The 288,358-nt window shown below is 39.7% G+C and overlaps 1 protein-coding gene across 2 annotated transcripts; it reads left to right on the top strand.

Moving 5' to 3' along the window:
• The first annotated feature begins 82,055 nt into the window (after window positions 1-82,055).
• Window positions 82,056-237,414, top strand: STAC (SH3 and cysteine rich domain). Of its 2 annotated transcripts, XM_004614581.2 has the most exons (11): window positions 82,056-82,369; window positions 136,859-137,132; window positions 183,403-183,503; window positions 184,972-185,053; window positions 186,183-186,298; window positions 193,834-193,909; window positions 204,907-204,971; window positions 206,598-206,686; window positions 224,342-224,393; window positions 224,837-224,974; window positions 235,466-237,414. In XM_004614581.2, the coding sequence occupies exons 1-11, from the start codon at window positions 82,259-82,261 to the stop codon at window positions 235,562-235,564; spliced, it is 1,203 nt and encodes a 400-aa protein (XP_004614638.2). In that variant the 5' UTR covers window positions 82,056-82,258; the 3' UTR covers window positions 235,565-237,414. The 2 variants fall into 2 exon arrangements, with proteins under 2 accessions (XP_004614638.2, XP_054991855.1); XM_055135880.1 differs by lacking the exon at window positions 224,837-224,974.
• The last annotated feature ends 50,944 nt before the right edge of the window (window positions 237,415-288,358 follow it).

Consider the following 288,358-nt stretch of genomic DNA (forward strand, 5'->3'; position numbering starts at 1 on the left):
CTCTACAGTTAGAGGAAACCCTTTCAAGTTATGAGTGAACCAAAAAGTGTGCCATCTACTAAAGAACCTAGTAGCACAGACTACAGTGGCTGGGTTTTGATTTAAATTTCTTAGGAAGGTTGGGAGTGGAGAGAGTACAGCAGATAGGGCACTTGCCTTGCATGAGGCTGACCCAGTTTGTTTCCCAATACCCTCTGAGGTCCCTAAGCATTCCCAGGAGTGATTGCTAAGTGCAGAGAAATCCATGAGCATCACCGAATGTGGCCCAAAAGTCAAAATAAAATTTTTTAAATTAATTTTCTTAGAAAGGCAACGGGGATGGGTTAGCCAAAGCCCTACCTCCCTGGAGATCCCTGAATGAATATGTTAGAAACTAGATTTCCTGGACATCTGAGAGATAGAGTTTAGAAGCAGAAGGCAGAAGAGAAAAGAGCAGAGTATTTAAAAAAAAATGTTATTATAATACTCTACTCTTTGGGGATGCCTCTGACACGGTCACTTGCAGATGGCTAGCAACCATAGCAGCTGTAAGCTTGGAGCTCAAAATAGAAGTCTGTACTAGAAATAAGGTGTGCAGATTAGATTTATCCCTCAAGCATATGGGGTCATACAGTCAGACTATAAAGAACAGAGAAAGAAATAAAGTCTGGAGAAAAACCTAACATCTAAGGGGCAGAAAGGGAAAATAGTAGCAAAGAGAAAAAGCAGCAGAGGAAGACAGAAAATTCAAAATATGCAGTTTCATAAAGCAAAGAGCTCATTTTGAAGAAAGAAGTGGCAGAAGATATTACTTCAAAGGCATTGCCTTCATCACTGTCACTGTCACTGTTGTCCCATTGTTCATTGATTTGCTCGAGCGGGCACCAGTAACGTCTTCATTGTGTGACTTGTTGTTACTGTTTTTGGCATATCAAATATGCCATGGGTAGCCTGCCAGGCTCTGCCATGCGGGCAGGATACTCTTAGTAGCTGTCCGGGCTCTCCGAGACGGATGAAGGAATTGAACCCGATTGTGTAAGGGTTGGCTGTGCACAAGGCAATTACCTACAAATATTCAGTTATTGTGCTGCACACCTGAAACTATATTTATGTGTTCATAATTCTCAATTTTAGAAAAAGACTATTTTTAAAGAAAATTAAGCACTACCCTAAAGATTAAGGCACAAATATGCATTTAAGGTCCAGTGAGTAATTTATAGAACCAGAATCTTCATACTTAGTATCATTTATTTTAATTATTCTATTTTAAATAACGTAATAAGCTAAATTACAGCATCAGAGTACAATTTTTAATTATGAAAGAATATATGTAGGAATTTTTGCAAAAACAAAACAGAATCAGTGAGGAAAAGAGGGACCTTGTTGCTGCAATTATATGACTGAGTGCATTTTAAAATGTACCCTTGAATAAGAGATTTTCAAAGTTTACAAAAGTCATTCAAATATATATGTATTGCCTAAAGCAAAATGACCTTAATGGGAGAGTAAGGTAAGGGCTACAGAAATAGTACAGGGATTAAGGTGATTGCTATGCAAGTGTTAGGCCTGGGTTAATCCCCAGCACCACATCTGAAACCCCAAGCCCCACCAGAAGTAATCCCTGAACACAGGAATAAACTCTGACCCTAGAACAAAATCTAAAACAAAAACAAAATGACATGATAAGGAAGAGAAATATTATGGATAGAAATAAATTGTATCTCTTGCTTTTCACATATCTGCATGTGTGTGTATTTAATTTAGTTAATCTTGAAGTTGTGATGGAGACTGTTTGTTGTTAGTTGCGGTAGCCACACTTGGTGGTGCTTGGAGATCAGCACGGTACCCCGGACTGTCCTCGGGGGTCCATGCTGCATCAGGGACTGAACCATGTGCCTCACATATGCAAGGCATGTGCTCTACTGCTTCAGCTACACCTTGGCACCAGTTCGAAGAGTCTCAGCAGAATTTCAGATACAAAGCAGAGGACTGAAATACTGGAAAAAGGAAAGATCTGGTCATGTTTTTATATACCTCTTCATCAGAATCCAAGATTTTATTGTGAAAATCAGTTGGTCAAAGCCCCACATCTCACACTGCTGCCTTTTTTAAGGGAGATTCTGCTACATACTAAATTCAAGAAAGGAACTTCCCAGAACACCAGACCCAAAGCAATAATCTTCAATGAGCTTCTAGGAGAGGTGTGAGCTAGCTGATTCTTTTGTTTCAGACCCTGCAGAAGCCTTGCCTCATTAAACCCTACAATAAGGCTCTGCTGACTGCAGTTCCCCTAGGAAGCTCTCCCTTGGGTTTCTGATCTATTCTTCCACCTCTCTATACATTCAGTTCCCTTTGGTCCTAGCCTCAGCATGCCCTATATTTCCCTTTCCTCTTCACTCATGAATTTTTTCTAGAGCTTCGTGACCCAAGCACCAGAATGGGGGTACCTAAATGAAGGAAGAATAGTCCAAGAAGGTTATGGCAGCCAGACATGGGGATAAGCAAAGGGACAGAAGAACCTGGGAGGCTAGTTTATGCTCGCTCATCTTCTCAAAACTAATCTCGAATATAGCACCTGACTGGTTTTAATATATATATATATATATATATATATATATATGTATATGAACTACATACATAGGAATGCAGAAGTTCAACTTGCAATCAAGTTGGGAAAAAAAAGGTACATTGTGAGTACACGGTTGTGTGCAAAAGGTAATGTACCCACAGAAGTGGCTATTTCCATGGAGGCGAACCTCTACAATCACCTCCAGAAGCCTGTGACTCCTAAAACTTTCTATCTAACTCTGGTCCATGTACATTATTGCTTTAGGCTGACATGGCACCTACCTCATTTTATCAATTCCTACTTTTAGACTATCCTCTTGCCCAGCCAGATGCAGATTCCTAGATGTTAGAATTCCTCTGCGGAGAGCCTTCTTCCTGTGATATATATAGGGACTTCTTTTCCAGACCAAATCCTAAGGAACACATTGAATCCAGCTAGCTCCTCTTCAGTTTTCTCAAAATGGAGAAACCCAGCAGTTCCATCAAACATCATTCACCCCCTTTACTTTCTCTGTCACACATCTCTGTCTGATCTCTTAGGTTTGTTCCTTACTCCTACTCTGAACTTTCTCCTCCATAGTAACTCTCGCCATCTCTTCTCTTTCCTGACATCCTTATCAGCTTAGTCTTCTCATGTGGACTTTGCTATTCTATATCCCTCTTACCTTAAAGACAGGAATAGTGTGATTACTCTCCAGTGCCATTTTAGGTAAAATAGCTGTTATTCCTGATTTTAGGTATTCTGACAGTTTAACACTGACCTGTTCATTTTAACAAACTTTGAGTCATCCTTTGGTGATCTCTTCATCCTTTGAAGAGTCTGTCTTATAAAACCTGTTTCATAGCACCTGCTTTTCTTGTATGTTCTGGCAGGACCTGAGTGAATTCAGTGTGCTTGGAGACACATGTGAGAATCAGATATCTGAATAACTTTTCCCTGAAATTCCTCTCCAGCTAACATACTTCAGATCTTTTTAACTCTATCTCAAAATCCTGAATGATGATATCCCAGGCTTTCAGACCTATTACAGTTCTTAAGTCATCAGGGATTCCTTAAACTCATCCCACCATTTACTTTTAGAACTCTTAACCTTCTTCTTCCCCCTTCAACCTTTTATGCTTCACTTAACTCTCTCAAGACTAGACCTTAGGTGTCACCATATCAATTGTCATCTTACATGTTTCATTGATTCCTTCATTGCCTGCCTTTTGCCCTTACCAATCAACACAGTCCTGGAAGCTACCTCAGTTCCTACTCATGATTTGTGGAGTCCTGCAAATGATTGAAGACTACTGGATATCTGAATTCAAAAAATCTAGAATACCAGCTCCTCTTTCTGCAATGGCCTACTTAACTCCATTTTCCTTCCTCCCTGACAGTTCTACCTTTTTCAGTCTCAAATCTCCTACTTCAACACCTACAGTCTCAGTGTCCAGCTACTTCTCACAGACATTAAGATACAAAGCACCCTAACTCCTTATTGAATCCTAATAACCTAGTAATCAACAAGCTATTTACTGAGAGTAAATTTAAAATAGGTCCTTGAGTATTGGGGAAGACATGAGGTCCAGTCATAGAATTACACATTCAACCTTTATTTTGCTTTTAATTTGCCCAAATTCCCTGATAACTTTGTAGTCAAAATTTGTAACAGATAAAGCTTTTTATTGTACTTGAACAGGTTAAATTAGATGACACCACTGCCAATCACCACAGGTATCCACAGTTCAGTATTAAAGTATTTCACCATATTCTTTCTCTGTAGGAAGACTCAGGCTAATGTGGGAGATAGAACTAAACAAGCAGTCACCTACAATGTGAAAAGGACACTTTTTTTTTAATGTAGGAGCACTGCATCGAATAAGCTGATTGAATTGGACATGAACTCCACATTACTTTTTTATAAATTTTTTAATTTTCTAAGCTAGTTCACAATGTTTGATTACCTTCAATAATCAAACACCGAGCTGGAGCGATAGCACAGTGGGTAGGGTGTTTGCCTTGCACGTGGCCAACCCAAGTTCAAATCCCATGGTCCCCTGAGCACCGCCAGGAGTAATTCCTGAGTGCAGAGCCAGGAGTGACCCCTGTGCATAGCCGGGTGTGACCCAAAAAGCAAAAAAAAAAAAAATTCAAACACCAATCCCACCACCATTACACCTTCCCACCACCAAATTCAGGATGTTTCCATCCCAAGCCCCAATCCCTGTCCCAAAACACAACCGAAATAGTATATTTCATATTGTCTGTTATGAAGAACTGCTGTACATTCTTACAAAAAAGTGTTCATGTAGGAAACAGTGTGAAGATTGTTCTATTTCGGCAGGACCCATTAAGACATCCTATAGGACATCACTAACATGTTGTTAAAGTTTGGGTGATGTGACCTTTGGTATGCATATCTGAAAATATGTATATATGCATATATATACATATATATATATATTTTCCTCTATGATTTGTTGCCTACCATCTGAACCCCATCAAATGTGGTGTGGTAATTATGGAGAGTGGGTAGGGAATATTTTATGATGTGTCGTGTGGCTGCAAAAGCAGCCGTGTGGTCCAGGAAAATGTTTACTCATATGTGAGGCTCAGCCCGAACACATGGAGAGCAGCCTTGAACATGGCGGCGGTTGGGTTGTGGGGGCTGTCGGGACTGGGTCCCTTGGAGCAGAGTGGGCTCTCACCCGCCTCCACTCTGGGGTGCCCCATGTGAAACAGCCTGTTGTAGAGTCTAGTGGCATGATTATGGGGGCCTCATGTTATGCTCCCTTTCAGAAGCAGCAGCCATGTGATCTGGACAGTGACCAATGATGAGATTACCTAGCTCCAGCAGGAGGTGGCCTATGGGTGTGACCCTTGGGTCACCAGAGACTGGCAGAAGATCCTCGCTCCTGGTCCCATTGAGCCCAGAGGAAAAGGACATCTTAGAGGTAGGATGTTGGCTGTGGGAACTCACTCTGCCCAGGTCAGTTACCTGAGTGTTTCCCAGTGGTGCTCTGTCACATGTTTTTAGATCCCTAAACTTTCACACAAATAATCGATGTGTCTGACTTTGGGGGAGAAGTGGAGGAAAGAGTGCAATTCTAAGATTTGTTCACAGATTTCAGAGTGAGTCTCAGCATATTTCTTTGAACATAATGTGATTAAAGTAGCTTATTATGAGACGAAGAGCTTTCCTGACACAACTGTTAGTCTGTCTCAGTTCCTGAGAGCTGCCCTGCAGGAAGTCCATCTCAGCTGTTAATTCATGAGGAAGGAGTGCATTTTTAAGTGGGAGACTTGTTTATCAAGAGTTCTCTTCAGCTCACTGGGGACAGAACTGCTCCACTTGATTAAATATTCTGAAAAAGAGGGCCAATATTTTTTTGACTTTTCTTTTTAAAGGATTAATGCAAATCATATGTTTCTATTCATCATATTTCTATGGCTTTCAACATGCCCAGACCTGACTAAGTTGCTCTCACTTGTTGGATAGTCCCTTCGGATAGTCCCTCTCGGCAAGCTCTGAACTGCACACACAGGGTGACCAGAGCTATTTCTGTCTTCAAAGATTATACACTCTTCATGCAGTGTGCTAGACTTTATTTTTAGTTAATTTCAAATATCTTAGCTTGTGCTCATTTTGGCAATCTATATACAAATATTTTACCTGAGATCTCCGTAAAAGAAATTTAAAGTGGCAAATCAGCCAATAGCACTGGTTCTGATTAAAGGTTGGGACTTAAAGCTGGACTCATCTACTTTTGAGCAATATCTGAAGGTCTGTGAGTAAGAAAAAAGGAGTCGTCTGAAATTTAAAACAAAATTTGAAGAGCAACTTCAACATGGTGGTCCAAATTATGCTGTTAGAAGAAAATAATGGTCTCAGTCCTAGCCCTTTTTCTGACCCTTTGTGCAGATGGTGTCTCTTCTGTCCAACCATAAATCCAGAGAAGGAGATTGTCACACCCCCTGAAAGATACCCATTCCATTTACTTTAACTTCTAAAGTTTGAAAGTTTTCTCCATTTACAGGTGATTTTGCCATAGTAGAGTTGTTTTGTTTTGTTTTGTTTTTCTTTTTGGGTCACATCTGGCAATGCACAGGGGTTACCTCCTGGCTTTGCACTCAGGAATTACTCCTGATGGTGCTCAGGGGGCCATATGGGATGCTGAGAATCAAACCCGGGTCGGCCGCGTGCAAGGCAAATGCCCTACCCGCCGTACTATCACTCCAGCCCCAAACCATGGTTGAGTTTTATGCCTCACTTTTCTGATGTCCTTGATTAGATCCTTATCACAGCAAAATGTGTGTGTGGGATTGTGTATGTGTCTGTGTGTGTATGCATAAACTGCAAAGGGTATGCAAAGAATTCTTTCAAATTTTTCTTTATTTTCCCTTACTTTTAGAGCCACATATATCAGTGCTAGACCCACATTTTCCCACTATAAAGGCACATTCATTTCACTTTATTCTGATGGCTCTTTTTAGGACCCTGGATAATTTACATTCTTTTCTTGATATATCAATTTACACTTCATCTGTGAGATTGGACTTGTATTTGTATGTGTAGTATAAACCTCATACATTAGAAGCTACCCAAGAAAATCTTGAGTCTACCATTTCTTCCTTTATTCCTTCACACATACTCTCACAAAGGTATTCACTGTCATCTGCCAAATGGCACCTCAGATGGTTCTTTCTTTTAGGCATTTCTTTCTGTTGTTGCAGGTTTTGCCACAGTATAAAGAAAACTACATTTTGTCATTCTCAGTCTTCAAAGGCAGTATCTCATATTTGTCTCTGTTTTGTCACTTTATCGCACAGCATAGGTGTTCAATAAATATTTATTTACACCAAAATGTAACAGACATTTCTAATTTTTTTCACTGTTTTCCTCCTAAGATTCCCATTATGACAGAATCAATGAAATTTTCAGGTCCAATGTCTCTGCTCTTTTCTAAGTTTAATATGAAGCAAGAAAATATTTGGGAAATTTAAGAGCACCTATGCCTGCTTTAATCTCCTCCCTCCAGGTGAATATCACCGATTCTTCTGGTAAAAACCTTACATTTTCAGAGGGCAATGTCACCCCATGTAGGGTGACCAACCATTCAAATATGCAAAAACTTTTCTTGTTTTAAAACTAAGTATTTAAAATTCCAAGAACTCAGCCCTCTAAGTTATTGTCACAGTTACAGTAATGGGAGGCAAGGTATAATTCTCTCTTTTTCTGTCATAACTATTCCTCTCTCTAATTTCACCATTGAGGAAAAGTTCTCCAGGCATCAACATTGGGAAGAACTCATAAAATATATAACATCTACTTTCTACCCTGCAAAGACCCATTGGCAGAGAAATACAAAAGTTTGCTGTCTATTGACAACCAACAAACGAGGAAAACTAAAATCAGAATAGTATTCTAATTAACCTGTCACACATGCAGAAAAATACTCAATACACAGTAAATTATCACTGTCATCCATTGCTCATCGATTTGTTCAGCAGGCACCAGTAACGTCTCTCATTGAGAGACTTATTGTTACTGTTTTTGGCATATCCAATATGCACGGGTAGCTTGCCAGGTTCTACTGTGCGGGCAAGATATTCTTGGTAGCTTGCCGGGCTTTCCAAGAGGGGCGGACAAATGGAAACCTTTCAGCCACGTGAAAGGTGAATGCCTAACTGCTGTGCTATCGCTCCAGCCCACAGTAAATTGTAACAAGTATCATTATTATCCATGTATATCATATGTAATGAAAGCCAGCTAACACAGATCTTGCCTTACATAGACTCAGCATGTGTACTTCCAGTTTTTCTGACAGAAGCCATAAGTAACTACCCTTCTCTGTGTGACTTCCACATTTTATTTGGGCAACAATTTTTTGAAGCCAAAAAAAAATTAACCATGGAAGATAGGATACAGAAGGGATACTTGCAATGATAAGAGCAAATGTGTTCCTAAGTCTATACTTGTTCCAATCTAAGGGCTTCTCCACGGGACTAGGTTCAGTTCACATCATTTCTGATAGACCTGTAAATCTCCTCTTGTGTCTGACATGAAATTTTGCTGCCTCTCTGGAAGTGAAACAAAATTTGTCTTTTTTTTCTCCAGATTTTTGTTTATAATTTCATTTATAATCTCCATGTGAATTTTAGAGACTTAGACTCCACATTATCTATTGCTAATGGTAAAAAGGAATTCAAAGTGTTTTTTTAATAATCTTACACTTTTCTAATTGGGTCAATAAACAAATATACTAAAAAAATGCTATCTTTGGAAGCTTCTGCTGTGAATCTAAAGATTGCCTGGAGAACCTCACTTTAATTCACTTTAATTAGATTCAGTGGGTGTCTAGACATGTTCATTGTGTGTAGAATTTTTCAGTCCCACTTGGAATGAATTTATGAAACTATGGCTAACACATGACTTCAAAATAAAGCATATTAAGATATAGATTTTTTAAATCATTTCAATAATGTGCTTACTAAATCTCTGCTTGGTGATCTGCATTGGAAAGACTTATTTCCCAAGTGTAGGGAATTCACTACTATTTATCAAAAAATTATTCATTAGAGTAAAACTTGGACATAAACCAGATATGGAATCACAGACTACAATGTAACCATTCAATATACTGTCTCATACACATACTGACATGAATAAATCAGTGGTCAGGCAGCCCATATATTAGAACCCTATATCTGAATATATAGAATAGTTAACTGTTAACATTTTATCAAAAAATATGGGAATGTGATTTTTCCATACCTGAATAATCTATTTTCTGAACACTGGTGAATTACTGGTATATGAGTAACTAACATAATTAAACTCAGTAGAATGATATAAATTTGGAGAAAGAATATCTTTTCTGTTGTTGTAGAGAATTGTACCAACTCTAATTCCTGGTGAAAATGAATCAGCCCAGCAGGAGATATTGCAATTAGAGTACATCAGAGATGATGGAAACCTGGATACCAAGCCTCAGAAGCCAGACATCTTGTTCTAACTCTACTGCTTGTTAGTGCAATAACCAAGTTTTCTGATTCATGTCTGAGTAACCTTCACTTGCTTCATAGTCTAAATGAGAACTACTCACATAAGTCCAGGGACTTCCTGTCTCACATACAGCTACACTTTGAAGATCTCAGAATACTTTGGAAATGCAATTGCTACTTACAAATAGAAAGGTTAACATTTTGGGTCAACACACATGTTTGGTCAGATCACATGTCTGTGACAGGGATGGGATGTCTGGGACAACTAAATCCTCCTCTAGAGATTCATCCTCCAGCAGGACAATCCAGTCTTGTTCCTTGGTTCCAAGCAGTGAATGGAAACCTTTAGAAGATTAGGCGTGGAGCTAGTACATTGCCCTTTTCATCCCACTGTTAGACAAAGAAAATCACACAGTCAAGATTCAAGGGACAAGGAAAGAGATTCTGCTTTCTTGAAGGAAGGAATCACAAGCATTAGTGACCTATTAGTAACCATCAATTATATTTATACAAAATATTTTATACAATATATTTTATCCTGGTTCTACCAGAAACAAGTTCATATGACTTATTCTACAAGACATCCATAGACTAAAACTGAGACTGGATATGAAATTATGTCAATTAAGTGGCTTATAATAATTGAATGCCAGGCCTGGGATTTGGAGTTGGACAGAACAAAGGTTGTTCAGTATGGTTTTAACCACTTATTTCAAATAGAAGCTGTTGTTATTCCGATTCATAAGCCGAATATATCAAAGTGCCTTCTGTTAAACTTTCATATCTGGATTATCTTGCTATGGTATACAGTCACTTTTCCTTTTTAGATCACCTATCCTAAATTTAGGCTATCTGAAAGTAACCCAACTTTCAGATTACTGAAAGTAAGTAATCTGTTCATCACTAAATATCCTGACATTCAAACACTATCAAGGACAATGCAATGTTTTAATGCACAATGCTATGCATTAAAACAGTTATAATGATATTTATAACTATCCGGTTTATTTGGTTTTTCACTTTAAGGGTGCTGTTCAACACTTTTTAAAATAATGTATTTAACTTATGAAAATAATTTAAAAGGTTTACTTCATTTTTGCATCATGAAATAATTTAAGTATCATGGAATTATTTCTTCCTTAAAAATATATATCAGGCCCAGAGATGAACCGGGAGCCGCGCCATGAGAAGCAAACCCTCCGCGCCTATTGACTGTGATCCTGAGGTCTCCTAACCCATTTTGGCACCAGAGCGGATTCTTGCAGCCATCCATTTTGACTGTGAACTGAGCTAAAATATTAGAAACCCAAAACCGCGCGGCCGTAATAGCGGCCGTGCAGACTCAAAGTCTTCACTCTTAGCAATGAAGAGAAATTATTAGATGATGCCTATTCAGCAGGCCTGATTGTTGGGGAAAATTTTCAATCAATAATAGTGAGTTCTGTATGGAAATATGGAATGTACTCAATATATATAGAGAATAATGGGAATATCATTAGCTACTTAAATGGGGGATGGGGTGGGAGGGGGGTGTATTGGGGTTCTTGGTGGTGGAACGGGTGCACTGGTGAAGGGATGGTGGTTTAATCAGTATTTGACTGTGACTTTAACCTGAAAGCTTTGTATTTTTTTTTCTTGTTTTCATGGTGGTTCAATAAAATATTTCTTTAAAGAAAAAAAATATATATATATCAATTCTCAGGGCTGGAGCGATAGCACAGCAGGTAGGGCACTTGCCTTGCATGCAGCCAACCTGGGTTAGATTCTCAGCTTCCCATATGGTCCCCTGAGCACCATCAGGAGTAATTCCTGAGTGCAGAGACAGGAGTAACCCCTGAGCTTTGACGTGTGTGACCCAAAAAAGCAAAATAATAAATCAATTCTCCTCTGAAACTATCTTTCACTTTTTAGTAGTCTAACATTCAATGTTAGACTACTAAATTTTTTAATTTACAATTTAAAAAATGTGAATTTTTCTATAAAATTACATTTTTCAAATGTTCTGACTCTAATGAGGTTACTTTAAATAATTGATAGCTTCCTTTATAATCATATTCTTTCAGGATCTCAAATTGTTCTATCAATTTGTGTATAATAGTAATCAATGAGTTATGACTTATTTCTCCCATATCTATGTTGGATTATTACTAATTTGGGTATTTATATATTTTCTCTCATCCTTTATTTTAAATTTAATTGAATAATAGTTCTCAATTATTTTCGAGGAAGAATCAAATCTTTCTTTTATTGATCATATTTGCCACATTTGTTTTTGTTTAATGTATTTAATAATATGTAACAGAGAAAAGTAAAATGCAAATATAACTTCATGACTTATTATACAGATAAAACTTATGTAACCATAACTCAAGTCAAGAAATCAGACATTGCCAGAAACCCACAGCTCCCAGACACGACCCTTCCAATTTTAACATGATATCTTCTTCTTGGATCTAATCTAAATGCAATGATTTTTGTGGTAATCAATTCTGGCTTTTCTTTATAATTCTAGCACTGATACTGCAGCTTAGCACTTTAATTTAGCTTTGACTATTTTGGAATTTTAAAGATACAAGATCACATGTTGCATATTCTTGGATTGTTTTGCATAGCACTGTATGACTAAAGACTATCAATTTGTTGCTAAACTCAACAAAATTTCATTGAATGAGTGTAGAATTATTTATTTTATTTTTAAAATAAAAATTTCTTAAGATTTAAATTAGCTACAATTGCTTCACATTATAAACATGTTTGAAGCAGTCTTTTAATTATAGTATATGGCACATGTCTTCACAGAGATCCTCAAGCCTTTAGTATATACTTAAGATTACACTAATTGGGGAAAACATATTTGTTTTTACTGACTTTAACCTAAAACACAGCGTTTTCCTCCACTATTACTATAATTTTATTACAGAAAGTATTTCACTACTAAAACTAACATGTTTTATGTTATTCATAAAATTATAATTATATACATTTAAAAATATTATTTGCACTCATCAATATTTTGGTATTGTTGAAGAGATTAACCAACCACTAGTTGTTGCCAAATAATATGTTAATAAGCCATTTTAACTGTAACACAAATTAGCAATTCTAAAATCTGATAGTAATATTCCAATAAAATTGTTTTATTTTCTATTATTTCATGAATTATAAATAATATTAAAATTAAAATATAAACTATGAGAAATATTCCCTGGGTTCCACCATATATGGCATCAAAAGTTGTTTTCATCAGAGCATATAAATAAGTGGAGAACAATGGACTTGATGTAGTATTTAGTAATCAAACAGACTAAGGTCTTACATAACCCCCAAATATTTGTGGTTTCACTAGAAGAAGCTTATTTCTCATTCCATATGTCCTCTGAGGGGCCATTAAAGGAGCTAGGGAGTTCACAAAGTCTGACACTGGAATTTTCATCAACGGAGACTGACCAGTGGTTTTCAACCCCTTATTCCTACGGACTGGTACCAGTCTGGTACTCCAGACTCTATGCTCCATCAGCTCTAGGAAACACATCATTACAATAAGACAGTAAAGGATTACAAGGCTGTTAAGTGAGAAAACTATGTCCAAGCACAAAGCTGAAGAGTATTTGTAGAAAAAGAAAATTTCCAACAAAGTAAAATTCAAAATGACCAGCAGCTATTCTAAGATTATCAGGCATAAATATAGAGAAAAATATGGCTCATCATGCAGAGAATAATCAACAAATCATAACTGACCCATCACTCATAAAGATACCGTAACTATCAGATGTTTAAGTCATTTTCTTACGCAAATAAAAAGGGGGTTAGGTTAGAATTTGTTTTTAGGTTTGGGGCTACTCTCAGCTATGCTCAGGGGTTATTCTTGGCTTTGTGCTCAGGAGTTGCTCCCGGTGGGGCTTACGGGACCAACAGTTTGAGGGATGGAATCCAGGTAGGCCAAATGCAAGCTAAGTGCCTTACAAGCTGCACTGTCTCTTCAGCCCTGAAATTCACCATTTAAAAATAATGCACTGATATATACTACAACATGATGAACTTTGACAGAATTATGCTAAGTAAGAAAAGCTAATTATAAAGGACTGCAGAGGGGTTGGAGCGATAACCTTGCATGCGACCAACCCGGGTTCGATTCCCAGCAACCCATATGGACCCTGAGCACCAGCAGGAGTAATTCCTGAGTGCAAAGCCAGGAGTAACCCCTGAGTATAGCCAGGTGTGACCCAAAAACAAAATAAATAAATAAATAAATAAATAAATAAATAAAGGACTGCAGAAATGAAAGACATAAGAGCAATGGGCAAATAATTACATAATTATCTATTAGAAAAGAACAGTGGATGTTTTAATTTGTTAAAGGTATAATCTATACTAAAATTAATAAAAATGTAATAAAGTGCCTCATAAAGCTTTAAAAAACTATAAAATAGTATGGCAAAATATTAAAGATGTGATTTTTTATCATCTGTACACTGAAAAAATGAAGAAAATTAAAAGAAACCTAAATCAATGAAGAGTATCTTGTTCATAAATTTGAATAATCAATACTGTTAATATTTCTATTTTTTTCCAATCTTTGAAAAATTCTGATAATACAATTTCTAAATAAACTGCTAAGTTGACTTTAAAGTAGAAATGCACAGAACCTAGAATACCCACATATTTGGGGGAAGGGGGTGAACATGAGCAAAATTGGAAAATAACACTGTTGATTTCAAGAATAATGACCAAGTAACCATAGTAAAAACAATGTGGAATAAGCACAAATAAAATTAAACTATTCATACACTAGAACAGAAAGCACAAACAAGGGATGTAGCAACTCCCTGAAAAAAATCCATAAATATTCATACATACATAGGCCACTAATTTTTCACAAAGTTGCTATAATAATTAAGTGGAGAAGAAAAAAAATACATCAACACACATTGATGGAACAATTAAATATCTACTTTAAAAAATAAAGAGATGGACATAGTCAAAAAGTCCTAACATTTAAAGGCTACATGTGTAAACTTCTAGAAGAAATGATTGGGCAAAGTCTTTATGACCTTAACTCTGGCAAATATTTCCCAGATATATATAATAACAACAATTCATCAAAGATAAATACTGACTGAATGAATTTCATCCAAGCAGAAAATATTTTGCTTCCTAAAATTCAGTTAAGAAAGAGGATGAAAAAAAAATTGGTTGAGAATATTTTCAAAATATATGTATAATTTTTTAAAATCCAGAATTTATAAACTCCTCTACCACGAATCATGAATCACAAAATCCCGTTGATCGTTGAATTTCTAGAGTGGTCTCAGTATATTCTCCATTTGTCCTATCCCTAAGATTTTAGAAGCCTCTCTCTACTCGGCCTTCCCAACGATGCCACATTGGAGGCTCTTTCAGAGTAGGGGAATGAGACCCAGCTTGTTACTACTGGCTTTGGCATATGAATACACCATGGGGAGCTTGCGAGACTCTCCCATGTGGGCAGGAAATTCTCAGTAGCTTCTCTCAGGAAACTCCTCTATAGCACAATAATAAGAAAGCAAACCAGTCAAGGAAGAATTAAGAAAATATCAGACATCTCATCCAAGAACACATACTGCTAGCCAGTACTCAGGGTCCTAGATTGTGCCTTTCATGACAGTGGGACTCACCTAACTCTTTCCCCAGTAAGAAAATTCTTCTCCAGTTCTCATTCAGATTTGGTCATTTGCCATCATCTGTTAGGTCCTAAAGTGTGCCCATAACCCTTCTTACCACCGCTTTTAACCAAATTGTCTGGCCATGTAAGTGGGGGCATGACACCTCTCTTCTTCACACCTATGGTGCACACTTACACATACTGCCAGGAACCCACAGACATGAGTACAACCCTGTTTCCTGGAAACACCACCTAGGTCTATCCAGTTATCCTGAGCTCCAAACAGTTGTCCCAGGTCTCCAAGAACCACCATATGTGACCTTGTATTTTTAAGACATTTTAAAGTGTCAATTTTACTACACATACCTATCAAATATAAACTTTGATGCCATTTAAAACAGTTCCCAAAATGTCAAAGTTATTCTGTTAAAAACAAACAAAAAGATCCGTGTGTCAAAATAAAAAACTTACTGAAATAATTTAAAGACATCATAGAGTGATATGCTGTAATTACGGATGGAGAGGCTCAATATTACAAAGATTTTAAATGTCCCTGGTCTGAAAATTCAATATAACTTCAATCAAATTCTAATATGTGTTTTGGACTAATTTATAGCTTTTCAAATTTATATATATGGAAAACATCAAGTATTATCCAAAGATATGATATATCATGAGCCTTCATTAACACAACATAAAAACAAACACTTTCAGAAGCTAAACCAAAATCAGAGTCCAAATAGACCCAAATATATAAACAACTGATTTGTATTAGAAATGACAGGAGTAAAATCGGATTTTTTAATAGATTGGTGCTGGATCACTTGAAGACGAACATGAAACAAAGAATACAATTCGGAAATATTTTACGGCGTAGTCTCTCTCCCTTCCTCTCCCACTGCTCCTCTCCACACACATACAGATTTAACCACAGATCTAAAAGTGATAGGCCACCTTAAAAAGTTTTCAGAAACTTTTCAAAAAACATTGAAGGACAACTTCCTGACCTTGAGACTCAATTTCTTAAGAACACAAAAACAATAACCATAGCGGCATCACAAGTCTAAGAAAGGGGATGGGATGGGGATGGCAGGAGGTCTTGAGCACTGGGTGGTAGGAAGGGTGCAGTAACTTGATACATTAGAACCCTAAATCTTAACACTACTATAATCAGGTTATCTAAACTAGAATTTTAAAAGAAACTTGTAAAAAAGAAAAAGAAGGAAAAAGAAACATGTTACCATTAACTGTATCACTGTCATCCCCTTGCTTGATTTCTCAAGCGGGCACCAGCAACGTCTCCATTGTGAGACTTGTTCTTACTGTTTTGGGCATATCAAATATGCCATGCGGAGCTTGCCAGGCTCTGCCATGTGGGCGAGATACTCTCCGCAGCTTGCTGGGCTCTCCGAGAGGGGAGGAGGAATTGAACCCGGGTCGGCCGAGTGCAAGGCAAACGCCCTACCACTGTGCTATCGCTCCAGCCCATGTAAACATTAAGAACATATATTATTTAAATACTTTATCTAAAATAACAAAAAGTTAAACTTTTATTTGTTAAAATGTTACATTTGAAATATGTAAAACGAAAGTCATAATTGGAAAGGAAAAAGGGAGAACTTATCATATATAGTCATAAACAACTCCAAATATCCAAAATAAAGTGTATAAGGCAAATTTTAAGGTTGAAGAAATACTAGAGGGTAGGACACTTGCCTTACATACAACCAACCCCAATTTTATCCCTAGCAATGTGTATGGTCCCCCAAGTACCACAGGGATTCATCCCTGAGTGCAGAGCCAAGTGTAAGCCCCTAGCATTACCAAGAGAATAGGGGAAAAAGGAGAACAGGAAAAAAAGTTTCAAAATGAAATGGATAAAATTTTAAACAAATAATTTTCAAAAGAAAATATGAAAATGACCCAAGAAATATATGAAAAGCTACTGACTTAATTATAAAGGAAATACAGAAAAAATATAAATAGCATATCAATACATATGCTCACATATTAGAAAGGCTAAAAGTATTGAAATTGGCAAATATTTACAGTGATGTCTGTAATATGGAATTATCATACACTGGTAGGATAATAGTGTCTGAAAAATTCTATCACAGATAGTAAAATTGATTAAGTACCTAACTAGAAACTCCAATTTTACTCCTCAATTTCTCCCTAACAAAAAAATGCTCACTATATTAGAAGATATATAAGACTATTCATAAAATCTCTGCTCTTAATAACTCCAAAATAGCAATTCCTATATGCCAGTCAACTGTTAACAATTATGATATATTTACATAATGGAAACTATGCAGATATGAAATGGGGTAGCTATGCCATAGCAACAATATTAATAACTTACTAACAAAATTTTGTACAAGAAATAGAGATAAAAATATGTGTGGCAAGTTTTACTATCGAGGAAGTGCTACGACAGTCAATACTAACCTATGGTTTATGAAATCAGAAAAGTGTTATACTAAGTGAACACAGAGTATTGTGTGGAAGAAAACACAACACAAGATGCACCCCTGGGCCAGGAGAATATTCTGTGACTTAATCTGGGTGCAACTTCGTAAGTGCGTTCATTCTGAGAACTTTCAATGAGTTCTACACTTAGAAAATACATATACATTAATAAAAAGTTTTTAAATGCTAAGGTTGCAAATGATTTTTAAATGCTAAGATTGCAAATCTTCGCTTTCAGATTTTTTTCTATCAATTGTGACTATATTTATATTTTTCTACATATAAGACAGGGCTGAAGCAATAGCACAGAGGGTAGGGCATTTGCCTTGCACGCAGCCGACCTGGGTTCGATTCCTCTGCCCCTCTTGGAGAGCTCAGCAAGCTACCAAGAGTATCCCGACTGCACAGCAGAGCCTGGCAAACTACCCGTGGTGTATTCAATATTCCAAAAACAGTAGCAACAAGTCTCACAATGGAGATGTTACTGGTGCTCGCTCGAGCAAATCAATGAACAATGGGAAGACAGACAGTGACAGTGACATATAAGACAACAGATTTTACATGCTTTGTGTGAAAGATAAGTAGAACTTTCTGGGAATAAAAAGCAATATTTTCCCCAAAATAGTCTCAGTAACTAAATGGTCTCTCACTATACAGGCAGCCCTCCTATAACTTCAATGTACATTTTTTTTTCTTCTGGGGGGCTTTATGGAGAGCTTATTTTCTTGCTCTGGCCCTGCAAGAACTTGCTGACACACAGCTGTGCTAAATCAAAGGGAACGTGCCTTATCTGCTCTGTAAACACAGACAAAGCCAACAAAGCTGATGTCCAAGTGTCACAGTATGGTGAGCGAGAAATTTGAATCTAAAAATATGAAATAATAAAATGGCACACATACATGAAATTCTCTCCGTGACTGGTTGAGGACAAAAAAGGACATGATTTTGTTTCTGAATAAATAAAGGAAATACTTATTTCAGCTAACTTATTTTGGATTCAAGCTGGGGTTTTGACAAAGAGGTATTCTGGTCCTTTGATGATTCTGCGTTGCCCAGAGGTCTTTCCCCAGGGGAACTGGTGCACTCAAATCCACTTGGCTGCCTCCATAGTCCCAAGTCACATTTACCTTCTTATTAAACACAGAGCAGACTGAAAGATGATAAAGCTCAGTGTATTATGATAAGGCTAAATGATTAAAAATGATAATGGAAAAGAACCATGATTTGCATTTGAACACTAAGGGCTACACCTGAACAGGAAGAATCATGGAAATACAGGAACAACATTCAAAGTTTTGAAGCAAAGTTTAAATGTAACATCCTATTGCACATACGAGAGATGTGTATCTGTCTCTCTTCTGACTGACTTCATTCAGATGATCATGACCAGTATTACAAATCTTGATGACTCAATAAAATTGGGGGGGAAAGGGCTAGAGAGATCATATGAAGGATAAGATAGTTGCCTTGCATGTTGCTGACCCAGGTTTGACCCCAATACTCAATATGATCACCTGAGTCCTGCCAGGAGTGATCTCTGAGTGCAGAGCTAAGAGTAAGCCCTAAGGTATGCTTGGTCTGGTTCAAAAACAAGTAAACAAACAATAAAATATGATATGGAGAAAATACTGACAAATATTCGCTAATTGACATGACAATTATTCACTTAATAGTATGAAATTGAGATCTTAATGACATAATGAAGAAAACGTTCTTCATTAGTGGATTTCTTATGCCCTGAGTATTTAGTCCCTTTATAATAATTCATAGAAAATATAGGTTAATCTTATGATTTCCCTACATTGTGATATACTTTGCACAAGGTGGTAAAGTTTACCACTTTGTTCCACTTTATAATTAGTTGGAATTTTATTCTTCAAATCATAATGCATTTTTATGGATGTGCTGTGAAATCGGGAAAAATAGATGTTGGTGAAATCTGCATGAAGGTATTTCCCATTTCACAATTGACTAGAGTTTTGTTCTTCAGTTTGTAATGCATTTTTATAGATGTCCTTTGAAACTGGAAAAACAATTTTCAGTGAATATATGCTGTTATTTTGTGTGCATTACCTCTTTAAAAATTATGTAAACTTTACTACCTTCTTTTGCATCTTTAATATTAAAGACAGATTTGTGCTAAGGTCCATAATTGCAATGGTGATTATGCTAATTTGTCATTTTAGCACCAATGACTTATTCATTTCATGGATATGAAATCCAATTACTCATGGATAATATTAATAACAACATAAAAAGGTTTAATCCTATTTTCATATTACTATAAAGTTGAATATTTTAACAATATGTGCAAACAAAGTTTTGAAGCATAAAGGTAAACTTTACTTGATGTGATGACACAGGTACGAAACATATAAAGTAAAAATTAACAGCTTCACCAGAGAGATTATCAAATTCACTATCATACTGGGAGATGTCAACACAAATTCCTCAATAAATAATAGATTATTAAAACCTAAACTTTTTGAAACTTCAAATAAGTAGACAATTTGCACAGGATGTTGACAAGTTTGATCAAATAGACACATCTAAAAAGCAAGATACTGAACACTGTTCATTTGCACACAAATCATTTATAATAAGTATGCTTTATACCACAAGATAAATCTCAGTGAAAATGAATGTTTTCTATGTATGATCTTGTACTAAGTTAAAAAAAATTTTAAAGGAAGTTAATACATAGTATATATATGTGTGTGTGTATATACATGTGTATGTGTATATATATAAAGAAATGACTTTTTTAATTCTTTTTTCAATTTTTATATATTTTATTCTCATAAATTAGTTCACAATAGTTCATTGCAGATAGTATTCAAACACCAATTCCATCATCGAGCACCTTCTCACCACAATAAGAGGGAAGTGTGTGAAGGTTGTTGTACTTCATTCTGGAGCCATATAAACCTGTACATAAGAGAATACAAGTATATTAAAACCAAGCAAATGTACACTACTTTTGGTACATAAGTGGACTAGACTATAAGAGGTTGTGCAGCTGCGAAAACAACTTTTTTTTAATGACTAAAAGAAATCACTGAAGGTAATTGTAGAAATCAGCTATTGACCTCACCAAGCTATGGAATCCACCTATGGATACTCCCACATAACCTTAAAACACAGGAGTGGCCTAACCCAATCAGAGAATCTAATATCTAACCCTGCCTGCTCATGGACATTGCAAACTGACCCCACCCATTATTACAGACTGGTAAAAGACTGTCCCTGAAAAAAATTAAGGACAATATCTGAAAGAAAAAATACAAGGTGTGAACATTTTCTGCAAAGCACAGAAACTATAATTCAGAGTAGGTCTTAAAAGTTCTCATCACAAAAAATAAAAAGAAAATTCTGACAACTGTAAACACAATCATCTCAAGCGGTTATCATTTCATGACATATACTAAGTACTGTAGCACTGTTGTCCCATTGTTCATCAATTTGCTCTAGCAGGCACCAGTAATGCCTCCATTGTGTGACTTGTTGTTACTGTTTTTGGCATATCCAATACGCCATGCGTAGCTTGCCAGGCTCTGCTGTGCAGGTGGGATACTTTCGGTAGCTTGCTGGGCTCTCTGAGAGGGACAGAGGAATTGAACTCGGGTTGGCTACGTGCAAGGTAATACCCGCTGTGCTATCGCTCCAGCCCAACATATACATATATCAAATCATCACATCGTACACCTAATACTAACAAAGCCAAATGCTAATTATATCTCAGAATTAAACTAAAAAAATCAAATTCAATGTTGTTAAGGTAATAAAGTTTTCAATGTAATCGATAAGCATGTGTTTCATTAATAAAAGGAATAAATAAAATTACAAACATAATGCTCAAAAATACTTGTATTCTACAAAGGAACGTGACTAGTTTGCCCACCCCATAATATTTCTCTGATATCATACTAAACCAATGTTTCACAACAATTTTTTTATTATTAAAGCCCTTAACACAAAAGGAAACATAAGTTTTCTCTAAAAATCTTCTTCAATTTTCTTTAAGTTTCTTTAGAATCATTTTCATTTATTTATTTATTTATTTAATTGAATCACCATGTAGAAAGTTACAAAGCTTTCAGGCTTAAGTCTCAGTTATACAATGCTCGAACACACATCCCTTCACCAATGCACATATTCCACCACCAAGAACCACAGTAAACCTCCCCCCAGCCCCCCACCCCACCTGTGTAGCTGATAAATTTCACTTTACTTTCTCTTTACTTTGATTACATTCCATTTTTCAACAAAAAACTCACTATTATTGTTTGGATTTTCCCCCACAAGTCAGACCTGCTGGAAAAGAAGCATTTGATAATTTGTTTTCCATTGCTGAGAATGAAGAGATATGAGATCCTGTGGCATAATAGCGGCTGTGAGATTTTGGATTTCTGTGTTTTAGTATTTTAGTAATGAATTCCAGAGAAATTTCTGCCAGAAGTTGCATCATTGCAAGCTCGTACCTCTCTGCTACTTTATATTCCACATATGAGTGCAATCTTTCTGTGATTTACGTAAATTTTAAAGACAGTACCAATTTCCCCTATTTGCACACCATTTTCTTATATAATTAATATCTCACATTAGTGTGGATACATTTGCCATAGATAATTAAACAATATTAAAACACTGTTATTGGACTGGAGAGATAGTACAGGGGTTAAGACACTTGTCTGGCAGGCAGCAAACCTTACTCCAATCCGCAGCATCACATGGTCACCCAAACCCCACCAGGAATGATCCCTTAGTACAGTAGGGCTAACACACAAAAAAATAAAGAACAAAACCAAAACATTATTATTAACTAAAATTTCTGTTTTATAAAGATTCCTTTACCCCTAATTAGTGTTTCTTATTCATTCAAGAATCCCATCCTGCACACCTAACCATGTTACATTAGGCTTTCATCTATCACATTTGGCTATGACAGTCTCTGGCTTTCCTTGTTCTGACAGTGTTGATGAGTATTGGTCAAGAAGATTATAAAATGCCTGTCTCTTGGAGTTTATTGATGCTTTTTTCTCATAGCTGTGTTGAGTTGATGTTATGAGTTTGGAAAACGAACAGGTAAAATGTCATTCTCATCCTGTCATATTAAGTATGTATAGTGTCAACTTGACTTAACTTTTGAAGTTGACCTCAATTACCTGGCAGAAGCAATGATTGTAGGATTTCTCTAATGTCAAGTTTCTTCTTGTCCTTCTTGTCTATATTGTGGTTTTTGTGGGAAAGTCACTCTACAGTTCACACTTAAGAGTAGCAAGTTGTTGCTGAGGGAAGGGACACAGCTCAGTGATCAAGGTGTATGTTTTGCATGAATTTGGGCCTGAGTTAAAATTCTAGCACCACATGACCACCAATAATCTCCAGGTGTAGCTCAGAAGGCACCAAGCATTGCTAGGGAGGCCCTCCTGGACCCTGGCATCACAGGTCCAAAAGCTCCACATTCTTAATATCAAGCCTTGCACCATCTAATTTATTGGGCTGAGTATCATCAGGAATGACCTCTGGGATCCCTGAGAACTGTTTTGAAACAATCCTCAAAGAAACAGTAACAAATTATGTATTTCTTTAATGATGGTTATCATACATAGGAGGGAAAAGGATGAATGAAAAAAATAGAAGGGACCTATTTTTTGTTTATTTGTTTTGACATCATACTTAACTGTGCTCAGGGCCAGTTCCTTGTTCTGTGTTCAAAGATTACACCTTATGGTATTTGTGGGGCCACACATTGTGCCAGGGATCAAAACAGGATCAGCTGCAAGGCAAGTATTTTTTTCTTTTAATTTTATTGAATCACTGTGTTATAGTTACAAGCTTTCATGTTTTGGTTACAATCACACAATGATCAAACACCCATCCCTCCAGCAGTGCACATTCCCCACCACCAATATCCCCGGTATAACTCCCCTTTCCCACCTTACCCCGCCTCCATGACAGACAATATTCTCCATACTCTCTCTCTACTTTGGGGCATTTATGGCTTGCAACACAGACACTGAGAGGTCATCATGTTTGGTCCATTATCTACTTTCGGCACACATCTCCCATCCCAACTGGTTCCTCCAGCCATCATTTTCTTAGTGATCCCTTCTTTATTCCATCTGTCTTCTCCCCTCCACTGATGAAGCAGTCTTCCAGTTGTGGGCCAATCCCCCTGGCCCTTGTATCTACTCCTTGGGTGTCAGCCTCGTGTGATGTTATTCTATACGCCACAAAGGAGTGCAGTCCTTCTATGTCTGTCCCTCTCTTTCTGACTCATTTCACTCAGCATGATACTCTCCATGTCTATCCATTCATAAGCAAAATTCAAGACTTCATCTCTCCTAACAGCTGCATAGTATTCCATTGTGTAGATGCACCAAAGTATCTTTAACCAGTCATGTGTTCTAGGGCACTTGGGTTGTTTTCAGATTTTGACTATTGTGACAGTACTGCAATGAACATATAGGTACTGATGTCATTTCTACTGTGCTTTTTTGCATCCTCGGGATATATTCCCAAAAGTGGTATTGTGGGGTCATATGGAAGCTCAATTTCTAGTTTTTGAATAACTGCCCATATTGTTTTCCAGAAAGGCTGGACCAGTCGGCATTCCCACAACAGATAAAGAGCGTCCCTTTTTTCCCACATCCAAGATAAGTATCTTAAGCCCTGTTAGTATCTCTCTAGCCCCGAGAGTATCACCCTAATAAGGGAACGGTACCTGAATACTGATAGTGGGTGTAATGAGGCTTACACATATATAGAAGCACAAAACTGTACTCCTAAAAATTTATGTAGTGTGGTAAACCAATTCAACTTAAATTAAGAAATAATGAAGTATGAAATAAAAATAAGAACTGGGAGTTTTTCTTAAATATAACAAAAGTGAGAGTGAGGAAGATAGCTCATGGGTAGGGGTACTGTCTTGCATGCTCAAAGACAAAGTTTTATTCCAAAGTATTCTGTGATACACATTGCCAACATCGCAGCTATATTTCTGGAGACTTGGGTCTCTTTAAATGACCCTGGTGATCCTCAGCCCCAATAAGCCATGTCACTGGGCCCTTGCTTTGAACTATCTAATCTGGTTGGTAAAGTGTCACCAGAAGCAGCCCTCAGGCCCCTGAGTACAGCTTAAGAGATCCAAAACACTATCACAAAAGTTGTCAATAAATTAAGTCAATACCCAAAAATGGCAATAAGAGAAACCATTTTGATCTAAGTGACCAAATATAAAACTTTAACACAAGCAGGTGGCTATAGAACTTGTTTTTCTTTTTCATCCTGGGATAATGACTGTCAGCACTTTCACAGATAATCTAGTGGCAAACCAGACTCATCCCTCCGAACACTACCCTTCACCCGTGCCTGCCCCCCCATACACACACAAGGAATAGGGTGTTATATCCTTAAGGACAGAATTATCTATCTATAGTAATTTCTTGGAATTATTCTTTTATTACATATTCATCTGTACAGACTCACAGATACTTATTTTATATTTTGTTTATAATTCAATAGGTTTTTATTTGATTGCTTAAATTTTTCCAATTGTGGTCATTGGGAGACTTTTTGTTTATTTTTAAATAAAAATTTTATTTTATAAAATCACCATGTGGAAGATTACAATGCTTTCAGGCTTAGGTCTCAGTTATACAATGCTGAAACAACCAACCCTTAACCAACACCCATATACCACCACCAAAAAAAAAAAAAAAAACCACAGTACACCTCCCATCCCGCCCCCCCAGCCCCCAGCCTTGTAACAGATAAGTTTCATTTTACTTTCTGTTTACTTTAGTTAAATTCAATATTTCAACAAAAATCTCACTATTGTTGTTAGGAGTACCCCACTAGATTTAGACCTACTGTGAAGACAAATGAGGTCACGCGGCCACACTAACGGCCGCGCGGTTTTGAATTTCCATACTTTAACAACTAAGTCCAGGGAGATTTCTTCCAGATATTGGATCATTGCAGGCTTGAAAATCCAATCTGTGGTCGTCATAATATGGTGGACACCGCGCCCTTCATCCCCGGAGAGAAAGAGGCGCGCGAGAGAAATACCTTTCCCCTCCTGGGCGGGCACGGGGCCGAGGCTTAGTTTTCAGGCTGGAGACATTCTGCGAGGAGTTGCCCATGCCGAAAGAGGTTTTGCTGGGTCTGGATTCATGCTCGTGCAGCTGCGAAGAGGCCGCACATGCGTGCGGCCCCCGGGATCACATCTCGGCAGAGAGACAATTTTTTATTTGTGTGTTCTTGAACATAACTTCATCACTGTGGATTTCTTTCATTTAAGGGGTACTTTATAGCCAGATATTGTACATGTGAGCTCTATATATAGCCACGTGTTATACATTTAAAGTGTAATGTTTTTTCCTTGCCTGTGAATTCATTTTTATCCCTCAAGTTTACCCCTACTGAGCATACAAGACCTAAGTACCTGAGTCAAACAAATTCAATATTAATTAAGCCATAAATGTTAGGGAGAAAAAATAAAAATAGTTTCTTGATAAATACATTCTATTCATAGAAAACGACAAAGAGAATAAAATTAAAAGGGCGTGTGTGTCTGTTTATGTATGCAGAATTGATCTCAGCAACTCAGTTGAGCACTAAAATCTCAGACATTTGCCACAAATCACATCCCTTAGCCAAAGAGATACAGGAACACCCTTACCTAGCAGAATATCCCAAAGGCTCAGCCCTCACTGTCCCAGAAGAAAGTCAAGGTAAAGGACAAAAATCAGGCCTTTTTAGGGCCAGATGATAATACAGCATTAGGTCTATGTCCAATCCAAGTTCAAATTCCTAAAAAACATGATTCTCTGAGCATTACAGGCTGTTCTCTTCGGGGTCCCCAGAACTGCTGGTGCAGAGCAGGTAAGCCCCAATCAGACAGGACCAGGACCCAAACAACACAACATCCTCAAGAACTTGCACTAAATCCTCAGCCTGGTTGTCTGAGCATTAACAATGGCACCCCTCTCCTACACACAAACACACACAAAAAAAAAACAGAGAGAAAGAGAGAGAAAGAGAGAGAAGACTGTCCTGCATGTCCTGGTAGAAGAAATAAATAGAAATGATAAAAATACAAATATTAGAAGAATTAGTTGCAAATAAATGTAAACACAGCAATAAATATCATAGTAACTAAATCTATTAAATCATTGCTAAAATTCTGAATTGAAATAATAACACAGAAATAAATAGAGAACAGGAATAAAATCAGTTGCAAGGAAGCAAAGAGAAAACTTTAGCTGAGAGGCTGATATTAAAGAAGCAAGACTCGGGACACTTGTCTCTCCCTCTCTTCCAATACTACACGCAAGCAGAGTCATTCTAGTGAGGTATCGAGGCAGCATAGAAAATTGCTAAATGATAATTTGTTTTCCATTGCTGAGAATGAAGAGATATGAGGTCGAGTGACCGCACTAGTAAACTCACAGTTTGGGGTTTCTGTATTTTAGTATTTTAGTAACTAAGTTCAGAGAAATATCTGCCAGAAATTGCATCACTGCAAACTTGTACTTCTCAGTTATATTATATTCCACATATGAGTGCAATCTTTCTATGTCTGTCTCTTTCTTTCTGACTCATTTCACTCAACATGATACTTTCCATGTTGATCCATTTAAATGCGAATTTCATGACTTCATGTTTTCTGACAGCTACATAGTATTCCATTGTGTTTATGTACCAGAGTTTCTTTAACCAGTCATCTGTTTTGGGGCACTCTGTTTTTTTCCAAATTCTGGTTATTATAAACAGTGCTGCAATGAACATAGAAATGCAGATGTCATCTCTACTATACCTTTTTGCCTCTCCGGGATTTATTCCCAGGAGTGGTATTGCTGGGTCAAATGGAAGCTCAATTTCTAATTTTTTGAGAATCATCCATATTATTTTCCAAAAGGGCTGAACCAGTCGGCATTCCCACCAGCAGTGAAGAAGAGTCCCTTTCTCCCCACATCCACACCAACACCAGTTGTTTTTGTTTTTTGGGATGTGGGCCAGTCTCTGTGGTGTGAGATGATATCTCATTGTTGTTTTGGTCTGCATCTCCCTGATGATTAGTGATGTTGAACATTTTCTCATGTGCCTCTGAGCCATTCGGATTTCTTCTTTGGGAAAGTTTCTGTTCATTTCATCACCCCATTTTTTGATCGGGTTGGCAGTTTTCTTCTTGTGGAGTTCAACTGGTGCATTGTATATCCTTGTTATCAACCCTTTATCGGATGGGTACTGCATAAATATCCTTTCCCATTCTGTAGATTGTCTTTGTATTTTGGTCACTGTTTCTCACAAATTATCAAATGCTTCCTTTTCAGCAGGTCCGACTTTAGGGGGTAGAAACTCCAAACAATAATAGTGAGTTTTGTTGAAATACTGAATGTAATCAAAATAAAGTGAAAGGAAAATGCCGCCAAACCCCACACCAGGCTGTTTCATTCAGAGCACCCTGGAGGGGGCCAGGTGAGATCCCTTTCCACCCCAGCAGCTGAAAACCTCCAGAACCACTGCCATGCTCACGGCTGCTCTACACACTCTAGGACAAGCCTCATCCACAAGTGAACCTATTCCTGGACCACACTACTGTGACATTTTGTACAACACACCACTCATACTCCAAGAGTACCACACCACATTTGATGGGGAGGACAGAACCAATCTCAGAGGGAAATATATATATGTATATGTATATATTCATATAATATATATTATATGCATATATAATATATAAATATATATTTGTGTAGAAGGTCACTTGAAGAACTCCACTTTGGGACACATAGCCTAGAATGGAACGATCAGGGTGAGAGACTGTCTGAATTCATCATGTCGACCAAGACCATCCATGGGAATTCACAGTTCCAGAAGGCCGAATCTAAATGCTGGACATGGGAGTCTCCTGGTGGACAGTTCCAAATTGAAATTGACCACATCATATTCAATCGAAGGTTTTGCCTGACCGATGTTGCTGTTGTCCCAAAATTCCAAACGGGATCAGACCACCATCTCCTTCGTGCAAAATTCTACTTCACAGAGCAGGGAGAAAAGTCTGCAAAATTTAAGTCTAAGAAGGCAACTCCCAGAATAACCACCAACTGGGAGCTCTTTGGCACTATTGCAGCAACATGGGAAGATGCCGTCCTTGACAACATCGACAAGGAATACGATCAACTGGTTCAGCACCTCCATGTCTGTGCAAAGAATGCCAAGAGTGAAAAAGCCACAAACAGATGCCTGTCTTCGGAAACTCTTGAGCTCATTCCTCAACGTGGTTTGGCACGAGCCTCAGGCAACCACAAGCTAACATTCAAGCTTACAAAGCTGTGCAGAGATGCAATAAAGGAAGACCTCAAAGAGAGAAGAGAAGCAGTGTTGGCCAGTGCAGCAGAAGCCGGGAAAAGTATTCACAACTCTCGCCTGTCCTTCGCTAACTACAAGACCAAGATGGCTGCCCTCCGATGGATCTATCACATCTTCCAGAAAGGCAATGGAGAAAATTATTCATGACTTCTACTAGGATCTCTTTGACAGCCATGTCCACCTGCCCACATACCAAATTCCAAACGATGGATATGTCATTCCCAACATTCTCCCTTCTGAAATTCGACACACCATTTCGCTAGTAAAGACATGTACAGCACCTGGCCCGGACAAGGTCAGACCCGAACACCTGAAGAATCTGCCGCCAGTACTCATCATACACTGGCCCAAATCTTCACACGCTACCTGTCTGAATGCAAGGTTCTGTCCCAGTGGAAAACCGTTCTGTTGTACAAGAAGGGAGACATCCACAACATCTGCAACTATCGCCCAATCTGCCTGCTGTCTGTCGTCTACAAGTTGTTCACTCGTCTCATCCTGAATAGAATAGGCAGAACACTAGATGAAGGACAACCATGTGAGCAAGCTGGGTTCTGAAGGGCATTCAGCACAATAGACCATATCCACACAGTGACCAAACTCATTGAAGTTTCGCGAGAGTTCAAGATGACGCTCTGTCTAACGTTCATCAACTTAAAGAAGGCCTTCGATTCTGTTGAGACTGAGGCAATCATCGAAGCCCTGGCCAAACAGGGTATTCAAACTCAGTATATCAAAATCCTCCTCGACCTGTATTGTGGATTCACCACCAGGATCTCATCATTCTACAAGGAAGTGATCATTGATATAAAGAGAGGGGTGTGGCAGGGTGATACCATTTCACTGAAACTCTTCAGTGCCACCCTCGAGAACATCATGCGATGACTGGAATGGGAAGGAATGGGAGTGAAGATAGACGGTCGGCAATTACACCACCTCCGCTTTTTTGATGACATCGTTCTCATAACGCCAAACATTAGCGAAGCGGCACAAATGCTGGCCGACTTCGACCACGAGTGTGGAAAGGTCGGATTGCAGCTGAATCTCAACAAGACAATGTTCATGAAAAACGAACTGGTCTCTGAAGCTCCATTTGCTCTCAATGGAATGAACATCTCCGAATGCAGCAGCTATGTGTACCTGGGTCGAGAAATCAACATGAGGAATGACTTGGTGCCAGAACTGTGCAGGAGGAAGAGAGCAGTATGGAATGCATTCAAGAGCGCTGAAGAGGTGGTTAAGAGAACGAAGAACCTCCGACTCCGGGCACATCTTTTCAATTCCACCGTTCTTCCTGCACTAACATATGCCTCAGAGACCTGGGCCCTACGCAAGCAGGATGAGAATGATATAAGGGTATCCCAAAGAGAAATCGAAAGAGCTATGCTGGGACAATCATGTCTCACTCCAATGAGAGAAGGAATCCAGAGTTCTGACCTCCGTCGACAGTCAAAAATTAGGGATGCTGTCTCGTTTGCCAAGGCATCAAAAATCAGATGGGCCGGTCATGTAATGCGATTCAGAGTTGACTGCTGGACTAGAGCTGTTACCGACTGGATTCCACAAGATGTCAGAAGACCTCATGGCCACCCACTAACTAGATAGTCAGATTTCTTTGTCAAATCCCTGAATCTGACAAAGGAAGAGATATGAATCTCTTCCTGTTCCTGGAGCAAGCAGATATCATTGGGCTGCACTAGCACGTGACAGGGACAAATGGAGACGTTACTGGCACCCACTTGAGCAAACCAAAGACCAACAGGACTACAAATGATACAAGTGATTTATATAGAAATATTATATATATTACATATGTAGATATATGCACTGTCACTGTCATCCCATTGTTTATCGATTTGCTCAAGCAGACACTGTGTGGGTGGAATACTCTCAGTACCTTGCCGGGCTCTCCGAGAGGGATGGAGGAATTGAAACCAGGTCAGTCTTTTGCAAGGCAAATGCCCTACCCACTGTGCTATCACTCCAGTCTATGCCTCTGCCATATGTGTGTGTGTGTGTATATATATGTGTGTGTGTATATATATGTATATATATGTATATATATATGTATGTATCACTGTATCTCTATCAGTGTCATCCCGTTGCTCGTTGCTCATCGATTTGCTCAAGCGGGCACCAGTAACGTCTCCACTGTGAGACTGGATGTTACTGTTTCTGGTATACTGAATGCGCCATGGGTAGCTTGCCAGGCCTGCAGGCGGGATACTCTCAGTAGCTTGCCGGGCTCCCTAAGAGGGACAGAGGAATAGAATCTGGGTCGGCTGCATGCAAGGCAAATGACTTACTTGCTGTTCTATGGCTCCAGCACACCCCACACACATATATAGGTATATATGCACACAAGGCACAACCTCTATCAACTTTTTCATGATCTCTTATAGAAGGGCTTAATGGTTCCTGAGTGAATTACAGCAATCTTCACACTTTTTCCTCTAAGCATACTTTTTTGTAGCATTTTCAGCAGTTTTTCATAAAGAACGATATGAAATATATTATTTTGGTTCTTCTTTGGGGCAGAGGTTGAGGTTCAGGATGGGAACATCAGAAATATGGTGGTGGGAAGGTGTAATGGTGATGGGATTGGCGCTTGAATATTAAATGTAATCAACTATTGTGAACTGTAGCACTGTAGCACTGTCGTCCCATTGTTCATCGATTTGCTCAAGCGGGCACCAGTAAGGACTCCATTGTGAGACTTGTTGTTACTGTTTTTGGCATACCGAATACACCACGGGTACCTTGCCAGGCTCTGCCGTGAGGGCGGGATACTCTCGGTAGCTTGCCGGCCTCTCCAAGAGGGACAGAGGAATTGAACCCGGGTCGGCAGTGTGCAAGTCAAGCGCCCTACCCTCTATGCTATCACTCCAGTCCGTTGTGAACTAATTTATAAAATTTTTTTAAATTTTTAAATATTACCTACTTTCTGATAAAAGAATTTTGGAAAACCAGTTCTAGTCAGTTATTGGAGAATTTACAAACAATAGGATACATAAGCACACTCCCCCTAGCTGCATATTGAAATGCTAATGATACATGAGACATATAAGCAAGCATATTGGCATACACAACTTTAGCACCATCTAAAATACTCCCCCTTAAGCATATGCCTCCTCCAAAATTAGCTCATCCTGTGGAAACCTGTGTCCTAATATGCATTGGGCAAGACTTTCCTTTGGGAGCACCCACATTCATGTCTCAGATGCATACTCTTGCTTTAACAAATGTTTCTGCTTCTATCTACACTCTGTCTTGTCCTTGAAATTATTTTTTCAGAATGAAGACAAGAACATGGACTCTAGATGAGGTCAAACAACCTTCTGTTCTCTCCTACCCTTGCAAAAAGAAAGAATTCACCTTGTACTGAGATTATATATGGTTCCCTGAACATCAGATGAAAAGGACATGTTCCCAAGCCATGTAGATCAAGTAAAACACAGGTGCAGTCAGGCAATTGACCCAGCTAAACCGGCTTTGAACCATCTTTAATAAAAAATAAAAATAAAGGACAAAATGAAGGACAAAATGAAAATAAGAACTGTGAGGGGAGGGGAGGTCGCTCATCTCAACTCCAAGAAGATGTAGAGTTTTCACTCCAAAAGACCCATGCACCTGAGGTTTTCAGCTAATTAGGTTCTCAGTGGCATACATTCCTGAGGCAATGCCAGCAAGATGCATGGCAGAGGCCTTGGGGTGTGGGAGGGGCTACAAAGGGCTTTTCTAGGGTGGGAACTGGTCCATCCCCTCCAAGAACATTATGGAAAACCCAGCAGCCACATATAAGTCCCCCACTCTACCATGTCAGCTCATCATTGATCTTGTTCCAGAGACTCATAAATAAATCTCAATAAAGATCAACTCCCAGCAAAAATTTCTCCGATACCATTCTTGATCTCAGAGCAGGGCAAGCCAGATGTCACCCTACCAAAGCCCCAGCAACCGCTCCCACACCCCAAAACCACCACTATGCCTCTGGCCTGACTGCACAGTTAAATATTCTGGATTTTCTGGAACAACATCTCCAAATTTTACAACACTGACACCCCAATAGTAGCACACCAGATTGGTTAGGATATAACAGAGAAGGAAACCAATCCCAACTAAGTAAAGTATTAACGCAGAAGGCTTCATTTACAACAACAGCTTAGTAAATCCTCAGGCAAGGATTTGATGTTCCTATGATAAGATGCAATTTTCACAAATTTTCTTCTATGGAAATATCTTTTGATCATCCCATTAGTCTCCCTCTGAGAGAACCTGGCAAGCTACTGAGAGTTTCCTGGCCACATGGGAGAGCCTCACAAACTCCCTATGGTGTATTCATATGCCAAAACCAATAACAATGATGGGTCTCATTCCCCTGACTCTGAAAGAGCCTCCAATGCAGCACCATTGGAAAGGACGAGGAAAGAGAGGCTTCTAAAATCTCAGGGCTAAGATGAATGGGGACGTTACTGAAACTGCTTAAGAAATTTGATGATCAATGGGATGATTATGGTTATGATTAGTCATTTAGTGGTAACAGACAATGTAAAATAAATTACTGTGGGCCTTCTATGGGGACAGGCTAGAGGTGTGGTTAGGAAAATAGAAACAATGGCAGAGGGAAGATGACAGTGGTGGTAGGACTGGGGTTGTAACATTGAATGCCTGTAACAAGTCATCAGGAAAAACTTTATAAACCACTGTGTTTAAAGTGGGAAGAAAAAAATAAGAACTGGGGGTTTTCTCATCCAACCCCATCAAAAAATGGGGCGAAGAAATGAACAGAAACTTTACCAAGGAAGAGATACGAATGGCCAAAAGACACATGAAAAAGTGCTCTACATCACTAATCATCAGAGAGATGCAGATCAAAACAACCTTGAGATACCACCTCACACCACAGAGGCTAGCACACATCCAAAAGAACAAAAGCAACCGCTGTTGGAGAGGATGTGGGGAGAAAGGGACCCTTCTACACTGCTGGTGGGAATGCCGGCTAGTTCAGCCCTTTTGGAAAACAGTATGGACGATTCTCAAAAAACTAGAGGTTGAGCTCCCATTTGACCCAGCAATACCACTGCTGGGAATATATCCCAGAAAAGCCAAAAAGTATAGTCGAAGTGACATATGCACTTATATGTTCACCGCAGCACTGTTTACAATAGGCAGAATCTGGAAAAAACCCGAGTGCCCTAGAACAGATGACTAGTTGAAGAAACTCTGGTACATCTATACAATGGAATACTATGCAGCTGTTAGAAAAAATGAGGTCATGACGTTTGCATATAAGTGGATCAACATGGAAAGTATCATGCTAAGTGAAATGAGTCAGAAAGAGAGACAGACATAGAAAGATTGCACTCATCTGTGGAATACAGAATAATAGACTATAAGACGAACACCCAAGAATAGTAGAAATAAGTACCAGGAGGTTGTCTCCATGGCTTGGAGGCTGTTCTCTCATTCTGGGCAACTCAGAGAAGGGAACAGCAAGTAAAATGTGGTTGTTGGTCATGTGGGGGAAAGATGATGCGGGCCCAATATAGACTAGAGTCTGAACACAATGGCCACTCAACACCTTTATTGCAAACCACAACACCTAATCAGAGAGAGAGAACAAAAGGGAATACCCTGCCATAGTGGCAGTGTGGGGTGGGGGGAGACGGGACTGGGGAGGGGGGGAGGGATGTTGGGTTTACTGGTGGTGGAGAATGGGCACTGGTGAAGGGATGGGTTATCAAACTTTGTAAGGGAGAAACATGAGCACAAAAATGTATAAATCTGTAACTGTACCCTCACGTTGACTCACTAATTAAAAATAAACTATTAATTAAAAAAAAAAGAACTGGGGGTTTTCTTAAAAATCACAAAAGTGGGGTGAGGGAGATAACTCATGGGTAGGGTATACATCCCAGGTCAAGAGGGCACTCATAGTCTAGCCATGTATGCACATGGTTAGTAACACACTATTGTGACATGGTTGTAAAACATTGTTGTAACTAAAACTACACTAAATTTAAAAAATCAAGATGATCTCTTAAAAAAAAGGCACTCATAGTATGTCCCTACATCTTCTCTCCACTGTTCTGACGTCTGCAGGAATTATAACATCAGCTTCGATTCAGATCAAGACCACTCTCATGTCACCTTCTGAACCTGAAAGAGTTAATTCTCATCCAGCCTAAGTATCCAGGCTTCCCTGAGACTCAGTGCAGCATCAGGTAAGTCCTACATTGATGAAGATAAAGTAGATCTAGATGTCGTCTGATGGTCACTTCATGAGACTGGCAGAGAAATTGCTAACAGGAATTCTCCCAGGTCCCCCCTTATCTCTGTGACCTCTTCAAATCTAATCTCCGGCAACTCTATTACCTGTCACGAAGGCTTCCACCTGGTCAGAGAAGCTTCCTGCTCCCAAAGCTTCAGCCAGACATGAGCAACCCAGGTCCTGAAGTGCTTTCAGTAGACTCAAATGACCACATCCTACCTGGAAGTTTGGGCTTCTAGCACACTTGTAAATTATGTAGCACATTCATGTACCCATCTTGGATGGAACAAGTACGGCTTGCTGCTTCATTAATAACCTTTGCTACATCTCAGCCATTTTCTTCGTTTACCCCTGTCCAACCTCTCTCTAGCCCCACTGATCTAGGCATTATAGGAAGTGAGATATGTCCACTGAGGGCAACAAAAAACAGGATGAACATCATGCCACGGTGAATAGCCAAGATCTAAAAGCTTCCACATTAACCTTCAAGAATTGGGACAAACTTCAAGAAAAACTGCCACAGGCTTTTGAAAGCATGTGATACTCCGCTGCAAAATGAAAAATGCATTTGCTGAAAGCAAACTGCCACCACTTATGAAAAGCTATCAAGGCTACAAGTCCAATTAGAAGTGGAGGGGGGAGGGGGAATCAGTGGTGATTCACATCCTTGTTAGAGGAATTGATTTTCCTGATAAAGTTCACAATATTCTTAGAGTTTGTCTTAATCATTTTCTGGCAAAATGGTATACAGTTTTAGCTCTTCCAAATTGTATAGTTAAATTGAGATCAGTAGTTTGGCAATGCAGAGTTTTGAAGCAATGGCATCAGAGAAGATCGCCCATCTGTCAGAAAGGTAAGCAAAAATATCCATCATTCCGCTCTTGCCAAATATTCAAATATTTATCTTATCTCTTTTATAAAATCTAGATTAGAGCCATGATCTTCCCATTTTCATTCAGACCTTAATACCAAAGTATATATCAGGTTCCATTTTTCTTTTCCTGATAAGTAAAATTGTTCCCTTGCGTTTAAAAGGACTTAAGTCAGCATCCCAGCTCTCCCTGCCCCCCCCCACCACACACACACACACACACACACACACACACACACACACACACACACACACACCCAGTGTACATGACCTTGAGAAAACCATTTCACTTCCCTGAACTCTTTTTTGTCCTTGAGGTAACTGAATTTGCCAGCAAGTTTGTTTGATTTATATCTGGCTATAAGATAATTATGTAAAATTCAGCCATTACATACAATTAAGCAACTAAATGTTAAAGTGTTTTAGTTACTTGACCCAACCTTATTTCTTATTCAGGGCTACATAAATAGAAACTCTGGGCTACTAGGTTCCTAGAAGGAATTTTAGAAATATCCAATTAAACATGGAAAATAAATATTCTATCCTATATTGTTTTGGCAATTTATAGAAACTTCTCCGTTTTTGTGTAGTCCTGAGGCAAACACCAGTTTTTCTTAATATTTCTCAAAAAAAAGTTATAGAACTTTGCAACATCTCGAAGTACCCAGAAACAAATATTAGACTAAGAATAAGAAATATTTGAGTGCCATTGTAAATAATAGCTCTAAATGTTTATAAATCACTTAAACTTTTGTAAACCTGAATTTCCACTATATTACTAAAGCATCTAACTTAACAAAATGGTATATAAATTAAGTAATTTCAATATGAAGAATATTTTGCAAATAATAAATGATTACAACTGCTAGTTTTATTGCAAATTCAGTTCTTCGAAAATGAAACATGAGAAATTATTTCTATAGGCAATAGGCAATTTGTCACTCATTGATAAAAATATTTTATAGGATGAAATCCACTCCTTCATCTTTCTAATTTTTTTATACTCTCTAGTCCACACCAAAAATGAACAAAATATATGAATCTCATTAGAAGTATTTTTATTTGACACAAGTCTCTGTTCAGTCTTGATATTTTAAATAATTGCCTTAAAATTAATTTGCTAACACACACAAATGTTGCTGGAGATTAAGTTTTAAATTAAACCCAGACACAAACCTATGATTGTTCCAACAAATTTTTATACACATGTATCTGTGAGATAAATTGTTTTCTAAAAGTACAGCCCATCTCATTTTTTATTCTTGTCACTTATTACTATGTTTTTCCTGTGGTCGCTACCATGTTTTATAGCTCCCATGCATAATTTAAAGTGGTATTATTTCACTGTGTGGTGCTTTAGGTCTGAAAATTCAGCATGAGTAAAATCTCTCTTTAAATTCACGTTTAATGTTCAAAGTACCACTGAGTAATCTCACGGGGATGGGTAAGCATGCATGGCAACTATAGCCCTAACCAACTAAATCCTGCCCTCATGCTTTTATAGAGCATTAGAAGTGAGGTGTGGGTTGGTTTGTTTGTTTACAACTTTTAAGGGTCTGGAGGGTAAACAAAAGAAATATGTTTTAACAAGAAGAAATCATACATGATTCAAAGGCCAACCTTCTTAGGATGCCTCAGTATACACTGCACATTCCTGCTCACATCTTGCCTGCAACGTGGCTGCATTCACATAAAAGAACTGAGTAGCTGGGACAGAGATTTTAAGGCTCACAAACCTAAAATATTTACAACTTGGTCATATAAAAAAATTGCCAACCTCTGCCTTATTCTCATGTTTTGAGAATAGAGTGTTTCGACTGAGAAGATAGAGCTACTTCACAAAAAGGCAAACACCTGGGAATAGAATTCAGGGAATGGCTTTATCAGCTCTTTAACTTTCCTTACGGAAATCTCAGGACTTTGGGCCTAGGTATAAACCTTGACTCTATATGTTTTTAACTGTCCTTAGATAAGCCTTTTTAATATTCTCCCTCTCGGTTTCATTACCTATAAAAGCAGACTCAGGAAAATTGAGCCCAGTACTTACCACAAAGGCCAGTTAGGATAAATGCCCATTTCCTCGCTCAGTATCCCAGCAAAGGCAAGGAGAATTCCACCAGGAATAGATTCCAGTAATTCCTTTTGCTCTATACCACAAAACAATGGAAAAGTTTATGCAGACCAGTCTTCACACTGCTTCCTGTTGTTATTCCATAACACTTCCCAGGTCAGGATGACTGATGAAGGTTGCTTTTCAGAGGGATCCATCTAGCCTTCCCTCCCTGTAAACAGATACCTAGCAATATGTGTCTCTCCAGTCCTGCTATCACTCCAGTCTGGTACACACAGTGGGGAGGGCATTTGCCTTGCACACGGCCGACCAGGTTGGATTCCTCCGTCTTTCTCGGAGAGCCCGGCAAGCTACCGAGAGTATCCTGCCCTCACAGCAGAGCCTGGCAAACTACCCGTGGCGTATTCAATGAACAACGAGATGACAGCGCTACCGTGCTACATGTGCCTTTCACTAGAAATGTGCTTAAATGCGCCCCAGCTGCACACTCCAGCAACCTGGCCCAGGAGAAACCCTGGAGAAGACTGGGAAGACAGAAAGGTGCGGGAAGAGGGGAGGGATGTAGCACAATGGGAGAGCTAACCCTCAAAAAAAAAAAAAAGAAATAGTCAGATGAGGGGTTGAAAGGCCTTTTTCTACCCCAACCTGCTCAAGTTCTGAAAATGCCCACAAACAAGCAGGTGGGCTTCAGTCTGAGCCTTGAGACTTATCCAGTGGGATTAGCTAATGATACGCACTAGCGGAGTGCAAATGGTAAGGGATAGACTTTGTGTTGCTCTCCCATATGCTCTGCATCGCCCTAACTTCCCCTCCCCACCCCCCACTCCCACCCATCCTACTTGAGTGCTTCTAAGAGACAGAGATGTTCAGGCTCAGAAGGGCCCTTGACCACATCCTTATGGTTCTGTTTTCTTTTGTCCACCTTCAGGAGTACCCCAGAGACAGCGAATAACACGTGTAAGGGTACCAAAGGCTTCACCTTGGCCTCAAGATAGCACACCTTGGGCTGTGCTCTGCATTCCAGAACCCTTCCATTGCCCAGTCTCAGGCCAAGACTGGATTCTTCCTCACCCAAGCTCCTGAAAAGCAGCTCCGAACTGAATTCTAAATCTCAGTCTCATTGGGGGTGCCTCCTTCCTCAAAGAAGCTTAACTGGAAAAGAGGCTGAGTCACCCACTCAGCCCAAAATAGCCTTCTAATAGCCTTCTGACTGCTCCCGAGTAAACACTTTACCCTCCTGGAAGGACAGTCCCACCAACCAACCCTACCTGAGCAGAAGCCGAGGCGGAGAACCCACAGCTCATTCAGAACTGCAGGAAGTTCAGAAGAGTCCAAGTTGGAGCTCTGAGATTTCACTTGACCCGTGATTAACCCCAGATGTGACCTGAAGGATCTAGCGCAACTCTGATTAGGAGAGAGCTGTGCCAAGTCCGGAGGAACTTTGAGGACACCGACTAAATATGATTCCTCCCCTCTTCCTTCACCAAGCCAAGGACTGGGAACAGCGTGAAAACCGGGAAGAGTATGAAGACGTCTGTGATGACTGAGTGGTGGATGTCTGCTCCCTAGTGATATCCAGAAAGGCAAAGGTCATCCCAGCCCGGTATGCAAAGGTAATTTACAAGCCTAAAGGGCAAAGGAGATCTTCAATCCTGTTTTGTTTTGCTTTGCTTTGTTATTAGGACCACACCTGGCCACTCTCAGGGTTTACTCCTGACTCTCTGCTCAGGGATCACTCAAGCTGCTCTGATTGAAACCTGGGCGGAAGCCTTACCCATGGCACTCTCTCTTTAGGCCCTGAAGGTCAGACTCTTGACCTGGTTACTGAGTCTCATATCCAGAGCTCTAAGCTGCTCAAGCAGTCAGGGAATCCAGGGAGTTTAAAGAGGAAGCTAAGGAGATCATCTGTCACCGCAAAAGGAGTTATGCCTGCAAATGCAAGTGGGAGATATTTCTCTGAAATATGCAAGGATTATGCAGCATTGGAAACTGAACCAGAGACACAGGATTTTTATGGGAAATGTGTGACTTTAAAAATACAAGTAGAAAAATTGGGAGGCCCAACTTAACAGAAAATAAGGGAACTCAATGTAGGTTGTGAATTATGTTGATTATTGATTAAATTTCTTAAGTAACATTATGTAAAAAGTAATTCCACGTAACAAGTTAATATAGTGAGCTACAGAAGGACATGAACTTTCTGGAAATGTGAAAATACTATTTTAATTTCAGTGCTGATAATAAAAGGTTAATAATTATTAAAATTCATCAACCAATGAAATTGAAATGTATTATTTCATATGCTATAGTTTCATAAAGTTTATATGTTAGGTTTAACATATATGAATTATGTAATTCATATAAAAGCTTATTTTACCTAAAACTTCAATTAGCTAGCTCCTTACAGTATAAGCTAAATCTTGCCTTGAGACTATAAAATTGTATGACTTACACTAGTTAGCTTAGTTCTAAAAAATAATTTTCAAAGATTTCAAAGTTTATTTGAGTAAAAACGTACTCTCTTTTTTAGTCATAAATTATTTTCTGAAACTTATGGAACAAGTGTGGCATATGTGACCTAGCTAGGTAAATAGTTTATAATATTTGGACTAGTTATATACTAATTTTGAAAATAAGGGTTTTTTTAATTTCCAGAATGGTTGACAGTCCTCAGGTATAAGGAATCACAATGTAACTAAATAGAATGTCATTATTATTCTCATTGAAGTTGTTTAAACTATGAGTTCTGTATATTTTGAATAATTATTTCTTCTGTTTGAGGGAGGCATAAATTTGTTTGGAAAGAGAAGACTTCTTGGACCAAAACTGAAAGAGATGAAAGGAGGACATATATCAAGTATTAATAAAAGTCATTATGTTTAGAACAATGGTTGTCAACACCATTTTCCTCCAGCTAAACTGTTAAAAGAATTTTTTTCTATCTTTTGGCGTGCTTTGGAACCTCATACTGAGGTCAAAGATTCTGCTGCTTTTCTAATAAACAGTCATTTTCAAAATCAAAAGTTGTATTAATATAAATTGGAAGTATACGTGTTTTCTACTTGGAAACTTAATATTAAAATATTTTTATGGTCAACAAAAAAGGTGTTGGAGAAAATGGGCATTGTAAAGCTTGGAGAGATAATATTTTAAAATTCTTTAGCATATGCTTCAAATTTTAACCAAAACATATCTTTTGGCAAGTCAATTTTTCAAAGTCAATATATTCTCAGTTAGTTGCTGAGAATGTAAAATTAGTGTGCTCTAAAATTGGTTTAAATTTTTTATTGCAGTTTAGGTAACATGGTTACAATAGTATTAATTTTCATGGTTTGATGTACAAAGTTACTGCATTTTTCTCACCAAAAAAATGTCCATCTGCCACTGTCTTTATGTTATTTCTAATCTGCCTCTTTTTTCCTCTCCTCCTCTTCCCCCACTGCTTGGTTAATCAAAGTTTTGTGGTCAAAGAGTAAGGATTTGTCATCATTCAGTACTGTCTATTCCTTTGTTTCAATTCTCTATATAGCACATCACTATATGGTCACTATTTACATACATCTCTAAATCTGCACATACACACACACACACACACACACACACACACACATCACTACATAGGTAAGTAAGCTCATCTAATATTTGTCCTTTTCTCCCTGACTTGGTTCGCTTCAGTAATGCCCGCTGAAGATTGTTTAATTTTTAATTTTAAATTATTTTGTTCTTAGGTAGTATATTTCTACAGAAAAATAGAACCAACGACATGTATAAATATATACAAAGATTTATTTTAAGTAATTGGATCACAAGATCATAGAAACTTGGCAAGTCCAATACTCAGAGTAGTCCAGCAGTCTGAAAACCCAGGGAAAAGTTGCCATTGAAAGCCAAAGATGATCCAATAGCATTACATTCTTTCTTACTCACAGGAGTCAATTGTTTTTCTATGGAGGTCTATCAAATTTCTGTGATATTTGAAACTGTTTGGATAAAGCTCACACAAATAAAGGAGAGTTATCTGCTTTACTCAAAGTCGACTGATTTAAATGTTAATCTAATATATACAATTATATTTTCAAAATCTTAATAATATTTGACCAAATAATTTAGTAGCATGACCCAGTCAAGACACATAAAATGATACATAATTATACAGGTTGGAAACAAAAGCTTCTGAAATGTATAGAAATGACTGGGAATCACCGATAATAGGAAAATATTTTAATATTAGGCAAATATAAAAATAGAACTGAAACTTTTAGTTTAGACATGTTTTCATGGACACAGCAATCATAATGTCAAGGTCACAGAGAGATGTAAACTGTATTACAAAGACTAGAGTGACTGTTACAAATATTAAGGCCTTGCATGTGGCCAAATCTAGTTTGATACATGGTACTACCATGCAATCCCAAGAGTGATCCCTGAGAACACAGTCAAAAATAGTCCCTGAGTACCATTTGTTGTGGCCCTTGATTGTACATTACAAACCATCCCCCAAACCTCCTAATTTTTATATAGGATATATTTCTCCCATAGTGATTATTAAAATAACCCAACCTATTATATCAGCCAGAGCATACTAATACAACTAATCAATGTAGCAGTTGGTAATTGGAGGTGGAAGCATGTGGTTTAATTAGCTCAACCTTGGGGGATATCTCAGGGAAAGTTTGGAATAGATTTTCTGACAAATAATGAGGCTTTGGAAAGAATACTTTAAGGAATATAAAGAATAAATCAGTGTAGACGAAATTTACGTTTGAGTTTATAGTTTAGAATTTCTTAACCTTTGCACTACTGGTAATTTGACTGGGTAATTCTCTTACCTTATGCATTTGCACAATATCTAACAGCATTCTTGTCATCTATCCATTAGATGCCAATAGAACTATGTCTTACTACCTCATTTAGCCACTGTTTCTGCAACAGTTGGCTATGGGTTTATTACAAAGCCTCTGACTTATCTGTTCCTTCTTCTAGAAATATTTCTTTCAAGATCCTACCATGCTTATTTCTTTATCTTTAGCTCAAGGTCTTCCTTTGCCCTACAACAGCAAATCTTCTCCCCTAACCTCTTTTCCATTCCACCAGTTTTGATATAAGAACTATGTTGAGCCATTGCTAATTTTTTTTCCTTTAGGAGAATACCACCTCTGGTTAAGAATCATTGTATGGATGATGGGAAATTAAACTTTTGGTGATGACCATGATGTAACATCTACATATATCAAGCTGTAATGCTATACAAAAAAAACTTATTTAATGTTACAAATTGATGTAACTTCAATAAAAGGTTATAAAGAAAGAAATCATTGCCATAATTGTACCACCAGCTTGTGTAATTCTATGAAGGTAATGTAGTTTCATGTCCACATTGTTCTTTCTGTAATGCTATCAGTATTGCTGACAGGGAAGAATTGTTGGAAAAGAAACAAATTATAATGCCACTGATGACAGGTTAAAGTGGGATTAGAATAAAATAGTATAGACAGGTTAAAGTGGGATTAGAATAGAATAGTAATAGCATCTGATACTGAATTGTTTGGTCTCTCCTCCCATTATTACAATATGAGTTGATCCCACAAAGTTTTTCTAGAAGATTATAACAAAAAGTCAAGTGAGGGTAAATTTATGTAACCTAACCTTGGCTCGCCATTTTTTGTTTGAGGTAAGTTACAGAAATATAAACAATGGAACAAAAATAGATAAAAAAAAATCAGGGCAAAGGAAAAAATACTAGAAAATAAAACATAATCATCCAAAGTCTGTGTTCAAGTAAATTCTATAGGACCTCTGCTTCTATAGAAGTAGATGGAATGTAAATTTTATATGAAATATCTAGTGCTGAAGAAAATAATGATCAATTGTAAAATACAGAGTGTTGTTTAAATCTAACTAAAAGAAAAGTACTGAAAAGAAGATGTCATTGGAAACTAAATTATCTCTTCCATAATTCTCAAAACAGAAACATGGCATAGTATATTAGAAGATTTCTGACTTTTTTTCTTGAAAACCCTTTTTATCAAGAAATTTTTACATGACCTAAAGTATATAAAATAAGCATATAAATCAGCCATTTACTGAAAATGGATCACAAATTCATTTTTTAAAAAATTTACAACCCCCTCATTTAGTTACATGGCCCTATATGGAAACATGTCACAGTTTAAGAAGCAAGTATATATTAAACTTAGACACTTCTCCACAGAAATCTTTTATTTTCCTAAATCTGTAATAGTCATAATTTTGATGTTTACATAAAATTATATGCAATTAATACAGTGCAAAATAGTGCAGAGCTCATGATTAAATCCAACAACTCTTGAGTTAAAGATATACTTAATACTAATTCCCTGTATTTCCATTTCATCAGTTATCTTTTTGTAGTCCTCAGAAAATCCTGTGAGCATTGCATAACAATTTATAGGAAATAAAACAAAGACTTAAAGACTTTGGGTAACTTGCCTAAGACCACAAATCTGAGATCTAAAAGAAATAAAATTGATCTAAAGAATTTTGGATCCATGTTTATTGTTTTGCCCTTTTTATTATCTTTCCTCTTTATATATTTTACATACAAAAGATAAGGCTTCAGACACACTAGAATAAAATTTTCAGTGGTTGAAACAAGAGCAAATTTATTCAATCAGAGCATTAGTCTCGGGGAGCTAGCCCTGGTATAGTAAGAACATGGGTGTATAATATCCTGAGACATTTATACTTATATATCTTTGTCCCATCATTCAGTGTCAACGTTATCCCCAAACTGGGAACTGCAAAAAATGACGGAACTAGTTCCAAGCATCAAGTTTAAATGTGGCAACCCCCATTCTGTGAAAGAGACCATTTCTTCTTTTTCTAACCAACTTCACAGATAAATAATTTACATAGTTTATTGATCTTCTGATGTTATATTTCTAAATGAAGTAGACTATTGAAATTTTTATTATTTGCTGTACTTCCTATTTTTATTCATTTTTGTCCATTTTAGATTTATGCATTTTGATAGTCTTTATTTATAAGTATACATAGTTAGATAATTATATATAATTGCATATAGTTATTACATATTCCTGTTAGGTTGATGTACTATTCTAAAATGTTCATCTTTACTTCAGTGATTTTTCGTCTTAAAATTGTTGCATTTTGTATTAATTTACTCACTCTGGCTTTCTTACAATTAATGCTGATAGTGTTCTATCATTTTCTTTTTACTCTCAATTGAGTTGGATATTTTCATCTAAAGTGTATATTCAATAGATCTTATAGAGATGAATTTTGGTGTTTTATTTAATTTGACAATTTTGTGTCTTTTTATTGCGTTGTTTAATCTGTTCTCATCTCATGTTATTATTAATATAATTAGATTTAGGACTCCTATTTAACTTTTAATTTTCTATGTGTCTTTTCTAATCTTTCTTCAACATTTATTGCTCTCTTTTTCAGTAAGTATGTAATTTCTTTTTATTTGTAGCCTTTTAATTTATTTAATGAATTTTAGCTATTTTTGAGCTTTTTAAAATTTTTTTTGTGGTTGCTCTATGGCGTACTTTCTAAAACTTGACTTAAGAAAATCAGCTTCAAATTTATATGAGTTCCAGTTAGATAGCACTGTAGCACTGTCTTCCTGTTGTTCATCGATTTGCCCAGACGGGTGCCAGTAACGTCTCCATCATGACACTTATTGCTACTGTTTTTAGCATATCGAATGCGCCAAAGAAACATAATTCCCATGAAGCTGTATTTGCTTTTCCCCTTTTGTGGTTTCACATGTATATATAACATATACATGTATATCTGTAAATATCAACTCAACAAACATCGCTATAATTGTTATTTTATAATATGACAAAGATACTAAAGAAGAGAAAGTATTCATAACTTTTGTCATATTAATATTCTTATTTGTCTTTTCTGATTCCCTTTGTTCCTGTAGATTTTTTCTTTTTAAAGCGGGGTTAGCTCCCACCTCAGTGATCCTTAGTCAGGAACTCTAGGGCAGGACAATTGTCAGTTTAACAACCCATTAGACTGATTCGGTATTTTGTTGTTGCTTTTGTTTTTGTGCCACACGCAGCAGTGCTCAGGGGCTACACTTAGTCCAGTGCTCAGGAATCATTTCCAGTGATGCTCAAGCAACCAAGTACTGCTAAAGAGGAAACCCAGGTGTCTCCCATTCAGAGCATGTACTCAATCCTTTTGGGCCATCTCCCTGGCCCATGTTCCTGTATATTTGACTTTACTGTCAGGAGTCATTACGTTAGCTCTATGTCAATGTAGGGTCATGCTTATCTTTGGGGGACCCTGGGAGATGGAGTCAAGCTAGAAGAAGAGAATTTAGGTTTTGACCAAAAAGTAAGAAATTCTGCCACAAGTCTCCCTTCTCCCCCTCCTTCATACATTTCTATATCACATGGCATTTCCTAGAAAAACAAAGGAGCAACCGAATAGTAAATGGTTTTATAGGCAGTGAAAGCATTTAAGTGGGGGAAAGATTCCCACCAATGTGGACTGAAGAACACTTTCGCCGTGGGAGGAACGGGTCTGCTTTTATGTCCAACGGAGATAGCGTGCCACCACAGCTTATTCATTCTCTAGTAGCTTTTCAGAAAAGTCCTATCATTTCACGAGGACAACAGTGAGCATATGTAATTGAGGACACACAATGAGAATATAACACATGTACAAAGAGTATCAGAGAAATGTCATCAGGGAGTATGGGTTTGGGGGTAAGAACGATGTTAGAGTTTGAGAAGGATCCCATTGTGCAGTACTGGCCAGTACTGATCAGCCTTATGTCCTTATCTGAGCACAAATACTCCTAAAGTCTCACCTGGGCCCAATTTCAGGATTTCAGGAGGACAGTGACATGAAATAATTTTATTTAGAGAAATAATTGGGGGGCTGGGGGGCAAAAAGGGGGTCGAGCAAAGAGTGGGGAGAGATACAAGGGCTTCTCCAGTCATGAGTACATATCAAAGGTTGAGATATGGGTCACCCAAAATGGAAAATAGGCCATTAAAAGTTATACATCTCAGGCTGAGATGCAGGATAATGCACTCCCTAGTGTTAGCAAAGTTGTTTTTCTAGTAGGGATTTTCCCAAGTGAACTCTGCCTGGAGCTTCTCTGTAGGTTTCTAGAGCATTGTCATTAAGAAGGGACTCTTGATGTCCTTTTCATATTCTTATTATGACCTTTTAGTTTCTCTTGAAGTTTCTTTTCCTCTGGATAGTCCCTCAGTTTGAGCATCAGCATCCATCTGGATAATGCCTCAATTTCTCCATCTCCATAGACTTCAGGGTTTGAGTCTCAAAGGGGTGCTGACCTCATACCTCTGGCCTACTTCAGGGCCAGATTACTAGGTTTGTTTTTGACTAAAGGAACATCTCATTGCTAGGGAGACTGCCCCAACCTTGCCTGTGTTCCTGCATCAGTCAACATATAATAGAGCCTCAGTGAACATTATATTAAATTATGTGTAATTGCTGATATGTTTGCATAGAACTCTAGTGTCAAAACTTGCAAAAAAGCACATCTAAGTCATAGCTTTAATGAAGTTTTTTTTTTTTTTTTTTAGCAGAGTATCTATCAGGGGTTAGTGGGAAACTTTAAAGAACTCAGTTTTCAAACTTCTTTCCCCCTGTCCTAACTCTTCTTAGATAATTTAATTCCTTGTGTGGGAAAGAGTTCTAGAAAAGAGAGTTTTATAGACTCACTGCAAGATCGCCTGTGGAAATTTGGGGAATTTGGAGTGCTCACACACAATGACTTAGAAGAAAGTGTGGTCATGCATGTTAATAAATGGCAGAACTCTGGTTCTATCCCAATTAAGCAAACATTTGTTCAGCATCGACTATATGCCAGGCTCTCGTGCAGAAGCCAAGCACACGATGATGATTGCTCCCATTATGATTGCAAGCTTATAGACTTGCAATGGCCTCACAGCCCGTTTGTTTTGGAAATACCCCTTTGGCGGTTTTCAGCAAACATCAGGACAAAAGAAAAAAGAAAGCCATCTGGGAATTGATGTCCATAGTCCAGGCAAGCAATGGTGTCTTATATCCTTTCCTAGGTCTTTTTTTAGTTCTGTTTGTACTTTTAGGGGGCAGGGGGCAAAAGGAAAGGTGGGGATGGAAAGGATGAAGGACCTGGAGAAGCACCGCTACTCAGAGAGGAAAGAAAGCATCTGCCACCTCCTGTTGAGGAAAGCAGCTCGGGCAGAAACGGGTGGGTCCATACAACAAAGACTGGCACTTCAGCTAAGAAAGTCACCACTTCTTTACAATCCCTTGAAACTGGGTCCTCAGAGAAAGAAATATCAGGGTCATGAGCATGTCAGAGACTGAAGCTGTACAGCCTTTTCCTGGCATCTTTAATTCCTAGCTTCCACCCTAATCCCTAAGCCTGTGGCCCAGGAGGAATGGGAAGGGAAGCCCACTCCAGCATGCATGCATTCCATCATTCTCAAGCAGGAGCAGTCTTTTTGCTGGGCCTTCGTTGCTCTCAAGCTCTAAGCTAAAAATAAACTTTCCAAAGAAAGCTCCCTTTAGGTGGTCTTACCAAGGCAATTTACATTATCACCTCCTGGCTTGAAGACTAATTTGGAATGCTTCTGCATTTGATGTGCTCCATTTTTTTTTTTCCAGAGGATGGCTGCTTGCTGCTTTTTCGAAACAAACCACAGTGATCTTAAATCTTGAGGGAAGAATTGGGGCAGGAGATGGAGGTTGGGCTAACCTAGCTTGGTGCCATGCAAACTTCAATCTGAGTTTCTTCTATTGCCTATCAACTCTTTTTGCCTCTCCCTCCTTTTCCTCCTTCGGTAAGGTTCAAAAGTATGTGTCGACATAATTTTATCCCTATATGTTTTCTAACAGACCTAAAAAGTTTATGAAGTCACAGTTTCTTTGCACGTATGTGGGATGGCAAGTTGACTAGATTTTTTTTTGCACGTGTCACTGACAAAGTATAAAGAGTACTCACCCTTTTGACTCAGTTCTGAAATATTGAGTAGCATGTAATATTTAGCAGTTTCAGAATCTAAGCCTGCAACCTTGGTTTAAGGCTGCCTACAAAGTTGGAAGACTGGCCACCAAACGTGCAAAGTCCTTAAGTCCCACTCACAAACAGTTACATTGTCAGAGTTGATCCTGGGCAAGTATCCTCATCAACGACATGATCAACTGGTGGATCCAACTTGTGTTATTAAAGGTATGTGTAAAATCTGACACATTATAAAAGACCTTTCAAAGACACTACTGCTATTTAGCTAATTTGACAACTTCATGGCATTTGAATTCTAAGTGATGAGAAAATGAAAAATCAGTAGTTAATTGACTTGTCTGAGTTCAAACTTGTCCAAATTTCAAGCATCAGAGGACAGGAAATAAAAGTGATAATCATTTGAGTGACACTCAACATCTATTTGGTAATAGACCTTCTCATCCAGAAATAAGACACTTCTCATCATGTATCAAAATCTCAAGTTTTGTAGTTCATTTCCTGGCTCATTAGTAACAGATGAAGCACCTAATATGCGTGTCAAGCACAGTGTAGTTTTGCTTCTCATTGTTTTGTTTTATTACATTTACCATTGAAGTCTGTCTAATGGTATAATATACTACTTACTTTTTTACAAACTATTTTTGGAACTGGGATACAGTTCAAGTGGTAAGCACATGCTCACATACCTCTCATGTGTGAGACCAGGGACTTGATCCCCCCACCTCAGATGGCCCCTTCAGTACCAAAGGTATGATGCTAAGCCCCAGGACCCTAAGAGTAGCAACTAAAATAAGTATCTGCTGTGCTATCTTGCCAAAAGAGAAGTAAATAAATAAGAAAAACAAAAATACTCTTATTGTGTGAGTGGTCTGGATTTTTTTTCTTTGCATTTGTTCTTTTTTTTATTGCAGAGGAAGGAAAGTTATTCTCATTTCTATTTTTAATTTTCTCACCAGCTTAATTTTCTAACAAATTCTAATAGAATTTCAGTTAGCACACTGTGGCTTTCAGATAGTAAACTATGCTGGTTGCAAAGTCCAGATACTATTTATTTTTAAACATTCCCGTATTTCTCCCTCTTACACCCTCATTTCCCTATCCTCAGTACTTCTTTTAGGTGAACTCTTATATACTGCTAGAAAGAAAACACTCTTGCTAACCCAAGAGTTGTAGCAATTGAAGTTCAAAGAAAAGTTTTTAAATTTCATCTCAGTGGCTCTCAAGGGAAGAAAGGAGGCATATAACTTGTCAGAGCAGACTTCAAACAATAAGTATGCAGGGTAAGGTCTCCCTGGAAGATCTGGAAGCAATAGGCTATTCTAGGCAAGGATTTTGATGGCAGCAGGTGTTGCTAGCTGATGCTGATGCTCCCTTGCAACCAGAGCAAATCCATCCCTATGCCAGCAAACTCCAGGGACAAACATCTTCTGGCTTGCATATCTTTTGGCAAAAGGTCAGAGCTCTTACTGAGCTCCACAACACTCTGCCCCTAAGTATCACATTAATTGATTTACCTCATGTGTTTCTTGAGCTTGTTCCACAGATCCAAGATGGCTTTCTATCTTCCTATAGGTAAAGATAGGACAGTGGCACAGATGGGAAGGCAAGTGAGCTCTGGAACTATTCTGTGACTTACCTTGATTGCTATACACTTACCATTTTCTTACTGTTGTACCCTGGGAAAATTACCTTTCTGTGCTTGTTTTAGCCATAAAAGAGTGTGATGGTTGTACCCTCCTCAAAGGGCTTTAGGGAACACATTAGGATAAATTAGCAAATATATGTATAGTGCTGAGAACAATGCCTTGAACTGCACATGCTTAATAAATCTTTGCTAGTAACCTGTCAAGTGAGTCTCATTAGAATTAGTCATCCTCTCTTGAGGGTGAGACTTTCAGAAACATGCTTCAGTTTCCCATTAAGCCTTCTGAGTCTTGATTCCCTCACCTAAGGAATTTTTTGGTTTTTAACAAAGCCTTTCTCAGCGAATGGTTAGAATTCCTTTAGAAAATGTATATAAAACAGATGAAATGAGGATGAACTACGATGGATTCTGTTTCGTTTAAAGTCTTTACTAGATCAGAAGTTCTGGGTATGGAGACTAGCTCTTAAGACTCAAATACCCAAAGAGAAAACAGGATATTGAACTAGGTATGAAAGTATTAGATTAAATTTCATTAAGTTTTTACTCCTTGAGAGGTTTTTCGCTTTTTTTAAAAAATATATTTTAAAGTAATTGCTCTTGTAAAGCTCTTTCATAGCATACTTTAAGAAGAGTTTATTTACAAAGATGATTTATTTACAAAGTTACAGTATGACTTAAGGACATCACAAGAAATAGCAAGGTAACCCAGGACTCGTAACATCAGTAGAGTTGCCTTCATCCTCTACGACTGGATCAATAAGAAAATCTGGCACCAGGAGCCTAATGAAAGAGGATCCTCTAGAAATAGTTTCCTTAGGAGTTGTAGTGAGCTTCAGGGAAGAAATAAAGCCAGTGCAAGCTAAAAAGAAGATAGGGACATAAATATATTGACTTTCCTCTCCTGTCACCATCCTATCTTCTACTGGAACTTCCCAGTTGTGGAACTTAGTCAAAAACTAGATGGGATAAAAGTAGAATCGCAAAATTTAACAAACTAAAAATAAATCACATAGATAAATTTCAATGGTAGAAAACCAATTAAGGGACTGAGGCAATAGCTCAAAGGCAGGAGTGTGGTACGCATGGCTTGCCTGTGTGAGACCCCGGGTGCAACGTCTCTACTGGGTGGCTCCTCCATCACTGCAGCACCTCATTGTCAGACCCTAGCACTGCCGACCAGAGCACCGAATCATCAAGTCTGCACAGATGAGCCGAGAAGCCCCACAAGTAGTCTCTGAGCACCTTGAACACTGTTTGAGAGGCTCAGAATTAAAGAATAGATAAATAAAATTTTAGGATAAATGTCTCCCAAATATTTTATAAGATATATTTAACCTAAGATTTTATTTACTTTGTTGCTGATATTCAAATTTTTAATTCTGCACTCTGTATGTTATTTGGCTATTTTAAATGGGAGATCATTCATTGAGGACACAGATAGAGGTCAGCTTCCCTGAGCAGAGAATTGAATGGAAAGTAAAGGAGAGGGATAGAAAAATAGATATGGACAATGGAAAATAGTATTGAAATTATGCCCATGAGAATTCATTATTAATTGTACTGTAAGCCAAAAAAATAAAATAGATTTGGAGACATAAGTGAAAGAGAGTGTATGACACATCCATTAACTGACATCTTTTACTTAATGCATCTAATATTTTCTGTTGTTCAGAAACTCCAGCTTAGAGAATATATAAAGCCATAGGAATTGTCATTTTATCATTGGATGATATCAGTTAACTCATAACATTCTTATACCAGTTTCCAGATTGCGATATATAACCTTCTGTAGTTAAACATTATCAGTTCATTGTACTTTTTTTTCAGTCTGTGATATTTTGTTAGAGCACTCCCTGATAACTAAGACATAGCATTTTTCTTCTCTATTAATTTGTCTGAGAACACTCCCCATAGCTGTGAGTTGAAGATAATAATATTATTTTGAGTTGGATCATTCGTATATGTGTATTTGATATTAATACTTTATATTTACATTCAAGGAGGAAAGGAAGGAGGAAGGAAGGAAGGAAGGAAGGAAGGAAGGAAGGAAGGAAGGAAGGAAGGAAGGAAGGAAGGAAGGAAGGAAGGAAGGAAGGAAGGAAGGAAGGAAGGAAGGACCTAAATAAATAACCAAGAAAATAAAACATGACCAGTTAGTTAAGCAAGTAGTGGTTTTTTGTATGCTAGTTAGTATTAGAAAACTAAATTGTACTTTTATAGCAATTCTGAGAACTGTTTTAACTTACTTAATCTCAATTGTCCAGTTCAGAATAGAATTTATTATACCTGGATTGCAGAATTTGGTATGAACTTACAAAGAACATATAAAAACTAACACATATTTGAAACATTAAGCAGTTGCTTACTAGAAATATTGGTAGAGTTCTTACCTGATTTTGCCTATCTAAAAAGACTTACAGAAGTCATTTTAATATAGTATGCATTATTGCTATAAAATAATTGTTCCACTTATAATTTTTCAACTTAGCTAAAAATAGTTATAAATTTAATAGGATAGTCCCTGTTCATATTATGGTTCCTGAAAACTTAAAAAAAAATTGTCTCCTAAGAACCACAAATTAAGAATTAAATGCATTTTTGGGTTGTTTTAGAAGTTATATCTACTTTTGTGTTTGTTTTGTTTTTGTGACAGTGCCCAGGGCTTACTTCTGGCTCTGTGCTCATGGATCAATCCTTCTCGTATTCAGAGACCATATGGGGATTGAACCCGGGTTGACTGTGTGCAAGGCAAGAGCCCTGCCAGTTCTACTATTCCTCCAGTCCCTCTATTTTTCAAATTTATACTATTTTTACATATATTCTTCTAGGTATTTCACAGGATTTCTGAAACTGAGGAAAGCATTTAGTTTCTCTTAGAAACAAAGAGAGATTGTAAAGGCTAGAACAGATTTGGGTCATGATACATACTCAAGTGCATTATTTTTATCAATTAAGATTTTCTTCTTATAAACTTCCAAGATTACTGTGTTAAATAAAATGCACACATCAAATTTCAAGGAAAATGTCAACATTGGAAACTACAAAACTTATTGTAGCTGAACTTTAAACTTTGTGTTGTATTTGAAACTTTAAAATTCAGATGATTAAAATACTGTTTAGAGTATAACACAAAGTTTAAAAATACACACCAAAAGAGGTCTTATCACATGGATAGCAGTCAGGAAAATTCTACCTATTTGTATGATAAATACTGAACAGGAACATAGAAACAATAGAATAATTGAATTAGCATTTGGCTGTAGAAATATGTATTTTTTAAAATTCTATATATTTTAATTTCTTCAGAATATTGTAATTAAAAATAGTAATTGAAGAATTTTAAAGATATTACTAATTGAGAAAATTAAACTCTATTGAGATTTATTTGCAAATATTTCATGCATGAATAAAGAACCTATATTCTTCATAAGCTAACATGATTAGGAGGAAGGCCTAGAAAGACAGGGCTCACCACAGCAATCGGTATGATGAAAGGAACCAAAAGGCCATGGAGATTTCCTGGAGCCTCCAGAAGCATGGAAGGTAGGAAAATGAAAGCAAAACCACGCTTCTACAGTAGCCTCAGGTCCCTCAGCTGCTATTTATGATGGTGCCACTAAGTTCCTAGGAAAGAAGAACTGGCCTTCAAGAATCAGTATTTCATCTGAGAAATGGAAAAGTCCCTTCCAAAAGTGCAGACAAAGAGTATGGGGAATAGCTCAAAGTCCTGAGTGCCTCCTTTGTTGACAGAAACCCATATTTTGTTCCCCCAGCACTGCATGGACAGCCAAGCACACCTGAGTATAGCCTTAGTGGCCTACAGTACCTCTGAGTCTGACAACCCATTGCAGGGCTGGGCACTGAACAGTCTACCCACACAGCAAGTCTGAGTATATTTGCCCCTTCCACTACTGAGGCGTCTCCCCCCTCCAAATTTAAATTTAAACTGAATCATATTAAACCAAGAAAATAAAATCATCCCCCCTCTCCAAATTGCAGCAGTATCTCTCTGAGCTATACCCCTTCCTGCCCTAAATATCTAATTTTCCTCTACTTTCTTAAAATTTGTTTCTGACATTATAAGGGATATCTAAAATTAAAAAATTCCATGCTCTTCTGAAATTGTGCCAGCTCGAGCAAATCGATGAGCAACGGGATGACAGTGACAGTGAAATAGTAAAATGGTTATCATGGATTTTCTCAAAGGATTTGAGGGTCTTGAAATAAAGGTGATAGCAGGAAGTATTGTGAACTATGCAGTGACTTTTCAGTTGTAAAACTGAACCAAATGGTTCCCATTAAATTATTTTAAGTTTAATCAACAGATCTTTTTGAGCACAAACTCTACAGCAGAGATCGATAGTACCAAGTATGTTTGTTAGGACTGTAGATGACAATTAAGACCTAACCCCGGTCTATTCAGAGAGTGAACTCTATATTGTGGTATATGCTTCATTAAAATGTGGGAAATGCTCTAATCCAATAATTTTCAATCTTCTTTCCACTGTCTAACCACTGGTTCATGGACCTGCAGTTTCAATAGATAAGAAGTTTTCAAGTCTGTTGCCCTGGTACCAGTGAACAGACCAATTGCTCAAAATCAGGGATTCTGATCAGAACAGGAGTAAACCCTGAGTACAGTCAGTTGTGGGCCCAAAATCAAACCAAACAAAAAGATGTTTTCAGTCTCCTCCAGAAAGTGGATGGTATCCTTAAAAGGTAAATGGATCCTTCATTGAGGGTTATAGGACAAAAATTAGGGACTCTGCTTTTGGAACCAAAGTTCAAAGTCTGGTTCTGTCCCTTCCTGCTGTGGTTCTGTCCCTTCCTGGCTGTGCATAACAAAAAGCAGCCCAAATCCTCCACTCCACTTTCTAATGTGACTTTCAGTTTCTCAAATCAAGAGGGATAGTTCTATTGTTTTACCCTTTGCTAATGGGACACAATTGAAAATACACATGAATATTCCCCTTTTTTAAAATTCGGATGGGGAGCACAGCACTGCAGCTGACTGTGCTCAGGGGTTAACTCCTAACTCTGTGCTCAGGAAGGACTCCTGGCAGTGCTCAGAGTACCAGATGCAGTGCTGGGGAATCAATCTATCTGGCTACATACAAGGCAAGTTCTTTTACTTCCTGTACTATACCCAGTCCAAACACACCTTTCAAAATGTCGTAGATTTATTTTTTAAAAATTATTTATTTAGGGGCTGGAGTGATAGCATAGCGGGTGGGGTGTTTGCCTTGCACACGGCCTACCCGGGTTCAAATCCCAGCATCCCATATGGTCCCCTGAGCACCGCCAGGAGTAATTCCTGAGTGCAGAGCCAGGAGTAACCCCTGTGCATCGCCAGGTGTGACCCAAAAACAAACAAAAAAATATTTATTTAAACAAATTAATATGGCAGTGCCATTGGGAATACAGGATGTTAAGGCATGCTGGTTCACCCCCCAGACTGCATATGGTACTCTGAGCACTATGGTACTATGAGTCCCCGAGAATCACTAGGAGGCTCTGAGTACACATCTGCATACAGAGACAGAAGTAAGTCCTGGGTGCCACTGGGTATGCCCCACCCAATTAATAAAAATAAAAGATTTAATGTCCCATTTTCAAAGCCTTCTTGACAGAGGTTTATGTCCTCGGTGAGCAAACCCTGAAGAAAACCTTCATAATCTATATCAGCCAGAACAAAGGGAGAATGTTGCAGTTGTATTTTACTATAAATAGCATGAGACACAAAGAAGTTACTGGCATTTCATAACTTATACAAATGGTTTTGAAATATCCTCCTTCTTGTGAGGCTGACGGCTCACAATTGATGATAACCGGTCAGGGTCTAACTCCATCATCTAGTGAAATCTAGCAGGACCCAGTGAAATCACAGGGAGGTTTGTCCAAGCAGCAAACCTTGAAACAAAGCCCAGGTCCTTGGGAGCCTGGAGAAGTGTAGCCGGGAGGCTGGCCCCTCTCCTGGATTTGACTGATTTGAAATCATTGGACCCACTGAGGAATGTTCATGCTAATGGCCTTACTTGACATAGTTAGGAATAATCAACAATATCCCCGACCTCCAAAAAGGCCTTACCTCGGTTTTGCCTTAGAATAAAAAAATACACAGCCTCACCTAAATGAGAGAACTGATCCACACAATTGATGGTGGGGGGGAGGGAAATGGGATACAGGGTGACATGGGAAGGAGGGGGTCTTGGTGGTGTCCTTGGGAGACAGAGGTGAGTACATTGGTGATACAGCCATTTTTTAAAAATGTTTATGTTTTACAACGTCATGATTTACAAAGTAATTCATAGTTGAGTTTTCGGCACAGTATGTTCCACCACCAGTGTCAACTTCCTTCCACCAGGGTCCCTAGGGTCCATCCCACCCCTCCTAACCCCAGCATAAATACCTTCTTGACAGGCACATTTTTCAGTTCGGCTGCTGTGGTTTGGATCTTTGGTGTTCAGTATTATTGACTCTGTGGTTTGGAGATACAGCCCTACGCTCCTCTACACTACTTCCTTTGTGGTTCCTGTGGAAGCTTGATAAGCATTTGATCTTGGGAAATTGCCTTCTCTTTGGGTTCTTGGAACACTAAGACCACCAGATGCATTGCCAGATATAACCTATTGGAGAGGACAATACTGTGAGACATGGCAGGTGGCCTTTCAAAGGTGAGCCAAAAATGACTCTCAGTAGAACTGCCCAGATCAGTCCACCTCAACCGCTTACCCACAGACTTCTGAATGAAAGCAAAACCTGCTGTTCTACGCGATAACTTTGGAAATGATTTATTATAGAATAAAAGCTCATCAGTACCCGCTGTGACTCTGAGTAATTTACGTCAACCATTTAAATTTGGAAATCATAATAGTAATTAATAGGCTCTTAGGTTGCTGAAAGTATTAAATAAAATAACAGACAAAAAGTTCTATTATGCCTAGCACTGTATAAAGTGTCTAGTGACTAAAAGAAAGATTAGATGCTATATTCAGATTTTAATGTTTTCAGTGGCCAGGAGTGACCCAATGGGATGCCTCATTTGCTAAGTACTCAAGGCATTAACCCCGTGGGCAAGTTTAAAAGTAAACAATGGTTATTTTTTGTTGTTGTTGTTGTCTAATTGTTGTTATTGTTTGTATGGTTTTTCACTTTGGTTTCAATTTATTTGCATACATATCTTGATGGATTTTGAGATGCAGTTTTATGAAGGACTAGGTTTTAGTGGGGTTTCCCCTAAATTCAAGTTTCTTTTCTTTTTCTGGATGTTTTATTTTAGGTCCACACCTCGTGTTGCTGGGCTTACTCCTGGTTCTGTGCTCTGGAATCACTCCTGGTGAAGTTTTGGAATGTAATTGGTGTCTGGGCTTGAACCCCAGCTGGCCATCTGCAAGGTAAGTGCATTACCCACTGTATTATCTCTGGCTACCCTTTTTAATTTTTTTTAACCATTGCCTCTGAACAGAAAATTTTGAGCCACTAAATTTTCTGTTTTCTGACATCTGTGGTACTTAACATCTTCCTGATTCATCTCCTATGAGGGTAGGATGAGGAAAATAATATCTAACTGCATCTCAGGAAGGATATGTGGGTTTGCTGATGGACCCCTGAAAAAAATGAAGTGATAAGTGGTTCAATTCTTTCCACTTCTGTCTCTTAGACATCAAAACTAATAGAATTAATTTTATAAAAAATAAAACTCTGTACGAATGAACACAGGAACAGTGCCTTCTTTTTCACTTGATTTGAACACCATGGTTTCCAAGGCTATTTATCATGATTTGTATCAGGCATTCACTATTGCAGTGCCAACCTCACCACCACTGTCATCTTCCCTCCACCATTGTCTCCATTTTCCCAATCACCCTCAAGCCTACCTCATTAGCAGGTCCGCAATAATTTATTTTATGTTGCTTGTAACCATTAAACAGTTAATGGAATGATCTTTTAAAAAAATACTTAATTAAAACAAAATTTGTGAAAATTGTTGTATCTCACCATAGAAATATTAAGTCCTTGTCTGAGACTTTACTAAGCTTTTGTTGCTAACTACACCTTCTGTGTTAAAGTTTTTGTTAGTCAAGCTTACTTGGCTTCTATGTTATACTCCCTTTCAACCTGGTGAGCTGTTAGTATGGTAGAGTTTGGAGATGTCACACGACCGGGAATATGGTCGCACACTCCAGAAAATCCAGAATATTTAGCTGGAAAGTGAGCTTACATGGCAGTGGCAGTAGGACACAGATGTGGCTGACAGGGCTTCTGGAAGTATGGGGAGGTGCCGGGAAGCCTCCCATCCTCATTCCAAGAAGGTCTGAAGTTTTCAGCCAAAAACAATTGGTGTACCTAGAATTTTCAGCAGGTTGGCATCTCAGTGGAGCTCAGTTGTAAGACAGTGGAATCTGGCCAAAGGCATGGCAGCAGCTGTTGAGGTGTGACTGCAGTTACCAAGGCTTTGAATGGGATGGAACTTGGCTTGCCCCGCTCCTAAGATCGCCCTGGATGAACAATATCTTTTAAATAAAGTGGACTTAATTATTTTGAAAGTAACTTGTAGTAATAATCTAACAACTTTGAGTGTTTATACTGCCAGTGGAGTCAGAAATTTATGCAAATTTAAAATGGCTGCAATTACTGTATAATATTTACATATAGACATTTTTTGTTTTTAAATTAGTTTTGTTCTAATCTCACAAGTGCCTTTGAATTGGGTTGCTTTCAGTGCTCCCCTCAGTTTTAATTACTTGAAATATAAAACATTGACGGTACCATGCTTATACTTTACAATAGAAATAGCAAAAGAATCTCCAGAAATACATTAGCAAATAACTATTTCCTGGTAGGTAATGACATTATTATATTTTTAGTCTGAGTTCCCTCTGAACACAAAGCATGAATTTTTGTCAGAACATAGATAAAGGACTGAAAAATACAAACACAATTTAATTTTTTAGACACAAAAATAAAAGGAGTCTTATTTATAGTCATAATATCATTTCTTCCAATTAGTTTGGACTAATTTATAATTCAGGCCCTGATTGTATGTGTCTATAAATTAAAGATTTGCTTCTAAACCCATCTGAAGTTTTCACTTAAATTTTGAATCCTATCAGTCTACTTAATTTGGACATGATGTGACATTCATGAGCGTAACCATCTAAGCAGAATGCCTTCCTTTACTTAATAGCTCTGGGTTCTTTAGATAAACTCTTTAGACAAACTGTGTCACCTCAGAGTCACAGGGTCCTCATCTAGCAGTTTAAAGTACTTACCTTGTAGGCAGTAAATTCAATTTATGGTGCCCCAATCACAGCAGAAGTGATCATAAGTATAAAGCCAGGAGTAGTCTTTGGAAGCATAGTTAGTATGGCTCTACCCTGACTCCCTGTCTCCCCAAAAAGACCACTAGCTGTCAAATATGTGTACTATCTCTCAAATATAAGTGAGATAATGCATACAAAAGTACCTAAAACAATTACCAGCACAGAATTGGCACTTAGGACATGATTTTTTGCTGGACTTTGGCTGAGTGTGCGCCATTTAACCAAAATGGTTCATACCATGGTTCTGGGATCGACCACAATAGCCGATATAATGGGGCCTTATCTGAGAGAGGCTAGCTCATGTCAGGTGGTCTCACACCAAACACTATTATGTTATACTAGACACTATCTAGAACTCTGAGATGTGGAATTGGGGGAAAGTCACAGGAAGAAAGGAAGAGATGAAGAGCAGCCTATGTTTGATTACAATTGTCAGGGGCATGTAATTTCTCCAAGAGTCTAAACACATGCAAAGTACGATATGTAAGCTTCTATCCACATAGGTCAATATTTATAACTGGTTTCTACAAATGAGTCAACCCACAACTGATTATCATTGGAAATGGAGTAAATGTGGTAAGCATGGAACCTTGAAACTATGGAAATTAGAGTGTGAAGATACCTAGTGGATGTGTCAAATTCTGCTGGTTTTCTAGACATAGAACCCTGGTGCTACTTACTTTGCAGAATCTGTCATGCACAATCTGTCAATCTCACACCATATAAACAAGTGAATGCCCTCCTTGTCTATATTCCTACAAGGCTATGAGCTCTTTGAGAACAGTCATAATGTCTGTGTCGATTAGCCTCTATCTACCCACTAAATTCTACTACAGTATATAATTAACAGTGAATGTTTTTTTTCAGTATTTGCTGTTTTGTGAGATGATGAATGATAGTGAAAAATATAAATTAACAAATGAATATTTTATGATAAGTGATAAAATGATGCCAGGTATAATGTGCCATAAGAAAGCAAATTGGATGAGGCTAAGAGGTGTGATTTGAACTGCATCTTGATATCTAACTGGAGCTCAAAGTAATGGAAAGGAAAATCAAGGCCTTTAAGGGATGAGATCTTTATGTGCAAAGGGAATGCTGAGTAAAACTAATTCGAAAATATGCACTGACTAAGACGCTCATAAAATAATAGGATTTATAAAGTAAGAGTCTTGGGGCCAGATCTGTGTTCTAAAACAAAATTTCTGCTAGCTTTGTAGAGGAACTGATATTCTAGAAGAGGGCAATTAAGGGAATTTGCCATAGACTAGAAAAGACAAAAAGAAAACCTGAGGCAGTGGAAATGAAAAGAATTCCTAGAGAATCATCATTGTATATTGATTTGTCTTCAAGTCTACTGATTTGTTTGATAGCTCAAATCTACTGTTGAAGTCCTCTAGTTAATTTTTTATTTTGGTTATTGATATTTTTTATTCCAAAATTTACATTTGATTCTTTTCAAAACTTCCTATTTATTAACATTTTCTATTTGGTTAGACATCATTGTCACATCTTTTAATTATTGAAAACTGATATCTTTAGTGCTCTGGATACATTTATACTAACTGCTTTAAAATCTGACTCCTATGTCCTTTGTTATATATTCAGCAGTATGGATTATTTTGTTCATTTGCTTGTATTTTGTTCATTTGCTTCTTAAATGCCTGGAATTACAAAATGCTCGAGGGTCATCTTTTATATTTCCTGCCCCAATCCTAGAATTAGCTCCTACTCAAAGAAACAATGAATCCCTTTTAATGAGAACCGTATTAGGAAGAAAGATCTGGTACCTGCACAGCGAGTGCATCAGCAGACTGATGGTGCCTTCAGACTACCTGATACCACAAAATTGCCGCTGTGCCTTTGGCCGAACCCCAACAACTTGGGGCCAAGTTTAACAAGAAATTAAACAGCAAAAAGTTAGGTGTATGGGAGTTACACCCACAAACCACCTCTGGCTCAGCTATGCAAATTCATTTATTGACCTAATTTCAGAGACCTATAAATCTTGAAAGAGATCAAAAGCTGCAGTTAGGGCTGGTGGTGCACTTCAAGCAAGCGGGCACACCCTGCAGGGTATATGCCAATAGTTCATTTTTCTGGAAAAGATGAAAACAAGGGCCATGATCCAGAGCACACAAAAGAATTTCTGAACCACAGGTATAATGCCACCAACAGGCCAATCTGTACCTGCGAGGAAAGTGCTTCAGCAGCCTGATTATGCCTTCAGGCTTCCTGACACCCTGAAATTGCCGCTGTGCCTTTAGCCAGACCCCAACAACTTGAGACCAAGTTTACCAAGAAATTAAATGGCCCAAAGTTATGTATGTGGGAGCCATGCCCACAAACAACCTCCGGCTCAGCTATACAAGCTCATTTGTTGGCCTTATCTCAGAGACCCATAGATAAATCTCAAAAGAGACCAAAAACCACAGTTAATCTTGGACCTGCATATGGCTGAACAGACTGGGGTAAGTTAGAGGAAAGCAGATTGTCTTGTGCTTGCCCGAGCAGAGCCACCAGTAGCCACTTGCTTCCACAATCCAAAATCACCACCTGACTCCACTGTCTCAGGATGGACCTCACCAAGATATAATCTGCTGAAAATTCGGGTATGCGGGTTTATGGAGTTGGGGTGGGCTATTCCTTCCCAATACACATGGAAGCACTGGAAATCAGCCACACAAACCAACTCCAGTGCCACCCTGTAAACTCTAATACTGGCCTGGCTTCAGAGAGCCATAAAAAATCTTGAAAGAGATCAAAAGCCAGAGACACAGCCGCAAGTCCCGGAAGACACCACAGAACCAGAGATCTCTCTTGGCCCCATATTGAGCCAATTTCACTGGGGCATCCCAGATGGAGCAGGTGCAGTCTCCCCGCCTACTGCAGATGTAATCCCACTGACCAAGAGCTTCCACAAGCAAGGCTCAGGTATTTGGGTTCCAGGATTAAATCTCCATGGTGCATAGTGGTAGAGATGCCGGCCTGTCCCTCCCTGGCTCCCTGCCAGCTCGTCGGCCTGGCTGTCACCCCCACATGTGCCTCCAGGCGCCATCTTAGTGCACCAACAGCTCTGATCCAGAGACGCCCACTTGATTCTCAAAATGGATTAGTGTCCTACATAAATGTCTCTGGAACTCAACCATTTACAATCTAGGATTCCAGAAGTGTGCGTCTGTGGCACCCAAGATATTCAAAATGAGCAACGGACAATAAATTGTCTAGCATCTGCCCCTGGCAGGCAAGCTTGAATGGTGGTGGGAAAATATAATTCCCAAAAGTAGAGAGAAAGTACTGGGGAAATAGCCTGCCATGGAGGTAGGGTGAGGACTTGAAATGAGGAAGGTGGATATACTAGGGACACTGGTGGTGGAAAGTGTGCACTGGAGGAGGGGTGGGTGTTTGATCACGGTATGGCTGAATCTCAATCATGAAAGCTTTGCAACTATCTCATGGTGATTCTAAAAAAAAAAAGTCATGTGTAGTTTATGCCCAATTCAATCAGTTTAATCAATGGCTGAATAAATAGCAGTACTCCTACATTAAAAAAAAAAATCTCTGAACCGAGCAGCTCACTGCAGAGATTCCTCCAGACTTTAAGTCAGGCCAACTTCAGCAGGCTGCTCAGACAGGGGTAGGCATTATCCCTCCATCTGCCACCTAAAAACCCTGGTGGCCGCCAACTTCCAGAATCCAATGAGAAGTGCAGGTATGTGGGTTCAGTGACGGCAAACTCCAGGGCTCAAGGGATAAGGGATGGTTTAGTCCTCCTCATCACCCCCGCCTTCCCCATGCTACTTAAGCTCCTTAACAGCCATGAATCAGAGACACGAAAAAGACTCTCTGAACTGACCAGCTAGCTTCAGAGATTTCTACAGACTCTAATTATCTAAAATTTTAGAATTCTAGGAGCACATGATCACTCTCACAGCCACATGACATCTTATGCTATTCATAACGAGCAGTACAAAACAGAGCAAGGGGGAGATTGTCTGCTATAGAGGCAGGGGGAGGGGTGGGATGAGGGGGATACTGGGGACCTTGGTGGTGGAAGATATGCACTGGTGGAGGATTGAGTGATTGATCATTGTATGACTGAAACTCAAAGAGAAAAGCTTTGTAACTGTATCTCACAGTGATTTAAAAATAATAATAATAATAATAATAATAAATTTTTAATTAAAAAAAGAAAAAAGATCTGGGCACTTGATCTATTTCTGGAATGTGTTTTCTTATTGATATTCTCAAATGACCTCAAAAATATTTTTTTGCATATCACCCATTCATATATACATCATTCTACAAGGAAGTATCTGTATCTATATTAAGTTAAATGACGTAAATTCTTTAAATTTAATTTGTTGCCATTGGATATGTTCCTCCCTACCTCCACTGTAAATGCCTCATCAACAATGAGAAACCTGCCTCACCATAATGCTATCATCTACTATCCACTTCGGTAATTTGTAATTTATGCATACTCCCAATACTCATACATCTATTACTTTGAGAATTGTGTGTCACTCCTTTTCTGAAAAATAACTTAATCAACTAGGATACACGGACTACACATAACTCCTTTTGCCATTTGTCTCATAGACCCCACTAGTTTCCCATTACTCTACATAAGTATGTTTGTCTTCCACACCTTCAGTGAAGTTCTCCATAAATTGTAAAGCAATTAGATAATCTCCCCACGGTCTACATTTTTTTCCCTGAGGACTTCAGAATCCTAACTAATTGCTTAATTGTGAATACATTGCATTTTACTCTGTGTTGTAAAGAAAGTTCAGTGGGCTTTGACTAATGTGTGATCTCATGTTTCTATTTTATGGAATAGCAAATATACATTTAAAATTCCCTATTTCAGAAGCCAGAAAGTTCATGCAGCAGATTAGCTGTTTGCCTTGCATGCAGCCGATCTGATGTGATCCCAGCACCACTTTTGGCTTCGCGAGTCCATCAGGAGTGATACCTGGGTGCAGTTAGGAGTAAGCTTTGAGCACTGTCGAATATGGCCCAAAAACAAAAAAAGAAAAGAAAAATAGAACAAAAGAAGTTTCATCCATTCATTTTTTCCCCTACTTCCACCCCAATACCATGGTAACTACAGATCTTCTCACTCTAGTCTGTGTTTTTGTGTTTTTCAGAATGACATATCTTTATCACTGGAGTTTTATACTATTACCCGATTTAGAACGTCTTCAATTACTGAACAATCAACATCTCAGGTCCCTCCATGTCCTTTAATAGCTTATTTATTTTTGTCCATAAATAATATTCTTAGGGAAGCAGTCATCACATGATCTGCCATCTTTGTGGTTGTCCCATACTATTCTGATTCTACAACATTCCCCGACATGATAGTTGGGTGCTGAGCTTGACCTCAGATTATTATATATTAAGAGAAAACTTTGTCCTGTTCCAGTTGCATTCCCTGAACCTTCTTGCTGGCACATCCCATGGCATTGAGTCCCACCAGGATATCTGATCACCATAGGAAACAAATGGGGTCTTGACTTTGAGCATAAAATAAAGTTCATAATTCCACATTAATGATCAGATTTTCTGATCATTCAAATATGATCAGAAAATACTCAGGAATTCCTGAGTCTAATTCCTAAGGTAACTTTGTCTTTTCCATTGGTTTTTTTCCCCCTTAACTTGTTGTAAGACTCTGTTGATATTGTTATTTTGTTGTTGAAAGCTAACATAATGGTCTTACTCAGAACTCAGGTAAATAGGCCTGTAGTGAGGCATTTATATTAATCTGACCAAGGGTTGAATAGTATTTAATATTTGCTATAAGCTGTGTCAGAATCTTCAAGTACTTCAGGTGTCTTCATTTAAACATTCCTTAAACAGAATTTAAACCTTGCAACTATTTCAGCTGTAATCCACTCTGGTTGTACTGGATGGAGCCGGAGTGTGGTGGTTGGGTATTGGTGGAGGAGAGGTGTTCAGTGATTAGATCTCAGTTTTTTAGCAGGCTTATGTCCCTGGGTTGTGAATTCCCAAGTATTTTTCCCTATTAGGTGAGACATTATTAGAGGAGTCTAGAGTTACTTCCTTACCTTTATCTTCTGTTGAGATGTTTTGTTTTTTGTTTTGGGGTCACACTTGGCAATGCTCAGGGTTACTCCTGGCTTTGCACTCAGGAATCACTCCTGGCGGTCCTCAGGGGACATACAGGATATACCAGAAACTAACCAGGGTCTGCCACATGCAAGGGAGGCCCCCTGCCTACTTTACTATGGCTCCAGCCCCCCCCTGACCAGAGGTAAATTTCTGGAAAGGTCTTTTCCTCGGAGCATTTGGCTTTGTCATGGAGATAGCTCCCGGCAAGTGACAAAATGGTTATTTTTCTTCACTTAGCCCAAAACAGAGGGATCCCCCCCCCCCCGCCCATGACCTTCACTGTGAAAATCTCGTGAAGTTCCTAAAACTAAAGTCTTTGAAAGTGCAGGATGCTTCCCAAGACAGGGTCCCAGGTGTTTCCTACTCTCAGACTAATCTAACCTTATCCTGAAGCAATTGATGAAAATTCATTTTCTGTCGCTGTTTCTGCCACTCTATGTTTTCAGGAGCTTAGGCTCTAAATAAACTGGTTTTATCTGTCTCTATATTCACCTGCTTCTCCAGATTTTAGGTGAGCAGTTTACCCTGTGACCTCAATTTCCAAGTAAATCTAAGAAAAAAAGTTGATTTTTCTTCAGTTTCTCCCATATTATTTTCTTGAAATATGAATAGAAGTTATGAGTTTCTGAATCTTTACATGGTGAAGCTGAGTCCAGGGGATATTTGATTTTACCTTTCTCATTAAGCTTATTTTCTATTTTTCAGTAGCAGGACACATTATTATATGTGTAATCATATAGAGAATATAAAGGAAAATCAATAATCTTTCTCTTACCCTTCCCCACTCCTTTCTTTATGTAGAAGAACTATAATTTCCACGTGATTACTTCTGAGAAACGACATTGTTGGCACAGCTGAATTATTCATTTTAGTATCTGTTGTATGATTAAATCTTCCAAAAGAATAGGAAAATTAGCACTTGAGTGTGAATCTCCTCATATAATCCCCTTTTATGAAGTAAGTATTATTGTTGTTGCTGCTGTTGTTATTCAACGGAGATAGAATTTCTATGGGTAAAAAAATTAACACCTTATTTATTTTTATTTTTATTTTAGTAACCACACTGAACATATTTTCAGTATTTTATTAATACACAATATTTTAAGCTTTTTTATATTCTGAGTTAATTTATTATTATTCATACTTCACTCACTTTCTGGTCTTTACTATTTGGATTCACTCACTTTCTGGTCCTTACTATTTGGATTTTACATTTTCTGTAGCTTCATAATATACTATAAGAAATTATACAGATTCTGTGTGCTTTCTTACAAAGGTGATATTTTGCAGAACTATAGTGTAAAATAATAATCAGAATTATAGAATTGTTATAATCAAGACATAGGACATTTCTATCAGCACCAGAGTCCCTCATGTTACCTAATTATAGCAAAATTCTTTTTTCTCCTACCCCACCCCTTCCTTAACTCTGCTAACCCCTAACCAGGTCACCATGTTATAATTTCAAGAGTGTTATATAAGTAAATCCTTACAATATATGTTCTTAAGAGGTTGACTTCTTTTTCACTGAGAAAAATCATCAATACTTTATTCCTTTTGCTTAAAATATCATTCCAGGCTATGGACATATCAGTTTACCTATGCATTCAGCTCTTGAAAGACATCTATATTGTTCTAGTCTGGGGCTATTACAAATAAGGTTGCTTATTAGCATTGCATAAACTTTTTGAGAATATACATCTTTATTTCTCTGGAATAAATGTTCCAACAAGCAACTATCAGTTTGTATTATAGTGACAAATTTACCTTTTAAAGTAAGTTTATTTTCCAAATGTAGATAATGATGTTGAATAAATTTTTATGTGCTTATATGCTATATAATGTTGATGTATATAAATAAAATAGATGGCAAATAGGATATGTTTCAATACAATATCACTGTCACTGTCATCCCGTTGCTCATTGATTTGTTTAAACGGGCACCAGTAACGTCTCTCATTTTGAGACTTATTGTTACTGTTTTTAGCATATCCAATATGCCATGGGTACCTTGCCAGGCTCTGTCATGCAGGCTCGATACTCTCGGTAGCTTGCCGGCCTCTCCGAGAGGGGTGAAGGATTCGAACACGGGTCAGCCTCCTGAAAGGCGAACGCCCTGCAGCAATAAATAATACTGATAAATTCCATATATGTATTTATTTGAAAATGATACTTCTGTCATTTGCTCAACTTATAATTGAACTGTTTTCTTTTTCGTGTTGATTTTTAGACTATATTGAGAAGATTTGTATATTTTAAGTAGTCAGTTATCAGATTGTGATTTGTAAATATTTTCTTTTTGATTTATATTTTTATTCTCTTAACAAACTTCATTTTGATAGAGTCAAATTTAAAATTTCTTCTTTTCTGGATCATGTTTTGCTGTCCGTGATTTTTATAATATCATTTTGGTTTTTTGTGTGTGTATCTATCTGTGGAGCAATTTACTATTTGCTAAATATTATGTATGAATGACTTACATAGTCCACCAGCATAGTCATTTATTGGTGAAATATAAAAAACATGCTTTCCTTTAAATTCCTTTATCCTCATCCATTCATAATTTACTTGTCTTAAATATTTTCTCTCTATGCATTTGGAACAATATCACACATGTCGTAATGCGGTGGGTAATTTTCTGTTGAAACCTGGGCATTTTTGTGTTATGAAGACTCTTTCACTAAGCCTTGTCTTCCAGCTGTCTTTCTTGGGCCCTCTTCTTACAGAGCTAAGTCAAGGGCAGCACTTTGTTATCACTAAGTGGAAACTCTGAGTACTGTACTACTAAGTGGGAGTGGAATTTTCACTCTCCTATTACACACACACACACACACACACACACACACACACACACACACACACACACACCATTCTCTGACATTACAAAAGAAACTCATTACCGTCTGAGGACAAGGTTATAGCTCCCTCCAGTGATTTTTGACATTCCAATAGAAATGCTGGGGCACTTTATTCTACTGGGAAAAAAAGTGGCAATCTAGGTTTCCCCTTAGTCCATGCTGGTATGGGGGCAGAGGCCAATAATCTCCATTTTCTTGTACTTTTTGGTTGCAGTCATGCTCATTGTCTAGAAGTCTTATGTTTTGCTGAGCTGACCTTCTCTTGGCCCATGTTTTCTTGACTGGGGAAAGTAGCTTTCTGTTGGCGTTTCTCTCTCTCTCTTTCTCTCTCTCTCTCTCTCTCTCTCTCTCTGTTGTGTGTGTGTGTGTGTGTGTGTGTGTGTGTGTGTGTGTGTTCCCTAGGCCTCCCTAGTTGTAAGGTGACTGGGCTGCCGCTCTGGTATACGTGGGGCAGAACAGAAAATGAAAGCCCAAGGCAGTCTGCCTTCTTCCACCTCTCCAAGTGTTCTCTTGTTAGTTTACACCTAATGAAGTTTTTAGTTGTCCTTAACTGGAGAACTAGAGCATAGTGTGTCTCCTTCATCTTCCCACCACTGGAAATTCACTCACTCTTATTTTGGTTGCTTATATGCAACTTGGACTGGAGCGATAGCACAGCCGTAGGGCATTTGCCTTGCACATGGCCAACACAGGCTTGATTCCTCCGTCCTTCTTGGAGAGTCCAGCAAGCTACCGAGAGAGTATCCTGCCCGCATGGCAGAGCCTGGCAAGCTACCCGTGGCATATCCGATATGCTATAACCAGTAACAAGTCTCGCAATGGTGCCGGCTCAAGTAAATCGATGAACGGGACAACAGTGACAGTGATATGCAACTTACCAAATGTAAGTCTTACAAATTATGTAGTTTATTGAGTATCACTACCAAAGGTGAGGCCAAGGAACTCTCTAGACCCCTAGCAAGTCATGGTGCTTCTTTTAGTCATAAATTCTCCTTCTTCCCCAATAATAATCATAGTCTTTGGATTTTATATCAATTATACAATGTATCACGTACATTATGTCTCACCTCATTTCCCCTATGATTATGGCATTCGAATGTCCTTTATATATATAACAAGATGTTCAACTTCATTAGTCATCAAAGAAATTCAAAGAAAGCCATAGTGATAAAATTAAAAGTAATGATAGTATCAGGGTTGGAATAAACAACTGGAACCCTTATTTCATTGGTTTATTTGATCCAACACTCATGTATAAGAATGTTCAAGCATTTTTATTCATAATAAGCAAAACCTGAAAATATTTTAAAAGCTCACCAATAAATATAACAGATTAAATCAGAGCCTGAGAGGGGCCGGAGCGATAGCACAGCGGGTAGGGTGTTTGCCTTGCACGTGGCCGACCTGGGTTCAATCCCCTGCATCCCATATGGTCCCCCAAGCACCACCAGGAGTAATTCCTGAGTGCAAAGCCAGGAATAACCCCTGAGCATCGCTGGGTGTGACCCAAAAAAGCAAAAATAAATAAATAAATAAATCGGAGCCTGAGAGATGACAGCAGGTAGGGCACTCACCTTTTATGCAACCAACTTGGGTTCAGTCCCCTCTGGTCCCCTAAGCACTACCAGGAATAATTCCTGATGCAGAAATAGCAGTAACCCCAGAGTATTGCCAAGTATGGCCCAAAAACAACAACCAAAAAATTTTTTAAAAGATTAAATATATTATCATAGTTTCACACACTTAAATTCTATGTCACAATAAAAAGTAATATGATCAACAACAAAGGTCTTTATTGATATTTTTTAAAGAATCTTTGGGGGGAGTGGTGTCACAACTGGCGGTGCTCAGGGCTTACTTACTCCTGGCTATGTTCTCAGGGATCACTCCTGGCAGGGCTCAGGTTAACATATGAGGTGTCAGGAAATTAACATAGGTCAGCCATGTGCAAGGTAAGCATTCTACCCACTGTACTATCTCTCCAGCCCCTATTCACTGATTTTAATTGATCATTGCATATTTTAATTTTAATCTAGTTTTAAATATCAAAGTGATTCCTGAAATGAGAGAGAATAATATCCTATTGAGCAAATATGTTTTATGCAATTAAAAAAACTGACTCCAAATTATCTCCACATTTTTTCAAATATGTACACATGTCTAAGATGCATATTTTTAAATATTATAGTGTGTATCTTAAAGGAAAGAAATTTAAGAGGTACAAATAGCACTGCTGAGGGGCTATTTCTGGTTCTGTGTTCAAGAGTGACTCCTGGTAGTAATCAAGGGATCAGATGCAGAGTCAGAGACCAAATCAGGGCTAGCTAGCCTCATGCAAGGCAAACATCTATAGCCCTCTAGCAACCCGGAGTAATCAATTTGCTGGAGCGGGCACCAGTAATGTCTCCATTGTGAGATTTGTTGTTACTGTTTTTGGCATATCGAATACATCATGGGGAGCTTACCAGACTCTGCTGTGCAGGTGGGATACTCTTGGTAGCTTGCCGGGCTTTGAGAGGGACATAGGAATCAAACCTGGGTCAGCCACCTGCAAGGCCCTACCTGCTGTGCTATCGCTCCAGCCAAGGCAAATGTAGAAGGGAATTTTGAGTGAGAATTGGATTATGTGTGAGAAAATTAATACAACAAATTTAAATGAGAAAGGATCTCCCCAAAGATGAATGATGACTATTCTGTGTTCCTTTACTACCTTCAAAACAATATAAATAAACATTCATCAGAACATGCCACTAGAAAATATAAACAGAGGTAATGTAAATCTAAAGATGCCAAGAATGACCTTCTTCTCCTTCTGGAAAACTGCTATTTATTCTCCCACTCTTTCCTCTGGGAAATCTTTCCTTAGCCCTGCGGCAGAATTATACCTATACTTCCCTGACTTCTTGACCCTTTCTTCATAGTCATGGTCATTATTTGTCCCTAATTTTGCCCTTCTCATTAAGCTGAATTTTCCTTTGAGTCAGGGAATATGCTCCTTTTTATCTCAAGAACTAATAAAGTTCCTGGTACATAACAGTCACAGCAACTGTTAATAAACAGAGAATAGAACCAGGACTTCATTCATATACACACCATGACAATTGTTTTTAATGTTGTAGACTATCTTAACAGAAGTCTAACACCTTGTCTATCTGACCACAAAAGAGGCAGAAGCAACAAGATATGGAGATTATGCTGGATGAGGAGTGAGAAAAAAATCAATGGCAAAATAGGACAGATTTTATTTTAAATCTTGGCAATCATCTCATTTTCTCCAAATCTCTCTAACTACATTCTAAAAAACTCAGTAACTCCTTACAATACAAAGTTTCTAGCCAGGGTGGGTTTCCTTTAAATATGACCATTTGCTTGGCAGTCTATAACATTTTGGCAGCTTGCATTTCTGGATGGAAACAAAAGTTAAAATGCAGTCAACAATAAAATCTAAAGGTCTGTTACTCAAGGGTACTGCCCCCACTGTACTCTGCATTGGCTAAATCATCATTATTGATGGAAAGAATTAAATTTTCTGGTTCTCTGGCCAACTCTGTAAGAATAAGGCAAGATGAAACACAGGTATGTTTCTTAAGTCCAGGCTTTCATGGTAAGTTTACCTCTTCTATAGAGGGAAGAAAGTGGCATTTAAGGCTTAAGGCCTGAGTCATCTTTTCCAGGGTAATTGTCAAGTACCTGATATATGGCTCCTGGCTGCCAAGGAAATTATTGGAGGTGCAGTAGAGGGTTACAAAAGACAGAAAGACAAGGCAGTAATATAACCCCTCCCTGGAAAACATTGTAAAGGAAAAATTTGAAATTCATTTGCCACCAGCGTGACTCTACAACCTTTTAAAATACATTTGAAAATATATGCAAAGAGTTACAGATAAAGGGCGGGAACTATTATTCATTTTTTGCTGCAGTTCCATTTCTTTGTTTTGAAAGTTAGCCCTAGAGCTCACTTCTTAAAATGTCATTTAAGATACACAATGACTAATGAGCAAAATTGAATATTCATAATTCTTTAGAGGTTGTAAATGTGGAAGTTACGCGTTTGTTTGGATTTCAGGATTCCAAATAAAGAATGAGTTTCTGTGCTGAAGAAAAGAGTTGAAGATTCTCTGTGTCTCCCAGAAGTCAGAATTCTGACCTGTCTTTATAACGAGACTCATTTATCCTTACAGTTATCTTTTTTTCTAAGTTTTTATTTTATTGAATCACCATGAAAAAAATACAAAGCTTCCAGGTTTAAGTCTCAGTTATAGAATGATTAAATCCCTACCCCTTCACCAGTGCACATGTTCCAGCACCAAGAACCCAAATATACCCCCCTCCCACCCAGCCCCCACCTAAGTAGCTAATGATCTTCACTTTATTCTCTCTATACTTTGAATACATTCAGTATTTCAATAGAGACCTCACTATTATTGTTTGGAATTTTCCCCCAACAATCAGACCTGCTGAAAAGGCATCATTTAAATAATTTCTTTTCATTGCTGAGAATGAAGACTCTGTGAGCTCTATGAGGTTTTGGATTTCTGATATTTTAGCTCAGTTCACAGTCTAGATGCATTTCTGTAAGAAGCCACTCTGGGTGCCAAAATGGGTTAGAAGACCTCTCAGATCATAGATAGTCTTTAGGAGCAGAGAGTTCGTTTTGTACGAGGCTGCTCCAGATTTTATCTGGGCAGAGGGCGTGCCGGTAACGCCCCCCCTCTCGTGATTGCCTACGGAGCCATGTCACTGCAAACTCATACCTCTGGGTTGGGAGTCTTAGGAGGTAGCTCTCGCCACGTGGATGTTGCCACCCCTTACAGTTATCTTCATGCTTTTTCCCTCTCCTCTCTTACAAACCAGTACTGGTCTTTCCTGGCCGATTGAAATCCAACTTTCCCTATGGGCCAGATGTCAAATTACTTAAAACTATCATCTAAAATATTTTGCAAGTCCAAGTTTTCCCTTTTATTGCATATTCTCTAAGTGATCAGTAAATATTTCTCACAAACAACAGTATGATCTTCAAAGAATCAGATCCCAACTTCTCAAGACAAGAACACACCCATGTTTGATTTGATACTGTGCATTCTGATGGGAATCCTTGCAGAAAAAAGTCTTTCAACTTCCACTGTAGCCCCCCTACCCCAATATCCTTTCCACTTGGTGGGCCTCATATTTTTTCTCCCCGCACATGTTCTCAAATTACGTCTCAAATTGTTTTATGTAGCAATGAGAGCACAGTTTTGCTGTTTGCTTCAGACTGTGAGGAGCTTGAGGTTTAGAGTCTGTAGATGTGGGCTGAATCCCTCCTTTGCACTTTCATATCCTATTGGGGTAAATTATGAAGTCACTCAGAAACTCCAATGAGTTCATCGACAAAATGGGGTTAATAGTACTTGCTTTGTCAGGTTAATGTTTAGGAATAAAAGGGATAAAGGAGTTTTAAATTGCTCTCAAACAGTTCATGGCAAAAATCATTAATGATCCCTCATAAATAAATGATGGTGCATCTACACAGTATAAAACACGCTCATTATAAAAGGATAATGTGTACTTATATTTAAATAAACAGAATTTATGTTATATTATTGAAGAGAAGGCCTCAAAAATACTGAACATCCCAAGGTCATATTTATGTAGCACTGTAGCACTGTTGTCCCGTTATATATCAATTTGCTGGAGCAAGCGCCAGTAACGTCTCCATTGCAAGACTTTTGTTGTTACTGTTTTTGGCATATCAAATACGCCACAGGTAACTTGCCAGGCTCTGCCGTGTGGGCAGGATACTCTTGGTAGCTTGCAGGGCTCTCTGAGAGGCTGGAGGAATCAAACCCGGGTCAGCTGCATGCAAGGCAAATGCCCTACACACTGTGCTATCATTCCATGTATAAACATGAAAACAAAATTAAAAGATACCCATATATACATGTTTTTTTCACAATGAGGCTTCCAAAATGCTAATAACTATTAAATATGGATGGTAGGATTTGCAAAGATTTTTATTTAATATTTTAATATAACTTTAACAATGCTTGCATTATTTTAGAAGAACATTCAGAAATATATACACAAGATCATAATAAATTCAGAAACTTCTAAAATAAATTTGTACAATAAGTAGTTCTGTCACATATTCCCAAATTGAAATACACAGTAACAGTGGCTACTGGGAATAGTGAGTAAACAGACACTGGTTCGTTGTTCTGCCTATTCACTGACCTGCACATGTTCTCAACCTATGTGAGTTTCATGTGAAGTTATTAGTTTCCCATCAAAAAGTAACAAAATCTAAATAAACTATATATATTTGCCACTTCTAAGCTCTCCAGATATAAATTCTTAACCCCTTTTTATAAATTTTTAAGAAAGCTACTTCTTACATTGCATATGAATATCAAATAACTCAATATACTAATGTTATCTCAATTCAAAAGGAAACTCCCAAAAAAGGAAATCACAGCCCAAACTAGATGCATTTTACCAAAATCATGTGGCTAATGACAATGATGGCAAACCTATTTCGACCAGATATTTAATCTCCTTCTCATTGTTTTTCCCTACACCCAGCAATGCTCAAGGGTTACTCCTGGTTCTGCACTCAGGAATCACTCCTGGTGGGGCTTGGGGACCATATAGGATGGTGGGGATCAAACCCCAATTAACCACATGCAAAGCCAAGCACCCTGCCTGCTGTACTATCCTCTGGCCTCTCCATCTTATTTTTTTCTGTGGGAAGAAACTGGTTTATGTTTATTTAGGGTTTGTTTCTGCTGCTGTTGTTTAGGAGCCACACCCATGGTGCTCAGGAGGTACTCCTGGCTTTGCTTAGAAATCACACCTGGCAGTGCCAGGGATCAAACTGGAGATAGCTGCCTGCAAGGCAAGTGCTTTACCCTTCTGTTTGCTTTGGGTTTTATTTGTTGTTTGGGTTTTGACTCACACACTGAGATGCTGAAGGTTTACCTGGCTCTATCCTTGTGAGATATATATATATATGTGTGTATATATATATACATGTGTGTGCATGTGTGTATGAATATATATGTATATATATGCATGTATGTATGTGTGTGTATATATATATGTATATATATATATAGCCCGGCAAGCTACCGAGAGTATCCCGCCCACACAGAAGAGGAGCTTGGCAAGCTCCCTGTGGCGTATTCGATTTGCCAAATATAGTAACAAATAACAGGTGTCATTCCCCTGACTCTGAAAAGAACCTCCAATCATTGGGAAAAACGAGTAAGGAGAGGCTGCTAAAATCTCAAGGTTGGGACAAATGGAGACATTACTGGCACCCACTCAAGTAAATTGATGATCAACGGGATGACAGTGATACAGTGATTTAATCTCCTAACTTTTATAAAAACTCTATGAAGTAGGGATCACCTGATTTTAGTCACGTCAAGGAAACCGGCTAAAAGATTAAATCAATTGTCTAAGATCAAATTTCTTTCTAGTGAAATAGCTGGATCTTTTGGAATTAGGTTCATGATCTTTTGCTGAAATGGATAAAAAGATCCCTGTTCTCTTCAGTCTCACAGAAGTTATAGAGAAAAGAAGTAGATCTCAACAGGAAAGTAGTTTGATTAGATAGGAACCCTGCTGCCAATTTTTGTTGGTTTTTGTTTAGAGCACACCAAGCCGTGCTCAGGGATCACTCTTGGTGTTTCCTAGAGGAATATATATGGTGCCAGGGTTGGAACCAACCAACGTCTACTGCAAGCAAGGCAGCATCCTTACACCTGTGCTCTTACTCTGGCCCCTACTGCCCATTTCTAGGACTATCCTGTCATTGCGATACAGCCTAACAGGGTTCCTCAGATTTGATCTACCATCACTGTAGCTATTACTAACTGGCATTTAGGGAAAAAGTTAAAGATGCTTAAGCTGGATCCCACTCACTTCGACAATACTAATCTCCAAATTAAATTATTAGCTTGATTCTAAGGAGACAAGAAACCAATCACAAGATGCTATAATGAGGACTACAGTGTGGTCTTTACAATTGATTATAATACAGCATGATATTGATCTAAGTTGTACAGACTTTGGGCAAAGCATTCCGTGTCTTTGAAACTTGAAGACAGGTCCACTAGGCGAGGTAGCCAGAGCATGATAAGTGATGCTGGATTTCCCAATGCTCCTTGTCAGGGACTGGTCCCCTCCTGACTACTTTCTCTTGGATTCTTGGCTGTATCCTTCAAAAGCAGAACTAGCCATCGTTTTTCTTTTAAAATAAAACAATGGATGGTTAACTCTCCATCCCTTTATTAACTCCTTCCCTATATTCTTTCAATTAATCTGACTTTTTCCTTTTAAGGGTGCTGTCTCTTTACCAGATCTGTGCTCTGAAATTGTCTAGGGGATCAACAGTGTAGAGTGACCAAAACATAGCCCAGAAAGAGTATATATCTGAATTCAAGTCCTTGTTCACACACTCCTGTGCAACCTAGAATATTTCCTTGGTCTTGCTAATGTTTTACATAATAACAAATTCAGTAAAATAACAAATGGAAAAATGTATAAAACTTGGAAACTTAACACATGTTAGCTATTTTAGTCACTAATCTAATTCTCACACCTTTGTTTTTCTCATTGTCCATGATGTTCTTAATACATTGGGCTTTGGGAAAGATCCTTTTATTAATACCTTTTCACCTATAAATTGATCACATCTCCATCCATTTGGACTTACTGAATAGCTTCCCTGTTCCCTTTCCTCGATGTTCTTAATTTTATCCTCCATAAGTGTGGCTGCTTTACTTGAAGTAGTCTTGATAATATCTTTTTACCAATTGTCTTTAAGAAGCCAAAGTTCATAGCATGAAAATCATAGTCTCTTCATCCAAACTTGGAGCAGGGACATGAGAGGAAGTTTGAAGCATTACATGTTCTTCTGCTCATTAGCGTTACTGAAAAATGTGGTTGTATATGATTAAGAGGAGCACTTGTACTCTTGACAGATTATGAATACGTAAATAAAGCAGAAGCTGGAGTTTGCAGATCAACTTTGTGTGGACACGGTTCTGCACACTCCACGCTTCTGCAGGCTTGATATTTAAACAGCAACCAGAGTGCAAAGGACCATGACGAAAATCTACAAAAATCACAGTGTCCTGTTATGGACTGGATAATTATTTGCAAAAATGAGTTCTTTTGTCAACCATACTTTAAATGTCCCTATAGCTTCTAATGCAGAACCTTAAATCTTCTGTGGAGTCTCATCCCAATCTAACTGGGAGTCCAGAGGGTCTATTTCATATGGGACCATGAAAAAAGTACACCTCTGCTCAGGGAAGTCAGGATTTTATTGGGTATCCTCTAGGATTGACTTTGCTGGTGTTCATAATCACTGACCTCCAGTATATGGAGAAAAGCTGTCTTTTCTATCGTTCTCTCTCTGGGCATCACTATCAATAAATCAATGTCCCCTCAGTTCCAAATCAGGGTTAGCTTTCATGATGGTCGGGGAGGACTTTCACCACTTCAGATCTTAGAATATGGTATGATCATCTAAATTCCATCTAAATCTAAATCATCTAAATCTAAATCCCAAAGCAACAAAGCCCACGATTTCCAATCTCAAGGCATCCTACACAAATCTAGTACCATTCAATCCCACCAGCATCTTTTCCCCAAAGATGAAGGACCACTTTGTGCATCTCCACTCCTGTTCTCAGATGAGGGATGAACCTAGTTTCCTTTTGGCAGATTCCTTGCTCCCATATAAATGGATGAACCCACAATCAACAGCCATGGCTTTTACTTTAATATCCTCTGGTAAGCCAATAAAGATAAAGTCCTTAGTATCCAGGCTGGAGAGATACTACAGAGGGTAGAGTACTTGCCTTGCATAGGGCTGACCCTGGTTGGATCCACAGCATCCCTTATAATTCCCCCAAGCTTCACCAGCAGTAATTCCTGAGCACAGAGTCAGAAATAAGCTCTGAGAACTGCTGTTTATGATCCCAAACCAAAACAAAATCAAAATTCTTAGCATCGAGGAACTTGTTTGATTCTAATTCCCACTGTTTTCAGAGAGCATTCAGGGTCTTTCTCCACTCACTCGGTGTGTGTGTGTGTGTGTTGTGTGTGTGTGAGAAAGAGAGAGAGAGAGAGAGAGAGAGAGAGAGAGAGAGAAGGGAGTGCACAATGAAGTAACCAAGACTAAACAGTTCCCCTCTATTTGAATTTTTTAAGATCGGGGGTATCAAGAGCAAGGTGCCTTCATCCTCTTGTTAACCAACATTGTGCCGGAGGCTGAGAAATCAAGATGGACTTGACATAGTGCCTATCCTGGTAGAATTCAGAGCCTAGTCGAAAATTATACAACGTCATCACAGTTACTTAGGAAAGAATGTCATGAGAACATTCTTTCATGACATTGGTCTCAGAATCTGAATCAGACTAAAAATAGCAATGAGGGAAATTTTGAGGAGTTTTCAAGATAAAGATATGTTTGGAAAAAAAAAAGAGAAAAAAATCTACCTAGGTCATATAAATGAATGAGATCAGCCTCCAAGCTTTCTCAGGTGTGGCCCTGTGGTCTCTGGTACTGCCACGCCTGGGAATTGCAGGCAGAGCCCTGAACCATCAAGTCCACACAGCCAAGCCCAGTGTTGCTGAAAGTGAGCCCCAGTTTCCCTGAGCACTGCTTGGGAGCTCTCTAACCAAAATGAGAAAGCATAGAATACAAATAGATTTATGTGAAAGAAACACATGCCCGAGGTCTTGGCTTGTTTTGGAAAGTATAGGAAACCCCACAGGTTTCTAGTGAAAGTAACTACTATTTACCTGGCCAAAGATTTCTGTGACTAGAGCAGCATGGGTTAAGGAAGATGTACTAACTTCTTGAAATGCACTATCCCCCCTCACCCCCCAGAGGACAACATTGAAACATGTTCTTGGGTAATGACTTTCATAGTCACTCTTCAATTCTTAAAAATATATAAATGGGAGATAGCTCAAGTGGGAGCACTTAGGTGTAGCATGTGTAAGGCCCCAAGTTTGACCCCCAGCACCACATGGCCTCTAATACAAACACCAATTAGTGTAGCATCAGTGGCCTTTGAGCATCTGTGTACAGCACATGACTTGGAGCAGTCCCCCAAATTAGAATTACCTGTCAGCCCAGAAGGTTTGACTTGAGGGAGAGTTCTACTTCTTCAGAAAATTTTTACCTGACTCCAAAGGCCTTGAGTTTCTATGCACTTACAAAGAGTCCTGCATATTTCCTTATAACAGAGTATGCAAAGTGTGTATGTGTATGTTTGTCTCTCTCATCAGGCACTAAATTGCAGAACAGACTTAATCTATGTTTTCTCTCTGCTGTATCATTAGTGTCTAGCACAATATCTGGTGCAGAATAGATGCTGGATAAACATTACTGCTGAGTCTGTCACTGTGTGTTCTGATTGTTACTGTGGTGACTCTGTGGAATAGAAGTCGGTCTCTATTGAAGAGTCAGGAATTATCTTTTAATCAAGAAAAGAATGGCCATTTGGATTATGACCTGGTAATGACCAGGCCATCTGGACTGGTCAAATGAGAGGCAAAGGGTCACAGGGCATTTAGAGTCAAAGACCTAGAAAGAAGCTGGCACGAGGGACAGAAGCTTTCAAGTGAGTCCAGAGAAGAAAAGAGTAATAGGTTCTTCCTCAAGGGCTGCAGCTAGAGCAAACCTGCAAGATCAGATACATACTTCTCAGGGTTGGATACAAAATGAAAAAGTATCCCTTTTTGTAAAGCACCCCATAAACCAGACAGATTGCACAGCTATGAAACTGGCCTTGCAAACATTTATAGTTAATCAAGACCATCTGAACACAAGATAACAACTTCCTGTTAGAAACCTAAGGGGGAGGTTTTGCACTCATAACCAAAAAGAAGGGGAGCAGAGTTTCATAGCCAGATGCGCTTCCTTTCTCTGGACACTGAGATTGCACCTGGGAAAATACTGAATGCTCCAGCCATAGGGAACCCATTGGGTTTCTGGGCTTCTCCCTGTCTTTCCAAATGACCCAATAAAGTAGACTGGGTTTTCCCTCAGTGAATAACCCTGGATGTTTTTTTTGCTCTGCTTCCAACACCTCCAAGCTCTGAAGATTTGGTCCATGTGTAGCTCCAGTCTCCAAACCATGGATTCTGAAGCCCTACTGTATTCCAGTGCAAGGTTGGAATTGTTTGCGTAAGATTTATTGTAAATCGTTTCTTACTTGTGATAATGCATATCCCTGTCTCTCTAAAAACTTCAGTTTTCACATTTCTAAAATGGGCATTGATAGGACCCAACTCAGCGTCAGTGTGGTAGCAATGAGCTTGAAATAAGGTTTTTAAATTTTAAGTTTTAGGGGCTTGCTTAACATATAAATGCCCCCAAATTAATAGATGTACACACACACACACACACACACACACACACACACACACACACACACACACACAGAGCCTTCTGTTTCCACTTTAGTCTGAAGGAGGAAAGCTGCTGCCCTCAGGCCAAGCACCCTGGGTTGGTCCCCTCTTTCCTTATTCAGGTAGATAACTTAGAGGGGCTGTTCTTTGGAGGATGTGGGGGGGTCCCCTCTTTCCTTAACCAGATAGGTAACTTAGCTAAGTCACCTTCTCCGTCCGAGTGGTCGTTCTTTGGAGGGCGTGGGGAGGAGGTCATTGCGGGGAGGAGGGTCCCTCTGGGCTGACTCCCGCCTGGGCTCCCCACCGTGTGAGTGTCCACTGGCTTCGGCCCGCCCGGTGGCGACGCGCTCCGGGGCTGGGTCCCCGCCTGCCCTCGCCGCCCGCCGCGCAGCCCCGCCCCGGGGCCGCCTCCAGCCTCCGGGTTCCCGGCAAGCCGAGCCCGAGCCCACTCGGCCGCCCGCTGCCGGGGGCAGTCACGACCGAGGCGGGGCGCGCTCTCCCCCGGGAGGTGGGCGGGGCGGAGGCCGGAGCCGCGGCGGCGGCGACCATGGGCATCCCCGGTGGCCGGAGCTGAGCGCGAGCAGCGCGGTTCCTGCCGGGGCGCAACACCGTTCCCGCCCGCCACGATGATCCCACCCGGCGGCGCCCGCGAGGACGGCGGGGACGGGCTGCCCGGGGAAGCGGCGAGCGCCGAGCTGCCCCCGTCGCCCGCGTCGAGCGGCAGCCAGGAATCCAAGGTACCCCGCGCCGTGGTGGCCCGGAGCTGGGGGCGGGGTGGGGGGGTCCCCTCCGATCCCTCCACCTTTGTTCCCCGCCCCGACCCGGCGCTGGGACGGTCGACTGCGCCGAGCCGGGCCGAGTCGGACCCGGGCGCGTGGGCTGGCACCTCCCTGGGGGACGGGCAAGTCGGGCCGGGATGCTGGGACTCCGTGGACCCAGCCCCTCTCGGGTCCGCGGCAGCCCCGACCCTCGGCTGGGCATCTCTCTCCCTGCGAGCACACGCGATGCTCACGCACTCACGCGGGGGCTTCCAGCTCGCTGTCCTGAGGAGGGCAGGAGGCCGAGGGGGTAACTGGGCTTTGAACCTGCATGTGCCCGACGCGCGCGTGCAGGTAGGAGGAGGCATCGGAAGGCTGGGAGACTGCCGAGAGAGGTTCTTCCCGGAGAAAGCCGAGCGTTTGAGCGCCAGTACAAGGTGGTCTGTACCCCTCAAGGGGTTGCAGGGACCCTGGGGACTGAGCGGGGCCCGCCCCTAACTTCTTAGAGACGGGCTCCTGGCAGAAAACTGAGCAAGTGGCAAAGAGGGAAATAAGCGCTGCGTCCGCCGCAAAGTTGGTGTTCTCGGGAACTTAATGCTCGAAGAACTTGCACTTGCTTTTGTGAGAGCTCCTTGAACAGACGCTAAACCCAGGCGGCCAACAGCCCCCCTGTCACTGTTTAGACGTCCTCTGAAGCTCTCCTGGGGGCCAGGCACATGTTTGGAAATCCTGGAATAGGATCAAGTGAAATGCCGCTGCTAGCAGGAAAGGTGCCAAATGGCATCGTAGCCCTGAGTGGAAATCGTAAGATGGAGTTTGGAGTTTGGAGTTGTATGAATTCTTTCTTCCTTAGCTTTTATCTTTTCATTCATTCTTTCTTTTCTTCCTTTATATTTTTCTTTTCATCCATTCTTCCTTTTTCTTTCTTTTTTCTCTTCCTCCTCCTCCTCTTCCTCCTTCTTCTTCCTTTCTTCTTCCTCCTCCTCCACCTCCTCCTCTTCTCCTCCACTTCCTCCTCCTTCTTTACTTTCTTTTCTTTTTTTTTGAGCACAGGGCTTTCCTGGTCCTTTATGCAAATCTTTTGGGGAGCGCACACACACACACACACACACACACACACACACACACACACACACACACACCACCACCACCACCACCACCACCACCACCACCACCACCATCACCACCACCACCACACCTTTGGAATATCGGCATCCTATGCAAGGGATAAAGAGGAGGGAGGATGCCAGTGTAGAAAACATGTCAGATGGTAAAGAAAATCCTGGTCCCTGGCCTCCTTCAGACACATCCCAGGATGCCATTGATAAGCCATTAGGCTCAAAATCTTCAGTGAAATGATGGGCAGATAAAATGATGTTGAGCCATTCTCTGAGCTTGGAAGTGAGCAATCAAAAATAAAGAAACGTGTAGCACTGTCCTCCCGTTGTTCAACGATTTGCTCGAATGGGCACCAGTAACATATCCATTGTGAGACTTGTTGTTACTGTTTTTGGCATATCAAATACACCATGGGGAACTTGTCAGACTCTGCTGTGCAGGCAGGATACTCTCGGTAGCTTGCCAGGCTCTCTGAGAGGGATGGAGGAATCAAACCCAGGTCAGCCGCATGCAAGGCAAACGTCCTGCTCGCTGTGCTTTCGCTCCAGTCCAAAGAAACGTGTAGTTTAAAAATAATTTTAATTGGTTCCTGACATATGTCTGATCCTTTCCCAGAAAGGTGATAACATTCATTTGGAAATAGGGTCCCAAACATCCACCTTCCCAGTTGTTGTGAGTGACTTGGGCTCATGCTGGTTCTGTGGAACTCAGACTCCATCACTTTTCCTTCCTGAGACGAGATCCTTCTCGCCAAGAATGATCCCCGCTCCAAAGGCAGCTCACCAACTACACATAAGTACCACCTTCTCTTGAAACACACATTTCTGATGGCTTATTGCTGTCCCTCATTAACCATCAGTCCCTTAAGTGCTATGGGGTGATGCTCACTTTAGAGCTGATCTCGGGCACTGTAAATGAATGCAGCTAAACTCGAGTGAAACTGGTATTAAACTCTGGCAGTTCGACCTGTGCCTCTATGGAAGGTGTGTTCCAGAAGGAAGTTAGTAGTTGGGCACGAGTGTTAGGGTATGAACAAACCAAATGGATTCTCTATTTATGGATCATCTAATGTCGACTCTTTGATAGTGAAAAAACTTCATATGTGACAATTACCCAGCAATTTATCTCATTCATTAAGGTGTCTGATTTGTACAATCCGTTTTTCCTCAAACTATGATGGAGGTGTGTTTAAGCATTTCTAAATTTACTGTTGTGGTTTAGGTGTTCCTGATCAGTGAAAATGGGCTGTAGGAGGAACCATGAACCCTAAGAGGTTAAATGTGAACTAGTGTGCCTGAATGTGACTTTTTTTTTATTTTTTGATGACAGCATTTGTGATATTCTCAAAGGGACCCATATCCCCAAAGGGCAGAGTCACTGGTGTGGAAGAATGTACGGTAAGGAAGGTGCATGGTGTGAAACTGGGACAATGGAAGACTCTAGCCTACACCAGGAACACCACCATTCAGAATTCCTGGGCATCTACAAAGATAGTAAACTCTGGAGAAAGTACTGGGGAAAATATGTATATATTAGTTATCATTCCACTTATTCTGATGCAGTGGTTTGTCAAAATACTAAGTGGGACAAAAATGACCCAGGTACCTTTGGACATTAAACTTCCCCAATAAAGACTTCTTAAATTACTTTATGTATTTCTTTTTAAAAATTGCTTTTAAGACTGAGTTAATAGTATAGATGGTAAGGCACTTGCTTTGCACACAGCCAACCACGGTTCGATCCCCCTCACCCTGTATGATTCCCTGAGTCCCACCCGGAGTAAGTGTTCCCTGAGTGAAGAGACAAGAGTAGACCCTGAGCACCACTGGATGTGCTCCCCTCGTCTCACAAAAACAAAAACAAAACAAAACAAAAACCTTTACCTTTAATGTAATACTGCATAAATTGGAAAAATCCAGATGAAAAATTAGGAAAGAAAAGAATACCACCCATTGGTCACAGTCCAGAAGCAGTTACTGATAGCTTTTTGATCTAGATCTTTTGTCTTTTCAGTTATCTTACTATTTCATAATTAAAATAATAATAATTGAAAGCAGTGAACATCTACTGAGTGCTTGCTATAAAACAGGTACAGTCTCATCTCCCCTATAGAGGAGATTGCACTACTTCCATATTAAGAATAGGGAAGTGAACGCTCAGAAAGGGTGACTTAGCCACAAACACAGTTGAGAGATACTCTGCAACATAGCTCTCAAGAGCAAACTTTCTGTAACTGTGTCTCATATGTGCCTGCCATTGTTCATCCTTATTTCATTTTGCATTCTAAACAAGTATTTTACATGCCATCAAATGTCATTGACAATTGTATTTTGATCTTCTCATCTTCAGAAATCTTTGAAGATAAATTATCATGTGAAATAATTATTTGTTTGGTTTCACTTCTCTTTTTCCCAAAGGTTTTCTCATGGAAATAATAAAATGGAATTTCTAAGAAGTGTCTGCAGAAAGGGATCACAATAAACCCTCCAGAGGATTTATTAGAAGGATGTTGATTATTCAATAGTCTGAGCATATCAAATGTTTCTAGAAGTTTATTTTCTTTGCAGTCCTTTGGAATGCTAAATCAGAGAATATGAGAATTGGAAACATCAGAAATAATTTGGACTTTGTGTTCATTTTTTTAATTACTGATAACTAATAGTGTAACCAAACTTTGTTTTAGAAAATTTCACATATACAAAAGTAGGGAGGACAGTATAAAATCATATTCTTAAATTTTTTGATTCAGCAATTAACAATTTATAGACAGTCTTGTTTTATCTATTATACCTACTTTGGCTTCCACTCTTTCCCACACACTTCAAGCAAATCATAGACATCAAATCATTTCACCCCAAAATATTTCAGGTTTTAGCACAGCGGGTAGAGAGTATTCGATATGACAAAAACAGTAACAACAAGTCTCAAATGGAGACATTACTGGTGCCCGCTCAAGCAAATCGATGAACAAACGGGACGACAGTGCTACTACTACTACTACTATCTCTAAAAGATCAGGGTGTTTATCTCTAAAAGATAATGACTATCATCCCACTATCATATATTCCAAATGTTTTAAATAAAAAATCAGTTATTTTTTGGAGGTCTATGTGTGATCTTTGAAAGTTGCATAAACAACCAGAAGCAGCATTCACAATTCTGCGTGGATGTGCTATTGTGTCTTGTATGAAATGTTCACCTTTCTTGTTTTCTCTTGAGGAAATTGAGGCTGAAAAAAACGGTGTGACTTGCCTAAGATCACACAGAGAATTACTGGCAATACCCCTAAGCATCCTTGTCTTGGACCCCAGAACGATTTCCTTAGAGGCAATTCCCGTAAACACAGTGGTAATGTACTTTATGTGGTTTTCTTATTCATAAAATTAGTTGACTTGAAAGAGTTTGAAAGCCACTGATGAGCCTCAATCCTCTATCTTTCCACTAACTATTCCAGAAAGACCACGATCTAATTTATTTTCCAAATGTTTGACAGAGGCCATTGTGTACAACGGAAAAATGTCATATTTCAGCATCCCTTATTTCAGTGACTATCTTTTCTCTTACTGACTTATGACAACATAGAAATCTTACTAAGGTCTAAGATGAAGGTTTGGTTTGGTTACCATTTACTATCACTTACTGTGACCTGAGGCCACATTTTGGTGATGTGGAGGAATTTTAAGTTTTGAGTTCAGATTTAAAGCAAAGCCTTTGTCTCGTCAATTACCACCTCTGAGATTATGGGAAAGCTGCTAACTTTGTGCCTCAGCTCTCTCGTATCTGGAATGAGGGCGTTTATACACAATTGACATGGTTGGATTTTGTTTGTTTGTTTGTTTGTTTTGATACGACTGTAAAGATGTAAGACACAATACATTGTGTTTGTGAGCTTAAGAAATTGTGATCTAGAGAGACTGTTCTAAGGGCTGAGCACTTATAAGCAAGAACCTCATGATCCTCCCCAAACACCACCAAGAAAGGTGATCCCCCAGCACCGAGCTGGAAGGAGACCTGGAGCACCATTAAGTGTGACCCCCAAAGCCCCTTCTCCCTCCCCCCCCCCAAAAAAAGCCTCATTTTCTTTTTCTTCCTGCTTTAAATGGGGTAATGTCTGGTCACTAAATCCCTAATTTCACCATTGGAATAATTGAAATAATAAAAATTGACATTACAGTAGTATAACTTCAGTTTTCCTTCCTTTGAATTTTTTGTTATACTATTAACTGCAGGGAAATTTCACTAGACCTACTTGCTTCCCTAGAAAATAAGTCATAGACTCAACAGTGTGCACCTGACTTTTTAAAGCTCTCTGAGATACCCCAAGCTCCAGTGGCATGATGGGCCAAGGTGCCCCTCATTTCTGGATGGTTGTTTCTGAAGTGAATAGATCTAAAGGAGAAGCAATCTCTAACCACAGAAACATGTTCCTGCCTTTCGGGAAAAGGTGTCTTGTGTCCATCAATCAGAAACTATTTATCGAGTGCCTTCTTTGTGCCTGGTCAATACATATTCACTTAGGAAGCTATTATTGATGAGCACGATAGCTCCTTCTCAGGGGAAAAGACAAATTATCTGTGGGGAGTCTAGACCATAGGCTAAAGTAAATTTGAAATCTCTGAATGAGGGTCCCAGGCATCATTAAGTTTTTGAAAGCATCCTTGGTGGTTTCATTGTACAGCCAAGTTTGAAAAAAAAAAAAAACGCTGATCTTAGACCATAAGGATCTTAGAAAGTCAAAAAAAGATATGTTCTCTCTTTTCTCATCAAAGTACATGAAGGAATAATTTCGGTTGATTCTCTTTCCTGCTTCATTTCCCGTTTACACTCGAATCCAAAGAAATGGCTCTGACTAAGGTGACCTGCTGTTGTCCTCGACGTTGCCAAAGAATCTCAGATGCAGCTGCATGTGTCTCTGTCTAGTTATTTTTCTCACGGTTATGAAAATAGTAAGTACTTAATGTAGAAAACTGTAAAGCAGAAAAATAGAAAGAAAAAAATATTCACTTACCACATAAGGAGTGGCAAGAGTTGTTAAAATTTTGCTCTACTTTTATGTTTGTTTTTTAACATACACATACATTTGAAAGAAAATCAAAGAAGTTGTAAGCATAAATGTACATAATACTTATTTTATCTTATTTAACCACTCAATGTGTATCTCATAAGTCACTTCTGATTGCATATTTGTTTATTCTCAGCTTTGATGTATTGAAAATACAATATATATCTATATAGAAAATAATTATCCACATATGCTTCTGATTAATTTCATGAGAAGTAAAGGTCTTTTATTATCTTTCAGATAATAAGTTTCAGAGAGTCCAGAAAGTTATTATTATAGTTTAATCTTAGTACACTTTTGATTGACATATGATATATACTCAGAGTGTACATAGGGTAGATTAGATTTTCACAGTTTTTCAAAAGTTGATTTCTTGGGGCTGGAGTGATAGCACAGCAGGTAGGATGTTTGCCTTGCACGTGACGAACCCGGGTTCGATTCCCAGCATCCCATATGGTTCCCTGAGCACCGCCAGGGGTAATTTCTGAATGCAGAGCCAGGAGTGACCCCTGTACGTCATCAGATGTGACCCCCCCAAAAAATAAAAAAATCCAAAGTTGATTTCTTAATCTATGTGTAATGACCCCATGATGCAAGAAATAAAATGGAACTAACATGCTAAGATCTCTCTCAAACCCTCTCTGCTGCTAGGCTTTCAAAGGTAAGTAAGATCTTATCATCTAGTGGTGTAAGTTCTTTCACTTACTTTTTGAATAGAGGGCACTCTCTTGACATGCTCTGCCCATTTGTGTAGATCTTAGTGTTTGGTGCTTTCAGAATGCTAAGATATGGTGCGATATGGTGCTCAGGAATCCATACTGTGGCAAGCCTTGCATATTTTAGGAACATGCTGTGCCACTTGAGCTTTTCTTGCAACCCAATTTCACTTGCTTTTGTCCTTTACATAATTGGACACTCTTCTTTTACGCCTAAATTCTTTCACTCAGCATTTTTGTGCTATAGGAAGCATGTAGGAATATTTTCCTTTTTATTGCTGAATAGCATGCTACTGTTTGAATAGACCATAATTTCACTCTATTGGTGGTGACACTGAGATCATTTCTTGTTTGGGACTTCTTTAAGCAGCACTACTATGAGCATTCTTTCATATGTTCTTTGTGGCATATGTAAAGTACTTCTGTTTATTTTGTTTTGTTTTGTTGGCCACACCCAGCTGTGCCCAGGACTTACTCCAGACTGTGCACAGGATCTCTTCTGATGGATCTCAGGGACCATATGGAGTTCCAGGGATTGAACCAGGGTCAACCTAGTAAACACCCTACCTACAGTACTATTGTCTGTTGCTATATATATATATATATATATATATATATATATGTGTGTGTGTGTGTGTGTGTGTGTATACATATATATATATATATCACTGTATGACTGTCATCCCATTGCTCATCAATTTGCTTGAGCGGGCACCAGTAATATCTCCATTGTGAGATTTGTTGTTACTGTTTTTTGCATATCGAATACGCCACGGCTAGTTTGCCAGGCTCTGCCATGCAGGCGAGATACTCTCAGTAGCTTGCCAGGCTCTCCGAGAGGGATAGAGGAATGTGCCTTGCCAGCCACATGCAAGGCAAATGCCTTCCCGCTGTGCTATTGCTCCAGTCCACAAGCACCATATATATGTATATAAATGTATATATGAGCACCATTACTGGGTTAGAAAACATTCACATTGTTAGCTTTCCAAAGTAGCTTTAACAATTCAAACACCCATTAGCAGTGTATAAGAGTTCAGTCTTCAGGCCAGAGCAATAGTAGGGGGGTAAGACACTTGCCTTACATGTAGCCAACCCAGTTCCATTCCTGGAACTGCATATGGTCCCTAAGCTCTGCCAGAAGTCATCTCTAAGCACAGAGCCAGGAGTAGCCTCTAAGCTCTGAGGTGTGCTTCAACCCCATCTTCAAAAATCAAGGATTCCATCTACTTCTCATCCTAGAAACATTTGATATTTTAAGTCTTTCTCCTCTTAGCCTTTCACCCAGGTGGTTTGTAGAACTGCACTGTGACTTCTATATTTCTTCAAGTGGAAAATGATTTTAGCAATTTTTTTATGCTTAGTCACTTGAATATCCTATTTATAAAGTCATCTTTTAAGTCTTTGATCTATTTTTGCATTGAATATTTGTTTTTACTTACAGAAATTATTTGTATATATTGGATACAAGTGGTTTGAGAGACAAGTACATTGCAAATATCTTCTAGTCAGTGACATACCTTTTCTTAGCATAAATTCTAAATTTTCTGTAGTCAATTTGTTATTTTTATTCTTTATGGATATTATTATTTTTGTGTTCTACTATGAAGTCTGCTCTAAAGACTTGGCATTCTTTTCCCATATTCATTATCATCATCATCCCATTGATCATCGAATTTCTCGAGCAGTCTCAGTAACCTCTCCATTCATCCTATCCCTGAGATTTATTTTAGAAGCCTCTCTCTACTCAGCCTTCCCAATGATGCCGCATTGGAGGCTCTTTCAGGGTCAGGGGAATGAGACCCAGCTTGTTACTGGTTTTGGCATATGAATACACCATGGGAAGCTTGCAAGGCTCTCCTATGTGGGCAGGAAACTCTCAGTAGCTTGCCAGTTTCTCCCAGAGGGAGAAGTAGGTTCTAAGATATATCTCGGCCTCGATGCAGCCACGTACTTCTGGGAGCTTGCTTTTAAGTCTTTGGATGCTGGCCATTGATGGGACCACACACACCTGGGATCCTCTCCAGTACCTTCATGCATGAGGCTTGTCCAAACGTGTGGAGAGGGGCCCCAAGCATGGCTGTGGCTAGGTTCTGGAGGTCTTTAGCCACCCGGAGCTGTGCTCAGGTGGGGAGGGAAGCTGGAGCCCATCCCCTCCGAGGGGCCTTGGGAAGAGAGCTAGGCGCACGGGCAAGAGACTCTGTTTTCCATATTATTTTCTAGAAATATTATATTATCTTTCACATATAAGTCTGTTATCCATTTGGAATTAATTTGGTAGTATGGTGTGAGGTAGGATCAAGATTTGCTGTAACATTCCATTGACACCTTTGCCATAAACTGGGTGGCTGTAATTCCAGTTTATGGAGGTTTCTATTTCACTCCATGGGTCTATACCTCCCTTCTTGTGCCAATAAAAAGGTCTTTATATTTGGCACAGTAAGCCTTCCAGTTTTGTTCTTTTTCAAAAGCGCTTTGACTGGTTTTAACATCTTCATATGCATTTAAATTTAGCTAATCAATTTGCACAAAAGCAACAGCTAGGATTTTGATTGGGATGACATTAAATCCATAAATCCATTTGGAGAGATGGACATGTTTATGCTATTAGGTTGATCAATAATTTATCCTGCTCCAGACTATTTGCTCTTTCCTTGTCCCCTAGGACATCATTAACTGAGAACTAAATTTCATGTTACTTCAGTTTGGCAGTTCCCAGACCAAATCATGTTTATATGTATTTGAGCCCAAATCTGTGTGAAACCATAAATATGATTATTAATTCCAGGGAATTACTTATTTTTCCATCTTATGTCTATATCAAGAATACTTTGAGGTGGGGTGAGGGGTAGAGTGGGATACACTTAGTGATGCTCAGGACTTACTCTTATCAGGGCTCTGGGACTATGTGCCAAGATAAATCCAGGTTCGCCACATGCAAAGCAAGTGTCTTAATTCCTGTACCATCTCTCAAACATATTTACACTAAAATTATCACCAACCTGAGTTGGTGAGAATATTTTCCTTGTTCATTCTTTATATTTCAGATCCTCAGATTATGTAGACAACAAAATACAATTTCCCTTTTTCTGTTTTAATTTGTGATATTCTTCAAGATCTATCCACATTGTGGTACATGCTAAAAATCTCTCTTCCCACTCTCTGTCTCTCTTTCTCTGTCTCTCTCTCTCTGTGCCTCTCTCTGTGTGCCTCTCTCTCTCTTCTTTTATTAGTTACAAATATTCTAAAAGGTTTTTTACAGGGACCAGGGACAAAGAAATATATATATATATATATATATATACATATATAGCACTGTCGCACTGTCATCCCGTTGTTCATCGATTTGCTCGAGTGGGCACCAGTAACATCTCCATTGTGAGACTTGTTACTGTTTTGGGCATATCAAATACACCACGGGTTGGTTGCCAGGCTCTGCCATGCAGGCAGGATACTCTCAGTAGCTTGTCAGGCTTTCCAAGAGGGATGGAGGAATTGAACCCAGATTGGCTACGTGCAAGGCAAATGCCCTACCCGCTGTGCTATCACTCCAGTCCATATATACATATATATTAAGTATATGTTTTCATCTCATACTTGTACTGAGTGCTGTGCTTCACAATATCCTTAATGATAGTATCATGCACACATCATTCCAACAGCACACCTACCACAGTGCACCTGCTTTCCTCTCCCAGTGTTCCAAAGGATTCGCCCCATTCCCTTCCACCCCATAAACTGAGTTCTGTGGGCCAACTTTCCAGTTCGATTGCTTTTGGCCATTTTGTTGCTCTCTTACTGTATATATTTACATCCCACTCGTGGAAGAGATCATTCTATATCTGTATATTTCCTTTTTACTGACTTTAATCAGCATGATACCTTCTAGTTTTATCTATGCAATGGCAAGTTACATAACTTCATCTTTTTATACAGCTGCTTTATATATACACAAGTTTGATTATATACCACAGATTCTTGATCCATCCATCTGGGGTTAAATATTTTGTTTGTTTTCATAGCTTGACCATTATACTAAGCACTACAATGAACATAGGTATGTGTATATATTGTTTCAAATTATTGTTTTTGTGTTTTGAGGGTAGATACCAAGAAGTAGTATGCCTGGTTATATGGGCGTTCGATTCTTACTTTTGCAGGAAATCTTCATATTGCATTCTATGAAAGTTGAATCATATTTTAAAGAAATAAACTTCACCTTTCTCACCACATCCCTGCCAATACTGGTTATTTCCAGGCATTTTGCTATATGCTGTATGTATGAGATGACATCTGGTTGTGTTGCTTTGATTGCATTTCTTTAGTAGTGATGCTGAGTGCTTTTTTCAGATGCTTATGAGCAGATATGTCTTCTTTGGGGAAGTGTCTGTTCATTTCCTCTTCCCATTTAGATTTTGTGTTGTTGAGCTTTGTGAGTCTCTTATAGCTCTAAAAAATTAGCCTTTTATCTAATGTATTGTGTGCCAATATCTTCACCCCTCCAATAGGGTGTCTTTCCATTTTAGCTTGAGTTTCTTTTGCCATGTAAAACTTTTCTTTGTCCCTGTGGTGAGCTCACTGAAGATAACCCTTCATTGCATTTCCAGGAGAGTCCTGCCTATGTCTTCTTCAGTATATTTTATGGGAGAATCCCCTTTGGATTTTCCTTTATCTCTTTCCCTTTTCTTTTCTTTCTTTCTTTATTCTTTTTCTGATGTTTGGACCCAATGCTCAGCGCCTACCTCTGGCCCTGCACTCAGGGATCACTGCTGTTGGGGCTCCAGGCAACCACTCGGGGTGCCGAGCATAAACTTGGATTGGCCACATGCAAGGCTATCTGTTGTATTATCTCTGCAGTTCTGAGAATATCCTTTTAAAAGGTCAAATAATCTATTACATCACTGTCACTGTTACTGTCATCCCGTTGCTCATCAATTTGCTCGAGCGGGCACCAATAACGTCTCTCATTGAGAGACTTATTGTTACTGTTTTTGGCATATCCTATATGTACGGGTAGCTTGCCAGGCTCTGCCGCTCGGGCTTGATACTCTGGATAGTTTGCCGGGCTCTCCGAGAGGGGTGGAGGAATCGAGCTCGGGTCGGCCGCATGAAAGGCGAACGCCCAACCGCTGTGCTATCGCTCCAGCCCATATGTAAATATATATCAAATTTCATTTGTTCATTCATCTATTGATGGACTCTTGGAATGTTGAAATGTTCCCACCATTTGACTCATGATGAACAACGGGATGACAGTGATACAGTGATACAGTGAAATAACATGCTGTTTGTGTGTACAAATATCTATTCAGGTCCCTGTTTTCACTATTTCACTGTATGTAAGAAGTGAACTTGGTATATTATATGCCAATTCTTTTTTTAAAGTATTTTTAGGGACATCAACTGTTTTCCACAGTGACTATGCCATTTTAGACTTAGATATCGATTTCCACCAGGAATATCCTTGCAAACACGCTTCCTTTTCTTTTCTTTTTTCTATTTTCCTTATGGGGTCTGAAGTGGTATTCTATTATGAGTTTGATTTGCATTTCCTTAATGATTATTGGTGTTAAGTATCATGTAATATTCTTATTAGCTATATGGTTGTCTTCTTTGGAGAAATGCTCAAAGTACTGATGAATTTTTAATTAGGTTGTTTGATTTTTTGTTCGTATAATCAAGTTATACTATTGTAGGTTTTTTAATCAGCAGGTTTGAAAGATAAATGTGTATTGTGCTTACTTATTTTAACTATTTATTCTCTGCAGTGTTAATTTTATATTTTGTTATTTTTCTGCATTATCTGTTCATGCCTTTGTCCATTTTAATAGAATGTTAATTCCCTATTTTTAATTTTTTTCATAAAATATTAAATTCATGAAATATGATCTCTCAGATCGAAAATCCTTTTTATTTAATTTATATTTATTTTGTTATGTGTCTCAAAGGTTTTGCTTCTTTGTTCCATTTATATTTAAAAAAGTCTTCCTTCTCCTGGGGATTACATAGATATTAACTTACCTGTCTAGATCCTCAATATATGTTTATCTATATGTTTATCTGATATTTATTGCTTTAATTCATCTGGAATTTATGTTTATACATAAAATAGAAGATATTTCAATTTTTTCCATATTGTTAATGTATATTTATAATGCCATTAGTTGAAAATTTTATTTTTTCCACTTCTTTCAAATGTTACAATTATTGTACAATAAATAATATAGTACTATCAAGGCTCTCTTTTAGTCACCTATTAATATCTAATCATTTATTTTAGTATTATATTTATTAATATTCTGTTTTAGTTATTGTAGCTTTATAATAAAATTAATATTAAATAAATAGCATATCTAATAGAAGCTTTAAGTACACTCATTTTTTTAATTCAAATTATAAAAATATTTTGGGTGGAAGTGAGGTAGAACAAAAGATGTGGCCAACCCCTGTTTTATCCCCAGCACTTCATATGAACAGCCAAACACCTCCAAGTCTGATCCATAAGCACAAAGCCATGAGCATTGCTGATAGTGACTCTCCCTACCAAGTTTTTTGTTAAGTAATTATATTTTTGAAAAAATTTGAAACTTTCAAAATCATTTTAGTGAAATATTTGCAAATAACCGGGTAACTTATATCGAAACATTGTGTTTGTGTGGTGTGTGTGTGTATAGATAGCTATATAGCTATTTTTATTGAAGATATCTTTATTAGGGGCTGGAGTGATAGCACAGCGGGTAGGGCGTTTGCCTTGCACGCGGCCGACCCGGGTTCGAATCCCAGCATCCCATATGGTCCCCTGAGCACCGCCAGGGGTGATTCCTGAGTGCATGAGACAGGAGTGACCCCTGTGCATCGCTGGGTGTGACCCAAAAAGCAAAAAAAAAAAAAAAAAAAAAAAAAGATATCTTTATTAAAGATCTTTTTTAAAGTTATCTTCATCTTTATTGAAGCATAGTTTATGCCATTCATAAATGTTTGGGAATATTTTAGATACAAATTTTCCCAATTCTCTGTTCTTTCCTGTATGCTTTAGGCGTCAGGTCATTTTTAGGAACTATCTCTTGTGCTTTCATTTGCAGGGTGTGGGGTTTCCAAGCAGTGGTCAGGAGACCCAGGTCAGCTGTGGTGCTGTTCAGGCTCTGCAGCGCCAGGGATTTCCCAGGCCAACCTGGCATTGCAGGGGAGTGCAGCTCCTCATGCGCATTTAATGATTTTGGGGGGAACGATGTGGTGTCGAAGACTGAGCCTGGATCAGCTGCATGCAAGGCAAACACCTCTTCTATCTCTCCCATTCCTCTTTTTATATTATCTAATTGGACATAGCTGGCATATAGGAAATTTGATTTTAATTGTGCAATCCAAGAACTTTTGGAATTGCATGTCTTATTCATTGATCAAGAAACTGTTGCTTACTGGTTCTAAACACAGAGTCTGGAGCCAGACACAGCTGTGTTCAAATCCCACTGTGCCACTTTAGAATGCCCCATAGCAATTTTCCCTGTCTGGCTTCACTTTCCTAAGCTTCATATTATTTTCCAAAGTTAGCATAATAATGCTCTTTTGTAGCAATGTTGTTAGGGTTAAATTAATTAGTATATATTAAGTCATTAATACATGCCTGGCAAATAGTAAGTAAATGTTAGCAATTATCATTAGATTTTTTTACTATCTACTACAATAATGCTTCTCTATAGTTGTCTTTTGGGGAGAGTGAAGAGTAATAAAAATAGGGACAGATGCTTACTGTACTAGAATCCCTTTATACGGTAAATATCAAAGAGGTTTTGGGGTTAGTTCCTGATTTACTTTGATTGTCATCAATCAAGTAGATCATGATATTGTACAATCTAGAGATATGAAGTGCCCCCAGCGTCTTATAATCCTGAAAATCACAGCAAATATACATTCAGTCCTAAGAATGTTATGGCAGTACATTGCAAATTTAATTTCAAGAAAACTCCATTTTCAACTAAGTCATTTCTTAAGATTTGCTTCTACACAAATTCTAAACTTTCTACTCATACTCCCAATTAAATCAAGGTAGTATTACTTGTATTAAAGATGTATTAAGTTCTGAGTTTACTTAGAATTTTCATCATAATGAATGCGAAATTATCAAGTTAATAATTGAGGTTATTTTCTTTGTTTGTTGTCCTTTGGCCTCTTCATGTGATGGCTTTATTAATATGTAGCCTAATATTGAGCTAATATTCTTGTTAAAGGTCTTACTTGGACAGGGGAACTTTTTCTTAATAATATAGTGTATTTTGATTGCTAATACTTTATTACTTTTACATCTATATCTTTAAGAGAGATTGTTCTATAAATGTCTTTTGTTGTCCTTGGTGAGATTTTCTTTTTGAAACTTAGGCAAGTTTCAAGAAGAATTGACTTGGGAAGATGTCTATGGTTCACCAACAGGTGAATTCAAAGTAAGATGATCAAGCAAAAAAAATATTTATATGTATACATATATATACATATATGATTGCTATAACCTGGAAAAACGGTGTCCAAACCCCAGAGGATGCATTACGTATCTGAAAATAAAGCATGTTCCCATTCCCAATGGCCTCATCACTGAAGTGTCAGTTAGATATTTTCTTCATGTATGGATTCAGCTGTGATCATAGCAGGATGGTCAGAGGTCAGACCTAAGAGAAAGAATAGAGAAGAGGGATCCAGAATTCCCGCCGGGCTCCCAGGAATATGACTATATGACTGCTCCACTGTTCTCCAAAAAAGATCAGTCCTCCTACACGGAAGTGCTTTGCATTTAGGCTTCCGTACACGTAGGCCATCTCCACCAAATTTAAAACCCAGGTAAGGGTCAAAGAGAAAAACACTGAAATGAAATAATTTATTCTAGCCAGAGAGTCTTTCTGGTATTGATTGTGTAAAACACAAAAAAGAAAAAGGGAGGGAACCACGCGGGGCACCACACCCTGGGCACAGGGCCCAGGGCAGCAGCACTGTCTCTCCCGACGACCGCGTTCGGTAGTCTCCAGCTGCTTTCCCCACCCCGGGGAGGTTGATGGCGATGATGAGGCAGGCGAAGGAAGGAACGAAGCCAAGCTGGTTGGTCTCAATTGCAGTTTATTCCAATCTCCTCTCTCTACACTCCAGTCTCTCTCTCTGCTTCTTCCCCTGAACCCCGACATACTGCCACCTTAAATCCCCTCACATCAGGGGCCAAGGGCTTACACATAGCTGTGGTTACAATCATTAGGGGGTAAAGTTCTATCCCCTAGGGGATGCTTCCACTAGGACAGAATCTCTTTCAGCAGGACACCTGCCCAAGAGCAGAATCTCATGGGTGTGTTTCTCCTCTCCTTGTCCAACTAACATATAAGTATTCATATTATTAATCATTTTGTATGGACATAGCCAGAGATGCATTAAACTTATAGAATTGCTCTCCTGGGGTCATCTCGATCTCAGACAACAGTGCTCAGGCCAGATTAGTTTTTCCTATCCCTAGCAGGGTCCTAGTCTCGTCGTTGCTTTTGGATCATGACATGACATGTCCATGACCAAGCTCTTAACATATAGTTAAGCATTAGGCACTTTGGCCAGGCCCATCTCGATGCCAGGGTAGCACATAACTCACCGCTTGCCCTGGGTCTGTCCCGTCCCTCGTCGGGACCCTGCTTTGGGGGGTGCTAGGAAGTAAGGGCAACTGAGGCTTAAGTCAAGAAAGCAGATGCCTGGGAGTGAATAATATTTGAAGCCAATTAAGTCCCATGTTACCAAAGCATAATAACAATTGTCTTTCTTTGTCCATACAAAATGGATATTGCTTTAAAGTAAACTATTCAAAAGACACAAGGAGAGGAGAAAAGGCAATATTAACTTACAGTACAAGTTCACTGTCCTAGCAAGGTCTGACCTTACAAATTAACAGAATCTGATTAGGGGAAGAGCTGAATGACTAGTTGGGGAAGGGAGCATAGAAGTGATTACGGATAAACAAGGAATGGGAGTGACTCGGGAAGCACCTTGATGGGCGTGACTGATATACCTAAGCTCCTAGAGGCAAGGGGAACAGGACATACCAATGTAGTCTAGAATAGTTTAGAGATTATTACCAGATAAAGCTAAAGTCTTTATAGCAAGGGAGAAAGGACAAACCAAAGTCAAGCCTAAAATATTTAGAGCTATATTCCAACAATTATATTATTATAAATAATAATAATTAACTCCATAAAAACAAAAAATGTCTATAATAATAGTTTTGGTAGAAATTTGTTTCCTTATTACCCAATTAATCTTATTCTGCAAGTGCAATGAAAGAGTTTAATGAGCTTAGAGAGAGCTTCAGATTGATATTTAACTATATTGTTTAAGAAATATTGAATCAAAGTTTTATGTAGTGAAGTATATATGAATTAAATATATATGTATACATTCATATGAATATATAAAAAGTTATTATAAATTATAACTCTGTTCATTGACATTTCCCTACTGAGTTTTATTAAAAATTTGAGACAAAATTCTATATAAAAATAGCAAAGATTATCTAGTTTAAGTATAGTGATTTTTTAAAATTTGATTTATGAATTTTTAAAATAAGGATAATTTTCTGGTATCACATTACTTGTTCTATCCAAAGTTTTTTTTACTGCCTTTGTTTCCAAAAACATGATTTTATTGAAGTTTTAGGGGAAAGTGAATTCTTTCCACCTCAAAGAAATATGGGGAGACCTTCAGACAAGAATGATCAAAAAAGGTGAAATACTACTCCCTGATAGCAAAAAATGTGACTTTTTTTTGTGTTCTAAGAATTTTTCTGGTGAGAACTTTGTTTGCAAATCTTTCTATAATCTGGTTCACAAGGAAAAATATACTGCATAGAATTTTGTCTGCAGAACAGAATTGCAAATGTGTTGTAAATTTTAAGACATTTATAGTATATTGGTTTTTGTAATTGCCTCTTCCAAATTACACAAGATATGGTAATATGTGGTTTAACACATTTAAACAGCAGTTATTGAACATCTCTGTGCTGAATTTTTTTTTACGTTGATGGCTCCATACTGTTGTGTTCTCCCAATTCTTGAAGGTTTTTTTGTTTGTTTGTTTGTTTGTTTGGTCTTTGTTCTTTCATTTTTAGAAGAATGAAAGTTTAATATACCAAAGACATAAGTTCCTGAGTTTGATTCTACCACTTTTCTGAGTCCACCCACAATACCATCCTCTCCAGGCCTCTTTGAGGTTTTCTATTTGAAGAACTTGTTTCTTCTCTTCTAATTTACTTTTGGAAAATAAATCGAACTAGTTGAACTGTCATGTTCCTTCAAACAAAATAGACAACTGAATTTAATTGACTACAGAAAAGAAAAGAAATGATTTTTTTTTTTTTTGCTTTTTTGGTCACACCCAGCTATGCTCAGGGGTTACTCCTGGCTTTGCACTCAGGAATTACTCCTGGCGGTGCTTGGGGGACCATATGGGATGCCGGGGATCGAACCCGGGTCGGCCGCATGCAAGGCAAACGCCCTACCCGCTGTGCTATGGCTCCGGCCCCAGAAATGATTTTTTTTTAAATGTTTGCTCTTGTTATTGTTACTAGATTTTTTTTTTTCACTGATTGGTCTTCTAGTTCATTTGAAATTTTATTTCCTGGTTCTTGGGTGTGTTTTCTTTGTCAGTTGTTGAGCTTCTGATAGTTTTGATATTTCTTAAGATTTATTTATAAGGCAAATTGATTAAGCTGAAGCTGCTTGTATGCCTTTTTTCTGCTGGGTGTTCAGCTTTGTTGATCAGATTGCAGGGTGATCATCCTTAATGGACTTGACCTTCCAATTAACTTTTGAAAAAATACTCTTTTTAGGAGTTGATGAGGGGGCCAGGCTGGAGCGATAGCATAGCGGTAGGGCGTTTGCCTTGCATGCAGCCGGACCCGGGTTCAATTTCTCCATCCCTCTCGGAAAGCCCAGCAAGCTACCAAGAGTATCTTGCCCACATGGCAGAGCTTGGCAAGCTACCCATGGCGTATTTGATATGCCAAAAACAGTAACAACAAATCTCACAATGGAGACGTTACTGGTGCCCGCTTGAGCAAATCGATGAGCAATGGGATGACAGTGACAGTGACAGTGATGTGGGGCCACCCCCAGCCATGCTCAGGTGCAACCCATGATTCTTGGCTCAAGCGTGACTCCTGGAAGTGTGCTCTGGGGAACCATATGTGGTGCTGGGGATTAGAACCAGGGAAGGCTGCATTGCATAGCAAGCACCTTACTTCATTTTTTAAAATTTGTTTTATTGTAGTCAGGGGATCCTATGTGGTACCAGGGCACAGTCTGGGTCCAGCATCCTAGGGTACGAGTCTCCTGCCCATGCTGGGGGACGGAGGCCCATTTTTCACGTGCCTGAGGCTCAAAAGCATTTGGTGGAGCGTTTTGATTGTCACGTGGTTTAACACATTCAGTGGATTTGGGGGTCTGGGGAGGTGCAGAGCTTTTAGAGAACGCAGAGTGGAGTTGGGGGATGCATCAGGGTGGGTTTATTCCTCCTGCCTCTGCACTCAGGCATCACTCCTTGCAGTGCTCAGGAACCTTTTTGGGATGCCGAAAATGAAAACTGAGTCAGATGCTTGCAAGACAACACCTCATCCACTTTACTATATCTCCAGTGCCTTTGTACTGGAAATTTTGAATTTATTATTCATCTTAAAGCCTAGTTCTCCCTCTCGGAGAACCTGGCAAACTTCTGAGAGCTTCCTGCCCACACGGGACAGCCTGGCAAGCTCCCCATGGCTTATTTATATGCCAAATACAGTAACAATGATGGGTCTCATTCTCCTGACCGTGAAAGAGTCTCCAATTCGGCACCTTTGGGAAGGACAAGTAAAGAGAGGCTGTTAAAAATCTCATGGCTAGGACCAATGGAGATGTTACTGGGCCTGCTCGAGCAAATCGACGATCAATGGGATGATAGTGATAGTGATAGAATGTAGGGGTACTGCTATTTGTTCAGCCATTAATTAAGCTGATTGAATTGAGCATGAACTCCACATTACTTTTTTTTTAATGTATCACCGTGAGATACAGTTACAAAGCTTTTGTTTTTGAGATTCAGCCATACAATGATGGAACACCCATCCCTCCACCAGTGCACATTTTCCACCACCCACTTCCTAGTCCTCATCCTGCCTCTGTGGCAGCCAATTTCCCCAATACCCTTTCTCTAATTTTGTGCATTATGTTTTGCTTGAAATTTCCCACCACCATTCAAGCCTACCTGCCAGGGGCAGATGCTAGATAATTTATTTTCCATTGCTCATTTTGAATATCATGAGATCTCGCATGGCCACGATTGTAAATGTAAATTTATAGATTGTAAGTGGCTGGGTTCCAGAGACATCTCTGTATGGCACTAATCCATTTTGGGATTCAATTGGGAGTCTCTGGGCCACAGCTGTTGGTGTGCTAACCTGGCACCCAAAGACAAATCGTGGGCATGACAGCCAGTCTACTGGGTGGGCAGGCAGAGACCCGGGGAGGGGCAGCCTGGGTCCTCTGCTGCCGTGTGGCTTGGAGATTCAGTCCTGGAACCCGAATACCTGGGCCTTGCTTGTGGAAGCTCTTGGTCACTGGGATTCCATCCGGATTATCAGGGAGACTGCACCTTACTTCTTGTACTTTTCCTTTACCCCCCCCATCGAACCCCCCCCCCACATACACACTCCACTTTCTTCAATATAAATTTTCATCATTGTCAAGTTCTAAAGAGAAAATATTCTGTTTTTTTTTCTAACCACTATATATTGAACTTTATCTTTTCTACTGAGCTCTATAGCCTCTAAGCTAAAATGATGAAAATAAATTTTCCATGAATAAATTGCATGAGGGGGAAAGAAGCAAAAGGGAAAAAAAATCCAGCATAGAAAATTAAAACATGCAATTTATGGTTCTTCCCATGAGCACAAGAGAGAACACAACGTAAAATCAGAAGCCTTCATGTTAGATCACAGTGGTCTTTTTTCCAGAAGGAATAATTTCAGGCTGGTTGTGATAACTCAAGTGCTCTAAAACTGCATGGATTTTATACACTTGTCTGAGAAAGCACTATACATTTTTTCATATATGATCTGTTTGTTCTCATTTAAACTTAGAGTTATTCTGACTAAGTTTCTTTCATAAACTGACTGTATGATGACTTTTGTAGATAAAAGACTACTTTTAGAAATCCTTCAAAAATTCATAATTGGATTGAAGGTGGGATATTTGAACTTTTATCAGGACCTGAAAGTAATATGCTAAGGTGTCCATTCAGCTTCATGGCAGGACCCCTCTGGGTTGGTAGAGTGTCACCTTTAAGTTTGTCTACAGCCTGCTTGGACAGGTGCACAGGAGCGGAATCTAGTGACAGGAGCCCATGCACCTGGTTCCCTGGCTCTGGATAGCAGACACGAGATGGATGGAGGCCATGAAGAGAGTAACAGTTTTAATCTCATTCCATATGGTCACACTAAAATGATACCTGATGATTTATGAGTTTTGTAATGAGGAAGGAAGGAAAAGAGGAAGGAGAAAGGGATGGAGGAAGAGAGGGAAGGAAGAAGGGATGAAGGATAAAAGGAAGAGAGAGAAGGGGAAAAATGAGGAATAAATAAAGAAAATAAACCCATCAAACTCCTCAGATCTTATAGGATTGACTTTGAAGAAGACAACTTTTAACAGGTTGTAGCTGTAACTGCAGAAGATTCTGAATTGATATCTTTTAATATTCCCTTATCCTTAATTTTTAATCTCTAGCAGAAGCTCCTGAGAACCTGAGATTTAGAATCCTGGAATGTATTGTGTTACTAGAGGAATGGAAGTAGGATAGGACCAGGGAAAATGGGCTGGAAATATCAGGCTTCAGGTGATGTCTGGGTTTTACCCACAGCTTGACCCTAGAGGAGAAGCTGCCTATGGGATGGGCAATGTGGAAGAGTCTGGTTTCCTTTGTGTTGGTCAGTCTTTGACCTACAGATGGGAGGAGCAGAATTTCACTGTCTCCCAGGCCGAATATCTCAAGTCCCTGAAAAAAGAACTTCTGCACCTGGGCAGGTAGGGGCTGACTGAAAAGGCCCCAGGAGAGAGGAAGGGGTAGAGTGGCTACATAACCCACCACCACACTCTTTTCTGTACTCAGCTAATTTGGCCGCAGCAGTTCTTTCCTAGTTCATGAACTGTGGTTAGAAATTTTGCTAAGAATCTCAAAAAGGTTGAATAGACTCCAAAAGAAAAAGAGTTAAATAGACTTCTAGTGAAAGCATGGAGGAGCTGTTGGCTATTGGAAATGGCACCTTAACCCAACACACCACTGTGTCTTAGACTAGAACTATGAACTGGGGACTTAATTGGGGGGTGCAGTGGTACCCCCCAAAGATAATTCAAGATTCTCAGAAAGAATTTAGAGAAATTGATTCACATACATTCACTGTTTTTTTTAGGCAAGTTCTCCCAATTGACTTTGAAGTCATTTGATAAACTAAAGCCCAGATTGCAGTCAGACAGGATGGTGCTCCCAGGAAACATGGGCACATTCAAGCTCAAATGCTTTGGGAAATACTGGTGCAAAGTGGAAGGGTCTGGTTTTCTTTGTATAGGTCAGCCTTTGACCTGGAGGTGGGAGGGACAGAATTGTAAGGAAGTAAAGTAGTAGAGATGACCCTTACAGAGTTGCCATGTTCCAAATTCAGCACGAAGCAGTTGATTTTCATTGTGTCTTCTGCAGAGTAGGTGTTCTCCCAATTTGACAAATGAACACTTAATAATGTCAAAGTCAGGTCATCTCATTCCAGAATCAAGGCTATAATGTTCCTGGTTCAGATTGATGATATAGATCTATAAATAAATACTTAGTAATAGGTGCCCAGCTACTGTCAAATGATCATTTGTCCATATGTTATATGGTTAACTATTTGAGAGTGCCAGGGATCATTTTTAATCTTATGCATAGAAAAAAAAGTAAGGACAGAATATTAGAGAATATCAGTCTTCAGCTCTATGGCCAAGGAAGCTGGTGCCCAGAGAAAAAGAGTTTTTCTAGTTACAGAATAAGTTCTATAACACTGAGCCATAGAACAGGCCTTTCAGGCATTTGAATTGAGATGGGAATCCTTGGATGACGACTACAAAAACTCATCATACGGTCTAGTGCAATTCTGAATGTGTATCAGAAGAACCACAGAGCCAGATTACTAGATCCTAACTCCCTGAGTTTCTGATCTAGTAAGCCCAGATGAGACCTGAGATTTGTAGTTCTACCAAGGTTCAGCCAACATTAACAATCTTGGTACCAAGACCAGACTGAGAACACCCATGTTTGTGGTTCCTCGCGACTTCTTGGATTGCTGCGGCTGTAGTTACTTGCAGATGTTCCCTTAACTCAAGGTGGTCTGTGCGTGCATGATGACTCTGGCACAGCCTGTCACCCCACAGATAACCTGAATGAAATCTGCCTGTGAGAAGGGAAACTCCAACATCCTTCTCCAACCCACATGCCCTGCTTCCTTCCCCAGTTGTGAATTTGAATCAAGAAGGAACTTGTTCAAACCCTTAAACTTTTCTGTTCCCATAGAAATAACTAGGAAGCAGAGCCTCTAGGAAAAGTTTCTTTACCTTCATTTTGTAGCTCTTTTGCCTTGTGAAAACCTATCTCTGTCCCTCCTGGAAATGAGAGAATATTCGACCAACTGAAAGAGACAAGCGAAACTTCCCAGGAATGCATTTCCTTGGCAAGAATCTCGCACTGAAGAACCGACTCTAGACTGTGCATAGCCTGAGCCTGCCTTTTCCTGCGTATTACTTGAGGTTTTCTTATGCTCTACATAAATAAATAGAGTTCGTTTCTCTAAAAGTCACTGAGTCAGTAAGTCATACCATTTCAAAGTGACTGTATGGCCCGGTGTAGAAAAGAGTAAGTGTGTCAATGTGGAGTTATGTTTAGAACTGCGTGCAGGGGTCCTAAGAGAACAGCTGCTGCTTTGGGAACCTGACAGGAAGGAGGCTGGCAAGTGTCACTGTGCATGGGGTCTGTAGCTGCTGCCTCGGGTCACCGAGGCCCTGCTGGCACCTGGAACTGCTTCTTCTCACCTACTGATGTCTAATTCAACATAAGAAGAGATGCTCCATGTTGAAGCATCGAAGATTTCATGACAGCCAGAACAAAACATTCAGTGAAATGTGTTGCCCTTCTGAGCACCGGGCCCTGTGCATGACACACAAGTGGCAGTAAATCTTGTGCCCATGAAGCCAACAGGCTCAATAGCACAGCACCCGCCACACAGTGGGGTGGAACAGAAAAAGGACAGATCGGGGGTGGCCCTTCTCAAAAGCCTGCTGCACAAGATGCAGTTTCTTTTTCAGATTTCACTCACCACAAGAACTTATGGCTTCCTGGATATTCCGAAGGGGGCATAGTTGAAAAATCATGTAAGTGGGGGACCAAATCACAAGACTACGGGTCCATGTGGGAGGGAACAAAGTCAAAAGGAAGGTTGAGAAGTACTGGTTCATTGATGCACAAGAGTTAAATACCTAAGATGTGTTCTTAGACACAAAGACATCATCACACTTCTAAATAAAGACCCCAGACATTTCTAATGTCAAACAGTCAGAAGTGTTTATTCATTCATTAATTTTCCAACCTGCTTATTCCATTAAAGGGTCATAGGTGGCTAGGAACTTTGTATGAAAAGAAACTATTTCTTTTTTTTTTAAAGGGCAATCAATACATAGGCTTGTCTTTTTGGAAAAATAAGATTTTCAAAACAAAAAAATCAATACAAAGCCTGAAAAATAGAATGCACAGATCTGAAGACTGAGACAGTAGGACAGAAGATAAAATAAGTCAGTTTCCCTAGAAAGAGAACAAAGGAAAGGCAATTTGTTAAAGTCTGTAGATATTAAAAGTAGAAACCAGTCTTTTCCTTTAGGAAAGAATAACTAAAATAAAAGTAGTTAAAAATTTAAAGAAAAAAGCAAAATAACATTAAGGGGAAAAAACTAAAATGTGAAGAAGAAAATTAAAATTAAGTATAATGAAATTGTACTTATATGTTTAAACTAATTACCAAGCAATATCAGTGAAACAGAAGTGTTAAATAGTAAAAGTAAAGCAACTAATGATATAAATAGGAGAAATAAAATGGGAATAACTGTATAGACACAATTAGCAGAATCCTAATGACATTCTGCAAGACTGAAGAAATATACCTTGTATACTTTGTCCAGAAATTTGAAAAACAGATATTCTCATAAGAATTAGGAATTATCATATTGAGAGGGAAACATTCAGGGTACATAGTTTCAAATTCTGGAGCAAAGGATATTCAATCTGGTATCCAATATTAAGTTGTCAAGATAACTCTGAAAAAGAGTCAACTTTCAACCAAAGTGCAGAGATACAAAGAAAGTCCTGAATAAATCATTCTTGAAGCCATAAGCATACATAAAATTAATGTCTTATGTTCAAGAAGAATGAATCCCTAAAAAATTCAAGGGTGTGACAGAAAACACTTGGAATGTGTGAGATCTACTCCAATGGGTACAGTAAATTGTTATGGCTCTCCTGATATTGCAGCATCTTTGCAAGTCCTGCTTATCAAAGAGATCCCCTCAAAACGAAGGTATTTTACCTTGTTGAAGAGTATCCACCTAAGTACTACAGCAACTGTACCACATAACAGTAGTTTATGAGGGGCTGGAGCGATAGCACAGCGGGTAGGGCGTTTGCCTTGCACGCGGCCGACCCGGGTTCGATTCCCAGCATCCCATATGGTCCCCTGAGCACCACCAGGGAGTGATTCCTGAGTGCAGAGCCAGGAGTAACACCTGTGCACCGCCAGGTGTGACCCAAAAAGAAAAAAAAATGGTTTATGAGAGTCCCCATAAGGCAAAGAATGAAACTGTTACCAGTTATTTTTATTAGTTATACATCTACATTTCTCAATATAAGTAAAATAAAGATACATATGGATTACTTAAATTTTTTTACAGGACCATATATTGCTTGCATAGATTATGAAACAGGAAAGGATAGACAGTGGATTTTGGTTTGGTTTGGTTTGGTTTGGTTTGTTGTTTGTTTTTTTAGTTTGGGGACCACATCTGGTGATGCTAGGCCTGCTCCCAGTAAGTTGCTTAGAGGTTGCTCCTGGCCAAACCTGAAGGACCATACGGTATTTGGCAGTGCATGAGATTGCATCCAAGGCTCCAGCGTACAAAGCCATAATACAGCCCTTTGAGCCATTATCCACACCCAAGTCTGACACTTTTTTAAGGGTTTTGTGGACCTGATGCCAGAAATGAGCTCAGATTAGTCCTTCCCTTTCTTATATGTCTAACCCCAACAAACTTTTTCCTCCCTCTTAAATCTCTAAGCCCCATGCATTTTACTGTGAAGTAAAAGTAAAGCCACAAACAACAAGTAACCAACTCTGTCTGATCAAGGTCCCACTGGGATCTTGCTACACTTCATCCTAAGTCATAGACCTTCCCCCAGGGTCATCCTTTTTTAAAATGTAGAAAAACTATTTACCAATCCCCGCTTTATGATCTTATATGTTATTCTAAAACAGGTGCATAAAAAATGGACTTTTAGATGAATGACAATGAATTCATGCTTGAAAGGATGAACTTGCCTTTGGTTTTAGGATCTTCCATACTATAGCTGTGATCTTAGGTTAACTTCCCTAATTCCTAATCAGTAGAATCAAATTTTTATTCCTTCATATGTGGATTTTAGTGAACATTAAATTAACATACACTACTTGGTTAATTCTATGGGGTCATTTAAATAGGATCTATTTACAGTTAGTCTATTTGCAGTTGGTCTATTTACAGTTATATGACTTTTTAACAGTGTAAATCGTTGGACTCTTACTTTCTATTTGAATAGACTAGATATTATTGTGCTTGTTTTATATGTGAAAAGCAAAAACAAAACCTTATCATCTGCCAGAAATGCAAGGTCTTTCCTGCTGCATAAATGTAACAGACAGTAATGATGGTTCTCAGAGGTGTCATGCTTTATGTATCTGGCCGAGATTCTAATTAATTGGAACAAACCAGATCTCAACAATGAAAAGCACTGTAACTTAGGGGTGACAACTAATATGTCATAGCTATTTAGATTTCCATTTCATTAGCAGGTACAGCCATGCAGCAGGAAGGCCCCAGGAGGCCATCTCCATGACAGGCCATCCAGAGCAGACAATCCCTGTACCATGTTTGATGGGACTTTTACTCCTTTCTAGCAGCAATTCTGTTAATGCTGTTATATGTGGGTGAGCTACTCTGGATTGCCAGAGTCCAATGGCTTAGCGTAGAGACTAAGCTTGTTTCTCACTCATCCAGTAGTCTAAAATGGAATATTAGTTTCTATTTCTGCATAACAAAATATTCAAATGTAGCAGTTGGTATCTGTTATCTCACCATTTCTATGTCTCATGGATCTAGGCACAGGCGGTGGACTTCTTTTCTTAGTCTATTGCTAGAAATGAACTGAGGTGCTAACCAGAGCCTCAGTTCTGAGACTTGGATCCCTCTTCAAATCTCTCTGATTGCTGGAAAAGCTCAATTCCTTACAGCTAAGGACTCCATTTTCTTGGTAGCTGCAGGCCAGAAGAAACTCTAAGTAGCTTAAGGCTATTTTAGGGCCATCTTCAAGGACAAAAGGACCATTTATTCCAGTAAGCCATTCTTACATACTGTGACCTATCCCATCCTAGTCACAGGGCCTACCCAAACTTGAAGAGTGAGGATTGTGTACTCTTGCTCCCCTAGGTCCCTGTCTTCTTCCACTTCCTTCCACCAAGGCCTTCCCTTCCCCTTTCTCCTTCTCCTGCCACTAGTCCAGATATTCTGCACCAGGAGTCTCTGTATCTTTAGGAGAGTGGTTTTAACCTTTTAGACTGGCAAATGTGAAAATGGGAAAAATATTTTGCAGACTACTAAGACCGAAATAAAAAATCATTCTTGGGGCCAGAGATGCAGCTCAAGGGGCCGAGTGTGTGCTTTGCATGCAGCAGGTCTGGGTTTAGTTCCCAGCACTCCATGTTCCCCAGAGTATCAGCAGGAGAAACCTCAAACATAGAGCCAGGAGGAGTCCCAAGAACTGCTCAATGACCTGAAAAAACAATAAATAATGTTTCTTACAAAAGAACATCTATAGAGTAATATTTATGCTAGTACCACCATGTGATGCAGAAGAGCTATATGTCAATATTACCTTTTTTTGGACTAACAGAAAATTTCTATGAATGTATACTGGACTACAGACTGGGTCTGTGCTGGGCATATAGTTAGAGGTAGAGTATTTACTTTACATGTGGTCTACTCTGGTTCTATCTCTGGCACTGGCAGGAGTGACCACTGAGTACTACCAGTTATGGGCCCCAAAGCCCTTCCCCCACCACAAAAAATAAACCATTGATTTAGGAGATCCTCTTTTTTTTTTTTTTTTGGCTTTTTGAATCATACCCAGCAATGCTCAGGGGTTACTCCTGGCTCTGCACTCAGGAATTACTCCTGGCGGTATGTAGGGGACCATATGGGATGCTGGGAATCGAACCCAGGTTGGCCACATGCAAGGCAAACACCCTACCCACTGTACTAATCACTCCAGCCCCTAGGAGATCCTCTTGATGCTTATAACCTAGTTTATTTGCTACTTCTAATAAAATGCTAATTTTCTTTGATATCCATCTCCTCTGTATCATTAGGTTCTTCAGAAAACCTTGTTCTAAGCCCATTTATTAGAGAGAAAAAGCTTAATTGGTCTAAGCTCCTTATGGTGGTTTCATTCTCCTCTTCGGTGATTGGTTTAGGAAGGACATGGTGCACGTTTCTGGCAGTGTGGGAAGGAATGTGTGATGATGAGCTTCCAGAGTGTATTTCCAAACTGATATATAAGGAAGACTGTGCCATTTATTACTGGACATTTGCAAATAGGCTGTACTTTTTTTTCACACAAGGGAACCTAACTTTAAGACTGAATAAGGAAAGCAAAGCAAAATGGTGGCAAGAGCCTGAATGGCATTTTACTAAGGCATTCTACCACTGAGTTAGCTTTCCTTAGTGTCTTCTGACCTGTGACCTCTGGTTATATGAAACAATAATTTTATTGTTCAAGCCAGGTTGCATTTGGGCTTACTGATACTTGCAATTGTAGGCACCTAAGTGATTATGAGTGTATATGTACATCTTAAATTGTGGCACTAATGCCAGAATATGGTGAATCAGTACAAAATACTGTGGTCCCCTTACTTTACATGCTACTGTTGGGAGTAGTGATTATAATAATGATAATGAAAGAAATAATGATCTTGAAAACAAGAGCAGAAAGAAACATAGAGAGGAACTATATCTAGGCAATGATGTCAAAGTCAACAGCACAAGATTTGCAAAATGTATTGCCTGTGATTTTAGCGAATAACACCTAGAGGAATATAATACACATTCAACATACTCCTTCATTCTTTCAAATGTGTAAATCCTAGTTTGAAAATCTAGAGTAAAGTGTGCCAAAACAGATTTTAGAATGCTATTAATAATTTGGTGCTAAGATTTGGATAGACGCTTATTTCCCACCTAGATTGGTGGGGGAGGGTGATCCCAATCAGAATTGAATTGGTTTAGCACTGTATAGCACTGTTTTCCCATTGTTCATCAATTTGCTTGAGCAGGCACCAGTAGTGTCTCCATTGTGAGACTTGTTGTTACTGTTTTTGGCATATCAAATATGCCACGGGTAGCTTGCCAGGGGCTGGATCGACAGTACAGCGGTAGGGTGTTCACCTTTCACTCGGCTGACCCGTGTTCGATTCCCCCGCCCCTCTAGGAGAGCCCGGCAAGCTACCGAGAGTATCCAGCCCGCACAGCAAGCTACCCGTGGTGTATTTGATATGCCAAAAACAGTAACAATAAGTCTCACAATGAGAGACGTTACTGGTGCTCGCTTAAACAAATCGATGAGCAACGGGATGACAGTGACAGTGACAGCTTGCCAGGCTCTGCCGTGCGAGCGGGATACTCTAGGTAGCTTGCCAGACTCTCCAAGATGGACATAGGAATCGAACCTGGGTCGGCTGCGTGCAAGGCAAACGCCCTACCCACTTTGTTATCGCTCCAGTCCGAGTTGGCTTATACATATTAATTTAATAAGGAAGTAAATAGGGTTCATTCTCAGGCTTCATTAGTATTGGGCCAATATTTATTATTCCAAATATAAAGTGCATTCTTAAGAGTTGTGTTTGATTGGTTTTGCTTTTGTTTTTCATAAACACCCATCCCATTGGAATAGATGATGTGGAGTGAGTGGTCAATGATCCAGAAAGCCAAGTGAACTCATAAGGAATCACGTCCATCAAAAGTTTATTTGGCTCATGGTGCTAAGGGCACTATAATTCATCTGCTTCTATGCAGTGACTGATTTGAATGGTATCTTGAATCCACTCGATCCATTCATGCAGCTGGAGAAAGAAATAGAGAAAGCAAGTCATGTATTAAATTATCAAGGTAAAACACTCCCGGTAAATAGCTCCATGAAGCCTAACAGAATGAACATTCAACTGGCAGAATATGGAGAAATCTGTCAGGCTAACATTTATATTTTATATAAATCCAATAAACATATGAGGTGAAACTAGGGCATTTTGCAAAATTTGAAAGGAGATTTGTTCATTTTCACGCAGTCACATTGCTTGGGACAGATTAGCAGCAAGTCCCTTAAAAGAATAGAATCTTTCTTTTCTTTTTGAGGTGTATGGAAATAAGAATTGAAGCTAAAGATCATCTGGGGTGGTCTATTTTTAGAGAAAGTAATTTGCTGAGGCTATTTGTCATTCATTCAGAAGGACAGCCAGCCGCGAGCCATGGCAGACAACTGTAGTAACAGTCAGCTCTTGGGGGGAAAAAAGAAAGTAATCTTTCTATTCTTGAAAAACATTGAAAAAGAATGTTATCAAGTCAAAGGCAGACAAGACAGACAGCAAGGAATGAGAAAATGTAAGGCATTTTCTCTATGTATGTGAGCACGAACTATAGAGGCAGATTGGTTATTGTGTGGGTGTATTGGTGCCTGGCCCTTGAAGATGTGTCTTGTGAACTATGTATAGCTATATTGCATACTTCTAAGTAATAATGGCTAATATATTTTTGACTTGATAAAATGTCTCAAACCATGTGATAAGAGCTTGATGGGTATTATTTCTTGGAATTATCTCAATAGTCTATTTTCTTCCATTCGTGGAAGCTTAATGTAGCTATTAGGAATCAAACCCAAGTTTCAGACCCAGGCAGCTTGACCCATGTGGATTAATCAGCTCCTCTGTGTTGTCACGAATCACTTTATAAGGCTGCATGATGACCTTATCTATATATGAGTTTGTGTATTATTTGTTTTAGAGAAAGTCTTTAGAGGCCACTGGTCTATTATCTATATTAAAATAGAATTTGAACCAGGGTAGCTCAGCCTGAGCTCGTCCAACACTCCCATTTTGGAAACAAAGCCGCACATTCAGCAGTAAGCCGAGATTGAAAAGCTAAATCCTCAGGGTGTTTATTTGTAGTTCCTGATTGAATGCTCTTTAAACATATCTCACAATCTGTAGAGTTTACTCTGGTGCCTTGGCATCTTACGGTTCATAAATACAGTTTGGCCTCATGTTTGGTACTATAAACTGAAGAGATCTGAACTCTTTTATATCAAATCTTCATATGATATTAAGTAATGAACTCACTCTTAAAGCCAGCTGACATTGTAACCCACTTTTCTTTCCCTCACCATTCTGTCATGATTCTCATGTTACCCATCATTTAAAAAAAAAAAAAAATGACTACTTCTCACATCTCTAATGACCCTGGCAGGAGGCAGAAAAGCTTTGCAGTCATCTTTGGCTACTCCTCTTTCCTCACACATATTTCACATCTAACCCACTAAAATTCCTGGAAACTCTACTTAAAAATAGACCCTGGAGCTGCAGAGATGAGATAGTATAGGGCGTGGGACACTTGCTCTATAAAGCGCCTGTGGTGAATCCCTGGCACTGCATATGGTCCCCTGAGCACACCACCAGGGGTCACTCCTGAGCACAGAGCCTGGAATAACCCCCACTGCCACCCCCAACCATCATCACTGAGTGTGACCCAGCTATTTTTATCATTTCTGCTATCATAACCCTGACTGAAGCCAGCATGTGTCTGTAGAAACATGGTCCCATTCTCTACAGGTAAACCAGTGCAGCCATTTCTTAACAGATGATGACTTTCCATCACACTGAGAATAGATCGCAAATCCTTACAAAGGTCTCCCAGATCTTATTAAAATCACATTCAATTCTTATAGTAGTTTTGAGTGAAAAACTTACTAGAGGCTAGAAAGATAGCACAGGGATTAAGGTGTTTCAGCAGGCCCACATTGGCCACTGACACTGTCTCTGGCCTGCTCCCATGCACCTATTCTCCGTGGTACCAGGCATCCAAAGATGCCATGATACTACCCCAACTCTAACTTGTCCTAAGTTGGCATTGCTTCCTAAAATTCTCTGCATAGAGAAAAATGCAGGGACAAAGTTTCTTCAAACCATAGAAGATTAAAGGGCACAATAAAAGCATTTCTCTACTTATTATAGTGCTTTACCATCTTCTAAATTTAAGCTTTTTTCCCCTAATACCCTGACAGGATTTCCAAAGACCTACTAGTTTCTCTGTTTCCCTATGAGTGAAATATATGTCATATCCAAGAATTGATTAATCTATTATCATGGTCCACCATTAATCTTAGTTTGGTAAGAAATAGTATACTTAACATGCACACACTCACACTCATAGGTAAAATTTTCACTGCTTCTGCTAATTTTTATGGTCATTTACAATTCAGTGTGAATAATAGTATTTGTTTCTAGAACAAACCTTATTTGATCATGGAATATAATTATTTTAATATATAGATTTTATTCAAGTGCCTAGTATTATATTTAGATTTTCGCTCTCTGTAGTAAGAAATAAAATTGGTTTGTTGAATGTAGATATTTGTAGTTTGTTGTGCCGTCACTTCATTCAATTCTAGCAATGCTGTTTATTGTAAATTGGGGGGGGGGAGAAAAAAGTCGTGCACTTATATCTTTGTGTTGAAATATCTTTTATAACATAATATTTATACATTCCTTTACATTGAAGAAATGGGATAGTTTTCTTATAAAACATTGGGGTCCTGTGAACATATAAGTGCAGATGTCATTTAGACTATACTTTTTTGCTTCTCCAGGATATATTCCCAGCAGTAGTGTTGCTGGGTCAAATGGGAGCTCAATTTCTAATTTTTTGAGAAGTGTCCACATTGTTTTCCAAAAGGGCTGAACTAGTCGGCATTCCCACCAGCAGTGTAGAAGGGTCCCTTTCTCCCCACATCCATGCCAACACCAGTTGCTTTTGTTCTTTTGGATGTGTGCCAGTCTCTGTGGTGTGAGATGGTATCTCATAGTGGTTTTGATCTGCATCTCCCTGATGATCAGTGATGAAGAGCATTTTTTCATGTGTCTTTTGGCCATTTGTATTTCTTCCTTGAGAAAGTTTCTGTTCATTTCTTCACCCCATTTTCTGATTGGGTTGGATGTTTTCTTCTTATAGAGTTCAACCAATGCCTTATATACCCTTGATATCAGCCCCTTATTGGATGGGTATTGAGTGAATATCCTTTCCCATTCTGTATATTGTATTCTGGTCACTGTATCTTTTGCAGTGCAGAAGTTTCTTAGTTTAATATAGTCCCATTTGTTTATCCCTGTTTCCACTTGGTTGATCAGTTGCATGTCATCTTTGAAGATACCTTTAGCTTCAATATTGTGGAGGGTTTTGTCGACTTTGTCTTCAATGTACCTTATGGATTGTGGTCTGATGTTGAGGTTTTTAATCCATTTTGATCTGACTTTTGTGCATGGTGTTAGGTCGAGGTCTAAGCCCAATGAAGAAGATGGACACTCAATACCCCTACTGCAAACCACAACACCCAAAAGGAGAGAGGGATTAAAAGGGAATACTCTGCCACAGAGGTGGGGTGGACTAGCAGGGGATGGGATTGGGGGGTGGGAGGGATACTGGGACCATCAGGGGTGGAGAATGGACATTGGTGGAGGGATGAGTTCTCGAGCATTGTATGACCGAAACACAAGCACGAAAACATATAAATCTGTAACTGTACCCTCACAGTGATTCACTAATTAAAAGAAAAAGAAGCTTATTATAACAAAAAACTTTGAAAACAATTTTTTAAATGTTTATTTCAGATGTAAGAAATGGTTGATTTTTTTCTTTGTGATTATTACCTCAGTAAACTTGACTAAAATATTTATGTATACTCACACACAAAAATGTGCATATAGCTGGTATTCTAGTAATCAGTTCATAAATTCTGCTGCAAAATTTTGCTAAAATATATGTTAATTAACTGAGATTTGTGGGGGTAAAAAAGCCACTGGGGTCCGTCCAGCAACTTTTTTTTTTGCAGAAAATTATTTAGAAATATTTTCCTAAACTTGTAGTCGAGGGTAGCACTTATTCTGGCATTTCTAAATGAATCATAGTAATTTGTATTTGCTAAGAAAATTATCTTTTGAGGCAACCAGTTTCAGGGGGAAATATTTTTATACAGATATAGATATAAGGACACAAGGCTCAACCTTTAACAACATGTTACTAATCTTTTATACAAGGGCTTAACAGCTCCTGGATGAAATACAACAATCTTCACACACTTTCCTCTAAGGAAGTTTTTTTGGATCATTTTTGGCGGACTATTCATAATAAGCAATAGAAAATAAATTATATTGATTCTGCTTTGAGAGAAGGGTTTGGGGTACGGGATGGAAACATCTGAAATATGATGGTGGGAAGGTGTAATGATGGTAGGACTGTTGTTTGAATATTAAATGTAATCAAATATTGTGAACATTTTAAAAATAAAATTTTTTAAAAAGAAAGTTTTGTTTTGAATCAAACTTTGAACATACGAACAAAGGGCCTAAAATCACTTGTGTTTGTGACTACCCATTCTCATTCTGATTTTGTTTTGTTTTGTTTTTTTCTTTTTGGGTCACACCCGGTGATGCACATGGCTCTGCACTCAAGAATTACCCCTGGTGTTGCTCAGGGGACCATCTGGGATGCTGGGAAGCAAACCCGGGTCAGCCTCGTGCAAGGCAAACGCCCTACCCGTTATGCTATTGCTCCACCCCCCATTCTCATTCTGAATTTTGTATATGTAGTGCAGGTATTTTCTTTTTCCAGTAATTAAAAATAAGTAATTTTTTTTAATTAAATATTCTTTTAATGAACCAGTTCTTGAATTTATTTAGTTTGACCATTTTTTAACTTCTGCTGTACTCCAATTATTTTTAAAAATAATTTCTTAAGTTACATTCTTGATTCACTTATTTTCATTCTTTTCATTTTAACAATGGAACCTTTAAGGGTTTGAAATCACTCTTGATTATATTTCTTAAAAATTTATATTTTTTTTCTTCATTATTCTCTAAGTATTCTAAAGCAGAATACTGAATGTAAGTGTACCTGCAAGACAAGGGGGGGGGGCGGTAGTGGCATGTAAGGTGCAGGTAGGGGGTTGTGTAATTCCAATTGGTTGTTTTTATGTTGGTGTTTACCTTTTGGCTATTAAAGTCTTGTTCTGTAGCTCTCTGCTCATGTGTCCTGTCTAGTCATTTATTTTGAGGATGCCATGGAGGATTCATTGGTGATTGCACATAAGATCATTTTGGGCAGTTATTTCTGGGTCCCCTTGAAAAGGAAATGTATTTACTGACATGCAAAGAACTTAATACCCTTGAGCAAATCAACATTATAAATTCAGCTGTTCATGTTCTTCATATTTTCTTTTACAATAGATTGAAAGAAATCAGTAAAAACGTTTGATTACTGATTCATTTCTATTTTATTTTACAGCTTGGAGTTTTATCTATTCTAGAGCTGTATTGTTATCTGGTGCATAACAGCTCACAGCTGTTTAAACTTCATTGTGGATTACATTATCCACCACTGACTAACTTCCCCTTTCATCCTGCTAATTTTTTTTTTAACAAGTTCCTTTCTGTGTAATGTTAATATGACAAAGCCCTCTTCTTTGGTAACATTTGCTAGTTTCTTGGTTTAACTCTCTTATCTAACCTATAGGAGTTGTTCTGATATTAATGGAGTTCTTCTAAACAATATTTTGAATTCATCTAGTGATGAGCACTACCCATTAACATGTATCAGCATTTATTTCATTTTTTACAACTGTCACTTAACTTTGTTTATGAACGCTTTCATCCTACTTGCTCCATTTTCTAATTCTGTTGTGTGTGTATCTGGCACTGGGTCCTCATATGTCCATGTAAGAGCTCTTCCACTGAGCTTACCTGGAGTCTTTTCTCTCTGTCTTTTAAAAAAAACTTGTTATGTTACCCTTATTTGTAATTAATTGAATTGCAATTTTTTATTAACCTTATTTCTAATTAATTGACTATGAGAGATATCATTCTGTGATAGTCTCTCTCCCTCTAACTTTACTCAGCATGATACACTCTAGGTCCCTCCTCAAAGCAGCATTATTTTTATTTAGTCACTGTGAAATTGCAAAGTTATTCATTGTTGAGTTTCAGGCATACAGTGTTTCAACACCAATCCCTTCATCAATGTCCACTTCCCTCCACCAATGCCCCCATTTGCTTCTCACCCTGCTTTTACGAGAGGCACTGTTTTTATTAGTACATTTTTTGCAACACTGTGGCTGACAGAGTTTCAATGTTGTGTCTCCATGTCCTACCACCGAACCAAAGGCCATATTTCTGGGTATTCGTTATTTCTCCATTATGTCCCTTTATGTCCCACATATGAGAGATATCATTCTGCAATGGTCTCTCTTCCTCTGACTAACCACTCAGCATGATACTCTCCAGGTCCCTCACCATAGCAGCAAATTTCATGACTTTATCTTTTCTTATGAATATTCTTCATGGCGTATTCACATCCCAAATACAGTAAAAGATATATACATACCTCTCGGAGAGCCCGACAAGCTACTGAGTGTATCCCACCCGTATGGCAGAGCCTGGCAAGCTACCCATGGCATATTTTATATGCTAAAAACAGTAACAACAAGTCTCACAATGGGGACATTACTGGTGCCCGCTCGAGCAAATCGATGAACTACAGGAAGACAGTGCTACAGTGCTACAGTAGTATTCCACTGTGTATATGTACCATATATATTTTTAATTCAGTAATCTATTCTTGACACTTAGATTGTTCCCAGATTTGGACTTCTATGGATAGTGCTGAAAGGAATATATGAGTGCAAATGTCTTTTTTTCCCATTGTGTTTTGGGACCCTTGGGTATATTCCCAAAAGTGGAGTTGCTGGCTCAAATGGAAGCTCAATTCCTAGAATTTTTAGGAATATCCATATTGGGTTTTTTTTTTCTGCAGAAAGGCTGGAGCAGTCAGCATTCCCACTAACAGCGGATGAGAGTACCTTTCTCACCACATCCATGCCAGTACAACTGGTTGTTCTTGTTCTTTTTTGATGGAACAGTGTTTGTGGAATAAGATGCTATCTCATTATTGTTTTGATTTGCATTTTTCTGATGAATAGTGATGCAAGGAGTTTTTCATGTGCCTTTTGGCCATTTATATTTCTTCTTTGAAGAACTTTTTGTTCATCTCTTCTCCCCATATTTTATGGGGTTGAATTTTTTTTCTTGTAAAGTTCTACCAGTGCCTTATATGTCTTTGATATGAACCCCTTGTCAGATGAGTGTTTTGGTTGTCTTTGTATCCTGGTCATTGTTTCCTTTGAGATACAGAAGCTTCTTAATTAAATATAGTTCCATTTGTTTATCTTTATTTCCACTTGCTTGGGAAACACTTTGAAAGTGTTTCATTTTGAAGAAAGCTTTAGCTTCAATGTCATATGGAATTTTGTCTATATTTTCCACTATAAATATCACTGTTTGCTACTGTGATATACTTGTAATTATTAATATTTAAAATGAAATAGCACATCTTTCTTCTGTCACAGTTGAAATTAGTATAGTAGGGATTACTTGAGAAGGTGGATTGGAGAATTAAAAACACTGATACCCAGGGGTGAGGATGCCCAGTGGTTGAGCACCTTCATATGTGAGGAGACCTTGAGTTTGGTCCCCAGCACCATTTAAAAAGAGCTGATGCAAAGCTCTTCAAGTGTATAAGGACACTTAATGACTCAAATTTAGCCATAACAATAAAGTAGAATGATATGACACTAACACCTAAGGACAGTAGAGATAAGGGCCAGGATGTTCACACCATAATTTGTAAGTCGGGATCACCCAGCATGGGAGATGTGTGCTGAAAGTAAACAAGGTCTAAACACGATGACCTCTTAGCATCTGCATTGCAAATCACAATGCCCAAAACTAAAGAGATAGTAAGAAAGATTGTATCTGCCACAGAGGCAGGGAGTTGAGTGGGGAGGGGTGGCGGGTGGAACACTGGGAACAATGGTGGTGGAAAATGTGCACTGGTGGAGGGATGAGTGCTCAAGCATAGTGTGACTAAAACACAATAATGCAAGTTTGTAATTGTATCTCACGGTGATTCAATAAAACTTCTTTAAAAAAATAAATAAAGGCATTAAAGGAAAAAATTAAGCGTAACAATATCATTGTATTGTTATACTTTATTTATTTATACTTTTATTTTTATACATAATACATTTTAATTTTATACACTATACATATATACTTACATTATATTTCTCCATATAAAGTGAGAAAATTAAATAAAACCCCATTTCCTAGTCTCTCTTCCCCAACACACTACCCCACCCCCCACACCCAACCTCTGCTTTGTGTTTTGTTACTACAAGTCACGGTATTTTTATTACTGTTAAAACACTTGTAAATTATGTGCCATCTTTTTTCATTAAGTATTTATAGCAGGTGAGTTCTCTTTGTGAAGTGTGTTTATACCAGTCATTTTAACTTAACCATGTTTAAATTACTTCAAGCACATATCCTGTTACACCTCGTGTTTTTCATATTTTCCAATGCTTTTGTTTTCTCTCTCATGAATGGTAATTTGTCTGGGTTAAGAATCTTTGGATCATAACTTTGCCTTCCATTGTTTCATGCTGTAAGAAAGAAAATTGCAGCTAAGCCTTTTCTCTTGGATGGCCTGCCGTCCTGTCTTGTTTGCTTGGCCATCCTTTGCTTTCAACACTTAAGCTTTCTGACAGCATACTTGTAACATTCTGACAGTAAGAAATGTCTCCTTTCACTAGGTTGGCTTGGCACATAGTGGTCCCCTCATTCACCGATACATGTTCTTTTCCTCATTTAGCCCCAGAAATCTCTCTTATCTTTAATGCTCTAGTTCCTTGGATGTGTTACGGAGCCTATTATTTCTTCATATCTTCTGTAATGATTTTCTACTTCTCGTACCTTCAAATTTCATGGTAGTTATTTACACGTAGTCCCAAATGACCCAGTTGACTTTCTACAAAGCTAGTCCTCTTTATTTTTGTCTTTACTATTCTTTTAACTTTTGCTATGGCAATAGAAGTTACGATCATTTTTTTCCTTAACTCTTTCAGATATGACCTAAGTTGATCATCTCAATTTTTTACCTAATTTTGCAGGTTATGTTTCCTTAAATTTATTCATAGCACAACATAAAACATTTATGAAATGTACTTTTTATTGTGATAGTATGCCTTTTCTCTCTCCTTCCTTCCTTCCTCCTTCCTTTCAACCTTCCTTCCTTCTACCTTCACTCCTTCCTTCCTTCCACACCCAGGAGATGCTATTCCTGACTCTGTGCTCAGGAGTAACCAATCCCTGATGGTGCTGGGGGAGGGGTATATATGGTAGCAGTGATTTGAACCTGTGTGGAATGGATGCAAGACAAGCACATTCATCCCTGGACTATCTCTTCAGACAGAGTGTGAAATTTCATAATTATGTTCTCCTTTAAGACTAAGTATTACTATTTTTACTGGACTTATGTTTCAGAAGTTTCACAGGCATATATTTTGGATTTGTGTTTTATGTCCTTTTATTTGAAATGCAGAGTTTTTTCAGAATCTGAAATTTGTTCTTACCTGTAGTGAGAAAAGTCATCTTTGACTACTTTAATATTCATGTGGCTTATGTTAGGAGTCAAGTGCATGTCCTTTGTCTGTTATTAGTTGAGTGGTACAACCATCTTGGGTATTCAACAGAACAAGCAAACAGTAAGTCGTTAGTTGGCCATTATCAGATCTTTGATAAATTTGACTCTATAACAATTTGAAATTCATAGGGCCCAGGGGTGTGGCTCAAGTAGACAATGAACTTGCAATTTGTGAGCCCTGTCTTCAGTGCTCACCGCTACACCCATCCTCCTTAGTACTTACTACTCATAGTGACCCTGGTAGCTCCAAAATATCATCAAGAATGACTTTTATACCTCTTTTCTAATCTCAGTGTATCACTATCATCCTGTTGCTCATCAATTTTCTCAAGTGGGCACCAGTAATCTACTGCAAACATAGCACTATAGCACTGTAACACTATCCTCCCATTGTTCATCGATTTGCTCAATTGGGCACCAGTAACATCTCCATTGTGAGACTTGTTGTTACTATTTTTGGCATATTGAATACACCATGGGCAGCTTGCCAGGTTCTGCCGTGTGGGCAGGATACTCTCGGTAGCTTTCCGGGCTCTCCGAGAGGGATGGAGGAATCAAACCCAGGTCAGCTGAGTGCAAGGCAAACGCCCAACCGCTGTGCTACCGCTCCAGTCCACCTGCTGCAAACATATAGTGTGTTTTTAAGGGGACTGGCAGGATACTAGAGAGGGTACAGGGATTTCTTTGCACGTGGGCAACCTGGGTTTGATTCTCTTTCTTCCCATATGGTCCTTGGCTTTCATCAGGAATGATTCCTGAAGACAGAAAAATAAACATTATTTGACACACAATTGACAAGGTCATTATTATAAATCCTTTTTTTGGGGGGAGGGGGAGTCATACCCGGCGATGCTCAGGGGTTACTCCTGGCTCTGCACTCAGGAAACACTCCTGGCGGTGCTGGGGGACCATATGGGATGCTGGGAATTGAACCCGGGTTGGCCGCGTGCAAGGCAAACACCCTACCCGCTGTGCTATCGCTCCAGCCCCAGATTATTATAAATCCTTTACCTGAGCTCTAAGTAGTACAGCAGCAGCAAACGTTGTATCTTAATACCAATAAAAAAGGTTAGACTCCACTAGAAAAAACTGACTAAATTTTGATCAGTTGGTTTCTGCTTATATAATAATCACATAAATTGGATTATAAAATAATTGTCTCAATAATTAAAAATTATTTTTTCATTCACATGCCATTTCACCTATGAAATTAGAAAATATTTTTTAAATTAATTATAGTAAGTAATGCTGTATATGGAGCATGGGACTATTTAAAAAGACATATTTTCTCAAAGTAAATCCACTTCTGGCTCTTAATTCTTAGTCTGAGAAGACACACACACACACATACACACACACATGTGCACACACAGATATATACACTAATGTTCATTCCAGTATTTTCTGTAATAGAAAACATACTAATCAGAGTGAAGAGAATGAAGATATGCTGCTGTAACAAAGAAATGCAACAAATAGTAGTCAAAAAACATTAGCTGGAAGGGTGCACGGAAGGAAGAATGGGTTTTTTGGAAAAGGGAGGTGGGTACACTGCTGATGGGTGTAGTGTTGGAATTATGTACGCGTGAAACCATTATAAGTATTATTGTAAACAAAAACTAAAAATAAAGCTTTTTAAATAAAAATTATTTGTGTGTAAAAAATAAAAATCTACACTTTTTACTTTTCTCCTACATAGGTTTCAAGGTAAAGTTTTCAGGTTAGCAGGGAAGCTTGTTCCTCATAGTTATTCAATGATTATTTCCTTCCAAGATATGGCTCTGCCATCCCCTAGAGCTCAGTCATAATCTCCATGGTGGAAGCAGGATCAACACCACATCCATATTGCATCTCGTGTAAAAGCAGAGAGAGGCTTTAGCAAGCATGCAGTGCCATACTGCTGCATTTCAGAAGTGATACATATCATTTCATTATATTCCATTAGCAAGCTTGTGGCCCCATTTCTTTCTTTATCTGCCAAAAGAGCTCTGGGGAAATGTCATCTAAATGCTTACCTTGGAGAAAATGAAAATGGATTCTGGTGAAGAACTAGAGATCCCTGTATCAAGAAAATACTAGAAGCCACCAAATGTTCATTAAAAGATAAACTATCTAGTACCTGCCTTATATAGAATGCAGGTCTATAATTAAAGAGTGAATTAAATCTTTCATTCCATTAGACATGTAGTAAAAGAAAAATCCTAACACATATTGTGAAACATAAAGACAATATGCAGAAAAACATGCATAATATATTCACAGTTGCATCTTTAACAAGAGGCTATATTGTACTCTTATGGACAGGTGTATGCACAGAACATTTCTGGAAGGAGACAGTGATAACTTAGTCTGTTAATGATTGCTTTGTCTGGAGTGAAATTGGGGGTCTAATGTGAGAATAACTTAATTTTTAGTAAGTGCCATATGTAAATGTGATGTTTTATCATTTGTATATATCATTATTAGTAGTAGTACATAAAATGTATTAATATGATGAATATTATGGAGCTATCCTTGAATCTTCAAATCACAGAAGTGTTTGAGAACAAAAACTCCTCTTCTCCTGCAGAGTAGTCAATAAATATTTGTTGAATTAAAGAAATCCTTCCAAACTTTTAATTTAAAAATGTGTTGCTAAATGACTCATTTTAAAAAAAAAAAAAGCTTTAAGTAACTTCTTAAGTTTTTCTCAGTTACTCTCTCTTGATCTTTGTGTTTTATCCCCCAAAAAATCAGGTCCCCTTCTCGCTTCTATTACTGTAAAAAAACAGTTTTAGTGTTTTGTCATGCATATATGAACCAGGAAACAATAAAAAATTGTAATGACCGAAAGAATACATTAGTATAAACTTATGCTTTTTAATGTTATGTCAAGGTTTTTGTCAATATAGATATGTGTATATGGGTATATGAGAGTTTATTAATTGTTTGCTGGTTCTGTCTACTGAACTTAAAGTCCATGACATCTCAGTAACAATAAAAAACACAAGTACCAGAACTCTGTGTATAAGTACCATTCCCCAAACTAATTTAGGCTTCTGAGAGAAATTACTGGTAGCTAGATAGGAAGAAGAATAAAACAGAGGCAATCTTAGAGTTCTAGGAGGTAAGGAAGTTCTCAAAAATAATTGGAGCAAGTCAAAACCAAAAACAGAAGGAAGTAAAAAGATGTCAACCTGAAAGATGCTCCTAAAGATCAAACCAGTATAATTTGGGCACCAAATAATGTTAGTAATAGTAAATTGTAGTGCTTAGAATGCAGAAAGTATCCATCAGTCTCTAGTAATGGAAATGAATAATCGAGTAAATAAATGAAGAAAAATTCTAATAATTAATAAGTATGGATGGATTAGTGGAAATACAATTTTACCATTAGGCAAACACTAGGTAGTGATTTTTGCAGGCAGGGATTATCAATAGATATCAAAATTAGAAGTCAAATGGACAATGGAAAATGGAATATTTGCATAGTTTCAAAGTACTTCCTCTATGTAAAACTCATTCAGTAGAAAGGGAAAGATAATAACTTTATAGCAGAGCAACAGGGCAAATAGAAACGCCCTTACCAAAGTTAATAGCACTAGTAATGAGACATTGATATCAGTTATATCCAAATCTTACGTAGTTGGAAGAGTGCAGGTTTTTTCTACTCTTTTTTTTAAAAAAATTTTATTAGTGAATCACCGTGAGGTACAGTTACAGACTTATGAACTTTCGTGTTTGCATTTAAGTCATACAGTGATCATTTACCTATCCCTCCACCAGTGCCCATTCCCCTCCACCAATGTTCCCAGTATCCCTCCCACCACCACCACCCCATCCTCCACCACCCCACCCTGCCTCTGCAGCAGGGCATTCCCTTTTGTTCTCTCTCCTTTTGGGTGTTGTAGTTTGCAATAGAGGTATTGAATGGTCATCGTGTTCAGTTTATAGTCTACTTTCGGCACGCAGCTTTCAATCTAAACGGGTCCTCCTAACATCCTCTACTTGGTGTTCCCTTCTCTATCTCAGCTGCCTTTTCCCACCAGCATGTGAGGTCAGTTTCCAAGCTGTGGGGCAGACCTCCTGGTCCTTATCTCTACTACTCTTCGGTGTTAGTCTCCCACTCTGTTACTTTATATTCCACAGATGAATGCTATCTTTCTATGTCTGTCTCTCTCTTTCTGACTCATTTCACTTAACATGATATTTTCCATGTTGATCCACTGATATGTTTTTTCTATTCTTACCAGAAATATGTAGCCTTAATTTAATAATGAGATAACAGCAGAAAAATCCAAATTGATGAGCATTTACTGAATAATGCTTAGCAGTCCTCACAAGGGTAAGAAATAGAGCTGGAGAGAGAGAAAGAAAGGCTGGGAATATAATTTACATTTCAGAAAGCCCCATTTCAATCCCTAAAATTGTTTGTTTCGCTGAGTGACTCTTGAGCTGAGAGGCCTAGCCCCTGAGCATCATCAAGTCTGACCTATTTGAAAGGATCAGGATTATGAAAAGTAAAGAAGCATCAAGGATCTACCTGATACACATTGAAAAAACTAAAGAAAAATAACTAACTGAAATATGGAATCTAGGATTAAATGCTGGGCTAAAGAGAGAGAGAAAAAGCAGCTTTGCGAATCACCTGACAACATTCTAATATGGTGCAAAAAATAGATAATAGTTTTATTCAGCGTTAATTCAACTTCCTAGTTGCAATCAATATACCATGGTAATATAAGATGTTAACATTAGGGGAAACTGGATGAAAATTTTGACTTTCTCTTTCTTCTTTCTGAAAAACTGAAGTTATTTTAAAACAAAAATATATAGAAAAGAAATAGGCCAAGTAATTTATCATAGCGTTGTGCTTCCATAGATGAGAAACCTTTGAGCCCTTCTACATCTAACAGCTAATGTTTAAAATCACTAGTCTTTTCCTCATTTGTTGTAATCCACTTTGGTTTTATTTTTCCTTAATTATCAGGAAGAAGCAGAGGCTTTGCTGTCCATTTGGCAAAGGAAACTGGCCTTATCTTATCTTTAGCTAGACAGATTGTTAAAACAAGGGAAGCACCACATTGAAGCTCTCAGTGGAGTTGTGATTCTAGTTGCTGCTCTGATTCTCCTAGCTGCCTGCAAAGCTGCTACTTAATGGAAACCCATTTACTAGTTGCCTGTAAATCTACCATACCACTCTAGAGGTGCTCTGCAGTGGCCTGAGAATGAAAAGTTAATACACAATGTATGAAATACAGAAGGGCTTCATTCTAAAAATGAACTTAATTCATGAGCCACTATTTTCAAGACCTAAGAATTTCTTGGGTTACTACAATACAGAACAGTAGAACCATGCTATGGGTAAGGTCCCCGGATGTGGTTGAGAATACTGGATTCCAATTCTGATTGTTCCATGAAAAAAAATATATATATATATATGGAAATCAGTTTTACAGAGAGTTGGAGAGAGAAGAGTGGTTCTAGCACTGGGTCTCCTGATCAGAGACTCTCTCTCACACAGGGCCATAGTGCTGAGGATGGCACTCTGCAATAGTCCATATAGTCTAGTACAATACAGATGCTGGCTCCTCAAGAACGTCTTCATTCTCCCCAAGAGAGTAGCCTCTTGAACAAAGCATGAGTGAGCAGTGTAGACACTCCTGAAGATTTGGAGAAGAAAGAGATCTACCATGCACACTACACTTAGTACTGTTCCCCTGCCTCCTACCACATCTCTGTTGGTCTCATTTATGCCCTTTCCTGCACAGCTTTCTCCTAGCAGCCCACTCTGTGTATATATGGGCGCAAAATTTTTATCTGTGTTTATCTCCTAATCCATAAAATAGAAATAGTATCTCTCCCAGGGGGATAGGTGGGATGAGAATGTATGTAAAACCCGTGGGATGGAGTCTGCTTTATAATAATAAATCAGTGATTATTTGCAAGCATGAAGATATGCCAGGAACTGCGCTACATCTTGCAAGTAGCCTCCTGGAGAGAGTGGGAACCCAAAATAATAACACATCATCATGTTCTCCCTGAGGTCACACAGGAGAGAAAATCTAGACTCATTTGCAGGGAAGATCATGCAGTAGGCCAGAGTTGGGAGATGGGGTGGGGTTGAAGCACTTGCAGAGAATAAATCTTGCTGACAAAACAGTCACGGAGACTCTGAAATTTAAATGTTTCTCTTAAAATTTCTGCACATCTAGCAGAAAAGAGAGGGACTTATAAATGATTCTGGGTAGGTGGGTGATCCCCATCTATCAGGAAGGGTCTTAAATGCCACTGTAAATTCAACCCTGATATAACCTAGAGCGGTAGAGGGCCATCGAGTTAAGCAAGCACCTGAGTTGTGTATCTTAAAGTTGACTCATCCTTCAAGATTTTAAAGAACGTCTTTGACTGTTTCCCCATTGATAGCTCCCTTTTCTGACATATTAGAGTAGGCAGCAATCAAAACACTCTACTTATCACTTGATAATATAAATATAGGGTCTTGTGGCATCCTCAGAGTTTTAAGCACTTCTACTTGTCTCCAGAATTAGCTCTTAGACCTCCTATAATAGACTGTTCAAAGTCTTTGGTATTCCCTCACTGTGCTGAATCGTTCAAAGCTAAAAAGGAACTTTGCAGTCTCTGAGCTCATCCTTACAGTTTACTAGCAGGGCCCAAGCCAAAGAGCTGAGGGACCTTCTGAGGCCACACAGCTCCTGTGACAGAGCATGCAGCAGATCACTCAGTTAACTGTTACTTTACCAACATGTTAGAAATAGGACTTTGCAGCTGTTTGTGGCAGAGCCAGATAGACAGAAGAATGTTTCTTTGAAGTTTCCAAGGGCACTATAGTCAATCCGGTTCTGAAATTTATTGTTTCTTTTTTTTTTTTTTTTTTTTTTTTTTTGCTTTTTGGATTACACTTGGCAATGCACAGGGGTTACTCCTGGCTCATGTAATCAGGAATTACTCCTGGCGGTGCTCAGGGTGACCATATGGGATGCTGGGAATTGAACCCAGATCGGCCATGTGCAAGGCAAACACCCTACCTGCTGTGCTATTGCTCCAGCCCCTGGAATTTATTGTTTTTTGTCTCAAAAGTAATCAGATTGTGGATGGGTAAAACATGGGGCGGGGAAAGGGAGGGGTGGAAAAAGTTCATCATCTTCTTTGGTATTTCTTCTTAAAACCTCCCAATTTACACTTTGCCTCTAAAGCCTTGAGGAATATATGAAGAATGAGTGTGGGAGGACCTCTGACAAACCACAGAGTCAGCCAAGCTCAGAATAGCTGAAGTGGGTCTGCACAAATGATGGAGTGTAAAGGGAACAAGTTAGGTTTCAGAGGCAGTGCACAGCTGATGAGCAGCGTAGTCCCGGATTCTTTGATGTCATCTGTTGGTTTAATAATATCTTTTCTGCAAGAAAAAAGGAAAACACAGAGTGCTTCAGGGGAAGACATATCGCTCTTTTAGAGAAGTTAGCAGGTAAAGAGAAGAACAAATATCCATCTTAAAATCAAAGCTGTAAGCCATATATGAACATACGAAATGAAGCCTTGCTTGATTTTTTTGGTTTGTTTTTTGTTTGTTTTGTTTTGGGTTTTTTATTTTGATCATACCCAGCAGTGCTTATGAGTTAACCCTGGTTCTCCACTCAGAAATCACTCCTGGCAGATTCGGGGACCATATGGGGATGCTGGGGATCTAACACAGGTCAGCCACATACAAGGCAAGCAAGTGACCTTGTCCAAGGCAATGTACTATCACTCTGAGGCCAAGTATGGGGCACTTGCTTGTTAATGACCACATTTCTATCAAAACTCAACACCAGTGTTTTCCTGGGTGTTTGTAAATAGAGAAGGAAATGTTCATAGGAGAGACTGTTGGGTTCACTGTGTCAGGCAGGACACTGAGCTACACTGTGGCAGTGCCTCCTGATTTGTGTCCGTGAGGGCAGCACCATCCTTTCTAACACAGTGTGGACTTTAAGTCTCCATCTAGCACATGTTGGTTAATTAACTTTATGTGTCACTGCAGAACAGACTGGAAAATCAATACACAAGCCTCTCCAGTCACCTTCAGGCTGTAATTTTCTAATGTTCGATTGCCCTAATGATGCCAGTTTCTGCATTCTCCAATTAATTGCTGTAGAAATGTTGCTCAAACATGGTGACCACATGTATTATTACTAAAATTCCAGCTGGCACCTAAAAGATAAAGCACACTGATTAGAGGAATTTTGCTAAGAGGAGGTAAGGGTGGGAAACCCCTTACAAATCTGTCTGGGTAAAGGAGCTTTGGAATTAAAGACTCTATGTGGGTCTTTTATTCTACAGTTCACTGTCCAATTAACTTTGGGTTCCAGTAAGTTCACTTGTAACATCAAGTCATAACCTGAAATCAGCCTCTCTACTGACCTCCCACCCTTCACTGTCCAGTCCTTCTCCAACTCGCTGAATGTACCTATTCTGGGGCTCTCTGTTCCAACTTTCAACATCTCCTCCCTCCACCTGCCCTGAGGCCCACTCAGAAGATAGGTTTTATGTCTAGAATACAGAAGCAATCGAAAGAGATACTTCATGTCACCTAGTCTGCATCTCTCTTATTATGGATAAACTATCTTGTTCTAATCTAAAGTCACCCCCTGCAATGCACTGGATCTCTCCTCCTATCACTCGAAGACCTCTCTCTGGAACAGCAAATCAAAAACAGATGAAATAAGGCCAGAAAAAAACAGTATGTTCACCTTTCATCCCACCCACCAGGTTAGGTCCTTTGTACTGCAGTATGGTCCCCTGACTACTTCCAGGGCTCACCCCTGAGCACAAAGCCACCCAGAGTCCCTGAATACCTCCAGATGTGAACCAAAAGCAAAAAGGAAAATGAAAGGAAAGTCAAAATAATCTCCCAGATTAAAAGAGAAGAAGGCAGAACAAAAATCTCCTTGATGTTAAACCCCCTCCAGCTACTTCTTTTCCTCAGTACCCTCTCCACTAGGCACGTTCACCCTCCTTCTACTCACTTCATCTCCAGACATTCTTGCCTGGATTCTATTCATGTTGGCTTGGTTTCACCCACACGTATTCACTGATCTCCTCCTACTGCTATCCCCATCCGCAACAAATACTGACTTGCTAAATAAATGGCCAACCACTAAGCTTCACTTTGCTTAACGGACACCCTTTATCTGTTGTTATTGGTTAGTCCTTCGACCTTGGGACATTTACTATCCTTACTTCAAAAATGGGACTGGAGTGATAGTACAGCGGGTAGGGTGTTTGCCTTGCTCGCGGCCAACCCAGGTTCGATTCCTCTGTCCCTCTCAGAGAGCCCGACAAGCTACCGAGAGTATTCGGCCCACGCAGCAGAGCCTGGCAAGCTACCCGTGGCATATTTGATATGCCAAAAACAGTAACAGCAAGTCTCACAATGGAGACATTACTGGGAGCCCACTCAAGCAAATCGATGAACAACGGGATGACAGTGCTACAATGCTACTTCAAAAACGAGCTCCCTGGGTCATCTCTTTCCTCACCAGCCTCTTTTTAGATTTCTCTACTTGTCCTTCCTAAGCTTCTTGACCTCTAAGTAGCAGAGTGCTCCTGAGACCCATCCTCGGATCACTTCCCCGCAGTGTCTGCACTTACATCCTATGTAGTGATCTCATCTAGTCTCACGGCTTTAAATACCATCTATGTGCTTATGACTCCCAAGTGTATTATTCCAGCTTGGACCTCTCCCCCTGAATCCCAGAACTGCATCTCCCACTGCCTACTTGGCAGCTGTACTTGAATTCCAAATAAGCTTTTCAAACTTGACTTATCCACAACTGAATTCTCAGTCCCTACCGCACACACCCACTTGCTTCTTCCCTGTGGTCTTCCTTCCCACAAATTGCCCCATCTATTAATCCAATTCCTCAAACTTAAAATTTGTAGTAGCTCAACAAATTTTTATTAAATAGATTATTGGAGGAGACTTTTGAAAGGAGGAGGTCGTTGAACCTCACCTGGCAGTGCTCCTGGGTTACTCCCAGCTCTATGCTTGGGCATCATTTCTGAAAGTCCTCAACAAAGAACTGTGCTATCAGGGACAGAACTAAGGTTGGCTGCATGAGAGGCAAATATGGCTCCTGTATAATCTCTCTGGTCCCTTGAATGAATCATTGAATGAATGAATGATCTCTTACTCATCAGGTTAGTAGGATGATTATGTGGAGTCTATAGAATGTTTTCTGGCACATATTAAAGTACTGAAGAATATCTGTTAGTTCTATAACTGTTGTTATAAATAAAGGGAGCTGGGCTGTAGCAGTGGTACATAGAAGCCAATCATTCTGTGACATCTGCTCTTATCAGAGTTTTCTCCATTTCTGCCCTTCAGATGTTTCCATTTGGTCTCTGCTCTTTTAGTGGTGATTGGAGAAAACATATTTCTCTGAAATCATTGTAAAGATGGTTTCACTTGTAAGTGTTTCTTTAAGATATCCACTTAAATAAGAAATGGCATATTGACTTCCAAAGCAAATTCTCTAGCTCTTGAGTTCGGCAGCCCTGGAAAGTCTGACACAATTTTCAGTCCGTTCCCACAGAGCAAAGAGAATGCTGTGGTTTCTTGGTATCATTCTAAACTTCCGGGGAACACAGAACATTGCAGATCATGGAAGAATCTAAAAGGAGGAATAAATCACATGAGCACAGGCAGGAACCAGAGTGGTTATATGTAGGCCTCACCCCACACCATCGCAGTCCTGGGAGCAGAACACTACATAAGACAATCTGGTATGCCCCCTGGATAAACATACGTGTTCCTTTATTACTTTTAAGATTTTGAAACATATAAGATAAAGGAAATTCTCAAAACAGCAGAAGGAGCGTGGGAGTTGATGGAAGGCAGATTTCATTTTGGATTCCGGTATAGATGCACCTAAGCTGTATGACCTTGAGTAAGGTGCTTAACCTCCACTATCCAGGGGTGAAATAACATTGTCTTCAGATGAAAAATGAATCAGCCAATGGGACACTTAGCCCGCCTCTGGATCCAGTTCCCTGCTCCTTATTCTGCACCATCACCCTCCTCTCATCTGTACCAAGGGGAAGTTTCGGCTTTCCCCTATGTTATCCTCTGTGACCATCACAGCTATGCCCTGATACAATTAGGGAGGTATCATCCTTCTATTTTTGAGCCAGAAGTAGTCCATTTCTGATACCATCTGAACTCCATGGGATTAAGATAGAAAATGGCTGTTTTTCTGTGCAATGATACATGCTTTGATAAAGCCCTCCCCCCCTACCCATGACACAACCTTAGAAGAGTCATATTTTCTGAATACTTCACTTTATTGCACTCTATCTAAAGTAAAATCTAGTCCTGCCTCCTATTTAAGTCCTTCTTCCTCTGGCCTCAGTTCAGTTTATAGAGCTAAAAGGACTGAAAAGGGAAAAGGCCTGTTCTCTCCTTGGCTGCTTTCATGTTACCCTCTCTGGGTGACTCAGTCTTTGGTGAGTCATTAGATCCTAAAAGCGATCCCTCTCACTCAGCTTCACCAAAGAAGAGGGGTCCACTTCAAAGAGCTGCTGTGCTCCCACGGACTAATGACCCAGTCAGCCGTCAGCCGTGTCAGGTTATGATATAAGAACAACTCCAGAAGAACTCGGGACACCTCCCTCCACTCCTTCCACCTTCAGCTTCTCAGCTCCAGCTTCTCAGCTGAGTGTGGGCTGTAGGACAGATGATAGGTACAAGAGTCTTTGGTTGACTCTGAGTTTTCGATGCAGGCCATTGCTTCCCTTTCTACTGCTGCTGCCCATTCTGACATCACTGGACCTTCTCTTGAAGGCCCTCGCATGAGCTTCCTTCTGTATAACTCAGTGACTTGGGAAGCTGGCTTCACATGGCCAGAGGCAACTTGTAATTAGTAAAGAAGTATATAGTACCACATGCCAGGAAGGTGGGATGGGAAGCATGGCATTGGTCTACAGAGATGCCTAATTTATTTTTTGAATAAATTTATTTCTTTCAAAAAATTCATTTTGAGTCAAAGCTGGCAGTGCTCAGGGTTTACTCTTGGCTCTGTGCTCAGGAATAACCCCTTGTGGGACTCAGGGAACCATATGTGGTCTCAGATCAAATTAGTATTTGCTACATGCAAAGAAAACACCTTACCTGACCTGCTGTACTATCTCTTTTATTCCAGAAAACCAACTTAATGCAGTCTCTATATTTAATGAGTTAACAGTTCGAGCATGGCTCAAGTGGACATTTCTCACCTAGATTCTTAAGCCCATGCAGGGAACCAGGGTTCTTCTGCTTCCAGGAGTTCAGAAAGTAACAGGGAATGAGCAAATCACCCTTCTGCCTCTATTGGGCTTGCTTACATGGCAGCTCAGTGGATCCCTTTCTAAGAGGGAAGGCAGAAGCATGCAAGGGACAGATTGCGAGCAGTTGAAGTGAGTGCTGGTGACTGACTTCAAGTTGCTTCTGGACTCTTTGACTGATCAGTTCCCTGTTGATGATGGGGGAGCTGCAAAGTCACTGTGCAAAGGTGTCTGGGGGAAGATATAGGGACTTCAATGACGACTGCAGTTTGCTGGTCTTTTGTGAGAGAAGTTCTGCGACGGATGAGGTAAGATTAGGCGGGATCAGATCAAAATAATTCACGTGGCCTATAGAGGTTTCCCCCCACCCCGTCTTTCCCTTCCCCTATTGTTGCTACAGCCGGATGACCAGGTAGGGAATGGAGTCGTGCATTTTAGTTGTGGATGGGTAGTCTTGTCTCCACACTGGGCATCTCACACTGGTTGTTCTGGAAAACCACAAGAGCAATGGCACAGGAGTCACACTGGCTATCTGGGCTGATTGCCGGGGATCAAGCTTGTGTCTTCATGCCTGCAGAGCAGGCACTCTGTCACAGGGCTGCATCCCAGGTTCCCTGTAGGAATGTTTGGCCACGCCTGATAAAGTCCTTTATTAGCTCCTTTTTTTGCTGCAGCTTTGGGTCATTATAGGCAACAGGCAGAGTCCCTGTATATATCTAATTACAAAATGAAACTAACTAAAAGGTAAAATGGTCTGTTTCAGGTCCCACAGTTACTAAGTGGGTCATTTCTTTTATCTGAGCAGAAGGAAAACCACGCCTGAAGGATTGGGGACAGGGAAAAAAAGCATAATAATTAAGAAAGAATGCTAAAAGGCCACTGTAGCTGAGATGGACAGAGCGAAGTGGACTCTAGTGCCCGCTATCACTGGCATCCAGAGTCTGCCCCAGAATCCATGGCAAGGAGCCTTCCTTTAATTCTAAAAAAACAAAGTAGACTTCTTAAGGGTTTTAAATGATATTGAATGCTCACATCTGTGTTTCCAAAAGATACCTCTAACTCTGCTGTGAATACTGGATTATAAATGCAGGATTGGACTCAACCCAGACCTTTTGGGAAGTTATGTTTGTCCCAAACCTATCTGAGTGCTTCTTCACAAATCCCACAAACAGAGGAACAATGTTCCAGTGCGCCGTGGCCAAATATGAGTGGGAAGGAAGTCCAAAGGAGAATTCCACACTGCTAAGTCCTTGCACACAGGACACTGATGTGTGTTTCGGACCAAGTCCACCAAAGAGTTTCTGTCTGCCCTGTGGCTAGTGTAGTCAGACTGATTCTATGTTAGATGGAGCCTCTTGCTTGGCCGAGTTTAGAGACTAGTGACAAGTGAGCAAACAGAAGTTCTCCAGAGTTTCCTGCATTACAGACCCCATGGGGGTGGAGGGAGTGGAATCCTGTAGCAGGTGTCGGTGATGCTCATCTAAGTAGCCTAGAGACCACTCCCAGGGCTATCGCAGCCCTAGGAGTCTATGCCAGGGAGCCAGGATTCTCCAGGCCCACCCCAGCACTGCTCAAAGGTCTCCAGGTCCAAACTGGGCTGCACTCAGGCGGGGGGGGGGGTGGGGGGAGGCATGCATTTCTGAGGAAGGAACCAGCAAAAACATTTGCTTCTGACCCCTGTGCTAGCTCCCTGGTTCTAGGCCCCATTTTTGAACTCAGGAATTGGGACACATATCGCTTCCAGTGGTGCAAATTCAGAAGGCAAATGGCAGTGAAATTCCATCTCGTGGGACTTTATGACAGCGCATTGGTAAGATTTCAAGGAGACAGGGAGGAACAGCAGGCACAGAAACAAAGTCGGAAGCAGACCGCTTTCTATAGCCTGCTGTGCGGGGTGCGCAGGGACCACTGACATCACCTCACCCACACGGGATCAGAGATGAGCCTTCTTGGGGGCTGAGGATGTCTGTGGGGGCTGCGGTGCTCTGGCACAGACCTCACCCCCACAGCCTGAGTGCATGTGTGCGATCCAGTAAGAGAATGTTCTGTCATTGCATTGCAGCTCCAGAAACTAAAACGATCACTTTCTTTCAAGACCAAGAGTTTACGGAGCAAAAGTGCTGACAACTTCTTCCAGCGAACCCACAGCGACGCGAAGCTCCAAGGAGACATGCTGGCTGAGGACAGCCCCAGCTCCAGCCCACATCCAATGCCTGGGAGCCTGACATCCACCCCCACCCGGGCTGGTCTGCACCCCGGCGACAAGGCCCATGCCTTTCAGGAGCACATCTTCAAGAAGCCCACTTTCTGTGACGTCTGCAACCACATGATCGTGGGTAAGGTCTTGCCCTGATCCTGTCTCCAGACTCCTGAGTTAAGCTATGAGAGGGGTGGAACTTAGTTTACATTCCCATTATCCCCGTGCATAAGCTTGAGCGACACACATGAGCATGGAGGAGGATTGCAAGGAGCGTTTGGTGGGGGGGGGGGGGGGGAAGAGAGAGAGAGAGAGACAGAGAGACAGAGAGAGAGAGAGAGACAGAGAGAGAGAGAGAGACAGAGGAGAGAGAGATTATTGAATGTTGTTGAATTGTTGAATATTTTGGGGGAAGGAGATAACATCTGGGCATAGGAGAGAGTTTTGAGTGTGATTAAGTTGACAGAGCCCTTGACCAGACCCAGGAAATTGCAAAGCCCCTCACCTTTATCTGGCCCTGAGCATGGAGATCTGAATCTTTGTAACCCTTAATCATATCATTACCTGAACAGGTGGCAGAGACTTGGTCAAAGCAGCTCTGTTCAGTCAAGGGCACTTAACATATATGTTCTCTGTGGGAGGCTGACATGCCACGTGGCATGGGTGGGCACTACATACTTCAGTTCTATGTGGATCCGAGTGATTCCTAAGAGTGCATGGGCGGGGATCTACCCAGGGTGGTCTGGGAAACAAGTCTGCCTCTTGGTGAGTTGTGGATGAACAAGCTGAGCCACATGTGTGGAAGGGATGATTTGGGTGCTGTGGGGGAGGTATTCTACCAGGCAGGCACGGAGAGGTGATTCAGCCTCTGGAGCTGAAAAGGCCTTGCTCCTGGCACTTCGGAGAATTGGTGGCAGCCTAAATGGCCTGGGATGACTGAGTACTGGACCCTGACAAGCCAACTGGCCCATTCTATAACACTGCTGGCAGGCACATGAAGGCCACTTGAAGCCACTGTGCAGAGATTTACGCTTGGTTATCTCCCATATTAGAAATCCAGGGATTCAACAAATGGCAATCCAAAGAGAATTTTGAATGGGAGTCAAGGTGAATAAGAATCAGATTATTTCAGGAACAGCATAGTATCTTGATAAATGGACAATGCAGGCACCACACATCACAAGAAGCTGGAAGACAGGCTCACGTTTGCTTGCGGGTGGGGAAGAAAGGAAGTGACTCCTGCTAGAAGTAAGGGCAGAAGATTGCACTCAGTAGAGGAAAATGAAACTAAGAATTGAAAAACATAGGGTGAGACCAACTACAAACTGTCTCTCTGAGACAATCAAATTCCTGTGGTGCCTGGGGAAACAGATATGACAGAGACGTTCCGCACCCTTGTGCTAGGCTTCCTCTATGCTTTTTGCTCACAGCCTGGACACCCCAACATTGGCCTCAGCAATTAATTCTTGATGGAAGAATCATTTGAAGCTCAAGAGCCTCAGTTTCCCTAAGTGAAAACCAGGAACCAAGGTTCTTAATGCAGAGAGAATGCATTCCTTCATCTCATCTTCCTGCTCCTCTTCCTGACCATGCCTTCCCAGCTCTCCTGCTGTCCCTTCAGGGCCAGTTTCCTGTAATACGACATCACTCCCGAGTGGGACAGTTGTTTTCAGTCAGAGATGCTAAAAGCAAAGCCCAAGACAAGGAGTGCAGTATCCAGAATTTATGGAAGGCCTACTAGCAGGAGAAGGGAGAGGAAGGGGAGCAGGACTGGGCAGAGAAGGAGCTGACTGGGAAGGGCTCTCTGCTGGAGTCTCAAACCAGCTCACTCCTAAAGGGAGAATAAATTTCACTTGGCAGTGCTACCTTCAGGCCAGGGTAGGACCCTTATGTATCTTGGTTTTAGTGGGCTTCCCTCCTGTTCCCAAATTCCATATTTTTTCATACTTTATAAGCATGAAGGCACAGGTTCTGCCAAAGGCAATGTTCTAGAAAAAGAAGTAGTTCTGAGTCATTAGCACAAATGCCTCCAATATATTAGTGGCCTGTTGCTACTGACACAAAGGACCACCAGCTGAGGGGCTTCAAACAGCACAAACTAACTACTTTATTGTTCTGAAGGTCAGGAAGTACATCTGGGTTTCACCGGGCTAAAATTAGGATGTCAGCAGAGCTGCAATATACTTGCTGGAGGACCAGATGGGGAGAATCCATTGACTCTCCTATTCCAGATTCTCAAGGCTGCCCACTTCTTGACTTGTGGTTCCTTTTCATAGCCAAGGGTCAAGGCTTTCTTGACCTTGGATGGTAAAGCCTTTCTCACTGGTCTGTGTCTTTGGTCCTAACACTCCCTCTTCCATAAATAGCATTATTATTACATTTGACCCACCTGGATAAATCAATTACTCTCCCACCTCAAGATTCCATGATTAGCAACCTTACTTCTATTTTTCAGTCTTAAATTTTCTTTTCCATGTAATGTCACATACCTACCAATTCTGGGGATTGGCATGTGGACATCCAGTAAAGAGTATAGGGGCAGGGAAAAAAAATGTATATGGGCAGGATGTCAAGTGTGTCCACTCTAACAACAATAGAAAATCTCAGTTGAAAATCCTAACTGCCCTCTGATTCCTTTCCATCCTAGCTTATATGCCAGTGATGTAGTGATTGTGTTTCAATTTAGGACTTTGTAATATCACACAACCACAAGAGGTCATTTTTGCTGGAAATGGGCATCTTTAGCTTTGGTGCTTAAAGTGGGGTGAACACTGATCCACATTTGCTACTGGCCATTTCCGTGGTATAGTTAACCTTCCCAGATAAATTAAGATGAAAGAGTGAATAGAGTAGAAGACCATAAATGTGGAATCACATGGCCTGGATTTGAGACCCCAGTAGAAAATTCTCTGTATCTCTGTCCTTATTTCACATGGTGATTGATAACACCAGCCTCAGGGTTTTGTAGGGTGAATGATATGGCAAAGGTGAAGAACATGGCGTCCTGGTAGCTTACTTTAGAGAAAGTCAAGTTAACACTATTATCATTCACATTAGAGGAAAAATGATTGTAATTTTCAGAAAAAGAGACACTTGGAGGATAAACCAAATTAGCTTAATAGAAAAATAATAATTACAGGAGTAATCATTATCATTGAAAACATAATGTTCACTAACAAGAAGTAATCAGATCCTTATCTATTCAGCAATGCTTTACATACAGCTTAAGGATTGACTTTAATTCTGCATTTTATGTTCAATGAGGGACATGAACCAGAAAGTGGATGTGAAAAAGAGGAGATGAGAATGGTGAATGGTGTGTCAAAATAAAATTGTGGGTAAACTCTGGGAGTTAGGTGTGGGAAAAAACTAATGATTTGCATTTGTGTTTAAATACCTTGTTCAGAGAATGGGAAGTTTTATTCTATGTGCTTTGACATTAAAGGATATAATTAAAAGAAATAATATGGCAATAATTTAATCCATGTAACTGATTCACTTGACCTGCAAAGGAATTGGTTGCCTTGAGAAGCAAGTAGTTCAAATTCTATCAATAAGAAGTTATCTATTAAGGTCTTTCCATTCAATTTACCATAAAATCCAAAGTTTGTTGTCATTGAACTTGAGCAGGGTTTTCAGTAATCCAGAAAGCTGGGGTTCCTTTGCTCTTGCCCAAACCAAGTTAAGGATGGACATTCAAAATGGTAAGGGATCCAGAAAGACTCATGGGATTAAGGAACCTTCTTTACATGCATCAACCCTAGTTCTATCCCAAGCATCCCTGGCTGTAGCCCTTGAGGTCCCAAGCTCTGGCTATGGTGGCCCAGGTAATTCCAAGCACCACAGGACCAGGGTAGCAGCACATTCCCAGGTTTTCTTATTGAACTGCCATTTGATTGGTCAGGACAGTCCCTGGGCCTCCTGAATACTACTTAGTACTTTTTCCACCTCCAAAATGGGGAGTAACATCATCCCCTGTTGCATTTTCAGGAAACCATTATCGCTTCATATTCTCACTTACCACCTGTTTTTATTCACATTCTTCCTTTAGACAGACCATATTTTATAACAGTATTTGGGTCAATCCAAGAGTTTATTACTAGTGTTATATGTGTATAAGCTTATAATTATTGTCACTGTATCACTGTCATCCTATTGCTCATCGATTTGCTCGAGCAGGCACCAGTGGCATCTCCATTTTGAGACTTTTTTGTTACTGTTTTTGGCATATCGAGTACACCACGGGTAGCTTGCCAGGCTCTGCTGTGCGGGCAAGAAGCTCTCGGTAGCTTTCCAGGCTCTCCAAGAGGGGCGGAGTAATCGAACCCGGGTCGGCCACATATAAGGCAAACGCCCTACCACTGTGCTATTGCTCCAGCTAATAATAATAATAATAATAATAATAATAATAATAAAATGTATATTATACTCAGTTAATACACATAAGTAACTACTCTGAAACTCTATACAAAAGAACTGTTTTCTACATTCAGGAAACATTGGATCAACTGAATTTGGCTATTCAATCCTTGGCTCAATTATTATATATTCTCTCTTGCTTTTCTCCTTTCTTTGGAAACCTCACCATGTCATGCTCTTCCCATGGTAAAGTCAAGTAGAAGCTTAGAAAAATCCCTCCAGTCTTGGCTTGGAGGTGGCACAATCTCATTTCCACTTACATCACATCAGCTGAAGTACATTGTGTGTCCAAACGATCAAAGACTGCAGTTCACTCTAGCAGGGACTACAAAGTCAGATGGCAAAATACACAAATCCAAAGAGGCATGAAAAAGGGCCAGTAAGCCAATCAGCCATGGTGCCTTGGACTGAAAGCCTGCTGGGGAAGGAGGTCCATCATGCTCCAGGATACTTAGACATTTGTCCTTCCATTTAATTGTGGTGTCTGCCTAAGCAGCTTTAAATTTGATGCGTCACTTTCAATTTCCACCAAATTTCTACCAGACCTTTTCAAGGCAGTGCTATTCATAACCCTTAAATAGGTGATGATGAGTCTCCATTTTTAAGCTCTTTGTGATAAGTGTGGAAAGACAGCCGGAACATGTGTTTTTAAACTGAAGAACTGAAATGTATTCACCTTTGAGGAATGTCGCAATTATTATCCTAAAGACAATTCTATAGATGCCTCAAGAACAGTGACAATTTTCTAAGACTCTTTTGAAAATCGCCAAATAGCATGTCCTGTGCTAAGGAGAATTACACTATATTTTTTCTTTTGATGAATTAAATTTATATTATGACTTCCTTTTTATTCTAAAAATATCAACAAAGCCTGCTATTCTTTTCAAAGATAAAAACAAAGTAAACCAAACAATAGGTGTATTCTAGGAAAGAAAGGCTATTAGAGTGATGATGTGCAGGAAAGGAAGAGGAACAGGTCAGGAGGAAGGAGAGGAGAGAAAGAGAAGTGAGGTGAAGAAAAAACTGATAACTTCTGAAACAATGAATCAAGTTTATAGTTTAAAATTATCTGTAGGTACATTATATACTCTACTGTATTATTAAGGTCAGGTGAGATGGCAAGATGGGGAACCTCAGGCTTGATACCTGGCACCACATGACCCTTTTGGGAACTTTGGGTAGCCCTGGTGGGTCACCATCACTGCCAGGCCTCAGCACCCCAAGGCCAAGAGATGTTGTGTGGGACCCAGGTTTTCACCACTGGGGAGGAATCCCCAAATATATGTGTTTATGTGTTTCAGGTATGCACCATAAAAAGTCAGTGTGCTTATATACTACATTAAGTTCACCACAAAAGTTCAATTCTATTCTTCATTGCTACCATTTTATCCAATTTTCTGCTTTTTTTCAAGTCTAATTTGGTTTCATAATCTATAAGTTTACTACTTATTTGTTTACTTTCTTTCTATGCTATATATATGTAATATCATAGTATTTGTCTTTCTCCATTTGACTTATTTCAGTATGAATCATTTCCTCTAGGTCTACCTATGTTGTTTCAAGTGGCAGTATTTTATTTTTAAGGATAATTTGTTGGGTATTTATATTGTATCTTCTTTATCAAACCACCTATTAATGGGTATTGATGCCATTTCCTGCTCTTGGTTATTGTAAATAGTGCTTACAATGAATGTGTGAATTCAGATTTCTCCTTGAATTGGTACTTTTATATTTTTAAGGCAAATACCCATAAGTGGGATAAGTGGATCACACGGAACTCCTATTTTTTTAATTTTTCATATTAAGGCATTGTTAGTTACAAAGTTGTTCATAATATAGTTTCAGAAATACAGTGTTCTAACACCAATGCCACCAGCAAGTGTGAACATATTTTGAATTACCTACATGCTCTTTTCATAATAGATAAGCCAAATTACATTCCCATCAACAAGGTCAAAGGTTTCCTGCACAGAGCTTTAAAGTTTGTGATAATAGAACCCAGTTTCTCTTTCTTTCCTTGATCTAAACCTCCTGTCTCCATATATTTTGCCTGCAAATTTATTTCCTTCAAACCACGGGTCATTTTATATTTCAAATTCTAGGAAAAGATCACCTACTATTATCCCCTTCAGAAAATTATTAAAGCAGTTTCCCTTTTCCTTTTGACTGAGAACCAAATGTAGTGTAATGATAGCCAAGAAAAATAAAACATCATGTGTATCCTTTCTAGTTCATGAATGTTTGCTTAAAAATAAAAAGGAATCCGGCATCCTCATTATCTACAATTTCCAAGTAGGAAGGGACACAGAGTTGGATTTATAAAGACTCTCATTGGTGGTCCACTGGCTGCCTGGAAGCTAGAAAGCCTGCACATTTTCCATCGTGAATAGCTATTTAAAGCAGACTAGGACCCCAGACTCATTCTCTGATCATTTCCTTGGCTTTTTCTAAAATACATTCCTTTTAGCCAGTCCCTTGTCCTTAAGACAGGATATCTAAAACACCTGAAACACCTTTTTTTAATTCTAGTAACCTGGGAACCAGGCACCCTGTGGAGTATTCATTGTTAATCAAATCTGCTCCTGAGTGCCCTTTATGTTTACTTCCTTAGTTTATCTCTTTCCATAAAAGTTGGTTACAGGGGCTGGAGCAACAGCACAGCAGGTAGGGTGTTTGCCTTGCACGGGGCTAACCTGGGTTCGATTCCCAGCATACCATATGTTCCCCCAGCATCACCAGGAGTAATTCCTGAGTTTATGAGCCAGGAATAACCCCTATACATTGCTGGGTGTGACCCAAAAAGAAAAAAAAAAGTAGGTAACATAGGCAAGTCTCACAGGATGAGTCCAAACGTTTAGGGTGATAATTAGAAAAGTAGGCAGTGAAATGTGCCCCAAAGTTGAATGCCCCAGGCCTTGAGTCAACAGAACTTAAGACCAGTCTTCAGTGAGGAGAATTCTGGATTGCCTCTTGTGCTTAGTTAGATAAATAAACCACCTCTGCCAAGCAGATGCAGTCAGGCTTTAGCAATAGGAGCAGGACATGGGGCCTCACCTTTATCTTGTGTCACCTAAATGTACTCTACCTGTGACACATTTATTTAGGTTGAATTGTCTACAATAATTCATCTTAGGAGACCAGTGAATTTACTTGTGTCAATGTGCATCTCACTGAAATTCCAAAAACTTGAACAAGTCAATGTGTACTACTAACATTTCTAACCCAAAGTGTAGGTGTCCTCTTTCAAGAAAGGAAGCTTTCCTCAGGGACTCCATTTTTCTGTTTATTGCCAGATATCTTTATTTTCAGGACTATGGAGGCCTCTTAAATGACATGGCCTACTAAATCAGCTCATATTTGCTAAACAGATGTTAAGTGAAACAGTTGGATTTTGCATCCAAAAAATGACAATTTTTATTGTAGATCCCCTGAACAGAGAATCATTCACCTTAATAACTGTCCCAATATCATCCTCTGGGGAGATAATAATGGCTTTGCTTTAGATAAGAGTTTTTAAAACAGAATCTGAGATACAAGTTCTTGTGAAAGTGTTTTATGATGGGAAATACCCTCGAGAGAAGAATCAAAGATGAGGGCAAAGAGACACAGGTGGTCTCAATTAGTCACTTCAGACTAATCCCACAGAAACTAAACAGATTAAAATTATTCAGCATCTTTACCTTGAGACAGAGGGACAGTCTTTGTAGACTCTGTCATTCAGTCATTGGAAATTACTGCCCCAAACAGACATTTGGGCTAGCCAGGCACGGAATATCCCATTTGGAAGAGAACAATTCTGTGGTAAAAGGGCCACCTATGAGCCATTAATAGCCAACACCCACAACAGCAGTACAAAGACTGCAATCTGGACACAGCATAGACTGTATCACTAACCAGAAACATGTTTTTGTCTTCCAAGATGCAATGTGCAAGTATCCTCTGTGCTAAAGTTAAAATGTAAATAGCATTAGTGTACCTATAACATTGCTTTGACATTTAAATGAATCATATGGCATGAGGAAATCTTACATTAAGAAAATCCAAGACCTTTATACTCTGCCCTTATTTGGCCATTAGTTTGATTGTTTCCTGACCTATTCTGATCTCATCCCCTTGTACAAAAAAGTCATTAATCATTAATTAAATCTCAACTGGGAAAAATACATTTGCACACCTACGCACAGATAACAGTAGGAAGACAAAGCACTGTTCACTCACCAATGAAGTTGTCTTATGGTGGGAAAGGTCAAACAGAAATAAAAGGTTAATCTGAAAAAAACAAATGTCGAATCTGTGTATTCTCATAATGAAATCGACATTCTAATTACCATCAATCATTTAATTGAATAATATTATAAATATCATATAACTTATAAATAAGAAAAGACAGAGGTCAAGGAAATTAGTGCAGAGGTTAGAGACAGATACTAAGTAAATAATGGACTTCAGTTCCTAGTACCTCATGGCCCTGAGCATCACCCAGTGTAGACCTGTAGACCCACTAAGTGTCATTAAGTGACCTTCATGGTCCCTGGCACTGCAGGGCCAAGTAGTACCACATTTTCAGATCATCATATTGAACTATCCAAAGTTATGCCTCACATTGAACTACCTATGAAATGTTGATTGGCCAAGGATCTCTGGGAATGGCCCTTTAGCCTCCTGAGAACTGCCTCAAGGCCCTTTCTTTTAAGAAAGAAAAAACAAATAAATACTCCTTAGAATTTTTTTATTAAGTTGCAAATAGATACTCTCCACTAGGCCTTGGTATATGAGCATCTTTAAATACAGTACTCTGTCAGTATTGTTGAACTCTCCTGTCTATCACTTAACTCCTTTCCCCTGAAGGACAAAAATGCAATGCAATTTTCAACACATCAGAGATCCTCTCTGTACACTTTGTTCATCCATTCCCCTCTTGAGAGAATCATGTTGATTTGAAGCACGGAATTTTAAATGCAAGTAGAATTGGAGCAGATCAGGGTAGAGAGATGGTATCCCTATCAGATGAGTAAGGTTTACAGAGGGTGAAATAACTGAAGAATTCTCTTCTGGATGAGGGCCCCAAGTGCATAATGATAGATAACTCAGTGAGCAGAATTGAAGGCATAAAAGAAAATGGCTTCTAAAAGTAATCCAGAAGTAGGATACATAGATCTGATGAAAGAGAATTTTCCCAAGTGAAATAAAGAATTGTTGTAACATGTTTTCCGTTTGATATTTAGAGCACATATAATTGAGTCACCATGAATTACAAAGTTATAAAGTTATTCATGACAACTTACATACGATGTTCCAACACCAGTCTCTTCACCAGTGTCCACTTCCTTTCACCAATGTCCTGTTACTCTCTCTCCCCCTAGCCAGCCTCTATGGTAGCCACTTTATACCTCCTTTCAGCACTCCATTCTCCTTCAGAGTAACCACTTCCCTCCACCAATGTCATATTGTACCCTTAGTTGATCTCCCACTGCCCCAAACTTCCTATTGGAAACGTTCTCATGCTCTTTGTTTCTGTTGCATTTGGACATTTGTTATTTCCCTACTGTGTTTCTTTATACCCCTCATCAGTGAGAGATCATTCTGTGTCTGTTCCCCTCCCTCTGAATAACTTCACTCAACTGATACTTTCCAGATCCATTATGCAGAAGCAAATTGTATGATTTCATCTTTTCCTATGGCCAAATTGTATTCTGTTGTTTCTTTATCCAGTCCTTTGTTCTTGGAAAGAGGTAGTTTCCAGATTTTGACTATGGTGAATAGTGCTATAATGAACAAAGGAGTTTAGGTGTCTTTTCTGCACTGTGTTTTGGGCCATTGGGGGTATATTCCAAGGATTAGAATAGCTGGGTCATACGGAAGCTTAATTCCTAGGATTTTTAAATTTTTTATCATTTTAATTATCATTTTGGCATAATCACGTGTGTTATATACGCTTAAATGTTGCAGCACTGTTATAGCACTGTCGTCCCATTTGTCAGAGATTTGCTCAAGTAGGCACCAGTAATGTCTCCATTGTGAGACTTGTTGTTACTGTTTTTGGCATATCAAATGTGCTACGGGTAGCTTGTCAGGCTCTGCTGTGCAGGCGGGATACTCTCGGTAGCTTGCCGGGCTCTCTGAGAGAGACAGAGGAATCGAACCTGGGTTGGCCACGTGCAAGGCAAATGCCCTATCCACTGTGCTATGGCTCTAGCCCAAAAAGTACGCTTAAATGTACTATAACATATATTGAAGTGACTTAGCTCTTTCATAATTCTTTCATTTGAGGAAACGATTTTTTAATTGAATCACCATGAGATACAAAGTTACAAAGTTGTTTGTGATTGAGTTCCAGTTATACAATACTCCAATACCCTTTCCTTTACCAGTGTACATTTCACACCACCGGTGTCACGAGTTTCCCTCCCACCACCATCACCCCCAGCCTGCCTCTGTGGTCGGCATTTTTCTTCTTTCTCTCTTCTCTATCTCTCTCTCTTTCTCTCTCTCTCTTTCTCTCTCTCTCACTCTCTTTCCTTTTGGCATTGTGGTTTGCAAAATGAGTAAAGAGGTTATCATGTTCATCCCTTTACCTTTATTGAGCACTCAGTTCTTATGCCAGGCATAAAATACAACTTAAAATGGACTAAAATATCAGACATGAATGCATAAAGTACATATATAGAGGAAAACATAGGCAGAACCCTCCATGACATTGAAGCTAAAGGCAACTTCAAAAATGAAACACCACTAATTATGCAAGTGGAAGCAAAGATAAACAAATGGGACTACATTAAACTGAGAAGTTTCTGCACCTCAAAAGAAACAGTGACCGAGACACAAAAACAGTCCACAGAATGGGAAAAATTATTTTCCCAATCAACATCTGATACGGGGTTAATATTAAGGTTATATAAGGCACTGGTAGAACTTTACAATAAAAAAAACCCAACCCCATCTAAAATATAGAGAAGAAACAAACAGAAACTTCCTTAAAGAAGAAATACAAATGGCCAAAAGGCACATGAAAAAAATGCTCTATATTGCTAATTATCAGGGAGATGCAAATCAAAGCAACAACAAGATATCATGCCATGTCACAGAGACTGACACGCATCAAAAAGAACAAGAGTAATTAGGGCTGGCACAAATTCAAGAAGAAAGGGCCTCATCCATTGCTGATGGAAATGCTGATTGTCCAGCCCTTTTGGAAAACAGTATGGGCATTCCTCAAAAACAAAAAACAAACAAACAAATAAACAAAAAAACTAGAAGGGCAGAGTATTAGTACAGTGTGTAGGGCATTTACCTTCAACTCAGCTGACCTGGGTTTGATCCCTGGCATCCCCTATGTTCCCCCAAGCAATACCAGGAGTGATTCTTGAATACAGAGCCAGGAGCAACCCCTGAACATCACTTGATGTGCTCCCCCCCCCAAAAAAAAAAAACGCTAGAAATTGAGCTTTCTTTCATACAACCTGCTAATACCACTTCTGGAAATATCTTCTAAGAGCCCAAAAATACACTGCAGAAAAGCCATCTGCACTTATATATTCACTGAAGTGCTATTTACAATAGCCAGAATCTGGAAACAACCCAAGTGCTCGAGAACAGACGACTGGATAAAGAAAAACTATGGTTCATCTACACAATGAAATACTATACAGTCACCAGAAAAAATGAAACCATGAAATTCGCTTATAAATGGATGGACATGGAGAGTATCATGCTGAATGAAATGAGTCAGAGGGTAAGGGACAGACATAGAATGATTGAACTCATTTGTGGGATATCAATAAGAGGCATAGCATGAGACTTATGCCCAAAGATAGTAGAAACAAGAGCCAGGAGAACTGGCCCATGGTTGGAGGCTTGCTACAAGTGGTGGAAGGGGAAGGGTAGCTAAGATAGAGACATTTACTGTAACAGTGATAGCTGGAAACTATCACGATGATCAATTTCTAGTTTCTTGAGAAATGTCCCTGTTATTTTCCAGAAAGTTTGGACCCATTGAAACTCTCCCTAGCAGTCAAGGAGGGTTCCTTTTTTCCTCCATCCATGCAAATACTAGTTTCTATTGTGCTTTTTGATGTGTGCCAGTCTCTCTGATGTGAGGTGATATCTCATCATTGTTTTGATTAGCATTTTCCTGAGATTAGTGATGGAGAGCATTTTTTATATTTGTATCTTAAAATCCTACCATACATCATGAAAACAATCAGGTATTATCAATGGAAAACAGGAACCCTGGTGCAAAGAGGTTTTAAAAATAAGGACTTCCTCCTCCTATCTGCTTACTTCTTTATTTCACTTAACTGCTATTGGACACTCTGGCTTGTATCTCCTTGATGTATACTATTCTGAGAGCCTTGCAGTTGATGGCAAAGGCAAATTCATTAAGGAGTTATCAAAACTTAGTTCCAGTACAGCATTCCAGGAGAACATTGGAACTGTACCTTTCAGCTAAAGAGATGAGAAAAACTTTTAAGCAATTATCTTACACTTGCTTCCTGAAATTTTATGCCTGCTGCCAAGTGCTATGTATTTTAAGAAATCGCTAGTTGGATATTACTTAAATGAAAAAAGTAAACACATGCAATTATTGAAGTGAAATTGATGTTAATGAATCCAAGGAAAAGGGAATTTTACAAAAGAGAAAAACGCCCATCAGTAAAAAACATCCATCTGGTATTGTGTGCTTCGGCATCATATGGGATCTTCATGTCCTCTCTTTAATGTTATGTGTAAAACATCCTTGATCTATTGCCAAAAGGAAGGCAGGACAAGAGCTAGGAGACCAAACTGTATATTTCTTGCAGGTCTCTCTCTCTCTCTCTCTCTCTCTCTCTCTCTCTCTCTCTCTCTCTCTCTCTCTCTCTCTCTCTCACACACACACACACACACACACACACACACACATACACACACACACACACACACACACACACACACACATGCATACACACACACAGAGTTCCTTAATACTGCTTCCTGAGCTCTGTTTCACTGTCCTAGCATTTAGCATATTTTTTTGGCATAGAACACTCCTGGTACGTAGTATTTTCAAACCAGCAGAGGAGAGGCTGCCTTTAAATATAAACAACAAAAGTAAATCTGAATTAAAAACAAAATAGAAGGAAAAAAGTACGGAAGAATCCCCACTCTTGGAAGTCACTGCCATCTGTGTTAGTCCCAGTTCCACCAAAAAGATATGACACAGACGTCTTATCCCCTCATTTTTTTCTATTTGCTTTTGTGTTGATGTATATCAATGTAAAGTTAGTTCTCAGACTCACAACAGGGATCTCTTCATTGTGAATTATATCCATGACCAAATAAAATTATATCCTGTCCTATTTATAAAATAGGGATATATTTTATAATGAACCATATGATTTCCAGCTTAATTTTTTAATATTTCACTGATGTGCTTTACTTATTTTTAAATTTAAACTTTCCTTGTGATGGTATCAAAATGCTTTATTGGAACATGAGTAAAATTGGGTCTCAGATTAGGTTTTTGAGAGTACAACCTGACTTTTCATCTTTAAGAAAAAATATTTTATGGGTTTGCATTTATGTTTTTCATGAAATACTTGGCTTGCGAGATTTCACTCCCAGAAGTACTTGGCCTGATAGAATAAGTCTATTGATTGGTACCAGGGATTGAACTCACGGCCTCATGTATACAGGCAATTGCTCTCTAACTTGAGTAATCTCCCCAACCCCTTCTTTTTCCTTTATTATTTATGTTATCCTTTTCCCCATATGATTTCTGTTTCCTGTTTTCTTCAACTTTCTTGTTTTTTGTTTGTGTGTGTGTGTGTGTGAGTGTGTGTGTGTGTGTGTGTATGTTTTCCATGTTACTATGTACGGTTCAGGTGATATTTCCTTTTAAACCTTCATGTTTTGAAAGATATATATATGCATACATATATTAATGACATCTGAGGTTTTCCAAAAATATTTTATTCTATAATTTTCTGTTTATTAGAAACAAAAAAATAGTTTCTTGATTCTTCTTTTATCCCAGATAGTCTCACCAAACTTTTAATCCCAATTCCCATCCTGCCAGCACTATCTTCACTTTTATTTTTGAAAATTAATTATGACAGTCTTGTCAGCCCAGGCTTATTATTTCACTGTTTTTCAATTCACACTACTCATGAGAATAAATTTTAAGATATTCATGCATTTTGTAAATATGATGTAAAAATCTATTTAGCTAGTTTTCATTTCAACTGATTTCAGTATTTATCCCAGTTCTATTATTGCATATCTTTGCCATTCTTATGCTCTCATTGTTTATGATGTTTCTCAGCTATTAAATGCATATTTTCAGTAGCATTTTTCAAAAAGACAATGTGAGTACTGAAGGAAGATCCACTTGTTTGGTTACTGTCTTTCAAGGGCAGAGAGATAGTACAGTGGTTAGGGAAATGTATACCTGAAAATCAGTGGAGAACTTTCCTTGCATGTAGACAGCCCAGATTTGATCCCTAGCACCCCATATTGTCCTCCAAGTTCACCAGGTGTGATCTTTGAGCACAGAGCCAGGAGAAAGCCCTGAGCACAGTCAGGGGTGACCCCCAAATCAAAAAAAAAGAAACGATGTCTTTTGATGGGAGCAGATTGGTGAGAAGAGTCCTACTTGAAGCAGTACTTTGCAGGTTCTTGCAGGTTCTCCTCTATGTCCTTTGTCTCTCTCCTGTAACTATGACTGCCCACTCTGTTCTCACTCAAGAACTTTGGTACATCTACACAATGGAATACTATGCAGCTGTCAGAAAACATGAAGTCATAAAATTTGCATATAAGTGGATCAACATGGAAAGTATCATGCTGAGTGAAATGAGTCAGAAAGAAAGAGACAGACATTGAAAGATTGCACTCATATGTGGAATATAAAATAGCTGAGAGGTACAAGCTTGCAATGATGCAATTTCTGGCAGATATTTCTCTGGACTTAGTTACTAAAATACTAAAATACAGAAATTCAAAACCGTGCAGCCACTAGTGTGGCCACTCAACCTCATATCTCTTCATTCTCAGCAATGGAAAACAAATTATCAAATTCTTCCTTTTCAGCAGGTCCCACTTTAGGGGGGAGAAACTCCAAACAATAATAGTGAGTTTTTTGTTGAAATATTGAATGTTATCAAAGTAAAGTGAAAGTAAAGTGAAATTTATCAGTTACACAGGCGGGGTGGGGGGCTGGGGAGGTGGGGGGTGGGGGGAGATATACTGTGATTCTTGGTGGTGGAATATGTGCACTGGTGAAGGGATGGGTGTTCGAGCATTGTATAACTGAGACTTAAACCTGAAAGCTTTGTAACTTTCCACATGGTGATTCAATAAGAAAATAAATTTTAAAAATCATAGGATTATATCAAAAGATGAAAAAAAAGAAATCAGCACCATCTCCTTTTGTATTAGTCCTTGAAATCTAAAGAAGTGGGGGCTACTGTTTAGTGATAGTAATTAAATCATCTCGAGAGTCACTTCATTCCTTCTAAAAAGAATTTCTACTATGAAATTTTATTTTGGGTTTTTTGAGTATTTTTTAACATCTTATTTATTTATTTATGTGTTTTGCTTTTTGGGTCACACCCAGCAATGTCCAGGGGTTGCTCCTGGCTCTGTACTCAGGAATTACTCCTGGCAGTGGTTGGGGGACCTTGTGGTGCTGCGAATTGAACATAGACCTTCCGCATGAAAAGCATGTGCTCCTGTCCTCTCAACCATCTTTTTGCTCCCATTCTCCAGGGGTTTTTTTATTTGTTTTTTGACTCCCTTATCAAAATTACTAGTTCTCTTGTATTTTATAATCATCCAGAGACAGATGTTACCTATAGTTGTGTATTAAACAAATATATTTATTTTACTAAAATATAATTTTAGGGCAGTGCTAGAAGAAGTAAAGAAGATCAGGTATTTAATACAGTCACATAGATTGGAGAAATGGCAAATGTGACAGCATAAACTCCAGACAGGTGAGACTGTACCTCCTGTTCACTATTGTATCCTTCGTACTAAGTCCACACATCCTATAATGACCATTTAACATGAATTGGTTAAATGAGTGCTTAAACATTAATAAATATCACTGTAATTGGATTCATGCATGTGTCTACCACACACAAAATAAAATATTTATAATTCGAGTAGAAGTTCAAGGTAATCTCAGTAACCATTTATTAATCAAATATTGAGTACCCAGCACAGTGTCTCCGGTCCTGAGCTGCTACCTGGAGACACAGAGTCTAACGTCTCTATAAATTGAAATGATAAGACTAAGGAAGCAACAAATGAAAAGGAAAGAGAAGTTGTCTAGAAAGAGGAATATGTGTGAGAGATCTCCTGCCACATTTATCTAGAAACTTATTGGGTCTTTCATCATGACAAATTCTGTGTTGTTACAAGCTGAACTTGATGAGTTTTATAATAGCTTCCCTGGTCTTCCAAGACCACTCCATCTTCTACCTTCATTCATATGATCACAATGGAATGTTCTAAAGCAAATCACTCATGGAATGATAGCTGAATAGTGTTGAAACCAGTTAGGGAAAGTCAAGGAACTAAATTAACTGCTATAATTTTGTTATTCTCCCTGGCTTTTTTGTTCTAATTTCATTTTTTATTGATTTTAATGTAGACAAAAGCCACAACTTCTGATATAATTCTAGGGTTAAAATTGATTATATTTTTTAAAAGCTCCAATATTAAAATTGATAAGTATAAAAATCAATTTTTCTATAAAAATTGTTATCTTTCATCAAGGGGTTGTTTAGTCCTTGTCTAAGAATTTACTAAGCTGATTGTTGCTAACATAAAAATACACTAAACTCAACAAACAGAAAGAATAGCCTTTCTTCTGTGCTATTATTTTTGTTTGTTGAGTTTAGTGTATTTTTATGTTACTTTCCCATCTAATTTGGGAAATTAATTCCATCTACTGGAATTTCAATATTGAAGAATTAGGAGGTGTCACAGTTGAACAGTCCAGAGACTTCAAGATCTATCTACCTATGCTAATGAATTGATGTGGCAGTGACCATGGAAGGTGGGTGTGACTGCCAGAACTTCTGGAAGTACAGAGGGGTTGAGAGAGCTGCCAACACCCACTCCAAGTAGACCCCAGATTTCTCAGCCTGGGCACCTGGGTGACTTAAATTATTCACAGTTTGATACCTCTACAGAGAATATAAGTGACGATGTGGAGCAGAACCATTAGCATGGCTGCAGTGGTGGCATGTGGGATTGACTGCTGTGGACTGGGTGGGGCAGATACTCAGTAAGAGCATCTCAAAGTTCTCAGCCATGGGGACCTGTATGTCCATGAATTTTAGCTGCTTGACTTCCATCTCCTCAGTGATTTAGTCATGAATTGGTAGAACAGGGCAAGTGAGTGATTCAACATGGTGGTGGCTGGGGGTGGGGGGTGGAATCTCCCTGGCGTTTTAAAATAAAAATGTCTACCTATGTTCCTAAATCATTTTTAATGCACACATATGTTGGTATAGGAAGACAAGGACAGTTCCTCCCCTTTACATCATCTTGTGACTATGAAAAATAAGGAAGCAACTAAGTGGTGAAGAGAAATGCTTTATATGCATGCTGTTCTCCAGAAAATTAAAATTTTCCAAGTTGCCACTGTGATTCTCTTAACCACATATGAGAAAACAAAATGCAGGACTTCCTTCCTGTCAACTGTTTGACAGTTATTGATCGAAATCTTCAATGGTCAAAGGAGGGGTTGAGGGAGGCATCTTGAAGGAATGGAAAAAGAGAATTAGCCAAAGGAAGGAAACTGTTCTTAAATTATAGAGCATGATGTTTGTGAGGTCCTTGGTTGTTTCTTAAATGACAGCATAGACATAATTTTTCCAAAAATAATGTTTTTTTTGCCCCACAGAAGAGGCTTGCATTTTAGGAGTCTTTGAGCTCCTACATTCGCAGAAAGAAATAGCAATAAATAGGCGAGCTTTTGCACTGAATAAATGAAAGACCAGGGAGAGAAGACAAGACAGCCTGATAATTTAAATAGCATTTTGTTAAGTTTTATTTATTCTTCATAGTAAGTCACCAATTAGCACCAATTAGATGCTAGTTAAAAATATTATAGCAAATATATTCTGAATATATACATGTTTTCCATGTTCTGGAGTGAGTCTCCATTTTCCATGTTCTTGAGTGCTCCATCTGTTTTTCTCCTCATCCTCCCCAGGAAGAAATGTCTTAAGTGGCCATGGTAGAAAAAAGAATGGGGAATTATTCAAGATGAAATTTAAGTAGACTCAAAGTAATCACTGTTTGTGAATCCCAGATACACATCAAGTGCTTTCTAAACCTGTAGCCACAGACCTTGCATCTGACTGGTGATCATTCTTTTCTGTGTGTGATTCAGACCATGCCCTAGCAGTCCAATATCGAGACAGCCTGGAGCCATAGCTAGTACCATTGGAGGCTAGGGATCTCTAGGGATAGGCCACCTCTACTCATAAACAATGGGAGATGAGACCTGATTGGAAATGTGTATCCTACATTTCCATTCAGCTGCTGTCACAAGGAATGTTCCACTGACCTACTTTAGAATGGTCCTTTTGGTTGTGCAGTCACAGTGCATGTAATATCATAAAATGACAGAACTGGGCCAGTAGTAAAAACTAGAACAGTCCTTTGTGGGTCTGAGGCTTGGACCATCTGGCAGGTACTTTGTGTATGTGTGTGTGTGTGTGTATCTATTGGTGATATCTATACATTGTGAATCAGCTTTAGGATAAAGAAAGGGGACACAAAAGGAAAAATATATTAACAAATGCTATTAAAACATTTTCTTTGTAGCTTATCAAATACTGTGGTTGCTGAACCAGAAAAAGAAATCAGATAATTCTATCACCTGATAAGCATAGAAAGAAAATCCACAAGCCAGGACCTACACTGCACTCCCTATCCCAGCATCTTCACAGCACATAGGCACTCAGGAACACACTTATATGTGTACATGTATGCACACCACATATGTGCACATACACACACACACACACACTCATCTCCAGTGAAATGTTTCCAATGACATAGAATGTTTAAAGAAGTCATAACCACATCAGCCTGGATTTGATCCCTTGCAATATATAATCCAAAGACCATTTTTACCTTGTTGGTAGAATCATTAGTAAAATTGTAGAACGGTGATAAACTATCTGGACTATTTAGCCCAGAAAGACTCTATCACTTTGCCTCATACCAGCCTGATGTTCCTGTTTTATAAAGGAGATTTCAGAGAACGTTTTATGAGCAGTGTTTTCTCATTTAAAGTCAGAAATGAAAAAAACTTGTCTGACATATTTCCTATGAAGATTAAATGAGACAGTACCCAAAACAGTAGTGCTCAGTGGGAATCATTTTCCAGGTTCTTTACTTCTCCCCTATTTTCCTGTCCTGGACAGCTACAACTCTCCTGGGATCTAAACTCTCATTTCAGCCTGCCAGGACCTCACTGCACAGATGCCTTGTAAATGGCCAAAAGGTTTACATATGCACACAGAGGAACAAAGCATCTCCTTTCACATTAAAATCTGCCAGTTGTCTGATGTCCTCTCTCCTGCTTGGGCAGATGGCACCTGCATACTTGTAGCTACTTGGCCATAGTCATGACGTCACCTGACTCTTATCCCAAAAATCCTATTCCTGAGCAACCTATCCAGTAAACTTCTGAGATTTCTTTGTGTTCAGACACCTCCTTCCATCTTGCTGCCCCTGTCCATATAGGCTCAGCACAGCTTACATGAGCTGTTTCCAAACCTTCTTGAAGTATGTTCTTTATTTCCATCTGTCTTCTCATCCACTTTACATATTACTGCCAGCCCTCTGAAAGCAAACTGACAAAGAATTTACTGCTCTCCTTAGGAATGTTTACACTAACTCATTGCCTGGAGAATGATCAAGCTCCCTGGCTTGACTTGCTTATTCTCAAAACTACAGTGCATAACAAAGGTGAAGATGGGACTTTTCCGTAAGTCCCATTAGATTTATGGAAAAATAAAAATGAACCTTTACTCAGTGCCATGAAAATTATCAGCTATAGCACTATCAGATCTAAATAAGTGGAGCTCTTCAAATGGTTTTAAAATATAGACCTCGAAGAGAAGCAGGGATAGAGCTAGAATGGTGCTTGAGGGGGTCAGGTGCGGAGTACTGCATTCAGTGTTCATTTAATTAGTCATCTGATTTACCTCCCACCAATCCCAATAAAGAAAAAGAGTACCGATTGATTGGAATTGACTGGCACCTAAATAAAGTGATACACAGGAATATAATATTTGGACTAAAGCCCACAAGAGCCCCTTTTATTAAGAACCTATCTTTGATAGTATTCATAAATCAAATTCCTAGGGACATTAGGAGTGGAGGGAAGAGGTTCAATACAGACTGGTCAATTCATTCTTTGGAGACCCAAGGGTAAGTACAAATTCTCCAGCCTTAAGCTAGAATCATTTTCGAAGAAATAAAATGGGACAGGGAAAACTGCAGTCCTCACCGAAGAGGACAGGGCAGAATAACAGATTATTAAACACAGGTCAGAGGTGTCAAGTGCAGATATTTCCCAGATGGTCATGAGAAGATGATCATTCAAAACTGTGTCTGCTCTGAACACTTCAAACTGAAGACACAACTAACAGAGGGAAAACTTGTTGACCTTGGTAGTACCATGCGAACTGATGACCCAGAGGGCAAAGGCTGTGGACTCCAAACACAGGGCTCTGTGCCAGCCCGACTCAATGTCTATTTTTAAAGCCAGCACAAGTAGGGTGGGGGAAGTAGGAAGAGTTTTTCCACTAGTAGTCAGGAACCGAAATAGGAAAGATCAACAGAGGCATTTATAAACAATGAATGCCATTAATTTTTTTAAGCTAAGAAGGGGTTGGAAAAGATGTAATGTAGCAACGGGAGGGGATATAGATAGGGAAAGCTGATCCAGGGATTTCACATCTTTACCTGGGTCTTTTTTGCTTGGTGGCATTTCACGTCACTGATATTGCTATTCTACTGAATTTCCCAGAAGATTTGGAAGCCATCTTCTTAAGTTGAATTTAGGATAGGAGAGAGATGGGATAAATTATTTTTAACAAGGCTAGAGTTCAACTGTGATGGAAAATATGTTCCCTTTTTGTCCACTGTTAACAATTTTCTATGGAGTATTATCTAAAGTTTGGGGGCAGTTTAAACTCCATTGCTCTAAGTCCAGAGTTTAAACTCTTTGTAGCATGCCACACTATGAAAACAAAAAAGACCTAGAACCACTTTGGAGATTGTGAACAAAAGTGGGTTAAGCTGTTTCTACTGAACTTCCCAGCAAAGTGTAAGGGAGACCATTAGAGCAAGAGACCGAACATGAACATTATTATACCAACTCTGCCCTGAAGGAACAGAGTGATGTCTGTCAGATCACTTTGCTTCTTCTCAGCAAGTGACTCAGAGTTGCATGAAAGACATGGGGTATTTGGGAAAGAGATAAAGAAGTACAGATTTTGTAGGGAAAAAAAGGTATTTTAAATTGTATTAGATCAGGAACTAGAGCAATAGCACAGCAGGTAGGGCGTTTGCCTTGCATATGGCCAACCCGGGTTCTATTTCCAGCATCCCATATGGTCCCCCAAGCACCACCAGGAGTAATTCCTGTGCATCACTGGGTGTGAGCCAAAAAGCAATAAATAAATAAATAAATAAATAAAATTATATTAATTGCATTAGATTCTAAATTTGTATCTTATAGATATTCATCTCTATCTTTCCATAAGTACTTTATAATTTGGGTGCTCTGATAGATAATTGGGGGTATTGTACAAATGTCTGCACCAAGATATATGAAAAGTGTCAGGGAAACCCAAGTGAGGGGACAGCATCTCTCCTGAGGTTAATGAAAGTTCTATGTAGAATGTGACATCTGAAGAAAGCATTGAAGAACCCATCAATTGGATTATTCCCTGACAATATAATTACAGTTCTTAGAAGCACATTCTTTTTTTTAGAGGGAAATATCTTTTTTTTTATTTATTCTTTTATTAAATCACCATGTGGAAAGTTACAAAGCTTTCAGGTTTAAGTCTCAGTTATACAATGCTTGAACACCCATCCCTTCACCAGTGCACATATTCCACCACCAAGAATCACAGTATACCTCCCCCCCACCTCCCCAGCCCCCCACCCCTCCTGTGTAACTGGTAAATTTCACTTTACTTTCACTTTACTTTGATTACATTCAATATTTCAACAAAACACTCCTATAATTGTTTGAAGTTTCTCCCCCCTAAAGTCGGCCTGCTAAAAAGGAAGCATTTGATAATTTGTTTTCCATTGCTGAGAATGAAGAGATATGAGGTCGAGTGGCCACACTAGTGGCCGCATGGTTTTGGATTTCTGTATTTTAGTATTTTAGTAACTAAGTCCAGAGAAATATCTGCCAGAAATTGCATCATTGTAAGCTTGTACCTCTCAGCTACTTTATATTCCACATATGAGTGCAATCTTTCTATGTCTGTCTCTTTCTTTCTGACTCATTTCACTCAGCATGATACTTTCCATGTTGATCCACTTATATGCAAATTTCATGACTTCATGTTTTCTGACAGCTACATAGTATTCCATTGTGTAGATATAACAGAGTTTCTTTAACCAGTCATCTGTTTTGGGGCACTCTGTTTTTTTCCATATTGTGGCTATTGTAAACAGTGCTGCAATGAACATAGAAATGCAGATGTCATCTCTACTATACCTTTTTGCCTCTCCGGGATATATTCCCAGGAGTGGTATTGATGGGTCAAATGGAAGCTCAATTTCTAACTTTTTGAGAATCATCCATATTGTTTTCCAAAATGGCTGAACCAGTCGGCATTCCCACCAGCAGTGAAGGAGAGTTCCTTTCTCCCCACATCCACACCAACACCGGTTGCTTTTGTTTTTTGGGATGTGGGCCAGTCTCTGTGGTGTGAGGTGATATCTCATTGTTGTTTTGATCTGCATCTCCCTGATGATTAGTGATGTTGAACATTTTCTCATGTGCCTCTGAGCCATTTGGATTTCTTCTCTGGGAAAGTTTCTGTTCATTTCATCACCCCATTTTTTGATCAGGTTAGCAGTTTTCTTCTTGTGGAGTTCAACCAGTGCATTGTATATCCTTGATATCAACCCTTTATCAGATGGGTACTGCGTAAATATCCGTTCCCATTCTGTAGATTGTCTTTGTATTTTGGTCACTGTTTCTTTTGAGGTGCAGAAGCTTCTTAGTCTGAGATAGTCCCATTTATTTATCTCTGTTTTCACTTGCTTGGCCAGTGGCATGTCAGCTTTGAAGATACCGTTGGAGAAGCACATTCTTTTTTAGTACAAAAAACAAAACATGTCATATTTTCTTTTTTTTTATCGAATCACCATGAGCTACAGTTACACAAAGCTTTCATGTTTAAGTTTCAGTCATACAATGATCGAACACCCATCCCTCCACCAGTGCACATTTTCCACCACCAATGTCCCCAGTATCACCACCCTATCCCGCCCCTCCCCCTGCCTCTATGGTAGACAATTTCCCCCATACTCTCTCTCTAATTTGGGAGAACAGATACTCAGAGGCTATCACATTTGGTCCTTTATCTACTTTCAGCACACATCTCTTATCTGGAACTATCCCTCCAACCATCATTGACTTAGTGATACCTTCTCTATAAAAGTTGCCTTCTCCTCCAGCTCATGAGTCAGGCTGCCAATCAAAAGCATGTCATATTTTCTTTGAAAGCAAAGCATCATAGATTCAACTCTTAATTTCTCAGAAGCTGATGATATAGACCACACGTCTATCGGGGTAATCACTGCCTCTCTTTTCCTTTGATAGATACCTTACATTTGAGGCAATGGATTCCAGAAGTAAATCACGAGTTGGTCAGAAATGTTTTTCACTTATTTATTTTAAATTTGTTAGTTAACATTTTATGGTGCCAGAGATTGAAACCAGAGCCTCATGCACTTTATTCATGTATTCTAATACCAACCCTAGAAATGAGTATTACAAACCCACTCATTCCTTCATCTCTGATTTCAAAATATGATAGATCAAAGATATTGCATTTTGATGCAACAAGAAGACAGAACTTAAAGGATTCAGTTAAATAAAAATGGATAAATCAGCAATAAACAAAAAATTCTAGTCAGAGATGTGTCAAATGAAGTCCAACCTGCATAAGTATTAGTCTCAAGCATTCATTCCCCTTGCCAATTAAAAAAAAAAAACCTTGGGAAAATTACTCAGTGTTCTGGAACCTTGATTTTCCATCTAGGAAGGATAGAATAATAATTACCCTATAGGAACTTCTGTATTAAAGAGAATATGTAGAAAATCTCTATCTGTGGCCCTAAGCACAGCCTCCATGTCAAGTGACGCTGATCCCAGCAATCTCAGTTTTCGACCTTTCCAGTTTTTGAAAAAAAAAAAATGGGGAGTGATGCTGTGCATGAGACAGAAGAGATTGTTGTGATCATGACATCTGAATTCCAACCTCATCTCTGGGCTTTTTCTACTATGTGACCTTGAGCCAAGGTAATTCATCCCCAAGTCCCAGTTTCCTTAGCTACAAAAAGGGCTGAAAATATTGGTTGCTCTCTCTCTCTGTGGTTCTCAACTGGTGGGGACTTTCCCCTCTTAGAGTTTCAAAATTAGCAAATCAAAGTCCATGACATAAATTGGAGTCGAAGGGTGTTTGGAAGTAGTGCCGCAGTTAGAGCACATACCTAACAGGAGCTCGACCTGGGTTTGAGTCTCAGCACCATAGGGACCCTGAGCATCATCAGGTGCAGCTCTAGAGGCCCCTGAGCACTGTCCTCCAGGTATGGTCCTGAAGCCCTCTAGCACTGCTGGGTTGACCTGGGGGAAATGCTCACTAATGCAAAGCCTGAGCAGCATCGCATTTTGAGACTTTGCATTGAACTGCTGGCCAGATTGGCTGAGAATTGCTGGTGGAGTCCCCAGACCTCCTTAATACTTCTTGGGTGACACTCCCAATTTTTTTAGTTTTTTTTTTTTAAGTAATACCTTAGGATAAGGATGTCATGGAACAGAGTTATTTGTTTCATCTCAACATGACTTTATTTTAGTAATTCTTCAAAAATATTGACACTTTCTTTAAAAATGTTGGACTGTTTTATTTCTTACTGCAAAAAAGAAACTATACTCTTCATAGAAAATGAGAAAATACAAATAACTGAGAAAGGACCAAAATAAAGTATATTTAATCCCTCTATTCAAACTAGATTTCACATTCATGTAATGTTCATTTTCAATGACATTTTTCTAAACATATTGTGTTTTCCCTGATATTTATGCCTTAACATTATGCATCGTGATATGTTGATGCCTTATTAAATTAAAAATTATCTCAGTCATAAAAAGTACTTTGTTTATGGATAGACCAATCTTTAATGTGCTATTTTATGATATTTTCTTATTATTCATTTCCCAATATTAGTTAAAAGCTAAAGTATTGTAGTTAAATCTTTGCAAATATATGTTCTTAAGACTCTAAGCTATTTCTGAAGCTGAAATAGCTTCATCAAAGAATAATGCACAGGTGCAAAGCTTTTGATACCTGTCTCCAGAGGCTTCAGGGCCCTTTCCTCTTTCAGAGTAGTGCCTGTTACCCCGATTTCATCATCCCATTGCTCATCAATTTGTTCGAGCGGGCACCAGTAACATCTCTCATTGAGAGACTTATTGTTACTGTTTTTGGCATATCCAATACTCACGGGTAGCTTGCCAGGCTCTGCTGCGCAGGCTCGATACTCTCCGTAGCTTTCCGGGCTCTTTGAGAGGGGCTGAGCAATCGAACTCGGGTCGGCTGGGTGAAAGGCAAAAGCTCAACTGCTATGTTATAGCTCCAGCCCATTTCATCATTAATGGTTAATTTAAAATTTTTCATATTTGAATAAGTCAGAAAGAGAGGGACAGACATAGAAGGACTGCACTCATTTGTGGAATATAAAATAACATAATATGAGAATGACACCCAAGAAAAGTTGACACAACGGCCAGGAATATTGCACCATAGTTGGAAGCCTGTTTCATGAGCTGGGGGTTAAGGCAGCTGGAATAGAGAAGGGATCACTAGGACAATGATGGTTGGAGGAATCGTTCGGGATGGGAGATGTGTGTTGAAAGTAGATAAAGGACCAAACAGGATAACCTCTTAGTATCTGTATTGCAAACCATAATGCCCAAGAGAGGAGAGAGAGAGAGAGAGAGAGAGAGAGAGTATGGGGAAATTGTCTGCCTGCCATGGAGGCAGGGAGAGGGTTGGAAAGGAGGGGTATACTGGGAACATTGGTGGTGGAGAATGTGCACTGGTGGAGGGATGGGTGTTTGATCATTGTTTGGTCAAAACTCAAACATGAAAGCTTGTAACTGTATCTCACAGTGATTCAATTAAAAAATTAATAAAAATAAAATTTTCCACATTTTATAGAGGAAAATTGGGTATCTTGAAATTTTGGACTAGAGCAATAGCACAGCGGGTAGGGCATTTGCTTTGCATGCAACTGACCCAGATTTGATTCCTCCAAACCTCTTGGCGATCCCAGCAAGCTACCAAGAGTATCCTGCCCGCCTTGCATGGCAAAGCCTGGCAAGCTACTCGTGATGTATTCGATATGCCAAAAACAGTAACAACAACTCTCACAATGGAGATGTTACTGATGCCCACTCGAGCAAATAATGAAAAATGGGACAACAGACCACAGTACAATTCTTTGATTACTATTTATGACTTAGCATCCAACTCCATTTTTTTTATAAGCTATCAGTTGTCTTTGCACATGTCCTTTTAAATTTTTTTTATTAAGGCGCTGTGTTTTGCAAATATTCATAGTTGAGTTTTAGATATACTATGTTCTAGCACCAATCTCACCACCAGTGTCATTTTTCAGCCACCAGGGTTCCCAGGTTCCCTTCCACCCGCTGGCCTCACAGCTTGTCTCCTTGACAGGCACATTTTTTAATTTGATTGCTGTGGTTTGGATCTCCTCTGTTTTGTGTTGTTGACTCTCTGGTTTGAAGATATTAAGTATCACTTAATAGTGGAAAAACTGAAAGCATTCCCTCTGAGATTGGGTAGGTACAAGACAAGGATATCCACTTTCTCCACTTTTTCTCAATATACTATTAGTGGTCCTAGCTACAGAAAATACAGGAAAGAAAAAGAAATCAAAGGGATTCAAGTTGGAAACTAAGTCAAATTATTACTCTTTGCAGATGAGATGATATAGAGAGGGTGCTAAAGAGTTCCCCCCAAAACTTCTAGAAATAATAAATTATTACAGTAAAGTGGCCAGCTACACAGTCAATACACAAAAATCAGCTGTATTCTTATATACAAATAATGAATCAGAAGAGAAACTGATTTTGAGTACACTCTTAACAATCTGTGCTTTCACATTCTGGGGTGCTTAGAGGGTTGCAAATATTAGTTGCAGTGCCTGCACACACCTAGCTGTGGTCCAGAGGTTGAGAGATCGCACTGTGCTGCCGTGCCAGGGATTCCAGATCTTCAGATCTTGCTCAGAGAATGTGAAGGCTCGGAATAGCAAACCTCACACCTCCAGGCAGACACTTTGCCACTGAGCCATCCTGGTACACAGGAAAATATATTTTTTATAAAATCAAATTCATCAACTTCTTTGTATATTGTTTATCTCTCTCTCTCAAAACATGCTTAGAAAGAACATCTACCCAATACGCTAGTGTCTATATTATTCTCAATTTAAAACTTTTTCAAATATGCAATGAATCAAATATATGGTGTTCTACTAAGATAATGTAACAAGCTTATTTGATTTAGCATTGGGTTACTAAATAGCATAACAATTATATCTCAGAGTAATTTAATAGTTTAACCAATATTCGTTGACCACCACTGATTTAAGTCACTTTTATCAAACACTAAGTTCTTGAAGGTACGTAGATGTATTTATAGTTTTCTCTTTTGTTTGTTTGTTTGTTTGTTTTTGGTGGGGTACATACCTGGCAGTGCTCCGGCTTTGCCCCTGACTCTCTGCTCAGCGGTCATTTTATAGTAATGCTAGGGATCAAACCTGGGTGGTCACATGCAAAGCAAATGCTCTTCTTACTGTACTGTTTCTCTGGCCCCTGTCACTGTCACTGTCATCCCATTACTCATCGATTTGTTCGTGCGGGCACCAGTAACGTCTCTCATTGAGAGACTTATTGTTACTGTTTGTGGCATATCCAATACGCACGGGTAGCTTGCCACACTCTGCCATGCGGGCTCCATACTCTCAGTAGCTTGCCGGGCTCTCCGAGAGGGGCGGAGGAATCGAATACAGGTCGGTCTCATGAAAGGCAAAAGTCCAACTGCTGTGCTATCGTTCCAGCCCTATTTTTAGATTTTCAATTCACTTTTTAGACTGTTTTGTTTATTTGTTTAGCACCAATAGCTTACTGACTTAATTATTGTTTTGGTTTATAATAGATGTTTTTAATGATTTTTGCTATTCTTTTTTTTGGGGGGGTCACACCTGGCGATGCACAGGGGTTACTCCTGGCTCATGCACTTCTTCAGAAATTACTCCTGGCAGTGCTCAGGGGACTATATGAGATGCTGGGAATTGAACCCGGGTCGGCTGCGTGCAAGGCAAATGCCCTACCCAATGTGCTCTTGCTCCAGACCCCGATTTTTGCTATTATTGAGCATTTACTCTTTAAGCTTAATTTTAGAATAATTTTTTGAAGTCCTCCACTAGAATCTCATTGAGACAACTGGAATTCTGGTAAATCTGCAAAAACTATTTGGAAAAAAAATTGGCATCCCTTCAGTACATATTTTTATCTGCTAATTTAATAATAGCAAGCTGAATATTACTAAGATCAACCATCTTTGTCTTCATTCAAACTTTTTTGCCACACTCAGCAGAGTTCAGGGTTTACTTCTGGCTCGGTGCTCAAGGATCACTACTGGAAGATTTGGGGAACTGTATGTGTTGCTAGGGATCAACCTGTGTTGGACATATGCAAGGCAAGTTACTTGCCTTGCATGTGTCCACTATACTGTCTCTCTGGCCCTTCATTCAAACTCAAGTAGTAATTCACTTAAAAATATTTATATCACATATATTTGGTACCAGGTTCTTTTCTAAGCACTTTGGGTGCATCAGTGAACAAGTCAAGCTAAGATCTTTGCCTTATTAAGTTAATATTTTAGTTGAGGAAATGAAAGATGGATGGATGGATGGATGGATGGATGGATGGATGGATGGATCGATGGATCGATGGATGGATGGATGGATGGATGGATGGGTTTAGTAAGATTATAAGTGATGTGGAAATAAGAACAATGGAAATCCAGGTAAAAAGATCAAGATTACAGAAATGGAAAGAGCAAGTTGTAATATCACTTAATTTGGTCCTAGTAAGCATGTTGAAAAGACAAAATCTGAACAAGACTTGCAGAAGATGAGAGAACTCTGGGGAAAGAGCATTACTGTTGGCATAAACATTTACAGCAAAATCCTCGGGCTAGAGGAGAATGCCTGATGTATTTAAGCCAGATAGCCAGAGCAGGATCTGCCAAAGTGAATTATGGAAAATTCAAAGGAGGAAAGGAGGCACAGAAATTATACAACTCCATAGGCCATTCTAACTACTTTGACTTTTACTCTGTAATTAATGTACTTTAATTATATTTTCGAAAAGTGGCTTGGGCTTTTGGTGGGAACTGACTATGGAATTGACTTCAGCGCATGGATGAAAGCAGACATGACAATTAGTCATCTGTTATTTCATGAGAGAGATCAACATACACTAGAAACAACAACAACAAAAAAGTCTATTTTCTGATAAAATTTGAAGGAGTTTTCTAAGTGTGTCGCGTGGTGAAATAGGATATAGGTGTGCCTTTATGGTTTCTTTCTTTTTCTTTTTTATTGAATCACTGTGAGATACAGTTACAAAGCTTTCATGTTTGAGTTACAATCATACAATGTTCAAAAATCCATCCCTCTACCAGTGCACATTCCCCACCACCAATCTCCCAAGTATATATTTCTTTTTCTTTTTTATTGAATCACTATGAGATACAGTTACAAAGCTTTCATCTTTGAATTACAATCATACAATGTTCAAAAACCTATCTGTCTACCAGTGCACATTCCCCACCACCAATCTCCCCAGTATACCCCTCCTTTCCCACCCTCCCCCTACCTCCATGGCAGACAATGTCCCACATACTCTCTCTCTCTCTACTTTTGGGCATTATGCTTTGCAACACTTAGATGGTGGCAATCACTCTTCTAGTTAGTTGCGTCAGAAACCGTGTTGCAAAGCTTCCATGGTTTCTGACCCAACTAACTAGAAGAGTGGTTGCCACCATCTAAGAGGAAGAAAATGAAGGTTTAATAGGCTCAATGGTATGTGCTGAGGTTAATCTCACTTAGCACTTTAACACACGTAGCTTTTGAAATTTTTATTTCACAACCAAGCAGAAAAGTGCCCCAAAATCCTGGTGTCTAATTACATATTTGTAAATATGTAAAGGGAGTAAATCTAGACAGAGTACCAAGGATTGATCCCTAGGGTACTCCAGTGTTTTTGTTTGTTTTGTTTGTTCTTTGGCTCTCTGGGTCACACCCAGTGATGTTCCTAGTGGTGCTCAGGGGACCATATGGATGCTGGGGATCAAACCCAGGTTGGCCTCGTGCAAGGCAAACACCCTACCCACTGTACTTTCACTAAGTCCCCTACTCCAATGTTTAAATACTGGATAGAAGACCAGCATAAAGCTGGACCAGCAAAAAGCTGGTAATGAGTGACTCTTCAGTCAAAAGAGAAAGAAAATAGTTAAAGAAAAAAATTCCTCTTGTCAAATGGTACTGACAAATTAACTATGGTAATTTATTAATTATGGGATATTTGGATTTATCATGGTGATAATATTTGCAACTTTGATGAGAGCCATTTTGGTAAACTGATTAGAGATGTTGTCTACCATTTCTTAATTGAGTTTCACAGACATTCATTTCATAAGTGTAGCACTTTGTGATATTTTGGAAGTAAATATCCCACATTTACTAATAATCTAAATAAGAATGAGAAATTTGGGCCCAGGAATATGGCTCAGTCGTAGAGTGCATATCTCACTGAGAACTTGGATCCCATCCCAAGTACTGCAAAAAAAGTTTTAATATGTATATATACACAGAAAAAAGTTTTAATATATGTATAAATGCAGAATGAGAATAATTTCCATGACTAATTTATATAACTATTATATTTTATTATGTATTATTACATTGACTACATATGACTAATTAAGTTAATTTAATATTTCTACATAACGATCACTGTAACACTGTCCTTTCGTTGTTCATCAATTTGCTGGAGCAGGCACCAGTAACACCTCTATTATGAGACTTGTAACTGTTTTTGGCATGTCGAATATGTCACAGGTAGCTTGCCAAGCTTTGCCGTGCAGGTGGGATACTCTCGGTAGCTTGCCACGCTATCCAAGAGAGGCAGAGAAATCGAACCTGGGATGGCCGTGTGCAAGGCAAATGCCCTGCCCACTGTGCTATCACATCAGCCCATATGTAATGATAAATTTCTAAATATAGTTATTACATGTCAATAAATATGATCTATTATAATGGAATATGATATCACTTGTCACTTGTCATCCTGTTGTTCGTTGATTTGTTAGAGCGGGCGCCAGTAACATCTCCATTTGTTCCTGTTGTGTGCTAGTGTAGCCCAGTGGTGTCTGCTCGCTCCAGGAACACAAAGAGCCTCAAACCATTCATTCAGGGTCTTGACGAAGAAGTCTGACCATCTCATAAATGGGCGGCCATATGTTCTTTTGACGTCCCGTGGAATCCATTTGGTAACAGCTCTAGTCCTGTGGTCATCTCTAAATCTCTAAATTACGTGTCCAGCCCATCTAATTTTTGATGCCTTGGCAAATGTCCCTGATTCTTGATCTTTGATGGAGGTCAGCACTCCGGATTCCGTCTCTCACTTGAGTGAAACATGATACTCCAAGCATAGCTCTTTCAATTTCTCTTTGGGATATCCGAATAGCATTCTCATCCTGTTTTCGTAGGGCCCAGGTCTCCGAGGCATATGTTAGTGCAAGAAGAATGGTGGAGTTGAAAAGATGTGCCCGGAGCCAGAGGTTCTTCATCCTCTTAACCACTTCTTCAACGCTCTTGAAGGCATTCCATGCAGCTCTCTTCCTCCTGCACAGTTCAGGTGCAAGGTCATTTGCCATGTTGAGTTCTCGACCTAGGTACAGATAACTGCTGCATTCAGAGATGTTTGTTCGGTTGAGGGCAAATGGAACATCAGAAATTAGTCCATTTCTCATGAACGTTGTCTCATGAGATTCAGCTGCAGTCTGACCTTTCCACACTCGAGGTCAAAGTCAGCCAGCATTCGTGCTGCTTGGCTGGTATTTGGTGTTATAGGAATAATGTCATCAGCAAAGTGGAGGTGGTGTTGTTGTTGACCATTTATCTTCACTCCCATTCCTTCTCATTCCAGTCATCACGTGATGTTCTTGAGGGTGGCACTGAAGAGTTTCAATGAAACGGTGTCGCCCTGCTGAACTCCTCTGTTTACATCGATGATAACTTCTTTGTAAAATGGTGAGATCCTAGTGGTAAATCCATAATACAGCTCACGGAGGATCCTGATGTATTGAGTTTGAACACCCTGTTTGGCTAGGGCTTCGATGACCACTGCAGTCTCAACAGAATCAAAGGCCTTCTTTAAATCAATGAACATTAGACAGAGCGGCATCTTGAACTCTCTCGAAACCTCAATGAGCTTGGTCACCATGTGGATATAGTCGATTAATGCTGAATCATTTTCAGAACCCAGCTTGCTCACATGGTTGTCCTTCATCTAATGTTGCCAATCCTATTCAGGATTACTCAAGTGAATAACTGGTAGATGATGGACAACAGGCAGATCAGGTGATAGTTGCCGATGTTGTGGGTGTCTCCCTTCTTGTACAACAGGACGGTCCTGCTGGTTTTCCATTGGGACAGAACCTTGCATTCAGATAGTAGCATGTGAAGAGCTGAGCCATTGTATTGACAAGTATTGGCGGCAAATTCTTCAGGTGTCAGGTCTGACCTTGTCTGGACCAGGTGTTCTATGCTTCTTTACTGACAAAATGGCGTGTTGGATTTCGAAAGGGAGAATGCTATGAACAACATATCCATCCTGCGGAATATGGTATGTGGGCAGGTGGATGTTGCTATCAAAGAGATCCGAGTAGAAGTTGTGGATAACCTTTTCCATTGCCTTTCTGGAAGATGTGATAGATCCATCATGATGTCGGAGGGCAGTCATCTTGGTCTTACAGTTGGCGAAGGACAGGCAGGCATTTCGAATACTTTTCCCAGCTTCTGCTGCACTGGCCAACACTGCTGCTCTTCTCTCTTTGACGTCTTCCTTTATCATTTCTCTGCACAGCTTTGTGAGCTCAGACGTTAGCTTGTGGTTGCCTGAGGCTCGTGCCAGACCACGTTGGCAAATGAGCTCAAGAGTTTCCAAAGACAGGTGACTTTTTGTGGCTTTCTCTCTCTCTCTCTCTCTGCATTCCTCTCACAATCATGGAGGTGCTGAACCAGTTGATCATATTCCTCGTGATGTCAACTGCATCTTCCCATATTGCTACAGTAGTGCCAAAGAGCTCTCAGTTGGTGGTCATTCTGGGAGTTCTCTTCTTAAACTTTGCAGCCCTTTCTCCTCACTCCCTGAAGTAGAATTTCGCCTGAAGATGATGGTGGTCTGATCCCCTGATCCCCTTTGGAATTTTGGGACAACAACGACATCAGTCAGGCAAAACCATCAATTGTATATGATGTGGTCAATTTCATTATGGAATTGTCCACCGGGAGACTCCCATGTCCAGCATTTGGATTCAGCCTTCTGCGAGTTACCATGGACAGTCTTGGTCAACATGATGAACTCAGACAGTCCCTCACCCTGTTCGTTCCATTCTAGGCTGTGGGGTCCATATGTGGAGTTCTTCAGGTGACCTTCTAGGTCCTATCTTGGCATTAAAATCACCGACAATGATCTTGTAGAAGGTGTAGTCTTCTTTATAGAACTTCTCCAGCTCCATGTAGAACTTCTAAGTTTCTTCTTCATCATAGTTGGATGTTGGTGCGTAAAGGACGAAGATAGAAACTGCCGGCAATGAGCCACATCTATTCAAACATAAGCGTCCGATTTGGGTTGTTAGGCCTTAGAACGAATCAGTGCTCATGGCCAAGTTCATGCTGATAAGGACATCAACACCACCAACGCCTCTACTGTCGCATGTTCCAAGGAATAGTTCTTCTCCAGTGTCGAAAACGGCATGGTATGTTCAATGCCTTCTCATCTGGGTCAATCCAATGACATCGTACTTGATCTTCCACGCTTGCACCATTTGGTCCTGGATGGATACTTCAGATGCCAGTGTACATGCATTAAAAGTGCAAAGAGTCATTTTAGTCCTTCTTCATTTTGGCAGCCTAGTTCGGCCCTGAGATTTTATCAGCCTCTCCTTGTTCATCCTTCTTAATGCTGCAGTTTTGGGGGCTCTTCCAGGGTAAGGGGAATGAGGCCCATTGTTGTTATTGTTTTTGACATATCAAATACACCACAGATAGCTTGCCAGGCTCTTCCATGTGGGCGGGATACTCTCAGTAGCTTGCTGGGCTCTCCAAGAGAGATAGAGGCTTTTAGGGCACCCTCCAATTGCCATTACAGGTGTTCCAATGATTCACACCATATTTGAACCCCATCAAATATGATGGAGTAATGATGGAAAATGGGAAGAAAGTGTTCACATCTGTACTGTCCGGAAAACTGCCTGGTACATGGTGGCAGTTGGGTAATGGAGGTCGGCCTCTGAGGAATTTATTGGGCAGGGTGGGTCTTATGGGTGTGATCCCTGGGTTGCCGGAGATTGGTGGAAGCAGGCAGAGGATCTCTGTTTCCGGGTCCCATTGAGCCTAGAGCCCAAGATCACAAAGTTCCATATTACCTGGTTCTGTGGGACTTCACTCATGCATGAGCCTCGGCCCAAGCATCCTGAAAGCAGCCTGGAGCGTGGCGGCAGGTGGGTCACGGAATATTAGAGTTATAAAAAGAATAAAACATTGATACTTGCTACTATGTGTATAAACCTCAAATATATCCTGAAAGAAAGATGCTAGGCATGTAGTTTTACATGTTGAATTATTGCATTTATATTAAATATTCAGAGTAGGTAAATCTATAGAGACAGAAGTGATATTACTGGTTTCTAGGAGGTGGCGGAAAGTGAGCAAAGAATGAGAAGTGATGGGAAGTGCTAATGGGTCAGGGTTCCATTTGAGGAATAAGGTGGTCTGACTTAACTGTTAGTTTTTATATATTCATTAGCTAAGACTAGATTTTACATTTCTCAATTGTCAAAGGAAAATCTAGAGCATTTCACAACCCTTTTGAATTACTGAAAATTATAGTCATCCAAATTTCAGTGTCTGTAATGCCATGCCCATTTCCTTATTATTTATGTCTGTTTTTTATGTAACAAAGAATTGTTGAATGGATGTAATAAAACAGTGTGACCTGCGAAGTCTAAAATATTTATAGTCTTGTCCTATTTAGAGAAACTTTGCTGGCCCTTAGTCTAATTCCTCAGAAAGAATGAAGAAAGAAAATAAACCCTCCCAAATTGAATGACCAACCTTGGCATTATTGAAGGATTTTCTTCTAGAGAGCTCCTCGACTCTGCTGCCAAAATTTCCAGACACTTGAACTATAAGAAAGAGGTTTTCAAAAACAGAATTGGGAGCTACCTGTCTTCTACTGATAACTCTGTCTTCACTTGCTTAGCCTCCAATATACATTTTTAAACTACTCTACTGGATGACAAAAGAAACATTTCAAATACTGTGGTGAACATCATAAAAAGATTGCTGGTGGGGGAGATTAGTACTGGAAAGTAAACACATCAGATAGTAAAATTCAATTCCCTCTCTGTCCTGAGGGGTAAATTCCAAAAGGTTAAGCTTCCTCTTTCTCTTCAACTTTAAGCCTCTTCTTTTTCCTCCATGTCCCTAAAACCAAAATGGTGAATGAAGGCAAAAGAAGGACTCATCAGTGTCAGTAAAACTGACATTCTCTCCAAAATTATCGGGTGCTGCTTATTTACCATCCCAAATCTTAATTTAACCTGAAATGTGAAGGTTGATGTGTCCATTGCCTGTTTTTTAAAAAATCTTTTTGGGGGCGCGATGCTCAGAGGTTACTCCTGGTTCTGCACTCAGAAATTATTCCTGGTGGTGCTCAGTAGATCTTTGGGGATGCTAGGGGTCCAAACCAGACTGGCTTTTTACAAGGAAAATGCCCTACCTGCTGTACTATTCTCTCCGGCCCTTCATTGGTCACTCCTGGTATATAAAAATAATTCATACTATACTATCTGCTTTAGCAAGTCATGCCTGCTCAAATCCTGAGTTTGCAATGGCCAAAAATATACTACCTCATTTATAAATTGATAAATAAAAAGAGATTGTGTGTGGACCTTAGGATAGTGAAGTGGTATAGGTAGACTATGTTTGATAAGGTCATTCCTACTCAAATCCTGGGTTTGTGATGACCAGTTTAGCCTGAAGGAATGTAGAAACCAGGTTCTTGGGAAAAAAACACTATTCAGAGTTTCAGATTATATAACTTTGATCCATATACTCACTATCTTGCATCATTATCATGCAAGAAAAAGTCTCTTGATTTTCCTATTTTGTGTTTAAGCTACCTTTTTGCACTCCTATTTTGTGCTTCATTGTTCTCAGACTCAAAGATCAAGAGATTATTCAAGATCTCTGCTAAATATTAATATGTGCGCTTGTTAATGCCTTCAGTCTGGCATTTCCCACCCTGTGTGGTAGATATCTTTATATGTGATACATGTGTGTGAATATGAAAATATACAAATATAATCATACAAATACAGTGCAATGCATAAGTGTCTAAATAAGTTATAAACAGCTGCCTTGCCTTTGTACTTTTCCATGCCTATGTTTGTACTTCTCCCTACTGGCTCCATTCTTTTCTTTTTTTTTTTTTTTGGCTCCACTCTTGTAAAAGAATCAACCAATAGGAGAATACTTTATATTAAAGGTATTTATGATATCAGTGCCATTTTAAAAACAAAAAATAAATCCCTGAATAAGTACATATCAAAACCAGAACATCAGTGCATACTTATTGACTAATACAACTGTAGCCTTGACTCCTAATGCATTATAGATCTTGCTTATAATGATCAGATTAGATGTGGCAATAAATCTACAATGAGAATAATGCCCTGTTTTCCACACTTTCCTCCTCAGCGTTTTCAAAGACCTGCTGTAGATTCTAGAGCAGAAGAGTCTGTAACTCTTATATGTGTCTGTTTCATTGATCTATGTCTCTATAATGGTTAGCTTGGCCGAGAAAAATCTTATTCACGTTGGTCAACTACTAAATTCCACAAATGTGATCAGAATGCCTCTTCAAACAGTGTGTGAGAAGAGGGATGGTTGTGAACTCAGAATATTTCTGGGAAAATTTTGATGCCTAGAAACTCCTTGCACCCTCCCCAACCCTTGAGCCCTATCTTCATTGATCTTGGTTATGTACCTTGCATTTTTATTATAGTATTGTCACCAATAGTCAAACTTGCTAGGGATTTGAATGCCCTTATAACTGTGCCTTTTCATTGTCAGTGGAATAAATCTAGACCAGATCGGGTAGAAAGGTCGGTCAGTGTGGCAGATGACTACCAGAAGGCAATGGAGAAAAGGAAAGAGATCTAGGTGTACAGGTTGTCAAGGTCTATAACCTCTTCCGACCTCTGAATTTACTAGTAGTATATTCTTGGACTCTGTTCCCTATTTGGTAAAATGGGTGGTACCCAAAACCCTACATGATAGGATTCAAAGAGTAATCAAAGAATAATTCAAAGGACAAAAAAAAACCATTCTAATAAATGAGCTCCAGTGAGTTACACATTCACCCCAAATGAGCACTTATTCATTCTTTTGCTGTGAAGTTATCAATTACTTGTATTCCCTCAGTTAAAATATTCTGCATAAAATAAGCAACTTTTGCTAATAAAACAAAAACATTCAAGAAATTGCCTCATAGGAAAAATACCAGACTACCTCACTCATCCATCGCCTATAGTGAAACAAAATAAGAGAATATATATCATTGACAAACTGAGATAAAATGAGAATAGAGATAGTATTGGAAATTTACAAACCCTTGGTCTTTGATTTAAAAAATTGACCTTGGCGCTAGAGAGATAGTGCAGAGGTAGGATGATTGGCTTGCTTGCAGCCAACTGGGGTTTAATTTCCACACCCAGCTATGCTCAGGGTTTACTCCTGACTCTGTGCTCAGCACCCCATACAGACTCTTAAGCACTGCCAGAAAAGATTCCTGAGCACAGTCACGAATAAGCCCTGAGCACAGTGCAGTGTGGCCCAAAGCACAAAAATAAATTAAGTAAATAAATAACATTACCAAGCAGAAGGGTGGGGAAAGAGGTGGGCTAGACCTTACACAAACACAGTGAAAGAAGGTCTTGGGTACTTTGGAGGTGGAGAAGTTTCAGTAAGTTTGTGCATCAAAACCATGAACATTAATACTATTGTAACCATACCAAAACTATGAAAAAAAATTAATTTGAAGAGGACTATTCCCAAACACATCTTCAAAATCAAATCACTGTGGTATTCAAACCAGGATAATACAAAAATAAAACAATAGACTAATAGGCCGAATTGCATATATATAAAGAAAACTCAGCAAAATCTTGTCAAATTTGATCCCATAAAACATCAAGAATCCCATTCATCATGACCAAGTGGAATTCATGTCAGGAAATGCATAAATCAATTAATGTGATACACTTTGGCAACAAAAATAAAGTAAGAATCATGCGATCATGTAACAAGTGCTGGAAAAGTATTCAGCAAGATTCAACATCCATTTGTGATTTTTAAAAATGCTAAATTAATTTTGATTAGAAGGAACTGCCCCAGTATAATAAAGGTAATATTTTTACATTAAAATTAATTTTCTAACAGTGTGTAAAAGCTCAATAATGTTTGATTCCTTCCTGCTTTCTTTCTACAAATTCAGAATGTCGATTTACATCTCTGGCTTCTGGTACAAGGTTGTATACGGTACAAGGTTGTATACGGTGGGTGTGGGTGTGGGTGTGTGAGTGTTCACTAATAACTCCTTCAATCTTAGTTCCACTCCTTTTTCCTCCTTTTATTTATTTTTCTTTCAAATCATTTGTCCACATGAAGAGGAACAGAAACATATTTATAATTTGATTTAGCTGACTTAATTTGATTTAATTTGACTTAGCTGACTTCTTGTGGCCCCAGAATCTTAGAAACTCCCTCTACATCATTACTTGGCATCAGATACAAGTAACTCATGACATACATGTAAATTGCTCCCATATTCCATTTGTGTCACTTTTAATTTCATTCCAGGACTCCCTTGACGTCTCTAAATTTTTCTGAAATTGTTTAGATTTTGAAACCACATGTTTTTACAATGACACTAACACTCTAGAATTGATGCATTCTTTTCCTAGAAATCGAATTTTACATGTAATCATTCAAGTCATCCTTATATGTATGAAGTCAGTTGGAATTTATTGTTGTTGCATCAGTCCATGAGACCATGGCTAAATTGTTATGCTTAGGCACTGGTATAATAAGGTATACAGCAGTTAGGTATACAGTGGCAGCCACTTCGGGAATATGTATATGTGAGGTAAGTGCAATATCGAACTCTAACTCTCTGTTCAAGTAACTAAGAATTAGCAGAAGCTATAGTAGCTTACCTGAGAAGTCGTTATGGGAACTCTCATTGAAGGAAGCAGAGGTCCGTGAAAGCTATTAGCTTTGAGGAGTCCACAATCAAAATCAAGGGATGCAGAACTTGAATCTGCTCTAGATGGTTATAAACATTTGCTCTTGGTGAGGAAGGGCATGGAAAGCAGTAGCAAGAGGCTTAAGATATTACTCCAAAAAAATGAGCTTTTGGCCAACTTTCTAGTTCCTGCAAACATCTTATGGGACAGACCTTGGCCTGGACTAAGCCACCCAGGATCTTGGGGAGTTCAGGATCCCAATACAGTTGTACTATAACATTAGTATAAAAAGCAAGACAAGATACATGGGGACCCAGACACTAAATATCTACAGGGCAGGTTAGGGCTTAACAGACACTCATTCTCCAAGGAGTCAGGGCACAAGAAAAAAATCTTGTGCCTTCCATAATGTCAATGGGGTAGAACTTCAGACTCTACCTGAACACTTCTCTGGAATAGAGCTGCATGAGTTAATCATTTTCTAGACTAGTCCAAGCATTTTCCCAACTGCAGAGAGTCCAGATTGCAAAAGCTACCATCCCAAACAAGAGCTTGTTGTGAATGATACTCTGGGAATGGAGAGGGAACTGGGAGAGTGGCAAGTCATGTAGTTGTGGGAGGAAGAGGGTATGTGTTTGGTAAGTTTTGAAAAATACTTAAAGGGATCCAAGAAAATGAGAAAAATGAAGCAAGGAAAGTTGGTAGGGTCTCCATCATAGTGGGCTTCTTAACTGAGTCCAATATATTTCTATTTCATTCTGAGTATTTATTGAAAGGCAAAGGGCTCATAAATAATGCTCACTTCATTATAACATTTGTTTTTACTATCCAGCAGAAATTTTGTTGTAGCCTTTAATTTTAAAATACTAAACTGTCATCTTTACCACCGTTTCAATAGCACCTAGCTCTTAAGTGACTCTGGTCTGTTCAGACACTGAAAACACATAGTATGCTTTTGCTCGCTTCATTCTTCCTTTTTTTTTTTTTAATTTTATTGAATCACCGTGAGGTAGTTACAAGCTTTCATGTTTGGGTTACAGTCTCACAGTGATCAAACACCCATCCCTCCACCAGTGCACATTCCCCACCACCAATATCCCGGGTATACCCCCTCTTTCCCACCCTCCCCCTGCCTCTATGGCAGACAATATTCCCCGTACTCTCTCTGTACTTTGGGGCATTATGACTTGCAACACAGACACTGAGAGGTCATCATGTTTGGTCTGTTATCTACTCTGGGCATACATCTCCCATCCCAACTGGTTCCTCCAGCCATCATTTCCTTAGTGACCCCTTCTCTATTCCATCTGCCTTCTCCCCTCCACTCATGAAGCAGTCTTCCAGCTATGGGACAATCCCCCTGGCCCTTGTATCTACTGTCCTTGGGTGTCAGCCTCATGTGATGGTATTCTATATGCCACAAATGAATGCAGTCCTTCTATGTCTGTCCCTCTCTTTCTGACTCATTTCACTTAGCATGATACTCTCCATGTTTATCCATTTATAAGCAAATTGCATGACTTCATCTCTCCTAACAGCTGCATAGTATTCCATTGTGTAGATGTACCAAAGTTTCTTTAACTAGTCATCTGTTTTAGGGCACTCAGGTTGTTTCCAGATTTTGGGTACTGTGAACAGTGCTGCATTCATTCTTCCTTTGAAACCCTGCTATGATGTGGGCCCTGGCCTCTCTTGGCTCTGCCAGTTTTGATGCAGGCATTCTAGTCAGAGCTTTTTCTGTGGACGTTAAGGGAAAACCATCAGTTAAATGAGTAAGAATAGGATCTACGAAGTCTCTGGACTACATTACCTGTTTATACCTTGGAATCATTCTAGATATTTGGGCCTCCCAAGTAATGCTCACTGCCAACAGTGCTCCATCAATGTCTGATGCAGTGCTGCTCAGACCCAATGAGGTGGGGGCCACCAGGGCCACGCTCGGGAATCTTGGGGCCATGTGAGCTAAGGATAGAAACTGGGCCATTATTTAAAAATTTTTCCCAGTTTATTGTGAAGAATCATTAGTCTTCCTTACATTTTTAATCATAGACTGGAGCGATAACACAGCAGGTAGGGCATTTGCCTTGTATGTGGCCGACCCGGGTTCAATTCTTCCGTCCCTCTCAGAGAACCCAGCAAGCTACCACTAGTATCCTGCCCACACAGCAGAACCTGGCAAGGTACCCGTAGCATATTTGATATGTCAAATACAGTAACAACAAGTCACACAATGGAGACGTTACTGGTGCCCACTCGAGCAAATCGATGAACAAAGGGACAACAGTGCAACAGTGAATTGTAAGAGTAATTCTTTAGTTATACAAATCTGGAATCAAACAAATTATTAATAATAATTCTAACCATTATTCACTGCTGACTTATGCACTATATTATATTTATCAGTTCATTTTCTCATGTGAGTTTATTTTTACTCATTCTTCACATTATTTCTGCAGGTAAATGATATCAATTATTAACTATATAATATCCTAATTTGTAAGTCACACCACTCTCAGTGGTGCTCAGGGGTTACTCAGGCTATGTACTCTGGAATTACTCCTGTCAGGCTCAGAGATGTATATGGGCTGCCAATGATTGAACCTTGGCAAACACCTTACCTGCTCCGTCCCTGACATCCCACCCAACCCCTTGGTATTTATGGGTGGAATCCTACGTGTCTGTCTACTGTGTTTACTTAAAGTTCAGTGAAATATTTATGTTTCCAAGTACTTACATGCAATCTCCTTTACAGTAGATAGCATTATTCCCATTGTATGATGAGATAGCTATTGGTCTAGGAATAATGATAACCTAGTTTTCTTACAGAGCCAAGATAAGACATTTGAATTTTTTTTAAATCATGTTTTTTCCATGTAACGGGGACATAAAGGTCATTTGGTGATGTTTTTGTGATGGAAGTCAGCAGTAATAGAACAAACAAGTCAGATCATAGCAACTGCATACCTAGGCACAATAGACTAACGTCATTGTTATGATGTGAACATTTCTTTGAACTAGACTCTGCACCTTAGAATACACGGCTTCCTCTTCAGTCACTTTTTGTTATTCCACAGTGGAAATAGGAACACCTTTCACTAAATAATTGCTGGTGGTCTGACTCATAGAAAATAGTGGAGTATATTAGAACAGACAAGGGAAACTGAAATTATGGTATTCAGGCACAAGGGAAATACATCTTAATATATAATGATGCTGTTTCAGAGTCTAGCACACAATGAAATAACTTTCCTCTTTGAAGCTTTGCTTACATTCTCACATAGGGCACAAATAGCGTACTCTGATTTGAAAAGGAAAATAAGTGATTGCTTTCAGTTCAGTCTTTTGAAGGCATTGCAGTCTTTCAGCTAAGTGGCAATTCTCAAAAAAGGAAAAGAAACTTTCTAACTAGTATTTATGAGCAAGCACACATACCCCATAATTTATGTTGTATTTATATGTCACATTGACTTTCTGTGGTTATAACAACAAACACTCTGTATTGAGTGATGTTTTCCTGAAGGAAATTTTCAGGTAATACCTCTCAAAAGGTTTATAGGTCTTTATTTGCCCAATCAAGAATTTTACAATTGCCTTTCCCAACTAAATGCCAGGTTATTGTTTTCCTTTCTTGTATAATTTCATTTAATTATACCTTATACCCATTCTGTGATTTAGGCTTAAAAGATAAAAAATGAAATAGTACATATAGATTATCAAGTCTTCTTTTACCTCATGAGTGCCATTTCTCTGCCATCTATAAATCAACTTCAGTGAATTATTGAAAATCAGCCACTGCTATTTCAGTGCATTTAGAGTGCATTTTATATATAATCTTAGAAGGTACTATGAAGGGATTTGTTCATTATTTTATTTAAAGCATATTTATTGAGAATTGTCCTCAGATATGGCATAAAGTAGCAAATTAACAGACACTACCTTTGGTTTCTTTGAGTTCACAGTCTAGAAGGAAAAGTAAACACAAGCTATCAAATTAAAAACAATTGTGTTGACTGTTATAAAGATAACAACCAGAATGTTATCAGAAAGAATAATAAAAAATAATAATAATTTAGACAAGGGAAAGAGAATGTTCCAAGAAAGACATGACAAGACATCCAAAATATGGTGAGTTGTTAGCCAAAAAAAGAGTAATAGAACAATATTACAGGCATCTAGGACAGCAAGCATAAATAATTAAAGAAAAAAAAGAGTTTGTGTTCGAGGAACTGAAAGAAGGCTGTGTGGCTAGAGCACAGTAAGAAGGGTTGATCAGAGATAAAGGTAGAAATGGTTCTTACTATTTTTTTTTAATTTCACTGTGGTGAGCATGATAGAGAGCATAAAAAAGATGGGGAAAAGTCTACTGAAATATTTTAAAGCAAGAGAGAGAAGAAATTAAAATTATTTTGAAAGATTTACTTTGTTACTACGTACTTGTTGAAGGAAGACAAAACAGATCAATGGAGTTCAAGTAGGAATTAGTCCAAACAAGGGATGATGGCAAGATTAAATGAACAAATAATGGAGGAGAAGAAAGTGTATTTCATATATAATCTTAGAATACACTCATTTTTGATCTATAGTCAGTTGTGATGTAAAGTGGGACCCCTGAAACCTTGTGCTTTGTAGCATTAGAGCATATAAATTTTTATATTTCCTTGAAGTATAAAGAGTCCCATTACCTTTCCGATGGTCCATGTGGGACATTACATATGATCCTCACTTCCTACACAGGAAGTAGACACACATCCTTTTCTTCACATGGGTGTTTCTCTTAAGTAAACTAACAGAACACAAGTCACCCACATCTTTCACCTCTACATGCTCTCAAGCATGAGTATAGCCACAGCTCTGTGTACAAAAGACTTTAGGGGACGTAGGCCAAGATGTTAAAATGATATTTTTGAAACCATTCTGAGTAACACTGAGAAGAGAAGGAAATAAATCCCCATCCTGTGATTATATATATTAGAGAAGTAAGGATGAAGCTATCAGTAATCAACAGCACAAAGAAATACTCTAAGTTCTCCTATTTTTCTCCCTATTTTTAAATATGCTTGATCATCTTGAGCTACAAAATCCATCTTGACATCTCATCTTTTAGACCTGCTTGGAAGCCTAGCACCATCCTTGTATATGTCAGAGTTTGAATATGACCTGGGCTAAAAGTGGGGGAAACTCTCCCATTTTAACATACTTTCCTATTCCCATACGCCTTTTATGTCAAATGGTGAATCTTCCAAAACTTTCAAACCCTGCCCTCTTATGTGTCTTCCCAGTGCTGCTATTTGATGAGTGATGCTATTGCCAAGATGCTTCTCTGCCTCTCTGCCTCTCCTCTTCCTTCTTCCTGCTCACCCCCTTATGATGATTCCTCACCTTGAAACTAAATTGCTCCCTAAATTGTAGTTTCCTTGCTGCTATATCCTCCTCCTCTGTCCCCAGGGGGTCCTGATGTTTGAGCCAGTCCCTCTCACCCAGGCTCCCACTAGAGAGCCCATCTGCCACATTTGCACACGACAGTGCTGTTCCTCCCTTTATCAGTCATTCTCCTGAGAATTTGTCCAACTGCTCAGACTCTGTGATTTTAGAGTTCAGATAAAACTGGGGAGATTTTTAGGACTTGTACTCCTCAACAAAACTTGTGGAAGAGCAAAAACAACTTGTTTGAAGAGAAAAAAAAATAGGACTTACTAACTTGAACTGAGAAAATAATGAAAGTGGAATAGTGAAGGAAGATCTAGCGTAATGAATAAAAACAAGTGTGTATGTATGATAGCCACGTAAGTTGGCGGTGAGGGGCAGAGAGACCACCACAAGGAGGAGATGGAAAGCATGGCTAATGTCTTAAATAGGCAATGTAGGATGAGTGTACCATCATATTTCTCTCATTGTGAAAGCATATGTGGACATATAAGAAAAAAAGAAATAGCCTGAATTTTGGAACTAACCATTATTTTGATGATTTTATGCCAGTTAACAGGAAAAGGTAGGTTGTATGCTAACCGAAGCTCACCATATGTCTAACAGGAACAAATGCTAAGCATGGACTGCGCTGCAAAGCCTGTAAGATGAGCATCCACCACAAGTGCATGGATGGCCTGGCACCCCAGCGGTGCATGGGCAAGCTGGTAAGGATTGGTACCATGGGTATCTCCAAAGTCCCTGTGCCCTGAGAACTCAACTCTTTGAAGTAGCTCCAAACCCAATCTGCTGACTTGAATTCTGAGTTACCATAATAGTCGAGCAGAGGAGCTATTTTGTCAACCTTACTCAATAAAAGCCCCAACAGTGAAAAGAATTTAGCATCCTTTTCAACAAGGTAACCAACTTGTTCTCAGGTTGACTTTCTTAGTAATTGTACTGGAAATCTCATTTCCTGGGACTGACCAGGCATTAAAAGTGAAGGTTAGAATCCTCTGAACCCCTGCTACCACAAGCAGACTTGGGTTGATTCTTATGCTTAGTTGATTGACAATTTATTGGGTGTCAAGAATGAAATAAAGATTAGCAATCTACCAAAGTGGACAGAGTAATGAAACCCTATACTACCATAGCACATTGTTAGCCAAGCCAAACAATGTTGGATGGTTCTAGCCCATTTTGGTTAGTGATACCATCTCAGGAGTGTGAGTTTTATAACAGGTGCTCTACATTAATAAAAATGCAACCAAGAACACTTTTGAGGAAAAAATGAAACACTGAAACTACTATGACCAAAGAATTGTAAAAGGTACTAAAAATGTCTACCCTATATTACTTATGCTGCTTAGAATATGATTGCTGTCTTAAAAGAATTGCAAGACCTGTCATAAAGAAAATGAATTTTTTTCATTTCTTTTGAAAAGAAAGGATCTGTAGGTACCAACTAAGAAAATTCAGAGATAATGCCACAAAGACCCATTTCCAGAGTTAGTGAGAGCTCCTCTTTCCCATCCACTCAGTCATTAGCAATGTCCAAAGATGGATTATATGCCAGGAACATTGGAGAGAATTCTGCCATTCTAGCAGGGACTGAGTCACAAAGATTCTTTCTAAACCTGGAAACTTAAGTAGAAATTAAATGGAGAATATAGAAAGGTAAGCTTATATTCCTAATAAACTTTGTCTTCTTCTCTAGAACCCATGAATCACCCGTCTTTCCTCCTCTGGTGTAATCCCCAGAGCCAAGGCAAAGACCATGAACAAGAGGTCAACAATCAGAGCAGAACTAAAACATAAAACACATGACACTAGGCAGAGTTCATCTGATATACAAGGAACAAGGTCTGATTCTGAAGTCTTTCATACCCCAGTCCTTCACAATTTTTTTTATTTGTGGTTTTGCTAGGTCACCATAATAAAATTAGGTAAAATAATGCAAACCAGTTTCTTGCATCCTGTGATTTAATGAAGAACCTGGACATAAAGGGGATGTTGTGGTCTGGTCTGCAGGAGAAAAACAAGCAGGACAGTGAAAGACAGGATCAACTACAGGGCAAGACTATGCCTTAGAGGGTGACATGAAGAAGCTCTGAAGAAACCAGTTGACTTCATTTTCAGTGGTCCTGGGTTGTTTTCTCCAGCTCATCAGTTCTTTTTCTTCTATTTCCTTTCCAGCCAAAAGGGTTTCGACGTTATTACAGCTCCCCCTTGCTCATTAATGAACAGTTTGGATGCATTAAGGAAGTGATGCCCATTGGTGAGTTGGGACATTGACAGTTGAGCTGGATTTTTAACACACTGTTGCCATGAAAGGTAACTGTCCTCCCAGGGCTATAAAACCAGTGGGGTGTGTTTGATGCTTCTGTCTGGTGGTTGATGCAGTTATGATAGTTGGTTTGTTTTGCTGGAGGGAAACATGAGGTGGATCAAATTCTCCAGGAATATTTATCCTCGCCTCGATAATACTTGAAAAACACCCAAGACCCAGAAGCTGCTGATATTTCTACCACCCATCAAGCAGCTTTGTGGAGTGAAAAGAGCATGGCATGTGGCATCCCACACATCTGGCTCCAAGCCCAGCGTTCCCATTCACCAACTGTGTCTCTGAACAAGTTTCTTGACCAGTTGGATCCTATAAAATAAGAACAGCTGACCGACTTTTCCTATTTTATGGTAAAAATATCAATATGAATTATAAATCACTGCTTGGAAGGAACCCAGGGAATATCAGTTATTCCATAATAAGGACAAAAAAATTTTTTACATTTAAAGATATTTCTGGCTTGCTTTTGTTCTTCAACTATAGCTTTCAATAGACCTCCCTCTCTCTCTCTCTTCCTCTCTCTCTCGCTCTCTCACTCTCTCATTTTCTTGCTCGCTCAAATTCTGTCTATTTTTGCCTGGAGGGGGGAGGGAAAGGTTTAAAATGAGCCATTTATCAACTAGAAAGCTTTTAATTAGAAATCCATGAAGCCTGGAAATATCATGCTTTCAAAAATACTTCCCTCTGACTGCAAGCTTGGATCTCAAAGTCTGGGACTCTGGCGATCAAAGTCTCATACTTCAAGAGCTAAAGGGACTCTCTCAGAAGAAGGTTGACCTCGGAGTCTAGGGGGAAACATATAAGAAAGGGAGAAAAAGCCATTCGTCGGAAGCACTGGGAGCTGAGAGACCTGGGTACTATAGCGAGGCCTGGCTCATAGGGACTTATTACAGGGCCTCATCTGGGAGTACAGCTTGACCACAAAGAGATCCCCATTTTCACTGGGAACTTAGGGCCAGCAGCTTCCCGCTCACCGTTCACCACAAGTAGAGTGGAGATTGTTGGCTGTGTGCCTGAAAGTGCTTGAGGAAACTTCACTCTCAGCCTTTCTCTTCTGTTGCAGCCTGTGGCAACAAAGTGGACCCTGTGTATGAGACACTTCGCTTCGGCACCTCCCTGGCCCAAAGGACAAAGAAGGGCAGCTCTGGAAGTGGCTCCGACTCACCTCACAGAACCTCTGTAATTGTCCTCATCATCTCTGTTCACCTTTGGTGGGGCGGGTGGTAGAAAGACCCAGGACAGGCCCAGAAACTGCAGTGTGAAAGGTTTCGCCCGAATATCTCCCAAGGGTCATTTGATTAGGGGTTATGCAACCTCCAACAAGAAACCCAGTGTGCCTCGAATAATTAGGGAGGTTAATTTTTCTCTTGCCAGAACATAGGTATTAATTTCTTTTCCTCCATCCAAGACCATGTGCTTCCTCTTCCCCAGTGCCCCATCCCTGTAAATATTAGAAAATGGATCTGAAACACATGGTAAGTGCTTTGGTCACAGGAGGAATGTTGTCAGAGAAAGATCATGGCAGCTGGGTCGAGCTCTCTTACCTGCTCTACCCCTGTTTGAGGAGAGCTCATTGTCCTATTTGCACCATCTTTTCTAAGACAAGGTTCACCTTTAGATAAGACTTGCCCTCCTCAGTAGCTCTTAACTTGGAACTCATTGGAGTTTCTGTGGATACTCAACCTCCAGAATACCTTTTTAACATTTTACATGATTTAAAATAACTGTACAGTGACCTATTGTCATCATCTTTTTTTTGTAAACAAGCAAACTAAAATTTATTTTAAAACAAATGACATTTTATAGTCAGTGAGTTTGTAGCATCTATAAAATGTTAGAGTCACAAGAAGTATTGCTATTTACACTAAAAAAATTCAGGTTGCATTTGATACAAGATATGAGTGTTTTTTTCCCCTGCAGCCAATTACAAAGAACAAAAAAATCCATAGGAAGTTCATATGTGTCTAATATCACAACTGTCAAAATTAATCATAGAATCAATTATGGTCCCATTTCTTGATAATAATAAAGGAGAAATTATATAAAAATGACCTTAGTTTCCAAGTAGAAATAGCATCTAAGCAGATTATAAATATTGTATTGTCATCATCTTATCTCTCCCTGTGCCAATCACAATTTCTATGAATGTCTCCATACTCTGTAGCTCATGCAGAATGCCACTATTTCTCTTCCAAAAAGACCTTCCTGTGTATGTTCACAGTGTGACCAGCTAGTAGCCTATAACCATTCTATTACGACACCCTTTGCTGGGCTTGAAACTTAGGGGCCAAACAGAGATGAGGCTCCCAATAGTGTGCCACACTATGTCCTCTTAACATCAGCTTAATACTGGGGGTACTGGGAAGAGGAGTGCAACACACTCAGCCTGCATGCAGATTGATTCAAGAAGAGCTGAGATTGCAGTGTGTGGCAGAGTTAACAGGTCATGTGGCTAAGTAAGTGATCCTCCAACAGAGGCCACATGGTTACCCTAGAGCCACCTTTTATTGTTTGTTTGGGCTTGTGGGGGCCTACCCAACAGTGCTCCAAGGGCTCCTCCAGCAGTGCTCAGGAGACCATGCATCGCCAGGGATTGAACCCAGAATTCCAGCCTGAAAAACATATCCTCAACCTTTCAAGTTATCTCCCCCAACCAAATGTTTTCTTTAAAGGTATTGAAATTCCTTTTTTCTGTGTGTCCTACTAATTTCTAGAGGCAAGAGCCCAAAATAGTGTTTACACTGTTCTCTTACAGAACTGAGAACTAATGTTCATTAATTGTTGTTGCTTTATTTAATGGCCAACTAGAAATTCAGTGCCATCACTTTACCAGCTCTCTAGAAGACACAAAAGAAAAATGCTGAAAGGTACTATAGCAGTTAAGGTACATACCTAGCAGGGGTTCAACTTCCAGTACCACGTGGTCCCCAAGCATTGTCAGGTATATGCCTACATGACCCCATTACCACTGGGGTGGCCCAGGTAACCCTGGCACCATAGAGATGGGACAAGATCACATCCTTTGGGCTCTTGCATAGAACCAGTAGCATGATTCACTGAGAATCATAGGTGGGGCTCTTGGGACTTCTGAAGATGGTTGGGAGCCCCCAACACACACACACACACACACACACACACACACACACGAAAGAAGTTGGAGATACTTTTTTTTCCTTATTATTCACAACTTACTCCTGAAGACCAAGCCAATAGTGAAATAAGTGGATGATGGTGCCATTGTTTGGCTTTTTAAAAAATACACTTTGTATGCCTTGTACTTTTATAAAGAAAAAGAACATATCATAAATGTGTTAAAGCTTCTATAATAACTTGTCATCTGAGTGCTGAAGGATTTCACAGAAAGATTGAAAACTTTAGTAAGCATTGCCTCAAAGCACTGAGGGGATAATTTGTCACATTTTATATCTGATCCTGATAATCTCCCTCAAAAGGCACTAAATCAAATTGACAGTTCCATTGATGATGATAATTCACTTTCTGAAAGAAAACTAGAGATGGTGCTAAGTGTGATGAAAACACAAATGCTCGTGGAAAAGGTTTATAGTATATACAGATAAGTTGTCGAAGAACTTGGTGTTTAGGTTAGATAATAACTGTTTGGGCTAGATAATAATAGTAACAATAATAGTCACTGTCATCTCGCTGCTCATCGATTTGCTCAAGCGGTCACCAGTAACATCTCCATTGTGAGACTTTTTGTTACTGTTTTTGGCATATCGAATACGTTTCGTGTGGGCAAGATACTCTCGGTAGCTTGCTGGGCTTTCCAAGAGGGGCAGAGGAATTAAACCCGGGTCAGCTGCATGCAAGGCAAATGCCCTATTCGCTGTGCTATTGCTCCAGCTCCACAATAATAGTAATAATAGTAATAATAATAGTAAAATAGTAACAATAATAATAATAACAATAATAGTAATAATAATAATATTAACAAAGTGAAAGTTGTTGCTCTTTTAATTTTAGTAAACTTCTAGGCCTTCACTGGACAAAGTTAAGACAAAGATGTAACCCATTAGAAGAGCAAATTTTCAAAGCCCGTATTCTTGGTTCATAGGAAGCCTACAACTCATCAAGGGCTCAGTTATGCTAAATTCAGTCTGTCTCCCCAGACCTGACTTCCAAGTCACTTCTTGTGGGTTTTTTTGGAGGGGGAGGGGCAGTGGAGAGGAGATGTGTCACACCAGGCAGTGCTCAGGAGTTACTCCTGACTCTGTACTCAAAGATCACTCCTAGAGAGGCTCAAGGAACTATCTCAGATAGTAGGCATCAAACCCAGGTGAGGTAAATGTAGTCAGATACCTTGCCTGCTATATTATCTCTCTGATCCCCAAGTCACTTCCTAAATAGGTTAAATTTTTTTGATTCTCATGTTTCTCTTCTCTATCCACCATCTCAAATCTAACTAGATCTTTCAACTTAAACTGTGTGCCCATGTTCCAGAGCATTCCTTGGGATCTCAAAATTTGCAGATCCCAACTGAGCTGATGTTTTGTTAGTGATTAAATCCTGTAATTCAGAACTCAAAATGTGTCATGAAATTACCGTTCCTCTCTATTACCAATGCTGGAGATTTCAACCTCATCATCTCAATCCCGGAATAACTGTGCTTCCCCCTTCCTTTTGAGTCTGTTCACCAATACTGCATTGATCTTTTAAAGAAAGGCTGTGTCCTTGGGGCTGGAGTGATAGCACAGCAGATAGGACGTTTGCCCCAGCCCAGGTTCGATTCCCAGCATCCCATATGGTCCCCTGAGCACCGCCAAGAGTAATTCCTGAGTACATGAGCCAGGAATAACCCCTGTGCATTGCCACGTGTGACCCAGCAAAAAAAAAAAACTGTGTCCAATATTCCCAATTAAAAGATTCTGTTAACAGGCTCGAACCTTTGGCACAGTGCTACCCAAAAGACTCACCTTTCTAGCACTCATCAAGTTCTGTAACAACCTTCCTATTGTATAATATGCTACTCCTCACAGTTTAAATGTTTTAAAGACCCAGATTAAGTTTTTTAACAAACTGTAGATTTGTTCTTGAAAAGTTCTTGGATCCTCCCAAACATGATGAAAAGCTCTCTCACACACCTTCAAAAGTTTTTTTTTCTGACAGTTTATATAGATGGTTGCATTGAAGATATCAGCTTTGACATCTTTTTCCTGAGCTAAATACTGAAAAACAGTATCGCAGGGCCGTGTCTCTTACACTCACTGCAGAAGGACCTGCCACATAGTGAGCATCTGCAAAATGCTTGAATAATAATAAAGAATTAGCAATGGTTGCTTGAAGACTTACTTCAAAACCCGCAGGGATCTACACAAAGCTTTATTGCTCACACCTCAGCTCCAGGCAATCTGCTGCTTTCTAGATCACATGCTTTCTCCATCACTGGTCTATCCTCCCTCATCTTAGCCTCTTTCTGGTCTGATCTTAGGTGTCCCTTCACTGGGGAAACCAGTTCATTAAATTGATTCTTATATTGCTTAGTAATTTTCACTCTTCATTTTATTTTTTTCCTTTTTCCAGTTCCATCCCTGTTAAGACTAAGCTGCCTAAGTGCATAGTATCTTTGCTCCCTGGTTTGTATGTCCCTTACTTTACACCAATAATTAGTGCATTTTGGTGGCTGTCAGTTTCACTCTGCAGTTTCATGAAAGTATAAAGCAACATCAGTAGTCTGGACCTATGAGTTCTCTGTGTGATTCTGATACCCACCAAAATCTGAGAACCACTGATCTGCATGAATAATCTCCTTCTGTATCATATATTTCCATTAAGTATGTATAGGCATGAATGAATAAATAGACATAACAGTCAAATTCCACAATTTCTAACAACTAAAGCCTACCGTAAGTTAAATCATTAGTTCCTAGTGTGTGAATTCTAGATCAATAGCTATAGCCTAACCCTGGAAACCTATTGGAAAGACAGATTGGGGTTATGGAGTCAAATCTACAGAATCAGAAACTCTGGGGATGAAGCCCAACAATGTTTTCATAAGCCCTCTAGGTGATCCCAATGCAAATTAGAATTTGAGGATCACTGCGCCAAATAAAGAATTTAAGATTTTTTTCCTGAGAAAGCAATCTTTCTAAGAAAACCTCTCCTTTCTTTTTCATACATTCTTATTTGCTCATATTGGTCTTGTTCCCTCTCTGAATGAACAGCTCCTGAATCACACATTCATAGTGACCCCTCAGCTGTATCTAAATCTGGGGATAAAGATTCAAGAAAGCTTACCGTATCCCTACCCTACAAAACAAGTCACATCTCCTTCTTCCTCGGGACAGTGGGCGGGAGTGGGGGTCATTGCTACCATCAAGTTGCTTCCCACAAGGTCACAAAAAGCTGCATCTCAGCCTGCAGCCACCTGCCCTTTATAAGTCAGGACAATTGTAAATCATGCAGCAACCTAGAAGAGAAACGCAAGTAGAACACAGAGCTCCCCACTTTTGTTGACCTCCATGCTGAATGGTCCACATCGCTGGTGAGGGTAATATAGACTCATCCCAGCCATAGCCAAGTCTGTCTTCACTGCTTGTGTGAGGCTGATAGGGGAGGGAAAGCAAATGGAAGTCAGCCCAGAGAGTCAAGGGCAGAGAGGAGGCTTTGCAGAGGTGGCCCTGCCCTGCCTGAATCAGCAGCATATGGCTGTCCCTATAGGCTGGGCTCCACTGAATTCATGACAAGGAGACATGCTCAATGACACGCCACAGTAGGCAGTGCACATTTTTCCCTTCACAGTGTTTGACTGATGGGAAGGAGCAGCAAAAACACCAGAGAGACAATTGAAGGATATTCTGTTTGCTTTCATGTCTGAAATAGCTTTGTCTCTGGCTAAGGCTGGACCCTACAGACTGACTTCTTGGGCCAAAAAGCGTTAGTTTTCTGAATGTCAGTAAGGCATCCATTCTTCACAGCCCATTTAGACTTCCTCTACTGATTCCATAAACACCTCTTGGAATTTTCCCCTCTGAAGACATTTTCTGAGACTACAGCAAGACAAAGATAAGTCAAATTGAACTTAAATAGCTGTCACTTCACTCATTCCCCAGAGTCCAACTTGCTGCTGTGGAAGAAAAAAGAAACAATTGATTGGTATTTTTTAAATGATTTTGCTTCCTCCCTGCAGGTCAGATAATAATGAACTTCAGCCTCCTGCCATTCTTACTTCCTAACGTGAGCACATCCCCATGTGGCAAAGCTTGGTCCCATCGGTTTATTTTCTTCCAGGGCTGTCAGATGCTTTGCTTTACATTGTCAAGAAGTCACTATCTGGCTGTTTCTAAATCGTTATACTTCCTTTAATGCACTTTCGAATGTTCTAGAATGAAAAAATAAAAAAAAGACTGGATGGCTTTGGGGAAGGTCAGCCGAAACCAAATTCAAAACACTTTCTGTGTGTTGGTTGGCTAGTTTATGAATAATCTTCAAGTTCATGAAATTAAATTTACATACTAAAAGAAATTTTTGTTCAAAAAGTGAGCTTTAAAGAAGCAGGGTATAAGTGACTTTGAGACCCTGTAGCATTTTCCCCCTTCTTTCTGATGTAGCATGAAAGTAAACTGAAAATAATCTCAAAGCTGGGTTGCTATATAACAAAAATCAGACTCTGGAGGGTGATGCTAAAGTACTCTGGAGCTGGCTAGGAGAGCCAGGGAGGTAAATGTGTTTCTTTATGATTAGATTTAAATATATTGTTCCCCAAAATGTGCCTTTCCCCTACAGGGCCCCTAAATTCCTCTTTGAAAAGGCTGTAGCTAGACAGATGGAGGCTCCCTGCCCTCTGAAATCAGGGATGTGAGAATAAGTGCTTCACTCCCAGCTGATGTGGGACGCTGCTTGGTAGCATGGCCTTTTCCCAAAGTGTGAATATTTCCACCGTCGCAATTTCTAACTGCCAGTGTGAGGATCCCGAGACAACAGCCCCTGCGAACCTTCCAATGATTCACTGGATCAAGTTCCATGCTTAAGAGCGTGAGCTCCGGAGAGAGAATGTGCGGGGTTCTATTCCCAGCTCTACTGCATGTTATCTATCAAGCCATGAGTGCAATTTCTGACTCTCTCTCTCTCTCTCTCTCTCTCTCTCTTTCTCTCTCTCTCTCTGGGCTTTAGAATATCACCCCCAGAATTCACCGATTGTAAAATTATTGTGAAAGAATGAGTGAGATGATCGCTTAAACATTTTTAGCTAGATCAGTAACACTAGCTAGTTAGAATAGTTGTTATTATTGCAACTGTTATTTATGTAATCTAAGTGGAAGAATAACTTATTTGAAAAGGTATATATATAAATGGCACAAAACAATTTTTGCTGCAATAATAACAGCATTAAACTCCTATGTAGATAATTGCATTTCTAAGTACAGCGTCCTGTTCTCTATAATATTTAAAACTCACTTATAAAAGAGTTGTAGTTCTACTGGAAGTGATATCACTAGGTCTCTTGCATTCACTCAACATTCACTGAACAACTCTCATGTTCCAACTCCCAAACTGACCAGACACCTGAAGAGAGGTGCATGAGGTGCGCGAGGTCACCGATTTTGAGCCTAGCCAAACAGAACAGACAGAAATAATTAGATTCCTAAGACAGAGCCATGAAAATGACACCTTTATTTTTTACTTGCATGAGAATTTCCTAGTGGGCCCGTGGAATCCCATTGCTCATGCCATGTTATTTTTTTCTTTTCTGCAAGACTTCAGATCTCGTGGAGGTTCCTGAAGAAGCTGATGGGCCAGATGGGTATGACCTACGGAAACGCAGCAACAGTGGTGAGTGAGGGAGTGGGAACTGGACATTGCCCAGCACCAAGAAATTCTATTGGTCATTGATCAGTCAGGTCAGTGGGTATGGAAATGAATTTCTGGCCCCTTACCTCTACCGGTGCTGGAATTCCTTTTTTTTTTTTTTTTTTCCTGAATCACCATGAGATAGTTACAAGCTTTCATGTTTGGGTTACAATCTCACAATGATCAAACACCCATCCCTCCACCAGTGCACATTCCCCACCACCAATATCCCCAGTATACCCCCCCTTTCCCACCCTCCCCTGCCTCCATGTCAGACAGTATTCCCCATACTCTCTCTCTACTTTGGGGCATTATGGTTTGCAATACAGATACTGAGAGTTTATCATGTTTGGTCCACTATCTACTTTCATGGTGCTGGAATTCAATCTGAGTAAGTGTTCAATGTTGTGAAGGAAAATGTGGCACAATGACAGGGATATCTGAGTAATTTGCTTACTATATTCCCAGAATTCTGCCGAGGTCTCACCTTATGAATTTATTTATATTGTTATTTGTTAGGAGTCACTTCCAGACCCTTCTCTGTGTTGATTCCCCCACTGACCTACATTAGACTACCTAAACATACCGCAGAGAAGCCTCTCCCTGTGACGCCTGAGACCAGAGACCAGGGGGTGATGATGACAGTGATAGGAATGTGGGCCTTGTCCTTGGCAACTTCTGCAGCAGAGAGAACTAAGTCTCTAAAACTCGAGTATGCGACCCTAACCAAACACGCTGTTATTATTTGCTCACAGTTTCACTCCTTAGTAAAGTGATTTCTAAAAGGATCATCAAATGTTAACTTCATTTTACTGCTTACTAACTTTAAGAAGGGAAGAAACACTTTTCAAGACCCAGGAGATAGTACAGGATTAGGACTCATGACTTGAAATGCACCTGACCCTGGTGTCATCCCCCAGGAATGACCAAGTATATCCCTGAGGCTACTACCAAGTATATCTCTGTACCTCTGCTCCTACCAAGTATACCAAGTATACCAAGAGGCCCTCAGCAGCACTGGGCCAGAGCTGCACCACATCCTTGGACCCTCACATTGAACTGCTGCCCCAGCTGGAGTGGTCCAGGACTCCCTGAGCACTGCTCGGGAACCCCCGCCCATCCCCAATAAACTTCTTAAACCAGACTTTAAAGAAACATGACTATCCCTGATAAATGCATCTTGCCAAGCCTCTTTGACAGCAGTCAATATTTAATCAAACTAGGTTCAGAAAAAAAAAAATTTTTTTTCTTTTTGGTCACACCCAGAGATGCATGGGATTACTCCTGGCTCTCCACTCAGGAATTACTCATGGCAGTGCTCAGAAAACCATATGGGATGCCCGGGATTGAACCCTGGTCGGCCATGTGCAAGCCAAAGGCCTATCCACTATCATTCCAGCCCCAAGAAAGTTTTTATGAAGCATTTACTCACCCACAAAAGTATGTAAGCCACATCCTCAGGTTCTTAATCTAGCAAGGCTTTCTTGTGCTCAGGTGGTCATGTAGGCTGTATTCTCAGGGAAGGAGTTGTCCCTGCGGATTCTGCACCAAAGCACATAGAGGCTCAGCCTTAGACGGCTTTTCCACCTGACTTCTGAAACCTGCCTTCTCCAGATGAAGAGCCTGGGTGCTATCCTCAGTCAGTAGCCTCTGCAGCCTCGCCAGCAGCTAGCTCCCTTGCTCCCCGAGCTCTAGCAACTCGTGTCTGGCTCATCTCTAGTTAGGACCGTGCCTCTGTGATTCCCACAAGGCGGTACGCGCTTATCTTCCCCTGTGAGTCTTCTAAATAAGTCCCTGAGTTCCCAGTACCCAAACTCCCTGGCCAAGCCTGCGGACATCTGCTTTAGTGTGTTGCCAGAAAAAGGACTCTGGCATCATAGGGGTGAGCTGTACTTTTAGATCAATGCAAACAGCCGCTTCATACTAGCATTGCCCTGAGAGACAAAGTAGAGAATCAGATGATGGGGGAAGTTCATGATGAAGCAGAAGGAGGCAGGAGCAGCCAAGATCCAGTTTGCCCATCATGGCAAGTCCAGCAACTAAAGTTGGTCCCAACCCCAGAGTTCTTCCACTTCTGAAGAATATATTTTTCAGAGACTGGTATATAAACCAGACCTGCTTTTAACTGATCAGCTGCTCCATCCTCCCAGGCTGACTTTGCCTGCCACCGGTGGCTTTATACTCACTGAGGCAATCTTCTTTGCTCCGTGGCCCCCTCCTGCTCTGAGGGCAGACAGCCCTAGCTGTCTGTGCTGTGGAACTGGTGATCTCTCCATTCAGTTGCTGAGATAAAGACAGTAAGAACACCATATCCAGGAACTAGACAGTTGGTACCAAAAAGGTAAGGTGCCCACCTTGCACACGGCCAACCTGGATTCAACCCTTGACACCCCATTTGGTCCCCCAAGCACTGCCAGACTCTGAACACAGAGCCATGAGTAAGATATGAACACAGCTGCTGTGTAGCCCAGAAACAAAAAACAAACAAATGAACAAGAAAACCACCACATTCACAGAGTGTGGGGGCCTCTTAGGGGGATAATAAATAGATTATCCCATTGGATAGCCACGTTGGTGGCTCTTAATCATCATTTAAAGTATTAGACATCTATGCTGCACTCACACCTAAAAGCCAATGGTTTGAAGTCACTGGTCTATTCATGAGCAGTTTTCAGAAGCTCTCTGTGGGTTTGTGAAAAGTTATTTCTGCTAACTACATGGTACACCTGGATCTTATAGCAGGACTGTTATAAATACTGATATAGAAATGTTCTTATTATAAATTCTGGGTTTTATGTCTACATTAGCAGTCCATGAACTATTTCTCCTGTTGTTACCAGTCTGTGGGTGTAAAAGCATTGAAAACCACTGTTCTAACCTACTGGTCACAGCCATCTGAATGTAGCAGAGACAGTTTAAAGTTCTTTTTTGTTTTTTTTGTTTTTTGTTTTTTTATTTTATTGAATCACTGTGAGATACTTACAAGCTTTCATGTTTGGGTTACAATCATGATGACCTCTTAGTGTATGTGTTGCAAGCCATAATGCCCAAAAGTAGAGAGAGACACCTTAAAGTTGACACAGTCTTTGCCCTTGATTCCCCCACTGCCCAAAGCAGCTCACCACACCAACCATCCCCACTCAGAAAGTAGAAACTCCATCCTCCTCAGGAACCAGGTCAAGACATTAGGCATTGACCAAACTTGCCTCTTTCCTTACATCTCTTATCAAATGTATCTTAGGATTTTTCTAGGGTGTTTGCCTTGCACGTAGCCAACCTGGGTTCGATTCTTCTGCTCCTCTCGGAAAGCCCAGCGAGCTACCGAGAGTATTCTACCCACACGGCAGAGCCTGGCAAGCTCCCCATGGTGTATTCGATATACCAAAAACAGTAACAACAAGTGTCACAATGCAGACATTACTGGTGCCCGGTCAAGCTAATTGATGAACTATGGGACGACAGTGCCAGTGCAACAGTGCAGTGCTTCTATATCAGCAGACTGGACTCTGTTCCAACTGTTCTGGCAGCTTTATTGTTTCTGCTGCTGAAAGTAGCCCAGTTAGTAGCTAGGAACTCTATTTGAGATTTATTTACCAGAAAGTGTTCCTTCATAGAATTCTATAATATGAAGAGCTATCCTTCGAAATCTGATAAATTGGACTAGAGAGAGTACAGTGAGTAGGGCGCTTGCCTTTGTATGAAGTCAACCCAGACTTAATCCCCAGCACCCCATATGTTGTACCGTGCCATGAGTGATCCCTGAGCCCAGAGCCAGAAGTCAGCTCTGAGGACAGCCAGGTGTGACCCAAAAACAAACAAAAAAAAAGGAAATTAGACAGCTCTATGAAGTGTGACTGCTGTTAGTAAAATCATCATAAGATTACAAAGTTTCTGAGGTACAGTGGAAAGCTTCCTAGTCCAGCTGTGGTCCATGGACCAGCACTCCAGCCTCTGCCCACCAGAAAGGCAGAATCCAGAAAGTCTGTCCCAGACCTACGGAAACAGAATTTGCTTATGATTCTGTGCTTTAACGTTTCAGCAATAGGAATAAAGTTTATTTAGTATGACGCTATTTCTCCCAGCTCACACATAGACACACAAACACATTATGGAGATAAGGAAACCAAGGCATACTCAGAGACACAAAGTTGATTATTTGCCCTCTCTTTTATGTTAAGGGCCATTTTCACAGCCTGATTCAAAAATAATGCTGTTGAAAGAACTTAGCAAGCAATATACCTCCAAAAAGCTTTGGAGATCTATTAACTATTCCTTTGATCAGCAATGGCTTTCTTTACAACGCACTCTTAGAAACTTGGGAGATTAATTATGCAGCAGTTTGCTTCACAACATTTTCCTTTGATTTGACTTAATCCCTTGTGCATGTGGTTTGAGATACCACACAAAGAAAGGCCACTTCAGAGCTCCATGTCCACCCCGCCCAGGCAAGACCAAGATGGGGCTGGCTTTTCAGCAGCAGTGCAACAGCTTCTACTCACTGCCAGTTCTGTGTTACATATTTTATTTATGTTCTGGAAAAATATCACAGTGTATGTAGGTATTATTTCTGCCAACCAGGGGTGATGTCAAATTCTTAGAGGAATATTTCCAAAGCCACTGTAGAAGAGGGTACAAGTCATACTATTTTCTCGACTGCTAAGAGAGCAGTCTCTGCTTTTTCTCTTATGAAAGGTCTCGGGCAGGTCTAAGTGGTTCTGGTTATTGTTTGCAACACAATTCCTGGGTGAATCGGGAATCTGAAGGGGAGAGAAAATGTTCTTCACCTTTGACTCAACTGCTTGAAACGCCACTCGGTGAAATGTAATGAGCAAAGAGAAAAATAGAATCTGCCTGTTGCAGCTCAAAATGCCAAGCAGTGACATGACTGACGACTTTCAATAGCTGCATGTCAATATGACTACATGTGATCATAATCTTTCTGGTAAATAAGGAAAGGGGACAGGACATAACAAGATAAACTCCAGAATAATTCTTCAAAAAGAACAACTGATACCTGCTTGACGAGGACATTACAAAGCCCAATATTACTTTATTTGGCGGTACAGAAAAAAAAAACTGGCCAGAAAGAATAAAGACATCTCATAATTGGGAAATTTTATAAGTCTTTGGGAAAATACCCTGGTTCTGGTCCCCCTTCAGTGGACAATTTCCAAGTTACAGATATACATATTTATAATATGTTTCCCTAGTACCGTATCTTAACCAAGTAAAGTTTTCTTTAAAAAAATATGAAAGCTTGTAACTATCTCACAGTGATTCAATAAAATTTTTTTAAAAAGTAGAGTAGATTCTCTTTCTTAGTTATATGGAGACCTAGATTTTTTTTTCATCATTTTTTTCATGAATCACCATGAGATACAGATAAAGACTTATAAACTTTCATGCTTACCTGGTCACAATAGCCAAAACCTGGAAACAATGCAAGTGCCCAAGAAGAGATGACTGTTTAAAGAAACTTTGGTACATCTACACGATGGAATACATGAAGTTGTTAGGAGAGATGAATTCATGAAATTTTCTTATAAATGGATAGACATGGAGAGTACCATACTAAGTGAAATGAGTCAGAAAGAGAGGGACAGACATAGAAGGACTGCACACATTTGTCTCCACAAATGATTATAGAGTATAGAATACATGGGACTGACACCCAAGGACAGTGGATACAAGGGCCAGGAGGATTGCCCCATAGCTGGAAGCATGCTTCATGAGTGGAGGGGAGAAGGCAGATGGAATAGAGAAGGGATCACTAAGAAAATGATGACTGGAGGAATCAGTCGGGATGGGAGAAGTATGCTGAAAGTAGATAATGGACCAAACATGACCTCTCAGTGTCTGTGTTGCAAGCCATAATGCCCAAAAGCAGAGAGAGAGAGTGTGGAGAATATTGTCTGCCATGGAGGCAGGGGGAGGGTGGGAAAGGGGGGGTATACTGGGGATATTGGTGGTGGGTAATGTGCACTGATGGAGGGATGGGTGTTTGATCGTTGTGTGATTATAACCCAAACATGAAAGCTTGTAACTATCTCACAGTAATTCAATAATTTTTTTTAAAAAAGCAACCTTTCATGCTTACATTTCAGTCATACAGTGATTGAGTACCCATCCCTCCACCAGTGCCCGTTCTCTTCCATCAATGTTCCCAGTATCCATCCCATCCCCCACCCCCTACCTCGCCTATATTGCAGGCACAAGACCTAGATATTTAAAGAATGTTCCAAGCTTGATGCTCCTAAAACTTCTAAGGAAAAGAATTAGAAGTTAATGCACAGCTGAAATGACAACAAAGTAAGGCAATTTTTTAGAGTCTGAAAGTGACAAGAAAGCATGAATCCAAAGACATAAGTAGGTGAAGGCCAGTGTTTCTCTGCATATCACTGAGGCCTCTTGCACAAATAATAAGGGAAAACTGTGAGAAATGGATAAGGCAATAGATTAGAGATTCTTTGGGAAAGTGGTGGCATCCCAAAAGGCCCCATTCAATGCAAAAGAATTTGGTAAAGGTAAATGTTATCTTTACCTTAATTCCAGTGGAGAAAAAAAGAAACCTAGTAAGAAAGAACGAGAGGGAGGGAGGGAGGGAGGGAGTAAGGGTTTAAACAAAGGAAGTATTTCTGGAGATAAAAAGCATCATTCTAGGAGCTGGAGCGATAGCATAGAGGGTAGGGCATTTGCCTTGCATGTGGCCAACCCAGGTTTAATTCCCAGCATCCCATATGGTCCCCCAGCACTGCTAGGAATAATTCCTGAGTGCAGAGCCAGGAGTAACCCCTGTGCACTGCTGGGTGTGATCCAAAAAGAAAAAAAAAAAAGTATCATTCTATGCTCATGTATACTTCATCAGAAGATATATATTCTAAACTAAAATTAAACTAAAATTTTTATAATAAAATTTGGAGTATACTCAAATCAAATAATCATAAAAGCGCCATATCAAAAATTGTTGGCTGGGGACTAGAGTGATAATACAACAGGTTGAGCATTTGCCTTGCATGTGGCTGACCTGGATTCAATCCCCACCATCCCATGTGATCCCCCAAGCACCACTAGGAGTGATTCCTGAGTGCAGAGCCAGAAGTAACCCCTGAGTATTGCCGGGTGTGGCCCAAATATGAACCAAAAAAAAAAAAGTGTAGACTGTAGCTAAAGTTATACGGAGAATATTTGGTTGTACAATTATTCTATCAAAAGTAAGAAAAGCCTTTATGTGCTTGCAAAAAAAAATTCAAACTGAGTTTATCATACCATACATGAAAGTTAATCCAGGGTGGATTAAAGACCTCAAGATTAGTCCAGAGTCATTAAATACCATGAAGAAAGCATAGGCAGAACTCTCCAGGATACAGACTTCACAGATATGTTCAGTAATTTATTCCATTGGCAAAGAAAACAAAAATACACAAATAGGCATACATAAAATTAAAATGGTTTGGGGCCATAGAGATAGTATATTGGGTAAGGCACTTGTCCTGTATAAAGTTGACACTGATTTGATCCCTGACACTGTATATGCTGCCCCAAGAACCACCAGGAATTACCTTTGAGCACAAAGCCAGGAGTAAGCCCTGAGCACCACCAACTGTGGCTTAAACCTCACCCAAATTAAATAAAATGGAAAACAAATAAATATGATCTTTGCATGTCAATGGAAACCTGAGATAAAATTAAAAGACTTTATTTAGTGGGAGAAAATATTCCCACATCATACATTAGATTAAGGACTGATATCAAAGATATGGAAAGCACACACAAAGATCAACAACAACAAAACAATAATTTCATCAAAATATTGTGAGAGGAAGTGAACAAACATGTCTCTAAAGAGGAGAAGTGGATAGCCAGTAGGTATATAAAAAAGTTTTCATTATCACTTATTATCACAAAAATGCAAATCAAAATGACAATGAGAAATTATCTCACACCAATAAGAATGGCATGCTTCAGAAAGACTGGAAACAACTAGTGTTGGTGTAATGTGATAAAAATGGAACTTTCATCCAGTGTTAGTTAGAATATTGATTGGTTCAGTGTCAGTGAAAAATCATCTGGAAAAGTGTCCAAAAACGTAAGAATAGTTTCCAGATGAGCCAGTGTTTCCACTTCTTTACATTTACCCCCAAGTACAAAATCACTGTCATCCCATTTGCTCACCAATTTGCTCAAGCAGGCACCAGTAACGTCTGCTGCAAGTGAGACTTGTTACTGTTTTTCGCATATCGAATTCACCACAGGTAGCTTGCCATGCTCGGCCGTGCAATTGAAACACTCGGTAGTTTGCCGGGCTATCTGAGAGGGACGGAGGAATCGAACCCAGGTCAGTCGCATGCAAGGCAAATGCCCTACCCACTGTGCTTTTGCTCCAGTCCAATACAAAATCATTGACTGAAAAAGAATATGTATACCTATATTCAGTGACGCACTTAGTAAAATTGCCAGAATATGGAAACAACCCAAATTCCCGGCAATAAATGAGTAGATTAAGAAACTGTGGTATCAGAGACTGGAACACATTCAAAAGAACAAAAGCAACAGTGCTGGCGTGGATGTGGGGAAAAAGGGATGCTCTTTCACTGTTGGTGGGAATGCCCACTAGTCTAGCCTTTCTGGAAAACAATATGGACAGTCCTTCAAAAACTAGAAATTGAGCTTCCATATGACGCTGCAATACCACTTCCAGGAATATATCCTGAAGATGCAAAAAAAGCACAGTAGAAATGACATCTGTACCTATATGTTCATTGCAGCACTGTGATAATAGCCAAAATCTGGAAACAAACAAAGTGCCCTAGAAGAGATGACTGGTTAAAGAAACTTTGATACATCTACACAATGGAATACTATGTAGCTGTTAGGAGAGATAAAGTCATGAAATTTTCTTATAAATGGATAGACATGGAGAGTATCATGCTAAGTTAAATGAGTCAGAAAGAGAGGGACAGACATAGGACTGCACTCATTTGTGGCGTATAGAATATCATCACATGGGGCTGACACCCAAGGACAGTAGATACAAGGGCCAAGAGTATTACCCCATAGCTGTAAACCTGCTTCATGAGCAGAGGGGAGAAGGCAAATGGAATACAGAAGGGATCACTAAGAAAATGATGGCAGCTGGAGGAATCAGTCGGGATGGAAGATGTGTGCCGAAAGTAGATAATGGACCAAACATGATGACCTCTCAGTGTCTGTGTTGCAAGCTATAATGCCCAAAAGTAGAGAGAGAGTATGAGGAATATTGTCTGTCATGGAGTCAGGGAGAGGGTTGGAAAGAGGTCATATACTGGGGATATTGGTGGTGGGGAATGTGCACTGGTGGAGGGATGGGTGTTTGATCATTGTGTGATTATAACCCAAACATGAAAGCTTGTAACTATCGAATGGTGATTCAATAAAATGAAAAAAAAAAATCAATCCAAAAAAAAAGTGCCACAAGAAGTGGCTTTAAATCATTTTTTGCACTATTTCAATTCTTGTTGCAGTCATACAAATTAAAATCCATTTGGGGTCTCTTCAAATAATTATCAGCATCACTCATAAAAATGATACATATTTTGAACCAGATGGCTAATGGATATTTAATAAAAAGCTAAAATCATTTGAAATTACAATGTAATTATAAAACTAGTCCAAATTGAACATTGCACATACACCAGATATAGCCTTCCTTTATCTCCAGTCAAGAATTTTCTACAATGCTCAGCATATTTCCATTCAATTATTCAATATTCTTTTTAAAGTACCCAGTTTCATACTTATAGAATCAAGGCTACATACCAGAATTTCACATAATTACATAATACCAGAGAAAAAAATATTACTTCTTAAATTGATAAGCTGAGTGGCTAAATATTGAGGTATACAATGTTTAAGGCCTTCATTTTCTACTTAGCCACAAACCATAGCTCCACAAAATACAGCATGTTGTCTTTCTCAAGATAAGAGAGTTGTGCCCACAGACTTGGGAAGTACAAACTGTGGATAATGATTGCTCACTAAGCATTGGTGCATTTTCAGGGACGCTTGTTCTATAACTTTCATTTGAAGGACAGTGGAAATTGTCAAATGAACAACTACGATAGATTATAGTCTTTTATAGTATTTTCTCTTCATCTACTGATATTTCCTTAATTTTCAGAAGGGAATGCAAGGGAAGAAGAAAGACGCTATATGTAATTGTTAAATAGCCAGGAAGCAATAATAGGTTACTTAAAACATTACAATATAAAAGGATTTGTCACATTTTTGCTTAAAGAAAAGAAATATGGTAATATAAGTAGATAAACCTGGTGGCATGATGTTGGTCAGCAGAGCAGATATGAGTAAATTAACTATAGCAGCATTTTCAAGCCCATCAGGGAAGGCCTTTGGCTATGGATGTGAACATTGAAAGCTCCTGCCTATTTTGGGAAGTCTTGCTCTTACCAAAGGCCATAAAGTGGCTGCTCAAATCCAAAAGGAAGAAATTATACATTCCGAGAGCAAACTGAAAGAGAATCTACTTTATTTTTTTCATTCTAAATGAAAGCCCCATTGCATTGACAATAAGAATGAAGCTAATATATTGACATTTAAAATCAAACCTTAAATATCATTAAGCAACTAACATCCCTATGTTGAACACAGCTAAAAGGATCTGGTGTCTAGAAAAGACGAATACACTTAAGCTGGGCCTTGCCCCACCTACCATGCTATGAACAAACAATTCAATACATTCCACAAAGATGAATGACAAGGATTCTGCTCATGTAGAGAGCGCTGTGGAGTGCGACCAAGTTGTAAAAACACAATTGCAGAGGAACACAAGAAAATGCATGCTTGTACTTAAAGGTACAAAGGTATAGCCATGCAGAGAGGATAGTAACATAAAAGATTTTCAGATTAGCCACATGTTTTCAAATATGTTTTCAAAACATGGTCCCTGGATTCACAAAGTTCCTGCTTTTCCTTGTCCCTTTTAGTGTTTACATATCCAGAAAACGGCGCTGACGATTTTGGAGACCAAGCAAAGAGCATAAACCACCAGGTATTTATAGAACTCACAGAAGAGATCGATCCCTGCAAAGCAGGTCACCACTAAGATGGCCATGAAACCAATTTAGTAGATACCAGGCTAGAATTTTCAAAGAATAAAATAAATGACACAATATACTGTATCATAGCATACAGTAAATACATGGATGCATGGAGTAAATGCGTGGAGTAAATGCAAAATTACAATACTTTGGGGCTGGAGCAATAGCACAGCAGGTAGGGCGTTTGCCTTGCACGCGGCTGACCTGGGTTCAATTCCCAGCATCCCGTATGGTCCCCCGAGCACTGCCAGGAGTGATTCTTGAGTGCATGAGCCAGGAGTCACCCCTGTGCATCGCTAGGTGTGACCCCCCCAAAAAAAAATTACAGTACATCAAAAACAAAGAGCATAAATATTCTGTATACATTGTTTTTTTACATGTTGCATATGATTTGATACGTATTCTATAATGTATAAATAATATCATTATGTTATGACTATTTTATAGTATAAAATACGCATCACATTTACAAATTTTATATAATTACAATAGATTAGAATTGAAAAGAATAGAATAGTACAGCATAAATTACTTCAGTTTGGATAACAAAATAAATCACAAATAAAAAATGATATAATTGTTTGCAACTTTTGTTTGTTTTATATATAGGACATACCTATTCAATTATATATTAATTATATTACAATGTAATGCTACATATTAGCAATCATGTTATGTGTTTTTAAATGTATTCCTTATGCTATAAATTGTAAACCTTTAAATAGCATTAACATTTCGTTGGTTAAGAATAAGAACTAACGTATCTGTATAGCCTATCAGTTGGGGATGATAAAATCTAACAAACAGAATTAGTGTGACGTTTGAGTATAATGTGTAAGCCATGAAAACTGGTAGTTATGAAGGGAGGGCACTTTGGGCCATACTTCGTGGTCCTTGGAACTAATACCTGGCTCTGTGTTCAGAAGCCACTCCTGGTGGCCACTCCACAGTGCTCAGGGAACTGCATGTGATATCAAGAATTGAAGCAAGGTCAGCTGCATGCAAGTCAAGATCTTTAGCCCTTGACCTTCTCTCTGATCCCTGAACTGGTGACTTTTATTATCAGTGACTCACTGCCAATAGATGTAAGCTAAAAATATCTGATGCCAAAGTTTGTGCTTCAGAGTTTTCCACAAGTAAATGATCTAATAGATGAATATGCCTTGTTCCATCTGATCTTATACACAAAATTTTAAGCTAATGGATAAAAAATGCCTTAAAAGCAGTGTAATTTTTTTTATTACTATCCACATTCCCTTCTTTTGAGAGTCTATTCCCATTCTTGGGGTCAGACCTCTGCACCTTTCATGAACAATATCAATGAAAAAAATTATTTGAAGAAAATTGCAGTATTTCTGTCATTCTACATAATTGTTAAGTAGTTTATAATAAAATCACACTCGGCTAACAAATTAAAAATACATCAAAGGTTTAAGTAAGTGTTTAATAAGAGTTAGTTGTTTTAACTAAAGATATCTATACCAGAATTACAATAGTTTCTCTAGTTCCTGTTTTCTTTTTTCTATCCGATTTGTCCTTCTTCTTTCTCTCATTTTTCTCTCATTTTCTTTTTTTAGGGATCTCTTTCCAAAGACCCATTACCAATGAACACCTATGTTGCCTTGTACAAATTTGTACCACAAGAAAATGAAGATTTGGAAATGAGGTAAAAGCAATTGTGAAAAAAAAAACACAAAAAGAAAAATGGAAGAATTTTTAAGTCAATGCTTTTACTTGTGTAAAAGTTCTACTTGTGTTAACTAATTTCAGAACATACATTCTCATACTTTTGTCTGCATCTAATGACTTGAAAACTGTGTAATGCAGAATGCTGAGCCTTGTCAGAGGTCTGAGTGAGATTTAAGAATTTATGTTTCTCACTGGTATGTGGCGGGACCAGTGCTGCTCCCCTGGAGCCCCACTTTAAGGTGCATGTTTTTTAGCCCATTCTTTTTTTAATTTATTTTATTCTTTAATTAGTGAGTCACCATGAGGGTACAGATACAGTTTCACACATTTTCAAGCTTGTTTTTCCCTCATACAATGTTCGCAAACACATCCCTCCACCAGTGCCCATTCTCCACCACCAATAAACCCAGTATCCCTCCTGCCCCCCCCACCCCACCCTCCTCTGTGGCAGGGCATTCCCTTTTGTTCTCTTTCTCCAACTGTAGCCCATTCTTTTTTTTATAATTTTCAGGAAGGTTGAGATCAGATGCAGTTGGCATATTGTGAGGTCTAACTAGAAATCAGAAATGCACTTAATCCCCAAAATAGCATGATTTAAAAAAATCAATGTCAAATTTTTTTCCTGCCAGACACTGGCAACTGCCCACCTTCCACCCTGAGTTATGCTTTTGTTTGAGAAATCATCACAGTTAAGATGGTAAATGCAACACTGGAAGGGCAATGGGCCACACCCAACAGTGCTCAGGTCTTACTCCTGTCTCTATGCTCAAGGATATTTCTTTCTTTCTTTCTTTCTTTCTTTTTTTCTTTCTTTCTTTCTTTTTTCTTTCTTTCTTTCTTTCTTTCTTTTTTTAATTGAATCACCATGAGATACAAAGTTGTTCATGATTGGGTTTTAGTCATACAGTGGTTGGTGGTACTTGAGGGAAGTCAATTCTGTATTCACAGCCTACTTGTTATCTGACCTTGAGCAACTTATAAGCATCTCCTTACTCTGATTCCCCTACAGTAAAAGCCTCTTCCCCTTAAGGGAAGATATTTTCAACTCTCTAGCCTTTTATAGACAATTAAGCTCTTGTTCTTCTGAGTGAGGATGAAATGGTCCATGTTCATGAAACGTACAGAACAGAGCTTAGTTGTAAACGCTTAGTAACTGGGAATTATTGTGACTTTGATAATGGAGTATTCACTGGCCCATCTCATGAAGGAGGCTCTTCCTCTTTCGCCTTTTCAGTACCCCAGAAGCTCAGGAGAAGACTTTGGTGTTTTCCATCCTAGAGCAAGATAAAGGGGGCCACTTTTCTAAAAGATAAAGGGGTCTTTGGAGTCAATTTTTTTCTTCTATTGAAAAGAATAGATAAATGAGCCAGGAAAATCATTGAAATGCCAGTGCCTTAGGGAGGTTGACTCCTCTCTGGCATGTCTTCGTTTGCCTGAATGTCATGCAGAACAAGTTATCAGCCACCAGTCTTTCCCTGGATCCCTCTTTATTCCTCATAGAACTACTGAGTTTCTTCCTAAGTTTCAGCTACTGTCTTTTCTACCATGGTACCCACAGCACTTGCCAAATATGGTTTCCCATAAGTGAAATCAAACTTAGTCTCTTCCACTTTATCCAAAATCTCTAAAAAGGAAAGGATTGGGCCAGAGAGATAATACAGGGGTTAAGGCATTTTCCTTGTATGGCTCCAACCCTAGTTCAATTCTCAGCACTGCATATAGTCCCCCAGTCACCGCCGGAGAGACCCCTGAGCATAGAGCCAGGAGTAAGCCCTGAGCACCAGGTGTGCCCCACAAATAAATAAATAAATAAGGAGGAGGTTGCAAAAGAAGACTCCAATGAAAGACCCTATTCCCATGTATTTTGATACTGTTGCTTCAATCTCAGAAACTCAACTTCCTCTCAGGGTGTGACCTCCAATAAGTGTCCGTGGAAGATGTGTGCATCCCACCACAATCTGATAGCTCCCTCTAATTATCTCCCAAGGATATCTTTGTCACATAAGTCCTTTTCTAATTTTTAGGCTATTCCAGTGCAAAGTTTAGGGCTTGGCCCGTAGCTCCTAAGAGATGTGCAGACAATTAAGTTCTCGTACATCTAAGTGTTCTCCATCATTGAATAAGGCTCACCATGCTGAAGTTACTGACTGGGCCTGTAAGCACTACCAGAAAAGCCTCTCATTGGTGTTGAAGAAAGAGATGATCTTTATCAAGTGGATCCCTGTCTTATTAAGGATTTAACAAGCCCTGCTGATCAGAGGATCTTCCTAGGATTCATCAGTGGGGTGGTGCCTTAACTCCAGCAGATGACCTATCATTACCACCTGTTGATGAAAATAAGGTTGGCATAGTTTACTTTGCATAGGTATAGTATATTAGATTCTTTTGAGATGATCATTTGGGAATCTATTTCACAAAGTTTATCGTTCAGGTCCCACAATTTTACAATAGAAGGTTATTCTGAAATCATCAGATAAAAATAAAAATCAGCAATTCTAGAGAAATGGAGAATATTATTAAGCTACGGAAATGGCATCTAGCTACTTGGTGGTGGTGTAACTTTTTTGTGCTTATTTTAGTTGGTCGCAGGCCATTAAAAGTCAAATTGTCTGGTCACGAATCAAACGTTTACAGTCTGCTTCAAGGCAAACAGGACTATTCATCCCTAGGAGTGAAATGTCTGCCTTACATAGACTGCAAGATTGGAGTAATAAATCATACTTCCTTTTTTCCTTTTGGCAAGCAATTGCAGATTCCATTTTAAAAGCCAGGCATTTGATTTAGAATGTATAAGGCAATGCTTTGGGGACTTGGTATAATTCCTTGAATGAACTGAGGCTTTGTGAATTAACTTTTTCTCCTTGGATCATAAGGTAGAAAATTTTTCTTAAAAAAAAAATTTAGATATCTTACCTGCCTGTATTCTGATTGAGGGGTATATACTGAGCATTGTCCTCAGGAAAGAGAACAATGAAGGTGAAATTAGGGGATATCAAGCGTGAACTTGAGGACACATCAGGCTAACTTGAAAAATCAGGATTCATAGTTCAAAGCAGACTAATCACTGCTTCTGCAAACACTCATTATATATCCAATCAATAATAAGGAAATCTTTCTGCGCACATCAACTTGAGTTCAGACCTCCAGATTTCCAGTTCTACCTGCCTGTCGTAGAAGCAAATGGTGCTCCCCACCCAGTTCTCCCCACATTCCCACAGATCTGCTCTTACTTAGGATGAATAGAATCACTCTCTGTCCAGGCTCGGAGCCAGCCACCACAGGCTTCCGATTACCTTTAGCCCAATATGTACTTAATGTTCAATCCTTTACGCAAAAGCTACGACATCCCTCCCTCACTGTGTCTGCCACCTGAACTGTTGCAGTAGGCACTAACTGACCTCCGTGTTTCCAGTCTGTCCCCCATTTCTCCCTTCCCACCTATTTCAGGTAGAGAAGACAACAAGGTGACATATCCTGGAGGGTGTCTAATGCAGTCGCAAACCAGACTGTCTCATTTCTGCCCTCGGGTATATTCCCTAACTTGCTCAATCTCTGTTTTTCTCTTCTTGAAAATAGGGCTCCTCCAGCTCGCCCATCTAAGATGGCTGTGACTCACAAAGATGACAATACGGGGTTCGCAGAAAAGGAGCTTCATTATGTTGCTCCAATCAGTTCTATTCATGCTCAGGAGTAGCTGCTTTCTTTTCAGACTTAAAAAATGAAAGTGACAAAGAGCACATGGATTCACTGAATCCATGAATAAAACTATTGAGAACAGAAACGGTAGGCATCCTTGATCCTGGGCTTAAATTCTAGCCAGGTAAAACATCAGCTGAAGCTCAGAAAAATGACACAAGCCATTTAAGCCTCTGGCTTCTTACCTCATAAAAAGGAAATGATAGTTATGCCTGTATTAAGTCTGCTGTGATACTTATACTATATCTTTGGTTAAAACTCTCTGATGCCCTTCTATTACCTTTGGAGAAAGACCAGGGTATTACGGGACCTCCAGGACCCTCACAGTCTCATCCTTGGTGACTGTGTGCTTTGTATTGCATACGTTTCTCTTAACCTCTCGCTTCTATCCACACTGACCTACATTCCTTCCCCCAAAGAACCACATGACCATTTTCCATATCTTTCTTTCACATATAGCACATCCACGTGCACACACAGGTACACACTATACACACACACACACACACAATTGCACAATGCACTATTATGCACCCACTGGATTTCAGCTCAATTTTGTTTTCTTGGTAAAGAGAATTTCTCTTCCCTTACCTGATACTCTCACTTAGGTGAGAGTCCTCTGTTACAGATTTTTATGATGTCATGTCTTTCCTTCAAAGCCCACATCTTAATTGTATTTATATATTTTCAGAATTATTTAGTTAATTTCTGTCCCCTTATAAATTCATTGTGAACAAATCTCTAACACCTAACCCTTTTCTCCCTGGAGCTTAGTGAAGTTCTTGAAATAGAGATACTTAATCATATTTGGTGAATGAATGAATGAATATTGTGAGGATTAAATGAATTATGACTGCTATGAGACCTATCATTACTGTTTTTGGCACATCGAATACGCCACGGGTAGCTTGCCAGGCTCTGCTCATGCGGGCGGGATACTCTGGTGCCCGCTCAAGTAAATCAACAAACAACGGGAGGACAGTGATATAGTGATTGCTGCTATGCTTGGCACATGCAATTAGTGAGAAATCAAGTCCAAGTTAATACAATGGAAACCTTAAAATAAAACAAAATTAACTGAGGGGGTTAGCCAGAACCTGTTTTCTGGAAGTGATAGGCTTGAATCATAATGAATATTATTTGTCAAGAAGGAATTATAGGAAAGGAAACCAGAAGTAACTCATGGTCACATTCCTAAAGAACAGGGACTTTATTCAACTTGGAATAACTCACAGAGGTGGGAGGGGGAAGTAGGTCTTAAGATAAGGGGCAAGTACGCCCCCTTTCATTTAAGCAGTGAGTATTCCTCTTCGAATGCCAGTGGTCTCCAAGTGCAGCCTAATGCAGAGGCTTATACAATCTACTCTGCTACAGCTTCAGTGTAAAATAAATCCTTGATCCTATCATCACTTCTCCAAGTCTCTGCCATGACGTACTATGATAATTCTCTGTCTTTTCATCATTGTGGGCAGACAGTAGGAGAGAACAAGAGGGCAGCGAACAAAAGAGCACTCCTGTAGTCAGCTAGACCTGAGTTTGCCTTCTAGCTCTGACTTTCAATGGATACATCAATTTGAGTGAATTGTTTCATCCCTTAGAAACTTCAGTGTTTCCTTTCTGGGGGAGCTAAGCATTTAAACAGGTAATATAAATAAAGTGTAGAACTTTTTTGCCCAGCACAGAGGTGGTACACAATCTATATTAGATTCCTTGTCTTCACAATTTTATCTGTTCACAATGTTTTATTTTTTAGACATCTGAACAATCACAGTAAACATTACCCTAAAGATCTATAGAAAAGGCTATAAAGGCTCTCTCTAACCTTTGAGCAAGCACATCCAGTGACACTTTCACTGGTTCAGTGATGAAGATGCTATCCTTCATCTTCTAAATAGGCTTTGCAATTGCTAACACGATGCACTGTCAGTGTGGAATTGTCCCACTCCGGTGCCAGAGGTGATGCCAGCATAGGAGGGCTCTCCAGACCATCACTGATGATTTGAAGTCTGATAGATAACTTGAAGGGGCCATTACGATCCCTCAGAGTGTAATGAGCCCGTAGAGTAGATAACCTTCTGTAATTAGAGGTCTTAGACAATTTCCACCAGTAACCCTTATTATTAAGTTTTCTGAAGAGCCCTGAAAATTATACTTTATGGAATGCCAGTTTAATTCATGAGCAAAGCTTTTTAAAATGCTACATGAAATGCAGACTGGAGAAATCCATTATTATCAGCATTGGCATCATTATCACAGACTGCCACACAAATTCACATAGGCCACGTGTCAAATTACCTCTCCTCCAAGTGGATGTGTGCATGAGAGAGAGAGAGAGAGAGAGAGAGAGAGACACTCACATAAACACATCGACTCCCACAGACAGACACAAACGCAGATTCACAAACATATAGTCATACATACATTTGTATGCTTGCTCAAATACATAGTTCACACAAGTCACTAGTAAAAACTTGATAATACGTGTACTTCAGCTTTTAGATGAAAGTAAGTCCTGCCGTCTACATTTGCATTGTAACTGAATTATTTTGTTAAATTTTTTTTATTGAATCACAGTGGGCTACACAGTTACAAAGTTGTTGATAGGTTTTCAGTCATATAATATTAACTAGTTTCTTTACCCTCACTGTTTTGGGCTCAGAAGTCTCAAAGAGTAGCCTTAGAGCTATCACTTACTATTCACACCAATGTACTTTTTTAAAAAGCATTAAAAATTGTGGTTGTGCTGAGTTGCTCTCTCATGTTAATCATAAGCAGATATAAATAACTCTAAGTAAATACAAACCCCTAAAACATCTTAGGAAAACTAAAATAATGGATTGAGAGCAAATAAGATGTGAAGTTTCAAATACATATTTTTTTTTCTTTTTGGGTCACACCCGGCGATGCACAGGGGTTACTCCTGGCTCTTCACTCAGGAATTACTCCTGGCAGTGCTCAGGGGACCATATGGGATGCTGGGATTAGAACCCGGGTTGGTCGCGTGCAAGGCAAATGCCCTACCCGCTGTGCTATCGCTCCAGCCCCTCAAATACATATTTTAGTGACCATAGCACTGTAGCACTGTCGTCCCATTGTTCATCGATTTGCTTGAGCGGGCACCAATAACGTCTCCATTGTGAGACTTGTTGTTACTGTTTTTGGCATATCAAATATGCCATGGGTAGCATGCCAGGCACTCTCGGTAGCTTGCCGAGCTCCCTGAGAGGGACAGAGGAATCAAACCCGGATCCACCTCATGTAAGACAAACGCCCTACTGTTGAGATATTGCTCCAGTCTTTTAGTGACCATATAATGCCTATTCCAAAAACTTAATTTGGGCTTCCTACATCTAAATCATTTTTATTTTTATTAGGTCTCCCAAAAATATTTATATGATAATAGAATGTTTCATAGAGAGAAGAGGTGGGGGAAGACACTTATGAGCTAAGGAAAAAGAAGAAACAACCTCATCAATAGTATTAAATTCCAAGAGAGATGCAAATTGAATTAGCAGCTCAAAGTGGGGACACCTGAACGGGACAGGGAGGAAAGAGGGCCAAATGAGATCACATCTTATTTCATAATCTCAGGTAAGAATTTGGATTCTTGAGTGCCCAGATTCCTTGGAAGCAGCATGTCTAGATCTTTCCATGGCGAATCTGAATGAAACCAGCTACTCATTGTCTCAGTTAACATTAACAAGAACATCTGGAGATAGATTGACCTAAATTTATCTCTGATCTTTTCAAGAGCTCACTTGAAATTGAGTTAAAATTATTTTAACCCCTGGCTATTTCCAGTATTTTTTTTTTCAAACTACTCGCCATTCAGCACAGGTGAATCTGTAGGTGACCAATTCACTAGTCCTCAAGAGAATTAGTGGTTTCAGAGGTTGGGGTACTACATAGGAGTCCACCAGGAAATAGAATGCTATGGGAGGAGAGGTCACTGGTGCCTACACTACTTGGTTAATAAGTAATCATCTCTTCTTCCACTAAGGAAAAGCTAGAGGATAAATAGGTTAAAGGAGAAAACTAGAAAACTTCTTTAAGAGTTGCCAAAATGGGGAGAGAATGCAATGGCATTCCCTTTTCATTATTAAAAATAAAAGGTTTGTGGGAAATCACCATAGAAGCAGGAATAGCTAGAAAACTACATCATTCCAGTCTTCATTCTGGGAATGTTATTTTAAAATCCAGTAAAGTTTAGTGAATACACAGCTAGATGTTTTGTTCATATTCCAGTCAAACTATTTTTTTTGTTCCTTCTCTTTTGGGAGGCAAGAGGAAGAACCAAGCCCAAGAATCCACAGGTAGAATTTGGGGTGGGGGGCTGCACCCAGGAGATGAATGTGAAGCCAAACAAATGTCATTGGTTCTTTATCTAGCCCCCATCCAGTGTTGATCGTGATAGGTTTTCTCTCTGGTAAAGCTGGCAATTATATTTTAATCAGCAGATTATGAGAACATTTCCACTTATCCCATACTGGCTATTCAAATTGCTCCTTGCAACTTCATTAGGATTGTTTTCTGGTCCATAAGACCAGAAAACTTATAATATGTCGAATGTGTTCTTTAAATGTCAATCCCATTCACTACTATTGATGAAGGTGGGAGGTTGGAGGCCACCCCTGGTGGAGCTCAGGGCTTGCTTCTGGCTCTGTGCTCAGGAAATTACTCCTGGCAGGGCTCAGGGGACCACATGAGGTGCTATCAGTTGAACAAGGTTGCATGCAAGCATGCCTTAACCCCTGTACTATTACTTTGGCCCCTATCACTTATATATTTTTTTAAATTAGGGTAAGCCCATGACTCTATGCAAACATAAAATGAACACATGTGTAAAAAGTGTTATTAGATGAATAAGTGAATGAAAGAACCAGTAGCATATCACTTTTAGTTCAAAGAAGAATATACATAGATGATCAGATGTGCTCATCTGCATGTACAAGTAGATGCAAATCTGGTCAGTATTTATGGAGTACTAACTGATTACATTCCACCAGACACAGCTCACTTGTATTTCTGTTGACAAGAGCCATTTTCATTAGTATCCAGCTTCAAACAACTTTCAGTAAAATAGCTGAAAGACATAGAAAGAGAAGACCCAGAAGAATATGCTAGAAAAGACACCCTAATCAGTGATATTTTTTTTGCCCATTTCAAAATATTTCACAATTTTCCCTGACATCTACTTGAATTCTTTTAGCAAATATGTGAGCTTATCTAACCAAGTAGTATTTAACAGAGAAGAAAACTGTGATTAGAATGGTTAAAGCACATATAACAAGCCATAACAATCTCTTGGAGAATCTTAAAATATAGATTCTTGGGCTCCATTTAGATCTAGGAAGTCAAATCCCACTTGGCAATATGCACAAGTTGATGTTCCCACAGATCGTAATTCTGCCTGAATCTGAGAACAACTGTACTTTCACAAAGATACGCAGAGGTCTAGAGGCTATTGGAATGCAGTTTTTCTGATTCTTGGTCGATGATCAATGATTGATACCCTAATCTATGATGGATTTTGGGGCACATGACTCAATGGCAATGCCCTTTACTTTGCCAGGCTTTCTAATCCCTACATACTATAAGAAAGGGAGAGCTCTTGAAGCAGAATAAAACAGAGTAAGACTCCCCCGGTGTCCTGTTTCCATTCTCTAAGTACATTACCGCTTGGCAAATGCATCAACTTAATTAAAACTAAATGTAATTCTAATGCACCAATTTGATTTAAAAATAATCTTCACAGTCACCAGGACATCAAAATGCAATTAAGGCTATTTGCAGAAAGTCTCTGATGCATATTATGTTCTGATGCTGCACTGTGTCAAGAACCCAGACCTTCCCGAATGTCAGTAATGTGTTTAGCCGCCTCCCTTTCACTCAAATGCCTCTTTCAATTAGGTTCTGGAGAGCATGATCCATGACAGTTCAGGGACATTTACCAAATTCCATCCAAATGGCCCGTTAGCTGAATTTTTTCTCAAAGCTGGTCTATGGACTTGGAAAAGCCCAGGCAGTTTTAAGAATTACAGTCTTAAAACAAAATCATACTGCAAATTCAGGAGTTTGTTGTTACCTGTCCATGTGCTTAGACTATAAAAGGCTCTGGACCAGTATTATGGAAATTGAGAAATGGGTCTAGCGAAAAATTAAGCCATAGATCTAAAACTAATGGAGTAATTTGCTGGCTCCATTTTCTGTTCCGTTTAGCTTGCTTTTTCCAGGACCATCTGTTTCAGCTGAGTGGGTATGATTGCTACAAACTTGATTCGGGGTTCTTTTTGCCTAGTAGATAGAAAAGCATAAGAAAATAAAATTATCCCAAAATACTTGCAGAATAAAAGGGGCAGTTCTGATGAGTCTTCATGAGGTTTGGGCAGTACACGAAGCAGCTTAATCTCATGCTGTGAGTAATGGATTCAAACCTTGCTTATCAGTGGTGAACTCCCTGAAACTTCTTACTTGTGTGCAAATGCAAGAGATTTAGCCATCTCCCTCAGGCCATTTGCCTAGACTCCTCAACTCCTCCATCTTCTTTATTACAACCCAGCTTCTGGGCCCTGCCACAAACTTTGTGGATACATGCCAAGCTGGAATGGAGGATGGGGGATAGGAATGTAAAGACTTAGAAAAGCCTTTTCTAAAGTTCTGGATTGCACAAAAGGTCAATGTCTGAAGTCACTTAAGAAAAGAGGTCAAAGATGCTTTTATTAACCATCTTTGCCAAAAGTCCCAAAGAGTGGGTCACTCTGAAAGTACTGATCTTTCGATTTTTGGATTCCCAAGTGAAAATTTAAAAAAAAAAAAATAAATATGTGTGTGTGTTTTAGGGAGAAATTAAAATGTTAAGCCCTTACTATCTATATATCACAGCTCCAAAGACTTCCATATCTGCATTCTCAGATAGTCTAGATAGCAATTTTACAAGATAAATATGATTTATAAATTTGTTATACATGGTATGTAGCACTGTCGGTATAGCACTGTCGTCCCTTTGTTCATCGATTTGCTTGAACAGACACCAGTAACATCTCCATTGTGAGACTTGTTACGTTTTTGGCATATCGAATATGCCACGGGTAGCTTGCCAGGCTCTGCTGTGTGGGCAAGATACTCTCGGTAGCTTGCCAGGCTTTCTGAGAGGGACAGAGTGCAAGGCAAATGCCCTAACCGTGAGTCTTTACTTTTGCTTGTTTGAGAATGTTTTGGGTGATGGGGGGATTACACTGAGTTGTGACCAGGGCTTATTCTTAGCTCTATGAATTTTGATCACTTCTGGCAAGGCTTGGAAGTGCTAGAGATAGAACCCAGTTTGAACCCATATGGGGTGCCTGAGATCAAACTCAGGTCAGCCTGCTTAGGCAAGTGCCTTACCCACTTGACTTTCTCTCTGGTCCCCAAGGTAGCTGAGTCTTGAAGAGGCATATGAATGTGCAGCTTTTGTTTGGAGTAAATTCCACATTTTCTTGAGCCCTCTAACCTATGACTTCTCATTGAGCACTAACACATACTGTAAATTGGCAACTTTTATGTACTTTGCTTTAAAATCACCATTTCAAGGGTAGCAACTATGAAAATAGCCACCACTGCAGAGTTTTTCACATGTACTTTAAAGCATTACTTTCCTCAGTCACAAAAATACTGAGGCAGATTGTATTATTATCTTTACCTTTTACAGATAAGAAAACTGAGAAAATTGAAAATTTTTTTTTATCCTCATACTTTGGTGCATACCCAAGATCTTATATACTATGAGCATTAAGGGGGAAAAAATGTCCCTATGATTTCTTCTCATTCAATACTTGGAAATGGAGGAATTTAAATAAAAGATAAAATTTGAAAACTTTCTGCACACCCAAAATGTTATCAAAGAAAAATGGGGCCTGGGAAATAGCGCAGCAGTCAGAATTGTTCCCTAACTTAGTGCTTACATGTATGCACCAAGACTGATGTTTGAACTCCTGCACCACACAACCACCAGGTACCCCCAGGTGTAGCCCTAGAGGTCCCCCTCCCCACAAACACACACTACCAGAGTGGTCAGTGGTCCCTGACACTTCAGGACCATCATTTGGAACTGTCTGGCCTAGTTGGCTTATCAGGAGTGGCCCTGAGGTCCTCTCCGAACTACTTGGGATGTCCTCCCATCCACCAAAAAATAAATAAGGGCCCCGATCATTCTGACTTTTCCAAAAGAAAGGTGTTTCTTCAACACAGTGACCTCTTCAGGGGGATGTCAGAGTCTCTGCTCCTGGAACTCAGGCTTCACTTGGGGAATGGATCAAGGCTGGCAGAGGTTTGTTTGTCCAGCAACTCATAATCATCCCAACAGAAGCCTCATTCATAGACAAGCCCCTCATTCATAGAGAACTAAACTATCTTCCCAACACTGTGCAGAAGAGTTCCCTGCTGCTGGCCAGATTATTTGCTTCATCCATAGGCTTGTGCATCCTTCACAGAGTTACCTGTTGGGGGAAGACTGAATATCCTTTGTACAAATGGGGAAAAATAGCAAGGAGGAAGGCAGTGATTGTGGAGAATTGGCTCAGAGAGCAGCCATCCACCTCCCAAGTACATCCTCCCGAATACACAATTCTCAAACATTTTTCCTCAACACCTGAGTGAGTTAATAATTGGCTTTTGTCATTTATTCCTACTCTTGGTGATTGCCCCCCTCCCCGCCATTCCCTCAGCCTTTTAAGACTTGCAGTTCCTCGGCATTTCAATGGTTCAATAAACCATAATACAATCCACCTGAAAATTGACCTCTGAGCCTAAGATAAATTTTACAAAGATAAGACCAAGGATGGGTGTTCTGGTCTGTCTGCTCCAAAGAGGAAACAGGTGATTTCTATGTTTATGAATTGCATTATACTTTCTATTATGGCATATTGTTCTGGGTTAGAATGCAAGCAGAATCACCTGAACTCAGGCTGTCCTATTGGAATTAATCAGTATTTATTCTTTTAAGTTCTTGGAAGCCTGAAAATTGATTAATCCCTCAGACTAGGGAATTAAAGGTAGGGTTCAATTATGAACTCTGCACGTAGTGGATCAAGAACATGAGGTCACTTGAAAGAAAGAGGGTTGATGTTAGGCCAGGGTACAATTTTCTTAGTACATGCCTTGAGTGTGAGAATCTGAACACAGTAAGAATCGGCCCATGTGAAGGGTCAGTTGGGCTCAGAAGCATGAAACACCTGGAGGCAGGAGAGTCCTCACTGGCAGTGTCTGTCCCAGTGCCCAGCAAGGGATGGAGAATTTCTGGTCTTCATTCCCACTGTGATCTGCTGCTGTAGAGCAGATGAGGCAAATACCAGTTCTTTTATGGCAGAACTTCGGTTACAAACCCCTTGAGTGGGAGAAGAAAACTTGAGGATGAGTTGAGAAGAGAACTCAAGAGTTGAGAGTGAGGGGCTGTCACACAGAGCCACAAGGTCACAGTAAACCTGGAGCCATGGAGTCAGTTTATCTATAGCCTGTAGTTGGAGTTCCTGAGGTTTCCTGGGTTCCCTGTGGATTAGCTAATTTGCATGATTTTCTGGGCTCCAGGGTTGTCCTGGTTGTCTAGCACCTGGCCCCGGGGCAAGTAGAGCTGCGGTTCCTGCTGTGTACATAGTAGCCTAGAAAAAATAATAGTCCAATAAAGGAAGTGGTTGGGGTGGCCTGGGGGAGTTGATTAATAGTCTGTTGTTTAAGGAGGGAAATGAATCAACCTGTAGCCAAGTTTAAAACTGTGTTTAGACACAATTTTTTAAATAAACTTTATATATATATATGTATATATACTTACACACACCGAGTGATTTTTATCTTAACATTCTCCCTTTGATTCCCACCTAGAGTTTAGTATTGGCAAAGATTCTCAGTAAGTGTGGACTCTGGGAAATAATGCTGAGATTGTTGTGTTATATCCAGCAAGGTCTGATGATGATACAAATCCCATAGGCTGTAGATTTGCTGCTGATCCAGATGTTAGAGAACTGTCTGGCATTCAGGTGCTGCCCTTAGCAAGAATCTGCCTACAACAATAAAAAAAGAGGCATTATAACTGACTGGTTCAGTTGGCTGAGTCCATTGGGAAGTAGATGATTAGAGTGTTTAACTAATATTGGCAGAAGTTGACCCTTCTTTTTGATGACTGCACTGTTTTCCTCTCTCTAAAGACAATTTGCAGTTATATATTCATTAACTATATATACACATTAAATGTTTATTATTGTACATATCTTGATTAAGTGTTTTATTATATATGTTCTTTCTTATTATTCATCTTACTCACTAGACTGTCACGATCACTGTCATCCTGTTGCTCATCGATTTGCTTGAGCACCAGTAACGTCTCCATTGTAAGACTTGTTATTACTGTTTTAGGCATATCAAATATCCGTGCGGGCAAGATACTCTCGGTAGCTTGCCAGGCTCTCCGAGAGGGGCAGAGTAATCGAACCCAGGCTGGCCGCTTGCAAGGCAAATGCCCTACCTGCTATTCTATCACTCCAGCCCACTCACTAGACAATTAACTTTAATGAAGACTTTACTTACTGAGATATAACTTGTGTCCAGAACAGTGGGTCTTTCAGAGTTGGCATCCTGACTATTTGTTACATGAGTGGCAAATAGGAAAAAAAGGGGGCATGGAGGGTGATGTAACTGTCCTTACTCACCAAGCAATTTTCTGACAGAGCGTTTTTATAGGGAAAAGCAGAGTCCCAGCACAGTGTCAGATGCACGTCTGGTATTGCTCATAAAATTATATTTGTGGTCCTATGAGCACCTTCTTCTAATTGTAGCTTAGTCACATGGGTCCTACACTCAGGAACTGTATACTTTCTGCACCCAGGATGAAGTGAGTCTCTAAACTCTAAAAATAGAAGTGGGATTCTAGTGGCAGCATCTCTTTTTCATCTTTAGGGAAAGGTGCTTCCCCCAATCCTCAGCTTTATTCCCTACTTAGGATTTCTTCCAGACCATGAGCAAAGTCACTGTAGTTGAGAGAAACACATAGCTTCTTAGGTTATTAGGTTAAATAAAAGCTACTGGAGCTAAAAGGATTTTTCTACATTGACTTTCATTCTTGCTGCTTAATTAAATCCCTCACCTGGGAAAAGAGTAATTTTTTTTCAGCCATCTCACTTTCTGTGGCATCAGCATGAAGCTGTGACTCCTGAAATACCAAAATGCCAGTTGTGTTTATTGCTTCAGGTGCAACATGTCTGTTATATTTGGAATCCCCTACGAAGATAGATATTAACTGAGAATTGAAAATGATGGCAGAGGAGATTGAATCAGAATAGCAAAATGAACACACAAATCTACTTCTCCTCATGCTCAATCCCTAATGGTGTCAGGAGAAAGAATGTATTTTTTAAAGAATGCACCATAAAACTACTTAAAAATAAGAAATAATGCCATCAGAGAACAAAAATCTTGGGAATTTCCTGGCAGGCTACAGCAAATGATTGGATTGAGAGGAATGAATAAGACCAGTGATCAAAGAACATCAGGAACAGAAAAACAAAACAAACTTCATATGTTGGTGGGCATTCAAAGAGACACTAGATACACAGCAAGTTCATTGAAAAATATAAGAATATCTTTGGTAGGGGGCTAGAGTGATAGCAAAGCGGGTAGGGCATTTGCCTTGCACGTGGCCGACTCGAGTTTGATTCCCAGCATCCCATATGGTCCCCTGAGCATTACCAGAAGTAATTCCTGAGTGCATGAGCCAGGAGTAACTCCGGAGCATTGCCAGGTGTGACCCAAAATTAAATAAATATATATACATATATATATATATTTTATAGATAGATGATAGATAGATAGATGATAGATAGATAGATAGATAGATAGATAGATAGATAGATAGATAGATAGATAGATAGATAGATAGATAGATAGTGACTTCTTGATTGCATTTGTAACCCAAATTAGTTTTCCTTACCTTGGCCATGAGGTTAAACAATTCCTCTCACCCATTCCCTATACATGGACAAGTTTTGTGATTTGTTTTGTACAATAATATGAAGTGTGTGATAACTGGTTCCTTTTGATACAATGCAGACTGTAGAGACCATGTATGTTTTCCATGTTTCCATTTGCTTCTTTTGAAACTTCTGCCATTCTATAAATGTCCAACTACCTTCCTAAGATAGGAGAAACATGGAATAGAGCAAAAATCCTCCCAAGCATCCCAGTCAACACCCAGGCATGTGAGTGATATCTTTAAGGTTTTGGTTTTGACACATTACTGTGGCAATTCTAAGTGATACAGACTCTCAGCTATGTTTGTAAAAATACCACCTTATTGCTTCTGAGCACTCAGCAGCAATGGTGTTTGAGTCAAAATTAAATTGATACCTATACTCTAAAGGAAAGAAACTTGTACTTCAAGAGGAGTCCACAGAGATCTGAAAAAAGAAAACAATTGTGCTCAGATAACTGTCCAGACCTGCTAGAGGGCAGAAGGAAAAGGAAAAGGCAGCTTTACTTAGGAGATATATTAGCTTAGCTTAGTTTCTCCCTCACCAAGGTTTAGACTGTCTTCTGCTTTTGGTTGTTGGTGGTTGTGGTACAGTACCCAATCTTGCTACACCATATAATTACAAACATCCAAAAATCAAATGTATCAATTTATATACTGTGCTTTCTTAAGAAGTGTCTGAAATTAGTCACATTCAGAGAAGAGACCCATTGAGGAAATAGATGAGAACAGTAACAGAAAAACCTATGCAGGTACTTAGGCAATTTTATTTCTATTTTCAACCATTAATATAATATTTTTTAAAAAACAAGAAATATAAAAATTGCAGAAATGGGGAGGGGAGAACAGTATGATATGAAATAAATAAAATGACTAATTTTACTCAATTGTAATCAAAAGAATCAAATACATATATACATAAACATATAAATGTAAAGGCATGGACAAGAATCTAGAAGAAACTTAAGAAACCACAGTGGTCATGTCTAGGGGGCTGTGGGGCAGAACATCAAGGGGTCTTGCACCTTGAAGCCTAACCACTTCCAAAGTTTGGAAGTTTTTACAATTAAGGAAGCATGATAATCTCTGAGTACAAAAGTACAGCTAAAGATTATTTTCTTTAAAAAGCACAGACATTACATTTGCTTTCAATGTCCAACAAGTATCATAAGTGGATAAAACTGGCAAAAGTCATACCTTTTTTATTTCTCTTTATTTAATGATTACCCTTGTATAAATTAAGAACCATTACTTCAGAAATGACATATGCACCTATATGTTCATTGCAGCACTGTTGACAATAGCCAGAATCTGGAAACAACCCAAGTGCTCGAGAATAGACAACTGGTTAAAGAAATTTTGGTACATCTACACAATGGAATACTATGCAGCTGGTAGGAGATATGAAGTCATGAAATTTGCTTATAAGTGTATGGACATGGAGAGCATCATGCTAAGTGAAATGAGTCAGAAAGAGAGGAACTGCACTCATTTGTGGAATATAAAATAACATAATATGAGACTGACACCCAGGAACAGTAGAGACAAGGTCAAGGAATATTGCTCTATAGTTGGAAGCCTGCCTCATTAGCTGGGGGAGAAGGCAGCTGGAATAGAGAAGGGATCTCTAAGACAATGATGGTTGGAGGAATTGTTTGGGATAGGTGATGTGTGTTGAAAGTAGATAAAGGACCAAACCTCTCAGTATCTGTACTGCAAACCATAATGCCCAAAAGTTGAAAAGGGGGCATATACTGGTGGAGAATGTGCACTGGTGGAGGGATTTGATCATAATATGATTAAAACTCAAACATGAAAGCTTTATATCTCATGGCGATTCAATTAAAATAGAAGTACTATTACTTCAAACTTTAAAATGCCATTTTTTCTTTTAGTTTTTTCCTTATCTATTTTTTTACCCAATTCATTCATTCTTAATTTTAGGCCAGGAGATATGATTACTCTTCTAGAGGACTCCAATGAAGACTGGTGGAAAGTAAGTGTTTCTCTTCCTTTTGTTTTCTTTTCTTTTCATTTTTCTTTTGTTGTTGTTGTTTGGGTTCCACATTCAGTTGTGCCAGGCTTATTCCTGGCTCTGCACTCAGGAATCAACTCCTGGTGTTACTGATAGAACCATCTGGGATGCTGGGGGTTGAACCTAGGTTGACCGCTTACAAGGCAAGCTCCCTACCCACTGCACTATCTCCTCAGCCCCTGTCTCTCTTTTTAAAACAAATCATCTGGTACTGGTGGTGAGTGTAATGTTAGAATTATATGCATGGGAAACTACCAATAATAGTATTGTAAATCACAGATCCTGAATTTTTTAAAAAATTAATTCAAAGTTTAAAAAAAAATTTTTTAAAGGCAAAGCAAATTGGTGACTAAAATGACAATAAATACTACAATTATGGATGTGTACCTCTTTTTTCCTTTCAGGGGAAAATCCAAGATAGGATTGGGTTTTTTCCAGCCAACTTTGTCCAGAGAGTACAAGACAATGAGAAGATTTTTAGATGTATTAGAACCTTCATAGGGTGTAAAGAACAGGGACAGATAACACTGAAAGAGAATCAGGTGAGTAAAGCTCACAAACACAAACCAAGAATAATCAAAACACAATAAGAGTCTATCTGTTGGAGGGGCTGGAGCGATAGCACAGTGGGTAGGGCATTTGCCTTGCACACGGTCGACCGGGGTTTGATTCCCAGCATCCCACATGGTCCCCCAAGCACCACCAGCAGTAATTCCTGAGTGCATGAGCCAGGCATAACCCCTATGCAATGCCAGGTGTGACCCAAAAAAGAAAAAAAAAAGAGTCTATCTGTTGGATATTTAAACTGTTCCAATCTGGGGGCCAGAAAGATGGGCTGAGACCCAACTCAAAAGGCTGAGAGCATGCTTTACGTGCAGGAGGCCTGTGTTCAACCTTTGGTACTAAATGCATCCCCAAACACCACCAGGAGCTACTCAGATTACTGATCCAGAAGTAGCTCATGAGCACTGCTGGGTGTGCCCTCCTCCTCCAATATAAGCAGATGAAAACAAACAGCAGCACCACCAGTGTGTCAAACGTGCAGACCACCATGGTATAGCATCTGGTCCTCATATATTTTCTTGAAGACCACTGCTCTCTGGTACAGGTAGCTGTTCCAGTTTAGACTATGTGCTGTTCTTTTTTTTACCAATGGAGACTAATTTTTCATGGCTTCTGGGGAACGTTTTGTTATCTGCCACAACATTCCTCAGTTTGTTGCATTTTCCTGTAACACAAAGACCCAGGGTCTGGAGCGATAGCACAATGGGTAGGGCATTTGCCTTGCATGCATCCGACCCAGATTCGATTCCCAGCATCCCATATGGTCCCCTGAGCACCACCCAGAGTAATTCCTGAGTGCATGAGCCAAGAGTAACCCCTATGCAATGCCAAAAAAAAAAAAAATAACACAAAGACCCCTCTGAGTTATCTTTTTTTCTTTCTGAGTTATCCTTGAAGCAGCATTTTCACTGAAATCCATGACACTTTTCACATCATTCTGTAAAACATTCAAAACACAGACAACAGGGCACTCTCTCAGGCCACACCCTGGGTGATTTCCTACATCTAATCCAGTGTCCTTCTTGCTTAATGTGGAATTTTCTGTGATGCTGTCAATTTCCTGGAAAATGATGTGAAAATGCCATGCATCCGTATGTCCTCAAGCATCTTGCTTCAGACTCTCACATGGCGCTCCTGGGACTTAACTGTGACAAAGAGACAAGACATGCACAGTCCAGGTCTTTGTCCTACTCTGCCTCCCTGTCTCCTTCACCTGGAAAAAGGTTCCCCACTGCTCTGTGTTCTCTGACTACAGCTTCTGTCCTGTCAAACTCTAGAGCACACATCCTGTCTAATAGTAAAGTGTGTTCAGACTTCCATATTGACTCTTGGGTATGATTTTAGAAATGAGCCATTAGAAATCATTCTCTCCTAATACCATCTCAAACGAATACCAATTCCCAGTCTGGGAAGTCAAAAACTTTTTTCTCTCTGCATTCTTGCTAAACTAATTTCCTGGAAAAAAATCAATGCATCTGAATGATAATGAAGTTTACCGCATAAAAAAACACAAAATGGAAGATACATTCATTTTAATACTGATCTTACTTAATAGAAATACCCAAAACACATATTAAACACATTTTTTAAATTGTTTTCAAAGATAGCTTCTAAGTCCCGTAAGAACAGCAGCTATTGATTTATAATTTTATGTGGTATGTCATTTTTTAAAATTGTTTTCCCAAACTTCATTAGCCATTTTATTTGCCACATGTGGCTTCAAATGACTTAACCATTTTTAAGCTAATAATTACAGCTTCAAATAATAATGATTTGCCCTTTTTATGATAATTCAGAAAAATATCTAGATTAAAAATCTAGAGAAAAGTTATAGTACAGAGGAATAGATTTCTAAAACATATAACTCCTCTCTCTGTAATATCCAAGTAAATAAAAGTTTGTGAAAATGAACGAGCAACAATTCTGCCATTTTTCAGATATATTTTAGCAAAAAGTCAGTGGTGATATCAGTGAAATTTGCATCTACATAAATGCTAGAGTATATTAGGCTACTCATTTTGGATAGTGATTTGATTTGGTGTCCTGTGTTTTAGATCCATAACCTTGTTAAAAATTCATAAATGTATTTATTCCAGTTTTCATAATATACTCAAGGAAAAAATAGAATTTTTTCAAATTGAAGAAAGTTACTGAAAAGTAAAAATTATAATCATCTGTCTGGTGTTCATAATGATTAAAATAAGGTCAAGCTTCATGACAGTAATACTTTCTGGAAGTTTTTATGGTAGTATGATGATTTTATGGATGGATACCAGAATTCAGACCCATATCCTACTCACCTCTCCCAATGCATCCACAAGGGGAGAAATTAAAATGACTTGATGCTTCATAGTTCTTATTAGAAATATAATGAGCCAGGCATGGTCTATGGGCCTGAAATACCTCTTCACCACAACCCCACTATTGACAACACCATAGGCCTATCTGGATCTCAGAGTCCTGCAACCCCAGAGGCCTGCAGAAGGGCCCTGGACTAGAAAAGAATATGAAAATCTGGCCTTGAAGTAAGGTGGCCTCATGCCCATCTCAGAGAAATCCAGAAGAAAAAAGCCTTAGCAGTGACAGTAACTCCCTGGCTCATGTGACCCAGTCAGATCTTTTCCTGTGGAGAAGTCAGAATAAACCTAGGAGAGGAGAGAAGAAATATAAATTAAATATTAATTTTATTCTGGTAATGAAAAAGTCACATAAGCATCAAGGAAAAAAGAAAACATTAAAAGATTTGCTTACGGGATTTTTTTCTTTTCCATTTAAGCACATTCATAGTGTAAAATTTTTGAAGCTAAGTTTAAAAAGAAAATTGAAAATATTTAGTCTTTTCTATCTAATGATATAAAAGTGCACAGTGTTGCTATAATTTTCCTGGGGTTCAATGCTGTACAGGCTCATGTGTTGGTATGTACACACACACACACACACACACACACACACACTCTAGTACTACATCCCCTCTACTATATTACAATAGTTTCTGCTTATGTAAAAACTAGTACCCCCAGAGGTGTATACCTTCTAATAATTTTGGATTATTAAAATTCCTAATGTCCTTAGGAATTTAGGTCACTAGGTTCTATTGCTTTTCAGTTTTACTTGAAACTGTCATTCTTCCCACTTACAAAAATTGCTTACAAGGTGTACCACACTAAGACAGACTTTACAGGGGCTGAAGTGATAGCACAGCAGGTAGGGCATTTGCCTTGCACATGGCCAACTGGGGTTCAATCCCTGGCATCTCATATGGTTCCCTGAGCACCACCAGGAGTAATTTATCAGTATAGAACCAGGAGTAACCCCTGAACATCGTCAGATGTAACCCAAAAAGCCAAAAGAAAAAAAAAAAGACAGGCCATACTTTGAAAACCACAGAACCTAAGTAACTTTATTACACAGTTTAAGATCTTGGAAAATGAAAACCACACAACTTCTCCTTTACTTGGTCACTTGACTACAAGATACATGCTTAAAGAACTCAAGAACTATTCCTGTGCAGACATAATGTACCTTAAATCTCCTGCTCTTTCATTTTCTACACAAGTTTCTTGTTCTCCTTGGAGCCAATATTTGCCTAACACGTTTTTTCCTATACACTCTCCAGAGACCGCAAAAGTCATCATCATCTATACAAAGTGTTAACATCTGAAAAAAATGTCCTTAACAACTGTACCTTTGGGAAATCAGTACACACCACTCTACCTCCCTTGAAAGTATAATTTCGCCTCTTATGGCTATTCCTTACTGGATTGTGATAGCCTGTTTTGGAGTCTGCCCCTAGAGAAAAAAACTATAACTCCAATACCTGATTGACAGTGAAGGAAAGAACAACGGAATATTGTCCTGTACATGGATTATTGTAGTAATCATTTTAATAAGTATCAATATTACTATTATTCACTTTTAATAATTTTACAGATCTATTACATAATATGTATGAAGTTAACTTGTATCACTTGTCATCCTGTTGATCTTCTATTTGCTCGAGTGGGCACCAGTACGTCTCCATTCGTCCCTGTCATGTGCTAGTGTAGCTCAATGGTATCTGTTCACTCCAGGAACACAAAGAGACTCAAACTGTTCATTCAGAGTTTTGACAAAGAAGTCAGACCATCTCATAGGTGGGAAGCCAGGCGGTCTTTTGGCGTCCGTGGAATCCAGTCTGTAACAGCACTAGTCCAGTGGTCATCTCTAAATCGCATTATATATCCGGCCCATCTGATTTTCGATGCCTTGGCAAACGAGACAGTGTCCCTGATTCTTGATCATCATCGATGGAGGTCAGAACTCCGGATTCCTCCTGTCACTTGAGTGAAATGGGATACTCCTAGCATAGCTCTTTCCATTCCTCTTTGGGATACCCAAATAGCGAATAGCATTCTCATCCTGTTTTTGTAGGGCCCAGGTCTCTGGAGCATATGTTAGTGCAGGAAGAACGGTGGAGTCGAAAAGATGTGCCCAGAGCCAGAGGTTCTTCATCCTCTTAACAACTTCTTCGACGCTCTTGAAGCCGTTCCATGCTGCTCTCTTCCTCGTGCGCAGTTCTGGCGCCAAGTTGTTCATGTTGATTTCTCGACCCAGGTACACATAGCTGCTGCATTCAGAGATGTTCGTTCCATTGAGAGCAAATGGAACGTCAGGAACTAGTTCCTTTTTTATGAACATTGGCTTGGTGAGATTCAGCTGTAATCCAACCTTTCCATACTCGCAGTCAAAGTCGGCCAGCATTTGTGTGGCTTGGCTAATGTTTGGTGTTAGAATGATGTCATCATCGAAGCGGAGGTGGTGTAGCTTCCAACCGTCTATCTTCACTCCCATTCTTTCCCATGCCAGTCGTCACATGATGTTCTCGAGGATGGCACTGAAGAGTTTCAGTGAACTGGTATCACCCTGCCAACTCCTCTCTTTACCTCGATGATCACTTCCTTGTAGAATGGTGAGGTCCTGGTAGTGAATCCGTAATACAGCTCTCGGAGGATCTTGATGTATGAAGACACTCAGGCCGAGCCTCACGCATGAAGTTAACTTACAGCACATTATTTGAGGTCCCACAGGGGCACTATGAATTTTTCAAATGAATGATTTAGGATTCAATTTTTTAAATGAGGAAACGAAGGCTCCTAGGCACTAAGGGGGCAAAAATTCTGGATAGTGTTCAGGCTGGAATTTAAATACAGGTCAGCCAGCTCCAGCTCAAGGCCTTGCACTCAGCCGCACACCTCAAACAATGTCCAATGTCGAGCAAAACTCTGGAGAGTAAAGCAAAGCGAGGAACTGTGCAACATAATTGGCCTAGTTAGGATCCAAGAGAAGACAGGTGTCAGGAAGGGAAGAATCCCTGAATAATAGGGACCTTTGAAAACAAACATTTCTCATGCAGCCATCCTACCAATTCATGCCAGGCAATGGAGTCGTCCTGCCCACATACCCTGTTTCCAGTGCATACACATACCACAGTGAAAGGCCTTACCAGCTGAATTCCATACCAATGTTTCAAACTTTTCTAGATTTACCCCATTTTACCTTCCTGTTCTAAATATTTATAATGTTAAAAAAACAATTTTTGAATGAACCAAATTTGGGGAAGATGTTCACCATTTGGGACACTGTCTTAAGTAGTTCTGCTAGCACATTTGATTTTCTTTTTTCCTCAGAATAATTGTGTGTTTCCCCATTTGAGATGAAACACTATTTTGATGTTATTCAAATACAAATCAGTCGAACCAGAAGGAAAATTAAGATGTGCTCGAGTTGATCAGTTTCCTGAAGCAGAACATCTGCTCAGTGATTTCTACCAATTGGGATAATTCCTAAACTTAATCCCAAAATAATGACTTTCCTGAGGATGGGATCCACACTGGCATTCTTCATTCTCACGTTTGAAGTGTGCTGGGGTTGGCGTGCACGTGACACAAGCCATGCAGTTTCTTTAATAGAACACGTTCTGATGTAACAGAGCATTTCAGCCTGCCCTGGAACCAAAAAGATCTGCTATGGTTTTTGAAGACAGTGTGATAACTCTTGTCTAGCCTGGTGGATTTTTTTTGTTTGCTTCTTTGTTTGGAAGAGATGAGGATTGCAGCCACACCTCATGGTGCTCAGAAGGCTACGCACTCCATGAAGTGCTCAAGGTACCAACCTTATGGTTCCATAGATTGAAGCCAGGTCTCCTGTATGTAAAGCATGCACTCCAGCTCTTTGAGCCATCTCTCCAATCCCAACCTGGCATACTCAGGGTGTGGTTTATAGATCACCTGAATGAGAACCATTTTGGACGTTGTTCAAAATGTTTCACCCCAGAACAGCTGAAGCAGAACCTTTCAGAATTAAGCCAAGGAATTAATCTCCTGCCAAACACTCCAGGTGTTACAATCACAGCTGACAACAGATGACTTTCATTACATTAACTCACTCTTACATCCTAGAGTTGTTCTGTAGCAACTGATGACATTTTTAGTTCCATTACATATGAGTCAAGAGAAAAAGTCACAGAGGTCGCAGATTCTCTGCTTTCAAACCTTGTCATCAACATGACAACCACATTTTGAAAAATGTCAACCACTTGGGAAAAATTTGCGTTTTAATTTTTTAATTTGTAGTTTTAAATCTATTATTGAGATTTTTTTCCCAATTTAGTGTCCTAAATTATCTTATGTATAAATTTCCAAATCATGCTTGTTTTGAATAAACGGTTTGAGGCTCTTCATGTTCCTGGAGCAAGCAGACGCCATTGGGCTACATTAGCACGCAACAGGGATGAATGGAGACGTTATTGGCGCCAGTTCAAGCAAATCAATGAGTAATGTGATGACAAGTAATACAAGTGATACATGCTTGTTTTAAGGGAAATTTAACTTAGTAACTAGAACACGGGTCCAATTATCTACAGGTATGGGACAGTTTTCTGCATGATTTGGCTAAATCCTGTTTGAAGGTCAACATATTCAAAAGCAGCAGAGTAGCTTCTCCTGAATGGGGAGGTGAAGGTCAGGTGTGGACCCTGTGCACTCCTAGACCCGTGCCTGGCCATTGTGGATGTATGGCAAGATTATTCTCCTTCTTCTTCATTCTCATTCTACTTCATCAATCAAAGCAAAGCCTACATGTGATATTCATCTGCAGTGACCAATGCCACCTAGAATTACCTAGCAGACATCAGCAGGGTATTTATAACTCTAACAATCCAAAGAGACTAATGGTCATTAGCAGGGAAATAAAGAAATTTGATTTTTAAAATAAATGCAATGCATCTTTTTGATTAAATAACATTTCTGCCTCTGGGGTTGTTTGGTCTCACAATTATCCTATTAGTTTTTCCACAGAGCTTTTGTTTCCAAATAGAATTAGGTTTTACTTTTGTTATGAAGACAACATCAACACAAGACTATGTTTTCTTCATTTTTGAAATTTAAAAAAATAACATGTTAAATCAACTTGAAGCACCATAAAAAGTGGTTTTTGTTTGGCTTGGGATTTGGATTTGGTGGGGGGGTTGGGTTGCTTGTATTTAAACAACACCCTGCAGCGCTTAGTGGTTACTCCTGGCTCTGCACTCAGGAATGAGTCCTGGTGATGCTTGGGGGACCATCTGGGATGCTAGGGATCCAGTCCCTGTTGGTCACATGCAAGGCAAATGCCCTACTTATCACTATGACCCCAAGAAAAAGTGTTACTAATGTATTCATGGGCCTCTGACCCCTATAAAACTATTTTTATTGAAACACTATTGTGGAGAGTTAGAATATCTACCTTATATTATTTGGTAACTTTAGTGAACATCTTTAATCTTAACTGTTTCTCCATAATTTTGATTATTTTTGGGAGTTTTGGTCCACATCCTGTGGTTCTTAGTGGCTATTCCTGACTCTGTGCTCAAGAGTGACCCCTGACCATGCTCAGGGAATTATATGTGGTGCCAGGGATTGAACTGGAGTTAGAACACATTGTCTTTCCTTATGCAAGGCAAGCTCTTTACCCCCTATACTATCTATCCAGTTCAACTCTGATTAATTTTACAATAGACTTTAGGAAAGCAAATAATTTATTTTTACAGGATATATTTACATACTAACTCCTTTGAAAAGATACAGTCAGTTGATACTTGTATCAGCTATCTATGTGCTAGTCCAGCCCAAACTGAACAGACTATCTTTAATGTTTGTTATCATTAAACAATTGCATATTTTATAAGATTGCATGTTAATCTGCATTTCCTACGAGGTTCTGGATACTGGAATTTGTATTTCTTTTTTGAATGATATGTACACATATTCCACCTTCAGGCAAACTGGTCAAGATTTGTCAGTACTGAAGGAAAAAATTGCTCAGACATCAAAAGTGACCTAACTAGAAAGAAAAAGAGAAGAAGGGATGGGGAAAAGGAATAGAAATAGAGAAAGAGAAAGAGTCCCTACCAGGACTGGAGGTAAAAAGTCACAAGAGAAGAGGAAAGAGAATAGAAGATAGTAGAGAAAGAGAAGGAGTAGAAATGGAGAGGAAGGGAGAAAGCATGCAAGGGAGGGAGAGAAAAGGGAAAGAGAAGAGAAAGGGAGGGAAGGAGAGTAAGAGGAGAAGGCAGGGGAGAAGAGGGGAAAGATGAAAAGAAGGGAAGGAAGAAGAAGAGAGAGGAGGGGAGAGGAGAGTTGTAAGAAGTGGAGGGAAGAAAAGAAGAGTGGAAGAGGGAAGAAAAGAGAAGGGAAAAAGAAGAGAGGCAAGGAGAATCTGGAAAAAACCCGAATGCCCCAGAACGGATGACTGGTTGAGGAAACTTTGGTACATCTATACAATGGAATACTATGCAGCTGTTAGAAAAAAGGAGGTCAAGAATTTTGTAGTCAAGTGGATGGGCATGAAAAGTTTCATGCTGAGTGAAATGAGTCAGAAAGAGAGAGACAGACATAGAAAGATTGCACTCATCTATGGTATATAGAATAACAGAGTGGGAGACTAACACCCAAGAACTGTAGAAATAAGTACCAGGAGGTTGACTCCATGGCTTCGAGGCTGGCCTCACGTTCCGGGGAAAGGTCAACTCAGAGAAGCGATCACCAACTACATTGTAGTCGAAGGCCATGTGGGGGAAGGGAGTTGCGGGCTGAATGAGGGCTAGAGACTGAGCACAGCGGCCACTCAACACCTTTATTGCAAACCACAACAGCTAATTAGAGAGAGAAAACAGAAGGGAATGCCTTGCCACAGTGGCAGAGTAGGGTGGGGGGGAGATGGGATTGGGGAGGGTGGGAGGGACACTGGGTTTACGGGTGGTGGAGAATGGGCACTGGTGAAGGGATGGGTTCCCAAACTTTGTATGAGGGAAGTATAAGCACAAAAGTGTATAAATCTGTAACTGTACCCTCACGGTGATTCTCTAATTAAAAATAAATAAATTTAAAAAAAAAAAAAAAGAAAATTTCCTCAAAAAAAAAAAAAAGAAGAGAGGCAAGGGAGGGGAAAGGATGGAGAGAACAGAGGAGAGAGGAGGAGAGAGGAGAGAATGAGGAGAAATTCTTTAAATACATCATTTTCCTTCCTTCCTAAAATTTCTTAACACCAGGCTGTTGGCTGATGCTAACAATGATTTTGCCCTTTTTCATGAAGCAGAGGCCTGATTTGGGGTTTTTATTCACCTCTATCAAACCATAATTTAGGTAATCCCAACTGAATTGACCAAATTGACCCTATTCTGAATTAATAACATTATATAACATGTATTGTTGTTGCTATTATTATCATTACTAATATCATTATCTAGTGATTATTTTGGTGATGAACAATGGCCTAATTTTGTCTGTTTGCTTGGTCAGCTGAGGGACATAGCAGGGTGCAGCTGGACTTGCATTTCTTGCACATTTTCCGCCACCATTCTGGTTTCTTGCCCCTCCCTACCACAATACCCTTCTCTTCGCCTCGTTGTCACTATTCAAGGAGGACTTTATTACCTACCCGTAGGCTGGGTCACCACACACCAGCAACTCTCTGCAAATGCCTTTTATCATTTCACTCTGGCCAGACCCACCCCTTCCACCATTCAGCACGGTGCCCACTCTGGAATAGGGGAGGCGTGGGCATCTGCTTGCTTGAGAGTTCCATTTGGCTTTCTGGTAGGATCTGTTTACACTTGCAAGCATCTTTAATATGATATCTTTAGGACTCATCTCATGCCACAGACTAGCCTCTGTCATAAGCACTATCCCCATCTGTCCACATAGTGACTCCGTAGGAAGACAAGATACAATGAATCCCATTTGGCCTTTACAAGACCAAATCTCAGAAATCATGTATTACTGGATCTCCTGTCAATCCCAAACTCTGCCTAATGTTTCAGCAAAACTTCTTCCTCCCTGCAGAGTCCCCAGTTCCCACCTTGCTGAGGACTCCCATTCACCCCGCCTGGTGGTCCTCTGACTCAAGCGCTGCTCTCGGTGCACTTGTCTTACGGTTTCTTCCTTGCCATGCAGATCTGCGTGACTTCGGAGGAAGAGCAAGACGGCTTCATCAGAGTCCTCAGCGGGAAGAAGAGAGGACTGGTTCCCCTGGAGGTCCTAGAAAATGTATGAACTGCTGGTCCTGCCCTTGGCAGTGGGCACACTCTGTCTGCTGAGGTGCCTCCTCTCATGGTGTCCACCAGGGGCTGCCACACCGACCCAGCCACCCAGGGAATGGCGTGACAGCACTCAGGATCTAAGATTGTCCGGGAAGAGCCACGGAACAGAAAGCTCATGACTCAGCAGGCTGCCCTGGCTGGAGATGAGGCTGAGTCCCAACAGAGCCAAGTGCTGTATCTGGTGGAGGCAACAGGACCACCCCCCTCACCCCTCCAAGACTCCACTCCTTTCTTACCCACATGGTTGTTCGCTAACCTGCTGGACAGTGCTGCTGTATGCAGTGTGGCCCCCATGGGAGGTTCAGATCCAGGCTGCCGGGTAGGATTCTGGGTCCAGACCTTTGTTCCCACTCCATCAGCATCATCGCATTGGAAACCCCACCCAGTCTCTCTGCCCAGCTCAGAAGGCCAGCTGCTCAGCTCCCAAAGGCCAGTTCCCCTCTCAAGCCGTCACCTCTAAAGGAGGTCCCTTTAGTCCTCCTACTCAGATCCACCTGGTTTGTATTAGAGAGAAGGACTTTATGGGTGTAACTCTGGAGACAAAGACTTGTCCTGCCCAAAGATTGCTGACAGATAAGGGCCTTTCTGCAGCTTTAGTGTCAACTGAGGACTAAGGCATAGATGCAAAGGGAAAATTGGAGTTAGATAGGGCAGAGTGAAGATAATGCAGAGCTTTCTGTCATGCAGTCCTTTCCCTAAGGAGGGACCAGTGAAGAGAAAGGGGCAGAAAGTCCCCAAAGGGGACCATGTTCATTTCATATCCTTTGTACTAGGGGCAGCATTTTTTCTTGCACCCTTCTAGAGGACAAGGTTGAGCCCACCTGGCAGGGAACCAGGAACATGAAAGAGATCAATAACAGCATCTTAGGAGAAATGTAAGCCAATAAGAATCTGTGCTTTAGGGCCATCTATTACACCCAAGCAGCTGTCAATTGGAAAAAGAACCCTTATTGCTTCATCCCTCTGAAAGCAGAGGAACTTGGGGCCAACTTAGCATCCTCTAGGGGAATCTCTGTTACTCTGTACTTGTACTAATGTTTACAAGAATGCAATATACTGTGATGCCTTCCTCCTCAAGACTTCTCCTAGCACTTAAACTTGCATCCTAGTCACCGTTAATAGGTTGAACTTCAACCCACAATGACCTTAGAATCAATGTCAGTTCGGTTTGTTTTGTTACAAAGCAATAAAATCATTAGAACAATTGGCTTTAAAAGACTTAAGTGGATGCATCCTGTGCATGTAAGCATTATTCCCATAATTAAAGCATCATTCATCTCCATTTCTTTCATTTGCGACCACTTAGCATGAAACTGGGAGCTGAGAGAGGATGGCTAAGGGGCGTGTTCACAGTAGCTGGGATGCCTTACTCTCATTTTAAAGCCAGCATCCAGAAGTTCCTCCTTCTCTGACAAAACCCGGCCAACTGATGTACAGAGTCAAGATGGATTATTTGAGAGTCAGGACAATATGACTGCCAGACTGTACAATGAATCAATGGAATGCCAGAGTACAATGTACATTGTCTCTAACTCAATATTCCATTCAATAAAGACAACCCAATGTCTAAATAAAAGCACAAAAGTGTGTGTGTGTGTGTGTGTGTGTGTGTGTCTTCCTGTGAAGTATCCACGGAAGATTATTTTTGGTACAAAAGTATCACATTATATGCAAATTAACCTGCATTAAAATTTGAAATCAAATCTAAGGTGGACCACTCCAGTGTCCCCCAATGACCCTCCCTCTTGATATTCTGGCCCTACCATTTTTCATTCAGCTCTCTCTTCTTCCATCTTTCTAAGATCCTGAAAGATAATTTACCCTGGACTAGAATGTTATAGAATAAGTAGAATCTGTGTCCCCACAGGTGAAGATCTCAGGAGTTTTATCAAGCTCTGAAGGCTTTAGCAAATGCTGGCCAGCAGGGCGTAGGCTGGTATAAATTTGGTAATACAAGAAACTTCAACATTGCCCAAAATAGCATCCCCAGGAAACTGAGCGAGCAGGTGTGCTTTACAGATTTATTGCAAAATAAAACTCTTACCAACAACTCGGACAGAAAATTATACCTAATTTACTGACATCCTGTAACAATCTCTTATATTTTACTCAGATGCCTCACTGTTACATGTTTTGCACAACACCTGCTGTTTTTGACCCTCACAAGAGTTTTCTTCTCCTAACCTCCAAATAGAAATTTTATATAGTCTTTGATCTTTCTGTGAGTAATAAAAGCTTTTTAGTGGACCTTGAAATTTTGGATAATGGCCATTTGTTTTGTAGTTTCTCTTTAAAAATGAAAAAGTGTAATTTTAAAAATTCATGTTTTCATCAAGCTTAATTAGCTACTGAGCACGACCTATCTCTTCAAGAAACCAGGATATACTGAAGTCCCAAAAGGACACATCGCTATTTTCAAGCAAAACGGTAGATCAGTGTTAGATTTGCTCCATTGGCTTCACTTACAATCTCAGATTATTTGCCAGATCTTTCTCTTTCTCTGCAATAATAATTTTCCTGTTTCAACTTCCTCTAGACCATTTTCTTGAACATGATTTGCTTTGTTTGTTTACTTCATGTTTGAGGTGGAAAAAATTCAAACTTAATACTCTTCCTCTGAGTTAAGCTTTGACTGTATTAAAGTGTTTCTGTTTTCATTCCTTTCCAATTACTCTGCAATTACAGTTTTTATACTTTCCTTAGATATTTTTTTAAATTTTTGTGCCTGTATGTATGATTAAAACCACTTCTTTGTGGTCAGAAAATGTGTTCCATACAGTTTCTTCTTTGAGAAATTAGTTGACATTTTATTTATACTCTAGGTAGTGACTAATATTTATAAATGCTCAATGGGCATTGATGGGATAAAATTAAGCCATTGGATCTCTGATACCTCTTGCCAGGAATGATCCCTGAGCACAGAGCCAGGAGCAAGTCCTGAGCAACACTTAGCATGACCCCAAGGCCAATAAAACAAACAACAAACACACATACACACACACACACACACACACACACACACACACACAAAGACTTACATGCTCACATGACTTCCAGATTGTGGGAAGTCATGAGGGTTTTTGTGGGAAGGATGAGGTCTGTGGCCCTAAGGACAATAGTTCGGAGTGGAGGCTGCAAACTAGACTCCATCCTAGAAGAAAGTCTTTGCACCTTCATACAATAAAGTTCACTGAACACCTCTACTGCCACAACTCTAAGATAATATATTTGTGTTATTGAAGTCACCAAATTTGAGTCATTTCTTACAGCACCAGTAAGAGTTAGACTATGGAAGAGGAGAGATGACATCAGAAATCTAACTGAACTTCCCTAGGTGTGTCTCAAGAATATTGTCAAGGATAATAAAAGCTTTCCGACAGATAAGAAACAAAGAAAACTCCCCCAAACCAGGTAAAAATTAGGTAACAAAAGGGCAAAGGAAAATTCTCAAAACATGGTAGTAGTCTGCCACCAGTGTCGAAAGCTGTTACTTCCTCTCCTGAGGGAGTAAAAGAGCTTTTGAGGATAAGAAAGTGAGAAACACTTTTCTGCTGCTGCACGAGCATGATCCCAGAAGCCAACTAAACTACTTTGGACATCAGCAGCTCGCAGAAATGCCTCTAGACTGTGAACTGAGCCACTGCTCCATGCGGCGCCAGGGGGGAAGGGTTTCTCTCTCCAGGCTTTTCCATCTTATGAGCTCCACAGAAGGGAAGTAAAAGCTTGCAGTGATGCAATTTCAGGCAGAATTTTCCCTGGACTTTATACAGAAATCCATATCTTATATTTCTTAACTGTCAGCAATGTGAAACGGTCCCTTTTTAGCAGGTCTGACTTTGGGGGGAAACTCCAAACAATAATAGTGAGTTTTTTGTTGAAACATTGAAGGTAATCAAAGTAAAGTGAAAACTATAAGCTACACAGGCGGGGGGTGGGGTCGGGGGTGGGGGGGAGGTATATGGGGGCTCCTGGTGGTGGAAAATGTGCACTGGTGATGGGATGGGTGTTGAGCATTGTATAATGGAGACTTACACTGAAAGCTCTGTAACTTTCCATATGGTGATTCAATAAAAAAAGAGAACATAAATAAAAAATAAATTTAAAAAAAGAAAAAAAAAGAAAGTGAGAAACAATTCCTTGAATTAGCATCCAAGGGCCTATTGACCCAGAGGATGGTGATGCTACAGTGTCCTCATTAGGATGCAAAACAAAAACAGCTGAATTTATATTGATACTCCCTTCGGTAGCTCAGCTGGTAGAGCAGAGGACGGTGGACTGTGAGGTCGTAGACATCCTTAGGTCAGTGGTTCGATTCCGGCTCAAAGGAGATGGGCTGTGTAATAAATATTTTAGTAATGAAATATACGCTGGTTCCATTGATTGGCTTTATAGCGATTCCTTACTTGCTTTTCACTCAGAAAGCAAATTCTCATTGCTATGCCTCTGCTAGACATCTCCCATGGGACTTCTCTTCCCACACCTCTCTTTAACTCTTTCTTCTTTCATGGATTCATCACCACCAGTCCCCGGGACTACAACTCGATCGCTACAGAAACAAGGCAGCCTCCTTAGGGAAATGCCATTTCTCTTGTGTCTGGCAAATTTCATATTCTCGGGAGATCAATGACAAAGATTTTTTTTCCTCCTCCCCATTTCTCTTTCTCCCAGAAAGGAAATGTGGGTTTTGTCTCCATGACCTTTGCATGATAGGAGTTAGCGAGAATGAGGCGAAAGGAGCCAAGAGCAATGGAGAGACGGTTCTGACCAGCTCCACCCCTGCTCCAATCATTTTCAAATACACTTCATGGTTATGTTTCAAGATAGTGGCTGAGGACTGTAAAAGTATGCGAAAAAGCCATGTGTGATCAAGAAAGGTTTGTGGGAAGGAAGGAGATGAGCACATGCCTGGGGTGATTTGGGTAGGTGGGGGAAAAAAAAAAAACAACAAGATGAGCTTTAGGAACATCATGAAATGTGCATGAAATCAGTATTCCGTGTGGGGGTGGCGGTGGAAACAGAACAGGGGTGGGGAAGGCTGGAGCAGAAGGGAAGGCTGTGTGAGGAGACAGAGAGCTAGCAGATCAGAAATGAGGGTGGCAGAGTGACTCTGGCTGAAGCCATATAGGGCAACTGCAGGGCCCATGGCAACACAGCCAGCCTGCCTGCTTGGCAGCAGCCTCCTGGCACTCCGTGCTCACAGCTTCTCCCTCATGGCAGAGCCTTTTTTGGTGGTGGTTGTTCAGAGCCATCATCTAACTGGAACCACCTTCGTAGAGCACCGCTTCGTTCCTGTTACCTTCCTACTCCAAATTTCCCGGCAGCCCCTGTTCCCTGGGCTCTGCGCCCCCGCACCCTTCATCCAAAATGCTGGACTGAGCCGTGAGGTTCCCAGGGTTAGGGTCACTCGGGCAAGTAGGGGAAAGAATTCCAAATAGGGAAACAATGGGAATTGTTTGAGTTTTGCGATCTTTAATTCTCAGGCTACGCGTGCGTTGAAAATGGATTAAATCTGTGCCACAAAGTGACAGTCAAGTGTGTTCGATCTATGTCACAATGTAACCCCAAGGCTGAGTTAGCATGTAGATGGAGAAAGTGTAGGCCTTCCACCCAGCCTTCTCTGCCAAGGTGTGATGACCGAAGACAGATGGGAGCCCTCCACTAAACCAGCTTACTGCTCCCTGACTAACAGGTTCAATACTCAGCAGCTGTGTGAACTTATAGCCTTTCCATTAATAGCAAATTAGGCCCATCTCAAAGGATTGCTTAAAGAATTAAATAGATCTTAGTATAGGTTATTACAGATAGTCCTTAGTAAAGCATAACTATAAGTGCCATAGAGCTTATTGGTGGGAATGGCCTTTCTAACTTTTGCCCATTATAATTGATTGCTTATAATTGATTTTGTTCTCTACAATATGCCATCACTTGCTACTTTATTCTGCTTTGTAAGCTAGTGTTTGCTTGTCCCTCTCATTACAAGCAATATAAGGAATGGAACTACTCTTTCTCATCACTTCACTGATTATATATATATATACATATATATAATTTTATATATATAAAATTTAGCTGAATCTTTACTTTCATTACAATCAGTATCCTGAATTATTTCCTATAGAAAGAGAATATTCCATTACTGTTTGGGGAGTTAAAGTGAATTTATCATCACAATTCACATTTTAGATATCTTACAAGTTTTCAATTATACCTAAGTATAAGAGAAAACCTCCATCACAATCTCCAGAAATCTTCAAAAACCCATGTTCTCCTAGAGCCCTTGCTTCTGTTTCTATGCCCTTGGAAACTGTCCAAGCTGCACTACCTCTGGCTGGATACAAACTCAGACTTACCATTGTGTATAAGAAATCCATGCCTATCAATCCTGTGCTGACTCAGGGATGTCAGTATGAGATCCAGGAGAAATCCTAGCACGGGGCCTCCACCCCTCACAGCCTCCACCCACCACCCTCATCTTTCCTGCTCCTCCTCTCCACCTTCTCCAGCCTTGCACTAAGATGCTCCCGTTTGCCACATCCTTTCCTCTCCAGCTCTCTTCCTCACTTCGCACATGCAAATGTACTAAAATCCCCAACAGAGCAGAAGACTTTTGATGAGCCCCACTCTATAGAGAAGTACTTTCATTTCAGTTAAAATTGTAAATAATAAAAATGTCACTTTCATACACAAAGAGAAGTCTCCACTGGAAACCATACATAAGGGCAGCTCCAAAGGATATTCCCTATGAGACCCTAGTCCTGATTCCTGCCTGCCCCAAAGGACACATATCCATCTTCCAGATCACTAATGGACATTGTTTCCTATGTTCTCAATTTGTGCAACATGATCCAGCAAACTGGGATTTTCCCTTCATTATCTTCAGTTCCTCTTTGTAATAGACACTGCCAAAATTTCTGTTTCAGTTCTTCACTGACTACTGGTGTGAGTTAAACAGACTGTCCTGTATTTATTAATGTCTTCCTTACACATTGAGTAAAAGTCACAGTAATTGTGCGTCTGATTTGAGGTTTATAAAAGTCACAGAAATCAGACTACCTCTGAAAAGTCACTTTTTCAGTAGATCACAGTCAAGAAACAATAAGGGACTCTTGTGGATGGTTCATGCTTGGAGAAATAAAAAAAAATTAAAAAATTAAAAAAAAACATACACCTGACCAAGCAGCAGAAATGGAACAAAGCAGCATATCTTATTTTTCAGGAACATAGGTGTTTTAGGTGTATTTTGTTTTGAAATAATGCTCTGGTTTCTCTTTAACACCTGTGTTCTTCACTTTCCTGGGGCTTCCTTCCCAACCCGGGTGCATCTGACTTCCCATTCATAAGAATTCAACTGTTGTTTATTTCCTGTCAACACACCAGTTCTTTTATAAAAAAGTGTAATTTTACAAATCCACCAGAAAAGTGGCATGAGTTGCTTCTCTATAAGTCTAAGTATATTTAAAAACCTCTATCTACTCTAAAATATAGTAGCTATTGTCCTTAAAAGATTATTTTTCCTTTATTTATATTCTCACTTCATCACAAATAGAAGATGCCAAATAATAGTTTAATATTAAGCAGTTATAACTAATCACTGCTTATAAGTTATTAAACTAACCTAGAAAGCAACTACTAGTATTTGAGAATGTAGAGAACAAATACACAAATTTATTTTTATATAAACAACCCAGATTAGAACTCTGATTTTCTTTTTTTACTAGTTGTAGCTGAAGGGACCTTATTTTACAATGTTTTTTAAATAATTCTGTTCAGATTGTGAATAGTTAACAGTTAATAAAACAGCAGAGTATATACTGGTCACTAGTGATTCTCTCCTTAACTTGTCTGGACCCAATTCTAAGCAGAGTACACCAAGGATTGGGCTGAATCTTTGTTGACTGACAACCACCTCCAAGAGCTATGGGCAAAATTCTTTATGCTTATATGGTCCCTATGTCTGAAACACTCAAAACATTTTTCTAGAGATTAAATCAGGGCTTTCCTATGATCCCAGTTAATAAATGTCAAGTCCTGGATGTGAAACCTTAGAATCTCCTTTTGAGGAAGGTGGCTGACAACTTTATCTTCCATACAAATAAACTCAGGCATGGAGAGAATAAATTAGAGGGTGTGCTACGAATTCTCATTCCTTGTGTACACTTTCACTTTATATATGAAAACCAGTAGTTCCCACAAATGCCTAAAGTGCAAGCAGAGATCCCCGAGAGCATGGCTGTGGATTGGAGGAATGAACCCACATTCTTCTAACAAGGCTGAGAGGGTTTTAGGGTATGGGAAGGGTTCATTATGGGGCTGAGGCAGGAGCTGTCCTATTTGGGAAAGAGCCTGAGTCCATAATAGTCCCTTAAGCAGATAAGCCAGAACTCCAAAAGCTGATGGTGTCAACCATTGTGAAAAACCCAATATCCCGGTTTGAGCCAGATCTCTGGGGCCATAGTAAGCCTTTTCTTACTTATTAGAGGTTTAAAAGGGGACTGTTGTACATAGAGAAAAGCAGAAGTGGTCTTGTCAACAGGCACAAGAGGATGAAGGCCAATCGAACCAGCCACCTTGACAAAATGTTCCTCACCAAGACAGGAGAAAAAGAAGTTCCACCTCCCACGGTGACCCCCTCCAACTGAAACGTGTACCCTCATTGTATTCTTTTTTTTTTTTTGCTTCCATGTTGCCTTTGAGGTTTTTTTTTATTTTATTCTTTAATTAGTGAATCACCATGAGGGTACAGATACAGATTCACACATGTTAGAACTTGTTTTTCCTTCATACAATGTTCACAAACACATCCCTCCACCAGTGCCAGTTCTCCATCACCAATAAACCCAGTATCCCTCCCCCCCATCCCATCTCCCCCCCACCCCACCCTGCCTCTGTGGCAGGGTACTACCTTTTGATCTCTCTCTCTCTCCTCATTGTATTCTTAAAAGGCAATCTTTCTTCCTTTTCCCAGTTTTCTCAGACCAGAAGCCAGATGACTCTCGTCATAAATCAACCATAACCATAGTTTTGCAGGACCATTTGTTCTATGACTAGTCTTTACCACGACACAGCAGCTGTGAGGGTTTTACACTATAATGATGTAGCTAAGTTTGCCGATACTTTTCCCAGAATTCCCTTCTCTGAGTGGTCCAGGTAAGAATAGGTCATTAAAGAACTTTTGCATGACTTGAGAAGCAGTAGTGGGTAGTACAATAACTATTTATTCAAAAATTGGGATTCCCAACCCAATAATGGCTACTGGGGTCATGCATTGTAATTGTGAGTTTCAAAAGAAGCATAGGCACGCAAGAAAAGTGTGTTAGGTGGCCAGTAGCCAAGAAGCATTCCCCTAGCCGGCCCACGGCAGTGGACGGACAAAGGACTGGGGAAATGAAGAAACAGGAGCAGGGCCCTAGGCTGGTTGGTAGTCAATGTATTTCTCTCTCCTCCCCATCGTAGTTCTATCTTTCCCCTTATTGCATAGTCATTTCTCCTCCTTTCTCCACTGTGTAGTTCGACCTCTTCCCTTGCAGCATAATTTCTCTTCTTTTCCCTTATCATCATCGTAGTCTCCTATTTCCCTTTACAGAATACTTATGTAGAAATTATGAAGGGTGGGGTACACATAGGTGTGGTCGAACATTGTTGTAACAACAGAGGTAAAGCCACTCCTTCAGGGGAAGTTCTAGGAGATTAACTCAAGGACAAAATCTCATCTGAGGGGCTGGAGCGATACCACAGCAAGTAGGGCCTTTGCCTTGCACGCAGCTGACCTGGATTCTATTCCAAGCATCCCATATGGTCCCCTCAGCACCGCCAGGAATAATACCTGAGTGCAGAGCCAGGAGTAACCCCTGTACATCGCCGGGTGTGACCCCAAAAGAAAAAAAAATCTCATATGAGGGTCCAGCACTCTAGATTACTAGGAGATCCATTCAAGGCGGGAATTGCTTTCTCCTTTCCTCAACTAGTAATTTGCTTTCTCCTTTCCTCAGCTAGTAATCCATTTAAACTATCATTGTAAATTTACTTCTTATTAATATTTCATGTCATTTTACATGAACACAGTAAGAGATATACTAAGCTTAGAGGTTGGCTCTTCCTAGGGACATCTCACTATATATCCCAGACTACAGTCCTCAGGACAGGTTCTTGTATCACTTGCATCCCATTGTCTGTCAATTTGTTCGCACAGGTGCCAGTAACGTCTCTATTCATCCCTGTCACATGCTAGTGTTGCCCAATGGTATCTGTTAGCTTCAGGAACACAAAGAGCCTCAAACCGTTCATTCGGGGTCTTGACAAAGAAGTCTGACCATCTCGTAGGTGAGTGGCCACTCAGTCTTTTGACATTCCATGGAATCCAGTCAGTAACAGCTCTAATCCAGCGATCATCTCTAAAACTCATATGTGTCCGGCCCATCTGATTTTCAATGCCTCAGCAAACGAGACAGTGTCCCTGATTCTTGATCGTCAACGGAGGTCGGAACTCCGGATTCCTTCTCTCACTTGAGTGAAACGTGATACTCCAAGCATAGCTCTTTCTATTCCTCTATGGGATATCCAAATAGTGTTCTCATCCTGTTTTCGTAGGGCCCAGGTCTCTGAGGCGTATGTTAGTGCAGGAAGAACAGTGGAGTTGAAAAGATGTGCCCAGAGTCAGAGGTTCTTTGTCCTCTTAACCACTTCTTCGATGCTCTTGAAGACATTCCACGCTGCTCTCTTCCTCCTGCGTAGTTCTGGGGCCAAGTCCTTCCTCGTGTTGAGTTCTCAACCCAGGTACACATAGCTGCTGCATTCAGAGATGCTCGTTTCATTGAGAGCAAATGGAACTTCAGGGACTAGTTCATTTTTCATGAACATTGTCTTGGCGAGATTCAGCTGCAGTCCAACCTTTCCACACTCACAGTCGAAGTCGGCCAGCATTCGTGCTACTTGGCTGATATTTGTTATGAGAACCATGTCAGCGAAGCGGAGGTGGTGTAGTTGCCAACTGTCTATCTTCACTCCCATTCCTTCCCATTCCAGTCATTGAATGATATTCTTGAGGGTGGCACTGAAGAGTATCAGTGAAATGGTGTTGCCCTGCTGAACCCCTCTCTTTATGTGGATGATCACTTCTTTGTAGAATGGTGAGATCCTGGTGGTGAATCTGTGATACAGCTCATGGAGAATCCTGATGTACTGAGTTTGAACACCCTGTTTGGCTAGGGCTTAGATGACCGCTGCAGTCTCAACAGAATCAAAGGCCTTCTTTAAATTAATGAATGTTAGACAGAGCAGCATCTTGAACTCTCGCGAAACCTCAATGAGCTTGCTCGCCATATGGATATGATTGATCGTGCTGAATCCTTTTCGGAACCCGGCTTGCTTGCATGGTTGTCCTTCATCTAGTGTTCTGCCAATCTTACTAAGGATGACCCAAGTAAATACCTGGTAGACGACAGACAACAGGCAAATCAGATGATAATTTTCGGTGTTGTGGATGTCTCCCTTCTTGTACAACAAACAGGATGGTCCTGCTGTTTTTCCGTTGAAACAGAACCTTGCACTCAGACAGATAGCGTGTGAAGAGCCGAGCCAGTGTATTGACGAGTAGTGGCAATAGATTCTTCAGGTGTTCGGGTCTGACCTTGTCTGGACTGGATGCTGTACACGTCTTTACCAAAGAAATGGCATGTCGGATTTCAAAAGGGAGAATGCTGGGAATGATATATCCATCCTGCAGAATTTGGTATGTGGGCAGGTGGACGTGGCTATTAAAGAGATCCGAGTAGAAGTCGTGGATAACCTTCTCTATTGCCCTTCTAGAAGATGTGATAGATCTATCAGGATGTCAGAGGGCAGTCTTCTTGGTCTTATAGTTGGCGAAGGACAGGCAGGTGTTGCGAATACTTTTCTTGGCTTCTGCCAAATCAATCAACACTGCTGCTCTTGTCTATGTGAGGTCTCCCTTTATCGCTTCTCTGCACAGCTTTGCGAGCTCAGACGTTAGCTTGTGATTGCCTGAGGCTCATGCCAGACCACATTGGCAAATGAGCTCAAGAGTTTCCAAAGACAGGCGACTTTTTGTGGCTTTCTCTCTCTCTGCATTCTTTGCACAATCATGGAGGTGCTGGACCAGTCGATTGTATTCCTCATCGATGTTGTCAGCTGACAGCATCTTCCCATATTGCTGCAGTAGTGCCAAAAAGCTCCCAGTTGGTGGTCATTCTGGGAGTTCTCTTCTTAAATTTTGCAGCCAGGCCAGGTTAGTCTTTCCTAACCCCAGCATGGTCCTTATTCAGTTACTTCCTTTTGGGTCATGACAGAGTTTGTTCCATAACCGTGCTCTTAACTTATTATACTTCTCCTGGCACTTAGTTTGTCCCTTCCTGATGCCAGAGGAGCTTATAGATTTCCCTGGATTCATCCTGATCCTTCTCTGGTACCCTCCTTTTGGGAATGTTAGAAGTAAGGGCAACTGAGGCTTAAGTCAAGTAAATATGATGGATGCCTATATTTATTTCCAGAAGTAAATATTATCTGGAGTCAATTAACTTCCTGGTTACAAAAGCATCACATCAACTATCTTCCTGTGTCTATATTAAAAAGACACTGCTAACCCATGCAAATGACATTTAAAAAAAGAGAGAGAAAAGCAATATCAGAGTATTAGTACTTGATGGAATTGGGTGACTCAATAAACCTAAGCTCCCTGTGGGAGAAGCAAGGACAACCCAATGTTATCCAACAGTTAAGGACCCATGTGGTGCGGGGGATCGAACCCAGAACCTTGAATGTACTATGCATGTGCTCTCCCACTTGAGTCACATCCCTGGCCATCATATTTTTTATGCTCTGAAGATTTGTATTTAAAATGAGGTTGAAGGGGCTGGAGCGATAGCACAGCAGGTAGGGCATTTGCCTTGCACACAGCCAACCCACGTTCGATTCCTAGCATCCCATATGGTCCCCCAAGCACTACCAGGAGTAACCCCTGTGCATCGCCGGGTGTGACCCAAAAAGCAAAAAAATAAAAATAAAAAACAAATAAAATAAAATAAAATAAAATAAAATGAGGTTGAAATCCTGAAGATTAAAAATACTGAGTGTTAGTAGGAATGGCTTCACTACGGTTGTTTTTTATTCCCGCGTCCCTTTTCCATAGATGATGATGATGATGATGATGATGATGATGATGATGATGATGATAATGTTGTGATGACCGAGGTTGACCACATGCTTGGCTGTGACACATCTTCTTAGCTCTGATGCTCACCTGACTGCTCACTTGGCCACAGTGCTCACTGAGTCTGCCCTCCGGATGGTGGGCTTGTGCACATGCTCGCTGGGCTCACGCTCTCAGCTGAGGCATAAGGGTTTGGATTGTAGGGCGGCTGGTGGTCATGTGCTTGCCAGGGGTTCAGCCTCCTAGTGGGGTGCTCACACATCTCTTCACTGGGACTTAGCTGAGCTCACGCCCCTTTCTGCCATGCGTCACACACCTGGCTGCCATGTGGTCAGATGTCATTTGTACCATGAAGGCTCACAGACAGCAGGGCTACCGAAGCTCTGCGTGGCATTGGTGGGACACCGGGGATTTGAACTTGTAGCCATGTACTTGCCAGGCTGGTGCTCTAAGCCCTATGCTAGTTAGTGCTTTGGACCCCTCATCACTTGTCTGATGCTATTTTCTGGGTTTTTTAGATTTTTAGTGGAGTTGAGGCCACAGCCAGCAGTACTCAGGGGCTACTTCCACCTCCATGTTAAGAGTTGCTTCCCCTGATGCTCATGGGACAATCGGGCCAGTAAGCAAATCTGGGCCTCCTGCATGCAGAGTGTGTGCTCCAGCCCTTTAAGCTGTATCTCTGGCTCCAGTTTCTTTTTAATTAAAAAATAAATCAATAAGTTTCAGGGCGAGAACAAAGTACAGCAGGTAAAGCCTTGCATGCAGCTGGCTGAGGTTCCATCCCAGGTACCTTGTGTGGTCCCCTGAACCCACTTAGGATTGATCCCTGTGTGCAGATCCCCAAGGAAGTGATCTGATACAGATTTGATATTTTTTACCTTTCTTCAGTCTAACATCTTTCTCATACCCTTATTTATTCTGTGATTCTTGCCCCCTCCCCCCCCCGCTACACACACACCCTGTGCTGCCCTTAGGATCCACAGTGACCAGGCATACTTGATTAAGTGAATACACACACACACACACACACGTGTGTGTGTGTGTGTGTGTGTGTGTAATTTTTCCCCTTACTTTCCTGTGGGCGCTTTCGCAACTGTGCAATCTCTTTTTGTCTAGTTCTTTCTCTCGGAGAACTCAACAAGTTACCAAGAGCATCCTGTCCACATGGCAGAGCCTGACAAGCTCACTGTGGCGTATTCGATATGCCAAAAACAGTAACAATGATGGGTCTCATTCCCTTGACCCTAAAAGAGCCTCCAATGCAGCACCGTTGGGAAGGATGAGTAAAGAGAGGTTGCTAAAATCTCAAGGCTAGGACAAATGGAGACGTTACTGGCGCCCGCTAGAGCAAATCAATGAACAACGGGATGACAGTGATGACAGTGATGAAGATTTGTATAAACACTAGGTTCTATGGAAGCTAACTTATAGGGTCACCAATTCTTCCAGTTCCTGCTGTGCCTCTTCCTGTAGTTTCTCCACATGTGTACCATGCTGGGGATCAAACTCAAAGCCTCACATATGCAAGACATGTACTCTACCACTGAAGTCATGGTAGGTTTTCTTTCTTTCTTTCCTTCCTTCCTTCCTTTCTTCCTTCCTTCCTTCCTTCCTTCCTTCCTTCCTTCCTTCCTTCCTTCCTGCCTGCCTGCCTTGTCTTTCTTTCTTTCTTTATGCAAAGCTTTCTGCTACTTTTATTAGTTCTCTGATTTTTTTTTTATCTACCACATGTGTGTGCATAAGCACATACACACACATTTGACCATGCCACTTTGGCTCTAGATAGCAAGCTCAACTCTTTAGGTCACTGATCTATCAATCCCATTTGCTAACCCACACTGCCACCTTTTACCACTGGGGCCTTCCAGAGCCCCTACCCCTGCTATCCTCTAATAGTAACACAGATGTTGTCACGTACGGTGCACAAAAGAACAGAGATCAGATGCAAAAGAGGCAAGACTGGGAAGGGAAAAGTGGATGCTGAGAAATCCAGCCAAAGAAATGTCCTAGAGGAGCAGGATTGAATCATTAAGGTGAAGCCTTTAAGTACAAAAATAAACTCTCACAGGAGGAAAAAAACTAGAATGCATTTATGGTTTTTATTTAAAAAGAAAGAGGAGGAGGAGGAGGAAGAGGAGGAGGAGGAGGAGGAGAAAGAGAAGGAAGAAAAAGAAACTAAGTCACAAGCCATCTTCATGAGCGGGGCCACACAGTGGAGGGTTTGGGCAGTGGGGGTTATGGCATTCCCAGAGTAGAGAAATCAGAAATGTCACAGTAAGATTTCTGATGGGGGTCAACCAACAGTAAGTATGCTTTCAAAGTGAAGTCAATTGAAAGATAAAGGACAAAACATGGAATTCTTACTCATTTTGAAACCTGTCTCTAGATCTGGGCAGTGCCAGAAACCTGAGGGATAGTTTAGTGTCTGGATCTGCCTACTCAAGAGAAGTGGCCCGCCACAAAGGAATTACAAGTTCTTGGAAACGTTGCTAAGTCAAGACGCATGCACAGCCCATAAGAGTGATCTCATCGACTCCTGAGAAGTCAGAACTGTTCATGGGGGTCTGAGTGATAGATAGTCCAGTGGGTAGGGTGCTTGCCTTGCACATGGCCTACCCAGGTTCAGTCCTCTACTTCCACCCAAGTCCCATCAGGAGTAATCCCTGAGCACAAAGCCAGGAGTAAGTCCTAAGCACCAATGGGTGTGGCCAAAAAAAAAAATGACCTATCCATGGACTTATCTCCTCTCCAATTGACCATGGGAATGGGAAGCTGCCATTTTCCAGAATACCATCCAGTCTCGTGTCTAATTTTTCCACATGCGTGTCAATAGAAGAGTTCTAAACACCAAGAAGTAAACAATGAAATCCGAACCAGATTCGGGAATAATGCTTGACTTTGGGGCCTTAGTAATTTTGGTAAACCTTAGAGAGGAAAACTTAGCTGAAAAGAAACTTCTGAAGGCTTCCACCAAAAAAGGCAACAGTGAAAAAATTGAAACTTGCAGATCTTAAACCCAGTGATCTTAGACCTAGGAATTCTATTTCTGAATATCATAAATGGAAAAATACTAAACAGAGAAACACTTCTTGCCCAGTTATTTAACTAAGTGCTACTTATAGTAGTATCAAATTGGAAAAAGTCTAGGGGAAAAGGGAATGGTTCTATAATAATATAAATAGAACAGTATATATTTATTATGAAATATAACATAGGCATTTTTAAAAGGAAATTTATGTGTAAATTTAAGGAGTGGGAGAAGAAACAAAAACAGAACAATAGAAATAGTTATTGCTGAGTGAAAGGAGAAAGTTACATGATGCTCTTTCACTCATTTTGGTGAGTCTCTCTGTGGTGATCTATTTATGTATGATGACATATGTCCGGGGAAAAAAATCTAAAAATATCTATTACAGAACATTAACAGTGATGACTTATGGGGCCAGGGAGAACAGAGCAATAAAGTCAGAACTTTTATTTTCTTCTTTTTCATACTTCCAAATTGCTTAAAGTTTGAATTGATTTCAAACAGAAACCTGTCCACTAAAATTATTCTCTACATTGACTCTCACTACCATTTTCCAGAATATTTTTGGAAGCTCTAATTGATAAATTAGGCAAGAAAAAAATTGTAATTAATCCAACCTGGAAAGGAAGTAAAATTATGACTATTTTAGATGACATAATAATAGAGAGAGAACCCTAAACACACCACTAAAGAATGTATAAATTATTAGCAAAGTGGTAGGATATAAAATCAATATACATAAATATGTTGCATTCCTACATATTTATGTATATTGTATACTAAATTATGTATATTTAAGGAAAGGGGAGCTAAGAAAACAATCCCACTTACAACTTATTGAAAAAAATCCATTAAGTATACCTAGCAAAGGAAAAGAAAGACCTATACACTGAAAATTATGAGACATTGTTCAAAAAAAGTAGAAGACACAAGGGACTTGAGCTATAGTATAGTGAGTAGGGAGTTTGCCTTGAATGCGGCAGACCCAGATTTGACCCCCAGCATCTCATATGGTTCCCCTAGAACCGCCAGGAGTAGTTCCTGAGTGTAAAGCCAAGAGTAAACCCTGATCATTGCTGGGTGTGACCCAAAAAGCAAAAAAAGAAGAAGAAGATGAAGGAGGAGGAGGAGGAGGAGGAGGAGGAGAAAGAAGGAGGAGGAGAAAGAAGGAGGAGGAGGAGGAGGAGAAAGAAGAAGGAAGAGGAGGAGGAGGAGGAGGAGGAGGAGGAGGAGGAGGAGGAGGAGGAGGAGGAGGAGGAGGAGGAGAAGAAGAAGAAGAAGAAGAAGAAGAAGAAGAAGAAGAAGAAGAAGAAGAAGAAGAAGAAGAGAAGAAGAAGAAGAAGAAGAAGAAGAAGAAGAAGAAGAAGAAGAAGAAGAAGAAGAAGAAGAAGAAGAAGAAGAAGAAGAAGAAGAAGAAGAAGAAGAAGAAGAAGAAGAAGAAGAAGAAGAAGAAGAAGAAGAAGAAGAAGAAGAAGAAGAAGAAGAAGAAGAAGAAGAAGAAGAAGAAGAAGAAGAAGAAGAAGAAGAAGAAGAAGAAAGAAGAAGAAGAAGAAGAAGAAGAAGAAGAAGAAGAAGAAGAAGAAGAAGAAGAAGAAGAAGAAGAAGAAGAAGAAGAAGAAGAAGAAGAAGAAAGAAGAAGAAGAAGAAGAAGAAGAAGATAGAAGAAGAAGAAGAAGAAGAAGAAAGACACGAAACCCCAGTCAGCTAAATACAAGACAAACACCCTACTCACTATACTATTGTTCCAGCCCACAAAAAAAAGTTTTGTATGGAGTCACAAAATTCCCCTAATAGCCAAATCAGTTCTGAGACAAGAAAACAAAAGCAGGGGGAAATGAAACATCACACACCCTGATTTCAGACAATATTGCAATGCTAAAATAGTATGCTATTGGAACAAAAACATAAGTACAGGCCAACAAAATAGATTCAAGATCCCAGCATCACAGGACCTGAGTAGATACGCATTCCTGGGGCTTTGCATTAAACTATCCAGCCCAGTCAGCTGAATATCACTCAAACTCCCTGAGAACTACTTTAGAGGCCCCAGAAAATGATTATGCCATTGTTCAAAAATAGAGTTTAAGGATTTAGGTGTTTGCTTTGCTTGCAGTCAACCCGTCACCTCATATAAACTCTTGAGAGCTGCCAGAAGTGATTCCTGAGCACAGTTCAAAGACTAATCCCTGTGTACTTCTGGGTCCCCCCTGCTCTTGTCACCAAACAACAACAACAACAATGATTGTACGCCCGGATATCTCCTAAAACCATAAAGTACACAGCAGAAAATATAGGAGAAATACTCTAGAACATCAACAACAGAGATCTATTTAGAGACTCACCTCTATTGGCAAGGGAAACAGGAAGCAAGAGTAAACAAATGACAAGCTATCAACTTAAAAGGCTTTACATCGTGAAATGAATTGTAACAGAAACAGGGCAGCCGAGAAATTGGGAGAATGTATTTTGCAAATCATGCCTATACCCAACATACACAAAGAACTCATATAACTTCACAACAGAAAAGCTACCAATCCATTCAGCAAAATGTGCAAAGACCTGAACAATACTTATTGAAAAATACAAGCGAATGACTCACAGACATTAAAAACTACTCAACATCACTATCATTAGAAAAATGCAAATCAAAATCATGCCTGGCAAGCTACCCCTGGCATGTTCGATATGCCAAAGACAGTAACAATAAGTCTCACAATAAAGACATTACTGGTGCCCACTCGAGCAAATAGATAAACAACGGATCTACAGTGCTACAGTGCTATTAAAATAGCCTTTATTAAAACTTTGGAAAACTTCCAACCCCATCAAAAAATGGGGGATGGAAATGAACAGAAATTTTCTCAAAGAAGAAATCCGAATGGCTAAAAGACACATGACAAAATGCTCTATGTCACTAATCATCAGGGAGATGCAGATTAAAAATGAGATATCATTTCACACCACAGAGACTGGCTCACATCCAAAAGAAGAAAAGCAACCAGTGTTGGCATGGATTGGGGAGAAAGGAACTCTCCTTCACTGCTGGTGGGAATACCGACTGGTTCAGCCCTTTTGGAAAATAATATGGACGATTCTCAAAAAATTAGAAATTGAGCTCCCATTTGACCCAGCAATACCACTTCTGGGAATATATCCCAGAGAGGCAAAAAGATCTAGTAGAAATGGCATCTGCACTTGTATGTTCATTGCAGCACTGTTTACAATAGCTAAAATCTGGAAAAAAACAGAGTGTCCAAAAACAGATGACTTGTTAAAGAAACTTGGGTACATTTACACAATGGAATACTACGCAGCTGTTAGAAAAGATGAAGTCATGAAATTTGCATATAAGTGGATCAACATAGAAAGTATCATGTTAAATGAAATGATTCAGAAAGAGAGAGACAGACATAGAAAGATCACACTCATCTATGGAATATAAAATAACAGAGTGGGAGACTAACACCCAAGAGTAGTAGAGCTAAGGACCAGGAGGTCTGCCCCAGAGCTTGGAAACTGGCCTCACATGCTGGGGGAAAAGGCAGCTCAGATAGAGAAGAGAACACTAAGTAGAGGATGTCGGGAGGACCCATTCGGTTTGGAAAATGCGAGCTGAAAGTAGACTATAGACTGAAACACTCAATACCTCAATATGAAGGCCATACACTCAATATGAAGGCCACTCAATACCTCTATAGCAGGCTACAACACCCAAAAGGAGAGAGAACAAAAGGGAATGCCCTGCTGCAGAGGCAGGGTGGGGTGGTGGGGGATGGGTTGGGGCTGGTGAGAGGGATACTGGGATCATTGGTGGAGGTGAATGGGCACTGGTGGAGGGATGGGTAAACGATCACTGAATAAGTGAAATGCAAACACAAAAGTTCATAAGTTTGTAACTGTACATCACAATGATTCTCTAATAAAAAAAATTTTAAAAACTTTGGAAACAATTGTTAGCAAAGATTTGGAGGAAAAGGAAGTCAGGTACACTGTCAATAGGGGGTATGAATTGGTGCAGCCTCTATCAGAAGTGTATAATTCCTTAATTTTTTTTTTTTTTGCTTTTTGGGTCACACCCGGCGATGCACAGGGGTTACTCCTGGCTCATGTACTCAGGAATCACTCCTGGCGGTGCTCAGGGGACCATATGGGGTGCTGGGAATCGAACCCGGGTCGACCGCGTGCAAGGCAAACGCCCTACCCGCTGTGCTATCGCTCCAGCCCCCAATTTTTTTAATTTTTATCTTTCTGTATTGAGGTACTTTATTTACAATACGGTTAATGGTGGTTTGAACACCACATCTATCTCCACGTGCCTGCCTTCCTCCCCCAATACCCACAGGAAAACTTGTTATATTGGGATAATTGTCAATTCACATGCAGTTGTAAGATCCAAGACAGAGAAATCCCATGTACCTTAACTCTGTTTGTCCTGGTAGCAACATCTTGAAAAACCACACCACAGTCTCACAACCAGAATGTGGTATTGATAAAGATTACAACTTAGAAAACACATCACAACAAGGACCCTCGGGTTGCCCAACAACTGCTAATCTATTATGTATTTCTGCAATTTTTTATCTAAGTAATATTACATAAGTGAAATCAGAGAATATGATATATCTGGGGGTTTCTTTTCTAACTCAAACTCAGATGACTCATCCAGATTGTTGACTGCATCAATAGTTTTGGTTCTTTCTAGACTGGATAGTTTTCTATGGTATGGATATATTTATCCAGTAAAAAAAAAGTGAGTTGTGTGCTTTTTCTGACTATTGTGAGTAGTATTTTTATAAACAATCATGTCTCATGCCCAGGGTTTTGTGTGATGCAATTTTTTATTATACTTTGAAATTTTCTGAGTCAATCATATGGTAGTCACATTTTTTTTTTGCCCTGCCAAATAGTTTGCCTATGCCATTTTACATTCCTGCTCACAATGGATATGTACTAGAATTTCTCTGCATCCTTGTCAGCATTTAATTTGGAATACACTTTTGTTTTCAGTCATTCTGCTGGGGATTCAGTAATATTTTACTGTGATTTGTATTAATACATCTTTAATAGCTAATGGTGTTGAGCTATTAAATTCTTGTGCTTGTTTGCCATCTGCATATGCTCTCTGATGAAATCTCTCTTTGGCCTGTGTTCTAACTGAATTGTTTGCTCTTTTCTACTATTGAGCTTCAAAAGCTTCTTAAATTATTTAAATAATAGTCATTTACTGGGTATGTGATTTGTAAATATTTTTCTCTCAATCTGTAGTAGTCTGTCTCTGCATCCTCTTAAACCAGCCTTTCCTAAACAAAGCTTTTTATTCTGAGGACATCCACTTTAGCAAATGTTCCTTTTCTGGATGACATTTTTGATATCAAATCTAAGAATTCTCAACTTAGATCCTGAAGATTTTCTTTTCTAATTTTCCTTAAATGTTGTACTTTTATATTTTCTGGCTTCATTTTTTGTTGATATTTATATTAGATATGAGACTTTAGCTCAGGTTTTGCCCTTAGATGTAGAAAAGTGAAGAATTTCTTTCCTCCATTTCACAGTTTGTGTATCTTTGTCAAGAAACAAATGCATGTGATTCTAGTTCTGAGTTTTCTATTCTGTTCCACGGATCTCTGTGTATAATTTGCCTATACACACTCTCTTGATAACTTGCCATTTCACATCTTGGAATCAGGTGCACTGGTTCCTCTTTTTATTCTACTGTTTCAAAATTGTTTTATTATTCTAGTTCTAATCCAAATACATTTTAGAATAACCAAAAAAAATTACTGGGATTTTGACAAGAATTTCAAGATTATGATTCTTTAACTTAATTTTAAGAAAATTGACATTCGTACCATACTAGTAATCCAATTTGTGAATCTGGAAAGTTATTTCACTTGATTAGATCATCTTTGATTTCTTTCAACAGCGTTGTATATTTTTTACTCAAGTTTCTGTTCTGTGAATGGTTTTTATTCAAATCTCTTTTTCATCTTATTGATCCAAAATCAAAATGTCAGGGGCTACTGCGATAGCACAGCAGGTAGGGCATTTGCCTTGCATGTGGCCAACCGAGGTTCAGTTCCCAGTACTCCATATGGTCCCCCAAGCCCACCAGAAGTGATCCATGAGCATAGAGCCAGGAGCATAGAGTCCTGAGCACCAGTGAGTATAGCCCAAATACCATAAAAATTTTCTAGAGGATGAAAAATATTTGGGATTTTTTGTTTAATTTTTGCACAGGCAACTATATCATGGGGGTGGGGGGCTCTATACAATTGAGTTCAAGGATTTGGTGCTCAGAATACCATGTTGCTAGGAAATGAACTGAGAACTCTGGCATGCTAAGCATGAGTGCCAGCCAAGTCTTTTCTGGAGTGTGTGTGTGCGTGCGTGTGCGTGTGTGTGTGTGTGTGTGTGTGTGTGTGTGTGTGTGGTGTGGTGATGGAGATGAAACCTAGAGCCTCACTCATGAAAGTCAGTTGCCCTACCACTGAGCCACATCCCTAACTTAACTTTTCCCCCCCACAATCAAGTGATAGACATTTGCTTCTGATGATAACATTTTAAGTTCAAAATATTTTCTTCTACTCAGAATTTTGTTTATTTTAATTTTGACAATATTTTAAACTTACGAGAAAATACATTTTGTAAGAATACAAAAATTATATAATTTATGCATACTCATTATAGTATTTGCTACATTTACTTATTTTATGCCATTTCTAACCTTGTCCGTAAATCACTGACAAGGTAGACAAGGTATCCCAGACAAGGTATCCCTTCATCCCTAAATATTTCTTTGAGTATTTTATGAAAACAAGAACATTTACTTATATAATCATTGTACATTAACTTGTATCACTTGTAGTCCCGTTGATCTTCGATTTGCTTCGACAGGGACAAATGGAGATGTTACTGGCACCCTCTCGAGCATTGTACATTACCAAAGTTTAAAGATAAAAATGACATTATCCATTAGCTATCATATCTTATTTAAACTTTACCTCTTATATCAATAATAACTTTTATGGGAATTTTCACATAGAGTATTCAGTGTTCTTAATGCAAAGTCTAATGCCAATCTATTTTTTTTCAAGCTCCATTTTGTGTACTTTTTCCCCTCTCTGAAAGGCTTTAGGTTTTTCTTCCCCCTGTGTAGGATAACACTGGGTTTGTCCTTTTAGCCTTGCTGCAGGGAACTTAGTTTACCTTAGAGGAGTGGTCTTTCTGTATGGACACAGGAAGACAGTTAATATTATGCTTTGTAACTTGGGAGCAGATTGTCTCCAATAATATTTACTCCTGGGCATCTGCTTTCTAAGACTCAGTTGCCCTTAGTTCCTAGCTCCCCAAAAGCAGGGTCTCGACAAGGGACGGAATCGATCCAGGGCAAGCTGTGAGCTACCCTGGCATCGAAATGGGCCAGGCCAAACAAAGCTCCACAATACTCAACTATATATTGAGAGCATGGTCATAGACAAATGCTGTCATGATCCAAAAGTAACGACAAGACTAGGACCCTGCTGGGGTTAGGAAGACTAACCTGGCCTGAGGACTGTGATCTGGAATATATAGTGAATATCCTCAGGAAGAACCAAACTTTAAGTCTGATATATCTCTTACTGTGCTCATACAGAATGACATTGCTAGAAATATTAGAAGTAGATTTACTATAACTATTTAAGTGGATTACTAACTGGGGAAGAAAGAAAGCGACACACCCTGACACACCCTTGTTTGGACCCCACCCTTGAGCAGATCTACTAGTAATCTGGAGTAATCTCCTTAGATGAGATTTTGTTAATCTCCTGGAGAAATGGTCCTACCCCTCTTTGTTGATTTGTTAATGTTCAACCCACCTTTGTGTCACCACCCTATGTAATTTGCTATATAAACTAAGACGGGGCGGGGATGGGGAGAGAAGCAGACAACACAGACAGAAGAAGACACAACAAGAAGAGGACAGAGGCAAGACAAAAGCAAGAAGACACAGAAGCAGAGACAGAAGAGGTCAGAAGAGAACAGAGGAGAGACTACAGAGACAGAGACAGATAGACAGACAGAAGAGAGCACAGTGTGACACACAGAAGCAGAGCACAAGGAGCCATCCTGATCCAGTCCACACACAGTGGCTCAAGAACACCAAATTCGAGTGGCGCACACACGAGAGAACCACCCCGAGAGCCCAAGAACAACAGAACACAACACACACGTCCCCTCCCCCACACACAACCCCCTGGCCCACACGTTCGTCTGTGAATTTTTTATACCCCTGATAGGTATAAAATGTCACCAGATTCTTCGTAGATTCTATTTGTCTTCTTTTGCACCGAGTGGAAAATTGCAGGCTGAAAGTGTGTGCCATTCTTCAGCCAGATAAACACTGTACTTTTATTCCTTGTATTTTTATTATCTGTTTTTCACATTCTTCTGAAACTTCCGGGCACTCAATTCTTTCAGTCTCTAGTTCTGGGGTTGCCTTCTGTGAGACAAACACGGCTCAGGAAAAAATAGCTGAGCTTCCTTCTCACTAGCAACCGGCAAGAGGCTCTCACTTCCAGGACAGATGCTGGGGAACCACCAGGCAGGCACTGTCTTGTCTGGCCTTGGGAGTGGGCACCAAGAAGAGACAGGCCAAGGGCAGAGAAGCCTTTTGAATTTCTTTGTTCTTGGGGGAGCCGCATTAGGCTTTGCTCAGAAGTCACTTCTGGTGGTGTTGGAAGGACTATAGGGGATGCCTGGGACCGAACCCAAGTTAGGCAGTCACTTACCCACTGTCTTATCTCACTGGTCCAAATGGAGACATTTTGAAACCTGTAGGCTGACGATGCAGAACCTTTGTCCAGTTCTCTGTCCACTCAAAATAAAATCCACAGAGCCCAGACATCAAGCACTTCTCTCAAGGACTGACTCTGGCATTATTTTTTTTAATAGCTATTAATTCTTTTGAGTCGGAACTGTAAAATATCTAAAGCGTAAAGAAGATTTTGGGGACTGAGAGCTGATAGCATATTTTCCCTACCCAAATCCCTCAAACTCACTAGCTATTAGCTACAAAAGAGCAACACTCTCCATCATGACTTTGTCCTTGCCTGTCAGATCATCCCTCTGGACCTAAAAGCCAGAGCACAGTTCTGGTGGGGCTGGGGATGTGGGGTGGGGGGAGGCAGCAGGAGTTGGGGGTTCTGCTGTGAAAATGGAAGCTGGAGCAGGTGAAGAGGTTGGCACTATCCCAGGGCAGACCACACAGCCTCCTTTTTCAGATGCCAAACCTCAGCTTTCTCTTGGTCTGCAGAGTTGATTAGTCTCTGCAGGGCTTAACTAAACTGTTCAGCCTCACTAGCATCCAAGGAAGAAACTAGGACAATTACTTTACATGGAATAATGTGAGTGCCAAGATGCGAAGGGCTCCAACTCTGAAGACAAACAGACCTGATTTCAACTCTGTGTTCCAGCCTGCATGGAAGTGTGATACTGTGCAAGTGAGTTAATGGTGCTGAGCCTTGATACTCTCATCTATGAAACGCAGGTAGAAAAACATCTACCTCATCAGCTTGATGTGGGATAAATTAAGATAATATCTACTAAATGTTTGACATAATGCTGGCACAAGAGTAGGCATTCTATAAACAGTGACTGCTTAAAAAGGAAAACTATATTAACAGGTAAACACTTTCCTACATAGCAAAAAGTCTCCGTGATAATATAAAGTATTATAAGTTTGAACAATGCTCAAAGAAGCATGGAAAACAGGATTTGGTGGCAAATGTCCCATCCCCCCAGAGAAGCCTGGGCCATATGCAGACTAGAATAGGGATTAAGACAATGCTTCCAGCTGGAACCCCTATTTCAGATCTAACAGATATTCCTCTTTCCAGAGCTGTTTCTCTCTCTCCCTCTCTCTCTCTCTCTATCTCTCTCTCTCTTTCTCTCTCTCTCTCTCTTAGTAGTGGCAAATAGGTGAATGCTTCAGTCAGCTTTTGTAGAGAATTTACTGCATGCATGTCCTGTTGACCTGATCCTTATCCCTCCTGAAGACATGTGGATTGTGAAGATGCTTCATTGACCCCCACTCCCTACCCCAGTCACATGATATCACAACTGGTGATTTTTTTTTGTCTAATTCTCTTATCTACCCAGCTAATCCATTATTTCACTAGTAATAAATTATTAATTATATAAATTAACAATGAAAATAGATTTCTTATAACTCTTTCTTGGCCTAATGGAACCCACTGCTTACATATGACAATCCTGACAGATGATCAAGGTTTTTATAAGGATGTATCCCAGATATAAAATCACTCTTATGTTCCCATTTTTATTTATTCATCTTCAATCAAACTTCCTAAAATAGAAGACATTTCTTTTTCTATATTTCCATAAACAGAATTACAGCATCATGTTTAAATGTGTTTCCAATTTGGGCTCGGGTGATAGACTCAACAAGCAAAGAGAACACTCTGGACTAGGTGGCAGGAATGAGGTCATAAGGGGGAAAGATAGATTTCTCTTACCAGCTCCACCATCAACAAACTGGAAACTTTATTCTTTTCTTAATGGCTAGATACATTTTTACTGGATTACTTTCAACTCACTGTAATATTGGGTGCCTCTCAATTATATTTTAAAACAAATTTGTCCAAACCTACAGTCTTACCACAGCATTTTTAGAAAGAGAAAGAGGAAGGGAAGGAAGGAAGGAAGGAAGGAAGGAAGGAAGGAAGGAAGGAAGGAAGGAAGGAAGGAAGGAAGGAAGGAAGGAAGGAAGGAAGGAAGGAAGGAAGGAAGGAAGGAAGGGAGGGAGGGAGGGAGGGAGGGAGGGAGGGAGGGAGGGAGGGAGGGAGGGAGGGAGGGAGGAAAGGAAGTGAGATGGAAGGTCAGTCCTGACTTTCAAAACTTGGCTCAGCCTCAGTCCCCTAATCTTCCAAAAGTGTGGAAAGTGATCCACAGTCCTCTAAGCCCCAGCAGACTAAGTACAGAATCAAAATTCATCTCTGAACACCACCAAGTGTTCCCCCACGCCCAAAAAACAAACAAAAGAAGAGAGGCCCAGGCAATTTGTCGAACAAAGAAGTTGGATTCTTAGACCTGATGTTAATGTTCCTATTAACATTCTGTTTGTGTTTGGGGAGGTCACATTTAGGGGTCACATTCAGGGACCACATCAATTGTACTTAGGACTTACTCCCCTGAGATCACTCTTTGTGAGACTCAAGGGATACTATCCAGCGCCAAGGGTTGAATCCAGGTTGGCCACATGCCAGGCAAAAGTCTTAACCACTGTACAGCTTCTAACATTTTCAAATAAGTAAAAGCAATTGCTGTTCTACATTAATATTCATATTTCAGGTATTTGTATCAAGTACCAAACAAGGAGGAGCTTTTAATACTGGGGGAAATTATGGCCTGCATTTTTTTCTTTTTTTAGTTATTAATGGACTGGAGCAATAGCACAGCAGTGGGGCATTTGCCTTGCACACGGCTGACATGGGTTTGATTCCTCTGTCCCTCTCAGAGAGCCCATCAAGCTACTGAGAATATCCCACCTGCACGGCAGAGCCTATCAAGCTACCCGTGGCATATTCGATAAGCCAGTAACAGTAACAACAAGTCTCACAATGGAGATGTTACTGGTGCCCACTCAAGCAAATCGATGAACAACGGGATGACAGTGCTACAGTGAAGTGCTTTAGTTATTAATGATGATTAAATTGTTTTTTTTTCCAAATAAGTTTTCATTTAGGTGCTGTGATTTGCAGCACTGTTAATAATAACATTTCTGGCATTTAATGTTCCAACTCTGCCCACATTTACAGTGCAATGTTTCTCCACTAGGTCCCCCGGATCCTCTTCCGTATCCCAACATATCCCATGGCAAATTCAATACTGTAAGCTTATGCTCAGGGGGTTGACCACTGACCACTTTCAATTTCATTCCTGTATTTCTTTATAGTCTACATTTGAGAGATATCATTTGACTGAAATTTCTTTCAACTCCTTGCACTAACTGAAACCTAGCAAAACCCAAAGGCATTGCTTCTCCTCTTAGGACTTAACCTGTGTTTTTCTCCCGTGTATCGGGAGATTAAATGAAGAGGTTTCCTTCCTGCTCCTCATTGCTACCACTTGTACTTCTGTTCCTCCTTCACTTCCACAAACCTCAGTTCCTTCACAATTCATGCCAAGAATTAGTGTCACCCACTGCCCCTGTTCCCTGCAGTCACCATCTGGCTTCTCATTCTTCCCTGTTCATTCTCTCAATTCTTGTTGGCTACTTCCACATATATGTCAATGATCCAGTCAGTCTCCTGTTGGCACAAGTGGCATTACTCTCAATAACTTTTTTCTCAGGCCTACCTCAGTTTTATCTCCCAAATATTTCTATCCACTTTTCCCATGATGAATGAGCAGATAAACTTGCTGGCCTAAGTTTTCATACAAAAATACCTTCAGAAGAAGGCATAAGTAAACAAATACGGAAGAGGTTAAGGGGCATCAGATGGCTTGAGAGTACAAAGGAAAAAAATACCGTAAGAGAGAACAAAGATGGCAGATACTTGCTGTAGGATAACATTGGTTTGTCCTTTCTCCCTTGTCACAGGGAGCTTAGGTTTATCGGCTTACACCCATCACTGTGCTCCTGAGTCACTCCCATTCCTCTGTGCTTATCTGTAACTTGCCTGTGCTCTCTTCCCCAACCAGTCTATCACCTTTCCCCCATAATCAGACTCTGTTAACTTGTAAGGCCAGATCCTTCTAAGGACACTTGACTTGTATTCATGAGTGAAATATTGCCTTTCTCCTCTCCTTTTGTTTTTTGTATAGTTTACTTTAAAGCAAAAAAGCCTGACGTTGCCTCTAGCTTGTCTCTCAATATTGAGCATAGTGTAAAGATTAGTATGTTTTGGATTAAATGTATCAATGTATGTGTGAAAGTACATATGCAAAGTAAGGCTTCTTGAATTAATTTAAAGAAAAATACTATCATGTCATAATTCATATCTACTGGAATTAAAAATATTAAATTATGATTTTTGTATTTAGATTCTTAAAACACTAACTTAGTAATGCATTCTTGATGTAGAAATAAAATTATTATACCAGTTTGCCTGATGAAGGACATTGAGACAGATATTTGGTGGGAATATAAGACTGTCTTTATTTATATTTGCTCACTAGGCTGAGGCCTCAGTTAGGCAATCACCTGAAGTTATTGGCTGAAGATAAACAGTTCCAAGAGCACTTATATATAACATCTATATATATATATATATAGATGTTATATATAACAGTTCCAAGAGCAGTTCCAAGAGCATTGTTATATATAACAGTTCCAAGAGCACTTATATATAACATCTGCATTTATATAACATTTGACATTTTATCTAGCTTGAGAAAGCAGTACAGTCACTGGAGTTACAATTGGCACCAAGTAAAGCAATGCCCTTGGGGTTCAAATACAGCAATGACACAGTAGATAAGAAGTGACATTCATTGTTACATCAAGGGAAGTTGAGCAAGGTCGTTTACAGCTAGAACAAAGGAGTTTCAGGTAATCAGGGGGGTCTTGCAATTAACAACATGTATAAATTCTGTATACCCAAGAACAAATGACTGGTTAAAGAAACTTTGGTACATCTACACAATGGAATACTACACAGCTGTCAGAAAGGATGAAGTCATGAACTTTGCATATAAGTGGATCAACATGGAAAGTATCATGCTAAGTGAAATGAGTCAGAAAGAAAGAGACAGACATAGAAAAATTGCACTCATCTGCGAAATATAAAACAACAGAATGGGAGACTAACACCCAAGAACAGTAGCAATAAGTACTAGGAGATTTGCTCCACGGCTTGGAAGCCAGCCTCACATACTGGGTGAAAAGGCAGCTCAGATAGAGAAGGGAACACCAACTAAAGTGTGGTGGAGGATCCACTCAGGATGGGAGAGGCGGGTTGAAAGCAGACTATAGATTGAACATGATAGCCACCCAATACCTCCATTGCAAACCACAACACCTAAAAAGAGACAGAGAACAAAAGAAAATGCCCCGCCACAGAGGCGAGATGGGGGGATGGGATGAGAGAGATGCTGGGGTCATCAGTGGAGGAGAACAGGCACTGGTGGAGGGATGGGTACTGGAGCAGTGTATGACTGAAACACAGGGGTGGGATGGGGTGGGGGGACAGAGTGCGGGGAGGAATTCTGGGGCCATCCATGGAGGAGAATGAGCACTGGTGGAGGGATGGGTATTTGAGTATTGTATGATTGCAAGCACGAAACTCTGTAACTGTACCCTCAAGGTGACTCATTAATAAAAATTAATTAATTAATTAAAAATTTAAAAATTGAAACTTTAAATAACATTTTCAAGTTATGTGAATTTTCCATTTAAATTCAAATACTCGCATTCCTTCATGCATACACTCACGCAAAACACAAAATTTGCCAAGGGTTAAAACTATGAAATTTTCTCAGATTCAATATATTTCACTAATTGCTCTTGATAGAGATGCCAAAATCAGTAACAACAAGTCTCACAATGGAGACGTTACTGGTGCCCACTCGAGCAAATCGATGAACAACAGGATGACAGTGCTACAGTGCTATTATTGGCTTACAAGAGTGTAATTTTTATATTTTGGGCTACAGTGTTAATTGCAGAGTCTCTTGCCCTCGTGCCTGGCTGTCTTCACTGGGGCTCCTCAGAGGGGATGGATTGCATTTCCCTCCCCACACCGAGCAAAGCCCCAGCAGCCAAAGGCCTCCAAAACCCAGCCACAGCCATACTCAAGGCTCCTCTCCACGCGTTGGGACAAGCCTCACGCATGAAGAAATCGACAGAGAAACCCAGGTGTGTGGGACCCAGGGTTGAGATCTCCAAGCCTGCTCAGAATGGGTCTGGGCCTCTTCTGCCCAGATCCCCCATTTTCCAGTAGCTAGGAGGTCACACCCAGAAACTGACCCTGGTGCCTTGTAATCCCATCAATGGCCAACATCCAGAGACCATAAAACCAAGCTCCTGGAAGACATCTTATAGCTAGTTCTCCCTCTCGGAGAACCTGGTAAGCTATCGAGAGTTTCCTGCCCACATGGGAGAGCCTGGCAAGTTCCCCGTGATGTATTCATATGCCAAAACCAGTAACAATAATGGGTCTCATTCCCCTGACCCTGAAAGAGCCTCCAATGCAGCACAATTGGGAAGGAGAAGTAAAGAGAGGCTTCTAAAATCTCAGGGCTAGGACAAATGGAGACATGGAGACGTTACTGAGACCGCTTGAGAAAATCAATGATCAACGGGATGAGGAGGATGATGATGATGATGATGATGATGATGATGATGATGATGATGATGATGATGATGATGATGATGATGACTTTAAAGCAATGTCTTTTTTGTATAGACATAAGAATACAGTTAATATTATGCTTTTTCTACTTGGGAGTTAATTGACTCTGAATAATTTTCACTCCCAGGCATCTATCCACTTTTCTCGACTTAAGCCTCATTGCCTTTAGTTCCTAGCACCCCTAAAGTATGGATCCAGGGCAAGCTGTGAGCTACCCTGACATTGAAATGGGCCAGGCCAAAGTGCCACAATACTTAACTATAAGTTAAAAGCATGGTCATGAACAAATGCTGTCATGATCCAAAAACAATGGCGAAATTAGGACCATTATAAGGTTAAGAAGGACTAATCTTGTTTGAGCACTGTATTCTAGATCTATAGCCAGATAGCCCCAGGAGAGCAATCCTATAAGCTTAATATATCTCTCACTGTGTCCATTCAAAATTATGAATGAAATATTATGAATGCTTATATGTTTGTTGGACAAAAAGAGGAGAAATACACCCATGGGATTTCGCTCTTGGGTGGGTAATCATGCTGAATGAGAATCTGTCCTAGAAAAAGCTTTCCCTGAGGGAAGGACTTTACCTCTGTTCATTGTATGACCACTTCTATGTCTAAACCCCAACCCCTCTTGCTTTAGGAGTTTACTAAGGCTGTAAGAGTGAGCTGGGGGATCCAGCAGGAGAATGAAGTAGAGGGGAGACAGAAGCAGGAAGAAGTATGAAGGAGCAGGACCCAAGAGGAGGATGAGGAGGAGGGTGGGGGAGGGGTGGAGCAGAAGCAGGAGGAGAATCAGAGGAGAATGGAGATGAGATTGGAATAAACTGCAATTAATACCAACTAGCCTGACCCTCATTCCCTCTTCCAACCGCCCATCACCATTGACCTCCCCAGAGTGGCAAAAGTGGCCCTAGACTACTGAATGCAGGCAGTGAGAGAGAGAGCCGCCCATGGCCCGTTGTAATTTATTTTTTGATTACACACTTGCAAAACTGTTTTGATTTCCTTATGCCCTCCTGGGCAACAAATTTCATATGGGTGGGTTTTGACTAAGAGTTGACGAGGCAGAAGGACTGGACTCATTTGTGGAGTATAGAATATCATCACATGAGGCTGACACCCAAGGACAGTAGATACAAGGGCCAGGAGGATTCTCCCATAGCTGGAAGACTGCTTCATGAGCGGAGGGGAGAAAGCAGATGGAATAGAGAAGGAGTCACTATAAAAATGATAGCTAGAGGAGCCAGTTGGGATGGGAGATACATGCCAAAAGTAGATAATGGACCAAACATGATGACCTCTCAGTGTCTGTGCTGCAAGTCATAATGCCCCAAAGGAGAGAGAGAGTATGGGGAATATTGCCTGCCGTGGAGGCAGGGGGAGGGTGGGAAAGGGGGGGTATACCCGGGATATTGGTGGTGGGGAATGTGCACTGGTGGAGGGATGGATGTTTGATCATTGTAAAATTGTAACCCAAATATGAAAGCCTGTAACTATCTCACGGTGATTCAATAATTTTTTTTAAAAAAAGAAAAGTTGATGAGGCAGGAGTAGACTGAAGAAAGAAGAAGATCAAAACAGCAGGTCACCCAAGATTACTATGGGTTCTTCTCTCTTTCAAATCCCGCGGTAAAGGGACATGGAGTAAAAAGTGCCAATGTGGATCTCAGAGGGAAAAGAATATGAACAGGGAAGACTGAAAATATTCCCTTGAACAATGGCCCTTCGGTGAAATGTCATATACACCATCTGGGAAAGAGACGAAGCCTGACAGGAGGACCAGGTGAACAGGTGTACTGGTTAAGGTGGAGAAGGTGAGCAGGTGCAGAAAGTGCAGATTCCTTTGCTCAGCATCCATATGCCATTGACACTAATATTTGAATAGATTTTCTGCAATTTCTGCCAGTTTTGTTTTAAGCCCTGGAGACAAGAGAGCACTTCTTCAGTAATTACAGTTAACCGTTTTTAAACTGTTCAATCTCGTGGCCCTGAGAGTTCAGTTTAGTTGCATAATTTGATAGAGGAGCTAGCAACCTCCTCTATCAAGTTCCCAAACATTCCCATCATCCTCAAAGAATATTACACACCCACACTCCTCTGTAGCTCCACACCAAGCCCTGAAAATACAAGCGTGCTTTATTTTCTGTCTCTCTGGATATTTCATCTTAGTGGGATTGCACAGAGTGTGATCTTTTAGGACTGACTCCTTTCACATAGAAATATTTTTGGAGTTCACACATATTATGGAACAAATTTCACCTTTATATGGCTGAATTACTTCCTATTATATGCACAGAAGGAGTGCTCTTTGAGTGCCAAACCATAGTTACCTAGGGAGATGCATGAAGAGTGAATGAATGAGAAAATCATTGACTGAATGAGCAATCCCCATATCAAAGGTTCTATAACCCGGGGTCAGGGATTCCAAGTTAAGATACTGTTCACCATCATCACTATTGTCCTTATTGAGGTAGCAGCTTTTATTACCTATTTACTTTAGATCTCATTCTCCACGTCTGCAAATCTTAACTAATTTAAGGGTGTTTTTTTTCTTTTTGACCATATGTGATGGTCAATTTTGTGTGTCAATTTAGCTAGGCTAGTTTGTCAAACACCAGTGTGTATGTTGCTAGGAAAGATATCTTTTAGATAAACTGAGTAAAGACTAGCATTTAAATCAATAGATTTAAAGGAAGCAGCTGACCCTAAATAATGTGGGTGGGTTTCATCCTGCCTATTGAAATCCTTACGAACAAAGACTAAGATATGCAGAAAAGATAATTTTGTCTTGAAACTGCAATTTGAGAACTGCCAGAGACTTCTGCCTGCTGACCTAACTGCCTTACAAGTATAAGACACACTTATAGACTTGTGAACCACTTCCTTAATGCACACACATGTATATTGTAGACACACGTTTGTGTATGTTTATGTGTGTACATGCCAGCATATGGGTGATATATCTGTATATATTGCTTACACCTATAAATATACATATTTGTACACATAAGTATATATACAGAGAGAAAAAATGATTTGTTGGTTTTGTCTCTCTAGAGAACCTTGACTTATAAATCCTTACTTTATGAAGACATTCATTTCACATCTTAGAGACCATTCTCTCCCATCCAAGCCTTATTCAAGAAACTTCTTTTTTCTCTCTCAGCTGTCTATAGATCTAGATCTAATTCCTCTAACCTAGTTCATGCAACAGTTTGTAAAATCAGCATAAATAGAACATATATGATGCAGCCAGGCTTAGAAAAGGACAGTAAACTCCCCAGGCTTCTATAATTAATCAGTTACAGTGCCAACTATAAATTCATCATCACAGAAGATTGATACCCATTCTTTGTGTCATATTTTTCATCTTTATAAGGCATGTAGTGCCTGTCACAATGATGGACAAGTGGTAGACACTTAATATGTGTGCCTTTTGAATTACAGCATTAGGGGGTTGTAGTAGTTTTTCACTGGAGGGTAACACTCTAAGGAAAACTTATCTTTATGATTTCTTTTTATCTTGGGATGTGGAGAACTTCCTGCACCGTGTTCAGGGACTTAGAAACTATGTTCAGAGATACTCAAGCCACTGGTTAAGGCCTGAAAGTTCAGCACTTGGCCTAACAGTAAGAGAGAGAGGAAGAAAGAGAGGAAGAGAGAGAAAGAAAAAGAGAAGAAAAGTGGTGGCCATAGAGGCAGACTGGAGTTGAGGGGAGATGATGGGAGGGAAACTGGGTACACTGGTGCTGGGAAATGTACACTGGTGGAAGGATGGGTGTTGGAACACTGTATGACTGAAATCTGATCATGAACAGCTTTGTCGGGGTCTATCTCACAGTGATTCAATAATAAAATCTTACAAAATAAAAATATTTTTTAAAAAATAAAAATAAATTTGAGAGGGGGAGGGCGGCAACTCAATCCTGGCAGTGCTGAGAGACACCAAGGCCACACAACAACATTAGGAGCCATGAGGTTACTCCCAGTGGTGATGGTAGGGAATGCAGTGCCAGGGATTGAACTCAGGCACGGTGTTGGTGTGCCCTCCAACCCTCTCAGCAATCTCCTTGGCACCTTCATCAATTCTTGAACTTCTCAAGATGTTGAATAAATTGAAAATTATCTCATGATAATTTCCATATTCTGTACTAAATTATCAAATGCTTATGTATATTGCACAGATCTCTGATGTTTTGTCAAGTCTAAGTTTTAATGTAACAATCTACTGAGTTTACTCATCTCCAGTGAAATAGTTATTCTTGGGTTACATAATATACTTCAGAAATAGAAAAATTAAACAAATTGAGGGAGTTCCCATTCAGGTATTGATAGTAGATCATTATTTAATGAGTTTAGATTTTTATCATATTTTATATTTTCTGAAGCAATGATGCACACTCCAGTAAGATTTACATATTATTTGTTTTTATTAGAATTTACATTTTAAACTAGGGAACTACGAGCACTCGTTTGGTGTATTTTATGTTTGTAGGTATATATTTAATAAAGTTATAATTCAAAATTGCTTTTCCACAAAAAAAAAAATAGGATCCAGTTTGCATTTTAAGTCCACTTCAATTAGCGGTTTTCTTTTACAAATCTTTCTTTGCAATGAAAAAAAACTTTTTTGTCTAACCCCCACTGGCAAACAAGTATGTATTTACTGTTTCTGGGTCAACTGGAGACTTGCCTTCTTTCAACTTAGCTGTGAAACTGTTTCATGCCTGTGATTCTTTAAATTTCAACTTTCTGCCTGGTTTTGGCTAAAACTCTTGAGATTCTCTGAGAGTAGTTCTATCTATTTTCTGAAGAGCAGCAAAGTCTTAGACATATACAGATATTATTTTTTTATTGAATCACCATGAGATACAGTTACAAAAACGTTCATGTTTGAGTTTCAGTCATACAATGATCAAACATCCATCCCTCCACCAGTGCACATTCTCCACCACCAATGTTCCCAGTAGCCCTCCTGCACACACACACCCCATCCCTCCCCCTGCCTCTGTGGTAGACAATTTCCCCCATAATCTCTCTCTAATTTTGAACATTATGGTTTGTAATATAGATACTGAGAAGCTATCATGTTTGGTCCTTTATCTACTTTTAGCACACATCTCCTATCCCGAACGATCCCTCCAACCATCATTGACTTAGTGATCCCTTCTCTATTCCAGCTGCCTTCTCCCCTAGTTCATGAGGCAGGCTTCCAACTATGGAGCAATATTCCTGACCCTTGTGTCTACAGTCCTTGAGTGTCAATCTCATATCCTATTATTTTATTTCCACAAATGAGTGCAGTCATTCTATGTCTGTCCCTCTCTTTCTGTCTCATTTCATTTAGTATGATACTCTCCATGATCATCCTCCTATAAGCAAATTTCATGACTTTATCTTTCCTAACAGCTGCATAGTATTCCGTTGTGTAGATGTACCAAAGTTTCTTTAACCAGTAGTCTGTTCTCGGGCACTTGGGTTGTTTCCAGATTCTGGCTATTGTGAACAGTGCTACAATGAACATACAAGTGCAGATGTTGTTTCTACTGTGCTTTTTTTGCAACCTCAGGATATATTACCAGAAGTGGAATTGCAGGATTATATGGAAGCTCAATTTCTAGTTTTTGAAGGAATGTCCATATTGTTTTCCAAAAAGACTGGACCAGTAGGCATTTCCACCAACAATGAAAGAGTCCCTTTCTTCCCACACCTGTGCCAGCACTGTTTGTTCTTGTTCTTTTAGACTTGTGCCAGTCTCTGTGGTGTGAGATGATATTTCATTGTTATTTTGATTTGCATCTACCTGGTGATTAGGGATATAGAGCATTTTTTCACGGAGCCTTTTGACCATTTGTATTTCATTTTTGAGGAAGCTTCTGTTCATTTCTTCTCTCCATTTTTTAATGGAGTTGGAGGATTTTTTTCTTGTACAATTCTACTAGTGTCTTATATATCCTGGATGTTAACCCCTTATCAGAAAAACCAAGCTCCCAAAAGAGAGTGATGCAGAAAGTCTCTTGCCCTGCACCTGGCTGTCTTCCCCAGGACCCCTCAGAGGGTGTGGGTTTCAGTTCCCTCCCCCCCAGCAGAGCACCTGAGGCTGAAGACCCCCAGAGCCTAGCCACAGCCATGCTCAAGGCCCCTCTCCACACGTTTGGATGAGCCCCTCACGCATGAAAGAACCGGCAGAGGAACCCAGGTGTGTGGGACCCGGGGGTTAAACCTCCAAAGCTGTTCAGATCAGGACTGGTTCTCTTCCACCCAGATTCCCCATTTTCCAGTAGCTAGGTGGTCACACCCAGGGACTGCCCCCAGTGCCGTGTAATCCCACCAATGGCCAACACCCAGAGACTATAAAATCAAGCTCCCGGAAGACATCTTATAGCCTAGTTCTCCCTCTGAGAGAACCTGGAAAGCTACCAAGAGTTTCCTGCCCACATGAAAGAGCCTCGCAAACTCCCCATGGCATATTCAAATGCCAAATCCAGTGACAAGATTAATCTCATTCCCCTGGCCCTGAAAGAGCCTCCAATGCAGCACCATTGGAAAGGACGAGTAAAGAGAAGCTTCTAAAAATCTCAGGGCTAGCACGAATGGAAACATTACTGAGACCTTTTGAGAAATTCCACAATCAACGGGATGGTGATGATGATGATGATGATGATGATGATGATGATGATGATGATGAGATGGGTATTGGGTAAATATTCTTTCCCATTCCGTGGGGCTCTCTCTGTATTTTGGTCACTGTTTCTTTTGAGGTGCAGAAGCTTCTTAGTTTAATGTAGCCCCACTTGTTTATGTTTGTTTCCACTTGCTTAGTAGTATTTCATCTTTAAAGATGCTTTTAGCTTTAGTATCATGGAGACCTCCTCCTACATTTTCCTCATGTACCTTATGGATTCAGGTCTGATATTGAGGTCTTTAATCCATTTTGGATTGGAGCAATAGCACAGAGGGTAGGATGTTTTCCTTGTATGTGACCGACCCGGATTCAATTCTTCCATCCCTCTCGGAGAGTCCAGCAAGCTACCGAGAGTATCCCGCCCACATGGCAGAGCCTGGCAAGCTACCTGTGGCATATTCAATATTCCAAAAACAGTAACAACAAGTCTCACAATGGAGACATTACTGGTACCCACTCGAGCAAATTGATGAACAACGGGATGACAGTGCTACAGTGCTAATCCATTTTGATCTGACTTTTGTGCCTGGAATTAGACAGAGGTTAGTGTCCAGTTTTTTGCAAGTAGCTGTCCAGTTTTCTCAATGCTTGTTGAAGAGGCTTTCCTTGTTCCAATTCACATTTCTTGCTCCTTTCAGATATTATTTTTGTAACGGAGATTAATTATCTCCCTATTCATTATGATAAATACCTTTTAGGTACTAAAATCTAATTTCTGTGGTTACAGAGAAGTATATGGACTACTTTCTCAGTGAGTGTTCAATCTAGTTGAATAGAAAAATAATGCTTCTGAAAAACTCAGGTATGCAGTTTTGTGACTGATATCTCCAGACTTTTCTCGAAGTAGGGATGGGCTATCTCCCCACTGTACTTACAGAAGCCCCAGCAGTCCTGACCACACCCCAAAGCCACCACCCAGTTATAAATTTAACTCCAGTTGTACAATCTTCTTAAAAATTCTGTATTTCCTGGAGTTTCAATCTCAACACCACAAATACATCAATAGCAACACTCCAGATTAGATGGGATGCAACATAGAAGGCAACTAATCACTATTGATAAAACATAAGCACAGAAGACTTAACCTGTAATGCCATCTTAAAATCTCTCTTACTGGGACTTAATGCCTCCAAGGTGAGATACAACAATTTACACTAATTTTCTCCTAAGCAAACATTTTTTATCATTATGTGAGCAAAATTATTGATAACAAGAGATATAAAATAAATTGTTGAGGATCTACTATGGGGCAGACTTAAGTAGCAATTGGGAAAACTGGAAACAACAGTGATGGAATTGGTGTTGGAATATTGAATGCCTGTAACAAAACATCATGAACAACTTTGCAAACCACAGTGTTTATATAAAGTATAGGGGAAAGATTTACATATATAGACTTTATTATTCCTATAAATTCTAAGATACATCAATATAGAATTGCTTTAAAAGTTTTATTAATGACAGATGAGACATGATTGTTACCATAATGAGATCCAAGTATAAAATAAAATTTAACATAATATACTTTAGATTCCAGAGTTGAAAACTTATATATGTGGATGAAAATAAAATGCAATTTTATTATATTGTATTAAATGGTTTTAAATTTTTTACTTACATAGGTCAACTCCAGACCTCTGGAACTCAGCCACAGCCATGCTCAAGGCCACTCTCCACACATTTGGATGAGCCTCATGCATGAAGGAACCGTCAAAGGAATCCAGGTGTGCAGGACTCAGGGCTGAGATCTCTAGCCTGCTCGGATCGGGACTGGGCATCATCCACCTAGATCCCCCATTTTCCAGTAGCTAGGTGGTCACACCCAGAAACAGCTCCAGGTCGTATAATCCCATCAACGGCCAAGATCCAGAGACTATAAAACAAAGCTTCTGGAAGCGACCTCTTATTGTCTAGTTCTCCCTCACAGAGAACCCAGCAAGCTACCGAGAGTATCCTACCCACACGGCAGAGCCTGGCAAGCTCCTCATGATGTATTCAATATGCCAAAAACAGTAACAATAATGGGTCTCATTCCCCTGACCCTGAAAGAGCCTCCAATGCAGCACCGTTGGGAAGGACAAGTAAAGAGAGGCTTCTAAAATCTCAGGGCTAGGACAAATTACTGGCACCCACTCAAGCAAATCGATGAACAATGGGATGACAGTGACAATGACAGTGACATAGGTCAAAATAATATGGTAATCACAAATTGGCTCTTAGTGATATAAAATAAATCTTAGTGACTTACTTTCTGATCATTCTATTTACCATTTCTTAAAGTTTTTTTGGAATAAGAATTAAAAAGTAAATTTATTATGTGCCTAAGGAAGAAGGTTGGGAATGGGAGGGAAATTGGGGATATTGGTGGAAGAAAAGTCACACTGGTAGTGTTGGAAAACTAAATGGTTGAAACAACTGCATAATGAACTATTCTGTAAATCATGGTGTTTTTAATAAAAGTTAATTTAAAAATTAAAAATAAAATTATAGATAATTTCAAATAAGGTGAGTGCTATATAAATGATACATAACAAGTTGACAAACATAGACCATTCACATCATTGGTACCCATGACTACTAATCAATCATCTCTTTCTTCCCAATGAGACTGGATAAAGCCTCATTTTAATATACTCTCAATGTAGCATGCTTGGGAATGACTTCCAGTCACAATAATCAGACACGATAATTTGTATTTTCCATTTATAGACAGAACTTTCTCCATGTTTGAAAGAGGGTGAAGTTATTTAAGGACTAACAGGATAATTTTCTGAGGCTAGTTAGGAGGAGAGTTCAAAATATGAAAGAGGAGATAGAGAGGTAGTGCAGCAGGTCTGTTGCCTTGCACACAATCAACCAGGGTTCAGTCCCTGGATTTGCATTCCCCAGCACCACCAGAAGTGATCATTGATATTCACAGCTGAATAAAGTCCAAAAATAAGAACAGAAAATATGAAAGAGATATAGCTTAGTGGTAAGGAGAGCTTAAAGTACTCAAGCAGAGGAGTTGGCATGAAGAAAGGCAGGCTGGTAAGCACTGGCTTTGAGCAGTAGGGTTGCAGATAGTAACGAGTCCTTGAGGAGTCCTTGCAAATGACTATCTCGTTCAATTATCACTTTCTTTTATCAAGAAAGTAGATACAATATAGAGTGGTTCCCTATCCTCCTTTCTCCCCCTCCTCCAAAGATTTTAAGGTCTGCTCTGTAGAAATCATAGAAACACATGCAGAAGGATAGTATGCTAATGCATCAAAGGCAGCAACCTCAGAAACCTGCACATTTGAAAAATACAACCTTGAACTAACTTGTTTGCTTGAAGTGAGCAAATAATATAAAATAGTGCAACAGTAATACCTCTAATCTGCAAAAATAGATCTAATCTGCAACAAGAATGGAGGTCAGGGGACATGAAAATGGCTCAAGTGATAGGGTACTATCCATCAGTGCAGATCTGATGATTTTGGTGCTTGGGTTCAGCTATACAATGTTGGAGGTTACAAGGCTACACTCTGGTGTCATGCAGTGCCAGGTATCGAACTCAGGGACTATGTAAGCAAAGGATGCTTTCCAACCCTTTGAGTCATCTTTGGCCCTAAAGAAACCTATATTTTTTTTAGATAAATAGAATTATCATTATGTCTTGATTCAATCCCTCAAGATCCATTTTCAGTTCAGACTCCAGAAGACAGTGGTGAAATATAGTGAAAAAAACTTAATGAAATAAAAGCCTCACCAATAATACTTTACCCAGCCAGACTCTAATTCAGATTTGAAGGAACAATATACAACTTTACAGATAAACAACAACTCTGGTACAAGAAGAACCAAATGGGCTGCTTTAAGATAAGAAATCCCAAATACACCAAACTCCTATATAAAGATGGTACAAATCCCTATCACAATTATCTCTCTCAATGTTAATGGACTAAATGCACCAATCAAGAGACACAAAGTGGAAGGATGGATTAGAACATTGAACTCAACACTCTGCTGCCTGCAAGAAACATATATGAATAATCAAAGCAAACACAGACTCAAAGTCAAAGGCTGGAAAACAATTCTTCAAGCAAACAACCCCCTCAAAAAATAGGGATAGCCATACTAGTGTCAAAAGAAATAGACTTCAGGCTGAAGAAGGTTATAGGAGACAGTGAAGGTCATTTCTTAATGGTCAAGAGATCACGAAGAACTCATACTCCTAAATGTATCAGCTCAGACTCCAGTAAAGATTCCTTCAGGACAAAGACTACATAATACAACATACCAGTGCAGGCTTCTGCAAGGTTGCAAAGACCTTCAAAGAAGAGAAAGAAACTTCTAGCAATAAAGATTCAGTGCTAAGCATTTTAACCAAGTATTTAACATTATTTAAAATCAACTTCAAATAAATATATAAGAATAAACTGAAACTTGGCAATTTAATATGAGAACTAGGTTTCTCTTGCATCCTTACAAAAGACAAAAAAGGTGTGGGTCAGGAGTAACTATTTACTCTCCACAGAGTATGGACAGAAGGGAAAAGGAAGTACAACCCACATAACAAGAGAGCATATCCTAGGCTCAACATGTTAATAATTTTTTGTACAAGGGCTTAATGGCTCCAGGGTGAAATACAACAATCTTCACAGATTTTTCTCTAAGGAAACTTTTATGGATCATCTTTAGAGGATTATTCATAAATAATTATTTAGGTCCTGCTCTGGGGGCGGGGTTTGAGGGTCGGGATGGAAACATTCGAAATATGGTGGTGGGAAGGTGTAATGGTGGTGGTATTGATGTTGGAATAGTAAATGTAATAAATTATTCTGAACAACTTTATAAAATAAAATTAAATTTTAAAAAGAGAGAGCTTGTCCTGAGAATAGTCTGTCTGACCAAGGATTGTAACCAAAATTTAAGTGAAAAGGGTATTAGAAATTTGTATGAGTCCCATTAAAAAACATCCATAGTGTTTTATGTACTTGAGTATAATTAACTTTTTGAAAAGACCAGTTGTTGCTCTATAAGCAGGTTCAATTATTCTCCAATTGTCTTTTTAATGTCTCCTAGAAATCATTAAATAATTCCTTCGGTGGGGGGGAGAGCGGGACAGGGAAGTGGAACAGTGCATAAGACCTTGCATTGCAGCTAACCTGGTTACAGCACCCTGAGCACTGACAGAGGTGTTCCCTGAGCACAGAGCCGGAAGTAAGCCCTACACATGGATGGGGCTGGCCGGGAAAGGGGTGGCAGGGAATCTGTTCATAGAAGATCAAATAGGTCAATGTTCCTAGAAGCAGAGTCTGAGACAGGACCTGGGTACACAGGGCTTCCTGGGAAACCCCTAACGGAAAGACAGAACCACAGAGCGCAGCAGAGGAGTCTGACCACAGAGGGTATCTCTGGTATAGTAGGACCTCTGCAGCTCCTCAGGAGGCATTACAGAGGGGTTGCGGATGTTGTTCCTTAAGAAATATTGCTTCTTAAAGTGAGAGAGGGACTGGAGCGATAGCACAGAGGGTAGGGCGTTTGCCTTGCACGCGGCCAACCCGGGTTCGATTCCCAGCATCCCATATGGTCCCCTGAGCGCCGCCAGGAATAATTCTTGAGTGCAGAGCCAGGAATAACCCCTGTGCATTGCCGAGTGTGACCCAAAAAGCAAAAAAATAAAAATATCAAAATAAAGTGAGAGAGCTCCCATACCTCTGCAGGTCAGGTAGCCACCCTCTCAGCCCAGGAACATTTTCCAGCTATTTAACACTAGCTGCTGACACTCACAGAAGGTGGCTGCACCCACGCAATAGCGGGGAATCTGGAATGGGCACTGCATCCCTTTGCAGATCGCTTTGTGTCTAGGAGAGTTCAATGAGCAGAACTACAAGGCAAACCTTATTACAGCACCTCCAGACTCTTGTTAGGTCCCTTAGGAATAGCTCCTTTTCACAACTGACCTCCAAAACCTCATTTCTGAAATGCATCCCAGGCAGAAAAATAACAGCAATGCAGTCTTTTCTATACTGGAGAATTGCATTAGGATTTGCCTCTTAACCCTGGGAACAGGATGAAGGAATCCACTGGGAAATAGGACAAGGGACTCCAAGGGGAAATCTGGTAGTTTTAAATGAGTCAGGCTGCTATCAGAGATCACATATTCTAGAATCAGACATATTCAGTTATATTAAAAGGTTTGGAAAATTACTGATATCCCCAGTCCAATGGTCTCCTCATTGGTTAAAATGAGAGTAAGAATATTGTCTTGCTAGATGTTAGGGAAGAAAGTATTCAAGAAATCTCCTAATGCAATGCTTGGCTCATGGCATGCACAGCTCAGTAAATGGTATTTTATTGCAACGGCATGTATTTCTAAGAATTAGTCTATAATTACCCCCATCCATTAAACTTTTTTATCCAATTCCATCAGCTGGATCAGAACTATTCATAATAGAACCCAAATAAAAGCCACAAACTTTAAATACCATCCCAAAAAGTCATGGGCATAGGAGAAATCATTAAAGTGGTGTTCCACGGAGCAACTTGCGCTGAGAGATAATATTAAAAGACATAAGCATTTGGGAAAGAGGAAAAAGACACTCTCAATGGAGCAAGAGGATTAGAAGGCAAGTTTTCAATCCATAGCCTTTGTGCTGGAGCCATAGCACAGTGGGTAGGGCACTTTCCTTGCACGCTGCCAACCCAAGATCGATTGCTCCTCCTCTCTTGGAGAGCCCCGCAAGCTACCAAGAGTATCTCGCACACATGGCAGAGCCTGGCAAGCTACCCCTGGCATATTCCATATGCCAAAAATAGTAACAAGTCTCACAATGGAGACATTACTGGTGTCCGTTCAAACAAATTGATGAGCAACGGGATGACAATGACAGTGATACAGTGAGCTTGAAGCTGCTTACAATTGTAATATTAACATGGAGGAGTTTGAGTAAAGCAAGTTACCATTAAGTTGCCCTTCTCATTATCTATTATAACAACCATAAATTGTTAGCAGTCAATCCATTACTCCCTGTCCTTGAGTAATAGAAATCCTGGAGAATTTCTCTCACCTTCACCCAGACAATCCCATGTGGACAGATGGACACCCAATTGTTGGCCAGGGTCCCTACTAAGTCTTGTTCACCCCTCCCCCAGTATGGATTGTGAGAATGGATATCAGGGACCTTGGAGTTAGGGATAAAAAATACCAAATAAACTTCCTTTCCATGTTCTACTGTCTTGCCTATCCGTGCCTTTTTTGAAGTTTATGTTTACCCACAAAACTCCAAGAACCAGCATATGCTGTTGAGGACTTCAAAATCCACCACTTAGTGGGCTCTTGGACAAGGTGCCAATTCTATTAGGCCTGCAAAGTTGTTTAGAAAAAGGGCAATGGGAGTAGCAGCTTATACTTAGATTTTCCTTCATTTGTTCAGAATTTGGTGCCCCTTTTCATTTCTCCTCCCCCTTCTTCCACCCCAACTCCAATTAAAAAATTCCACTGTACAACATTCCACTCCACAGGAAACTATATCAAATTTAAGAAGCCAGTGGTATACAAAGAACCTTCATTTCAAGAGGATAGGACAAAGTGTGCTCTGCAATCAAAGGCAATTAAAGACATTCATTGCAATTGTAAATATACATCCTTTGCATGCACAATTACGGAGAATGGTTTAGAAAGCTTACACACTGGGATGCTGGATGTGTTCCAAAAGGCACTTAAGGCTTAAGGAGCCCTTATTTGAAACTTGCAAACATGAGTTTTATTTGTGTTCTTCTGCATGTTTGGCAAATACAATGCAGGCTCTGCTTTCAGAACATTTGGCCCTAACTAAAAAGGAGCGTGTCAGCAAATCCACCAAGAAGTACACTAAACCCAAAACTTCTTCTGCTCTATCCAGAGGAAGGCTGAGGTAGACTTTGTTTTCCTGCTAACGGCAACATCTGGATGCAATCGCCAATTCTGACTGCTTTGGCTGCATCTAGCAGAAAAGCAAAAGGCCTTACCAAAAGCTGGCATATTTATTGCAAAGCACCCGATACTTAGAACACACCTGGATTTACTTAGAGAACAAAATACAAGCATGATGATCTCATCTGTGCCTCTCCCTGAGTGTTGTACTCTCCAGGGGAGACAAAATACCACCTACAAGCATATTGAATTTCTTGGGGGTGAAGTAAATAAGTAAATAAGAAACAAGTGAAAACTTTGCAGGCTATCAAGCTGAAAAATCAGCTTTGTCACTCACAGATGCTGTAACTCAGCAAGTTATGTAACATTGTCATCACTGTCTGGGTTGGTAGAACAACTATAATAATAGTCCCTACGTCATGAAATTGTTAGAGATTGATAAGGTGACAAGCATAGTTGAAGACAAGTGAACTGAACATTCATAGTAATCTCTCAAAGAATATTGTGTTACGGTTTTTAATTATTTGTTCATATGCTGTATCTTCTCTTTCACTTTACTATTTTCTTTGTTAAAAGTAAAATCCTGCCCTTCGCTCCTGAGTGGCCATGATTCCGAAGGCACAAAAAGCAACTCCGTAACCCAGCGGCTTCTTGCAGAAATGCCTCTAGACTGTGAACTAAGCAACAGCCCCATGCCGCCCCAGCAGGGGAAGGTCCCTTGGCCCTTCCTGTTGACTGGAGCGGCATGGTGACTTCCAGCTTTTAGAGCCATTGCATGGAGGTACAAGCTTGCAGTGACAGGGCGCGCGGGTGATCTCAGGATGGAAGGGGCGGTACCGGCGCTGCTTCCAGCCCAGTTGAGATCCTGAGCGACTGCCCACGAATGGCTCCTCCACTCCTGAACAGCCATGATCCCAGAGGCACACAAACCAACTCCGTAACCTAGCGGCTTCTGGCTGAAGCAGCCGCGCGGCCTCATATGCTTTTCAATATCAGCAATAGAAAACATTATCTAATGATGCCTTCTCGGCATGTCTAATTGTTTGGAGAAAATTCCAAATAATAATAGTGAGTTTTCTGTTTAAACATTGAATATGATCAAAGTAAAGAGAGAGTAAAGTGAAAAATCATCTGCCACACAGACAGGAGGTGGGTGAAATGGGGGGTTCTTGGTGGTGGAACATGTGCACTGGTGAAGAGATGGGTGTTTGATCATTGTATGTCTGAGACTTATACCTGAAGACTTTGCAACTGTTCTCATGGTGATTCAATAATAAAAAATAAATTTAAATAAATAAATAAAAGTAAAATCCTATAACACCTTTTACCCTCACAACTTATCAAACTTCTATTTATTTAATGCTAGGTTCCTTAAAAGAGGAGTCTGTGTGGGTTGTGTATCGTCACGTCCGCCCAATGACATTTCTTTATCCCTCCCCACAAGGAGTGAGAAGCATCACTCATAAACTGTTCAGCTTTCCACAAGCTCGGGCCGAGCCTCACTCATCAGTGAAGTCCCACGGAACCCAGGTTATGCAGAACTTTGTGACTTTGGACTCTAGGCTCAACGGGACCCAGGAGCAGAGATCCTCTGCCTGTTTCCCCCAGTCTCCAGTGACCCAGGGGTCACAGCCATAAGCCACCTCCTGCTGAGCCAGATAATCTCATCATTGGTCACCGTCCAGAACTCATGGCTGCTTCTCCCAGAAGGGAGCATAAAATGAGGCCCCCATAGCCATGCCACCAGACTTTGTGCCAGGCTGTTTTCATTTGGGGCGCCCCAAAGGGGGATGGGTGAGAATCCTCCCCACCCCAAAGGACCCAGCCCCAGCAGCCAACCTCCACAACCCAACCACTGCTACACTCCAGGCCACTATCCACAAGCTCAGGCCAAGCTTCACATATGAGTGAACATATTCCTGGACAGTGCAGCCACTTTTGCTGTCATAAAACACTCTCTACTCATTTTCCTTAAATACCACACTATATTTAATGGGGTTCAGACAGTAGGCAACAAATCATAGAAGGGAAAAAATTATATATATGCCTATATACATATATTCAGACATATATACCAAAGCTCACATCACCCAAACTTTAACAACATGTTAGTGATATCGTATAGAATGTCTTAATTCTCCTGCCAAACTAGAACAATCTTCACACTGTTTTCTATATGAACACTCTTTTGTAGCATGTTCAGCATTTCTTCATAACAGAAAATACAAAATATATTCTTTTGTTTGTGTTTTGGGACAGGGATTAGGGCTCGGGATGGAAACATCCTGAATTTGGTGGTGGGAAGGTGTAATGGTGGTGGAACTGGTGTTTAAATATTAAATGTAATCAAATATTGTGAAGTAACTTATAAAATAAAAAATTAAAATATAAAAACAACAGTTTAGGCCACATTATTTTCAGTGGGTCCAGCTGACCCACTGACAAGGATAAGAGAGAGCTACTGGAATGTGGGAAAACATGCTACTTTAAATGTGCCCATTCCCAGGCCACAGAGATAATATAGAGTTAAGCATTTGGGTTGTGTGTGGCTGACCTCATTCAATCTTTGGTTCTGCATACAGTCTCCTAAGCAAAGAAGGAGCAATCTGTGAGGGGTAAGAGCGAGGGGCAACCAAAGTACCAACAGGTGTAGCCCCTAGAACTTGATAAATAAATATGCCCATCCCTTCAGGTTGACTTCTTGCCTTCATCCATGAGAAGAGTATGGTAAATAGAAGCTTGTCATTTAGCTTGAGACTCGCAATGAGAAATTGCCTGGAGCCCAGAAAAGAACTCCAGAATGTAGATAAGGTGACAGCCTTGATTTGATTAAGAAGGAAATATTTAGTTTTATTGTGTTGAGAATTGGGTTGTTTATTACTGCCACAAAAGTTTAATAATACCTAGAATCTATTCTCTGGCTTACCTAATGGTACCAATGATTGGCTCCCAGACATGTATCTATCCAAGTCCATGGTGGGAACAAAAAGTATGAAATAGTTATGCACATGGAAAAGAGATGAAAGGGAACTTCCAAAAGGATTTCAATCACTTGAGAACTAAGCCTCGGCCCATGCCTGCCCAGGAGGGGAAAGGTATTTCTCTCTCTCGCCTTTTTCCTTGCCGGGGGTGAAGGGCGTGGTGACCACCATATTATGAGGACCATAGATGAAAGTTACAAGCTTGCAATGATCCAATATCTGGAAGAAATTTCCCTGGACTTAGTTGCTAAAATATAGAAATCCAAAACCGCACGGCCGCAAAGCACCACACGACCTCATATCTCTTCACAACAGGTCTGACTCTAGTGGGGAACTCCTAACAATAATAGTGAGGTTTCTGTTGAAATGTTGAATGTAACCAAAGTAAAGAGAAAGTAAAGTGAAATTTATCAGTTCGGAAGGGGGGGTGGGATGGGAGGTATACTGAGTTTTTGGTGTTTTTTGTTTTGTTTTGTTTTTGGTGGTGGAATGTGGGCACTGGTGAAGGGATGGTTGTTTCAGCATTGTATAACTGAGACTTAAACCTGAAAGCACTGTAATTCTCCATATGGTGATTCAATCACTGTCACTGTCACTGTCATCCCGTTGCTCATCGATTTGCTTGAGCAGGCACCAGTAACGTCTCTCATTGAGAGACTTATTGCTATGTTTTTGGCATATCCAATATGCACGGGTAGCTTGCCAGGCTCTGCCGTGCGGGCTCCATACTCTTGGTGGCTTGCCAGGCTCTCCAAGAGGGGCAAAGGAATCGATCACGGGTCGGCTGTGTGAAAGGCGAACGCCCAACCGCTGTGCTATCGCTCCAGCCCATGGTGTTTCAATAAAATAAAAAAAAGGATTTCAATCACTTTCAATTTCATTGTGTTTTTATTGGTAAATATCATTTACAAGAAAGAGTTCTTGGCTCAGCACAGACAGATTAGGATAGAAAAAGATAGAGCAAGTTTCTCTTTCCACACAGAAAGAACTCACTGAGGATATATTGTGATTTGAAGATAAAAGTGTTGATGTGGATCAGGACCGAATCTTTCCATTCAGAAACAGTCATGAACAAAGACTTGGGAAAGTATTCAAATTATGCATTGTGAAACTAAATCTGAAAAAAAGAATATAAGCATTTGAGAAAGATAAGAACCACAGCATTTGGGAGAAGAAGCAGGGATATTAGAAGAGAGTTGACCTTTCCCCGGAACGTGAGGCCAGCCTCGAAGCCATGGGGTCAACCTCCTGGTACTTATTTCTACAGTTCTTGGGTATTAGTCTCCCACTCTGATATTCTATATACCATAGATGAGTGCAGTCTTTCTATGTCTGTCTCTCTCTTTCTGACTCATTTCACTCAGCACTCAGAGAAGCGATCACCAACTACATTGTAGTCGAAGGCCATGTGGGGGAAGGGAGTTGCGGGCTGAATGAGGGCTAGAGACTGAGCACAGCGGCCACTCAACACCTTTATTGCAAACCACAACAGCTAATTAGAGAGAGAGAACAGAAGGGAATGCCCTGCCACAGTGGCAGGGTGGGGTGGAGAGGAGATGGGATTGGGGAGGGTGGGAGGGACGCTGGGTTTACGGGTGGTGGAGAATGGGCACTGGTGAAGGGATGGGTTCCCGAACTTTGTATGAGGGAAGTATAAGCACAAAAGTGTATAAATCTCTAACTGTACCCTCACAGTGATTCTCTAATTAAAAATAAATAAATTATAAAAAAAAAAGAAGAAGAGAGTTGAGAGAAGTAAGTTTTTGACAAGTCATTGCAGGTGTGTCACTGAGACATTTGCACTCTAGACAGCTTCTTAGAGCAAACAGGAGGCCCTGACTTCAATTTGTTTCCTGCCCAAGAAGACAAATCAGTCAGAATTGTCATGAACAGTCAGACACTACTTACAGATTTCATGGGAAAAGATTCCAGAGCAAACTCAAGAGTTTTCCTAGGATCTAAGAGTAAAATAGACTTTTACTCCACATCCAACTCTTTTCAACTGTGGTAAGTAACACCTATTGGCACAAAAGAAGAAAATTCTCAGCAAATACACTATCTTTCTCCTTTTACAAAAGTAAAGGGGTCAGAGGAGACATACCTGGGCAGATGATAACATAAAAACAACTCATGCTTCTTGGGTGATGATATCTAGGTAAAAATCAAAATGTGTCTTCTGAACTTTTATTTTAATCCTAATATCTATCATTCCATGAGATAGGTGCTTTTGAAAGTTCCATTTTGAAGATAAGAAAACCAACATTTGAGAAAGTTTGATTAACTTGTAGAGATTCATTAAAGATTTCTTAAAGATTTGTTCATAATGCTTCCAACATGTTTAAAGGTTTATTATATCACTAGTAAAGAAAATATTTTTGTAGTGACACTGCATCATCATCATCATTATCATCATCATCATCATCATCATCATCATCATCATCATCATCCCGTTGATCGTCTAATTTCTCAAGCAGTCTCAGTAATATCTCCATTCGTCCTAGCCCTGAGATTTCAGAAGCCTCTCTCAACTTTTCCTACCCAACAATTGGAGGCTCTTTCAGGGTCAGGGGAATGAGACCCAGCTTGTTACTGGTTTTGGCATATTAATCCACCATGGGGACCTTGCGAGGCTCTCCCATGTGGGCAGGAAACTCCTAGAAGTTTGCCAGGTTCTCCCAGAGGGAGAAGTAGATTATAAAATATCATGTGGCCACAAAGCAGCTGCATGCTTCCAGGAGCTTGCTTTTAAGTCTCTGGATGCTGGCCGTTGATGGGATTACACGAGGCCGGAGGCAGTTCCTGGGTGTGACCGCCTAGCTACTGGAAAATGGGAAATCTGGGCGGAGGAGGCCCAGTCCCAATCTAAGCAGGCTTGGAGGTCTCAGCCCCAGGCCCCACACACCTGGGTTCCTCTGCTGGTACCTTCATGCATGAGGCTCATCTGAATATGTGGAAACGGGCCTTGAGCATGGCTGTGGCTAGGCTTCGGAGGTCTTAGGCTGCCGGGAGCTCTGCTCGGGGTGGGGTGGGAAGCTAAAGCCCATCCCCTCCGAGGGGCTCCAAGAAAGACAGCCAGGCACTCGGGCAAGAGACTCTCTGCCAATAATAAAAAGTGGCTTAAATAAATTATAGAATATTTGTGCAGCATTCAAAATAATACTATAAGCATATGGTATGATCCAGTGAAAAATTCAAGCATAAAGTAAGTTAAGGTATAAACCTATAGTTTGATATTTATACTTTTTGATATTTATGCATTTGTCAAAGTTCTGAAATAATAATGATGTGGAAATGATAAAGTTGGGAATACTTTGGTTCAGTTTTCATTCATGTAAATAACTTAGTAAAAATAAATTTACTTTCTTAAGATAAAAGTTATGTTACTCAAAAACTAACAAGGTGAAAGATTATATATACATCTATAGAGAAGTCGTTCCTTATACATTAAAGTTACCTGATACAGATGGAATTAGTGTAACCTGGCATTGCCCCAAAGTGTGTGGCTGGTTAAATGGCGTTTTATGATCAAATATGTTGAAAATTTCTGTATTCTTATCAAATATTCACAATGAAAAAATTAGTCAAAAGGTAGAAGAAAACTTGTTTTATTTAATTTAATCCAGTTTTTATGTAATGTGGAATAAATATTT

The sequence above is a fragment of the Sorex araneus genome, chromosome 4 (genome assembly GCF_027595985.1).
Source record: "Sorex araneus isolate mSorAra2 chromosome 4, mSorAra2.pri, whole genome shotgun sequence".
In the NCBI taxonomy this organism is placed as follows: domain Eukaryota; kingdom Metazoa; phylum Chordata; class Mammalia; order Eulipotyphla; family Soricidae; genus Sorex; species Sorex araneus.

What these genes read in the sequence shown, in the direction of transcription:
- STAC (XM_004614581.2), top strand. Translation starts at nt 82,259, where the DNA reads ATGATCCCACCCGGCGGCGCCCGCGAGGACGGCGGGGACGGGCTGCCC. An exon ending in CTGCAACCACATGATCGTGG is followed by an intron (nt 137,133 to 183,402) that starts GTAAGGTCTTGC and finishes TATGTCTAACAG; the next exon opens with GAACAAATGCTAAGCATGGA. An exon ending in AATGAAGATTTGGAAATGAG is followed by an intron (nt 206,687 to 224,341) that starts GTAAAAGCAATT and finishes TCTTAATTTTAG; the next exon opens with GCCAGGAGATATGATTACTC.